The sequence below is a fragment of the Lineus longissimus genome, chromosome 16 (genome assembly GCF_910592395.1).
Source record: "Lineus longissimus chromosome 16, tnLinLong1.2, whole genome shotgun sequence".
In the NCBI taxonomy this organism is placed as follows: Eukaryota; Metazoa; Nemertea; class Pilidiophora; order Heteronemertea; family Lineidae; genus Lineus; species Lineus longissimus.
Window position 1 is genome coordinate 6,575,200 of NC_088323.1, and position 284,123 is coordinate 6,859,322.

Sequence of the window (284,123 nt, forward strand, 5' to 3'; positions counted from 1 at the left end):
TAAAGGGACAGTGTATCCGATGTCTGCTGTTGAAGGTATCAGGCCTATTTTGGTAGTTTGAACATTGTTGAAGGGCCATTGTATAAAACACATTTTGACAAGCAAACAAAATAAATTGAATGGTGGCGCCACCTATGCATATACAGCAGAACTAGTTACACGGTTGACAGATAAACATTCAACCTCGGCTATTTTGCCGAGCACAGTGCGCCTTTAACAGACAAGTCCAATAAATACAGTCCACTCGACAATGAAAATACATGTTAAGATACTGCAAATAAATATATTTTAACTAATAATATACTCCTCTAACCATTTGCTAACTTGTTCTTTCCAAGATTATCAGAACACGTGGCATTGTTGACATTATTGCGCCATGTGGAAAGATGATGTCAACAAAGACACGTGCTTGCCTTGAATTCTGATTGGCTGTCAGATGTACACTATGGCAGAAGTATCCTGCAGAAAAAAATTTCGCCGCCGGGCCAAATGTCCAATTAACATGCACCCGCTGAAATTGTCACATACAGGATTGGCAACGATGATCACCATTGACGATGTTGGAGAATGGATTGCCAACTGGCCAAAGGTCTCGTTAGGGAGTTTTTCCCGAATTTACGCGATGATGACGTACCCCATTTAAACAGGACGTAACATCTATTTTAAAATGCGTTTCCAAAGTGATTGCATGAGGACAACCCATTTGTGTCGTATATCACTGGAAACGCCCGATTCCCCTGATTCTGCAGGATGTTAAATCGGGCATTTTATTTGTTTAAATAAATCATAGGCGTCGCATTTGCTCCTAGCTCTGTTCACCATCCCAAATGGCAATATTGCCAATTGGACCGGACAATCACGGAAAACCCTATATATTATACATTTCTTCCTGAATAATTCTTACAGTGACCATTCTCCCGTGAAAGACAGTTGCTTACGCTACACAAAAATCAAAAAAAATCGAGGGTCAACCAAAGATGTGAAGATTAAAGCCCCCAGTCCATTCTAATAGAGAGCAGATCAAGACTTCAACACCTGTTGTTTGCAAGCCAAACATACAAAATCGGCCAGGAACCGTTGCAGAGTATTGCTGGCCACAATGGTAGTGGAAATAAATGCACTTTACCCTCTGATCACAACCACCAAGGACAAGAATATGTTTTTGCTCGCCACAAGCTGTTGTGGCCCCCAACCAATTACACTAGTGGAAATACTATGCCATATGTCTGGCAGTGGTGTGGGGGGGGGGGGGATATGATGCAAATATTGGTTCCACTTGTCGCGGACCAATCAAAACCATCAAGACAAGTTTTCCCTGATCCGCCCAGTCAAGATTTTGGGAAACACGAATGAAGAGGTCCACTAACAAATGTTCAACCAACCCAAATCCAGCACCATAGAGCCAGGCCAGGACATTCCTCCATTTGCTTCTGTGCTCCGAAGATGTGAAAAAGGAACGTACTTTTAAAGTAAAATTGATAGGCAACGATTCCACACAGAGGGGTTAATAATTTACATTGGCAATAAGCCTACGAGACATGCTCAAATTCATTGCGAATTGTCTTTGGCGACGCTGGCGTTGTCTTGCGGTAAAATGTGGAACTGAAATATTCGTCCAAAACTTTCAGTTTCAAGTTTTACCGCGAGACGGCGCCACTTGAATTTATATCCATCTTTTCATTCCTTTAGGATATAATTTGGCTATTCCTATTCCCCGAGGTTTGAGAAAGGAAGCCTTATCTCCATCTTCAGCTTTGGCATAATCTTTGCTTATCCTCCTATGCTAATGTTATGTATCGGACCATTTAGCACAGCACACCTTCAGTAGGCCCTTATTGAAGGCTCTGGAGTTATCTCAACTTTCGCTGAAACACGCTCAATTTCATCGCAAATTGGCTTTGGCGACGGTGGCGCTGTCTCGCGGTAAAGTGTGGAACGAATTTTTCAGTTCCAGGTTTTACCGCGAGACAGCAAGACAGCGCCACCGTCGCCTAGCTAATTTGAATTGATATATCCATCTTTTCATTCCTTTGGGATATAATTTGATTATTTCTAGTCCCCGAGGTTTGGGAAAGGAAGCCTTATATCCATCTTCAGCTTTGGCATAATCTTTGCTTATCCTCCTATGCCAATGTTATTTATCGATCCATTTAGCACAGCACACCTTCACTAGGCCCTTATTGAAGGCTCTGGAGTTATCTCAACTCTCAGCACCACGATATGAAAATGAACTATTCACTACTGCCCCCCCCCCCCCCCCCCCCCCCCCAACTGGCACTGGTATTGGTTATTTATGAGCCTAGTTCATGTAAGTATAGGTAAAGGGCCTTTCAAATACCCCCAACTTATATATAATTTACATTGGCAATAAGCCTCTGAAACATGCTCAATTTCATTGCAAATTGGCTTTGGCGACGGTGGCGCTGTCTCGCGGTAAAATGTGGAACTGAGTTTTTGACGATATTTCAGTTCCAGGGATTACCGCGAGACAGCGCCACCATCGCCTAAGCTAATTTGAATTTATATCCATCTTTCCATTCCTTTGGGATATAATTGGACTATTCAGTAGGCCCTTATTGAAGGCTCCGGAGTTATCTCAACTCCCAGCACCACGATATGAAAAAGAACTCTCACTACTGGCCCCCCAAAATGGCACTGAGATCAGCAAGAGGTCCGTCTATTCCTGCGTGTCTGATATTAACAACCGGGCAGTCGGAGTAAACATGTCCAACTGTTGGGAGAAACGTACAACTCCAGTGAGAGATGAACAGTAACGAACCACTTTTGAATAGAACCGAAAAGAAAATAACAAGACAACATGTGTAAAGAAAGTTATTTACTTATTATTTTGTTTGAAACCTCACTATGCAACACGTTGACATTGGATCATTTTAACCACGGTCGAACATTGATCAAGTATCCGTCATTTTTACACGAAATTATATAAATACAACCAAAAATAACGTAGCAATGCTGAGCTTGGTTGAACTTACAACAAAGCGAGCATTTGCCGAGTCATTCCCAGAACTAGGCCCAGGCTCTCAATCAGCATCAGTCACCAACACTGACACAACCTTCTCTGATGTAAGTCCAGTAAGAATGCACACGGCACTGAAGTTGGCATTGGTGTCGATGTTGATTGAGCAACCAGGCCTAGGACTAGACAACACCAAGCAGACTACCGCTTCGTCAACTAAAACTAAGCAGAGAATCGCTCAGTTATATTTGGAAATGCCAACTTGGAATCAAGTCCACACATCTATTCAGTGTTATCACTACGTACACTTCAGCGTTCATCAATTAACTGCAAACTAGTCGGAGACGACTCCCAAAAACTGTACAAGTTCACAAGGTCCTATGAATTGCCTAACTCATGTCACTTATCCTCTGCTCTTCGGCTAGACGCTCGGCCTTGGCGACGACCTCCTCGATTGGTCCCACCATGTAGAAGGCGACCTCAGGTAAGTGATCAAGTTCACCTGGAAGGAGAAAATAGAACATCAGAGAGGATTTACAGCACAGTTGAATAGCACCGGATTTGTGAACTGGCCTCTTCTTCTCAACATTTGATTTTCTGTTTTATGGCTATGCGACACAACCAGGCCTATGTCTCCATTAAACCTGTCATCTCTTGTTTCCCTTGATGCCCAGATTTCAGTCTCCATTGATGCACCATGTGACCATGTGGTGCATCATGTGGCCTGAACTGGCCAAGTGTGGCGCAGTATGTGCTCTCCTTGTTTTCTGTAGAAAGTTTTATGAATTAGACTGGGGACTGGGAAAGAATGTAAAGTGCTTTGAGAATGTTGTATATAGCCAGTAATCCGCTCTGCAACCTGGAAAAGCTGTCCTGAGAACTTCATGATCTTACAGGCTTTCAACACTGTCGGGCATTACCAAGACTGCTGAAAATCGACTTACCGTTAAGGATCATCTTGAAACCCTTGATGGTATCGGCGAGCGGGACAAGTTTACCAGCGGAGCCAGTGAACACCTCAGCAACCTGGAAAGGCTGCGATAAGAACTTCTGGATCTTACGAGCCCTCGACACGGTCAGCTTGTCTTCCTCAGACAACTCGTCCATACCCAAGATGGCAATGATATCTTGCAGCGAGCGGTAATCCTGAAGAATCAAACGAAAGATATGTGTCGAGCAGGTTAATAAGTAACATGTTCAAGCAAACCTCAGGGAAATACACTCTCACTCATTCAATAATAATCAAATGGGTCAAATTTTGCCCGCTATTTGAATAATCCGTCAGTTTTCAAATTACCTGGCCTATAAAAATGAAACTTTGTGAAAAGAATGTTTTTAAACTGTCTCTGTCACTTGACACAGACAGTTCTGAGAGAAGCAAACTGCCTGATCAAATGCAAGGAAGAGTTTATTCTAGCTGAGGGAATAAACACACAAGTTCATGGGTTGAATGGGGTGTTTGAGATAGCATACAGCATAGTTTCAAGTATAAACTTTCACACCTATGATATTCAAATTGTAATTGTCTCTATCACTCGACACAGATAGTTCTGAGGGAAGCAAACTGCCTGCTCTAATGTGAAGAGGTTGATTTAGCTGAGGGAATAAACACCAAGCTCACAGGTGTAACAGGGTGGGAATAACACAGCAAAGTTCAGATAATCACCCAAATTCCAGAATTAACATTTAAATTATCGATCAAACTGTCTCTATCACTGGACACAGACAGTTCTGAGGGAAGCAAACTGCCTGATCAAATGCCAGGAAGAGTTTACTCTAGCTGAGGGAATAAACACACAAGTTCATGGGTTAAATGGGATGTTTGAGATAGCATACAGCATATTATGGGGTATTAACTTTTACACTTATGATATTCAAATTGTAATTGTCTCTACACTCGACACAGACAGTTCTGAGGGAAGCAAACTTCCTGATCAAATGCCGGGAAGAGTTTACTCTAGCTGAGGGAATAAACACACAAGTTCATGGGTAGAACAGGGTGTTTGAGATAGCATACAGCATAGTTTCGAGTATTAACTTTCACACCTATGATATTCAAATTGTATTTGTCTCTATCACTCGACACAGATAGTTCTGAGGGAAGCAAACTGCCTGCTCTAATGTGAAGAGGTTGATCTAGCTGAGGGAATAAACACCAAGCTCACAGGTGGAACAGGGTGGGAATAACACAGCAAAGTTCAGATAATCGCCCAAATTCCAGAAATTACATTTAAATTATCGATCAAACTGTCTCTATCACTGGACACAGACAGTTCTGAGGGAAGCAAACTGCCTGATCAAATGCGGTTAAGAGTTTACTCTAGCTGAGGGAATAAACACACAAGTTCATGGGTAGAACAGGATGTTTGAGATAGCATACAGCATAGTTTGGAGTTTTAACTTCCACACCCTTATTTTCAAATTCTGTGATAAAATTATGATTGTCTCTACACTCGACACAGACAGTTCTGAGAGAAGCAAACTGCCTGATCAAATGACAGGAAGAGTTTATTCTAGCTGAGGGAATAAACGCACAAGTTCATGGGTTGAACGGGATGTTTGAGATAGCATACAGCATAGTTTAGAGTTGTAACTTTCACACTAACACCCATATTTTCAAATTCTGTTATAAAATTGTAATTGTCTCTACACTCGACACAGACAGTTCTGAGGGAAGCAAACTTCCTGATCAAATGCCGGGAAGAGTTTACTCTAGCTGAGGGAATAAACACACAAGTTCATGGGTAGAACAGGGTGTTTGAGATAGCATACAGCATAGTTTCGAGTATTAACTTTCACACCTATGATATTCAAATTGTATTTGTCTCTATCACTCGACACAGATAGTTCTGAGGGAAGCAAACTGCCTGCTCTAATGTGAAGAGGTTGATCTAGCTGAGGGAATAAACACCAAGCTCACAGGTGGAACAGGGTGGGAATAACACAGCATGGTCTATACCACAAATTGTAAAAGACTGCAAGTGAAATGTCTCTATCACTCGACACAGATAGTTCTGAGGGAAGCAAACTGCCTGCTCTAATGTGAAGAGGTTGATCTAGCTGTGTTATTATCACCAAGTTCACTGGACTGAACAAGATGGGAAAGGAACACAGCAGATTTCGTCACCCAATTTTCAGTACGGCGTAAGGAACATTTTCACCTTGTGACAGAAATAGGTCAGTAGAGAAACTGGATGCAACTTTTTGAAGCCAGAGGAGAAAGGCAACAACATAATGTTCACATGTTCAATCCCCGACAACGGATCCAAATCCAAACAACGCATTTGTTGATAATTACCTGAAGGATTTTCTGCACTCCTCGAGCAGTCATGTAATGTTCCTCGCCAACAACGTTGGGGTCCAAGATACGCGAGGTTGAATCGAGCGGATCCACAGCGGGGTAGATACCCAATTCGGCGATACCACGGGACAACACAGTGGTGGCGTCCAAATGGGCGAAGGTCGTGGCCGGGGCGGGATCAGTCAAATCATCAGCGGGCACATAGATGGCCTGAAGGAGAGAAAATGTTAAGTTGAGAGCATGAATGGCAGCAACAATGCAAGAAGGGAGAATACATCATAGAACATTTCGCAATATCCATTTCACTGTTTAGTTTCAAATCAGTTATGTCCCCTCACAGACGCAAACAAACCTAGAGAAGGCATGCTCGCTGGTTTTGAGAGATTTTATCTTGCTTTGTTTAATCGCCGTCCAAGATTATGATGAAAATACTGAAGGAGACAGACAGAGCTGCCCTTAAATTGTTCATCAGAAATGATATTGGTAGAAGGTATTGATGTCCTCTCACAGACGCAAACAAACCTAGAGAAGGCATGCTCGCTGGTTTTGAGAGATTTTATCTTGCTTTGTTTAATCGCCGTCCAAGATTATGGTGAAAATATTGGAGGAGACAGACAGAGCTGCGCTTATAATATTCATCAGAAATAATATTGGTATAAACTCTTGATGTTTTCTCACAGACGCAAACAAACCTAGAGAAGGAATGCTCGCTGGTTTTGAGAGATTTTATCTTGCTTTGTTTAATCGCCGTCCAAGATTACGGTGAAAATACTGGAGGAGACAGACAGAGCGGCGCTTATAATATTCATCAGAAATAATATTGGTAGATTGAAAGTATTGATGTTTTCTCACAGACGCAAACAAACCTAGAGAAGGAATGCTCGCTGGTTTTGAGAGATTTTATCTTGCTTTGTTTAATCGCCGTCCAAGATTACGGTGAAAATACTGGAGGAGACAGACAGAGCTGCGCTTATAATTTTCATCAGATATTATATTGGTAGATTGAAAGTATTGATGTTTTCTCACAGACGCAAACAAACCTAGACAAGGAATGCTCGCTGGTTTTGAGAGATTTTATCTTGCTTTGTTTAATCGCCGTCCAAGATTACGGTGAAAATACTGGAGGAGACAGACAGAGCTGCGCTTATAATTTTCATCAGATATTATATTGGTAGATTGAAAGTATTGATGTTTTCTCACAGACGCAAACAAACCTAGACAAGGAATGCTCGCTGGTTTTGAGAGATTTTATCTTGCTTTGTTTAATCGCCGTCCAAGATTACGGTGAAAATACTGGAGGAGACAGACAGAGCTGCGCTTATAATTTTCATCAGATATTATATTGGTATAAACTCTTGATGTTTTCTCACAGACGCAAACAAACCTAGACAAGGAACGTTCGCTGGTTTTGAGAGATTTTATCTCGCTTTGTTTAATCGCCGTCCAAGATTATGGTGAAAATACTGGAGGAGACAGACAGAGCACATACACAGTGACTTAGTCAACAGAACCAAAATTCAGGTCGATGGCTCTGCCTCGACTAGTTTTTTTGCTCGAGGAGGCAAACGCGTCCATACCTGCACAGAAGTGATGGATCCCTTCCTTGTGGTGGTGATTCTCTCCTGCATAGTTCCCATGTCGGTAGCCAGGGTTGGCTGATAACCCACAGCAGATGGGATACGTCCCAGCAAAGCAGATACCTGAAACAGCAGGAATTCTGGAGTGAGAATTTGTTTAGATTTTCCAGGCAGCAAGGATATTACCCTGTCAGTGTCATTTCCACTTCTACATTTCAGGCTTAGATTGTGTCTCCACGGATATTGGCAGAACAGGTCTGTGTTGTTCATCATCAATGTAGAAGATGGAAGTTCAAAGATACACTTTCAGTTGACTAAAAGTAGTTTATATTTATTTGCTCAACTTTTTATGGTAACTCACTTCAAATTGTCAGTGTTTCAAAACAAGTACTGGGCCATTTTCAATGGGCAACCATCCAGCACAACCAAAGTTTTCAAGCGTTTGAATCTTACCTCTGAGCCAGCCTGAGTAAATCTGAAAATGTTATCAATGAAAAGTAGCACATCTTGTCCTTCCTGATCACGGAAGTATTCGGCAACGGTCAAGCCAGTGAGAGCAACTCGGGCACGGGCACCTGGGGGTTCGTTCATCTGACCGTACACAAGCGACACCTGCAATGAAACAGACCAGACATGTTCAATAAAAGTCTCGAGACATTCCCCAGTCATTGGAGAATATGTTAATGACACAGGGCAACTTAGCTGGAGTCATTCCTTTACAATTCAGATGCATTCTTTGTCTCCACATATTTGGCAGAACAGGTCTGTGTTGATCATCACTAGAGTAGAAGAATGACTACATGCATTTCTCAACTTTTGGGATTCAGCTCAAAATGAAGTGACAGTAAGCTACTTCTGTGACAAGTGATCAAAACTGTACAACTCATTTTTTTTAAACTCAAGCATGAGAAAGTTCAGCTTCTTGAATTTACCCAGGAGTACACGTCACTTGTCACAAGAACACATCGCATGGCCCCAATCTTTAGAAATAACTTGCTCATATTTTAAGGTCACGTGTGAAAGGTACACATAAAATACTGACAAGTAACTTGGCTGAATGCTTACCTTTGAGGAGTCGTCCTTGAGGTTGATGACACCTCCCTCAATCATCTCGTGGTAGAGATCGTTCCCCTCACGGGTACGCTCACCAACACCAGCAAACACGGAGTAACCACCGTGGGCCTTGGCAACATTGTTAATCAGTTCCATAATCAACACGGTCTTGCCGACACCAGCCCCACCGAAGAGACCTGAAACGGATAACAAATGTGTCACTGTTGTCTTCCCAGTTCTAGCCAATTCTAGATTCTTTTGAATGTCTGTGTAGGGCACAGACATTCCATTGTAAATTGTCAGAGAATCCGAGGAACACCCATCATCTTCAATCACATCTTACCGATCTTGCCTCCCTTGGCGTATGGGGCCAACATGTCGACAACCTTGATACCAGTGGCCAGGATCTCCTGCTGCACGCTCATCTCAACAAACTCTGGAGCTTCAGCGTGGATGGACGCCCTCCTATCGGTTGGTACGGGACCCCTCTCGTCAATGGGTTCGCCAATTACGTTAATAATTCTACCAAGTGTTTCTGGTCCTACGGGAATTCTGATTGGATAGCCGGTGTCTTGGCACTTCTGGCCTCGCACGAGACCTTCCGTACCATCCATAGCAATTGTCCTAACTGTATTTTCACCTGTAGAGAGAAAGAGTCAAGACATAAGATCCCGCATTATTCAGAGGGGAACCCGAAGATCCAAATCTTTAACTTATCAAACTGAAAATTGAATAATGTCCTCTCATCAGACGCAAACGAATCTATAGAAGAAACACTCGCTGGTTTGGAGAGATTTTATCTAGCTTTGTTTAATCGCCATCCAAGATTATGGTGAAAATATTGGAGGAGACAGACAGAGCACATCCAGCTTAGAAGAATTTCAACTCAATGTTATTTTTCGATGGACAAAATTGGAGACGCAAAAAAATATCTTCAGAAACAATCCTAGCTCATTTATCTTGCTTCTTTTCTCAACAGAAAACGCGTGAATAGCATAGAGATTATTTCTATCAAGGAAATTATTGTCTGCTTTTTTCTTCTTCGCCTATTGGCATCATTTTTGCAAGTCTAACAAAATGTTAGCCCAACCCTCACCTAAATGTTGTGCGACTTCCAAGATAAGTCTAGGTGTTCTATTTTCTACTTCTAAGGCGGATAGAATGGGGGGCAGTTCATCCTCAAACTGGACGTCAACGACAGCACCGATGACCGCCACCACCTGTCCGGGTGTCACCTTCTTGACTGCAGCTTCTGCTGCTGCCGCGGCATAGTTGCGACCTGAAATAGAAATCAATGATAATAACTTTTACTGCATTGCCATCGGGCATTGGTTCTTGATGAAGTTCAAATGAACTTTTTGTCTTTGTAATTGTACTCAATTTTAGTTGAACCAAATCTCAGGAGTCAAACTCAAAATGCAAAAGAAAACAAAATCAAGGCAACAGGAGATCTATGGCGATAGTAAGCTAAATAACTTGCAGATGTATTACCCCTAACATAAACATTACAACTAGAATGATTGCCAGAAATACATGGCTTCAATTTACCATAATGCATGTAATGACCTTGACCTTCGGCTTCGCAATGCCTCGTCGCCGGAGACCGGGTGGAAACGGTCGAAAAACGCAAAGAAATGTGGGCTTTTTGCATCGTTTTTACAAGTGACACAGGGCCAAACAACACAAAAAACCCATTCTTAGTGCGTTTGTTTTTAGAATAGAGCAGTTGATGGGGTTAGGCATTGAGTATTTAGGGTGTTATTTGGAAGGGAAAAGGGTGGAATGTTTCACTTTTTCGCTTTTTGGCAAGGTCACCAAAACGGGTCGTGTCGGCACCGCCGAAATCGGTGAAATACGGACATAATTTAGTAGACAGTGGATACAAACGTGATGTATGATATGAAGCAACGGTCTTGAGCGCTGATTGTGAAGCTCGCTGGGCAAAAAGGGCTGATTTAGAAGCCCTAATCGCCCCTAAACAGCTGCGACCAACCGCATGCATCATGGCGGACTGTATGAGGAAGATTGGTCACGTGACTGAGAGCAAATACCCGTATGTGAAAATGTGATTAACCCTCTAGTCTGTGGCTGATAATTAGATCAAAATATGAGAATCAAATTATACAGGTACCCCGCAAGGCAGATTTGTTTTAGAAAACAATACATTATATCCTTGACCAAATGATAGAGGCTTGTGATATTTAGAGACACGGGGAAACAAAAAAGCTGGGTGTGGCTCAAGCATGACAACTATATCATGTCTGAGAAGGCACCCACTAAGATCATAATTGCATCTAGTCTTTGAATTTTAATCAGCTTATGTTATGCCCCCCCCCCCCCGATGTGGATTCATACTGGCGATAAACCATTGAATGTGAACTCAAGTTAATGTGGTCATCTGAGGGGTGTGGATTCATACTGGTGATAAACCATTGAATGGGTGATCATGTGAGGGATGTGTATTCATACTGGTGATAAACCATTCAATTTGAACTCAAGTTAATGTGGTTATCTGAGGGATGTGGATTCATACTGGTGATAAACCATTGAATGGGTGATCATGTGAGGGATGTGTATTCATACTGGTGATAAACCATTCAATGTGAACTCAAGTTAATGTGGTCATCTGAAGGATGTGGATTCATACTGGAGATAAACCATTCAATGTGATCGCAAATTCTTTCAGTCATCCGAGGAATGGTGGATTCATGCTAGAGTTCAACCAGTCAACTCTGGTTTATCTCCAAAATCAATTCATCCCTCAGATGATCACATTAACTTTTGTTCCAAATGAATAAATAAATCAGGTGTTCGACACAGTTTTGGTTTCGCTGATATGCTATTCTAAATTGTTCATGGTATTATTCATCCTTAGGAATCATGGGTTATAATGTTGGCTTCTCCGGCCCCGCACACAAACTGATCTCCTCAGGATGGGTATTATTAACAAAAGCTATATCTTGTTGAAAACAAACAAATCAAATGAACCACATCATGACTTACTACTGGCTGTCAATCGAGTACATTTGTATCAGTGCTAGTTTTAAAGTTGAATAAATCTTTTTTGACTGTTGATTCTTTCAAAAAGAAGTTTGGCAATGAAAATTGTGAAAGAATGGCTAGTATCATTGAAATTTTCACCATTTTTTGCTATTTGTTTTGATTGCAAGAAACTTTTTTAGGAAAAAACCCAATTATATAATAGAAAATATTTTACTATTACAACTACCAACACTATTGTTTATAAACACCCCATTCCCACCCAAATCAAACTGGTCACTTATTTATTCCTTATAGTCAATCACATTAACAACTTGGATTAACCCTTGGCCATCTGACACCTTTGTTTGATTATTTGGAGCAACAAAAGACTATGCCAACCTTGAAAGAATGTATGGGTCACGGTGTTACATAAAACCACTACCTGTCACATCTGTACCTTCCAATGCTTGCCTTGGTTTTGACTGTGCAGTGCAGGCTGAACATCCATTCCAGCAAGGAGCACATGGTTTTGCTCGAATTTTGACTTATTTCAACATCTGAAATAGCAAAATTACTTGTGTTTAGCACAAATCTTCTACAAGGTGGGTATATCACCTTCTGTCTAACTGAATCCTGATGTTATTCGTGTTTTATTTTTGTAGGCCCAATGGATTTTTGAAGAGGGCAACTTGTCTTTGTATTTTTCCCTTGTTATTTTTGGCGGGAAAAATTAATTCTGTTGATTGAGCTTGTATGATCCAATATGCAGGTATCATTCAACACAGAGAAAGAATCTACCTCCAAGAACCTTTTAACTTCGGACATCAGAATCCTATCAAACGCCACAAATCGTACAAGATTCTGTTTTTGGAGGTCATGCAGTCCAGAGGTGAGAATGTCCTCAGGGTAATATTTTTATTATAGAGGCCCTTACACCATCGGAGGGACTAACGGACTGACACCACTCGAATAGCTATTCTACTATAAGTCACCTAAGCTAAAAATGAAAGAAAATGCTCTCAACTTAAGGAATTTGTAACTACATATTTATGCCAATTTATCATTACAGATGACGCACACCTTGTCCGCAATTGCAACAAAAGATTCTCGCTGGTATGGTTTGCAAGGTGAAGGGTTACATGTAGGTATATAAGATTCTGACTTTCCGATTGGTTGAGAGGTGCCACTGTTGGATTGCGTGCTTTTGCGCAAAAGAACTGAAGAGTACAATCAAGTCAATAAATCAGGAGGCAATATTTGAAGCGGTGATGCCATCTCATTAGTTGCGAGTTTTGGGGTGATCACGAGTTTTGCTCATGTTGTTAACATAAGTACAACGCCGCAGCTGTTGTTCTGATGGTCCCATTTGATTTTACATACAAACCACTGGCTATTCTTACGACAGTCATATTCACTTTTGTGTCTTAATCCTAACCCTAACCCAGACCTTAACCCTTCCTCCTGGCACTAACCCAAACCGAAACCCTTCCCCAACACCAATCTCAACTTCCTAATTCCCAAAATTGCATAAATCCTCACGAGTCGTAAGAATGGCAACTTTGTATAAAATAAAAGGAATGAAGTCTATCAATTCCATGAAGAAAATGTAATTCATTACTAAAAATGATGTATTTCAACATCATATTTAGGCAGTAATTTCATGACTAGAAACACTAGAATTGCTGTAATATTGCATTATGCATTTGTTCCAATTTATCATTACAGATGCCACAAACCTTGTCCGCAATTGCAACCGAAGATTTTTGGATGAATCGCAAGATGATCGGATGAAGGGTATGCATCAAGTAACAACTTGCCCAAATTGTTGATTGAGTTGCCACTGTCAAATCTTTTTTACCGTTATTAGAATAAAATAGTAAAACAATGCTATTGAAGGCCACAAGTGAAAAGTCAGTCCCCAAATGTGCCACTCTTAGTTACAACAATCTGCCAGCAAGTTAAGGAATGAACTGACAATGCTAATGGCGGATTTGCCTGCATTCAGTGCTTCGGTTTCAAAGCAGTAGCATGTGGTGAAAACTGATAGAAGCCATGCACTGAAAATTGAATATTGTAAGTATGACTAGTGAAAGATATAACAAACCAATAAGCAAGACAGACCAAGCCTTATCAATGAGGTATATAAACTAATACTGAAATTTAAAAAATATCACAAATCACATCCAACTTTTATCCCAATTGCAAGGACCTTTTCATGTGCACATTCCTGAGATATGAAGGAATTAAAACTACCCTGTACCTTGTCTATATTTTGCCATTTTTTATCCACAGAATATCTTTTTATAAAATGCACAAATAAAGCCACTGCTACAATGTACACCAAGTTTTGAACATGTTATATAGATTGACAGTGACGCCTCCATCAGCAATTCATGCGAGAGGATGTTCAAAAGTCGTAACCACAGTATATGATGTGTGTGTGTGTGTGTTTGAGACGGGATAGGAAAAGGGTGTGGGAGGTCATGTGGGGGGGGGGGGGACTATGGTGAACATTGTGAGAGAGTTGGAAGTGTGTCTGATGACTGACTTGCTAAATTTTGTAGCTATTGTTGTTATTCTAGTTGTTAGAGTAGTTATCGTAGTTATCTAGCCATCGTAGTTATCTAGCTATTATAGTTGTTATTCTTTTGGTTCCTGCTTATCATCTATTTTAACCTCTTCAGCTTTCAGTTGTCCAGGCCAGGCCAGGTGACCAATGACGATGATAAATCGGGTTCGATTCAAGCTATACGCTTGGTGTATTTGGTTATCGTGACTGGCGACTTGAGTCTATCTCATCTCATGTCCAAAGCGCGGTGGCTGGGTCCCAGGCATGCTTGCCACTTTGTTCTGCGGTCCTCATCTAAGTTTCGACGGTGATGACATGGACTTAGGTTCAAAGTACGTGTTCCCCTTGAGTCATTGTGGTTGATTGATGGGGGCAATTAACGGTTGCGTGTCGCTAGTCATTCAATTGGTCCCCTTGTTTTAGAGTGTTGGCGGGATAAGTCTTACGACTGTTAACAATAGTAAGCAATAGCTGGCCAGCGATCCCCTACCTGATCTCGAGGGGGATGGAATGACTGGGGTTAGAGGCCTGTTGTTAACCTGCGGAATTTCGTCGGACGAAATGTCAGGCGTGTCCGTGTGGGACTTGTGCTAAATCAGTTTAGTACTAATGACGAAGACATTGGGTTCTTTGAATAACAACAGTGTTCTCAACCTCCTTGTGCCTCACAAAGCTAACATATATACCCGCTGAAATCGACAAGACGGCGATGAAGAAGGAGAGCCGACCTCCAGCTTGAGAGCCAAGAAGACACTGGATGGACCCCAGGAATATGTAGCTGCCAATGTTGGAGCCATACAGGGTAAGCATCACTTAGTCGTCAATTACATCTGGATTAAAAGAAACATTACAAAGATGTTAAAATAACTCAGAAGAAGGTATCAATCTGTCATACAATTTCAACTTTTATATGTATTGAGGTGCTATACTCAATTCTGTTCATACTGTTTTGAAAGTGCTTCAACCAGTTTGGTTCCAGAACAATTGAATGTGCTTTATTGAAAATGCATTGACTGATTCTCATTGAAACTTGTAGTGTGGGTGTTGATACGTATTAAAACGTCTATTGGCAGGGGGCATGCACACTAGCTTGTTCCTGTCTAGATTATCTTCTAATTACAACAAAGGGCAGGGACATTCATCCGCGAAACACACACTACTACAATACATGGCAAGAGTTGCACTTTTCAAATCGAATTGCATGCGCATTAGGCCAAGTGTGGTGCAGCCGTTTCAAAACTGGTGTAGCAAATTCGTATTCCGGAGAGTGCTCTCTGGAAAACTGTTTTAAATCCGTGTGAATGCAGCATGCAGTAGAAACACTCAGAAATTAGATAAACCCCTCAACAAAAAATATGATTCTTTTAGGCAGCCCGAGCCAACATTGTACAAGGGCCACAAGGACAAGGGACACAGGAACAAGGGACACACGAACAAGGGACACAAAAGACGATTTTGCAGTCTACAGGGTTAGCATGACACTTAGTCCTGGTTGATTATATTATATCTACTAATGAAACAAACTTCATGACTGTTATTATTCAAAATTCAGACACTGTCACTAGATGCTTGCAGTGACATCGTGGTTATTGTTACGTTATCAGTCAAAACCAAACAAACGTCGAGCATTCTAACTTTTATAGAGGTGGCCAACTTGAGAATTTGTTTGTAGAACAAAGTTGGTTTTAAAGCTGAAATTTCGATCTGAACATTGACGACCAAAGAATAAAGGAGTCGATCAGAGAAAAATAAAAAAAGGAGTAGAACTTGAAGGCTGTCATTGAAATTGATGTCAACTTGTACTTAGGAATCATCCCGAATTGACTGAAGCCAAAAGAAATTATTTCTTTTCTGTGAACCTACCCCCTTATTATGACTAAAAACTCAAGACTCTGTCTTCAGGCACCCTTATGACATGCATCCACAGTAAAAATTTCATGATTCTAGCTAGCAGCGCTCATAAGATATAGCCAAAAATAGCTTTTCAAAGAGCACCACCTATATGTCAGAAAAGCAGTCAAATTACGGTAATTTCATTTTTAAGGAAGGTCTTGCCTAGGGGTACCCACACACCAAGTATGAACCTTCTGGGTCAGCTGGTTTAAGAAACGTGCCACTCTTTTGTCAAAAGTTACCGACGGACAACGACGATGACGGACGACAGACGTCACCATATCGTATAAGCTCCCCTGAAAGGTGAGCTAAAAAGTGAAGCTACAAAGTTGATGAAAACGAAACCTGACACTTGAAGTGACAACCATCTCACCCAAATGAAAGAAGCAAATCTTTTGGTTTCTATCTTTTCATTTTGAGATAGGACCTTGAATGTATTTCTTTCTGTTCTCTAGCCCTCTGCAGATTGAGATGATGGCTGTCGAGACGACCCAACCACTCAACCAAGATCTACAATTCGTGCTATGTAGATGTGACTCTCAAAGATTTTGGATGACGCAGGAATCCAACATATATAGGGTAAGTATAAATAGGTGACAGGACAGTATATGGGTGAACACGCCATGGGCTGGGTTCATGTGGATTTTACCTTCAAACTGCACAAGCAACCTCCGTTTGGAATTGAATTGCAAATCAAGTGTCAAGTAGTATAGCGTTGTGGTCGTCTGTATTAAGGCCTTTAGAAAAATAAGACAAGTTTTTTTAAAAAACATCCAACTGGCCCTTAATCCAGAAACTAGCGATGATTTTTGAAAAACCCACTTCAGCCGTCTTGTTTGACCTGATTATTCAGGCAGAGATGCACTATGCTAACGATACCAACATATTACATGAAGACTTCAGTAACTTCAGGGAGATTTCGCACATCGATTGGGAAACCAGTTGGACCTGCATGCACCGTACTCGTGAAACCGAACGAACTCAGCCCTAAAGTGTCTTTACAGGGTGTGCCAATAAATATTCCATATGTTCTGTAGCTGGGCTAGGCAGGCTATCTGTAGACAGGCTATTAGATATTCCATCCATGGTTTTGTCACTGCATCGCTCCTTACTAAACACAAACTGTGTCAAAAATAGAAGTAAAAGAGCCGCAGTTGTGCAGTGGTTTGGGTCTCTGACAAGCGGTCATGAGCTCCCGGGCTCACTAGTTGAAAACACTCAGGTTGTAGTGCATATTGAGCAGCTTAAATCTAAGTTCCAGTTCCACTGAAAGCTCTCAGCATAGACTGGGGTAAGAGTTAAAAGTAGGGTGACAATCTCAACTGTTGTTGATATCAAGACTAGAATCCCGAAACTTGCAAATTATACTTTTGGGACAGACAAGATGTCGAGATGCGATGAGATAAGGGGCTGAGTGAGGGCTTCAACTTAAGGGCTGAAACTGAATGAAAGGCCCTATGGCACGGCACATGCATTAATTATGGTAGAACAATGGAGTAATCTTAAATTTTGTTTTCCAGACGCTCACAGATACGGGCAGATGACTGAGAGACGAGTGGATTCAGTGGATCGAATGGTTGCGCTAAGGGATATCCATGTACAGGAGTGACGAACCACAGTTCAGCAAACGATGCCTTGACACTGACCAATTCAAGGAGAACCTTCGCTAAGATCAGGAAGGGAACGTGTTTGCTATGTGGATGGATTGAACACTTAAATGTCCGTCATTCTATAAACTATAATGACAATCTTCCAATGGACTATGATGACAATCTAGCTCCAAAGGGTACTCTCTGGACTTAGGGAGAGCTAAGGACATAGAGCCCTGACATGATATCCTGCAGCCACCATGAGGACAGCCTATCTCATACCTTCGGAAGGATGCCATCACACGGTAATATAAACAAATCAATTTCAGTTTTTCAAATGTCCTTGATTAGGTGACGTGAGCTCTCTGTTGAGGAACAATTTTCCAACGTTGTTTTTAGGATACCAATTACGGTGTGATTTTCATCAAACTCACAGTGATGATAGTTTGGACCAATCTTAATTAGTAAAACAATACACTGTTGAAAAATGTGCAAAAAGAAGTAGACAATAAGGAATGTAAACACGTTCTAAACATCTTTAAAGCTTGCTCCTCCATATGATTGCATCATTCAGAAATATGGTTTTTACAAGGAAAAATGCTTTGAAAACATGAGAACAGTCGTGCTTTCAATGACTACACAAAGGGGAGGGCAAAGGAACAGCCTCATTGTGTTCACGGTACAATTTAAACAATACCAATTTTTTTCTCTAAGCGCATTGCCCCTTATGTATTACTGAGGACGAGGTTTGCCTTTTCTTAGTGTAACAACGCCATTGTGGCATGGGGGACAGAAATATGGAGTCGTGACTTCAGTTTTTCCTGAAGGCAACACTGGGCAAAGGGTCTCAATTCAATGAATACTTATCATGTACTATATAGTTATGGAATCTAAAGGCATAGTCCTATTGAGACCAAAGACATATGATAGAATAATTTGCCCCTGTGACACTCTATCCTGGGACAGATATTCCTGCTACACCAGAATCCTTAATTAAGCGTCCTATCTAATCTTCCACATTTTCTTAAGGGCATTACGGTATGGTGTGGTCTATTTCTGGTCAGCATCAGTCGACCGGGAGCTGCACCTGGGACAAATATCTAAATCGACAGAGTCTTCTGCTGACAAAATATCCAGTTAGACCAGCAGCTACGAATGATAACATTAATCACAACTTCATCACAAGTCTGCATCTCCCAATAATCGCAATCATCACTGAGTCCTTGCTTTGTCGACTAATGGAATCAGAATGGAGTGAAGCGCTATTATTCCATGAAATGAACCTTTAAAAATTGTAAATCTCGCATGAATGATACTGGTATACGCATTCAGCACGGTTTTGGTGAGACAACCTGAAACCACCAGCTCAATATCAATGACAAAATCCCAAAAATGACTTGGAAAATGTTCCTTAACAAAACTTCTCAAATTCTACAGTCCGTTTACCTCCCTCTTAAACTGAGAACTTAATCTGATGATTTTCTAAGGATTGAATTAGTCATTGTAATGACATCAGGCATGTCAAGGAGGGATACAGATTTGTGTCTCTTGCTAATCCAAAGCAGCACTGAGAGTGAGAATCCTGAACGAAGGCTTTAGAGAAGTTGTCCACTAGATATCTATACCAGAGCACCATGGCCCCTTGAGATTGAATTATCAACGTCGCATGTGCACCTACATTGCACATCCTTAAATTTTATGTTGTCTTTTTCTTTTCAGCATGATGAGCCATCCCACAGGAGGGAGAAGGATGTTGTTGACCCAGCACATCCGACACCGCCGTCAAGTAACAGTACGACGGTTAGATTGTATTTTGTCGCCTTAGGCCCTATTGTTTTATCAAAATATCTGATTGAAAGGTGATTTAATGAAAATACAAATTTTTCTGATGGTGAGAAGCGCAAATATTTATCTTGCTTATGACAAGCATAGATTCTTTTAATCTAATCTTGGGTTATGACCATGAATTATGCCATGGTTCAAAATCTTACACTTTAATATCAAGGAATTATAATTATCATTATTGGGTTGTTATTGGCTAACAAGGGAGCCAATAAGGCACAGAAGGGAGAACACTTTGGGGGGGGGGGGGGTTGTTTGTGGCTACCAGAGGATCCAACAGCTGCCTTGGGCATATCAGGACCCTGAAATTCTTTTCAGGCTAAAGTTATTTTTGCTTAAAAAATCACCGAATTCATCAGATATTCATTTGATTATATCCATCACTTTGGACATGGGGTCCATGTGTTCTTGTTTCGCTGACCCCACGAAACAAGAACACATGTGTCTGATGGAACCGTAGGCCTTTCATACTGTTTCTCGATCTCATCAGTACCACAGAATCAACTGACATGGCCCGGGCTCTGATGCCCTGGACCCTATATCACACTGGCTGGATCAGTTGCTCAGTACATGTACCTTCATGCTCGAGACAACTGACCAACAGTGATAAGTTGAATTTGAATTTCCTCCTTCTTGAAACACCAAACATCTTTCCAATTGAACTAAAACAGTTAACAAACTCTCACTGTTTTATTGAAAATTTAAAGACTGATCCTTCCCTCATGATCACACAGTGAGCAGTTGTCAAAGCGTGTCATTCGACAATGGTGGCATGCATGCATGTTTTGTTACGGCTTAGGGACCACAAATTGTTGATGATGATGTTCTCCATGAGTACATCTCCTTGGATAATAGGTGAAAACAATGGTACCTGCCGTCAGGACAATTTTGGACATAATACTGAATTGATCGAGAAAAGTGTAATTTAAAAACGTCAACTTTGAGACGTTCCTGTATGAATGTATTTGTAAATCCTGTATGTAAACTAAATATTTGGTAAAATGTCTAAATAAATGAGATCTATAGACTCCATGACTTGGCAAAAAGTATGGCAAACCCAACTTTTAATCTTTGCCATGTCAAGGTCACCTCTTTTGTCATGCAAATAACATGTCAGAACTGCTCCTTTTATCATGCTAATTGGCAGCCAGCTCTGTCCAGTGGCCATGAGAAATGTGGTTCTTTTGTTATTCAAATTGAGTCCTGCAAATCAACGGCAGTGACCAAACCTATTGTCAGCTAACATACAATAGCTTCATGTATAATAAACATGATGAATGCATGAAGAGGTTTAGTGCTAACTAAAACCATTGTGGAGTGGCGAGTCTATTGTGTTTGATCTCAATTTAGCATTGTGTTGCAAGGACACTTATCAGCGTTTCTTTGTGAAATCTTGTGAAGAAGTTGACCATGTCTTAAAGGGATAGTGCTACTGTCCTATCTCCTGGTCCTCTTCTTGTATTGGGCTTTCGGAGTGGTGCAGCAAAAAATAATGTACGATGTATGTACTCATTTTAAACATAAGCACCTGTCACCTGTGTGATGGAGATGGCGACTCCCTCCGATTGCGTAGGTTTTCTCCTGGTATGCGGGTTTCCTCCTACACGACTTTCCAATTCGTCATGTGTCTTCCTTGGAATGTACAACAATAAAGTTTTTTTGAAAGAGAAACAGTTTTTTTTCTTATTGACCGCCTCTAATAGCAACTTTTCACCGAAGCCGTCATGCTGACCAGATTTTGACCTTGACAAATACCTCAAATAAAAAACGCTTCCTATGTCTTGCATCCCAATGGAAGTTGGAAATGACACACTTTTAGTGTTGTCAGTTTCAGTCGCCCCTGAGGTCATCTTACCTAGTGGATTATGCATAAAGTTGCAATGACCATTCACAGGACTACATGCACCCCAAGGAGAAGAGTACATTGAAACAGAAGCCCAAGGCTCCCGAACCCCCCCCCCTTCACAAATCCTACAGGGGGCTGTGGGGTTGATGCTTGCTTCTCCGGCCCTGCACAGTGTACAGGGCAGATCATGCATGTAACAAGTTCTTCATTCTTACCTTATCTGACGGTCTTCCCTGAAGTTACCCTCACCACAGCGAATTCGAATTCGAATGGAGCTCAGTCAATTCTTCGAGAAATGGAGGAGAAACTGTCTTTGTATAGGCTTTAGGCAGGAACCATATATATTACATGTATATAGGACTGACAAGTACATGTACTTGGTGATTGCAGATTTAGACCACCACGTGACCCATATTGTATCAAGATACAATGCAGTCTGGCAAAGTAGCCAGTGAAAGGCACAGGGAACAGGATTGATTACTGAATACCACATGCCCACAGCTAACACCTTGACCACAAAGACTTAGAATACGCTTTAAACCGTCTTGCAGAAAGTATGATCTTCTGGAGCAGACAGATTCCACCATATCAAAATTGCCGCACCCAGAGGAATGGGCAACAACCTCTACGAGGGTTGCCCACCTCTCCGAGTCGAGGTAACAAGGAAGTTATGGCAAACATCGGCGCAGCCAACTGCATAACTGTCCTTGGATATACGGTTGGGGAGAGGGGGGTGGATTTAAACGAAACCAGTTTCAACCCTCAAGGTAGCCTCGATCCTTGATCTGCGGGTGGTTTGCCTCAACTGGGGGAGGTGGGCAATCTGGAGAAATTGTGGCCATTCCCCAGTGTGAGCCGAACACAATTCCATCTTAAAGTCTCCAGAGGCAGACAGATTAGTGCTAGCTCTGAGCGACTGTGAATTGGGGGAACAACCTATCTTGAAGACAAGCATCAGTGCTAGCTCCGGGCGACGGTGCATTGGGGGAACATACTATCTTGAAGACAAGCAACAGTGCCAGCACTGGGTGATGGTGTGTTGGAGGAACAACCCATTTTGGAGACTTATCAGTGCTAGCTCTGGTGTATTGGGGAACAACCCATATTGAAGACAGCTAGACCAGTGCTGCGCTGGGGGGCAGTATCTAAAACCACATACCACATACCCACATACCCACATACCCACATGCCAATTTTTTCCAGGTGAGGCAATCCAAGAGTACAAGTGCCAAGTGAAAGCCCACAAAATCTAGTCAATATGATGAGCACTTTGACCTGAAAGTCTATCGATAGGCCCAAATATTAAATCTTATCAAAGCTAACTGTTCAATTAATATCTCCACATTTTGATATTGACACAAATGTTGAGCACATATCAATTGATTAACAGAGATCTGGATGTAAATGTACTTACATTCCTTTGGGCACTCATTCAGGAACAACCCATGCAAATGAATCTTAAGACCCTTTACAGGACTATCTGAAAGTAAGTCTCTCTTTTTGAAGACATATCTCAATCTGGATTTTCTTTCACCTTGGGCCCTATCGTTAATATTATAGGATTTCACTCTTTGGGTCCATCTATGTGCCTCTTGAGTATAAAGTGTTTGGTCAATCTATCCCACATGAAGTGTCTCTGAATATGGTAGAAAGTGTTTGTGGTTCAGTCCGGGGTTTAGTCTGTAGCACAGAAAGTGTCTTTGGATATGTCTCCATGGTAGAAAATGGTTGAAATGGTGTCCTTATTGTAGAAGGTGTCTGTGGGTCCATATGCAAGGCAAAACATCTATCTGGATGTGCCTCTACGGTAGAAATTGTCTGTGGGTCAGACTGTACCCCCCTGGATGTGGCTTGCTGGTCCTGTAGGACCATGACATCCCAGGATGTCCTGAGCAGGGGTCCCTTGAGGTCTTTACCTTCTGCCGTAGCAAGCACACAGGACCACTCCTGTCATCAGAATGTCAGGGTTTGTCTTTGACCTTTCTGATTAAAAAGTGTTTTATATCCCAGATCAAGATGAGCCACGCCCATGAATTCCGTCAACTGGAAGGCGCCCTCGCCAACTTGGACGATCTGATCGGGAGCATGACAAAGGATGCGCCCACTGCTGCGCCCGCCCCAACGGACGAGGTAGACCTCGATGCCCTCATAGCTGACCTGAACCGGTCCTTCCCCATGGCAGGTCAAACAGCTGAACAACCCACTGCTGCCTCAAACAATAGCCCGACTGATGATGGGAACGATTATGAGCATCTGGGGAAGATTGAACCATACCCTGATTACGACCAACTCGAGGGTGATGCCGAGGCTTTCAAGGAGGAACTTGGGGATGACATAGGAGTATTGAAGCCAAACAAAGGTTGGTATCTGTCTTTTTTTAACATATGCATGTATGTATACTTGTCATTTTGGGTGTGTCTCATGACAGATTTCGGAAGCAAAAGCTGATGTACTGGACAACTGTTCCGCAGCACCATCTGTATTGGTTGGTTTCACCAACAGTGTCACAACCAATATTGTGTCATCAGAATGTTTACAGCGAAATTACTTGGGAACTGTTTGGACTTGCTTGTGCCAAGATTATAACTTATAAACTGGACAACCTGTTTTTGTTGGTCTGACCACCAAATGTCACAACCAATATTGTCTCAACAGAAGGTTTTCAGCGAAATCACTCAGGAGCTGTTGGACAAGTAAATACTTATATAGATTTTTCCAACTTTTTCTCAGCACCACTGGGCCGAGGGCCACCACCAATGCCATTCAAGAGAAGCGCCTCACTCCCTACACCGCATCTATTCAAAGACGGGCGATCATTTGAAGAGACCAGGGAACGTACACTGACACCACCCCCACCACCAAACATCCCAGTGCCTCTACCGCCAAGAGAACCACCGCCACCGTTTCAAGACCTGGCACAACCGCCAGGGCATCTAGGTCAAGAGCCACTGACACCACCTCCGATGCCTCCAGAGTTGATACGGTCAAGGACAACATCACATGAGCGAAAGATGTCCTTACCAGAGGTAGGCCTATGTCATCGAAGACGTCGTCAACGTCAAGTCACCATATAGTCTACAAGGATGATTCCATTGGGGCAGTTTTGTTAAAAACTACAGTGGTTTGCTGCTCCAGTTTGCCATTTTTGCATTTAAACTTTGGCAGGACGGTTTGCAGCTTAAGTGGGACCAGCCCTTGCAGCCTCTTTTCCAGAAGACAGTAAATCAAGTAACACTCAAACTGGTCAGGTGTAGTTTGCTATAAAATACATTACCTCTGCTTGGAGAGCGTTCTTCACATTCATTATGCTTATGAGTGATAGACTCTGAGGCAGTCCATTGCGAGGACGAGGTCTGTCCTCTGCGTTCGGAGTGTAATGTGTCAAAGACTCCCAAGGCAGTGCATTTTGTCTCCATAATCTTGAGGCCAGCCATTGCGTCCGGAGCGTAATGCGTCACAGAACCTAAAAATCTTTTTATCCGACTTTTGTTCGACAGGATGAAAGAGAATGGCGGAAACAACTACTAAAACAGACGTCAGAGAACATCAGCAGCGAAAGCAAGAGAAAGGTAAGGTTGAGAGAGACATCGTCAAAGAGCATGGTCAAAGACAGAGCGACAAGGCAAATACATCCAATTGGTGTGTGGCCAACCGTTAACTGAAAACAAAAAGGACAGCATTCTGAACAACAATTGATTTCTATTTCTCTGCTTTTTTCCTCTAGGTTCTCGTGAATTTCCACAATATCGACCAAAGCTACAAGACGCTGGCCTTAGAGGAGACGTACAAAGCTAGAGACATCTGCAACCGGCTCGTTATAAAGAACATGGGACTTGATGACAAGAACTGGATGCTGATCGAGTTCTTATCACAATTTAAGATACGTATGTAGAGTTTGAGTTCAATCTATTTTTAAAATCCTTGAACGGCACTTTTAAGAAGGGTTCTCCGATACTCTAAAGTTCCTTTGTGTCTCCTTCTAATAGTTTTTTTACAGACAGTTATGTACATTTTGTACATGTATATGTTCTTGGGACTATGTATCGTTTCGATGCTTGACAACTTACAGCGTAGACTGTCCGAAACGTCCTGAACGACAACTATTAGAATAAGAACTTTTGTAAGAAATGAAACTGATTTTCAGCTAATATTTTCAGAACGAGTTATTGAGGACCATGAATTAGTACTGAGCATCTACGATTCCTGGGGAGGCAACATGGACAACATCATCTACTTCAAAAACGATTTCAAGAAATATGAGATCTTTCAAAACCCTGCAGTGAGTAGAAAAAAACCCTACAGTGGTACCTTTATACTTATTCCTTTATGATATATGGATATCTCCCCTGTTTTCTGCAATTCTTCCCAACCCACATGATCCAGCAGTCAGACGAGAAAAAGGCCCTGTCAGATAAAGCAGAGAAAACCTACAGTGATACCTTTATGTTTGTTCCTTTATGATATTAGTATCTCTTCCTTTTTTTTTAAGCAATTCTTCCCAACCCACATGATCGAGCAATCAGAAGAGGATGGAGCATTGTCAGAAAAGGCAGAGAAAGCGAAGAAAATACTCTTGCAGGTATTGAAACATAACAACGTCCCATGAAAGTTGATATTTTCTCATCATGAAGCTTTGTTTTGTAGGGGCCCAAGGTGGCTCTGCACTCTTGGAGCAAGGAGTCAATCACAATAAGCATTGGACTGATGTTTCTCACCATGAATGGGTCTTGGCATCGGCCAAAGGAATGAGAAACCACGGTGTGAGTCTATTTCAAAGAGAGGCATCAGTATAAGTGACTTTGCCGTGGCCACAAGGATTGTGTCAAAGTCATACCCAAGCCAGATGCTCGGAATCTGACAGAGTCAAGGGTTGACCCATACACCAATATTTTGGCTAGAACTTGAAATACTAAAGCAATTGGAACTTTCCGAAACAAGGTGAATGTCAATTTCAAGGGTAGGAGTCTGTTCTTTGTTTTCCAGAGAATAGCCTCTCATGTCTTAAATAAGCATTCCCTCCAGTTAAATTGGAGGACTTCTAATTGCTTTAGGATTTCAAGTCATAGCCGAAATGGTGGTCAACCATTAACTGAACACATCAGTTTTACCGACTGCACTGCTTGTCCTCCTGAACTGAGCTACTCCATTCTGGACTCGACTAAAAAAGACATTCAGAAATCTATAAGTGACCTAAGACGATTTCAACTTGTTTTTTTTCCAGAACTTGTTCAGTACAACGGACAGGGTACCGGATATTGAAAGCTACCTCCACTTAAAGGAGCAGGGGAGAAGGTCATGGAAAAGAGCGTTCTGTATGCTGAGAGGGACCAGGATTGTTTACTCATCCAAAGGGACATCAAAGGTGAAGGTCACACATATGAAGTAGGTCGGGAGGCTAAGAAATGTCCATTGTTTTAAGGGAATAAGATTGACCATGAAATGGCCTAGAACATTGTTCTCAAGAACACTACCGGATTCCTGACACCAACTTGCAAAACCCAAAAGTACTTTGAGAATCTCTGGGGGCTCTGTAGCAGACCTCTTAAGGACAGCCCAATTTGTTAATGAAAATAGACTGAATTCAAAAGAAGAAGTAGACAGAAGAACCCCCCCCCCCCCCTCCTTGAAAACCCCTGAAAACAGACAACAGACATACCGAATGGTAGAGTACTGACTTGTAAGCACATTTAACACTACCTTTCTACTTTTACATGTCACAAGGAAAATTTATTTTTCAGGACCCAAAGCATTTGGTCACATTCACAATCTTTGACGACCTTGATCTCTATTTAGCAAGAACACCTAAAGAAACGTTTGGTGCTCCGACAGACTTCTGTTTCTGTTTCAAGGTAAGAGAACAGTATTTTTGGAACCAAGGAGTGTCTTTCAAACTGCCTTACAACAATATTGTCACTGTAAATTATCCATTAGACTACACAGGCAAAAGGCTCCACCCATGGGTCATTGATGGGGCCATGGGTGGATCTATGATTATCACAAACCACATTTTAAACACAGATCCCATCGTAGAATCTATGATGGCGATGGTGGACCCACGTATGGTCCATAGATGACCTTTTGGTGGCAATTCCATCCCATTTTGGAATCAAATCTCAATAACTGCACATTCCGAGTTTGTACCATTGTTATTTCGCAGCCAAGAAAACCAGTGAGGGATGCGCGAGAGCTGATATGCCTGTGTACGGACGACCCTAGGAGCCTGAAATGCTGGATGGCAGGAGTGCGATTGGGAAAGGTAAGAGTCTGTTAATGACACGGCGCAAGTCCCAATCAAATTTTTGTCATTATCAACAATTTATTCCTTTAAGCAAAGGTACGCTTCATTTTCAAAGAAATTACAAGAAAATGCTGCTAAACATATTGATCATTTTCGGATTCCAGTATAGCGGCACTTTGAGGGAGAATTATCGGATTGCTGTCCGACGAATGGAGAAGCTGAAGAAGCTAAAGCAAGATAATGATAAGGTGAGTCATTGACCTCGAGCCAGTCGCTTAATTTGCCATGACCTTCGTCATTCCCGAGCTTTCCAGTGGATGTTAACCTATAACCTTCCAACTCTAATGGGAAAGACCTTGATTCGCAACCCACCACCTCTCAATCAGGAGTCAAGCACTCCAACCATCTAGATTAGCTGGAAATGAACACTGTTACCAAGAATATCATTTCACTTTTCTTTCCGCAGGATTCGGACAGTCTTATATCAGGGCCGTACTCAGATCAACTGTGGTACCACGGGCTGATCACACGTGAAGAAACCAGTCGACGCATGGCTAAACACGGCTTCAATGACGGGTAAGAGGGGCAGTGATCAGTGATTGTTACATGAGAAGTCGGGCATAAATACAAGTTGAAGTTTGAGTTGTCTGATTTGTTAACTCAAAACAGATAAAAAAACTTCCCAAAAATCCTTGTTATTGTACTGTAAAATGCCAAATCTTCGAAACTTTTCATTTTTTGTGATAAGCAAAATTTCTGAAAAAAAATACTTTCCACAAATTTTGATTTGGTTGACCACAATCTTTCTTTCATGATTTTAAGACAAAGTAATGTTTTTGCAACTTTTTTTCACGAATCAAGATTATTTGCTTGGCAACAAATGGACTCATTCTGTATCAGCTAAGATTGGAATAACTATGATACACAAACTGACTTTCTCAAAACAGTTTTTCAAGATCCCACGTTTTGATTTCAGGGCATTCATGGTACGCGACAGCCAATCGAGTCCCGGCTCATTTGTGATCTCGTTCATCCTCGACCGCAAGATCAAACATTTCCAAGTATTACCGGTAAGTCTCACACAGCTTTGTATATATCATTGATGGTTCAAGGAAAGGGGAAGGTTTACAGAGAGTCTATGTTGTTTACATAGAATTTGTGTTGTTTACATAGAATTTGTGTTGTTTACATAGAGATTTGGTTGTTTATATCAAGAGCAAACAACTCACTTCCATAGAGCAGGCTACATATGATTCACAATGTCACTTTTAACCATAAAGTCATGCCATGTCACGTTTTCAAGCCTCAGTCAACTAACAAAAACATCTGTGACAAGTGACTCGTTTCAGGTGAATCGTGACAAGTGACAGCTTGTATTCTATGTAAACCCAACTTTGAAGTTGTTTTTATACATGAATTTAATGTTTCATCTGATTGTCATGAAAAGGCATCCCTAACTTTATGATTATTCGCTTCCAGATGAAAGTTGAAGGAGAGACATTCTACTCGGTGGACGAGGGAAGAACTAAATTCTACGACGTAACAGATCTCGTGAATTACTACACGAAGGAGAGAGGCATCATGCCAGTCTTGCTCAAGGAAATCGTGCGGAGAGATTAAATCGATACACAAAACACTCAAGGAAACTCAAGCAAAATGGGAGACGCCTTTCCACAATCAGGAGACTGGACCGGACAAGAACGTACACAATTTTGTCTGATCCAGATATTTTTAACGCATGGGCGGATTTTCCTCCTAGAACAAGCGATTTTTTTCTTCCGGCATCTTCGCACCCTGGAATGTTAAGGAGGGTGTGAAGGCCATTTTTCAATGTTTACATGTTTCAAATTTGCCGCCTTCAACTTTTAAGTTATGCTAGGTATGCGAGGTCTTCCCTACTTCTAAAAAGGGTGGTTATTTCCAAGATGGTGGATAGGGCCAAAGTGGTTTTCTCTATCTCTTTGTAATCTACTGATATCTCAAACATCTTTGGCCAAAGTGGCCCAGTTCGTTAGTTTTGTGTTCTGTGGAGTCATGGTCAGTCACTAGGTCGTTAAAAATTCTTAAACCGTACCAATAGAACCTGGACTTGTTGTTCATTCTTTGGTGCGCGTTTGAGGCAGACCCCATGGCTCCCACAGAGGGTATCGAGGACTTACTTAAGACGGCTCCTGGTATAAACATGTACATGATTCAAACTCACATTAAACGAGTGAAGAGAAAAACATGTCTCAGTAATACGATATTTATATATCTCTAAATAAATACAATTTAATAAACAATTTGTGATGACCAACAATAATGTGTTGGAGTTACTGAATGAGTATTTTTCAACTTGACTTACATTCACCAACCCGTTCAAACTTGTGATGCCAGTAGGTACATGATGAAATTTTGATCTTTATCATTTGCAGCTTCTGGTCCTACAGGATATACATTGAACCTCTCAATTAAGTACACCCTTGGGACTGACATACGCTGTCCTTAAAAGAGGGGTGACCTGATTACAGAGGTCAAACTCTACGGTGACCAGAAATAGGATGGACCACATCTATCACAACGGCATACCCTAAGAAAATCACAATGGCGGAGTCCCTGTTTTAAGGGGTACACTGTTTGTATTTAATCGTAGGTCAGGAAAATAGAAATGCAGTTATACACAATGCCTGATGGAGATACCATGCATACAACTTTACTGAAACGTATATCTGTCTACAAAATGAAAATGTTGAAATTCATATTCAGTATGTATTGACACAATTGGAAATTTTCAAATTCAATTTTAGATTTCATATTTTTAACTAACGGCTTAGGCCTTCAAAAATGAATAGCATTCCGCGAAGTTACTATTTATAGCTCACTAGGTCATTTGCATAAGATATTGATGACGTTTTAGTCATGTGACAGTCGGACATCGACACTTATTTCTACGCATTTGAGCTTATTTCAAAGTCAATTATCTTTGACCCTGCATTGTTTTTAGCATGAATGATACCATAGAGTCAGAGAGAGAAATATTCAGAACAATTATGTAGTATTTCCAACACTCGGACATGTGCCAGATTGAATCTAACTGCCCTAGTTAGAAAGCCTGAATCCATTACAAAACCGCATGTTTGTCCGACATTGCCTGTAATTCAGCGATGGGGAAATAGAAGGCAGCAGCTGCAGTGACCTCATCATCGCGGAATGCTATTGAAAACCACAGCCTTCTGCAGATCATCTTTAATAAATACTTCAATAATAAACAGAATATAAAGAGTACAAGGTATAGAGTAATCTTTAAGCCATACTTGATAGTACAGACGGACAGAATTGTATATAGCATTACACGAGAGTAGGTTCTCTATCACAACGCAATAATAAGAAAAAATATTTGAGATTGGGTTGACTAATAAAAAAACCCAACTTCAAAGAAATCTGACCAGAAGTTCGCCCTACAGAGCCCAAAATAATGCAGACATAATATTTACAAAGGTGCTAAAGAAGGGTAGACGAGCTGTTACCCTTGTGTTTCCAAGTCTAATTAGCCACCACATGAACCTAACATCAATTTAACAATATCACATGAGAAATACAGATAATTTATTTATATTTTAAATAGATCAAATGCAATATCAACATATACATATATGTGTATGTTTATATACTTCTGGTATTGGTCAATAGGGCCATTTAAATTCCCGACAAAACCAGACTAGACCAGACTAGACCAGGTCACTCACAATATTGCCTCATATGTTCCTTCAAACTATCGCCAAAATATTTTTGGTACGATTTTTAGACAGGACACAAAAGTTGACAATAAGTAGATTATTTGTTCCTCGTACAAAAATGGAGGGAGCAGGCTGAAAATGACGTTAACAGATGTCATAACGATGTGTGTTAGAATTTCTAAAACATCAATGTACTAAAACTCCCACAGACAATTGAAGCAGAACATCAATGTACTAAAACTGCCACAGTTGTAGTTCAAAATCAGTACGCTAAAAACTGCCACAGTTGTAGTTCAAAATCAGTACACTAAAAACTACCACAGTTGTAGTAGACATCAATGTACTAAAACTACCACAGTTGTAGTTCAAAATCAGTACACTAAAAACTACCACAGTTGGAGTAGACATCAGTGTACTAAAACTACCACAGTTGTAGCAGGTTGATGTAACCAACGAATCCTGTCTATAACTGATCTAATTTAGAAGAAAACCCAAAATGACTATTGTTACAGACAAATTAAATTACTGAGCATTAAAGTAATAAGCGTAAGATGGCCAGCAAATCTTTTGATTGTGTGTAAGCGAGGAGACCGCCAGTATTACACCACGGTTGCCCAGTGCCCGCGGCCGACGCATCCGGTCGATCATACCTAATCTGCAATTTCGATAATTCTTCTGTGAGATCGTCGTCCGATATATTTGCCGATTCCTTGACTAGTTTAAGACCATCTTGATAGTTAACGATGCCGCCGCCGAGAGCGCTTAAGATTGCCTGCGGGGCGCATGTGTCCCATTTGAAGGTCGTCGGAGGTGATAGGATATAAGCGCAGCCCTGATGCTTCACCACACACAAACTCTTGAAACCTGCACCTGCAATGGAATTGAAAATATTAAGTTGAGGGCTGGGCGACAACAAGGACATCAATAGCTCTACGATATTGGGCGATTGTAATGTAATGGAAGTAGGAGGAAACCAGACACACCGTGGAAACCTAAGCTGCCGGGAATCAAACCCGGGACCACAGAGGTGACAGTCACTGATGTTACCACTAGGCCACTCTGACAACCCCAATGGAATCATATCGTCGAATCAGATACAGAGATGTGGAACATCTCAATAGTAGCCGTGCGATCACTAAACACCCATTTCGAAAGCAAACTAACCCAATAATGGAGCCTTCCGATAGGCTCATTTCTAATGAGCATGCCGGGAATGCAGATTTCGACTCTTTTGATTGGACAATCCAATAAAATTTAAAAGCGGGGACAATTTGACTGTCACCAGCACAGTGACATTTTGGCATGAGGATGATTAGACCAGACACACCCATCTGCCGCCTAGAGCACTACTAACCTGCTGAGTATGATATCTGATATTCCTTGGCAAGAGTGTCCCTTATCCGACTCTTTTCACTCGTGCTGGTTATTATCACATTTGGTATGTCAGGCTCGGGTTCGGATGAGATGAGGTTGCAACCATCGTAACTGACGCCCCAGATATGTTCACCAGTCCAGCTGAAACCAAACTATTGCCAATCAACCGAGAGAAAAAAAATCTGTCCCAATCAATTACATTCGTTACAGCCCCTTGAAAATAAACCATTCGTACATCTCTGGTGCTCCCAATGAACACACACAGAGGAAGAGGGTCCAAGGTCACAGGGTCAAGGTCACAGGGTCAAGGTCAAAAATCTCAATACGAAGAATGTGTCACCTGCTGTTTACTTCATCCAGAGTCACGAATGGCTGATTGATGACGCCAACGATTGGTTTACCCGTTTGTCGATCGAACGCTCCGATGAGTACTGTCACGCATGGAAGGCCCTTGTTGATTATGTTGTGAGTATCTGTCGTCCCCTCTTTGCCGCTTATGTACTGATAGGTGGAATCTGGAAAGAAAATCAATAAACAGATTTGGTAAGATGTTCGAGTTTCTCAGTTCAAGAACAAGGTCGATAGGCTTTCCAGCGTGAAGTGTGCTCGTGACTTCCTAGTCCATTTTTGAAAAGTGAATCTTGACACGTCAAAACTGAATCCTTACACGTGACATGTGATGAGTTAAATGTGACCAGTGAAAAGTGAATTCATACAGAAAGCCACGAGTCACAGATTTTTCTGACCTGGCTTCACAGACGTGAAACCACTTATTTACGAAATGGATTCCTCATGAAGTTGTGCTGGCAGCAAAAGCATTGACTACAACACTACTTCATTGACATTACATGTACACACCGATTGGATCTATCCATACTCCGACCTTTTCAGTTGGAATCTCGGCCTCCAGGGTCGCAAGTTTGACATGTGGCGCCACCTTGACATTTTCATGGACAACCTTGGCCAGCAAGGAAGCTGCATCGCCTTGGCCATCCAAAACTTTTGCTGGAAAGGAAAATAAGAAAGAGAAGATGAAAATAATTTGACACTGCTATTCCTCTTGTTCAGGAAGCCCCTTCAAATACACAATATTGGGCATAAGTCGAACATGGCCAGGATCATGCAAAAAAAGACGAGGTTGCGATAGTGAGCAGGCTGCTGCAGGGTTTTCAAAACGCTCAATAAAAAGTACAAAATCGTGAAATAAAAAGGCAGCAAATACATCCTGGTTTACAGTTTCACAAAATTTCTAATTAACTTCGATAGACACTTAAACACACCACCTACTGGTGACCCTTCGACTTACCCAAGAGGGCAGACGTCTGTTCTTGCGATGGTTGAACAGCGACCTCTATAGTATCTCCGAGGACATTCGTGAAATGGTTGCTCTCCTCGCCCAAGATGTGGTGCGCAAGACCCGAAAACTGCAAAAGTACACATCAATTTAATTTTTTTCATTGGCGCGGGATGTTGGTGTGGGGGAGTAAATAGGTGCACCATCAGTGCTCCCACTCCCAGCCGAGTCACTGCTGGGGCCCCCTACTGGTCAAGTTCAAGTGAGCACCTTCAGGTTACTCCTTTAAACCCCCGACTGATTTCTGTAAAGACCAAGGTAAATTGCTTGAATAAGCTTGTCTATTGTTACTTTTATGCCATGGCAAACATACGTTGCCTCTGAAAAGGGCTTTTCAAAATGGCCGAAATTTATTTTTGCGCAGGGCATCTTTTATTTTCCACTCACCTGATTGCCAACGTCATGTCGCACTACCTCCTGAATTAAGACATCCCCCAGCGTTTTAAAATCCTTAAAAAACCGTTTGTTTTTCTGGTCACCTTCTTTCTCTTCGACTAACAGTTGGAACAGTGCATGCTCAGATCGCACAGTTCTTGCAATCGTTGCAGCTTTTTCGGATGCATTAACCAAAGAGCTGACCAGATCAGATATTTTCATAGCAATAGCCTGAAAAAGAAGAAACGATATTGGTCAGCGAGGAGATCATATTCGAGTTGGTGAGTAACACTGTTTACATTGTCTGCCTGCCTTTACGCCATGTCAATAGTTCATCGCTTGCAAGTTGCATTGCATCGCCTCCTGCCCCAAAGTAGGTCTGACATAAGGTTTTCATCAAAACGCCACGGTCTATGATGGCAAAACGCCAAGCTTCCACCTTTTTTCCTAAATATAATCTCAGCTACAAATCAAGTTAGGGAAATTCATGACTTGATGTTCCTAAAGATCATGACTTGACGTTTTTAATCCTAGTCTTGACCAACCCAGACATTCCATCATGTCATCCATACCCAATTGACACAACTTTTTGGACTAGTTGTTTTGGATTAATAGTTTTGCAGAGGTTCATATGTGCCTGAATTCCCAACTGATAGAAAAACACAATAAAATTAAAAACAACAAGAATGACAGGCTTGGTTCTTGGAGGATGTGCACTGTAGTGACTGTCGCTGACTGACTGTCACTGACACTCACTGTGTCCGTGTACTGTCTGTGACTGAACTTCTAAACTTCATTCGACATTTCTCAGAAATTACAATGAAATATCATCATAAGACACCATATTCTTATAATCTGAATATAAGGCTTTCTAACTATCTAAAAATTGAGAGGGTTTGCATCAGCATTTACCAGAAATTTGATATTTATTTGAAGAAAATTACTCAACACGGGTGAAATTTTGACAGGCCTTGTGAACTACGTCATCACTTTCTGCAATGTCCGAAGTGCGCCCAGAATGCACTACGGTGAATAGTTGGCTGGAAAATATCGCAAGAGAACTTGCTAAATAGGTTCCTAAATCCCTCCCAATCTCATCCATAAGTGACGGGAGTAAATAGATTGATGGAAATATTTGTAGAATGTGACTTTATGAGCACTCTTGGCAGCAGATGATGATGAAAACACAGAAAAGAACGAACCAACAGTGAAGACCGTGAAGACAATCGAAGAGATCGGAAATCATACGAAGAAGACCGTCGCTCGTTTGTGTCGAATATGATCGCGGATTTCGTCTCTGTCAACGACTGAAAGAGCGATCTACTTCTAAAGACAGTACTCAAGATCGTAGGGAACTAAAATTCATTCGATTTACTGTGATATTCGCTCGTATTTTGCCAATTTTATTCGTTTATTTTCTGCAGAAAATTTCATATTGTCTACGATTGTGAGAGCCACCTTACGGTGAATGACTGAACTGAGTGCTTTGTGGCATGATTTATTTTACCAGTCCATAGAAAAGTGCTGAGTTGGCCTTTTCATTTGGAATATGCCTCATAATAGAGAATACTACCAGAGTAAACGAGAGTCCAGGGAATTCGCTGATTACCATGAAGAAGAACCACGTGAAAGAGTTGGGCGTAGCCGTGGTGGTCATGGTGGTGGACCACCTGGTTCGTCCTCGAAACGTTCGAAGCAACACCTGGAACGAGAACTTGGCCCAGCAGAACCGCATGGCTTGGAACGCGATCACGATCGGGAACGACTGAAAAAAAAGAAGAAAAGCAAGAAGAAAAGAACGAAGGAGGAACGTGTAGGCCGGAAGAAAGGGAAATCATTGGTGAACGAAGGTTACGATGAGATCAGTTCCGATGACGAAGTTTATTCGCCTGCCCATGGCCATGCTGCAGCTGCTCCGATGCCTCATTCACCATCCCCGCCTGCCAGAAGCGTGAAAAGTCGTGTGGACCCAGAACATAAAAAATCTAAGAGTCACAGTCGTGAGGGGAGGATTTCGCCAAGCACTGCCATCCAGCAATATAAACACGATTTGATTGTTCGAGATCATAGCCAGTCGCCTGCCCAACCTCGTGAACGAGGCCAGCATCCACAGAAAGTCAAAGGGAAGCGTGGACGCCCTCCCTCACCAGATGGTCCACCTCCTGCAGGACCACTTCCGAAAGCATATAGACCAAAGAACGAGCAACCGCCGGTCCCAGGACTCTCGCCAACAAGGCAGTCCCCTCCCAAGGGATACAGCGTTTCCAAGGGGTACAGTTCAAAACAAAAATATGCAGACTCTAATCGTTCCTTTGGCTCTGTTGGTCGAGGGCACGCAGCAACTGGCAGTGACTATCAGATCTATGGAAGTCCAAAGCGACAAAAATATAATCGATCTCCAAGTCCTGGTGCGTACAGACGTCGCTCAAGAAGCAGAAGTCCAATTTTTAGGTGGGTATAGTGATGGTCTACAGACCACATTTGAAAGTCTGTAAAAGTGGGTAATAAAAATGTGCAATACACGTTCATGCACAGCAAAATTGTATGTAAAAACATTTTTTTTCGCCTGCTGGCCGACCTTCGATGTGGTGTATTGTTAAGAAATTCATTGCGTAGAGATTTATGGCAGGTCATCGTCGTCGGAAAGAAATTGATCGTTCTCCATTGTACATTCCTACATGGTATTTTGTATTTTGACTCTCGCATAATTTCGTATTTATTTTTAGGCCCAAGAAGCGTCGAAAAGAGCGAGGTGGTCGAGAGGAATTCGAATCTAATCGTGATCCATATCAACGTGTTCGTCGAAGATCACGGAGTCCCTCAAGTTCAAGGTCCTACAATCGTCACAAATCAAGAAGTCTTTCACCACCCCCTGGTGGCAGGGGTAAAAAAATGAACGCCACGAACACTAGCCAGACAACTCTGAAATATGCCTCCAGTTTGGCAGCTGAGCTTAGTAAACATAAAAAGGCACGGGAGAAAGCTGCGAAGCTTGGCGGACCGCGACCACACCGGACAAGTCCCGGACCATATACTAAGGACAGAACGTTGAACTTGTTACGAGAAGACATAAAATCTTTAGGAAATTCTCCAATTGGTGCTCCCCCTATGGTAAAGAAAGAAGTTAAACCTGAACGAACAGTAGAAATAAGTCGACCTGCACCGGTCAAACCGGACAATTCTAGTGTTCGTGTTAAGAAAGAAGAACCGGTCATAGAGCAAAGGGATGCACGTGATCGGGAACGCGAAATGCGGGAGCGGGAAATCCGTGAACGCAACGAACGTGAGGAAATAGAGCGTCAAAAGCGTGAACGGTATGAACGAGAAAAGAGAGAACACGAGATGAGGATTCGAGAAGAGAAGAAGCGTTCCCAGCCTCCACCTCCACAGCAGCAGCCGTCGACGTTACTGGGGTTGCCGATGCCACCGGAGGTCGGCTCGGATGATGATAGTAGTAGTAGTGCTTCCTCCGATAGGTAAGGATTGTGTGCTGTGCCAACAAACAACAACTGGTTGAATGTAATGATGATTTCAGGGTACTCTCCGAGTATGTTTTCTATTGATACATTTTGCAATATATTTTCATCCTCTCTGAGCCATTGCACTCTGTAACTTCAATATTCCATTCCAGAGACAGTCCTCAGCGCTCTCCTCCACGCAAAGGCATCCGTGATCTGCCAATGCCGCCGCAGTATGATGATGAAGAAGAAGGAAGTCTGTCCAGTTACCCCGCACACATGCAAGCGACCATACAGCAGAGAAGGATGTTAGCCATGCACTCACAGATGCAGCCTATGGCCGCCCCAGAACCAGAGGCACCCATTCCAAAGTGGAAGTTAAAACGACCAAGGTTAGTGTTACTACTTGTTGGACGTGTGTGTTCCCAGTTACCCACAGACATTTGGACTGATACAGAAATACTGGATTGGCAGGCATCCAACTCCCCTGTCCAGAGGAACCAGATTAGATAGGAGACCTGGAACTGACAGCCAAACTCGAGAAGAGTGTACAGTCTGGCTGAACTGAGGTCAACTTCATAACCAGACTTATCTGAGCTGCTGTCGAATGCAAAGAAAAAAAGAAGATTTGTTGCAAACTCATCTTTTTTGCACACTGGATAGACAATTTGATAAGGTCTTGGCCAAGGCAATCTTGAACAAAAATGGCCACGTGTGCTCCTGAACACCTTGGGGTGACCAGACAAGGATTTGAATGCTGCGCCCTTGTAATTCGAGACAGGCACTTTCACCATTCTCCACTGCGCTGATTGTGTGCCAGGTGACTGGCCAACAGTGACGCCTCGTGAATAGTTCATGTAACCTTTCCTCGATCTTCTTTATCTCCTTCAGAGTTAATACCGCTGTTCAGCAGCCAAAGACCGAGGAGGGCGAGTGGGGTGAACGCTGTGTAGAAGTGTTTGAAATCATCACCCAGATTGGTGAAGGCACCTATGGCCAGGTCTACAAGGCTAAAGACAAAAATAGCACGGGGACCATGGACAAGTTTTCTAGTAAGTATAGACGCGATAATTATTGGTAACGTCAAAAAATCCTGCCACTTGCACTGACAGTGGGTCCACCTATTGCCAGATATGGTTTGACAGAGGAGCCAGTGTCAAAGAATAAGCTCTTGTTGTATTCTCAAGCAAATCTGCACTTTGCCAATTCGTTGACTGCAAGCCCATGCATGCGGATGCCGCCACTAAAAACTGATTATATGGTTATTGGGCGCTTTGTCTGCTTGAGGCTAGTCCTGAGCTGAGAACAAGGATGCCCTTCTCATTGAAGTGGATGTCAGGTACACTCAGCTATATGAAAAGTCATGCTATTCAAAGGGTGCGGTGAGCGTCCATTTCGTTCCCACCTTGAATGGTTTGAGACAGTCACCGTTTGATCTGAGGAATTGAAATGCTTGGTTCGCATGAGGACACCCAAATGCATTACTTGAGTTAGTGCCCCAAATGAATCATCAAGAGACGAAATATTTGGAGACGAGTCTCCCGTTGGCAGCTCTAACTAAACTGAACTGATGTGTTCCTTTCCCACCCTGTTCAACTCAGTGAACTTTGTGATAATAACACAGCTAGATTAATCTCTGCACTTTGTGGCGGGCAGTTTTCTTGCCTAAGGACTGTCAGTGTCAAGGGATAGAGACAATTTTATGACAATTCTAAATATCTTGTACTATGCTGTATGCTATCTCAAACATCCCGTTCAACCCATGGACTTGTGTGTTTATTCCCTCAGCTAGAGTAAACTCTTCCTGGTATTTGATCAGGCAGTTTGCTTCCCTCAGAACTGCCTCAGTACCTCTGTAGAGTGAGAGAGACAAAGAAGATTTTGAGTGATAAAACAGTTATAGCAACCTACTTTAGTTTGTTTTGTTTAGATGTGAGCCTGCTTCTCCCTTCCCTGAACCCCCATACAAATGTCATTTACACTTTTCTAGATAAGCCAGACGACATTCTTGGAGATGAGGGTAGGCAATGTGAACTGATCTGTGCATGTAAAAAGAGTTGTTACGCTGCCGGGCCATTGATATTCAAGCTATCTATGCTGCTTATCTGGCCACAGACAGCTAGAGCATTTCATTTGGAACAAAAACAGAGCGTTTCGATATCATTACTGTGTCGGACTGGCTCAGCAATGTTAACACCCAACCTCCTCCTTACCCTTAACCTCTCTCTGCACATAACCATTATATGTAAATTCAATTCTCAGGTTGACTGTTCCGTTGAGATGCAGCAGCTACCAGCCTTAAGTGTTTCTTCGGGGAATTTGGAAAGGCTGGGATATTAGATATTAGCAAAGAAAAGGGTAACATGAACTTAAAAATGGGCGGAGTCAGTACCCTTCTTCAAAAGAAATACTGAAGAAAGGAAACACCAGCAAATTGCACAATCTCTTGACCTTTCCAAAAACCTGATTACCTACCTTTCAATGAGAGATTCCCAGCCGATTCCTCCACCCCCTTCAATGCCATTCCTCCTTACACTGTTCCTCCTGCTTCAAAGCTGTTGTACGAATTGTAAAATACGGGGCGTGTCCCGAGATTTGGATGTTCACTGTGCATATGTATGTCAACTTCAGGTATATGAACACAAACTTTGTCAGAAAATTATTTCGTCGGGTTAAAACAAAACAAAAGTCTCCCTTACCAGCAGGTTCGCTCCCGATTCGTGTCAATTCCAAATGTGATTTCTTTTCTGCGTGTAGTTAGCTGATGTGTTAGCGTGCTCTCGTATCTTTTTACACCTTACCAAGGCGTTAGCCAATGCTGCACTGCTCTGTCTGTCTCCTCCAATACTGTCACCATAATCTTGGACGGCGATTAAACAAAGCAAGATAAAATCTCTCAAAACCAGCGAGCGTTCCTTCTCTGGGATTGTTTGCGTCTGTGAGAAAACATCAAGAGTTTATACCAATATAATTTCTGATGAACATTTCAAGGGCAGCTCTGTCTGTCTCCTCCAATATTTTCACCATAATCTTGGACGGCGATTAAACAAAGCAAGATAAAATCTCTCAAAACCAGCGAGCATTCCTTCTCTAGGTTTGTTTGCGTCTGTGGGAGGACAATTTAGCTACACTAGTTTGTCATTGCAGCAAATTTTAGAAAGAGCTACACGCTAATTGTCTGGGCTTCAGAATGTAGGTCCTATATGGGATTTTAGATCAAACAGATTTCGACCACCCCTGAAACAACCTGACAGAGAAAATTGTGTTGACCTCTGAATCTGAGACAATTCATCAGTTCCATCAAGATTAAATATCAACTACTAAATATGAATTAAAATTGAGTTATTTACGATTCGTTCACTCTTTGCAGGTGATATGGTCGCCTTGAAGAAAGTCCGTCTCGAAAATGAAAAGGATGGTTTCCCGATCACCGCAGTGCGTGAGATTAAAATCCTGCGTCAGTTGAACCATCCAAATATCGTCAATCTGCGCGAAATTGTGACGGATAAAAAACAAGCGTTGGATTTCAGGAAGGACAAAGGTGAGTGGTCCAGTGTTAACGATAGACTTTCAGTCCAGGATTTCCAGAGCTCAGCAGGGCAGTCTTGTTTGTTCTCATTCTGATTTCAGATGTAATTGTCGCTCTGTCTGTCTCCTCCAATATTTTCACCATAATCTTGGACGGCGATTAAACAAAGCAAGATAAAATCTCTCAAAACCAGCGGGCGTTCCTTCTCTAGGTTTGTTTGCGTCTGTGAGAGGACATCAATACCCTCAACCAATATTATTTCTGATGAAAATTATAAGCGCAGCTCTGTCTGTCTCCTCCAGTATTTTGACCGTAATCTTGGATGGCGATTAAACAAAGCAAGATAAAATCTCTCAAAACCAGCGAGCGTTTCTTCTCTAGGTTTGTTTGCGTCTGTGAGAGGACATCAATACCTTCTATCAATATTATTTCTGATGAATATTATAAGCGCAGCTCTGTCTGTCTCCTCCAGTATTTTCACCGTAATCTTGGATGGCGATTAAACAAAGCAAGATAAAATCTCTCAAAACCAGCGAGCGTTCCTTCTCTAGGTTTGTTTGCGTCTGTGAGAGGACATCAATACCTTCTATCAATATTATTTCTGATGAATATTATAAGCGCAGCTCTGTCTGTCTCCTCCAGTATTTTCACCATAATCTTGGACGGCGATTAAACAAAGCAAGATAAAATCTCTCAAAACCAGCGAGCGTTCCTTCTCTAGGTTTGTTTGCGTCTGTGAGAAAATATCAATACTTTTAATCTACCATTTGTGATAAAAAATTTAAGCGCAGCTCTGTAAAATGGCAGCAAATATTTCTGAGTTTATAGTATATTGTCTGTGTTCTTTTCTCGTAGGTCAAGTCTGCTATTTGTCACCTGATACCCTTAGACCTTGTCCATACTCTATACTAAAATATCCTCCCGTTGCAGGTGCATTTTATCTGGTCTTTGAATACATGGATCACGACTTAATGGGATTACTGGAGTCTGGATTGGTTCACTTCAACGAGGACCACATCGCATCGTTCATGAAGCAGCTTCTCGACGGCCTCAACTATTGCCATGGAAAGAACTTCCTGCATCGCGACATCAAGTGTTCAAATATCTTACTCAACAACAAGTAGGTGGTGATTTTCTTTAGATACAAACTGTACTGAAGTCTGCCATCTGTATGTAAAGTCTAATCCGGTTTTAGGTATTGCCAGCAGGTACTCAGGGGTGCAGAATTAGATGTGTCTCTGACCAACCCACAGAAATTGCTTTCAATCTTCTTCTTCTAATAAAAACACACTTTATGTGTAGGAAAATACCTCGAAGTCCATGTTACAGCTGGTGAATGACAGGCCCAGATGCCCACAATGTGTATAAATCTTTTAAACTTAAGATGTATGTTCATGTTTATAAAAGGGTGGCCTGTAGTGTAACGCAATATTTCTCTGCCTTCTCTTTTGTATGCAGTATGGCTTATGTAGTACACCTCCAGCAGGCTGACAACACTAACTAGGAGATCATCGGGCATTTTCATCAAGAGCCAACAGAGAAGATCTTAAGCTATGGATGCCTCAAAAGTTGATTGTGTAGCTAATAGTTTGTAGTGTTAGTCATGTCAGCAAGTGAATTGACCGGAATTTGATGAATTAGAAAAGACACTTAGGACTTCATTGTTTCAGCTCAATGATGTGCCAGGCTGGATTTGAGCCCTTTAATTTGCACCAGTGTTGGGAAGTACTGTTCAGTTCCAAGGCTTGGCAGATGGAGCATTTTAAATTGGGATGCACTTGTAGGCTAGTTTTATTTCAGGTCTTGATTGGAGAATTCGGCCTACTGTGATTACCTGGATTAGCTCTGCATTCTTGGACAACATGCTTGATTTTCAGATTTCGATGTCAAACATGTTACGGTATGAGTTGGTACCATGAAGTCAGAAGATGATTTAGATAGGTTTTGCTTGGAATCCACCATCAAATGTGCTATTTAGGATATGTCCCCCCCCCCCCCCCCTTCGGTTGGCGTCTTCAGTACAGTTTAAAAAACCTCGCAATACTCTTGTGCCTTCAATTCAGATGTCAAAATATTTTGCAATTGACCTTCATTTTTGCCTACAGATATTTTCTGACATTAAAATGAGATGTTGGAATAAAAACAAAAAACAATTTGTCAAATTTTTAAAATTCAAGGGCGCAAGACTGTTGTTATAAACTCTTTGCATGCTTTAGCTATTGTCCGTTTACACTTTCAAAATGACACTGTTTGAATGATATTTCATAACCTCATCAATACCAATTGATAACTTTCTTTTTATCGTTTATTGAAAGATTCCATTGTTGACCAAATAACTGTTTTTTTCAGGTTCGGAATGTTCATAATTAATGATCATTACTAACAACAATTTCATAAACCTGAGTTTTTTCTTATAATCCCAATAATCTACCCAAAATGTAAAAATATGAAAAAATGCAAAACGTTAACTTTTTCTGAAAAATCTTTTTTCTTCAGGGTTTATTGTGACAATGTTTATATAATCATCGACGTATCAAGAATTGCGTCTTATTTTTAGCCTCCTTTCAGGAAATAATTTTGGCGAAGGTTTGTATCTGGTACTGGGCTCGCTGGGTAAACAACTTGTGCGACGGCAACCTGATAGAAATTGATTGCTATCTCAACTGTCTGGTTGGAGGAATGTTCAGAGTTCAAATCTTGCTTTTTCTCTTACAAGGTTTTCGATCACTGAAACATCCACAGCCAATGGCAGGGCTCACAAGATCCAACTAGCTGCAAGGCACTTCGATGAAACTTAGAAAATAAAAAATCCATTCTCTCGGACCATTTCAGGCTACTCTGAACTTGGCGTGATGGTCGCTGGAGTTGAAGAATGATCTTTTATGCTTACTTTGAAGTTATAGCTTCCTGATTGCCTCCCCGAGTAGGCCTCAAGGAAAGCTATTTTCATTCCTCTCTAAAGCGAAAGCATTTCCTCTGCAGCAGTGGCCTTTCGAGCCCTGTTCACCAATTGTTTACCCAGGGGAGCTTGATTGTGCCAATCACGGGGTTCTCATCGACGCCCCCTATGTTCTTGAATGTAACTCTTGCTTCTCTTTAAGGGGTCAGATCAAGTTAGCTGACTTTGGTTTAGCGCGGCTCTACCAGGCAGACGACAAGGAGAGGCCGTACACGAATAAGGTGATCACACTGTGGTACCGGCCCCCTGAGCTCCTGCTTGGCGAGGAGAGATACGGATGTGCCATCGATGTCTGGAGCTGCGGGTAGGTAGCATGTCGAGCATGAATCTGGGGTCTGCAGGTTTGAAGAAATTTTCATTTGACATTGGAAGTTCGGACCGGCGTGAAGGGTCTGATGGATGTAAAATCTAGACTTATTGATAAAGATTGTCAGTCCCTGACCTTTTCAAATTCAGCCATTGATCTCTGGTCCCGATAGCGGAAAACCCTTAGGGTCAGTTGGACACAGCCGCTTATCTCTCCCCATCTTTTCCAGCTGCATCTTGGGCGAGTTGTTCACCAAAAAGCCCATCTTTCAAGCGCAGCAGGAATTGATCCAACTCGAGTTGATCAGTCGTACGTGCGGCACCCCGAGTCCCGCTGTCTGGCCCGACGTCATCCGTCTGCCTCTCTTCCACACGTTCAAACCGAAAAAGCAGTACAGGAGACGACTGAGAGAAGAATTTTCATTGTGAGTATCAGGGTGGTGCAGACCAGTACGGATGATTGTCTTTTTTCGTACACTTTTACAAAATGTTGTCGCTGGAGGTTTTGTTGGGACTTCATAGATCTTAGACAATTGATAAGATCAAGTTGTGTCGTGAAAGTGCTCTGGAATAAGAACAGAGGTTTCCATTCCTTAATCTTGACCCTTCTTTAACCTTGACCTTCTTCAGCTTGCCTAAACCCGCTCTTGATCTGATGGACAGTATGCTCGAATTGGATCCAAACAAACGGTGTACTGCGTCTGCCGCTCTCAACTGTCCCTGGTTGGTTGATGTCGACCCAAGTAAAATACCACCGCCTGAGTAAGTACTCTACCTCTCATGCAGTGTTAGGCCTTGTCGATGTTTTTTCAGTGGCCTCCTCTCCGCGGGCTCTGGAGGAAGGCTCAGGTACTTCCCTGAAATCACTGATTCACAATCCACCAGGTGTCCACAATCTTTTCCAAATCATCTTTGGAGAGAAAATGAATTGTGTCAGAAGTTTAGTTGAAGACTTTCATACTTGCGTTTTGTTAAAATGAAGAAATGTTGTCAGTGTTGTCAACTTGCTTCAAATGATTTCCAATCCATGTCTTAACTTTGGAGAATATTTGGATTGCCAATGTCGTCTGCTCTTGTCTCGGATTGAACAAATCAAGTTACACTCTGTCTTGTTTCAGTTTCCCTCGAGATCAGGATTGTCACGAACTGTGGTGTAAGAAGAGGAAAAAGAGTATGCGCGAGGCAGCAAAACAGGCTGAGCAACAGAGCATGGGCTTGAGTGGTAAACAGGGCTCGATGCCGCCATCTTTACTCAAGCCTGCCGTCAAGGAGGATATGCGGCGGCCACGGTCCAAGGAGCGTGACATTTCACGATCGAAATCGGAACCACGTGACGATTACAAGCCTATGCCTACAAAGGCTAGTCTTGGCATCGGTACTTTTTCAAAGGATCAGGAGTCTATCCCTGGGTTAGGTACGCCACCTATGTTCCAAGATTCTAGCAATCATGAAACGCCAGGTTTAGATGCTGTGTCGAGTGCGGGAAGTTTCAAAACGGATTCTCGTCATGCGACTCCGACCACTCTTCGGGAGGAGGGTAAGGGGCTGCGTGGCGGCCCCAAGCATGGACAGGAGCAGAAACGAACGTCGACTCCAGACCCAAAACAGCCGGGACACATGTCACAGAGTCAGCAGAAGGGGAGGACTGATAGTCCGCACAAGAGAGGTCAAGGACATAGTGAAAGTCAGCAGAAGAAAGGTCAAGGTCAGCCGAGTACGAGTGTAAAGGATGTCGTGACAGATTCTCCTACAGTGCAGAATCAGCTGGAGTCGCTTGGTCAGTTAATGCAGGCTGATTCCAAGGGGCCGAGCGTTTCTAAACTGGCACAGGTTTTAAAGGTGCCAGTCGATACCACTACTGCTCAGTTGTTAGAAAACCTAAACCAGCAGTTGTTACTCGCTGCTGCAGTGAAGAACGCACAGAGTCAGGAAAAGCAGATGACTTCTGCGGCCTCTTCAAAACCTGTTGAACAGAAATTCGATGCGTATTCTTCACAGCAGATAAAGAATACGGCATCCGAGGCTCTGAGCGCTTTGAGTGGCAATGCTGAAGGTGGAAATGCTGGTGTTAAGGCTGCTTTGGCGCAGTTGTTGTCTCAGCAAGGTATTCACGTTAGTCTGGGTGAGAATCGCAACGAAAGTCGTGATTCTACTGACATGGGAGAAGAACCTATGGACATTGATCCGAGTGTGTCGTACACTCAGGGGGATGACTCTATGTCGCAAGATGCTGCTCAAGGGTTTAGCCGAGCTGATAGTGCTGGTTACAGTCATGTCGGGGGTATTGATATCCATCATAGCGTCTCGGTCAGCATGCCACCAAACATGGCCAGTATTGTTACAAGTCTTACTAAATCTGGTTCAATGAATGCTCCTATAATGGCCACAGGGGCACCTCCACCCCCTCCTCCTGATAATATGTACAGCCAAGTTGGCGCTTTTAGCCAAATGGTTCAAGGTTTGCCTGGTCCTGGTGGTGTCAGAGCATCACATGGTCCGCAATCATTGTCTGGGGAGTCGGGTAGTGATCTGTCTGCAAGTCGTGGAAGCGCCGAAGGAATAGACACACCAGATCTTCCCAAGATGCCGCTAAATCAGAAAGTGGAGAAGTACTTTGATGGCGGTAAATTCCGTGGTGATGATATGAAGCACACGCCCCCTCCACCTCCAAGAGGCACAGACCTGGGGCCGAGGTTACCTGGACCGCCATTTGCTTTGCCTCCATTCGATCCAACGCGACCGCCTCCACCACTAGGCACTCCACCATCCGCAGCGCAATCCGGGTACCACAGTAGCAGTGATGAGCAGCCGAGACACTTCCCTCCCCCACCTGATGACAAGGGTAACTTTGACAGTGGACCTGGCATGGACAGGGGTGGGCCTGGAAGGGGTCGTGGGATGTCGCACTCGGGTTCTGACAGAGGTGGTAATGAGCGACAGGGACCTGGTGACTTTGGTCAGGGTGGGTCAGATCGTTATGGGAATTTTGGTCGTGACAGGAGAAGAAGTATAGACTCTGGGGATGGTGGGATGGATAAAGGACCCAAGTTTGGAGGTAACAGTCAAGAAAGAGGAGGACATCGTTTTGGAGGTGGATTTGATGGTGATCGAGCGGGTCCTGGTGCTGGGCGGGGAAATTCCGACATTCCCAGTTTGTTTGATGACATCAGACCAAGCCTCCGGAAGGGAATGAGTGGTGGACCTGGTGCATTTAACCGTGGAGGGAACAATGCTGAGAGGAGCAGCAGCAATTTTGAAGAGCGGTCAAGTTCTGGGGGTTTAGAACGAGACAACTCAAAGTCATTTAGTTCTGAAAGTGGCCAACGCCCGAACCGTTTCATCGCAGCTATGGAGCAGAATTCACCTGGCCTTTTCAGCAGAAGTCCGGAGCGGAGCAGTTTCAATCAAGGTGCAGACAGAAGCACTTCTGGTAACTTCGGCAGCGGTGGTCCTGAGAGGGGTGGTGCTATGAATCGTGGCGATGGTGGTAGCTTCACTGGGTCTGGCAGGGGTGGTTTTGGTGGCAGGGGTCGTGGTCGGGGGGAGCCAGGACCACCTGGAGTTGCTGAAGGAAACGAGGGGGAAAAACTTGGGAACTCTGGCAACTTTGGTCGTAGCAGTGAAAGAGGGAATCACAGTGGAAGCTTTGGAAAAGGCGACAGGTTCGGCGGATCTGGTTTCAAGAAAGGTGGTAATTTTGGCAGCGGGAATCAGGATCGAGGGGGCCAAGGACATTTTGGTGGCCGTGGTGGGCGAATGTCACCAAGGGGTGGAGGTATGATGGGGCGTGGTGGAAAGTGGTGAAAGTCCACTAACTTGAAAATGTTCTGTATTCTAGTAAGCATGAACTCGACGTAACAGTAAGATGCTGTCAAAAAATCTTTTCTGTGTTTTATCATATCGTGTTTACGCATTGAGCCTCATGAGGCAGGGGGCTTAAAATATACCCAAGGACAAGTTTTGAAATACCTCCATGGAAAATAGTGGTGTATGATATCGACACTTGTTTCATTCAGACTCCCAACCAGATGCGACATGTTTGGGACGTCCTGTTAATATTGGTAACCACAGTTGACAAGCGTACAAGCTTTAAAGCGAAACATTTTTTATCTGTTTGTGTGTTGAACAACATAACCTGTTGTGTCCAGCAAGCGCTTTTAGTTCACAAATTTAAATCTGGTCACTTTCGGCAATATAGCTTCGTTCACTTGACAATTGTCTGTCGTGGTTACCAAGCTGGTAACTTATTGTAGTGATCATTTAAACAAAAGATGTTTGAGAAAACTTGTACATATTGGTAATTTTTGTGCACATATTTTTATATAGCTATAATCAAATGTTGATGAATCATACAAGCAGTGACGAATTTGTGTTTCTGACTGCAACTAAACTTGTTAATTCTGCTTGGATTATAAGATGTGTTTGATGCATTTAGGTTGACTTGTTTGAGCCAATTGATGCGCGTCTGTAACACACAGGCCTATTACAGGTGAAATAGGCCTTTTGTTCTGGTGTTTCCCAATGGGCTTAAACTCGTCAACACAGTATACCAGAAAAAGTACTTGCTTTTAAAAAGGTATTAAACAAGAAAAAGATTACGCTCAATGAATTGTGATGAGAGAGTTTGGATGGGAATTTTGTTCAGTGGCTTTTTTAATGACCATTCCTTGGAGTATAATTTGGGGACCTTTCTTGAGGACAGCATTTGAGTATAATTCTAACTATAAACATTTCTTATCATTAGTTTATTTTCAAAGCCAAAAATAATGTGCTATATTCTTTAGTCAAATTATATAATAATTACCAGATGATTTAAAAAAGATAAGTGACATTACATTTAGTGTTTATTCATGAATATCTTTATAAACGTTGGTTTGGGTTGGTTTCTTTAATTGGATTTTAGCATTTTAGGAATTCCAAAACGTTTTAATGCTCTCGGTCAGAGCAGCGTAATTTCACTGGGCTGTCTTGTGAAATAAAGTAGAGTTGCGCGAGTGAATAAAATCTCTGACTAGTTATAGAAATCCTCTGTATAGAACAGTACTGTGCAACGTCAGACATATGTTGCAATTTATACAAAGACATCAGTTGATTTGCCAAGACAGCTCCTAAGAAAATTCTTATTTTAAACAGGGAAAGAGCCAGTGTTATTTGGCGTCTTGCCCAGATAGATATTCAGTTTGTTCTGTTCACATGTATATAAATGTTATTTTCATGCATCTTGTCTGCACATTCACTGTAAATGAATAAATCTGTTATCATATATGTTGTACCATCATGCGGTTCTGGGCATCTCATGTTGCTGAGTCCTGAGTCCCCCGAAACTGTGTCTGGTCGAAAGCCTGCTCCATTGTTTTGAAAACCCAATTCAGTTAATATATCACCTGGGCATTCAGATCTGGGGGCTCTGAAGACCTTGTGAGTTGCCTGTAGTCAATGACAAGGACGTACTTACCAGGCTGGCACGTCTCCACGAAACTTCTCTTGTACCAGCTTGGTATGAAAAAGGTTGGTTTGGAGGTGTTCAGAGTCTAATCAACTGCAACAGATTCCGAATTTTCCCTCAAGTTGATGGTTTGGGAATCTTGACCTATGAGCAGGTGACTCGGCCAACCCCACATGCAGGTACGAAAACCATTCAAAATGCTTTTGGACGAGGGGCCATCAAAACCCTACTATGTTACAAGTTTGATATAACATTTTGAGTTGTGTTTTTGCTGACGTTACCATGGTTACAAACAGTCGACTGTTTGTTATTGTACATATTTGAATGTATTGTATTCATATCCGGAAACCGCTTGTAGTTGGCCCACGTTACTTTGTGTGTCCCCGGTAAGAAATCAGTGTGAATCACTTGTATGCTCTTAGTGTAGTAAAAAATGCAATAATGCAACAATTTGTTCTTGATTTATTTCTTGTACCTGTGATTGAATGCTACCCGATCGCTCTGCGTACATCCATACACTTCATTTGGTACATTTCTAAATTCTACTCTTTCTAATTCTTGCTTGGATTCGCCAGACTTTTGATTTTGAGCGGAGTTTTACAATTGGGTAGAATTTGGAACTTGTATCGAACATCATGGTTATACAAAGTGCATGCCATGCCATTTATTGTAAGAACTCTGAAATTAACCCTGTCCTGTACACTTTTATATTGCTCTCAAGGCTTTGAACCTTGTGTTGTGAGCATATTATGGGCTTGGATAAAAGACCTTGCCCTGTTTTATAAATTCCTTTGAGAGTTGTCAGTCTTGACACATTGGTGTCCATACATGTTCCTTGCTCTTCCAAGGGACTAGGCACCCCATTCGCAAGATTGAATGACCACTATGCCCTGATGATGCCTTGTCCCAATCAAAAAAACCCTTGATTTATATGATAACTATCATATATGGAGATTCATTTTGCTCTCATAGGCTTTGAACCTTGTTTATTATGAGCAAAGCTTAGAGAAAACAAAAGCCAAAATTTGAGAAAATTCTCATTGTCCGTGTGGAATTCACTGAAATGTATTATTAAACATGGCCCTTGCCCTTTCTTTCAAATGTAATTGCCCTCCTTGAAATTTCTGATGTGTTTTCGATTACATGCTGATATTAACCCCCTCCCACTCTCCCCTTACAATTGGCATTCACCAATGTATGAACACTGTTAAATAGCTCCTTGTTTTCGATGCTGAGATCTGCGGTATCTGATACTGTAGATTCTCTATTGTAATCCCCTGTTCTTGATGCCCTATTCCCATCTTTTGGAAGGACTTCATGAGTTGGTACTTGCAGACTAAACTGTTTGCGAATTAAAAATCTATTGGTACTTGTTTGTATTAAAATCCTCCCTTTTGAGTAAATGTATCTTGGTGAAATCCCCCCCCCCCCCATATTGACATGCCCTGAAAGTTTCCATTGCCTCCCTTTTTCATATCAAATCGTGTACGGTACCATGTTCATTCGGTTTGGCCCCAAATTTTGTTCTTGTTGTTTCATTACGACTGATATTCGCCCATCCAACAAAAGCCCCACCCCTCCTGCTCGTATAGCAGACTTCACCTGACATTGACTACTTGTCCATTGATACTCTGATGACACATTGCCCCCCCCTCATCTCCTGACTATGCTGACACTGGATGAAGTGTGTCCTGGCCCATCCAATAAAAAAGGTCCCCAACAAGCAGAGTCTTCACCTGTCCGTGTGTACCCCCCTCCCCCCACTTCCAAAGCGCCTGACCATGACTTCTTTTCAATACTGTGATGATGACACACGTGTGTAACCCCCGCCCCATGCTCCCCTCACCATGCTGACAAAGGATGAAGAGTTGCTTGCGGTGATCCTGGCCCCTCCTATAGAAAAGTCCCCCCGTTCATAAAGCAAACTTTGCCTATTTGAGCATACCTGTCCATACTCTGATAACACCGTGGGTGTACTACCCCCCTCCCCCCCCATCCCCCTCTGACCATGCCGACACTGGATGAAGTGCAAACAGTGATCCTGGTCCATCCCACCAAAAAGTCCCTCCAACTCCGAAAGCAGACTTCACTTCTCAGTGACTGCTTGTCAACAGCCTGTTGAAGCATTGTGCCCTCCCCCCCCCTCCTTCCCTCACCATGCTGGATAAAGTGTTGCTTCTTTATTTGATTGGATAAAATTTGAATATGGTCTGTGTGTTGACATGGTTCAGGATAAAACTTTGATCACAAAATCACTGCAGTTTCAAATTGTCGGGATCTAAATCAATTTCTACTGTTGATAGCGTTTCCCTTGTCTCTTGCCCACCTCCACCATGCTCACACTAGATATAGTAAAGTAAAACCTCTCTATTACTGACACCCTTGGGACTGACAAGTGCTGTCCTTAATAGAGAGGTGTCCTGATTAGAGAGTTCAAATTGAATGTAAACAACCAATTTTGGACCAAACAGTGTCCTTGATAGAGAGGGGGAAGGGAGGTTTATCTATTAACTAATTTATGTACATATATTTTACCCCTTCTCGGAGGGTGGCTTTGATTGCTTGTGGAAAGTTTGAATTCCTGTATTCATTCTGTATAACCGCACTGTTTTACCTCCGATACAAATTTTGTAAAAGGATGGTGCGGGGGGGGGGGGTTGTGGCGGGTCTCTTGGGGAATGTCGTATTCTGATATAAAACCATACTGAACTTCCAGCCACACATTGTCTGGAAGCTGAGCAATGTCAATACATCGAGATCCAAGATGAAATGAAACCAGCGGAGGAAGCTACGTTGTTCAGACATGCTGGACTGAACAATTCATTCAAGTGGACGAACTTCAAGGATCGGTCTGAAGCATCAATAGACATTCAAGAGCGAAATACTCCGCTACATGGACTACCTTTAATCTATTCGGGATTGTGATGTGACGGGGAGGCTCGGAACGTGGGGTCAACAAGGTTTCTGACCCAAAGTTGTGGATCAAGATGTCGTTCCCCAGTCGTTTTCTTGATGAATTCTCTGCCCTGTGCTACCTTGTCACCTGTTTGGTAAGTCTGGTCATTACATTCTGAACTTTCTGTTGCCAGCAAGATTCTCAGATGTTGGGTCTCTTGCTCGTGGTCAAGAACTGCATTGTTTTGATACCAAAAGTCTGTATGAAACACCCTTTTGACTTCTTTGCCTTACACTCCGGACGCAGTGGACATATGAAGATATTGGTGGATTCATCTTCACTTGCCTGTGAAGATACTGATAGATTGTAATGATTCTGGTATTTTCACATGCCTATGAGGATACTGTACCTTCACAGGAATGTGAAGATACTGGTGGATTTATCTTCACTTGCCTGTGAAGATACTGATAGATTGTGTGTTTGTATCTTCACATGCCTGTGAGGATACTGTACCTTCACAGGAATGTGAAGATACTGGTGGATTTATCTTCACTTGCCTGTGAAGATACTGATAGATTATATGTTTGTATCTTCACATGCCTGTGAGGATCTGGTGGACGAGTCGATTTCCTTGCATCTCAGGGTCAGCTCCCTTCTCCCTTCACCAGTGTAACATGGAAGGTATTTCCAAGTGAAAGGCCCCGACTCTCCTGATTGGGCATGTTGGATCATGATACTACAGTACCGGTCATTACTGCAGGCTGTGTTTAAAGACACAGAATAACTGTGGAGGGAGAATACTTTCAGGTGTGTTTTAATGTGATGCATTGGGATCAAGGTAAGTGCCATTTCAATTAGGTTTATTATGTAAGCGTTGAAGTATGGATTTCAAGCCCAAGCCCATCAAAAAGGCACGTTTCATCATCACGATCAACGTTGTCGATAAGAATTGTCTCAAGATGACTGATCAGCACTCGTGACAATTTCAGAGTGACTGCACCAAGAGTGCTGCCGATATTCATCCGAATATGGGCACATTCATTTAGTATGCAATCGTTGGAAGGATGGATTTCAAGGCTGGCCACTGTAAGCGAGCACCTGTATGTAACAACCTAAAGTACTTGTCTCTTCAGGGCAGTGTATATTCCCCGATATGTTGCATTGTTATACACTTTAAATTGGAGGGGGGGAGTAGCGATTTTGGGCGGAAACTTGCTCTTGTCCGTTTCTTTGAACATTATAAAGTTCCTCTTGGCGACACAGAGGCTAGCCTCCTGTGGGTGGTTCGATTCCACTGAGTGCACGTGTTCTCAGAGCAGACAGGGCAGAACAGGGGTACTGAATCTTGTCCTCCAATGAACTGGGCCTTGGAAATCTTCGGTATACACTTAGGGGCGTAAATATGAGGTGTGTGGCAGTTCTAGTTGTCTCATCTCGGGAATGAGATAGAATATTTTGAGGTCAGATATTTCAACCACGAGGCCGAGCATACAGGAGGGAGTGATCAACGGCTCAAGCCAGACATGTACATTGACTGTACATTGTTTTATTGTCACTCCCCTTTGCTGCTTTGGATCAAACTAGAAGAGTTATCAATAGCTCCCGAGCACATATGGCCCAGACACTCAACATTTCTTGTTTCCATACCAACTAAAAACACATTTTCAATTGCAGCAGGGACTCCGTTGCCTCAGTTTTCAAAAAATTTAAGATTGTACTTTGTGCTCAGTTGATGTGTTCTCGGAAAGAGATTCTGCTCCACGCCATGAATTTTCCTAGCCAAGAGCATGTAATGCACATTCATTAACGGCAACATCAGCCCAAGTAGTTCAATATTTGTCGGAGCATATTGAGCCACATTTCTAACAACAGCACAAACTAATAAAACAACAAAATAAAAATGACTATTCATGTGTTCCAAGTCGTATTTAATTTTCTTTAAAATTCTTATCAATTGATTAGTTTACATGTATGCATACATATCATAAAATAGTAACTTTCTATTTGTACAGCTTAAAACTTAGTCAAATAATCTATCACCCGACTAACAAAATACATTATTCAAGATTCACTCAATCTTGATAGGACCAAATTCTTCATGCAAGTGCTACATTTGTATACTGTCTCTTGTGACAGTCTCACAGTTTTGGACATAGGGAGTCATCATCCCGTTGAATAATGACCCTATTTTTGAGAGATTTCCTCCAAGTAAAGATTGATACAAAAATCTTTTTAGGAGCCCCAATCTCAAGACAGCTACCCCAGGCCATGACATGCAAACGTTTGGCTTAAACTTCTTCAAATACAACTACATGTATGTCTGCTTTAAGATTATCTAATATGTCTTTGGAGCGTTTTTGTTCTTTATAGCCGTCCATCTAAACAGATTCATCACTTTTTCAGAGCTCTGATGTTAATTCATTATGTTAAAATGTGTGCAATAATGAAGCCAAGATACACTATGCAGCTTACACAAATGTATGTAAACTTTGTCATTCAAAATCTCTAACAAACATATTTCCAAGTCAAGAAAACTAACAGGATGCTCAATAATCTCATGAATACGACTAAATAAATTCATCTTCATTCATAAAGTCTCAAAGATAATACCGTGGATATTCTTTAAACTGAAGCTGCCAGTTAGATATTTAAGCTGCCACGACCTAGTAGTGGTCTCAAAGAAGATGACTATAACATCCAGGCCCATTTCAGACAGTTAAATCACCTGGAGAAATTCAAAGATCTCTTACATGTCTGAGCAAAAAGGCCTTAGCTTTTTGTGCAACAAATCCATACAACAAAAGGGCAGTCTTGCTACGGTACAAAGCAGCCTTATTGTTTTCGTTTTGTTGGGTGTGAACTTTATAATCCTTGGTGAATAACATGCACCCTGTATTCAGAATAACTAGATGCCAGAAAGTGTATCCTGAGTAGATTTTGTACCACATGCACATGTACCTGTAACCATAGTAACTACACAACTGCAACCATGGTAACTAGACATCTGTCTTGCAAACAACAAACCTGACCATATCTTAAGAAATCCATTTTAAGTTTTAGATATGTTTGTTTGCAGTGTATTGTTATAAGACAAGATAGTGTAAAATCCTAGGTTATTTTTGTAACTCTCCGACTGTGATGTATTTGAATTTTATGTGCTTCTTTGGAATGGGATTCAATTTTTCGTATTCCTGAGTTACTTTTGAATTGAATTTTAGCTGCATCTAGTTTAATAAGGATAGGGCGGTATGTGTCGTGTTCCTGATATCGAATTACTTTGTAAATCCTATTGAAATTTAGTTGTGTCTTTAACTGGAACTGGTGTGAGATTTCTCCATGGATCTTCAACCATGCTATGCTTGTAGTATTTGTTAATATCATTACTGCCCCCTGGATTGCAATCCCCACTTCGGTCCTGCAAAGATAAATACAAAAAGCACACTAAAAACCTTGGAATCGAATCGAGGATGAAAAACGAATAGGATAAGGAATAGCAAAAGAAGATGTTATCAGCATTATCGCAAATAGAAATAGAATGTGATATCTAAAAAAAGACTTGGCGAAAGAAGTGTCAGGATTCCATTTTTGAGTGTGCAGCTGCATAGTAAGAAGCCTAATCAAAGAGCTTGAAGTTGAATGGTTGCAAAATGAATACAGACAATGAGACAATGGAGAGCACTGCCACTGAAGTCCCGGTGATACAATCCAAAGAGTAGACTCAAGATCCCCTAGATTATGAAAGAACTATGATTCGTACTGAGTCACAAGTTTACGAGAACACTGAAAGAAATACAATGCACAGATGATGAGATGTTCCTGGACGTGGCCTGGCCAAGCAATCACCGAATCAAAAGAGACACAAACGTCAATGATCCGACTCCAGACTTGTTGACAGACGATTCTTACCATAAAATTCCCACTGTTATGCCGCCCCCCTCTACCCCAACCTGTCTTCGGACTACCACCATTAAAATTGCCACTTTGCCGCCTGTTATTATTTTGCATAAATGATCGATTATTCGGTGGTCCACCAAATCTCGGTGACGAGCCATTGTTAAATGAAGAGTTTCTGTTGTTGTTGTAGCCTGGAGAGCGTCCTTGGTTGTGCTGTGGGGTATGACCCATATTTGGCCAAGCAGGAGGCGACTTGAATGGGGTGCTGTGTCTTGGTGGTCCCCTGCCACAGCCATGTTGATTTTGGTTGTATGGGCTTTGTGGTGGCGACTGCATATTTGGACCTGGATTTCCCGGTCCCTGTGACCCTGGCGGTCGGAAGGGCTGTTCAAACGGGGGCCTTCCAGCGTAGGGATTCTGATGAAAACTTCGATTCATGTTTTAGTGATATAACTTCGGAGATATTTGAGAAAAATCGAGACCAAGATCCTTGCAAATTGGTTTGAAAAACACTTCCTGTGTAAGTACGCAAAAACTGATGACGTCACCCTGAAAGTACACAAATGGTGTCAAGGTTTTCATCAAAATTTCGAAAAAGTTTTCATAAAAACTAGCATTATTAACAACTGCAAGTGATATCTGTCGTCCAGATCATGCATAATGTAGCTAAAGGTCTTCAGGACCGAGGTAGGTTTGAATTATTTGGTGTAATGCTTTTATTTGTATTGTTGAATGCATGTTTTGACCAAGCTGTGAAACCATTCAATCATTCATCATGCAATGCAATGCATTCATCATGTACTATCATGTACTATGTAGGCCTATATATGCATTTACACACACATGCAGAGGCAGTGCTGGCACAATCTTGCCTGCCATACATCCATTGAGTGAGTGCATGTCATTATCTATTAACTGATTGATTGAGCCATTTGTTATTGTTTTGACCTGTGGTATTGTTATTGCTGTGACTGTCATTAGTGTCAATAGATAACCTTACATCACACCACTGTCACCAGGCAGATCGCGGAGGAAGCCACTGGCACTGCTGGCCACAACAAACAAGCAGCAAACAAAAGACCACGTGGTCACATACCACATCTTCTTTTGTTTGTTGTGGCTACGTTTGTTTTGGCTGGCAGTGACCTCCTCCGACTGGTGTGTAAGTGACTATCCTCATGTTGGGATTCCTGAAGGAAGTGCATTGTGGAGCGCCATGATGATGTTAAATGACAAGTGCTGTCCTGAGAGAGGTTTCCTGATTAGAGAGGTCTAATTGAATGAAAACCACCAATTTGGGACCCAAACTATTGTCCTTAACAGAGAGGTGTCCGCTAAGGGAGGTTCCACTGTATGTCTTTAATGTCTGCCAACCAAGTGACAATCAGATTGACATGATGACAACAATCAGAGAAAAAAATCACCTTGTTCTTAATCTTGATTAAAATCTGAACCTCTCTAATATGTATGGACAGGTCAAAACGTGATGAAAGTTGCTCATGTCACAGATTTGTATCTTCAAAAGTGACCTTGACCTACTTATTCACAAACCAAGGTCATTTATAATTTGGAAACAACACACACTAAATTCTTATAATTTTTGTTAATGAAAGTTTTACTGATTTGCATTTTTACCGGTTATGTTGTATCTGCTGTTGATAACTAGGTCACCCATGGAAATAACGAAGTCAGTTCTTTGTCAATATTTAAGGGAAGTGTGCTGTTATATGTTGTAAGTGTCGGTCTGGTCGCGTTGGGTGACTCAAACTCAATACCTAATCTCTAAATTCAAATCAACCAGTTTGCGCCCACCAGTCCTATGCTTTTGTATAATTTTTGTGAAGAAAATACAAGTTGCTTGACGATGTTAGATCCCAGTTCGCATTTTCTAGGGAACTGGGGAACTTTGGTGAAAGAAGGGAGTATTTTTCTACGTTATCGCAAAAAATCAACAGAAAGGGGTCTTTTGGGCTAAAATTCTTGAAACTAGCTTACATTATAGGAAAGGGGTTTGAAAATCCAAGTAATCTTCCTGAAATAGATTGGGTAGGGGGTTAGTTTGAACTTGGAGAACAAGTGTATCGCCCACACCCCGACCTTTTATAGTCTTGAAGAAAAGACCTATGCCGTTTGTTTAAAAATTAAAATTTGTGACTGATTTTGAATTTGAACATTGTCGTTGTATAGACAGAATATACACATATGAATACCAACTTTCGGCAAAGTTGTATGCATGGTAATTGCACTACGACATTGTGTATAACTGCATTTCTATTTCCTCGCCCATGATTTGATTCAAACAATTAAACACAAACGGCATACCCCTTTAAAGCCAAACAGGTTTTAGAAAAAACTTTGTGTAAATTGTTTTCTAAGCATCATTCTATTGGGGTTACGAATATTTGCAGTTCATAAAAATGTGGAAAATTTATCTGGAAGGGGGCACTTTTGTGCACCTGAACTTTGGTATAGATGTTTACACAGCGATAATTGTTTGAGTGAGATGAGGGAATTGGTAATTAGGGATGCGTTTCTCGGCAATCTTTCCATTTGTATGAATATATTCCTGTTAGTGCTAAATAACGTGCATCGCAGAGGAGCAATTTTTATCCCAGTGACATGCTATATTATCATGATTATGAGGGATGATTGCTTAATTGCAGATCTATAATAATAAAAATTGCTTTGTGACATTGATCTGCGATAAATCAAAAAGGTTAGATAATTATTGCAAGCGCACACAACTTAAAGGTACATTGATACATCACAGCACCAGACGCCGTCCTGGGTGTAACTTTAAACTCTTCAGGCTAAATATCATTATTGGCGGCCTGTAAAACTAAAAGTCAGCGCGACATTCTAGAATCACCCTATCTAAACCCATTCCTCCTTTAATGTCTGGTACCCCTGGCCTTTGCAGCTTGTACTTTATGCCAGTGGGTTTCATATCTCTATGGTGTGTGGACGTCTGCTGCTCCTTTAACGTCTGGTACCCATGGCCTGTGCTGCATGTACTTTGTGCCGGCAGGTTCTATGTCTGGTGTGTGAGATGCCCAATGCATTCATGTTGATTTTATGCAAAACTCCAGACGTGTACATCGCAGAATTGATTTTCTTGGCCTGTGTTGTCTGTGACAGTTATAGAATAACCAAACAGATGCTTGTACCTCTGTCTGTGCATCCCGCTGAAATTTATGAGGCCTCTACTGGGCTAGCTCCTGAAGGCATTGAGAGGGCCTGGGCTAAGTAGCCAGATGCTGTATTTGAGGCCTGTTTAATGGAGACTGGTTCGCCGGAAGAGCTTTCGGACTTGGAAGATGTGGATTTTGGTGAGTCGGCATAATTTGCAGGGAATGTCTGGATGAGAGCAGGTGTAGACTATGCTTCTACTGTTTATTGGGGGTGGGGTGGGGTGGGTTGGCCTGCTGCATTGGTGAGCGCCCCGGTGATGGCATGGTTATGGTTCATACGTATCGTCTGTGGGCACTGGCGGAGTAGCAGCAAAAATATTGAAGCTCGCCTTATACTTTTGGTAGCAGATATAATCCTATAAGTAGGTCATGACCCATAATTTTGCATGTCTCGCTGGGAGGGGGGACCTGGGAAAAAAGTACTGTCACCTGGTTTTGATACTAACTCTGCAGAACAGTTTATCTATTGCGAATTTTAGTGGAACTAAGAGAGCATTGATATATTTTGCAGAAAGGTCTGCGGGTAGGGGAAAAACCTGCAGTTTGCTGGGGATGCTGACTGCATGTAGATGGGACCTACCGCGGTGACTTTGCAGAGAATTGGGTGTCCCTGAAATAGCAACTTTTGAGTAATTTAAATTAAGCTTTTGACAACTCCATTACAGTAATTGCAATTAGTCATTCTTTTTCATACCATGATTTCACCTTTTGTTCCAGATTGAGAGATCTGACCAACACTGTCACTCATCAGTAAGCAGATGTAGCTTGTTTACATTCGGCCAGACTTTTCATCGCCTTCTGCTCCGAAATAAATTTGTGTCAGAATCGTCGAGAAAATGATCCGCCGGAGTAAATGATTCCTCAAGTATTTCGATAATATCGGTGGATGTTGATTGGTTCTTTGTCTTCTCACTAGGGGGCCTAATTAGGATTGATAAATCGTCCATTGGATGAGGCATGAATTTTGTGTTTCCTTCTGACGGAAAAAGTTGATTCACGGCAAAAAAATCAACTTGTATTGAGACTATCAGTCACAGGTGGTGATTTTCAGCTAGTCTCGTTACTTCCGTTACCTTTCGACCAGCCCTCTTGTGAGATGTCAAAGAACTAATCTACGGTGGATGGCAACCAAAAATAACAAATGAAAAAAAGTTCCACTGGGCTGAGGACTGTGTGTTTAAATCAGCTTCTTTGACACATCTTACAATACATTGAGCGTAGGGCCTCAAATGAACCTTTCAATCAGTGTTTTACTCTTGGTATTGTCATACATCCCTGGCTTTTGGGTGGAAGTCATTTCAAAATCTTATTTTTCGGTTGCTGGCTGTGTAGAAGGGCATCCTGGGATAGCATGCGGTTCATTAAAAAAATCTTTTTGGCGAATCGTCATAACTAAAAAGTGATCAACTTGTTGCAATGTATCGATGCCAGTTCAACGTGAAACTTTCCCCTTTCAAAAGAACAAAGTTGGAAAGTCTGGCCAAGGTCACTTTTAGATGCTTACCTCAGTTATCACCTTTTATATTAGATTGGTAACCCCTAGTAGTGTGTTATACACGGTTAACTGCGGTTAATAAATCGAGGTGTTCTAGAGTAGACAACCTAGGGCCACCAACTCGGTATCAATTCCTTTATAAACCATGGACTGAGTAGAACTTTGTCTTGTCCTTCACAGGGGCGGATCCAAGGGTCCGAGAAAGGTGTGCGTGTACACCATGCCTCCCTCTGCAGCTTCCCTCTGGAGCTTCCCTCTGCATCTTCCCTCTACTGCACATTCATTATCTTCATTTACAGGACATCACCATTTCGACCATCGTCAGCGACGGCCCAGTAAGTCTCGGGTTCAGTCGGGCACATTCTTCACAATATCTTCAGTGCACTTTTCCAAGTTCCTGAACCGGGGCAAATTGATTCCTCCAAGCTATGTGGTGGTTATTGGTTTGCTGGCGGTGTTGGACCTTTTGGGATGCAGGATTTACCACGTTTGTTCTTCTGAAGCATGTCGCAGAAGCCAAAAAAAAGCTAACCACACCTTTGCTGAGGACCCAGCTAACACATTTGCCTTGAAAAATTCTGTTCAACATTAAATCTTGGTCCAATCTTATCTGTTCAGCTCCCTAATAAGTTTTCCCCAAAATATCCCACCATTTAATAACAAACTTGTGTGACCACAGTGACAAATTTGATCATAGGAATCTTTTGATATCATTGTGAGCCCTTCGGTCAATTTATAACATACAGTCACTTCACCCTTTCATGCACGCCTCTTGTTGTCTTAGTAACAATATTGTCGGTGCATTTTTATCATCATACAATCCTTTTCCTGGGAGTTGAATTGAGATCGAGTGTGAAAGAAGAATTTGCTAACTAATGTCAGAGGTGATGACTTCGTAATGTAGAATTTTCGCCTAGAGTTTGGCCCATTTCAGTATAAGATTTGTCAAACTAAAAATCATCATTATTTCAACTAAAAAATTTGAAAATCGGGCTTCATAAGGACACTCCCAGGGTACGTCAAGAGGGTGTGTCTTTATCATATAACTTGTACTTTTCACTGTTTCAGTTATCTGGGATATTTTCAAATTATAAATACCGTTTAGGTTTTTGATTGACGATTCTCCGATCTTGTGTGTTTCAGCCACGAGCCACATGGGGCGCACCATGCACCACAGCGTTGACGGGCCGATTAATACAATCAGTATCAACAAGGACGCCACAAATGTTGTCGTTGCTGGCCGGAACGGTAGGTCAAGTTGTTGCCTTGTTATTTGGCATTTACTCAGCCAGTTTATATACTGTACGCGGAAATATGTAATCTTCCTGATTATCCCTTGATTGAAGTTCTTCTGTTTGTCATAACTTATATCAGATTGCCGCGAAAGTTTTGTCATTTTCTTTAAAACTCTTCATCTTTTCAGTTTTCAAGGTATTCAGTATTGACGACGATGAGTTCGTTGAGAGACATAATTTCCGGGTCGGCAAGAATTTGAATTTATCCTATAGTGCGTTGGACGTGGCATGGAATCCGGTCGAAGGTTAGTAGTTGGATTCACGGGGTGATGGGTACAATTGGGGACGCGACGATGCAGTCTTTAGAATGCTGCACTCCAATTGGAGAGTTTATGTAACTTGCTGCTTTCTTCAAGGGCCGACAGCAACGCTTGCAGTGCAGAACAATCACATTTTCGTGACCAATACCCAATTCCCACCTTTGAGGAGGAATACTCCGTGGAAAATAACACCCCAAAGTGCTGAGATAAAGAAGAAGCTTCGATTGCTTCGTCCTTTGAATGAGATGTGAAACCAAGATTCCTTGTACCTGGTGACTGTGCTAGAGCTAGCAAGTGAACCCGCTAAGCCAACAGTAGCTTGTCATAGACTCTGCACAATGGTCAACTTGTATACAAGTAGGTATGGGGTCACCGTTTTGTTACAAGCTCACTGCCATGTCTGCTGTATAATGATTCTGTTGTTATTCCCTTCAGAACACACCATCGCATCAGCGGCCACCAACGGAGCCGTTGTAGTCTGGAATCTCAACAGGGCGTCCAGGTCAAAACAAGGTACGTCTCGGCCACAGGGGGACCGTCATCTGACGAGGTCAGCGTTTCAAATTGCCATCAAGTCCTGAGACAAACATCACTGTGTGTAGACTGGTTCCCCCTGACATCTTGACTGCACTTTGGCATGCACCATTCTTTGGTAGAGTTAGTCCTCTTCTCGTCGAAAACCCAGGGGGGGGCAGCACTTTCAATGACATGTGGAAAGCATCCTTTACCCTGGATCCAAATTCGCCATTGAATGTTTGAATGTCTACATTGTCAACACATCATGGTAGGAGGCAGTTTGCCGCTTCACACGAAACACGCCAGTCTTCTCTTCGTTACAGAAATAGTATTCGCCGAACACAAACGCACCGTCAACAAGGTCGTATTTCATGCTACTGAGTTACAATGGCTTTTGAGTGGTTCGCAAGATGGATATATGAAGTTGTTTGTAAGTAGCGCGCCCTATATTTCGGTCAGGGTTTCTCCCGGTATCTTTGAACAAGGTGGAAAGTGAAATGTAAAAGATACTGTTAACCCGGAAAGAGTCGTGTGCTTTTTATTTTCGCGTTTACGGATGATTTGTGAAAATATGTGGCCGCAAAGAAGAAGTTCTAATTGAAATCACTGTCAAATCAAAAGTATGCAAAGTTGCAATTTTCACAAAACCGCAAAATAAATAGGCCAAGTATATTTAGTATATAAGAGTAAGCACTTTTCTGAATTGGCTGTTGCCTGAGTTTCAGGAATTGATGATGAACTGAAGGCATTGGTTGTCTCTCCAAACACCCCGAGGGTGGAACTAAAATGTATGCCTAAACTGAGGGAGTAGCTGTGCGGTGTTTGACGAGACAATTACTACCAACAGGGCGGTATCAATTTCTATTCTAGACCACCTCAAACTACTGCTGGTCATCTACAAATGTGAAAATTGTGCTTGTTCATGGGAGAAGATTTTCATCCACCTTGCCCACCGGGAGAACCCTGCTTTCTTTGGTCTCCCTACTCATGTCGACCTTTCTCTTTAGATTGCGTTTTCGTCGAGCACAAACGGACGGTAAATAAGGTAGCGTTCCATCAGGAGGACGCTAACTTGTTACTCAGCGGCTCCCAAGATGGCCTCATGAAACTGTTTGTGAGTAAACGCGGTTTTATTCGATCGCCGCATAATATGTTCTTCTGCTGTTCGCATAACACGTCTTGACCAATCAAGAGCTACGCGCACTACTATGCCTTTCTGGTCTGCGTTTCCTTTTTCGTTAAGAGGGAGCGAGACTAATCGGCGATTGCAACGGAAATCTTGATGATTCAAGATGGCGTAGCATGGCTTTTAAGCTTGTTACTCTTCACGTTCATTTGCTGTTTACGTTCAAACATAATGTTGTGAATTTGCAATTATGATATTTTTATCAAGTCTGTGAATTGAATTGTCCTTCAGAATGACTATGTTTTGCAGTGTTAATTTTCAGCTTGCAGTTTTCCATGCGTTAATTACCAACAATGGATCTACTGATGCCTGGATGAGAATCACTCCCGATCCCATAACAGTCCCATAGGGAACCCTTTATCCCTGCTGTCCCATGATAACTGTCTCTCCCTCCTTCTCTCATGGCCAGCTTTCACATTTATCATGTCATACCACAGCACTAGTTCGACTACTGATGGTCTTTTTAGAGAAAAGAACTTTCAATGTAATGTAAGGTAATAATGTCTGATTAAGAATTGCATCCAATCCTGCAACCACCTCCAGTCTCTTAATGCTACCCCCCCCCTCCCCAGAAAATAACAACTTCGATTAGGAAATTTCTGTCCTTCTTGTAAACTATCTCTGACAAACCAAAGTGTTGTATTGCCTTTATTCTCTCACTCAGTATCTGCTTCTAGATGCTTCATCACTGTTTAGTATTGTTTTTCTTATAGATTGCCAAAATGGTGTTCAAAATTGATGCTTGACGAGGAGACTCATGAAAATAGACGTTGTAGTCATTTTGTAGTGTATTTCTCTTGGATTTGTCTTTTTTGACAGCCGCAGACGTTCGTTTACTTAAACTCTACTGTCCTTCAGGTCAATGGAGAAGTGAAGATGTCCATTGGTCATGGTCCGAGGTGGGCCACGATTCATGTGTAGTATATGTGATCTGTATCATATGAGATCTGTAGTTGGGATGATTGTGGTTCTATGACATCATAAGAGCTCTGAAACTTATCAGTACTATTTAGTCTATACATGTTCATACCATCTGTACTGTACATACAATCAGTAATACCATCAGTATTGTATACACTCCTGTATGTACCATCAATGCTGTTTCCACTGTGCTGTATGTACCATCAGTGCTGTATACACTGTGCTGTATGTACCATCAGTACTTCATACACTGCTGTATGTACCATCAGTACTGTATACACTGTGCTGTATGTACCATCAGTACTGTATACACTGTGCTGTATGTACCATTAGTACTGTATACGCTGTGCTGTATGTACCATCAGTACTGTATACACTGCTGTATATACCATCACTACTGTATACACTGTTGTATGTACCACCAGTACTGTAAACACTGTGCTGTATGTACCATCAGTGCTGTATACACTGCTGTATGTACCATCAGTACTGTATACACTGTGCTGTATGTACCATCAGTGCTGCATTTATCACGTCTGCGACCGAATCCATACTTCACTTTCTATTAGCTTTAGATAACCGATGCCATGTCTTGAAGAAACATCCGATAAGGAATGCTATGGTACGCATACACATCAAGACAGGTCAAGCTAGGCCTCCATTACCATCGAAATCTTACACCGCTGCTGACTGAGTCCAACCGCTGCTGTCTTCTATCATCCGTTGTTTAAAACTTCCATATTTCTGTTTTAATTTTCTTCAGGATATTCGAAAGAAGGAATCTGCGACGACGTTTTCCGGGCCGCAGCCTGAGAGCGTGCGCGACGTCCAGTTTAGTCCGCATCACTACTTCAAGTTTGCAGCTGCTTACGAGAATGGCAACGTACAGGTGAGATCATGGTTTTTTTCGTTTAGCCTCAAAAATTCCACATGCCAATTTGAGTCATCATCCAGAGTATTAAAGGGAACTTCGTTCAAGCAATACAATGTCCTTACACCGCTTCTGTCGGTATCAAAACAACTGATGCACCGTCAAGTTGTACGCAAGTTTCTGAAGGGAGTCCTATTGCAGGCCCTATTGCAGGCCCTATTGTCCACATGTTCATCAGCCCGAGTCTAGCTTACTGACCTGCGCCGGAGAAGGTGCATTTTCAACGCCCGAGAAAATGTAAAAAGTAGGCCAAAATGTTGGTAGTGCGAAATCCCCTTTAACCTGAATGAAGAAGAAAATTGTTTTGAGTCTGTCTTTTATGATAATCGTTCTATTCAAAGATTTGGGATATTCGCCGTCCCGACAGATGGGAGCGCCAGTTTCCAGCCCACAGTGGTCCGGTCTTCACCATCGATTGGCATCCGGAGGATAACTACTGGATCGCATCAGCAGGCAGAGATAAGACAATCAAGGTATTTAGACACTCTCCATGAAATATTTTCTTTGGATACTTCTATTGAGACTACATAACATAATACCTAGATTTTTAACCACTAGTTCATTCCAAGGTGACCACAATGTCCCCAGGACAATAAAATTTTTCCCCAGAATGGCGTTTAGCAGCTTTTACATCTAAACTTTTCATATGTTGCATTCTATTTTCCCCCAGGTCTGGGATCTCTCCCAGCCCCAGCGCCCACGTTGTACGCACACCGTACAAACCATAGCCTCGGTGGCAAGAATAAAATGGCGTCCACAGCGTCGGTACCACATCGCCAGCTGTGCGCTTCTCGTAGACTTCAACATCAACATCTGGGACATCCGGCGACCGTTCATACCCTTTGCAGCTTTCAACGAACACAAGGACGTCACAACAGGTAGGAGAACTCTGATGTAGGAGCCGGTCACTGTGGACTAGTTTCTTGGACTCCTTGCTTGCAAGCAGGAGGTCCTTGGTTCGAACTCCACAGTGTGCGTGAGACTTAAGGCAGATCCTTACGCCACTCAGATGTATAAATGGGCAGCGGTCATAAATGCTCTGGTTGTAGTCCTGATAAGCAGCTCATCTGAGTTCTACTGAAAGATAGAATGGGGTTAAAGGGTGAAGTGGGACACAGTTGATAGCAGACTATTAACGCCAAATTTTATTTGTGATACGTTCAAAGTAAATCTGTGTTTGGTAGTGATAGTTTACTCTTAGTTTGTGAAGCCAGGGGTGGTCGTTTTAGCGTAATGTTACATCCTGCGTCTTCTTTCAGGCATCGTATGGCGACACGACCCCCACATATTCCTGTCAGGCAGCAAAGATAACACGCTGTATCAACACATGTTCCGCGATGCTACCCGACCTGCGGATCAGGCAAACCCAGTGGGCATTGCGATGAATAATTATGGATTTATTGGCCATGCATGTAGTGATAAACTCATCGGACATGGAGGTAAGAACACATCTTATGAAGAATGATATCAACCGCGTCAACAAGTTTGTTGTGATACATGTAAAACTCATAAATGCAAATGTTTTGGGACTATTTACTGGGTCTTTTTATTTACGACACCCTGTATAAACCACATCATTCGACAATTTTCAGGTGCCAAAGGCAGCTCCAGTAATTATTCCTCGACCAAACTTCCATCCTTCTTCCGAAAAGTTCCCGACCGGAGCGAACAGTTCACCGTCGTCAGTAGCACGTTATTCATGTTCGAACATCGCCATGATGAAGACTTCTCGATGAATTGGTTGATCGAGTCGGCCAAACGGTATCAGCTGACGGGGAAGTCGCTGGAGGGTCTCTGTGACCATAATGCAGCGGTGGCAGAAAGTCTGGGCCGACACCAGGTAATTTTTTACCCCTGAGCTTATCATCATTACATTCATTTGACCTTTACTGGCGGTGGCCCAACCAACCCCCATGGAACACATTTCATTTGGGTCATCTTTATCAAGCTTTGCACTGATGACCCTCTGATAAGCTGTTCAGTTTGTGTATCTTCCTGCCTGCCAAAGGGAAAGGTTCAAAAAATTCTCTTCATCTTCAGATTGCTCAAACCTGGCGGATGCTGAAACTACTCTACTGTACGAAACTCTCATCTCCAGCAACAAACAGGACAATGTCGGTCCTCACCACAGCGGGGGATAAGGGTAACGATAATGACAGGGGTAAGTTGATTGAGTAAAGATAATGACAGGGTAAGTTGATTGACATCCGAATTCCTGTCTCATCAGCATTAAGAGAGAAACCCATGAAAGTTAGCTTAACTGTTTTTTGTCACATTGGCAGGGGGTACAGTCTTGTGTAGTGGTAGAGTGGCGGCCTCATGATGGAGAGGTCATGGGTTTGACTCCCTGCCAAGTCAAAATATCTGACGTTTCATTTTCAGAGAAGAGAAACTTGGATGTTTCCCGCCAAGATTCCAAGACGACAGAATTAGACAGCAAAGACAAACATGGTGTGGACACCTCTGGCGTCAGCGATAGCTCTGATGACGATGAGACTGACCTAACCAATATCGCTAGCGGCCTGGCCCACCAGCAGGGCGATTTCTTCTTCGGCGACGGTGAAGGAGCGGACAATCCTTTCGGATACGATAACCTGACAGGAATGGAGTTGTCAGAAGGGCCCGGATTGGTCATGGTAGGTCCAAAGGAACTTTTATGGTTATAGTACTCCCTGGCCAGCACTCTCTCCAGGGAAGCACTCTTCCCAGGCCAGCACTCTCTCCAGGCAGGCCTCTCCCCTGGCCAGCACTCTTCCCAGGCCAGCACTCTCCCCTGGCAGACACTCTCTCCAGGGAAGCACTCTCCCCTAGCCAGCACTCTCTCCAGGGAAGCACACTCCCCTGGCCAGCACTCTCTCCAGGCAGGCCTCTCCCCTGGCCAGCACTCTCTCCAGGGAAGCACTTTCCCCTGGCAGACACTCTCTCCAGGGAAGCACTCTCCCCTGGCAGACACTCTCTCCAGGGAAGCACACTCCCCTGACCAGCACTTTCTCCAGGCAGGCCTCTCCCCTGGCCAGTACTCTTCCCAGGCCAGCACTCTCCCCTGGCCAGCACTCTCTCCAGGGAAGCACACTCCCCTGACCAGCACTCTCTCCAGGCAGGCCTCTCCCCTGGCCAGCACTCTCTCCAGGGAAGCACTTTCCCCTGGCAGACACTCTCTCCAGGGAAGCACTCTCCCCTGGCAGACACTCTCTCCAGGGAAGCACACTCCCCTGACCAGCACTTTCTCCAGGCAGGCCTCTCCCCTGGCCAGTACTCTTCCCAGGCCAGCACTCTCCCCTGGCCAGCACTCTCTCCAGGGAAGCACACTCCCCTGACCAGCACTCTCTCCAGGCAGGCCTCTCCCCTGGCCAGCACTCTCTCCAGGGAAGCACTTTCCCCTGGCAGACACTCTCTCCAGGGAAGCACTCTCCCCTGGCAGACACTCTCTCCAGGGAAGCACACTCCCCTGACCAGCACTTTCTCCAGGCAGGCCTCTCCCCTGGCCAGTACTCTTCCCAGGCCAGCACTCTCCCCTGGCCAGCACTCTCTCCAGGGAAGCACACTCCCCTGACCAGCACTCTCTCCAGGCAGGCCTCTCCCCTGGCCAGTACTCTTCCCAGGCCAGCACTCTCCCCTGACCAGCACTCTCTCCAGGCAGGCCTCTCCCCTGGCCAGTACTCTTCCCAGGCGAGCACTCTCCCCTGGCAGACACTCTCCTGGGAAGCACTCTCCCCTGGCCAGCTCTCTCTTCAGGGAAGCACGCTCCCCTGGCAGACACTCTCTCCAGGCAGGCCTCTCCCCTGGCCAGTACTCTTCCCAGGCCAGCACCCTCCCCTGGCAAGCACATTATATTTGACAGTGTCGATGCATTCATGAAATTGCAAAAAAAAACATCTCCCAAAACTTCCATGGTTTATGATGATGTCATATATTCCTCACAGGACTGGAATCTCCCAACTGAAGCTTTTCAACCTCGTCACGAGATCGTGGCTCAGTCAGTCTCACCACAACACACAGCAGACCGCCTCGGCGATCGAGACTCGCCGTCTTCAGCCAACGAGAGCGACTTTAGTTCCCATGTCAACATGGAGGAGAATGCATTCCCGCGGTCCGAGTTGATCAACGCTCGGCCGTTTGTGACTCAGATGCCGGTGTGGCAGTGTACGGACATTGTCGTGGAGATGCTGTATCATTATGCAAAACAGGTAAATAACTGCAAATGATTGATGTGGATGTGGCGATGTCAGATAGAAACAAAAAAATTCAATTCGTAGCCCGACAGTTTCAAGAACTCGTCATCTGAGAACAGTTTTCTGGCAATTGTATTCTCAGCTGAGAGCAAACCACGATGAGAAAACTGACATGTGGAGAGATGCCCTCATATCTAAGAACACCTCAAGCAGTGTGTTGACAATATCTGCTCCTTGTGTATGTGTAGAGGTACTTGCCTTTCCAAATAAGCGTTGAACTCCGATTTGCAGTATGAGTCATCTTGTATCTGGTCTCTTTCAGGGGGATGTGCAAATGGCTGTGTCTGTGATAATCATCCTCGGTGATAAGATACGACCTCATATTGAGGAGCAGGCGTTAGAACAGTGGTTCATGTCATATATAGGTAAGTTATATTGCTGAATTAGCGAATTTCTCATTTTCACTTGGCGAAAGACTAAGCATCATGTTTACTGACAAAATTTAATGGTTAATGCATTAGCATTATTGGCAAATTAGGGACAGATGGATCTGATTCTTTGCAAAACCTAGAGAAAGATCTGGGTCCTCTAGGTGATGTTGTGCAGGTTTATTAGAGACATAGGCCTGGTTCTGTAGTAAATCATGATATAGCCATAAAAAGAAAATCAAACGCTAAGAACAAGAAGAAGTTGATGTTGTGAATTTCTGAGGATATCTAAAGTGTTTTGTCTTTTCTCCAGATTTACTCTCGAGATTCGAGCTTTATTGCGTCGCAGCAGAAGTGATCAAGTCGAGCGACCATCCGTCAGTGAGCTCGCTCAATCAGCAATCGACATCATTCCACACGAACTGTGATAAATGCGGAAAACCGTTAATAAAAGCCGGATGGACGTGTGACCGGTGCAAGAAAATGACAAATCTTTGTAGCATTTGGTGAGTGCCTCAGTTATTTTTCTACGTCGCTTTTGTAAATCACATCACGTCTTAGATCACTTGACAAAATTATTGTACCCTAGCGACAGCTGATGCCACCTAGGGTGATGTTGGTGATTGCCCACTTTGCACAAGCAAACTGGTCGATAACCCAATGTAAGACAAGTTAGAAGAGTAAATAGTGAAGTAACTACCTATCCTTGAATAGATAAAACGTAACCACTCTGTTGTAGTGGCTCAGACTCTCTAGAGGTCAAGAGGTCCTGGGTTCGATCGCCATTGTCGGCGTGAGACTGTAGGCAGGTCTCTCTGTCTACTTAACTCTCTGCACCCAGGTGTATAATGGGTACCGGTCAGAAATGCTCAGATTATAGCGCTGGTTGAGCAGCTCATCGGAGGTCAACTGAAAAGTTCCTGGACAGACAGTGGTTGAAGTGTCAAGCCGATTGAAAACCTATAAACCCAACATTTTCTTACTTCGTTAACTTCTACTTATGATTATGTTGTTCTAATGGTCTCTTGCCTCTTTCCAGCCATCATCCGGTGAAGGGTCTGTATGTCTGGTGCCAGGGCTGCTCACACGGAGGACACTTGAACCACATACAGGACTGGCTGAGTAAGAGTCCCTACTGCCCGACGGGCTGTGGCCATATGTGTGAATACACGTGAGGGCAGAGACCGAAATTCTGCGGACAATTCAAAGGTGCTATAAACTAGAATGGAATATTCTTCTGCTGTTTCAAAAATAATGAGCTGTGTGATGAATTCAGGCTAACAATGGACGAAGTAACACTGTTGTTGAACATCAGTGTTGCAAGTTGAACATCAGTGTTGCTTTTCGCAAGGATTGGACAGTCCTTTTGATATTTTACTGTTAACAGTTTCAAAGCTGTTACTGTGTTCACTTTCACACCATACTTAGAGAACACTGGTGATCTCTTGAGAAACACTGGTGTTGTACTGTTGATACCATTAACTAGAACATGAGATCATTGTAATATTGGATCACTGATGGTTCTCACATTACATTGGTGTTTCACCAATCAGTATATATTCAAGTCACTCTGGTGTTCTACCATACAATGAGAACACTGGTGGTCATATGAACATTGGTGATGCCATCTATGCCATGCTCTGCGATGATGTGTACTTAAAGTTATCTACAGGTGAACACTGGAACCAGGAGAACACTGTTGGATATATGATTGACACTGATGGTGTTTTTAACGAGGACAGTTATCGATTGTGATGCTCTTTTGGGGCCGAACTAAATACAGACTAAGTTCCCTTCTCTTGTTCCCTTGAGTGATATTTTGATCACTGTGGTTGGAAATGATTGCGATTGTGGTAACTTCCAAGTTTCCTTGGCGATTTATAACAAGTTAATTCTCCATAAAAACACTGGTGTTTCCTTGACCAGGAGATAGCTGTGTCTTGCTAGATGGTATCAAGAAGAGATACTTGTTAGTCTTTTATAATAAATCTGATAAAAACCTTATGCATTTCTTTTTGTCATTTGTTAAAGGGAGTTCAAGTTTAACAGTCTATCTCAGGTAATGGAAAGATGAAGGGAGTGATTGTCGCTCCCCAGAATTCACCTTGCTTGGAGAGCCACAGCACATCGCAATGCTGATCAGAAACAACACATCCTATGGGAAACACTTGTTTTCACTGTCAATTCAGAGCACATCCCAACACTGATTAGACACAACACATCCTATGGGAAACACTTGTTTTCACTGTCAATTCAGAGCACATCCCAACACTGATTAGACACAACACATCCTATGGGAAACACTTGTTTTCACTGTCGATTCAGATCACATCCCAACACTGATTAGACACAACACATCCTATGGGAAACACTTGTTTTCACTGTCGATTCAGATCACATCCCAACACTGATTAGACACAACACATCCTATGGGAAACACTTGTTTTCACTGTCGATTCAGATCACATCCTAACACTGATTAGACACAACACATCCTATGGGCAACACTTGTTTTCACAGCCTATTCAAATCATATCCCCTATGCTGACGAGGCATGACATATTACCTTATGTTAATACAGGACTTGAGATTATGTACAATGTACAGTCAATGAAACAAAGGAGCAAGTCGAGTGTATTTCCTTAACAAATTTATTTCATGGACGGAATATACACTAGTACAGTTTAAAATACTTTCAACGTGTGCAGACGACAGGGGCAAGTTTCTACAAACGTCTTACATATCATAGTCTTGGCTCTAATCTCTCTGAATGCAATGTTACAACTAGACAGAGGACCGCTTTGGTTGTGAACGTACTCTTTGGGACAGACCGCCTACCCGTACCCAGTTAATACACTTAGGCACTTAACCCCCTCGGTGCATATAAACTTCATGGACGGCCCCTTCTCATTTCCATAGCACCAATCATCTATCAATCAAACTAGTGTTTCTGTCAATCTTATTCTTTATACAAAGCACAACAAATAAATGTACGAAACAAACACATCATGGAATGTCTGAAGCCAAATATGGCATTGGAAGAATTTCAAAAGTAGTTGAAAAGAGTTAATGTCTTTATGATTGGTGGTTTTATGAGAAGACCTATGTCATTGTTCCCAAATAATACTAAAAAATATATCATACTCTAATACAGTAGAACCTCTCTATTAAGGACACCCTCGGGACTGACAAATGTTGTCCTTAATAGAGAGGTGTCCTGATTAGAGAGGTCAAATTGAATGGAAACAGCCAATTTGGGACCAAAACTATTGTCCTTAATAGAGAGGTTGTCCTTGATAGAGAGGTGTCTGCTAAGGGAGGTTCCACTGTATTACTTTTGACCTGTTGGACGGTTCTCAATGGACGTGAAGTCACATCAATGAAGCAAGGCAATTGGGCAATACTACTCTGTGAGAGTCCAGAGTGGTTTGGCAAATCTTGAATTCGTAGCATCGTGGGCCACCTCATCCGACCAAGTGCCGCAGCTTCGCATTCAGATCTTTCTCTTTCTGTAGCAGGGAATTGGAATGCTTCTTGAACGCGCTAAACTCCTGGAATAAAAACATACACGGATATCAGCAAAGAACAAGGGCGGAGCGTGTGTGAAGTTGCTTGACCCTGTCAAGTGCGGGGTAGGGAGCTGGACTCTTCTGGAGGAATGTGGGTTGTTACGTCCGAGGCGCAGAAAGACCCCCACACAAAATGAACACTATCTTATTCAAATGATTTCTTACCCGCACGATCTCACTGTACTTTTTGTCTGCTTCTTCAACGTCTGTCTTCAATCTCCGCACCGTGAGGTTTGTGTTAACAGCCTCGGCTTCTTTCCTGGAACGAAATGATAGTTCTAGAATGGTAGAGACGCATGGACAACCAGCAGTTGGTGGAAGTATGTTCAGAGAAGTATGGACAGTCAACTGCAGTTTGTAGAGAAATGAGGACAGTCAACAGTTTTGTAGAGAAATATGGACAGCCTTCAGTTTGTAGGTTCAGTCGATCGAATACTCACTCAAACTTTTCCTCCATTCTCCGTACCATTCTCTCCATTTCTTCAATCTTCATCTCAAGCTTCTTGTTCTCCGTCTGCTTATCCTGGATCAGTTTCCCACGATGCATTGCAAGCGTCAGCAGCTCGTCTTTCTCCTTCATCAGCTGTCGATACTTTGCTGCAGATTCGAAATCCGAGTTTTGTTTCTTGTCCATTTCTGCGTTCAATTTGGCCGTCGTACCTTTCAGTCTCTCCTCCGTATCTTTTAGTTTGCTCTGTAACGACTTCAGCTCTGTTCTGTATCTTTCGTCTTTAACCCTCATATCCTCCTCAAGCACCCTAAATATCATAAACAGTTACCATGGTTACTAAACAAAATCATCAAACAAATGAATAAAGACACAAAAAGAAGCAAGCGACATGTACAGTGGACCCTCCTTTAGCGGACATATCTGTTGGCAGGACACCCTCTCTAATAGGGACACTGGTTTTGGTATAAAGTGGGTCATTTCTATACAATTTCCTATTAAGGAGAGTAATTGTCACTCTCAAGAATGTCCTAAGTAGAAGACAAAGCACCCCCTAGATCTGCCCCAAATGAAGGAATTATGTCTCTCTTCTCACAGGCACGAATCTTACCTATATTTTGTATCCACCCCGTTGTACTGATCCCGTAATCTCATGATCCTCTTGTCCATCTCGGATATTTTGGCATCTTTTTCCTCAATCGCTTTGGAAAACAGTCTTTTATTCTCATCCAAAATCCGTTCATTTTCCCGCCGAAGAAACTCATTCTGTCGTTTGTACTCATCTTTATACTTGATCATTTCTTCGTGATTTCCTGCCAAGTCGTCGAATCGTTTACTCAGCATGTTAAACTGCATCATTTCACGTTTTAATTTCTCCGTCGCACTTTCACGGAATTTCTCCAACTCGTTGTTGCATTTCTCCAGCGTCTGCACGCGCACTAAATTTTCATCTGCTCGGTTTTTCAGGATCATAATCAGCTGCGATTGTTCGTCAATGCGGGATCTTAACATCGCATTCTCTGTTTTGTCATCGTGGGAGAGGTTCCGCAGCTTCTCTAGATTCGTCTGCATCTGATTCAGATCCTGCAACAAAAAGATGAGTGAAACCTCATGTGTACCTCATTACTGCTTGCTCAGCTATGATGTGTGTGTGTGGGGGGGGGGGGATCTATGTCAATGTAGGGGGTTAGGACAATGTTACCTCCTTGGAAGAAGTGTGTCCATGAATCGCAAATGTGGAGCAGAAATAAGAAGTGAGTGTATCACACTTGAAAGATCAGTCACATCATGCACGATCTCATGCGATCGTGACATTATATCTATTCATATCCATTACGTTATACGGCAAGATCGCATGTCAAACAAGAATCTCATCAAATATTAATGACACGTTCAGGAGAAGACATCGACTCCGCCACTTTTTGCATAATAAATTGATTCATGTCACAAACTTTGAGCAGAACCTGATTGATCTTTAGCACAGACACCTGTAGCCATGTTGGATTGAGGGTCATGGGGAAGGCCCCTATATTATGATGGTTGATCACTGTGATACTGATGGGTGGTGATGTGAATTGTGATAGCAAGATGATGGCTCTGGAATTTTTTTTTCTTGCAATCAGAACTTTTGGGCTCAAATCTCTGTGTAAAGTGGAGAAACATATGTAAATACTGTCCACAATATCATTATAAAACTTCTGAAACACACTTTTTGACTGCTGTCCACCATCTGTTGGAGATCTTGGGGCTTTTTTGATGACATTCTTGAAGCCCTGTCAAAAATTCAGATTTAAAAACAACAATACCAGTTTTGGCATTCCTTAAATATTCATCTCTCGCGCACATCAAAAGTCACGTAGTATACATTTTTGTGTAAAATCTTGCGCAAGACTATACTTTGAGGCGATTTCGGAATTTCTGTAGCAGGACGCGCCGAATGACCTTGACCTGAAACTAAAAGTGTCCCAGAAAAGTTGATTATTTCCTCGATTTTAATCTAATTTTTCCCGAGTTTCGAAATAACATATGATGTAATCACCGTCTTCCTCGAATAGCCCTCGTTTTCAAGATTTATAACATGTCATGCAATTCGCTATTTAGTACTCCATGTTGATGTGTGCAGTGTTTTGGATGAAGATGCAGTCTGATGTTGTTTATATCCGACTGTACATCCATGTACAGTAGTCAGTACACTACATCATACATGCATGCATGCAGTAGTGTATGTAATATAACCTACACAGTGACTGTTGTTGCACTGTCGGATATACTCTAAAAGTACTGACTATCTGGGCCTGTGGCATGGAGGAGGAAGGTTTTCCCAGTACTCAATTGGCAATAGGATAGCTGCATACTATTAGTATTACCCTCCATTCATAAATGGCATCGCTGTACTGAGTGTACACACATTACAACGTCAACAGTAACAAGTTAGCATGATGCCACTGACCATTGCTGTCGCTCTGTTATATCGGCAAGTCATGAGTTTCACTTGGAACAAAGGGTCATCGTGGCTGATGGCATTGTCCGAAGTAAATTTATCTTGGATTAGGCCTTCCGTCGTTCTGAGTGTGTGCATTTTTGGTTTGATTGTGATTTTCCTTCCTTCAGATGACCTAGTGTGATAAGAATATCCATACGGCCTGACAGACAAACTGAAAATGAGTAGTATCAAAACGGACGTGCTGTGGTCCCCAAACCATGTAGACAAGTACATGACGTTTGGCACGGACTTGAGCTTATTCCAAGTTGAGAAGATTAGTTACGGACAAGGAAAGGTTGACAGTAAGTATCATCCTGAGGAAGTCAGAGGTTCATGTTTGCTTCACCGGCCCTGCACACAAACCCTAGAGAGATTTCTCCTAGTTGGCTGAAGTACAGGCGTACATCACCTAAGTTAGCATCCGAGACTTAACTGAAAACCTGGTTTCAAGTGTATGAATATCTTGTTGTTGAATCTTAAATACTGATACCCATTCGTTCAAATGTCTCTCTTTCCAGATCGACTTTCAGATGACACATATGGCACCCTCCTCTCAAGTAACACGAGCCATCAGTACATGAAAGTAAGTTGATACTGTAAACTTGGTAATGTTTGTGACCTGTTTTGTTCTCCCAATTTTCGTGATTTGGGAGGCAAAGTTGCTCAATTTCCGACTCTTATGCATAAACAAATAAGAGCCAGTGCTTCCGTCTGCAAAGGAGTTTCATCTCAACTTGAGTGTTGTTTGATGTATTTCAGTGTGTGGCCTGGTGTCCAAGGGCAGTACCAGATCATCTCGTAGCTGTTGGACAGGCAAATGGACGTGTCGTTCTCACAAGGTACAGTAGAACCTCCCTTAGAGGACACCTCTCTATTAGGGACATCCTCTCTATCAGGGACACTAGTTTTGGACCCAAATTGGTTGTTCCAATCAATTTGACTCCTCTATTAAGGACACCTCTCTATTAAGGATAGCAGTTGTCAGTCCAAAGGCTGTCATCAATAGAGAGGTTCTACTCCAATCAAGAGATAAGGTCTAAAAGGTAGTAACTGAGTGATTTTCATTGGTTTGAAGAGAAAAAGTTGTGGCCAACAATCAAAGTTATATCAGGTCTTTCTTTACCACACCATTATGTTTCCTTTCAGCTTTGGGAAAGGTGGAACTGGTGACCCGGAGGGGTTGACCGGCAAACAGTTTGGTGAGTATTTGTAAAGCTGTAAAGCTTCTGTATCAAGGACAGCAAACTAAGTGACAGTCTGTCTAACACAGTGAAAGGGACTGGGACTGTCTAAAAAGAATAAAGATAGGGGGTTCCTATATTGGGCCGTTCAAAGGGGCTTCACAATAATTATAATGTTCGTAGTGTTCATGGAAGAATTGGGCCTTGAGGAGTTTCTTAAATGCTGTGGTTGAGTTCGCATTTTGAATGTTACTAGGGAGGTCATTCCAGAGGGCTGCTGCGGCACTCTGGAATGTACGCTCACCAAATCTGGTCTTTTGCGCGGGATCTCGAGCACAGGCAGGATGGTATCTGCTGATCGGAGTGCTCTAAAGAGTCAGACAGGTACTTGGGAGCTTGTCCTCGCATGGCTTTGAAAGCTAGCAGTAGTGTCTTGAAATTTTCCCGACTGACAGGATGTTGTTTCTTTCAGTCCCAAAGCATCCTCGTCAGTGTAATGCCCTCTGCTGGAATCCACTGGAACCAACACTGGTAAGTCAAGTTTATCACCAGCCTGAATTTGGCTTCTTATTCTTATATCTTTCCCGATTCTCATGTAGATAACTTATACCCGATTCTCATTGTAGGCTCTTGTCAGTAATCAGTTAATAAGGGCTAAGGTCGGCCCCAAATGTGAATAAAATTACAATGCAGACCTCAACCATAACTGTCCGAGGAGCAGGAATGAGGAATTTAGAATTGTAGATAACCCAAAGAGCAAGAAGGTGGTACATGGTGGTGCCTGTAAGCTAGTTGCTCACCCTGAGTGACTTAGCATAAATGTGTCTACGTCGTCGTAACCGTAGCATAATTCGCGTGGTTGACTGTGAAATGTGCTGAAACTGAATGCATGTGGACGATGATTTGAATTTCAGTTGGCCGAGAGTCTAGAGAAGCATCGTGTCGACTACTCGATTCTTATCTGGGATGTGAACTCGCGACCGATGGTGAGCGGGCCTGTCACACCAGAAAGGGGACATGTCGACTCGACAGAGAGAAACATCATCACGAAACCAGTCGTTGAATTAGGTAAGCGTTTTCGTTGTGTTGAGTTCGTGTTCAGTGCCAGTACCTGTGTTGGTGATACCGATCTAGCATTATAAAACATTGAGTTGTGAGCTGAGCGTCAACTAGGACATCATTCATTAGTCCTATAACAAACATTAAGGAATTTGAAATGTAAGGTAGGAGGAAACCGGAGACCCTGGAGGAAACCTACACTATCGAAGAACCAACCTGGAATTGAACCTGGGACCTCAGAGGTGACATGATTTATGTGATTTATGATTTCAGGCCCTGGCGAGACAACGTTGTCCTTCAACTGGTCGCCACACGAACCCAAAACTCTTGTGGCCGGAATGAACAACAAATTTCTTAGGATCTATGATCTGCGAGGTAAGTGTGTCTATTTTGACTTTTTCTGCTCTATAGTTCTAACCTGTAATTTGTGTGCGAAAGCCCTAAATAAGGAATGGACTAAAATTCATGCTAAGTTCAGTTCAAAACCAAATTTATCCTTAAATATTGAATTTTTCTCCATGTTATATTCCAAGAACTTTCAACTTATGTTTATTTCAGATACGACGCATCCAAGGAACGTAGCACTCAACAAGGCAGTCCATGGTATCACGGTGGATCCACACTGCGAATATCGGCTAGCGTCATTTGTGGATGTAAGTTAATTGACAATAAAATTTTTAACCGAAGGGTGTAGGTCTGAGATTTCAAAAGTTTCATTCATCAAAGCTTCATTCATCAAAGCTTTTTACCCAGAATGCCCTCATTTCCATGATTACAATGCCTCCCTGACTAGGGGTGTGCCCTCCCTTTTTCCAGATTCCTGGGTCCACCACTGAATTTGAGTGTATAATGCTATGAAGATTGAATGAAAATATAGAGGAGAACTTAATTTTACCAAATAACAAATATTACACTGATTGTGACCATGTCTTTATTTTCAGAATCAAGTGCTCATCTGGGATGTGCGAAGTTTTGACAAACCAATATCCTTTTAGGAAATTAAAAGATCAAGGGATATCCACACGCATCTATAGGCCTATTCATGGGTCAGATTTCCTCTGGTGGAGCTGTAATGTTGCCAAAGACCTTTGCAAGACACCTCTTGTTTTGGTGTACATTTCAGCTCCACCCTCGCAGAGTTTGGTGAGATAACCGATATCTCCAGTTTGGTTTGTATTGTAACGATAGCCTTGACAAAGTCATTGTGTCGTGATTACTTGGTGTATCAAAATTGAAAACCTTTGTGTGGAAATTGTTGAATAGTTCCTTAACTCTGCCTAAGTATTAACATTCCAAGAGACACGAGGTGTCCTCAAGATAGCCTGGTGTCCAACAAGGTTAGTCCGACACTCGGTCCCTCGTCCTCCCTCCTGCATGGAGACACTATTCAACGGGTTTTAGAGATACATTGTACCTACAATGAGAAGTATGTCAGTAGTGCAAGTACAGTGAAACCTCCCTTAGCGGACACCTCTCTAATCAGGACACCTCTCTATTAAGGACAGCACTTGTCAGTCCCTAGGGTGTCCTTAATAGAGAGGTTCTGCTGTACATGCCATCATCTGTCTTGACCAGTTGGTATCAGCTGGGTCTTCCAAATTCCAACTGAAGGGATCGCGTTCGAGTCTATTCTGCAGGCCCGGCTGTGTCCTTGGCATTCCTTCCCCCCATTCCTCCATTCAAGCAATTTGTATGGGAGTTCGACACATTCACGCGCCAGTCTACCACATGCAGACTCCTTGTGAGTCTTGCCTCGTTATTGGCCAATAGTTGCTATTACACATCTGAAAAATGAGTAGCATGCGTCTTTTACTTTTTGAATCGAAATGAAATGTTTCAGAGAAATTTTATTTGCTTGTTTGATTTCTATTTCAGATTTGGTTTATTAGCGAGTTTAGCGAAGGAAAGTTCTGTGGTGAAGCTGTATGATGTGCAACACTCAGGTCTCGGATCGGATGAGCTGGAACCAGCCATCATCGAGAGATTGGTCCACCGTAAGTCGGAATAATTCTTGCCTAAACGATCACTTCAGTGCTGTATGTGGCAAAGGACCGTTGACACACAAAGGTTTGATCCCACAGGGAAATGAAGTGGTCTGAGCCAGCATTATTGGCTGTTGCTGCGTGCGCATTCACTGGAATGATGATGAATACTGTAAATGTATTAGTTCTTTGGGAACCCAACCACCTGGAAATATCCCGTGCCTTTTATTTTTGCGCTTATGGATCATCTCTGGCAGCATACCTGAGGACAGAGAAAAGCAGAGAAACATGATGTAGCGGACCATCACCCCTTGGGCTGACTTCATTACTAGACCGCCGTGTCTGCTTGGATATGTGCATAATCTCACTTTTGTTTTGCAGCTTACGGCCACAATGCTGTCTCATCATTTGCTTGGCATCCCACCGACGAGAACAGGATGCTGACCGTGTCACCAACTGGCTTCCTAAGAGACGTACGCATCTTTGAGAGAATTGCCTTGGTGAGTGTATTTCCCTTTTTGGGGGGAGGGTGCAAAAGTCTGCTCATTCGTTTTAGTTCCAAGTCCCATTCTACAAAATGCATTAATCTAATCTCTGATTTGATTATAAACTTCAAACATATGTTCACCACCGCACTCTGTGATACAGGAGCCTCATAGCCTGGTGCTTAATGCTCGTTATTTTGCAGACGTGGTCTCCAAGCATGTACCTGTTGTGGTCGTGTGGTAAGAAGATCGTGGAGTGTGTCCCTGATGAGAGGGTTGAGGAAGCAGACGATATCTCCATGGTGATGAAGATGAGAGCCAAGATGGGTTACGGACTCAAGGTAGGTGGTCTCCGTGCATGTATCTGTGTGGTGGTATGGTAAGTAGAGCGTGGAGTGTGTACTTATTGAACCTTTCCCTCCTTTGAGAGCATAGGCCTGGTGAGGTGCTTATACATGTACTTATACCTCTCATAAAAGCAAATGCGTCAACCTTACTTTTTTTTTCAGGAGAGCGTTTGGAAAAATGCGAAATTTGCTGATGAAACTCTGAAGAATGTCTGGTATTGGCTAGATCGTATCCTTGGTGTTAAAAAAAATAATTTTTCAGATTTACCAATTAGTCTCTGCTTTGCCCAAAATGGTGGTAGTTAAAGGGTTAAAGAGTTAAAGTCATTGTATGCCAGTAGTGCTTTCTTTACCTCTGATTGCAAATATTATTGTACATTTCCTTAACTGTCTGATCAGTAATGAAAAATTTACAAGTCGAAGGCAGAATAAAAGGTTTGTACAACTTATCATTTTCTCATAAGAAAACTGCTGCATCCTTTTCATTAGGTTGAAAGACCTTCAGAAATGGTCAGATCAGTCACAACCACAATCTAATATCACAGAATTTTGTACAACTTATAGTTTTCTCATAAGAAAACTGCTCCATCATTTTCACAAGTTGAAAGGCCTTCAGGAATGGTTAGATCAGTCACAACCACAATCTAATATCACAGAATTTTGTACAACTTATCATTTTCTCATAAGGAAACTGCTGCATCATTTTCGTTAGGTTGAAAGACCTTCAGAAATGGTCAGATCAGTCACAACCACAATCTAATATCATAGAATTATCCCTCTGATAACATCATATTTAAAATGATATGACTTTGATATGAGTCGTTTGATGCCACGTGGAATATTTCATGCAAAGAGTGAATAGTGAGAAGCAAGTGAGAAGAGGAGAGGAGACTATGACCTTAGATCTGACTCTGAGCCCCAGACAATGGGTGATATGAATAAAGACTAGCAAATGCTTTTACTTCAATTTTGTACAGAAAGGCCTAGTGTAAATGTACATGGAGTTTTAGATAAAAGCATTTGCTAGTCTTTATTCATATCACCCATTGTCTCTGGGAGTCTTTGCCTTGTCCGAAATGGTGGTTGCTCAGTGTGTCATGTCTTTCACGTCTGGCATTCAATGCCATCATTTCAGGTTCAGCCAAAAGTATTCAAAAAGTCTATGGTGCTAAAGCGGTGTTGAGAGGCGAGTTGAACCCAACTGGTTCTTGTAATAAGAGTGAGATGATACCAAATGTACCATGGGTCGGCATAGAAACCAATAAATACAGCAATCACTTAAAGATGTACAGGAGTGAAGAGAGGTGAGTTATTCTAAACACCTGGATTTAAAATGAAATGCACTTTATAGTGTAAATGCACTACTGGTATGTGTCAGGGAAGCCTTGTTTTGAATTCAGCGGTTATGGTGAGGCAAAAATGTGGAAGCTGTCAAAAAGCATTTAAAACCACATTTTTCGTTGTCTAATTTGAGATGTTTTAGAGTAGAAATTGATACCTCACTGTCGGTATTGATTGTCTCATCAATACAACTCGGTTGGTGCTGAAATTTTAGCTCCACTCTCACGTTTTTGGTGAGACAACCAATGCCTCCAGCTCAGTTTAAATTTCTCAAACCCAACTTGTTCTTGGAGATTGGATTGGATTGAGAAAAAGTAGTTTTAAAAATTGATCAGTTATTTGTTGTCATATTTTCTGCAGAACGAAGGCAATGGAGCTGTGTGGCTGGGATTTCGACCGAGGGGATTCTAGTCTGAGGATATTTTTAGAAAAGTGAGTAATTAATTTACATTTCAATCGTCTTGGTTAAGATTATCTTTCACGTCAAGCAGTATCATTCTATTTCCTGCCCCGAATTGCAAGGTGGGTCCAAAATCTGCAAACATTCCTCGTTTTTCACTAACATGCGTCTAGTTTTGTGCTTTTGGTCATCAATATGTGAATACATTTTTCTCTTCCCAGCCTTGAATCCCGAGATGAATATGAGAGAGCGGCGACCATATCTCTCTTCTCATTAAAGATGAGACTTGCCATTGATGTATTAAAGAAAGGCGGAGTAGCTACTGGGAGCGCCAACGGTATGTTGTTTTCTTCTGGAGCGGATAAACTTACTCACTTACCTACTTACTACTTACTGTAGGGTAAGTGTCTCGGAGGAGACGGGGATCCTACAGCGGTGTTCCTTCTGTGGGTCGATCCCATGACCTCTTGATTATTACCCGTCACTTCGACCGCTTAATGTTACTGATCACCATGTTCATTGGATTACATTATGATGTTTTTCCCAGCAGGCAAGTCCAACCTAAACATGGTCGCCATGGCGATATCCGGATACGCAGACGACCGCAACCCGCTATGGAAAGAGATGTGTGGCGCCCTCCGAAGTGAACTTCATAACCCGTATCTACGTGGCATGTTCGCTTTCCTCACGAGTGAGTCGGACAACTTCGAAGACGTTGTTGTAAGTCAATTGCATTTTAATACGAGGAAATATTGAGTGACTTTGTCAGAACTTGTGAGTGTTTTGCATGCCACTACGAGTGGGCACCATTTGTCTTTTTGGTCGATGACCTAGACAGGCATCCATCACAAGCTACTCTCCGCTTGGATGGGGTCTTTGGAATTGTAATGGCAGCACAAGTCACTGGATCGGCAGACTACAGAAAGATCAGAAGCTGAGACCTTGACCATGGACCCCCTCCCCCTCTCCGTCTGCTTTCATAGTGTTATGTTCTGTTTCAGAATGAGAGTGGTATGGCGTTACAAGACAGAGTCGCGTTTGCATGCATGTATCTTAATGACAGCAGGGTAAGTAAGTTACGCTTATCAGGTTAAAGTCTGCTGGGCTGTTTGGAAATTGCCTACATGAGTTCTACTGTATAAAGTGCGATATATATGATCTTATTTCTTTTCGATGCTGTTAAACTTCTCCGTTTCTTTCAGTTGAATGACTTCATCGAGAAGATCACCGCTAGGATGATAGAGAGTGGCAACCTGGATGGAATATTGTTAACAGGTGAGGCCAGTTATGGAGAGTCAAACGTTGATTATCAAAACTACCAACCTGCAGCAGCATGATTCCCGTCATCGTGATTATCATCACACCTGAGCCATCCCCGTTTCTAAAGCGCTGTGCGTCTAGATAACTTTTAACTTCTGTTTCAGGTTTGTCGACGGAAGGTCTCGATCTCCTGCAGAGATACGTTGATAAGACAGGTGACGTGCAGACGGCATCACTGGTTGTGATTCAAGGCTTCCCAGCCGATATATCAAAGGATACGCGGGTAGTCTCATGGATTGATAGGCAAGTATTGAAAGTGTCCCCAGTAGTTAAGGTGTCCGCCTCACATACGGGAGGTCAAAGGTTCGAGGCCTGCTGGTAACCTCTTTCCGATGCGGCCGGTTGGTTAGCCACCAGCTAGTAAAATATAGGATACAAATTGCCTTCTCGCCAGGCGCCTGGCATGAGGGATAGAACTTTTGAAGTAAAGCGTGTCCCAGAAGCTAAAGCTGGCTGGCCCTATCATTAGAGTTGACATGACACTGTAATAAACAAACTTTACTTTGATTGGTGCCAGGCCCATAATGTTAAGGTTGTGGGTTCGACCCTGGGTAGGATAAGTGTTTTCTTATGTCCTTGAGCTAGAGATGCTGAACCCTACATGTTCCACCTGAGCTGGGGAATCCTGAGGAAATGGGGGGGTTAATGTTTCCTTCTCTGGCCTTGCCCACGAACTTCTGAGACCTTCGCCCTCTTTTGGTAAAGTGCCGGCACATTTGATGAATAATGTTTCGTTGATTTTTAACTGTCATGTTCATTTTGCAGTTACCGAGACCTCCTGGACCGGTGGCGTCTCTGGCATGAAAGGTATTACTATTTTTGGCTTACTTAGTTGACAAATTGTAGAAATAGACTAGTCCTTTTTGAAGAAGGAGATGTGTTATTTTTGGCATCTGGGATGCCAAAAATAACACAAATGCCAGATTGTGGGATGATCCCACAATCTGGCATTTGTTTGTAATGTCAAGTGGCGGATCATGGTGACAAGCTGTTGTAATATCCTCATGGCCAGGTAAACCCCTCTCCCAAGTAGTCCCCTTTAATTTTCATTTGAAGGCTGCTGTTAGATTTACCAGGACCATAATGATACATAGGCAAATTTCAAGCAACTCAATCTGTAAACGGTGCAATATGGCAATAACAAGTCATCCCCAATGACAAACTAACTCTGTATCTTCCTTTCAGGGCGGAGTTTGACGTCCATCGTTTCCGCTGTGATACGAGTAGTCGTCCACCGCAGCAAGTGTTTGTCAGTTGTAACTTCTGCGGCAAGTCAATATCGTACAGTATGCTGACCATGGGCCGGACAAGACATTACACGTCCTTTGGGGGCTCGCCGAACAAATCAAAGGTAAGAATAGTCTAGTAGTGTTTGCAAAATATCTGGTGAAGTGTTTGGCAATTGGTGAATGTAGCGCTGGACCATAAGGTGTATTGGCCAGTTTAGCAGATTCAGAAGTCCAATCCATCACGTTACGATTTCCCAGGTAGCATGTTTGCAGATTGCACTGCCCTCTCTGCCTATCCATTGCTGCTGTGAAAATATGCACAACTTATAGAATGTTTAAATCCCCAGGTTTCAGCAAGGTTATCGAATTCCTCTCCCACTACACGCTCTGTCTCAGTCATCGACATGGGCACAGCATCGAGTGCGGTGCAACAGAAATCTCGACAGTTTCTCATCCAATTCATCCTTCTTCAGGTGACGAGTTGCCCCGGCTGTAGGAAACCTCTCCCTCGCTGCTCGCTCTGTCTCATCAACATGGGCACAGCATCCGGCGTTGCGCGACAGAAACAAAAATCTTCCGACTGTGATGGTGACAGAATGACTGCATTTCCTAAGTGGTTTACTTGGTGTCAGACTTGCCGACATGGAGGTCATGCCATTCATATATCAAAGTGGTTCAGGTAAGGTCATCCTTTTGAGTGACCCATTGTGAAATCAAAAGAAACATTCTCGAAAAACTATACGAGGTATCAAAAAGAAAGTACAGTAATAAAGTACTTAAGCGGCTTTAGTTTGTGTTAGCATCCAGTAAAATCATCAAATTCACCGTGATAAGAGCTCTTTTACTTTGCACTTGAAACTTCGTCACAAATGTGACTCGTCACACCAAAACCAGGCGCATCATATCGCACAGAAGATGAGCCTAAATGACACCAGAAGATAATGGGAGAAATTGATGTGCTCATATTTCACAAAAGGCAGACAGTAGAGAAATGAACAAACAGTCCGTCTCAACCTGCCAAGCTCAGAGCGACATGCACCTGGTTTTGCTGTGACGGATCACAAATGACAAAATATTTGGATTTTGTCAATGGCTTAATGGTCATAACTCCATCTTTCAGTGAACACAAAGAATGTCCAGTGACTGGCTGTACCTGTAAGTGTATGACGTTGGACACGGCCAGCAGACTCAACACGGAGGCAGACACAACAGCCATTGTGAAAGCGTCATGAAGTTGAAACTGGGGAGTTAACAAGGACTGAAAGCCCTTCAAATTCTTGTGATCTTGGCTACATTTATTTGTCTTGGACATATCTCCGGAAACCTAGTCAAGAGTTGTGTCATATAATGTTCCCCGATAATCACAAGTTCCTGCAAAGTTGCAGGGATTCTGGAAATATTTGTGTCTTATAAAATTGGGGACTGTGTTCTTGTCTATAGTTCACCTTTAAAGGGGGAATATAGGCAAGAACTTGGGTGTACAAATGATGGTCTCCTGCCTAGCTAACTTATACAGATTGTGACTTCGTCTCACTAAGCAAACAAGTGATTTCTGTTGCTGCGACCTGTGATCACGATCGTGTGCAATAAAAGTCTCTTGTGTGCTGTACTATCGATTTTGTACATATCCTTAAGAAAAATTTGACTGTAACTTGTTTGTTGCTTGAACTGCTCTATGAATGTGCTTAACCGAGTGTTACTTCAAAAACTGAAATGACCATTATTTCAAAAAGTAGTTCTGGTTGGGGACAATTGTACTACAATTATATTTTACTCAAGTTGTCGTCAAGATAATTCAACATCCTCGAAAAATAAAAACATTGATGAAATTTGATATGTCTGTTGTGGTTGTTGATTTTCTTCATCTAATCCTTATTGTGGATTTCTTATTCATTTATCTCACATTTTCTGTGTGATGTGTCTCCTCTGTGTTCCCTGATCCACCGCTACATTTATGAGGAACTGTGGTCTTTGGGAGGCTTATATCTTGTGACCCAAGACAATTGGCGATATGAATAAAGACTAGCAAGTGCTTTTACTTCAATTCTGTACAGAAAGGCCTAGTGTAAATGTACATAAAGTTTTAGATAAAAGCATTTGCTAGTCTTTATTCATATCACCCATTGTCCCCATCTCTTTCACACCCTGGTTGTGACAAGAAGTTTTTGTGATTGCGCCGTAAATATTGATGGTTTACAACTGTCTTCATCTGAAACCTTGGTTGTGACATTTGAGGCAATGCCTCCGTCTAGTGTCACTTGTTGTAACTACACGGCGCCCCATTCATAAACCTCTGAAATATTTCCCTGAATGGCGCTCCATATTTTCGCCGATGGCCTTCACTGCGCATGCGCCGCTTTGTCCGGTTGTTACTTCCGGTAAAGCAGAAGGGCAAATTTTCTCTTCAAAAAACTCATTTTTCTCGATAAAGAAGCATCAAAATCAAAATATAATTAGTGCAGCCAATAAAACTAGTACCATGGCGCTCTTTGCAGCAAGAGGCAATGTCGGCAGGTTCTGTCTTTTGGCCTCCAGGAGCGGAAAACTGGTGACCCCAGTTGAAATTTCTCAAAAAATGGCTGGTGCCTGTTTTTTGCAGGTTGCTCACATTACAGCACCTGCGAATCAGCTTACAAAAGTTGAGAGGGCAAAGCCGTGGCCATACAAGACACTTAGTTACAATATATTCTGGCAGCTCTTTGACAAAACATACAAACGTATCGATGAAAACAGCAAAGTTATTTGCGTTGAAGGGAACATGGGCGTTGGAAAAACCGCCTTCGCCCAAAAACTTGCAGAGGAACTTGACTTTCATTACGTTCCGATGACGGAACATGATGCAGCTTACTGGGATGAGCACAAGCGCTTCCATCTTAGTGAGCTCAATCCAGCGTTGCCAGAGCAGTATCAGATCTTTGACTTGGAGCAGTTCTATCGTCAGAAGAATCCCGAGAGCGGACGTGCTGGTTTACTTCAGCTGTATTGGTTCCAGAAAAGAGTGTTTGATTATTCAGCAGGCCTGCAGCATTTGTTCAATACTGGTGAGTGTAGTTCTCAGCAGATAATGCACCGTAGCTGCAACCTTTCATGCTTTGTCCACATTGCTGTACTCTCACAAGAAACAGCACTAAACTCTGGAAGAGCAAGAATGGTCGGGAATGATGGTAGTGAAAAAATACAACCAGCTTAGAAAGCCAAGTATCATGGCATCTTAATGACTAAAACCACTGTCTTCAAAGAACTCTTGGCATAGGATGTCAAAGTTGTTCAAAGAAAGTTAGTTGTATGCAGCAGTGCCAAGTCGACAGCTTCTTCGAACCATGATATTTCTCAACCATATGACTGGGGTTGACCCTTGAAGAAATTTTGGAGAAAGGAAGCATTCTGTGTTCATAGCCTACCTGGTATGATTTGGCTGAGGGTTTGTACCAAAAAATTGTTGTTAAAAATTGCCGGCCGCTAGTTTGAGTCCAATCAACCGTAAATTATTTTCTTGTATTTCAGGTCAAGGTGTGGTTTTTGACCGATCTCCCTGGAGTGATCATGTGTGGATTGAAGCTCTCAGGAAATGTGGATTCTTGAAACCTGGAGGTGAGATTTTACTTAAAGATCAAATTTTTTTGTTTTTGATCCTTCTGAAGCATTTCCTGGGCGTTCAAATGGCTAAATATGCCCCCGAACACTTTAAAACGACATCAGATGTCAAGTAAGTCTTGTAGTTATGCCGAAAAAAGACAGCTTTTTGGCATGTAAGACCGATGTTTGGTGCTGAAATCCTGGTTAAATAAGCCCAAATTCAGGAAAACAGGATGTAATTGTGAGGCCTGCCTTGGCTTTGTAATGTGCGGAACGTTCGAACGTCATGTGACTATTTACGTGTTTTCTTTACAGGTTATCGGTACTGCATGGAGAACCGTCGTATTGTAATGTGCGAGATGTTCAAACCTCACGTGACCGTCTACCTGGACTCGCCCGTCTCCAAGGTCATGGACAATGTCAAGAAGAGGAATATTGTAAGTGATTTTGGAACACTCTCGTGGCATAGTTGTTAAACCATGGGGCTCGTAGTTAGAAAGACAAGGGTTCAACTCTAAAGGCCGACTGCTGTTTCGTCTGTGTGTGAACAAAACACTTGACCCTAAATCACTTTGTCTTTCAAATGAAACGTAAAACCAGGGTCCTCGTACCTGGTCACTGCTATCAATGAAAATTGTGTGCCATGGAATCAAATGAAAAATGAAGTTCTCGTTTCCTTTCTTCAGGATTATGAAGTGAACAGTAAGATCATGTCTGAGAAGTACGTGCAAGAGATTGACAACGCTTTCAAGAACGACTTTCTCCCACTCATGAAGTAAGTGATTCCAATAAAAGTGATCTGATCCCAGTCTTAACAGAGCCTTCTAGCCGAGTGGTTAACGCTGAGGTGACTACTACACAGAAGTGCCTGGGGAGAACATGTGGTTGTATTTCTTGATGAACCAGCATGGCCTTCAAGGAACTAAAATTCCTGGCTCTTTACAGTCCTTCAATATGAGATGTAAAACTGAGGTTTCTTGTATTTGGCGTCTATTCCAAGGCAAGCAAAAGGCAAGCAAAAGGCCACCAAATGACTCTAAAATGGGTGCCCTAACAACTTTTGAATTCAAAGCCTGATGGTGGTACTGCGACGTCTGCCTTGTCTAAATAGTGGAATTGTTTTTCAGGAAACATGGCGAAGTTCTCGTCTACGATGCCAATGAACTGGAAGACTGGGAAATTGTAAGTTGTTCAAGTCGCACATTGCTAATAGAACCGTGTAGTATTCATATTGTTTAAGGAATTGATGTTGAACTGGGGGTACTGGTTGTCCCACCAAACACAGTGTGGGTGGAGCTAAAATGCAGGCCAAACCGGAGGCAGCAGCCACACTTATTGGCAAGAGGACAGCTCTGCGGAGTGTGAAGAGACAACCAACAGTATCAATTTCTATTCTAAAACACATTGAAGTTTGAACTAAACAGTGAAATCTGATTTGAGTTCAGTTTGACATCCATTTTGAACTAAACAGTGAAATCTGATTTGAGTTCAGTTTGCCATCCATTTTGAAGTAATTTTGAAATCGGTCAAGGACAGATCGGCTCCGTGGTAAGCGACGTCCGTTTTTTGTCCTCTGTAACATCTCGTGATCGCATCCATTTCAGATCGTGGAAGACATCGAACGTCTCAACCTGGAACCTGATGAACAGGAAAATGAACACAAGTTCATCGACTGGAATCTGACGCGTGAAGACGATCTAGCGTACTATCGTAAATTGTTTGGATGGAAGTTTTACATCCACCGTTTGTTCCGTTTGCCGGAGCCGTGGCAGAGCCCAGAATGTATGATTGGCCCGGACGAGGCCCAGGCTCTACGCGATGCGAAAACTAGGGTAAGCGTACTGTCATCGTACTTGTGTCAGAATTTGAACATATAAATATCACATGGAGAATGAACTGAAATCCAGTCTAAAGTGTCTGATGCCTGCATCCCTGTTGCACTGATCAGAAACGATCCAGTCAGAAAGTACCACTTGGTGCATACTTCTGATCAGTTTTCTTTTGGAAAGTGGGTAAATTATGGGTAATTTTGCTCGAGTAAAAGCAAGGCCCTGATATATCCAAAGGTCACTGTTTTTCCTTTCAATATCCTAATTACGTAAATTTCTCTTTCAGTATTCGCGACAGGAGTACCCCGCAGGTTACAACGCCGAGGACAGCTTGTTCGATAAACTGTTTGAACGGAATCGTAGTTATTAAAACGTATCATACATAGGTAATAAAACAATCTGTAAATAGATATGAAAACTTGGACGCTGTGGTATGAATTGGTCGGTAATATCGATGTGGAGCTCTGAAGTTTGTGTAACGAGGGAATAATACGTTTACCGATCTCTTTTTGGACAGATCAAATTCGGACTGACTTTACTGAAACTGGCAAATAAGGACTTGCACAATGTAGTATACTGTAAGCTACGAAATTTCCGTGACAATTTTATTTTCACGATTTGTTTCTACAGTTTTGAATTTGGAATAGTGATCTTACACCTACTGACTGAGTTCTAGTTTTGTTCATCTCTGTCTTTGGAAAATTCCCTGTCATTCAGGATTGAGTGGGTTGGCAGTTCAAGTGCTGATGGAGAGCAATTGTACTTGTGCACTCTCGAGGGAGTTTTGTTGAATAAATATGTTTAAAATCATACCATGGTTTTCCTTTTAATCTAGGCTATCCCAGAATAATTGTACGGTCAGAAGGTAGGAATATTCAACTATTCGTGCACAATTTTATTTGGAACACACAGCAAATTCCTTCTGAGGAGTTGTGCTCCAGGTGTACCGATGCACAATACGCCGTGCAAATGAGCAATTTTTGTTGCGGTGACCTGCGATAATAACCGTTGCAATGTGCAAAAAAATAATCTGATCCGTGGGTTAAACTGGGTTTGATTGGCCCAAGACGGAGGACATCAGCCTCACTTTGAGGCACCCAATCGGAAGTCCATGCAATCTTACGATTTGCATGGCATGTATGGCAATACAACTAACTTTAGACTGATTTGGCATAACCCCTATGGAAAGCCAGGCAGGGCGCATGCCGGGCCCTGTGCCTCTACAGGGTCTATCTCATACAACTGGCTACTCGGAAGTGACTGGAGATCCCAGGGTCACCAGGAGTAAAGCAACTCGATCACAGACAGCCAGGTTTATAAGAGACATAGGCCATGTTGTGCAGTAAAGCCATAGGAAATTGAACGCTAAGAAGAAGACTGGGTTGGAAACTGATCACGGTTCTGCGATCGCTATGACCACTGCCCACATGCAATTTTCATTACTTGCAGTCATGATTGCAGGTCTTGGCAATAAAAATTGCGCGTTTGCAGGGCACTTAAGGAAACATCATGCCCATCATTCCTTTGGGGCTTGACTATGCTGCCCCCTCCCTCCGACACTTGTATCCTTCAATTTTTTGGTAGTGACTGCAATGGTGAAGAGTGGGAGCTGAACTCTGCACCATGGGTTGTAACACAAATGCTGAGGTTTCCACTGCACAACTCAGACATTTCAACATCAAAGCACCAATGTTGATATATATCGAAGGAACCTCATAATAATAACAATGATAATAATAATGTCACGGATTTATAAAGCGCTCCCCAGCATTGAAACTGTTAAAGTGCTGTGGGATATCAAATTATTACCCCGGTCTCCACAGAAATCAATCGGGGTGGTTTCAAGGAGCAACCAGAAGGCGCTCACTTGAACTCGACCAGTAGGGGAACTAAGCAGCGACTCGGCCGGGGAGTCGAACCCACGACCTCCTGATCATGAGGTGGACTCTCTTCCACTGCGCCATAACCTAGTGGTTAATACTGCTGGCTACCAGGCAATGGGGCCTTGGGAGAACCCAGGATTTCCGGATGAACTGGCGTGGCTTTCAAGGAACTAAAGTTCCTGGCTCTTCACAACACATACAACGTGTGAAATACTCGAGGGTCTGTCGGATGAGACTAAAACCCATGGTCCCTTGGACCTGATGTCTATGTCAGGGCAAGTAAAAGATCCCACAAAATGATAATGAGGTGTTTCAAGGAGCAACCAGAAGGGGCTCACTTGAACTCTGCAATATAGTCAACAGAACACAATGATTTTATTCTAAAAAGGCTTTATTTGAGAGTGCAAAATGCATCACACATCTGTCATGTTTTAGTACCCTGTTTGAGCTATGCTACAATGGACGGATAATGATATTTTACAAAGATATAAAGAAAGCTAACTGGAAGAATTAACAAACAGCTTTAAAAAGACCGATTGAAGTTTTCCCTTGAGTAAAGAATGTGCTGATATTAACGGATTATTAAACTAAAGAAGTGGCCGGGACTATCAACTAGTGATTATGGACACTGGCCAAAGTCAGAGTCACTAGGCCAATAGATCTTATTGGGTCAACAATGACTCCAGTTCTGTCATGCATCCACATATTGATTGTGAAAATTACTCAAAGCAAACTTATTCTCGAATTTACCGAGTCAGTTTGCCGATCAACAAAAATGATCACAGCCGTGCCTATTCAAATCATTCTTGTGACATCTACTTTTTCTGGTCGGCCCTGGACTTGACAGGTGGCCGATACACATTGGATTTCTTTTGCTGAAAAACAGAAAGAGAGGAATGAAATTTCATGATGGTTAAGATTGCATTCTGACACCTGAAAATAAGAACATATTCATTCGACTGAAGAAGCTGTATGAAGCTTGCAGGGAAACGTTTCATACGAGAAACTTTCACAGATTTCATAACTTCAAAGACACCTCCACTCCTTATAAACCCAGACTCTTACAAGTTGACCAACAATAGATTGAAAACTTCTGAGGCACAAGTTGGTCAACTGACCCTTTCCTGGTAGCGCCTCTCATAGAAATCCATCTCTGACTCCCCGGGTTGACGCATCTTGGACTTGAGCTCCTGCTGCTCTCGGTCAGAGATCCTCAAGCCCTGGGTCCGCTTGACCATGTCGACCTCCTCGAGGTTAGCACGGAGGAACGGGTGGTCCTCACTTGTGATTGGCTGATTCAAGAAGGCCTTTGATGGCAGGGCTGAAAGAGCGATTCGGTCGGTAACTTATTGCATTGAAGTTGCCACGTAAATACTGAGTTGAGAGATGAGCGTCTGTCACTCAATGAGAACAAAAGTGCTATTGGCAATGTTTGTTTCTAATGCATCTCATGAAGAACTGGTCTAGATCCCAGACAAGCACCGATGTTAATTCTGAACAGTGGTATTGTCCATCGCACCACTTTGACAGACCTTTGCAATTGGCCAATCTAAAATGTCACTGTTTCTAACTGAAATGTGACAAAACATGACGCCCTCCTGCCCGACTGGGCGTCCTCCCTCCTGTCCGAGTAAGCATCCTCTCATCACCAGATGACAAGTCATTAAATCCAAATATTAATTGAATTATGAGCGTACCTTTACCACTCGGGTCCATCCTCATGTAGCCCTCAGCCAGAGATGAGAAGCCCGACAGACCGCCCATGGCCTGGTATGGGACGCCCTCCTGCCCGACCGGACGGCCTCGTTTCTCCCGCTCCTGTCGTGTCTCCACCACCATCTCATGTCTGTAAGCCGGCTCACCGCAGCCACAGGTGTAGGAACTCTTGAACCCAGCGCACTTGCATCCAGCTGAAACACCAGACAATACATTAGTTTGATGTTTGTAAGTCTCAGGATGGAAGGCAATAGCTGTTGTGAAGGACATGGGATGCAGACACCGGCCCAGCAGATGACCTTGTATGTTGAACAGTTGGGTGCCAACTGACTCGGCCTTTAGCCAGGAAAGAGAAGTCCATCGTGAATCCATGTGTAGGGTTATCGGGACATGTACATGAAATTATGAAATTGAAGACTTGTTCAACTTACACTTCTTGCACTTCATGAGGTTCGTCTCCGAATGTTCGTCCGAGTAATGTTTACATCCGCACCTGATTGGTTGAGAGCCATTCAGCGGGACGTAGCTGTACGAGTTACAGCGGCAGCCACGGACTTTGCACGGCTGAAGGATGGGGCGGGCTTCCGGGATTGCCTCAAAGTCTGTTTTGTGCTGCTTATATCTGGAAGAGAAGGTTTCGCTTTTGTCATTTTGTTAAAATTGGCATCCTGGACTTTTCGGGCTATCTGGGAGTGGCGCAGTAGATAAGACTGTTACGTCTGAGGTCACCAGTTTGATTCTAAGTCAGACTACAAACCTATGAGTACAGAAGCATGGCGTCTCTGGGCCAACCAGCTTGCAGTCGATACCAGTCGGTGGAGAATACCAGCTGACATACAGGCGGTTCTTTTGACGCTGAAATTATAACACCCAAATAAAAATATGTTGTGATATAGAATTTGACTTCGAGCTGATAAATTTTGCTTCCTTAAGGCCAGTGCTGAACTGGAACGAAAGGTTGGCAGTCCGACAGATTGGCTGCTGTAAACTGAGAATCTGAGATACTGTTAACTAGGTAATGTTCAAAACATTAAACTTGCTAATACATGTTTTTCTTTTTATTGTTTACATAGAGTTCTTAGATGATATAGATGAAAACCAGCAGAGTTCTATGCCTACCATTGGCAGAACTCTTCTCTGGTAGTCTTCAAAGTCCTCAGGTGACATCATGACACCCCCATCATCATCGCCAACAATTCTGAAAAGATTCAAAACGTATGTGATTGGGATGGTACGGAAGTTAAAGAAAACATCCAGCAAACAAGTGATTTTTAATCGCTGTGACCTGTGATTTTAGTAAATCGTCACAATCTTGGATGAGGGTTTGAGTGTCACACTTCGAGACAATCACAATCTGGACCAGTGTCTGTGTGTTTCACTTGGAGACAGTCACAATCTGGACGAGGGTTTGCTGGTGTCTCTCTTGGACTGGAGACAGTCACAATCTTGGATAAGTGTTTTGTTTGTTTCACTTGGAGACAGTCACAGTATTGAACTCGCTCCATTGAACATAAGTTAGTGGCATTTTTGATGACACACCATGTAGGCCTAGGCCTATTATCCACTCGGATCCGGATGATTTTTTTGGGCACACACTGTGACTGTAGAAAAAACAGACATCATTTTGACAGCAGATTTCAAGTCAATCAAAACCTACCTTCTGTATTCCAGATAAGCATCAACGTGTGCCCCCGCATCGGGGCCAAACTTAAGATGATAACTATCTCCTTGTGACATCTTGGACGGATTGAATTACGCAGAAAAACGAAATTATTTGAGGAAAATATCACTTTGTTTTCACAGCACCAAAGACCACCGGTGTCTCAGGTCACCAATGGGTGGCGCTGTTTATTTGTAAATAAAAGCACGTGACACAAATTTTAATTTACCACGTGCTAGCCTAGCAACGTGACCAGCTGGTCCGTCCCGTCAATACAGCGTCGTCTGACGGTGGCCAGTGGTACCAGGCTATCATTTAATGGGAACAAAAAAGCTTAGTTTACCAATATTCGTTTGGGAGATATAAATTGCATTTGGTGATCTTTAAATGAGCTTCTTATTATAGGCATATTATGAGAATTATTTTAGATGGCATTGAAAAATCTAATGGTTAACCCTTTCACTGCTAACGTTTATAGAGCCAGAGGTAATCCTGTTCTCCTGTGGCTGTGATGTGACGTCATCCTGGTCCTAGCACACCGTTGCCTGAAGGGGGACTATAGGCAGGAGCTTGGGGGTCCAATGGGGGTTATTATTATGATTATTATATTTCTTATATATTCCTGGTAGTACAAGCCTGAATAATTTTGATGTATTTTGAGATAAGAGAGACCCCTTGGCCCTATTGGCGACATGTGTAAAACTGAGTACCAATTTGAGCCCTACCTTAATGTTCTAAAAAACAGGGGGTTATTTTCAATAATGGCTAAGACTATACAATAATTATTATCATCAAGCATCAATATTATAGGCATGAAAGTTGTGGGTAAAAAGAACCTAAATCATCTTCGTAGCTTCACCAGATTTATTCATAAATTCTATGTCCGTGGGGCTCTGGAGGGCGGACTACAGGTCGAATTTCTTTATAGTTTTGGTTTTATCGATACCTGCTCCAAAACCAAACAGGATTTTAGGGGTACAGCATTCTCCATGAAGATTCTTCAGCAAAGTCCAATGGTCATTTTGAGGGTTCAACCTGGATAGGCCATATTTTGTTTCTGGATAGTTCTCATTCATACTTGGTAATGGTAATGCATTATTCCACGTGTCATAAGACGGCTGTCTTGATGAATCTTCATATGGTGGGATCTAATTTGGGCCCAGGTTTAAAAACTGACGTCCTGCCCGGTGAGAACCCTTTGGATTCTCTTCTGGATAATCACGGAGGATTTCAATCTATCGACATCAAGGGATAGTATATCCATGTATTTACCCAAGACAAAAATGGCCAGAACACAAGAGAGTGGGCAGGGTTACCTCGAAGGGGGTTAAGGGGCAACAGCTTTCATGAATCAAGGGGAGCTTGCCCCCCTTGAGTAACATCATGAAATGCTCAGAAAATACATCTCCAGACATGCAGCAAATTTATTCAGGGAAGGGCCATCAGACCACATACTCAATAGCTCATCTTCAACTTTCTTATGTTTTTTTCCCCACCCTTCTTCTGGCAGAAACTCTAATGAGGAAGCGGTTTCCTTTTGGACCCACACTTTCACTGAAAGATTTGACACAAACTAGGACTTCATGTATCAAAACTCAATTTATTAAAGTATCCAATATGGTGAAAATATGCGACAACTGCCTTTTAGAAATTCCTGAATCCTAGGTTTCATACAATGTTTCTATCAGTTGATGGTGATTTTTGCTCCCAAAGTTATCAATCAAAAGATTTCTCAAATTCCCTTTTCACGGAAGCTTGACTGTTTATCATAAACATTGTAATCACAGTGTACAAACGAGCATGCTATATTTTCAAAAGCATAGAGAATATTGTGCCTAGTGTGATAATGTTGCAAATTAAAATGTGCGGATAAGTTCATGGAATTGTACATTGTAATTAGAACACAAGTAAATCTACCACAGAAAATCTCGGGTAAATTTACTCAATAATTTGCAAGATACCATTGTGTAAACAAATTTTTGCCGAACAAAAATCACCATCGACTTAATACTTTGCAGCACTGAATATTGTACAGCACTGGAGCATACACCAAGAGCTTTTGCCTCTGAGAATACATCACAGTCCAAATAAGAAACCAACAAATTTGCTCCCAGTAAAAAAATTACAAAAGTATCTAGATGGGCATCCCATCCTCATTTTCAGTTTTATATAAATAAATTCTTCCAACGATACTGAATGAGACCTTCTTTGTAAATATCAATACTCCCAAAATTTCACATTTGTTGCGTTTAATTATCAATACCATAAGTAGGTGATGATTATCGAATCACCTTGTGCAGGGAGGCAGATGTAATCTGTCTTGGTTTTCCATAACACTTTGTGCATTCCATTTCAACCAATTTCTTAAAAGACCCTTGCCTGCATTCTACCTAAAGGTCTATATTCTAGTAATTCTCTAAATGTAGGAGTCACATTATTAAGAGGTAAAACACATCGCCATCGAAACAACCAAAAATAATCATTGGCACTTGAATATCATAAAGATGCATCTTCATTTTCTCAATTAAAGAGCGAACAGTCGGCTCAACCTAAGTACAAGCTCTGCAGGCAGGACACACTCTCTATCAAGGACACTGATTCAAGAACAAAATGGATAATTTTCATATGATTTGACCTCTGCTATCAGGACACCTCGGTATTACGGAGAGCATTTCACAGTCCCAAGGGTATCCCTAATAGAGAGATCATACTGTACAGTAGAAACTCTCTATAAGGGACACCCATTGGAACTGATTTATGATTTCCTTAATGGAGAGGTGTCCGGATAAAGGGTGTCCTGCTAACAGAGGTGTCCAATAAGGGAGGGTCCATTGCGACGTCTTTCAACTACATATTGTAGTTTAGTCACAATTTACTGTAATTTATTTTGACCAGTTTGTGTTACAGTAACGCACACACAAACTGGGTTCGTCACGAATTTGTTGTTTCCCAGATGAGCACCTCCTCAGGTGCAGTGGCTGAGTGAACTTTACCAAGTAACAGAGACGGACTCTGTCAATTTTGACAACACAGCTGAAATCACTACCATGAGTCGGCCAATATTTTTCTCCTACAGCAGCGATTCATCACATCAGCGGCAGAGACTGCCCTCGGAACCGAAATATGTCAAGTGGCACCAATTTCTATCAACAGAATAACAAAATTTACCATTTTAACCAAGAAATTGCAAAATTGTATAAATATACAAATAGTTAGTTGGCATGCAGTCGCAATGATTTCATTGCACCTAAATGAAATCATGTTAAATAGAAAAATTTCACATTTCATAATCTTGGGCCGTAAATACATTTAAGCATAGAATCCATGCAAATTCTACAAACGATAATACTAAATTCTAAATTCATATTCAAATGATTTTACATTTCATTTCACATTTGAATTCATATGTTAAGATGCTAAGGTAAGTTGGTACAATAATAGCCCCAGTACAATTATAGCTTCTGTGCGCATTAAAGGCGATATCGCCTGCTCCATATGCCCAATTATTTCCAGCGCCGCAGTTGGTATCAAAGCCAGAATGAATGAAACAGCCACAAGTTTTGGCACGACTCGACCGACCACGAGTTTCTGATTAAAACACTACTTAATCACGAGTTAACGCTTTAATTGTAAAAGGACTGTAAGTGTACCATTTTACCTTACTAATTTTTAAAGGGGAGTCAGTGCAACTTTTTTTGATTGAATGCTTTTGGTGGAGAGCCTGGTGCCCTCTGCCACCGGAATGATACCCCTGTCAAGAGTGTACAACTCCATATTGCAATGGTGCCTTCCACTTCCATGTGTTCAGGAAATGTAAACTTGAACATTTGAAATCAAAAAAATAAGCAGTGTACTTCCCCTTTAAATAAGAACACCAAAACAAGTTCAGCTCTAGTCTATCATGTCTATAATATGTACAGGTCAAAAATCTTAGTAAATATCTGCGTTAGAAACTACTTTCTTGTGTACAAAAGTCAAGCCAGGTTAAAAACAATAACAGCCAGTACAATACAACAACCAGTTATTTCTCTGTAATGTTAATCCATTCACCAGATACTGTGGCTTTCCTGTTAAGAACTCAACCGGCATTGCAAGGAATGTGACAGGGTATGCCGGCAAGTCAGGTCGGGGCACCTAGACACAATCACCAAGAACAGCACCTCTCAATGAAATTCGACATGACCAACATCCATGTAAGCCATTTGGTATCGACCCACAAATTTTTTTGGAACTAGTTTAGAATCCCCGATCACACCCAAAAAAAGGTCATCGGTTGACTAACCAAGCACCACTATTGAATGGATTTATAGTTGAATGCGATCAAACTACGTCATTTCCGATCGGGGATTCTAAAGTTTAGCCATTTTTTGTCAGCTCAGCTCACTGCAGCATGTCAGACCACAATTTATACAAGTCATTCCCCTAATGTTATTTAGAATGCATCACAGACAGAAACTGCTTCCTAGGTTTCTGGTAAAGTGTTATCTATTGTCGTACTTTCCCCGTCTCAAAGCACAATCTAGTGAATGAACTAAGCATACAGAATATCTTTTACCTGAGAATTCCTACACATAAGTTTTATACAAGTCTTAACCAAACTAGAGCAATTCTAAAACATGCTTCCCCAAGCTGCCAAAAAGGATGAAAGGCGAAAAGAATTTGCTCCAGCTTGGCTTCGGACCGAGTCAAACATGACTCAACTATACTCTCAGTTCTTCAAACCCTGCAGTCGACAAACGTACGCCGAGATAAATTTATAACCAAGTTCAATAGACAGGTAATACAAAACATGACTCCTTGTCAAATAACCATTATTCTCTTCAAAAGCAGCCAATTGCAGATATACATTTTATTTGGGCAAAGTCTAGTTTCTAGGTCAGTTGCTCCTTGAATCACATCAGTCTTGTGTTGAGAACAACCAGAAACCTCAGCAATTGAGTCTTGCGTATGTGTGCCAACTACTAGCTCGAAGCTGTAAATTCAATGACCAACACGGGTTGCTTCCTGACCAAGCCATTCAGGTCTAGGATGAGTCGATTCCTGGGCCAGCCATGGAGGAACAAGACAGGTTGGTTCCTGACCCAGCCACTGAGGACCAAGACAGGTCGCTTCCTGACCCAGCCACTGAGGACCAAGACAGGTCACTTCCTGACCCAGCCACTGAGGACCAAGATGGGTTGCTTCCTGACCCAGCCACTGAGGACCAAGATGGGTTGCTTCCTGAGTGACCCAGCCATAAAGGACCAAGACAGGTTGCTTCCTGACCCAGCCACGGAGGACCAAGATGGGTTGCTTCCTGAGTGACCCTGCCATAGAGGACCAAGACCGGTGGCTAGGACCAAGATGGGTTGCTTCCTGACCAAGCCTTTCAGGTCTAGGACGGGTCGCTTCCTGGGCCAGCCATGGATGACCAAGACAGGTTGCTTCCTGACCCAACCACTGAGGACCAAGACAGGTCGCTTCCTGACCCAGCCACTGAGGACCAAGATGGGTTGCTTCCTGACTAAGCTACTGAGAACCAAAACGGGTTGCCTTCTATCTTGACAGGCTCAATCACCGCTGCCAGTTGTCCCGATGTCATGTTTGGTCCATCTTATCATGCGGACCTTTGGAAGAGTTTGGCGCGTTCCCCGGCTGTCGATTCGGATGAGGTTGAGGTTGAGTATAACTATGCATCATCTGCATCACCAACTGCTGCTGGTGTTCCTGTGACGTCGGCGTCATCATCATGTGACCTGATGATGGGTGCCGGGAGCGTTGGTGAGCTGCGCCCGGGCTCGTGGATGTCATCGGACCATTTTCTGGCGGGTGGCGAGGTGGGTTGGCACCGGCACCTATAAAAGTCGAAATTGTACTTTTTTAGGGAGGGAAGGGGTTACGGCCAGAACCCACAAGGTGTGTGAAGGGGGAGGGGGCCTGAAAAATTGGTTGTTAGGTGCATACGTATTTATAGACGGCCCCTCACACTGATCAGCCCCTCTATTTGGCTGACAATGATTGGTACTAAGGATTATTCTCTCAAAACTCCAATGCATATTTTTCTAAGGGAGCAAATATCATACTTGGTGAAGGAAGGAAGATGGCAATGGTTGGGCCATGTGCTCCGAATGCCTGCAAACGCATTGCCAAGGAGAGCACTCACATGGAGACCACAGGGGAGACCGAATAGAGGCAGACCAAGAGAGACCTGGCGGCGTTCCATGGCAAAGGAACTTCAAGAGAAGGGCCTAACGTGGGAGGCAGCCAGACAGCGAGCAGCCAACAGACTTGAGTGGAGGACCCTGGGGAACGCCCCATGTGCCACCTAGGGCACGAAGGGTCCTAAGGAAGGAAGGAAGGAAATATCATACTTACTACTTGGGCTATGGTTGACATGGTTCTGTATGGGGGTGTGAGTTGCTGATGCTGGACTTCGACTGTGAGAATGACTGGTATGGCCGCTACCGCTAGTCATGTCCTGAAAATAATCATAGAAATTTTAATCTTTTTTTTCTTCTGCATTTGCAATAGGGTCAAGTTCTATCCTTGTGAGAGAACTCAGGACTGTATTTCTGGATGGACCTACCTTTGATGCTGCACCATCTATTGGTAGCACGTTATTAACCCTCGGACTACGCGTAATACTGCCGGCCTCGGGCGAGGCATGATGCGACCCAGGATTGCTCGAGTGGGAGTTTGCCGAATTGAGCGGCAAGGAGAGTCTGGCATTGATGGCTAGGAGGTGATCGCGTCGCTGAACCAGACTACTGATGTGCTCCTCAAGGCGTTGGTTCTCGGCGCGGAGCTGGTTCAGGCAGTTCAGTAGAGACGCAACTGGAAAGGGGAATATTAGATCAATAAACTCATTCAAAGCCATCACTGTGAGAATCCCACCTTTTAGATATTCCCGTTTGCACAACGTTTGAAATCATGAAAAAACAATTTTCTCAATTTGCAAAACTGAAGGAGTGAGATAGAAGTTTTTGACGGCGTACGTTAGTTGACTTACTATCAAAGTGCTGCGCCTGCTCCATGAGAAACTGTGAGCCTTGCTCCCACTGGCGCTCCAAGAGCTGCTCTAAAGTGGCAGGGAAAGAATTTCTGCAAATATAAATAGAACTAGAGCAATGTCGATTGCAAGGCCATCGCAAATCTCCCCGCTTTTGATAAGCAGGAACGTTGAGAACGAAATTTTAAGGGAGTTGTGCACTTCAGTGGAGGAGTACCAAACATGTACCAAAGTTTGATATGGTATGTTGAACGGTCTAGGAGGAGATATCAGTTTCGGACAGAGATAATTAATTTGGTTTCGTAATGGCAAACTTCAGGCAAACCACATGACGCCATTGAACGCCCTTTGTTTGACGGGCAGATATGACGCACATCTGCCCCATTCATGTCAATAAATTATTTGTCTTTAAAACTTACGATGCGTGATCACCCGAGCCCCCCATCCGCGGCGATAGGATGTTCCTTGTCGGCCGCAGAGGACCAGAATAGAAGCCGTTCTGTAACGTCGAGTCCGAATGTAGCGAAGACAATCCTGCAGAATAAAGCACCACTTTTAATTCTACTAAATCGCCCTGCAGAGTAGCAATTCAAATCGCTGCGATGTGCAATTTCAGTCACATGCGGCAATAGTTGGGGTCATCGCAGACTGCAGTGACCTGCTTGCGGAATGTGTATAAATGATTGACAATGTTTGGGGAAGAACGAAGGCAGCACCATCTCTCTGGAAACAGCCCCAGAGTTCCCCTAATTACTATAGGATACTTGGTGAAACTAGCAAAGCACAACTGGAGCTTGCTGGCAAATATACAAGTTCCATTGCGGGGTAATGAATATTAGGCCCGATAAATGATATGGATGGAAATAAGTAATAATTATATGGATATGAATTAATGACCGACAATGTTTGGGGAAGAACGAAGGCCACACCATAACTCTGACCACAGCCCCAGAGTTCCCCTTAGTACTATAGGATACTTGGAGAAAACACCAAAGCACAACTGGAGCTTGCTGGCAAATATACAAGTTCCATTCCGGGGTAATGAATATAAGGACTGATAAGTGCTATAAAAAGTAAATAAATGATTGACAATGTTCGGGGAAGAACGAAGGCAGCACCAAAACTTGGGCGACAGCCCCAGAGTTCCCCTAATTACTGTAGGATACTTGGTGAAACTAGCAAAGCACGACTGCAGCTTGCCAGCTTAAAATACAAGCTCCATCTGATGAAGGGATGAAATGTCACAGAAAGTATGAGTACTGATGATGACTTGATACCATGTGATCAATGTTGTGCTTTGGAAACGAGAGTAGGGGGTTAAATTAGGCGATGTTTCAGGTAGAAAGGGTCAGGTGATGTAGAAAATGGCGGTGATTTTATATACCTGATATATTCTGTTCTTGACTGAAGATTAGGCCAGTGCCGGGGACACTTGTAGATTCTGGACAAGATGGTGAGGAAAAAATATGTAAATGATGATGGGGAAAAGGAGGATGTGGGTTATGGGATGTGTAACTTGACAATCGAGAATTGGCCACTGGGGCAACTCCTGTCACAAGTCACAGCAGCTCTAAAGAATGAAATGAATGAGCGGGAAATGACAGGGAGATTTGTCACTGAAAACTTGCACATTATTTGAAATTCATAACAAACTCAAAGCATTGGGAAAGGTCCAGCAGCATTCTGAAAGTGTGAAGACTGGTCGTGTAGTGAAACTTCATGATGAGGATGACATGACAAGGATTTTACAGATGACAGTTTCACAACTCCAAAAGTGGAGACCACTTCTGGCTGACGATGGGAAGGATGCTGGACCCACCTGATCTTTGTCCAGGAAGTGAAGACGCCGGCGTGGCGGTTGCCGACAAGCTCATCATCGAGGGCGGACTACCATACTCTCGGCTTTTGCTACAAGACAATAAATAAGGTTAGTGTCCTCACATCAAACAAATCACTGACAAGGGACAGCAGAGTCTTATATACTGTAAACCCTAACATTTTCGCTGTTGCCTTTTTGCAAATGCACTCAGTCGACTCTGGTTCTCACCACCTCAATTTCGTACCGCTTTAACCACCTCACCTTGACTTCCGCCTCCGTGCCTTCTTGTTCGGACTCGGCGGTCCATTACCGCCCTCCTCAGCAGCCTTGGCGGCCAACATGTCCTTGACCTGCTTACTCAGATTGAACTGACTGGTTGCTGCTGCTGCTGCTGCCTTCAGCGCGGCCTTCTCTGCTTTCTTTGCCTTCTTTTTCTCAGCCTTTTCCGACGATCTGAAAAGCAATTTCTGGATTGTTAAATGTAATTTTCGAAATGAAATGGCCAGGGCCATTGTGCTCACCTCATGTGGAGGAAAGATGGATAAAGAGCATGGTATTGTGTCATGTAGTGTTAGGTTTGATGTAGGTCCAAGCAATTACAATTTCCCCAAAATGGCCAATTTACATAACATTCGACCTCTGTGACCTTGAAAAGTAGGTCAAATCAAAGAAGACCCGGGTGACACATTGAATGGTTGTTAGAAGTAGATGTACCTATGATATAAAATTGGTGCCAATCGGGCAAGTCATTACTAGGAATAATGGCATTTTGAAGAATTTATGATTTGGCCCCCTCCCTGGATGCCAAACGGCAAATCAGATCGCACCAAACTTCGGTACCTGAGATCATCTGACCAAGGGGTACATGTTTACTTAATTTGTGATCAATAGTCATTGCAGTTAAGAAACGTGCCATAGTTACGGCCTGACGGCGAATTTACGCCATTTGACCTCTGTGACCTTGACAAGAAGGTCAAATTAAAAACCTGGGTGACATATACTGTATGGTGGTTAGATGTACCCATGATATCAAATTGGTGGCAATCGGGCAAGAAGTTAAGGAATAATCACATTTATAAGGTTTTTGGATTTTGCCCCCTGGTGGTCAAGTGGTGAATCATATTGGACCAAACTTCGGTCCCTGAGATCAACTGACTAAGGGGTAAATGTGTACCAAATTTGGTATCAATAGTCATTGCAGTTTAGAAACGTGCCATCGTTACATCCTAACGGCCAATTTACACCATTTGACCTCTGTGACCTTGAAAAGGAGGTCAAATCAAAAACCCGGAGGATATATGATGCACCTTTGCTAGAAGTACCTACCATATTTTTTTCAAAATTTCCCAACTACTATTAAGGGAGATATTGCATATTTTCACTTTTAACGTTTGGCCCCCTGGTGGCCAAACCATGAAACGAATCGGACCGAAACTTGGTCTCCAAGGTGTCATTACATAAGGGTACATGTGTACCAAGTTTCAACTCAATAGCTCTAACAGTTACGAAACGTGCCCTGCTAACGGACGACGGCGACGGCGACGACGGCGACGCCGCCGACGACGACGACGACGACGACGGACGACGGACGCCACGGTATGGGATAAGCTCACCTCTGCTAAGAGGTGAGCTAAAAATGAAAAAACTATCAATTACAATTACAATTACATTCCATTACAGTGCATATCAACAATTCAAATTCAAATACAAAATATCCAGCTCACCTCGACCTTGACCTTTTTGCTGGCCTTTCTCCACTCAATGGCGTCGTAACCGGTTTCATGGATTCAGATGAGCCGGATTTGGACAAGTCCGTATTCGGGTAGTTCCCCTTCAGGAACGATTCAAACGTATTTGAAAAAGACGTCTGAGGAAGCACCGTGGATGATGATGTCGTCGCCAAGTCAAATGTTGTCGCTGTAGTTGCCATGACAGCATTGGTAACCATAGGAACAACAGCATCAATGGCTATGGACTCCGTCGTCGTACTCGGTGTCAATACTTTCGGCACTGTGTCCGGAAGTCCGGGGTTTATTTCCGTTTCATCACTTTTCATTTCCGATGACGAACTGAAAACACTATTTTTTCCTTCAAGTTCCGCTGTGTCTGTCGACATAGAACTAATACTGTCCGACCGGTTTAAACTGGAGCGTGTTTTAACTTTCTCTCTCTTTCCCTCCAACTTTACATCATTATCTAAACAGTTTGTCAGGACTGGGGAATTGGTCAAAGTCGTCTCAACAAAGTTGGCAGTTGTGAATTTCGCCGTGAACGATTTTGGCTTTTTTTCTGAATCGCTGGCAGAGTTGCTCGGCGATGGTGCGACTGGTGTAGGTGGTGTAGCAGGTGTAGCAAGCGCAGTCAGTGGTGCGGTTGTTGTTGCTGGCGGTTCAGCTGGAGACGACGCTACCGTGGTGACCGTCGATGTTGTCGGGGTCGTCATACGTGTCATCACGACCTTGGGATCTCGCGGCTGAAATGAAAACGGTAACAGCAAGAATTAGTAGGTTTTTTAAGTTTTGCTTCATAGCATTGCGTGAACAATAGCAAACAGGACATTCCCATTGTTTTATGTAGGAGTATAACGATGCTTACCCTTGCTATGCCAAGCTGTGGTTTCTCCTTCTGTTTCTCAGGGGTACTCTCTGGTGTGCTGGCAGCTGACGAGACGGGTTTGAATGCCGGGATCGTCTTGATGTGGCTATCCTTCTTCTGCAAATATGAAACCGATTTTCCAACAAAGAATTTCTGTAGGGAGGGATGCATTTTCATTCTGTGGTCACTGTGGTACCAACTGATATTAGATATTGTATTGCCTTGTGATGTACAAGTAACTTTTTCCACAACTGTAACCAAGCCCATGCAGTGTCTTGTCAGTTAAGTGCAAGACCCATATAGAGCTAATCTAAATCCCTTTGAATAGACTAGCGGTCAGTCCCTATGGACATCACATGTATCAACAACATAGACGTCTGCTCCAACATACCAGTTTTTTGTAGTGGTAAGCACAATAACCGCAATACTTGACGTTATCCGTGTAGTTGCCCTGTTCCTCACAGAGTAGACCCTGAGCTTGTGCACTGAAAAAAAAACAACACCAATGCAGATACCAAAACAGAGGAGGAAGTCATGAGATCGGAATGACTGATAGGTTTGGTCAGCGATAATTGTCCTTGGAAATGCCCGGACTTGCAAAACATGCCTCTTAAACAGTTTTTTGTTGTCCGATTTCGAAAATTTAAAGTTCTACAGAGAGCTTAAGCATAGTTCTGGCCACTTCTGCTGTGAAATTGAACCTTTTTTAGGAGGGGAATCAGATATCCTCCAAATTCGGAAATGTCTCCTCCGCGTACTTACCACGTGACATGAAAGTGTTGTTTACAGCCGTTTTTATTGCACTGCATGCAGGCACCACTCGCTGCTCGGCTCTCACGCCCCTGCTCCTCACAGATGTAACAAACCTGAAAGAAAAAGTTTACTTCTGTCAAATTGTTACAAATCTTACAATAATGATTTACGATTTCATAATTGATAGGATAGGATTCTATTCGAACTCAATGTCACAACCTACCTTGTTGAATCGGTCGTGTGGAACGGAAGCAATGATAATCGGCTCCATGGTCGAGACGTTACCAAACCGCACCTCTGGAATATAGAGGGCGCATACCACATGGGCCCAACCTAAAATTGAAAAAGTACAAATTGCAAACCTGCAGAAGAAAGTGGACGAGATATTTTGTCATAAACGATATTGCCAACTCAAAATTAAGAAACTTGTACACCGCTGAAGAAAGCAACGCTGGTTTGTTTTTTTTACAGATGAAGATTTTCCGTATAGGCTAACAATTCATCACGAATCTTGGCTAATAAATTCCTTGATTTTCAATCAATGCACTATTCATTAATGTAGCATCTTTCAATTCCTGGATGCCAGAGGCGTTATTTGAGTACAAAGTTGACATGTCTTGTCATCAAGGCAAACAGAGCTACATGACTTACCTTCCAAGCACAGGAAAGTAATCTTAAATTTTTCTAAAGGAAGAACAAAATACGTCCCAGTTCTCTGGCTCAATAGACGTCACAGTCAAGTAAGACACAATTGATTAAGTATGTTTGGCCTTTCGCACGATCTGACTCCGATCTGAGGGGAGTTCAGACAGACTGGGATGAACATTCAACCCACACTCCGTGCAGCAATAACAATAACATGCGTTCAATTATAGTATACAATTTGAGTATGTTTTAACCTGTGACGACTCTCCAGCAAGAACCCTGTACTTGTATTTATTGGTAAGAGACATGTACAGACCGTTAGCTCCTTTGGAGTTTTTGAGTTCACGAAACTCACCACCATTATCCGTCCTCTTCAACGCGCCGTCCTTTGAAGGACACAGCTCACATTTCTGAAGAAAAGAAAAAAGGGGATCAGATATTCACTTTCGAATGTACAAAAACAAATCTTGTTTGCTCTGCCATCACCAATGACCATCATCATCAGCAGCCAGGTTGTTAGGTGGGTGCATTGTATCTTTCACTAACTCACATCGTTGGTCAGATGTCAGGGACATAGATGTAATGTCAATACCACCTTTTCCCACCAGGTTCAATCTCCTCGGATATCTCATAGGCCTACGTTGGACGGGGGCTGCACAGTAGTTTGCAGCAGGAGGAAGTGGTATCATTCTATCACATCCTTATCACCAATGAAATTTCGCCTCGGCAATGCTGGCGAGAACAATCTATCCAATTGCCGACTGATGGATGTCCGATGGCTGTGCAGCCATTCACATTGGCCATTATAATGAATTTACGCGGTGACTGTGCAGGTGCATGTAGGCCTATGATGAACCGGCTACGATGTACCGGTATGGCGGGAAGTGCTGTCGCCACCAAGGGACCGTGAATTGTACAATTAACCATACGTTTCAATGCCAGCTAAACAAGGTGTGACAAGTTCAACACGCCACCAGGACTTAGTTGCCCATCAAGCCAGGCCAGGGATTATTAATTTGAAAAAAGACCCTGGGAGGACGGGGACGAGGTTGAACCAACATACCACTCTTGCAACTCTCTCTTGGGACTCGCATTTCCGACAAAACCACGGTCCAGTGGGCACTTGGACAATACCATAGCAAGCTGCAAATAATAAGGAAACTATTCAACATATTCGCCGAAGCATCGAAACTATCTTAGCATGCCTAAAACGGGCAAAAATCTAGCATTTTGAAGAGTGGTCGCGGGACTTTCCGACTTGCCTTGATGCACGGCCACACAACAACCGTGCCCATCACAGTAAACAAGAGGGTTCTCCGCCCAGCCTCGCTCATCTGAACAAACGCAGCAACCTCCAACCATCTCCCTCATTTTTCCATCAGATTGAATTATTTGTCTGCCCGAAAACGATGAATAAATCCATCATTTTCTCGACAAATTTCGAAAATGTACAAAGAATCGCACTCAACATGCGAGGTTACTGCGCATGCGTAGAGTCAGAACCGGAATTCTGGGAAGCCAAACAAAAGTCACAAGGACAATCTGGATAAATCCACATTGTCACAAGGACAATCTGGGTAAACCCACATTTTGGATGGATAGGTGGCACTACACAGTGCGGAGGACGGCGTCAAGGGCAGTGTCAAATAGGCCCGCGCCCCGGGCAACGGACACGAGGTAGTCTTTCAGTTCCTGCTGAGGCCTAATCATACATCATAGGCACCATTGGCCTATTCTCTGCAGGAGATATCAATATGGATACCACAAGTGGATTCAATATCGACTGTTGCGAGATATGAGTTGTGATATGATATTGTGGCGGAGGTTGTGACAGACTCCTTGGTTGTGACATTGTCTTCATATAGTGGGCCCATCGCTGGGACTGCAAAATTTCCAGGACCTGCGTTTTCAAATGACCATCAGCCCAGGAATTAGAAGTCGTCACACAGAACACAAAATAGTGCAGATAATAACAAAAATACTACAATTTGTTCTTGAGCTGAATGTGATCTTTTATTCAATAAACACAACAGGTTCTCCGAGTGTGGGTTGAAATATTGGTCTACCGTAACAAAACGTTTTTTTGTTTCATATGTAACTTCATCATAACTTCTCAACCTCCCACTTTCAGGAAAAAACAAGCATCCATCTGCTGACTTTCTGAAGTTTTCGCAAATTATAACAAAAGGCAATAAAACTAAAATTTTGCAATTTACAGCAAATCAGTTCCCCGATATACTTTCATGGCACACAACATCAAATTTAAGATGGATCAGTAATGCACATCTACCAACAACGTCTTTTTCAACAAATTTACAAGGATTCATACATGTATATCACCAAGTATGGATTAAAGATCAACATTCAGTTGTATGAGAGGTAAATGAGCTTCCACTAAGAATCGCAAATTAAAACATCTAGTAAAATGTGTTTATAATTACAACAGTAAGTAGAAATCTATATCACTCAGCTAAGCATACCTCTCAAGCGTTCTCAAACAAAACTCAAAATGATTTAAAATGTTTGTATCCATAAATAGTTCTTAATTTCTGCACTAGATGTCCTCTTTTCGTCAAGAATTGTACACCAATATCTTGGGTTGTGAACTTCGTATATGTGGTGCTCCGTACAACTCCCCTGCTCGTTTTAAGAAAGCATTGACCATCGTTTTAACAACCTCATCGAAAAAGATGTGCGCAAGATTCGAGTGTAAGAGGCTGCGAAATTCAAAGGTAACCTGAAATAAGGAAACAAAATGGAATATTAGAATATCTGAATATGGGAAAATTTTACAGCACATCAAGTTCAAGACACAATTCCAAGGGTCAAACAAGAGGATTCACAATACAGGCTTTCACTCAATGAACAATTGTACTTAGAGAGAAATCTAATCAACAAGTTTTAGGTGTGTTGGGCTGTTATATCAGATATACAATTCCAAGAATCAAACAGGAGGATTCACGATACAATAAGTGATTCCACTAAAAGACCAACTGTACTTACAGAGAAGTCTAATTTACAAGTCTCGGGTGTGTTGGGCAAGCCGGGACTGAATCTCCATGTGGTGTCAAGAAGGTTGAATATCCGACCATCAGTACAGACCGACTGGAAGAAAACATGCATCATGAGTAGTATTCAGTTGAATATGAATCATTTTGAACTTCCAGCTCTTAGGGTCAACGCACCAACCATTAGACCAGAAAGGAAATCCTCCGTGGCTGGCGGGTTAAGTCGTACCATATAACTGGGGGTGCAGTACAAGAGATTACAATGAACATACTTACAGCAACAATACCCAGTCTTACCTTTACTAAGTGAGGCTTAACCATTGTCACTGTCGATACATATTTTTCTAGTAGTGGAGGGAACCCGACCGTTATCTGAGCCTTGCATTGTCCCTGTCTTATTTCACTAATCGTCGATTCCTTGCACCATGGGACGAAATGTTTATAGTTCTCGACATCCTTCACAACATTGTACATCTGTTCCATGGAATACCTGCAATAACAGAGTACAAGTATGAAAGTCTAAGTGAAGGAAACAAAGGGAAGGATGTACTTGTCCCAAAAAGGCAACAGGCAAGTTTGGCAAATCCCAATGCCATTTTCTGTGCATCTTGAATTTGTCCGAATCTTGCTAATATATGGGCATTTAACCCCAAAATCCCTATCGTTTTTTGGGCTTTCCCGATGTTCTGAAAAAGACCAATTCCCCTTCCATCTACCAGTCATGTGTAGTTTACAACATTTTGTCATAGTTTACCTTTAGACCTTTCCTGGCTTTAGACGCTTTGTCTAAGTCTGATGACAGACGTGGCTGCACACTAAAGATCACTGGCAAACCCAAAGAACTGCTCTAGTGTCGTGAAAGTGACTTCTAGTTTAAATTCTAAAATTATAATTCAGTCTGACACTGATGCATGGCATGCTTACCCTAATAACCTTCTCTCAGAGTACTCCTTTCTCCTCGAAGCTTTAAAGGGGTTCAACGAGGGAAGCTTGAAGTCTCTCTCCTGCGAGATTTGAACCCGGTCCTTGACCTCCAGGAGTGAAGACCCTTGCGGACTTGGTAGCTCATTAGTGAGGTGTGACAGACATCTGTGGAAATAAGAAAACAGTCTGTTTAGTTCTAATAGATCTATATCTTATGACAGCTTTGGAATGCACTGCTATAGATCCATGGACTTGATTGGGAACAACGTTTACAACATTAGTGTTGGCCGTCGTCATGTCACCTTGCATTTTTACATTACTGTAATGTGACGAGACACGACGTCTTCGTAAACGTTGTTCCCAATCAAGTGCATGGATCTATATTCTAAAATACCTTGGTACCGTAAAGTCAACTTTTAAATGGAAAATGCATAAGCCTCGTTCTGAGAGCGGAGTGTTTTGGACACGCAACCAAGATGCTCTACCAAAGTTCCCTCGGGTTGCACTAAAATGTGGAAACCATGCACACGTCACGTCAAAGGAATTTCACCTCACTTCAGAAGTTTGAGGCTCTCAAAACACTGCTTCAAACACAAATCAGTCAAGGAAGCATCAACCACCCTAAGTTTTTTAATGAGCACTACACATATTTGCCGAGAAAAACGCTCCAAATAGCCCATTTGCGCGGATTTTAGCATCACTTGAGCGAGCCGATGCGGAATTCCTATGCGCGCTAACATAATGTAAACAACGGCGCTACCGGCGCTCCGACCGGGCCGGCGATGGATGGAATTTGCCAAATTCGCACATATTCAAGTTATTTTCGTGGCCTATCTTTTTAAGTTTGAGGTATTTTAGAATAGAAATTGAACCCTCGGCTTCGGACCTTGGTTGAGTTACCAAGACACTCTCGGGTGGAGCTAAAATTTCGTCCAAACCCTCGCCTGTCGGCTCGGGTTTGGACTGTATTTTAGCTCCACCCTCGAGTGTCTTGGTAACTCAACCAAGGTCCTCCGCCTCGGGTTCAATTCCTTAAGTCTTAAGTTTAGTATTATACCAAATCCTTGCTGCACTTCAAACCCTTAAACTATCATCTTGACCTCAAGATGAGGTCACACTACATTTACACAGTACTTTAGTGTGTGTACTGTGTACAGTGTAAAATGCACAGGGCAAAAATTTACACAACTCATCTCCACATATAACAGCCAAAATTACATCAAGGCGGTGTTTTACCTTGCCTGATCTCTCGCTCCTACATTTAATCGTAAAGAATAAACCAGATTACGGGTGAATTTCGAAAGATTTCGAGGACTAGCCATTCATTATATCGTTTTATTTCTCCCTTATCTAATTTTCTGACAATCAATTTCAGTTCGTTACGTAACCATTGGTGGCAGCACTGTATTCGACTACCACAACCATCGAGAAATCCCCAAAAATGACGTCATTAAAGAGAGGATTCCCAAAATTCTACAAGGGCTTGTGAGAAAAACTATAATTATTTCAAGAAAATTTTCAAACTCGAACGCTTCTAAATCACAATGATTGAACTTAATGAAATATTTCAGAAGCAATTTCTCATAAATTCTAATGAGTTATAATAGTGTTAGTATGGTAACAGGCTACAATTGAATATTTTTGTGAGCGTTCGTGTCTTTATACCTTATTATTTTTTATAGCTATTTTATACTGCGACACCGTAGACAATTTGGGAATCCCGGTAATTACGTCATATTAAGGGTTTCCCTGCAAATGTGCCCACTATTCTCAAAATTCTTGATTTATTTCACTTTTCTGTGTAATCCAATCCAAATATTCGATGTCAACCAACATAGATGATGAGTTAGTTGTAGAACCTTCTGCAGAAAGTAGAAAAGAAAGTGTAAATGAAGGTACAAGATTGCTCAGTCTTGCCCAATACTGAATAGCCTACTGCAATAGTGAATACCTGCAAATCTATTCTATGATAATCTGTCTTCGACTTCAGTGTCTGGTGTTTCAATCGCAGAAAGTACAATGAAGTAGGAATAACTGCTGTACAGGTCGTCTTATCTTGTCGTTCAGCATGACAAGAGGCCACAGATCCACATTAAAAATACAGCATTTATGAGTCCTGGTTGGTTACAGCACAGGCAACTGAATCAAATGTCAGTAGGCCAACGATATTGTGAAAGTGCTCAGGCAACAGAGCGAGCAAGAAATCCAAAGAGGTCTCGAAGAGACCGAAACTGGCGACTCCTGATCCTTCTTCAACCTAAACCCTTCATGTACGTTTACAGTCTTCTGACCCCTTACTCTGACCCTTGATTCAGTGGCCTGTGGTTTCAGAAACAAACATCTATAGACCTCTACAGCTCTATCACTCAATGGTGTTATAGATGTAGGTATTGAAATTACTACTCTTTGAAACTTATGTTGGATCGTGGAGTATAAAAATTGCAATCTGCAATGAGGTCTCTCCAAACATGTTTTTGATCAAAATCATTCATTTCAGGGAAACCGATGGAAACTCCCATGGAAGCTACTGCATCTGATGCAGCAACCTCATCAGCTCCTCCCGTGGAGGAGACTGATGAAATGCGACTGGAAAAGATGATTAAATTCATGGAAGGTGATGCCCACATGGCAAAGATAAAACATGAGTATGTTTATGTAGAATTTGCGTGTTTCAGATATTTGCTATTTGTGGAGTATTGCTGTATACTACGCATTACCAACGCTGTCGCTTGCCCAGAGGTATGAGGGGAAACTACAGACAAAGTACCTCAAATAGTTCCCATGAAAAGCCGTCTTGTTTTGTCGAATGTCGTAGTCTCTTCTTCAACTTTGTCTTCAACTTCATCTTCAACTTCATCTTTGACTTCAACTTCATCTTTGTCTTCAACTTCATCTTTGTCTTCAACTTCATCTTCAACTTCATCTTCATCTTCAACTTCATCTTCAACTTCTTCTTCAACTTCATCTTCAACTTCATCTTTATCTTCAACTTCAACTTCATCTTTATCTTCAACTTCATCTTTGACTTCATCTTTGTCTTCAACTTCATCTTCATCTTCAACTTCATCTTTGTCTTCAACTTCATCTTTGACTTCAACGTCATCTTTGACTTCAACGTCATCTTTTGTCTTCAACTTGTTTTTTAACAACTTCAGATACATAAACATCCACTACAAGGCAAGACTTGATACTAAATACCTCCCCGAGTCCGTCAAAAAAGAGCTGCAGCAACAAGAGGCTGGAGCAGATGGTCAGCCTCCGAAAAAGAAAGCCAAATTTACTGGGCGGAACAAGAAGCGTCCGCATAATAAGTTCAATGACCGCAAGATCTGTTCTTTTGTTGCTGCCGGGAGGGAGTGCCCATTTGGAGACAAGTAAGTCCATACATCAGATGGAGTCTAGATTTTAAACGAAGATTGTAGAACTTCTCAAGTCTATAAGGAACACCTTTGGGACTGAGAATTGCTGTCCTTTATATAGAGGTGTCCTGATTACAGAGAACAAAGTGTATGGAATCAAGCCAATTTCATTTCCAGTCCACGTACCAATTAAGAAATGTCCGAATTTAGATTATCTGTAATTTGATTTCAGGTGTCGATTTCCTCACGATGTTGAAAAGTACATGGCGGACAAGCCTCCTGACATACGCCCAACATGCTACGTGTTCGAAAAATTAGGAAAATGTCCACAAGGATTACAGTGCAGATTTGCGGGGCAACATTTGACGGAAGATTTCAAGAATATTGTCGATGACGAAAAAGTTAAGGAAAGTAAATCACAGACTGTAAACATTCTACCGAAAGATCTCCAGTATCACTTGCGGCGACGAGAAATTTTCTTCCCGAACGCCGACAAGTATCTCGAAAGCATCGGGATCAAACCTAATCGAGCGTACAGGTCGAAGGAGGGGAAACCTAATCAAAAGACAAGTGCTGCCACGGATGGTGAAACTTTGAAACAAAATCCTACTGTGTCAAATAACGACACTGATGAGAACGGTATGAATCCTTCCAGTGGTGTTGTCGATCCAAAATTGACGTCTGCTGAAAGTTTGGAAAAACAGGATGTCGTGCCACCTGGTGGTGACTTGGAAAAACAAGTCGAAGCTTCGTCAGTTGGTGACGACGTTGAGAAAGCTACAGGTGTGGTAGTCCGAGCGAATTCTGTTGCTGTTGACAACATTGACTCTCATTTGAATGACGGGAAATCAGCAGGATGTTTGACGGATGAAGATGTCATCAAGATCAAACCTGGCGAGAAAAAGACGATTGATTTCAGGGATAAACTTTACCTTGCTCCTTTAACCACAGTGAGTATTATCTGAGTCTCCCTTTTACAACTCCATCCCCCAGCATGAACTGGGGCAGGAGCATTCAGACTTGAACATTTTTCCATACCCAAGGCCAAAATGGCTCTAATAATTCTTCAATTCGAGACCTGGTACTCTTTTAATTGAGAATAAGTAGGCTAAGGCCTGAACAACTATGAGTACATGTAAAGCAAGAAGTCTTTTCTCCATCACTCCGAACAGTCACATGAAAAAAGTTCATTGTGCCTAACCAGAACCAGAACCATATCCGTGTCTGAGATACATCTTTCATATCTTTTTAGGTTGGTAACCTGCCTTTCCGACGCATCTGTAAGAACTATGGAGTTGACATTACTTGTGGAGAGATGGCGCTATCAACCAATATCCTTCAGGGTCAGCAGTCGGAGTGGGCACTTCTCAAGCGGCATTCATCTGAAGATTTATTTGGCGTTCAGGTGAGAGGACTACTGGCACTTTTTCTTCTTCTTCTTCTCAGCATTCAGCTTCCTGCATGGCTGTACTACCTGACCAGGCCAGTATCCCTAATATAAATGGCAGTCATCTCTCGATCCTCATAGCTTTGTTTCCAATGCTGCACTGGTCCCAAAATAAGATTCAAGGAAAAGTATGAAGAAGTTTGACTGAGAGCTTTTGCACTGTGGCCCAAAACATTCACACCTCTCGGGGTCAGAAGCATGGACTGTGCTATTCTCCCTTCTTCCCGTTTTGGAGCATGGGTCAGTTTTGCCTGATCGCTGTAAAATGACCTTGACACCGGTATCGATGTTTCATCTGTTGCAGCTCTGCGGTGGCCACGCCGACACCATGACGCGGTGCGCCGAGCTCTTGAACCGAACCCTCGATTTAGACTTCATCGACGTCAACGTCGGATGCCCAATCGATTTAATCTTCAAGAAAGGCGAGGGTAGCGCGCTGATGGGCCGGATGACCAAGTTTGAGCAGATCGTACGAGGGATGACATCGGTGCTAGACATTCCCCTCACAGTCAAGATCAGGACTGGCATTTATGACAACAAATCTATCGCTCACACTGTTGTTCCGAAGTTACGCGATTGGGGAGCCTCACTTGTGACAGTGAGTTTTTTTAAGAAATATTGAACAAAGCTGATGGCACACAGGGGATGATGTATGCAAGGGACGAATGACGCGCCCGGTAAACATGAAAGAAAACATGCTTTTTCAAATATAATCTAAGTTATTCTAAAATATGAGGCAAAGTTGCAAAAAAGGCCTCCTTGATGTGTTATTGGAAAGTTATCGGGCAACTGTTGCATTCCAGCTACATGGTCGAAGTCGAGAGCAGCGATACACCAAGCCAGCCGATTGGGATTATATCGCCGAATGCGCGGAGTTGGCCAGGCCTATGCCATTCTTTGGTAAGTTTTATCCGGATTCTGCCCATCATTAGGCATCTTAACCACCGGTTTGCTTGTGGCCGGCCTGTGGGTATAGAAGTGCGAGTGTGTACATCCTGTAACCTTCCATTTTTCCAGGAAACGGTGATATCCTCTCGTATGAGGAATACCACGCCAAAAAACAATCAACTGGAGTCGCCGGAATCATGATAGCAAGGTAGGATGATTCTTATCACATCCTAATGAAAAGCAGACGGAAAAGCTTTCCCTTCTTCAGCAACAGTGGCGTTATATTGGTGGTTTCTTTGTTATCAAGGCCAGACATTGAAGTGGATGAACACTTGCGCTGGATCAACAAAGGACTTCATTTCTTTGCACGTTCGACCCAATAAGATATGCTGGTGTCAAATCATTTCTCTTTGTTTCAGTCATTGTCAGAAGGAGCATCACTTTACTAGTCCTGGCATGCGCACTTGACTTATTTGCTTGCCACAAACTCGAATCCAATCGTGTTCCAAGTACTGACACTATCAACGCCGAGTTACCACATGCAGATGTACGTACATGTTATATGTGGGCAGCGCTGTAGCAGACCTGGCTGTGTAAGGCTTGTAGCATTTCTGCTTTCAATGACCAATAACTGGAGTTGTGTGTTTTTCAGAGGTGCTCTGATCAAACCGTGGATATTCACCGAAATCAAGGAGAAGAGAATCTGGGATATTTCCTCCTCTGAACGATTCGACATGTTGAAAGATTTCTCAAACTATGGTCTTGAGCACTGGGGCTCTGATACACAGGGTGTCGAGACTGTTAGGCGGTTTCTACTGGAGTGGCTGTCATTCCTTCACAGGTAAGTCTGGCAGCCGGTCAACCCATTCTAAATTCAGAGATCATGTGATCTTTCTCAAAACAGAATCAGCTGTGGCGAAAATGTATCCATCTGTTGGAGTGGGGTAGTGGAAACATCAGCACTTGTAAAGAGTTTTTTTTGTTATAGTGTCACCCCCAATGAAAGGGCCAGCCAGATTTGGCTTATGAGACACTCTTTCCTTCCAAACTCCTATCTCTAATGCCAGGCACCTGGCGAGAAGGCAGTTTGTACCCTATATTTAACTAGCCGGCAGCTAACCAACCACCTGCATCGGAAAGAGCTACCAACGTGGCTTGAACTTATAACCTTCTGTTTATGAGGCAGATGCCTTAACCACTAAGCCATTGGGAGGATCTACCTGGAGGGTGAGGTTAAGTCTCATCTTAATCTTCTGATTTGTTAGGTACATCCCTGTTGGCGTGTTGGAGCAAGTTCCGCAGAAGATCAACCACCGTCCGCCGCGCTACCTCGGCAGGAATGACCTTGAGACGCTCATGGCCAGCGAGAACTGTGGCGATTGGGTCAAAATCAGGTGGGTTCTTATGTATACAACATGTCAACATGATGCTGGGAACTAACATGCTTTATAACAATCGAGCCCTGGGATTGACATGTCAACATGTTGACATGAAATGCTAGGAACTAACATGCTTTATAACAATCGAGCCCTGGGATTTAAAATGAAAGGACTGAGAAGCAGCTCTCAGAGAGGATAAAAACTAATTACCAAATGATTAATCAACTCTCTATGAAATAAAAACTAGCTTGATGCATTACCATCTGCTTTTCAGTGAGATGTTGCTGGGACCGGTGCATGACGATTTCACCTTCCTGCCGAAGCACAAGGCAAACTCATATAGATAGTAATACTTACTAACGAGATGGTATTTCTAGTAGGACTATCTGGTGCAATTATTACCAGTGGAAAGTGACTGTCTTCATCGTAGAGAACTCTAAATGGAAGACACACGAATAACTGGTACAAGTTGCTCCAAAATGACATTCAGAACTTACATGGAACAATTTCACCTAATTGTATTTTTGTACATCCAAGATGGAGGGATCTATTCATTTAAGATATATCTTTTTACTTGTGAATGCTACTTGAGGCTCTGTCCCGGGTTTTTCAATACAAGTTTTGTCACTAACACTGGTGTTAACTTGACTTGGTGTTAAGTCTTAGGGCTTAACTGAAGAAGATAACACCACGTTAAGTTAACATTGGCATCAGTGACAACATTTGTATCGAATGACCTTGGCCAGAAGCGAACTGATGCACAGACTTTATGGTGAAATATATTTGTGATGTATTCAGGACTAATGCATTTCAAATAAATTTGAGATATTGGTAATTTGTGTTTCTGTGTTACTGTTCTATGCAATGACTTTTGTTGTCTTCAATGGTTCAATAGACGTGTGCTGTACGAATGCGCGCATTGTCGAGGTGGCACTACACAGTGCGGAGGACGGTGTCAAGGGCAGCGTCAAATAGGCCCCCAGCAACAGACACAAGGCAATGTTTCATTACCTACCAAGACCAAATCATACATCACAGGCACCATAATCTATACATCTCTGGGTTCGTATGAATCCAGAGAAGTGGCAGCTACACATCTTTTTCCCTTTGTAAGGTCTTCTGACGCATTCGGGCAAAATAACCACAACCATAATTTTGTCACAATTGAATTTTATTAAGAGGTTTATATACACAATAAATAATACAGTACGTAAAAATAACATGCAAACAGAAGAGCTGTTCAAAGACACTTTTCAATTTTAATCATACTACTGATAAGATTATACGGGCATGGTCGTTCAAAGCTCGCACCAACTCGACACGTGCTATCTTGTTGTCGTATATTCCCAAGGAAGTTGGCCAAGATGTCTCTAGTCTACGAGACACTTCACAAACAAACTTCTCTCCCCCGGGAGTAAAGTCAAAATACGCAACAGAGTAAATAACAAGAGGATCCCGATGTTTTAAATCAAGACGATTTAATCCAAGATGATAACACGAATTCTGTTGCAATGACACTTTTCCTGTGATTACCAAGATATTGAGAAATGGTCGACAATGCAGATAACCGTACCATCCAAAGGAGAAACTTGCAAATTTCAATTTAGGCATTCCATGTGTGGAACACTGAGGACAAACATAACAGCTCTCCGTCATTGATACACAAGATACAACTGTATATAACATTACAGAACCAACCTCTGCTTATAGTCTACATTTTTGTTATTCTGCGGTCGAGCGAATTTCACCAAGATAATATTCTGCACGCCAACAACCACAGACTCAATGCTCCAGTCTATCACTGCCTTAGGTCGAGATGATAGGGCCGTTTAGACGACAGGCGAAAAGACCGCATTCGGATCGAATCTGGATGAATCCGGATTAAAACCACCCAAGGCGATGGTACCTTTTTAGTCCGGATGCAACCACATTGATCCGGATCTTTTTGCGTTTACACGACGAAAAATTAATCCGGATTCGGGACGCATCCGGATTTTTTCGCGTCGTCTAAACGGCCCTAATATGTCAATGATGGTCACTGGGCACACAGTGGGACACATCTGTAATCATACCTATGTATCTACTTATAAGACTAGAGAATAACTTTGTATTATTGTAACTGTGAAGATTCAACAAAACAGTATGATGAATAAATAGCTGAACAGTGCTTTTTGGTCCAACTTCTTTGCACGAATATTCATGCTTTTCAGGTTCCCAAATATTCATAGCTCCTGGGCCATGTGCTAAGGATAATGCTATTCTGGTTCCAAAGAGTTGTTCCCCTATAATCCTTGTCGGAAAAAACAAAAGGGAAAGTCAAAGTGACGCAGTTCCAACCTCAAGTATCATGGATTCGATTCCCTCTTCAGCGGTATTGAAAGGTAGCTGCTCAGATGTTTCACATTTAGAGAGGTTGTTGCACATTTAGAGTCAAAGCTCGATAAGCATTGCTCTTCCACCTGAGGCTCCTTAAACATCACTCTCCAGGCAGATATTGCTCAAGCGTCGCTCTCCCCCGCCGACTCCAGCTGCTGCTCCTCCAAGATGGGCACGATGAGATTATCTTTCGACATTAGATTGTACTTCATGACGAACGTCGTGAACCTCTTACACAGGGCAGTCTCGTTCTGCAAAGAAACAAATTCTGGTTAGAAGGGAAATCGGTTTGAGAGCAAGAAAACGACTACGCACAACCTTGTTGTTCCTCCTTCGACTAGAACACACAAGAAGCCGTTGCGGTGTTGTGGCTCGGATCTCAACTAGCAGTCAAGATGACCCTGGTTTGATCCTCTCTGTCAGCGTGAGACTGTAGGCAGGTCTCTTCGTCAAAAATAACTCGCCTCTCTCCACCCAGGTGTATAGATGGGCACAGAATTTTTCATATCCTTCTTGCAAAAGATACTTAGTTGACTCTAGAATGTGACCAGATCACATTGACCAAAAGACAGTGGTGTTGCACAACGCTGGATTATCTTATATTAATTAGGGTAGGCCTAACTAATGCTGAAGAAACAGGGTATAACTCTTTAACGCTGTCAACTAAAGCCTGCTGCCCAGGGCTGTGATACATTATTATTATTTGTGATCACACTATTACAGTTTCATGAAAAGAGGTCAGCCAAGTACCCTTGGCCAGATCTATCTCAAAAACACTTCACCTGAAAATGTTTTCAAAATAGCCCCACTACAGCATCAGTTGCATACTTACCTCGTATTCATCAAATATCTGTTTATGATGGAAGTAAGCGTGAGAGAAGATGCGATAGACTCGACGACAAACTGATCCTAGTTTTGCTACGGATGACTCCTTTATACTCACTCTGGAATAGAAAACATGAGAAAGGGTTAACATAACAAGGATTTCAAGATATTTCCTCTTTGAAATTTCAAGCTACAGATTGAAATAAAATTAGACAATCCATCTTGCAAACAGAATCGTCTTGTGTTTCTGTGAGATCATAGTCAAAATTCTGGCAACAATCAGGTTACCGTCTTACCATACTTTGAAAATCAGAAGAGTTCTTCTGGCTCTTCAGGTTGCATTCACATGTGCATCAATTCTAACATTGAATCAGTGAAGTACTAAACTTTACCTGCTTGGGAAATATTTGTTACTGTTGAGTAAGCAGGCAGCACCATCTAGAGTATGACGCGTGTAGTCAATTGCCGGACACTGAAATAGAAATTTGTGATCAGTGAAACATTAGAGTCTGCCCCTGTAAACTTGAAAACTATATGGCCTGCTCAGTTAAAGTTGGTGCCTGTCACATTTGGATCAACGTGAGTTTGGTAGGTTGCCCAACTGGCCCCTTGACTTGAAGTCTTAACATTGACCACTTGAATGAAAACTGTATGATTCTTGCCGTTAAAGAATGCCACTTGCACTTTTTTGGACAAATTTCTACCCTTATCTCTCAGTTTTCAGAGAAATTATGAGCACGAGTACAAATAGAGTAAATTTCTAAATTCATTTTTTCCAACTGAACTCTGACAATCTGTCAATGAATAAGTGGGTCTCATCAATAAGGATGAGGATAAGATCACCTCATCAGAGCAAAGGACTGGTCTCTCACCTCTTTAGGAGTTTTATGCGCTGCACATAGAAATATCCATTGTTCTGTGGCGGTCATCTGGGTACAGGTCTCAGGGTTACAGTCCTGTTGTAACCTCACGGCCAGTCCATTCAATTCCATACAAAATTGCCTGGAAAGAGGTTCGAACGGTTAAATGATAAAGAAGTAAACCAGTGTGATTCTTTTTAACTGGAAGGGGAATAAGTGCAATGGGAAGGGCAGGGGAAGCCCTGGTTCCTATGCAGATTGTTAGAAACCACAAGACAATTTTCTGAAATCTTTTTAAAGGGGTACGCCAATGGCAGTGGGTCAGGAAAGTAGGTTGAATGTAGGTTTGAATTTGGATCTGAAAGGCAATAAATTCTCCTCAAAATTCTATAACGCTCCGGATTTTCAACAGCACTAAACAATATGTACCTGAGGTGCCAAAACCAGAGAGTGACTGTACTGCCATCCAGCATAACAGGATCCTCTTCACATGCCATCACCCACAACTCATTAATCCACAACAGCGTCAAAATCAACACACTTCACACAACACACTTCATACTAAGGTCCTATGAATCTTTACTCGGGGCAATCATGAGCCTTCTTCTAAGCACCATTCATCTTGTTACATGTACTAGAAGACTGGAGATGTTTTATTCAAAGCTACTCTGATCCGAATGAGATGAGCCATAACTTTCAAATAAGCCCACTAGTAATAGACCCCCACAATGTAAGCAATGCTTTAGTATAGCACGTTCAGTAAACTGGTTCCCCATGAACACTCACTTGTACATATCAGATATTTGACCATTGAATCGCGCAACACTGCACACGAGCCTTTCAAAACTACTTGATCACAACACGGTCACGACTGAATGGTCTCTTATTGAGGTCATGGTCTCGGATTATTTGCATTCACCTAGCTGACAATATGCATGGGCCACCGACGGACAAAGAATGACTCCAATCAGGGGGAACCTGACCTCTTAAAGAATATCATTTCATAATTTAAATATGTTCTCAATTCACATTTTTTCCCTTAATCGTAATGGGTGAACCCCAAGAATAGGCCTATGACATGTATGATAATAAATAACTCAACTCAACTTGATATATTCTTTTAGCACAAAATTATTCAAGTGCTTTAAAACAATAAATGCAGCATTTTATGAAAATCTTCTCTTTACCTGAGATGTTCATACTTCCATACCCCTTCATCCTGACCTTCTGGTGGATTAAGGATCTCATCGATGTTGGAGAAATCTCTTCGTATCGCTTGTTGGATGAACTGCTGGACGGCGAGGGTGCTGTCCATTTCATCAAACGACTCATCGGGCCATTTGCACCAGTTCTGAGAAAGTAAACAAGGATCAAAGATTTTTACAGAAGTTATGGTCACAAATATCACAAGTACAGTCATCTCTTTCAGCCTGTGGTGTCCCTGGCGGTTGTGACATTAGTCTTCACTCACAATACTACAATCAAGATGTACAGACCGGGGGAGCTGGCGGTACGTACCCATAAGTCTTTGCGGTAGTCTCGCGCGTACCGGATATAACCTATCAAGCTTTTCTCCTTCAGAGAAATACTGCGTTGCGCTCAACTGCCAATTATGCATTAGTCTGGTGGACACGAGGTTGGCCTTAAACTTGCTTGAAATCGAAAATTTGGACAACACACGTGAACTACAGCGCAAACGGCAGCATTCTGACATATAGAAACATGTGGTCTGATTCTATTTTTACTTGTCACTAAGTGATCACGCATCCAACCTCGTATGCAGGGTAATGTGGCTTTCTCATTGGTCGAACGTTAATTTTGTTCACAGCCTTTTATAAGGCACTTGAGCGCAACGCAGTATTTCTCTGAAGGAGAAAAGCTTGATGGGTTATATCCAGTACGCGCGAGACTACCGCAAAGACTTATGGGTACGTACCGCCAGCTCCCCCGGTCGGTACATCTTGATTGTAGTATACACTTGTCATGGATTGCCAGCCGGTCATCTTCTCATTGGATTATTAAGAAATTTATACCAAACCTGAGGTCCCTGTGGACCTTTTCGAAAAAGACAAACAAGGCCCAAATGTTGGGTGTCTTGGACATACAGTGAAGGGCCACACTCTGACACTGCTCATCGTCTTTTTGTGGCAAGGCACGCATTCTTATGTCTGTCGCTGGCTCTGATAGTGATAGGAAACTAAGGAAGTCATTATTTGGAACCACGCCTGCGACGATCATGATGCGACAGTCGTAATGCGCGCCTTGCCATGCACCACAGGCTACTTGAGCTTTCTAAATAAAGATCACGTGTGGGGAAATACAATAGGGTGGGATAGTGTTGAACGTTATGACTGATCATGATCCGGATACACAGTTAGGCACAGCTTCAGGCTTGGGGTCTTGTAGAAGTTTGAGTTTGACATTTTTGTAAAAATAGTTGGTCACTGAAATGATGCTAGCTCGAGAATGAATTCATTGATTACAATGAAAATTGGCACACATATACTTGAGACCATGCTCTTTGGCACTGTAGTGATAAGAAATCGTTAAAAAGGTCCGAACCGTAGTTTTATTGCCTGATCTGTTCCTCCTCAAAACTGCAGTAGCATCGGCCATCTTCATTTTTTCCTGAAGAAAGCGATATCTGTGATTGGTCAAAATTATTTTATTTAGTTTTTTCTTAAATAAATTGTCACCTACTAAAAATGAAATATGAAATAAACAAGCTTTCGATTACACATATGTCCTACTAAAGGACTTACATATTTGTAATTTGCTTTAAAGTGGATCTCACCGTGATGAAATTTGCCCTTGACCTCCAAAAATCAACATGGCGGCGAATGTCTCACGAGAAGGCGTTGTGCGTGATGAAAAAGGTAGAATTCTCAGCATTCCTACAATATTAATGCAAATAAACAACTCCATGATGTTGATCAGATCAATACCTTTCCAAAAATGTATACTTTTGTGGGGTTTAATCGATTATCCTTCGTGTAATTGGCGTTATTATCTCCAAATGTCCAGAAAAAGCTGCACCCGTAATTCGACAGGTCCCCAAATACCTCACTTTGTTATGTTGGATATAGGAAGAAAAATATCGTTCCGAGCGCATGAAATGTGTTAAATTGTTGCATATGCCATTATTCTGTAGGAAGACACAGGCCTTACTTGCCCTTAGCAGTCTTTTTGGGTAAAAGGGTATAGTGGCGCCCTCTACGCCCAGGGTACGATGGCACGGCGACTGCCGGGGGTACGGTGGCACGGCGATTCCCAGGGTACGGTGGCACGGCACAGCACCTTTCTAAATATGCTGAGACCAAGTACTGGTTAGGTCTTCGGCATTCTTAACATTGGGTGCAACAATACATTTATGAAAGATCTGTCTTCAGCTTCTTATCCCTGTCCAATTTCCCTTCCAGGCGACATGTATCTGCCTGCTACTCAACGACCAGACGGTACGTGGAGGAAGCCAATACGTGTCAAAGATGGCTACGTGCCTCAGGAGGAGATGCCTGTGTAAGTACATTGGAACCTCCCTTAATGGACACCTCTCTATTGAGGACACCCTCTTTATTACTTTCCCAAATTGTGTCCATTCAATTTGAAAGGTTTCAGGGCGGACCGGGGTTAAAGTGTAAAGTCAGCTGATAATCTATGTAGTACTCAGTAGTAGTAGTGTATGTGAAACTAAAAACCCCAAACTTTAACTTTTTAACAAAGGTAACTTACAAAACTTTCCTTGTTGCTTGCATTCTTTAATAAGTCACACTTATTTCTTCCTATTATTTCAGCTATGAGAATAAAGGTGTTCAGTGGTTGAAGAGTAAGCCGGCATGCCCTGGCTTACCCGTTGGATATACTCAATTGGATGTTGCTGGACAAAGCGGTACGGCCAGTAGCACGGCTAATATGTCGAAGTCGGCGAAAAAGAATGCGAAACGAAAAGAGAAAAAGAAACAACAAAAACCGGAGGAGGAGGATGATGTAACGGCTATAACGAGTGTGCTAGAAAAAGCCAAGATTGGCTACAAAGGACCAAAACCACCATCACAGGAACGGGACGACGGCCCGAAAGACCCCGAGAAAAAACTGAAAAGTCTCCGTAAGAAACTCAGACAAATTGAAGACTTGGAGGAAAAAATACAAAGTGGTGCGCTGCCAAATCCCGAAAAAGAACAATTGGCCAAGATATCGAAAAAACAGCAAATACTCGATGAAATTGAGGTCTTGATACGACTTGAATTGTTGGCGGAATAACATGATAACTTAAAGAATTTGCCGTTTTAATACTTGTCTGACTCTGATGCATGTTTTTGTGCAACGTTTACATGTGCTTAGAACAATGTCTGGATCCTTTTTTCTTAGAAACTACCGTATTACATGAAATGTTGCATGCTATTTGAAAAATTATTTGAAAAGTTTTTGGTTCTTTTTTCGATTATTGCATCAAGAATTGTTGTGCAAAGTTTCCTGTTTCAAATTCATGTAAGGTGAAATAAGGAAACGGGAACAAGAGCAACACCACAACAGTTAACCAGCTTAAAGTTGAGTCTGGGAGTGTCATCAGTTAAATGACATTTGTAAAGTTCGAACAGATAAATGTTGGGTTTTTTCTCATTCACTGTGAGTCTGTACTCATTACTGCCAAGATCTCGGAGGTTGAGGTGAAAGTGATCATGTTTTGATAGGTAAGTGTCTTGTCAGATTTGTTGCGAGGCTTAAAAAGATCGTCGTCATTGTCATTGTCATCATAATCATCATCATTGCGGTATCATTAATAAGCCACTACAGATTATATTTTTCCCTGAAAAGGTACGTGATTCGTTGGGTAGCAAATCCATGTTTCTGTCTCTAGACCTCATTATCAGAATGTGAAATCTTTTCATCATCGTCTTCATGGCATGTCTTAAATATACTAATAAGTTATTTTCAGTTTGAATAAAAAAATTAAATGTTTTACAAAAGTGTTGTGATTCTATCATGAATGTACGGGAAAGTCAAGTTGCCTTGACTGAGATACAAACCACATATCTTTGGATTGCTGGTCCACTGCTCTACCAGTCGAGCTACACGGAGGTTCATCAATTTTCTTCACAGTGTGACACCATTATTGGAGCCGGAGACTTCTACGTCCATCTAACTCAACATGATTGGTCACATACCATTTTATGTGTATCCATTCAAGTACAGTGGAGTCCTCCTGGGGAGGTCTAGAAGTCACTTGACCAATACCTGTATCCTTGCGGTGTCTTGAATGGGGTGCAAAAGGTGCTGAATCGGTCTTCATGAATCGCAGCGGCTCACTAGTGCCATCAAAAGGTGCCGAATCAGTCTTCATGAATCGTAGCGGCTCACTAGTGCCATCAAAAGGTGCTGAATCGGTCTTCATGAATTCGTTACGGCTCACTAGTGCCATCAAAAGGTGCCGAATCGGTCTTCATGAATCGTAGCGGCTCACTAGTGCCATCAAAAGGTGGCGAATCGGTCTTCATGAATCGTAGCGGCTCACTAGTGCCATCAAAAGGTGGCGAATCGGTCTTCATGAATCATAGCGGCTCACGTGTGCCATCAAAAGGTGGCGAATCGGTCTTCATGAATCGTAGGGCTCACTAGTGCCATCAAAAGGTGCCGAATCGGTCTTCATGAATCGTAGCGGCTCACTAGTGCCATCAAAAGGTGCCGGATCGGTCTTCATGAATCGTAGCGGCTCACTAGTGCCATCAAAAGGTGGCGAATCGGTCTTCATGAATCGTAGCGGCTCACTAGTGCCATCAAAAGGTGCCGAATCGGTCTTCATGAATCGTAGCGGCTCTCGTGTGCCATAAAAAAAAACCTCTGTGTCTGCGGTCGTGTTATACCCACACAAGGGATTCAGAGACGCGTCATGATCTTCAGACATATCCACTCGGCAGTGTAAGAGTGAAATAAATCTTCAGTAGATCTGTGTGACATCGTCTTGGATACCTAAAAGCTGGATGTGACACTCTCTGAAATGGGACTGTCTGGATGTGACATGGTATTCAGTACTAGGGTGTGACTTTGCCTCAATACTCAAGTACTGTGCTGGTTGTGACAGTGTCTTCAGTCCCTCAGAGCTGGATGTGACACTGTATGATTTCACTTGAGATTAAGGTATGTACTGGCAGGCGGCTAGCAGCCGGTTAGGGACATACAGACGAAAATCAGTTGCCGGATATTGGCCAGTTAGGATCTAAAGGGTTAATGAAGAAGACTCTTATGGGAGTTAACACATTCAAAGAAATAAGACAACAAGTTTTGCAAAAATCAAAAGAACACTAATATATTTGCCTATATTCTCTGTTCGAACTGACTTTAAAATTTTACTACAGCTTCAAAAACATACTGTATACAGACGACATTGCTATATATAATATACAGTGACATCCAATTTGAATAAAAATGTTAAGTGTAACCTTGGACTTTGAATATTACAGCGGTTTTTTTGTGTGGCACAAAGAATTACAAAATTCCTGCTTGAGAAAATAATTTGGCGGACCAATAGGGAAACAGAGTTTTCTGCAGAACTTTTGATCAATTCGGTTAATTACAACTAAGTATTTTAAGTACAGATACAGGCCTAAGACAAGTTTGAAATTGGCTGACAAAAAGTCTGAGACAGACAATTCAGGAAATGTCTACTGGTAAGGTAAGTTGGTACAATTATGGCCTCAGTGTGCATTGATGTGTACTGCCAGCTGTTTTCTGCACTACGTTGGCTATAATTGTATAACCTTACCTCACAATAGGTGAACATAAAACTCTAAAAGTCCAAGTCACACTCAGCAAAAAGTCACCTCTGCTTCAAAATAGATTCTAAAAGTATACTACAATAACGAGACTGGATAGACATGCCTATACATTGTACATGAACATTACTTTGAAATGACTACAGATATTCACGGCCATTTATATCTTATTGTTTGTCTGAAGCGTCAGATTGCCCAGCCCAGAAAATGTTGGATTGCCAAGAAAATGTTGGAGCGCCCAGAAAATAATGGATTGCCCAGAAAATGTGGGGGCGCTCAAAAAATGCTGAGGAAAAATTAGCACCGATTGGTCTAAGCCTAGTAATAGCTGATAATTAAAGCCAAAATATAGGAGTCATCATATTGACATATATGTCAACACCTTTAAACACATTTTTCAATATAAAAATTTATGCGACAGAAGTATTGTTGAAAGTACCCATGATATTGCTAAATATTACCCCAAGCCATTTTCCTCACAACTCCCCCTCCAAAAAAATTTCTGCACCAATTCATGACTTTCTGCACCACACCAATTCAAGATTTAGTGCACCAATTCATGACTTTCTGCACCAATGGAAGATTTATTCCACAGAGAAAATACGGCACCTCTCAGAAAAATCACCATTTATCATTTCAGTGGTGCATTATGTCACTGCACTGCCAATGAAAACTGATACATTTGATCCCAGCTTCATTATAAAATCAATTGACTAAATGCAAAATATCGTAAGCCTTTCCAAAACAATTCGCTACAATATTCACTCCCATGTTTTTTCTGAAACACCCTGTATTCAGGTTCACACCATCTTAAGTACTCATCAAACTGATCCAATGCAAAAATAATAAAAGACAAATGGCCCTGTTATTGGTGAACATGAAAAATAACTTAATGATACACGTTTAAATGCAAAATTGGCAGATTTGTCACTCATTTTGAAAATGTCACATTACCAATTCTCGACAAGACGTCAGAATTCAATTAACTCTTCAATGCATTCACTATGCAGGCAAAATTCAAATAGCAGAACTAAAAGGACATTAAGGCCGCCAGGGCGTATGCCAATAAACAATTTCTAAGTCAAGTCAACATTTTTCGTTTGAATATTAACTGCCAAACACGCTGAGACAAGTCAAAATCAAAACAACCTTTCCCCAGAGTTATCGAAGTGCCCAAATCAAGGGTCGAATAAGATTTATATCACTTCATGCCACCTGCAAGTCAAACTTACAAAGTGTGCCAAGCGGCTGCTTAAAATGAGACTAAATCTCCTCAACCTACCTTCCAACCCATCAAGGATTATCTGGAAATCTTGAAATTTTCAGTGCACTCGGGGGTTACACCTTGAAAGTTGAGTTATAACCTACCTTTGACGTCTGCTACCCCATTGTACATTCAGGACCGTCCCCTACTATGAGGTAAATAGGCGCTTTTTGGTCAAGGGCTCAGAAACAGAAATATATATCATAAGATGGTACTATGATGAACATCATTTTACACTTTTTGAACAACTCAAGTTTCCACTATAGAAAATGCTGCCTAAATCATCGAAAAGAAAAGGTTACATGCATTCGAAACACAGCTACTCGTTAATAGAAATAAAATGTAAAAAATATTCTTTCAGAATCTCTTCCAAGTAAAGTGACTCTGCTTCATTTAGAGTTTTCACAAGCATAAAGAGAGTGCCCATACCATCCCAATGCTATTGGGCAATATGAAATACACATACTCCACAACATCTTGTCTTGTCGCCAGCCATCTTGTCTTATCCGCCATGTGAGTGTCCATCCATCCGTAGCACGGGGCATGATATTACCCAAGTCATAAAACTTACGCAATTCTGTCTCTTTGCTGACAATTGACCTTTCTTGTACTGATGGCTTGCCATCATAAATTCTACCCGATTGAGTCGCGCCTTTCCTTGTCACAAGACGTACAGTGCAGGCCTCTCAATTACATGAACATTAATATACCCTGCTTCCCTCAATGTGGGACTATTTTAGCGTGAATTCAAAGCATCTTTCACACCCAAAGTACGTCTTTTTGCACAATCATGAGACTCAGTCGAGGTCTAATGTGATCTAAAGGTGTTTAGGAACATATTTGACCATTTAACCTCCAGAAAATCCTCCAGCAGGGTCAAAAACGATATTTTTGGGGGGTAATTTAAATCCCCCCTAATTTTGGCACACATAATATAATCATGAGGCCTGCGGTACAAGCTTTACACAGTCATTCGGACCCTGCACCCCTCAGACTCAGAGTAACAGCGCTGTGTAAGAATTTCTAGGAAATATTGGAAATCAGTCTAAAAAACAACATTTCCTGCAATGAACTTAAAGGATTTTACAGTAAAGGTCAGGGCCAGGTTGTCCAAAAGAAATTCAGTCACTAACGCTGGCGTTAACTTCACCTGGTGTTATCTCCTTCAGTAAAGCCCTTCGCCCTTCACTGTTACAGCTCCAAGTTAAGTTAATGCCAGCGTTCAAGACAAAACTAGCTCTGAACAACAAGGCCCTGCTTGAAAATTCGCCCAATCACCTGTCCCAGGAAATTACATTTCCCCATCGGGGACGTGCGACTCTAAAATACTATCGTCCACTTTGATGACCGCGTATGGCTGCTCCGGAGCTTTGAACTTTTTAATCGTGTTTTTGAGACCTTGACGTTTGTTACAGAACCAGACGCGAATCACCTCGCGATCGTAGCGCAGCTTACCGGAGAGGTCCGTCATTTCAGCACCTGGAAGTAGTAGAACAAACAGACATATTGTACACACGGGAGCAAACCACTTAGAAACGAGTATAACAATATTTTTGGCCTAATAAAAAGATTAGGAAACTGTCTGTCACTTCAATTGCCATCACATTGGGTGACTTGGAACACTGGGGTAACTTTGACCCCCCCCCCAAGAAAGACTTGTTGTGATGAGAAACATCTGTAGCCCAGTTTTCAAACTAACCCCACAAAGTTCAAAGTTGCCCCATGTGACCATATTGTAAACCGCGAAATTCTTTCGAACGCTTTATTTTCGCGATTTTTTTGTGCATGCACCATCAAATCCAAACTTAAGAAGTGCGAGACTTTCAACTCTTAATGCATTAACTTTTAAATTTCAGCAGGACGCCAACAAAAATTGGGCGATTTTACATTTGTACAAAGTGACTTCTGGATAACAGCAGAAGAATTAAAACATGACTGAGAGCAGATATAATAGTACAATGTAGAGAATCTATTCTATATTTGTCGGTACTACTGTCAAATAACTTCTCTCGTAAATGTCGCGACTCAAGAACTTTACACCGTCAAGAAATGTGCAAACGGAAGATAAGAATACATGCAGAGGTTGACTATAAAGCAGTACACATTGAGAAAAGAATGAACCGTCCTGTTCCAGACAGTATAAACACAAAAAAAGCACTCGGGGAACAGCCCCAGGTGGTGGTTATCGGCTATGTCACTTACCTGGGATTTTTACCGTCCCCAGGTATGCTACCAGGGAGCAACAGTGCTTGTAATGTACGCAATGTATTACAAGACCACTCATTTATTAAAGACATTACTCATTAGTCGTACTTCCACCTATCAAATCCCCGTGTCTTTTGCGCATACACCTATGAATTGCCGTGTCTAAATAGATCCGTGTGTCAAATCCCCGTGTCTATTAGCCCCATCGAGCCCGATGGGGCTAATCGGGGGCTAATTTAGACCCGTGTTCAACACAGGTTTTTTGATAGGTGGAATAGATGGCGCGGTGTAGTTGCCTCGGTATTGCGCATGCGAAATTCCCCTCCAACTGGAAAGAAACACAGGAGAGCACCCTACCTACAGCGCACCTGTCGCCGGGGCTATTAACCATTATCTAACACCACTGATAGGTGTAACTGCGCCCCGGGTTTTTTGACACACGGCAAAGACACGGGTCTTGAAAAAACACGGGGTTTTATGATAGGTGGAACTACGACTGTAGTGATTTCTTTGCCCAAACATATAGTTTATGTATCATTTGTTCATCAGTGAAAACTTCATGCCTATGTCTCCAGAGGAAATGGTTTTAATCCACCGTGAAAGAAATTCCATATGGTACGTAAAAATGTATAGAGGAATTTACCACCATGATGGAATCTCGTAACGTTAAAAGTTAATATGACATAGCTGACAGACACCACCTGGGTCGAAAGCAAAGTTCAAGATTCAACTCTAAATGCACTAGCTAACATTGCAATGTCGTCCAAACTGTTCAAGAGATCGACAGCTTGGGTAGAATTTCCAGAGACAATCGAATCCAATTCTAAAACACCCCGGTTACTATGTACAACCGTTTACAGTGTATAATGTACTGTACCTCGTTTTGGTGGCAGCAGTTATGGTAAGGCATCATAACCGCTTGCGTTGGTGCAAAATCACATTTCGTCAAAAATCACATTTCGTTGTTCAGTTAGAGGTGTTTTAGAATAGAAATTGACACCTCACGCGTCGGTATTGCTTGTCTCACCAAACATGGCTGTGGGGAGCCATCATTTCCCCACAACCTTTGCAGAGCGCCTTAGTTTTCGACATTTTAGTTCCACCCATGCTAAGACAACCAATACCTCCAGTTTGTTATCAATTCCTTAAACGTTACACTGTCCGTAGTGCGAACTAATAAAGTTCTCGGCAGTTAATCAGATCGAAATGGGAAAATTTCAGCTCCAAGTTCCAGAATTTCAATCCATGTTCTTACAAAAAGTCTGAAGAATAAGGAACCACAGTTGTGTCCATTACTCTGTGGCACTAGCACAAGGTAGCACAAGAAACTTCCACTTTTTTATATATACTCCTCCAAGTTACTCCTCCGAGGATTCCTCCAAGGATTCCTCCAAGGATTCCTCAAAGTTACTCCTCTGAGGATTCCTCCAAGGACTCCTCCGAGGATTACTCCAAGTTTCTCCTCTGAGGATTCCTACAAGGACTCCTCCGAGGTACTCTTCAACGTCACTCCTCAGAGCCACTTGTGTTCTTAGAGAAGGAAATTAGTCTGAGAGGTTTTGAAAGTGAATGACGATCGAAATATGACTCTCAATTCCATCTTTTCATAAGTGGGCCCTACTAATCCTTTCCTACAGATTCTACACTGAACCCTTCAACTTTTATTTTTTTAATCGTATTCTTGAGCGCCTGGCGTCTATTACAGAACCAGACGCGTATGACTTCCCGGGCGAGGCCAATCTTATCGGAGAGATCGGTCATCTCGGTACCTGTCAAGAGAACAAATAAGCACATTTACCGAAAGAAAACCATTGAACAAAGCATGCAAATTAAACCTCGGGGACTGAGCATTCAATCCAATTACAGAGGAACTGCCCTTCTAAGGTCACTAGTTTTGGTCCTGCTATCTATTGGGTCAGGTTTTTTTCCTGTGGGTTTTTTGGAACAGAATCATGCTCAGGCCTTGAGGGTTAACGTGAGGATACAAAAGGGACAGACAACTCAAAATCTACAAGACGCAAATGAAAATGAAAGAAACATGCTCGTTTTAAAGGTTCAGGTGTATCCATCTACAAGGCGTGAAATTTTAGATACATTCAAAACACAAGAAAGTAGAAAGAAGTCATCAGTGGCCTCTCTGAGGAGTAAACAGCTAGGTTGAAGACAGACACAACACTGAACTGAGTGAGCACAGATGTCAAGACGAAACACAGCACAGGTGGTGCAACCTGAATAGGGGGTGAAAAGTCTGAGAGTATTCTTTTACGAGAGAGCAGACGCCTGAGGGTTGAAATCAAACATTTCAACAGCATCAAGGCCCACATATACCAACCATTCCAACACTGTCCCTACCCCCAACTTAGGAGCTACCCGAGACCTCCTCTCTCTGGATTTTGCTTCTGGCAAAATCTCCAGGTGGGGTATCATGCCAGCAGAATAGCCACCACGAGGAGGGTCATCCTAAACAGTGTCAGAGTGACACCCTTCCCTGGCCCCTTTTCCCACGGGTCACCCTTTCTGTGCCCCAACTACTCACCAGAGGGATGTGTATTCCTCTCAAAATGTTCATTCAACACTTCCAACGCTTGCGGCGTAAACGACGTCCGTCGTTTTCGTTTCTTCGATGGCTCGCTACCGATAAATTCTGTAAGATTTTGTACGCCATTTTTATACCGTTCCTCGGCTTCCCGCATCCACTTTTCAAGAACTGGTTTGATTTTTTGTGCACTTTTTGGTGTAATGTCTAATTTTTCAAATCTAAAAGACAGGAAGAAAATTATGTATAAAATTAATCAAGGGAGGAACAAGAGACAACAGGTGACAAATGGCCTAGTGGATAAGGACTCGTGAACAGAAGGTCGAAGGTTCAATCCTCATTGGTACCTCTTTTCCGATGTAGCTGGTTGGTTAGCCACTAGCTAGTAAATATAGGGTAGAAACAGCCTTCTTGCCAGGCGCCTGGCATTAGAGTTAGGAGCTTGGAAGTAAAGAGTGTCTCACAAGCCAAAAATCCAGGCCCTTTCAGTAGGGGTGACACTAATAAACAAAGATTATAGCTGAGATTGCCCTGCAAGGATAGGAGTTTGGAAGTAAAGAGAGTGTCTCTTGAGCCAAAATCTTGCTGGCCCTTTCATTAGGGGTGACACTATGATTCCCTGCAACGATGTAAGGAAGTTTGAGAAAAGCCCTTTATCAGTGTTAACGTACCTGCAAATGGCTGATTGACTGTATGCTGGCCCTTCCGTCGCGCTCAGCGCCTGTCCGACTTGTGTTTGTGTGAGTCCCAGTGATAACCGCCGGATTTTGAACTGTTTAGCAAACTCTTTTATCTCGTCTAAATTGATCCCGTCGACTGTGGTGCTTTCACTAGACTGACTGACTGTATCTGTGTAAAGTAAGCAAACCAAATCAAAACCAAAACACCCAAAGGGGGAGCAGGCCAAGGGGGACCTGTCCAGTCATCCCATGTGACCACCTCACTCCAATAATCAGGCAACTCCAGTTGCTTCCAGTCAAGGACCGAGTAGAGTTCAAATACTCCTACTAACATATAAGGCACTTAGCAGACTTGTGCCCGCTTACCGGAGTGACACCGTCGAGCTACAGAGAGGTCTAGATACATTCTGCATTCTGTAGGAGTCATGCACCAAGACATTTGGTGACAGAGCATTCTATAAGGTTTTCTCCATTCTACAAGGTTTTCTTCACACTTGTGGAATGAGGACTTTCATGAAACTATATCATAGTTATATTGACCGGCGGTTTTGGTCAATATTGACTTACATTACTCAGTTGTGAAAGATTGAAGAGGCGATACAATCGAGGTAAAACAGAGAAATATGACTTACTTGGTAATAACTGACTAACATTGGGTGGGAGATGATTGGTGACCGGCGTTGAGACTGGCGTCGTCAACTGCGGCGTTGTGACTTGTATCGTGGTTGGCTGCGACGGCATTGAATGAACGGCCGGGGTGACGGCAGCTTGGCTGATGAGAGTTTGAGGTAATGACGCCACCTGTGACTGGGAAAACAAAGACGTGAGAAGTTACCCCCTGTCGGAATTATGCAGAATTGAGAAAATGGTCGTCCATGTATCATTGATGTTGATGTGAAAGAAATTGTTGATCCCAAACGTAATTTTTTATCAGTTATGGGGAAGGGGGTTTAGAAAGAGAGAGTTGACCAAATGTCATCTCTCAAGGAATCAAGCTTTGAGATGGTCCCTTACCTGTGCAGTGAGTGTCTGTGGGGCCATCTGCGCCGTGTTCATAGCTGCAGAGTGCAGTATCGTACCGGAGGACTGGCTGACGGCGACTTGCTGAGGAAGAACCTGGGGGGTGCCGAGGGCGATGATCTGACCTTGAGCGTTCGTGAGGATTTGAGGTATGGAGGCCATCTGTGTCGTCGCTGGGGCTGGGGCCGGGGTTGGTGGGGCCGTGGCGACAACTTGGAGAGGAAAAAGAAGAAAACGTTCTTACACATGTTATATAGCACTTTAGTAATACAGTAGAACCTCTCTATTAAGGACACCCTCGGGACTGACAAGTGCTGTCCTTAATAGAGAGGTGCCCTGATTAGAGAGGTCAAATTGAATGGAAACAACCAGTTTGGGACCAAAACTAGTGTCCTTAATAGAGAGGTTGTTCTTAATAGAGAGGTGTCCGCTAAGGGAAACTCACCATTGTTAGAAATGCCACCCCCTAACGTCTGTATCCCTGGCATATTGCCAAGATTCGTTGCTATGATCTGTCCATTTGCCGTCGTCAGGAGATGGATCTGCTGTCCGCTTCCCGCTGCCAATGAAACTGGAATACTGATGAGCTGTTGCGTACCATTACCTGCAATTCAAAGAAGGTCAAGGTCAATGTGGACAAAGGTCAAGGGTATTGTGTAACAAGGTCAAGGTCACTGTGCAACAAGGTCCAGGTCAATCTGAACTAAAGTATCTGGAAACAAGGCCAAGCCCAACCAAAAAAGACAAAGGATCAGGGACAAAGCCAAATAAACCATGTTTATTTAAATATCATAAGGCCTTCAGACAGCCTCACATAAATTTTGTGAATACACCAGGTCTTTTTCTATACATCCTAGCATCTTGGATGGGGTCTTTTGCTTGCCCTCGCATAGGAATCTCAGTTTACGTCTCATCCAAATGATGAAGCAATCCAAGTAAAGCGACTTGCTCAAGGTCGCAAACAAGTGTAGCAATGCCAGGCTTAAAACCATGATTGGATTAGGAGGCCAAGAATATAACAACTACACCAGGCCACTACTCATTTGTACAGGTAAAGAGGTATTTGGTTTTCAACGAAGACCATCATGGCAATTTCAGCAATGATTTTCAGTTCCAACAATTGCCACCAGATGGCTCTGCTGTGTATCTTTTATGACAAACCTTCAGGTGAATTATCGTTACCTCCATATTATCGATCCAGTCGCGACAGCTCACGGGATGTTGACACATCTTGATTTATCTGCATTTCTGATTTATCTCATTGGTTGAACAATTATGTCAATAGTCCTCTATTCATTTCTTACATCAATCAATCATATTCACCTGGCGAGGACAGCGTCGTCTGTGTTCATTTCAGACTCGCAATTCAAATCTCTTCGGTTCAATACCCATTGCAGACATATTGCTTGCAACTTTGGGCAAGACAATTTACTTTGACATTGCTACATCCTTTGAATGACAAGTAAAACTGAGATTCCTTGTACCTGGTGACAAGCAAAAGACCCCAGCCGAGAGAGAAACGTGATGGACTCCTTGTACCTGGCTGAAGACTGAGTCACTTTGCCAATAATCTCAACTGAAGCCCAACAATAGTGACACCAAAAAATAGAAATGCTCACTAAGAAGAGGCTAAGCACCCCCAAAAGAGTGATTTTCGTTGCTGCAACATGTGACAATTATCGCTGCAATAAGCGATAAAAACAAACTTGTAACCGCTGGGTTTGATCTACATTGCAGGTCCAAGTGATCAAAATCACTCGTGTGCGGGTCACTTTATCAGAACACGAAGAGAGACGTACCCGTCGAGACAGGAATAAGAAACGATTGCTGCATCTGTCCGCCCTGTCCAGCGACGATGAACTGTGGCGCCACCTGTGGCTGACCGAGGAGTTGAGTTTGCGAGGAGGAGATTGCTAAAAAGTAAAGAAGCCATGATAAGTCCGGAAATGATGGAAAACACACTTCAAAAGATTGACATTTTAACTACTGTAAAACCTCTCTATTAAGGACACCCTAGGCCAAGGGACCGACAAATGCTGTCCTTAATTGGGAGGTGTCCTGATTACAGAGGCAAAGTTGAATAGAAATTACCCATTTTGGACTTTAAACCACTGTCCCTAATAAGCAGGGTGTCCTGCTAAGAGAGGTGTCCACTATGGGAGGTTACACAGTAGTATCTTACCATGTTGCCCTAGCTGATTTGATATTAATTTTGTATTCAAAACATTCAGATCTGGTTTCTGTTCGGTCATGGTCTGTGTCATCATACTATCGCCGGCTGATGCCACCGACATGAACAGCTGGTCGGCGAGTCCTGGCGTGAGGGCGGCGCCGATCGTCGACGGCATGGCGACAGTCGGTAACGGCATTGACATGGCTGGTAGCGAAAAGGAAGAGGTGGCTGGTGATTGGTGGCTCGAACCAGATAACATGACATCCTGAAAAGAGACAATCAGCACGACATAAGGAACAAGATATGACAAAGTTATTGACCAATTCTTTATTCTGAAAAAGAAAGGGAGATAAATGATAGACAGGGATCTGAAATTGCTCTATCCTCTTGTTAAGACATAAAATGGCAAATCCAAAACCACGTATTTTCCAAATAGCTTACCACTGACTTCACCCCTCCTTGGCCGAAATGGACTTCTGTCCTGTTTTTCATGTACGAACACAGTTACTTCAGTTTACTTCATCTCCACTTGTCGAGCTAGTTTATTGCTGTGGCACTTAAGAGAGTAGTTTACTTGGCAGACACAATTCATGCCAGCAAGTAGTCCATTTACATAAAAGAGCCATCGGAATCTGACTATTTTCATCTTGAGTGAGTTCTGTCGAGTAACAAGTGTTAATGCATGGTGTTATATCGATGGCCATTAGACTGGCCAGATTGCATGACACCTCACTGAATTAGTGTTACTGACAGAGTGATGTCGGGATCTTTAGGGATAGCGCATTCATCGAGATACCCAGCTGAGTTCAAATCAACTCGAGTTCCATACTGGTTCAAAAACAAGTACAGTCTTATGATAACAGCACTTCCAGCTTCTTTTTTCCAAAGTTTTGAAAATACATGAGTTGGTAGGCAACATGTAGGCGTTTCTGGACCTGGCAGTGAAAGATATAATCGCACATCCAAATTCTTCTTCTGTGACATATGGATTAGATGACACAGCTCTGAAATCTGATCGATGTGCAATACTATACATTTTGACCTTTTGTCTCAACATATCATATTTGACATTTTAGCGATAGTGCTCTAGCTTCACCGAACTAAGACCACTTCTGTATATTCAAGAAATAGGAGATATTAAGCACATGGTTAGTCAATGCCATTCAAATAATAACGATCGTTTGAAAACATTGGATAATACCACCAACGATATTGTGCAGATGCACCAGAAGTGCATCACCACGGCAACCGGTACCAGTGGCCTGTCAGATGATGGAAATGTAATTTGGCTTGAGTCAACAAAGACCAATCGTCATGGTAACGAGTGTCAGGGTCTTCAGGGGTGACATTAAAAACAGTTGCTTGGCTGCAGACTTCGTTAACTAAACCCTGCCATTTCTGCTTTCATTTCTCTGTACCATCAGGAAATTCGACTCGATTCAAAAAGAATCGACTCAAAGACGTCATTGGCACCCAAAAAAATGTTTTTTTCACTTTGATTCAAGAAACTTCGTAAAAAGGTCATTTAAATGTGCGCACCAAACCTCACTTTACACGAAAACGATGGGTGAAGGAGGTGAAAGGCCAAAAATTTCCACAAAGCATATATTCAGAAAGATTATGACCAACATCATCATTATCTCTTCAACAGCGAATTCTATGATCTGAAAAAAGTCAGAAATGTTGTTGACGTTTTTCTAAATTTATGGCCCCAATGAAATTATTCTCATTTTTTGGACCATACTCCACGCATATTCTTGAAGTTTAACGATTTCAAATCCCTGTTGGCGACTATCTCGGATAGTTCACTTAAATTTAGTTTTCATGTCTAATTGATACGAACAGATAATTCCACGATGACAGATTCTCCGAGTATCGTTAGCAACCGTTGCTATGGAAGCAAAAGAAGTAGCGATTAAATTCTTGTGAAATATCGAATGAAAAAACAGCTGTAGATCCTTACCGAATTATGAACATGGAAAAGAAATTTGTAGGGATGGAAATTCGTCAAGGGATTCTTGTCAATTATAATCAATTGCATCATTATTGGACTTTTTCTCTCCAAAAGCGACATTTTCTAGCCAAACCATTAGAGTGGGGATATGTATACAATTTTTCTAAAAAAACCCCAAAACTTTAAGAGGTTATAATGTATTTTGTTTAGACGCCCTTCCGATTTTCAGTTCCTTGGGTATAATGAGTGCATAATTGAGGCAATCTTAACGTTAGAGGGCCTACTTGGGTACAAGAATGAAGGACGTGATCCCCTGAACCCACACACACACACACCAACCCCGGCACTCGGTAGGATGCTTCAAATTGACGCTAAGAGATCAAGGCTAGCATCACGGTCAATACAATCAGAATTGGCACTGGCGGACTAGCGTTCATGATCTCGGAGACCAATTGCTGTTTATTGAACACCGATATCGGCGATAAGAGATGTCGTGTGTGTAGTCAGAGCTACTGGTCAGAATGGAAGTTGTCTGTGGTCGATTCATTTTTTCTTCATTGGGCAGTATAACAAGCCAAACACCAGGGGAACATTCATCAAAACAGTGATGCCATGGTCACCGCCACTGGTCATGAGAGCCAAACATAATGTAGGAGGAAACCGGAGACCCCGGGTGAAGCCTACTCAGTCAGAGAGTCACCCTCTTCTGTAGATAACAATGCCATGATCCGCTTGATAAGCCTGACACCCTTCAAAGCTCAATAAGGATATCAGTTTTAGGATGACGTTGCCTGTCATACCATGGTCAGATAAAAAGCAAGCTGGAACAGAATAACATACCGTTAGTACACGACCTTCTCATCTTGACGCCGCACTTCTTTAACATTGCAAGAAATCCAGTATGCCCCTGACAGATCATTAGAGATACCAAACAAAGGGAGCCTGGATGGTACGTTCTCTGAGCTGCTGAGACACTTAGTCGATAAACCACGACTGAATGGACATTATTCCACATGGTGACCACCACTTTAATATCACAAAGGAATGAGAAGCACGTGGCCATTGGCGCTCTTAGAAAACTAATTGCATCAGTAACTCATGGAATCAGTGGGTTGGCGGGTTAGGGCAACATCTGCAGCAGATATGTTTCCTTCGAATGGTGGCACAGGGCCCGGGTGTTCAAGACAAGTTTGTCACTAACTTGGTGTTAGTTTGGCCTTTAGTCAATTTGGCTTCGACTGAAGGAGATAGCACCAGAGCCTGATGGTTGTCCACAACAAGTTTTGTCACTAACACCGACGTTAACTAACTTTACTTATGCCCCAGTTAAGTTAATGCCAGCGTTAATGACAAAACTTGCTTTTTTTACAATTAACCAGGCCCTGTTCAAAAAGCAATGTCAAATTATGAGTAAACTTATTTTGAAACCGTTGAACAACTGGCCACGGGTCTCTATTGTTATACGGTGCCAAAACAGCTTCCTTCTCAGTTTGTAATGTTTTTAAAGATGATATTTGAAATTGAAATTTCACCATTTCCTTTGCACCATCCCAGATAAAATTTTCGTCAAACGTTAGGAGAGAAATTGCCTGACGGTCAGAACAATCAGCCATAACATTCTGCGATTAAACAGGAACGGGCAAACCACTAAGATATCCTTCACGACCAGACCATGATCTGAATACTAAGCACACAGAAAAGCTTTCACGGGCCTCTCCATTTCCAGCCATCAAGAGGGTGACATGCGTTCCAGTAATTGCTTGCTCAAGGATGTGATGTCAGACTGGACCTGTCTATAATGGTGTACCGATAACTGAACTGTAAGGCTCAGGGACGGTGTCAACCAGCTCTCTCTCACTGGGGGAGGATCCGATGTCAAACTGGACCTGTCTATAATGGTGTACCGATGACTGAACTGTAAGGCTCGGGGACGGAGTCACCCAGCTCTCTCTCAGTGGGGGAGGATCAGATGGGGGAGGATCAGATGTCAAACTGGACCTGTCTATAATGGTGTACCGATAACTGAACTGTAAGGTTCGGGGACGGAGTCACCCAGCTCTCTCTCAGTGGGGGATGATTTAAAGATAGACTGATGACCAATCCTGGCAAAGACACCAAGTGAAATACGCCCGAGTTTCACATCTCAATTGAAGGATGAAGCATTCATTGAGTGTTTTGCTCAAGGACACGAAGACGAAACAGCAGTGATCCTTCCGACAGTGGAACCCATGACCTCCTGATTATGAGCTAACCACTATCCCATTCGTCTCCCAACAAAAAAAGCATTCATTTTCTCTAATTAGATATTTATTTCCCAGGAGATGGAAACAAATCGATGTTTACCAGAACTGTACCGACACTTGTCATTATAGGAAGGAAATGATTATAGATTTTTTCCCGTAAAAGATTACATCAGGTGCATCAGGTGACAAATGGCCACACCTCCGCCAGAGTATAAAAACGACGGATGTAGCACAGATGCTGACATTATGGATTCGTTAGCGTAGCTCTGTCCGTAATGACTGGTGGTCCAGGAAAATAGAAATGCAGTTATACACAATGTCGTAGTGCAGTTGTTATGCATACGAACTTGCAATGCTGGAGTTTATATTAAGAACATATTTACGCAACAGGACATTTTCAAATTCAATTTCAAATTTGTAACAGTGCCAAAATGTGCACAGTGTTAACAGATGGAGGGACAGACACCATTCTGAATAGTTATTTTACGAGCTCTGCTGACTTTCGTCAGCTAATAATATAAACCATTTATATCAGGTTAGATCTCATCTATCAAAAGAGAAATTAACTTTACCTTCAGATCATCACAGTCGATATCGTGAGTGATATGCCGTAAAGATCACATGATATCTATAGTACTACATCACGCTGAGACAATACTATGTATCTTATCATAGACCTGCGATGCGTTGCCATGGTGATGATTGACAGGGTTAGTGGGTGTGGGGGAGGAACCAGTTCCATACATTGAACATCGATATTGAAATGTCACGCCAGTAGCATGATCGTCTTTAGAGGCGACTCTTTTTTTCCTTCAATTGTTATGTCTTTGACGCTTCAGGGGTATGCTGTTTGAAATTACTGGTGATCTAGGAAAATAGAAATGCATTTATACACAATGCCGTAGTACATGAAGTTATTATGCATACAGATTTGCCGAAACTTAGTGTTGATACAATTTGTATATCTGTTTACAATACAACAATGCGGAAATTCATATATAAGTACGTATTCATGCAAATGGAAATGTTCAAATTCAATTACAAATTTACAAATCTTTAACAAATGGCGAAGGCCTTTAATACACATATACCTAATGAGCACGACCTAGGCCTACGACCTTTGAAAAATAAGATTGTCTACTTGCAATGGCCTTGACCTTTACTGAATCTAACCTCCAGACACAAAACTACTTTGACGGCTTTGAATCAGCACTGCAGTTGGCAGAAGTAAGAAAAGAATTTCACATTTTGTCATCCGAAATACAGATGCTTCTGACTGTGCATGTGAAGCATATGAAAATGCCATTTGAGTACATTTTTACCAACAAGAATGTCCACATTTTGTATCAGGTTAAGCACATACATGAATGAGTGTCGCAGCAGTGTCTGGTACGTGCATAGCCTCATTTAGATAAACTGAAAGAAATCCATCATGTATTTTGGCCAGCAAATGTTCTTGCACACTGCAAGAAGAAGCCCACGGTATTGATCAGGGTCATAAGCACAAGAATCTACCGGGTCGTTTTCCAGAACTGCGCATAAAATTCTGCCGTCTTTCCAACAGGGCATGTTGGAATGAAGAGAGACATCTGGTTGTGAAGTATTCAAGCGTCTGTTTGTCTAAATTATGTTCAATGATATTGTCATCCGTGGAATGATATGTTAATTATAGATGTCTCCGAGGAGTCTCTAGAAAGCACATGTTTCAACCACCATCAATTGTGCCAGGAACGTCAGTCATGTCATGTCGAGACTCTCGGCCGAAATTCACGTCAGAAGTCAACTTCTGCAACGTGGCTACACATATTTGTACAAATCACAAAAAGGCTCAAAGTTTTCTGTTCTTTTTGATATTAGGGAGAAAATATCAATTTCTTCTCGAGTGTTTTAGTTAGAGAAAGCAACATGTCAAAATATTTGTCTAAGAATAATATGGAATACTGTGCTTTAGGATGAAACAACTTTTTGCTGATTTTTCACAGAAGGGGAGAAATTACAAATTCTTTTAGGATGTTTTTTGTTTAAACCTGCAGAGAGTCACGTCTTTGAAACAACATTGAGGTATCAAATTTCATCGCTGATAAAAAGGGGACAGCACTAATCATAGACAAAATGCGACCAATCTATCGGAGTGTAAAACTATCTAACAAAGCTTTTCAAATATTTCATCAATCCTTCCCTACCTGTTTAATAATCGCTGTTTGCGCTAACTTTGCCGCATCCGGTTTCGTCTCGCCATTTATCTCCGCGACTGAGTTTGTATCACCATTCTCTGAATCCATCATTTGGAGGATTTTCCACGGTTTCTCCGTATCCGGCCAAACGAAAGCCTTTGCAGGAACTTTCACACTATTATCTCTGAAAAACATAGAAGAGGAACCCGCTCTGGTTAAATCCTTAAACCGTCAAATACGTATATCCTAAACTTTCCAAAATCCTAAAATCCTATGCGGAATCCTATGCCGAATTGGATTCCCGATCTAAACCACATCCACGGAAACAGAACACAAACGCAGATCGCTGGCGGAATATTCCAAATTTCGGACAGAAAAACACCACGTGTGTTTATAGAAGTATCCATGGATTGACACATGCACAGAATGTACTGCAGTTACTTCAATGTATGCTATATTATTCAATCCCGTTCATCAATGAGCTCCCATAATTAATACAAGCGCGCTGACTCACATTTAATATTAATTCACCAAGCTTTAAGAAGATGCACGATGTCTCCGCTGCCGACAACATAAGCAAACGTGCCTACGCGAAATAATTATGTTGAGCGCAGAATGCTGCGGCCCCCTGACTCAGGCGGATAATCAATGACGTTGTTGCCATGGTATTTGCATTAGGAGCTGTTACCATGGCGACGGGCCATGAGGGGAATAAGTTATTGAAGCAATACATGCGGCGACTGTGAATATTTGCGCCAATGATTTATTTTATGAGCGTGTAATCTTTGGCGCCGTTTAAGGTGCCGAGCAGGGCGTGTCGGGATCTATTCTAGAAAATGCACATGGCTCATTGAATCCTGCCAGACCACATGTTCTATGAAATATGAAACATTTCGAATCAATGCAGGAATAACCAGCTTGTTTGGCATAAGAAATGTGAAGATCCTTCATTTTTTTATCATACTCATCAACTGGGTCCTGATTGAACGAATGATCATACTTTTAGAACGCTGCACATGGCTCATTGAATCCTACGAGTCCACATGTTCTAAAAGTTATGAAAAATGTCCAACTTTCTGAAGCTAATGCATGGATTACCAACTTATTTGGCATAAAAAATTAAAAGATCCATCAATATTGATCATACTCATCAACAGGCCCGGAATGAACGCATTATCATACTTATGTTATCCAGCAACTGTTCACTAGTTAACCTCCTGAACCTCATGGTCTCAAGATGCAAAAACCTTGGTGGTCAAGATGACTAATTAACAAATCTACTAGATTGAATGAAAGATCAGACTTATGATATGCGGCAACTGTCTGTCCTCTTACTTTTCAATCACAACCTAAAAGACAGAGTTTCATAAGAGGTTTTGGAATAAAATGTGTAAAATGCCCCTCTTGCCTTCAGCCATGAAGTGATTTTGAAGTGACTTCCACAGATTCTCTCCCATTTTGCACAAGGTGGCTAACACTAGCAAAACAACTGCCCTACAAAAGACATATTCACATAACAACAACCAGCTATACTGCATCCGTCTCATGTACAACATAAACGAGAATATATCCATCTATAATGGCTTCAGAAACCCATGGCTGATTAAACTACGAATAAATCACAGGACGTGACGAGAAAATACTCATTAAAAATTCATTGAGTGATCAGGGGTGGATCGGGGAAAACAAAGACACAAGATGCCAGGATGAGGAATAAATGGACTTCTATTGATTTTACAACGTTGGGGATTTGGCGTGCAACTTTTTGTGGGATGGACAGGTCGAATCACTCGTAGGTGACTTTGCTGTCAAATGGACTCTATTTTGGAAGGCAAAGACAGCAGAGGTTTTGTCCTGGAATTGGGTTTGCAGGCAGAAATACACGCAACCTAACTCTGTAGACTTGTACGGTGGCTGGGAAAGGACATGGTGATTTTTTGTTCAATGACAACGTTTATTTTTTATCTCAGGCGCCTGACTTATCAACCACCCGTTTAGAACTTTCAGATTTGTTGTTTAGAACTCTGTTAAGTGCCGACATAGCCGTCTCTCCTCCTTTAAGTTGGATTTAATCGATAATTGTATTTTATCCTCTTTCCATGATTCGACAATGTTTGTTCTTTCTCTAGTTTTTTTGACAAGAAACCTTAAATCAATTTCTCTTGGCCTTATATCGAACATCATATAAAATATACATAATGCACTAATGGAATATTGGAATTAATTATCGCCAGGCAGACGACAGATGCGGCACGCATTTCTAATTAGTCCATTTCATTAACTTAATAATGAGTCTACATCATCATATTGCCAGATAATCTATAAGCCTCATTAGGACAATTTTCATAATTCAAGGCTGGGACTGCTTTCAGGTTTATGCAAATCTCATTACAGCAGGACCTCCCTATTAGAGACATCTTAGGGACTAACAAATGATGTCCTTAACTGAGAGGTGTCCTGATTATAGGGGTAAAATTCAATGGTAATGACCAATTTGGGAATAAAGGCGGTGTCCTTACAGCATCAATACAATACAAAGTTGCAATTTTCACAGGCATCGGCAATAAGAACATTTCTTATGGACAGAACTGTAATGAGGAGATATGCATCACAATTGGCTGTAATCAACTTGCTTTTGAATATGAATAAGGTGAGGTGGAATGTTTGAAGACATAAAAGTGGTGTCTTTCCGCAAAAAGTTTCCAAAGATGAAAGAAACCTTCTTGCTAGAGACGACCAGGGAATGAAATACTAATTAACCAGAAAAAACACATCAAAGACATTGAAAATAAACACGAACGGATTGGCAAAGAAAACGATGCGATGTGTTTTATAAAGGGTCAGCCACTCGAGCAAATTGAGTGAAATTGGGCGGTTTTAAGCACGGGCTCGTCCCTCGAGAATCGCAGGAGAAATTCCTCATTGATTGAGATCAGAATGAGATAAATATACAGTTTCCTCGACAGCTGAGTGAAATACTCCCAGTATCCCGGCAACATAAAATATTCATTCCAGCAATCAGTGCATAAAAGGTTGGGACAGCAGACAAATTAACCCATTTCTACCAGTGTTTGGAGGTAGTTCTAGATTTTTGTCACCTTCCCAAACTCGGTGCTTCTTTGTTGTTTTTTTACATTCAAGGACAAGTAGTTTGGCAATTTACCGCAGCTAAGTGGATCACCCTGTACACACCAGCTAAAGGGACCACCATTCTGCGGAATGCCACCTGACACCAGAAGGAACTACTATCCATTGAGAGTCCACCACGACACTCTATGATGTCCTTGGCAGACCACCGACACCCGCTAAAGGGACCACCATCCAAGTAAATGCCACAGTGCAATAACCTCACATCCGTGCCACGCCACCTCATACCATTAAGAACTTGGTTAAAATAAAGCAACATAAATATTTCAGCTCGTTGCCCGCTGCCAAGCAATTCCCTTCATTATTCAGTGGCAGCGTCCTCCACAAAAGCCACTTACGGAAACGATAAAAAAAATCTCAACACGAATGCAACGTGGTTGAGCAAGACTAATCTGGATTAATGCGGTGGGGAAAAATTGACACAGATGCCAATAATATGAAAGATATGATAGACGAAGTAAGATGAAATTGTCTGACCCCTTGGTGAACAAGCTACATTAGAACCTCTCTATACGAACGCCCACAGGACTGACAAGTTATGTCCTTGAGAGAGAGGTGCCCCGATTAAAGAGGTCAAATTGAAGATAGCCGTTGAACATCCAAAGATCAGGAGTGGCTTCTGCCAAGGATGTTTATTGTTCCTTCTGGCCAAGGATGTTTATTGTTCTTTCTGGCCAAGGATGTTTATTGTTCCTTCTGGCCAAGGATGTTTATTGTTCCTTCTGGTCATTTCCGTCCTCTCTCAAGGAGACGTACACCATATCTCCTACAGATGCTCCCAGGTGCTAATGACATTAATTGTTTGCTAAACGCAACACCATGCCTTCATATCAGGGGATGGCCACTGAACAGTCTGAGATCAGAGGTGACTTCCTCCAACATACATTTATCGATCCGTCAGGTGCCTTCCGTCCCCTATGTCTAATCAGGAGTTGAGTGAGTGAGTTCAGCAGCTGCTGATTGCCCACTTCAAATTGTATATTATTTCCAAATGTTCCATTGGTTTTTCTGGTGGTGTGACCCCCTCACAACGTTTTCTCATCAACGGTTAAGATTTGATCAACACTTAGTACTCCCCACTTCCGACTGCGTCTTAGGACTGCATCTTGGTCTCATTGAAGAGGGGCGCAATTCTCCAGGCAAGAACTGCCGTCTCAGGTCCGACGTACAGACACCATTTCTGAAAAGAACATCTTTACAAGACATCCTGTATCTGTCTCATAAACATTTACCGAAAGTACGACCTCCTAAACAACATGACTAAGCGCCCGACATGTTTAATTCATGAGCGAATCGGAATGGCAAGTGACACACAGACATTCAGGTAACCACGGTTACGAGGCCCCTAAGAAAACCAGCAACTGTAATAAAACACCATTGAAGAGATTCAGATATATCGGCTGAAAGAAATGATTAGTGATACAAAAAAATGACAATTTCACGGATTAGAGGACACTTTTAAAAATACAGTGGAACCTCCACAAGCGGATACTTCTCTATAAAGGACACCCTCTCTATTAAGGACACTAGTTTTGTTCCCAAATTGGTTGTTTCCAATTTATTTTACCTCTTTAATCAGGACAACTCTCTATTAAGGACAGCACTTGTCAGTCCCAGGAGGTTCTACTGTACACTTGTGACTGAAAAAAGTTCCCAATTCACCTTTATCAGTCGGGAGAATAGATGCACTTTAAGTCACTTTCATGTTTGCGATCCTATCGCAGGTTGCAGCAACAAAAATCCCTTGTTTGCTGGGCCCCTAACCTCCTCAAAGCAACCCAGGAGATAAAATCTGAAATCTTCTCAACAAGACGCCAATTTCAATCAGGTAACTTCACAATGTTGCTAATGAACATGGAAAGATGAAATCGATAGAACATCACTGGAGACGACGAAATTATGGACTTGAATTATAAATCATTAGTTCTGGTGGAAAGGAATCGACAACCAGATGACATTCGAGCTATTCCAAAAGAAGCAGAAGATATTTGATAATTTGCATCAACTTTAAGTCTTTGGATTGAGATTTGTTGCACTCGCTGGTTAAAAAGCTAGGCTCATAATCAAGAGGTCGTGGGTTCAATTAGAAACAGATCGCTAAGGAAGGATTACTACTGTTTTGTCTTAGAGTCCTTGTGGACCTTGAGCGAGACACTTAATCCTAAATTGCTTTGTCTATTAAATGAAGCATAACACCGAGGTCATCAAAGTGGACAGTAGCTTGCTATGAACTCCTCCTTTGGTCAAAGACAAAGTCACCAGACCAATAAACCCAATTGGTGCCTAACTGTAGTGGCACACAGAAATGCTCATCCCAACTTGAGGAGGAATACTCTCTGGAGGATAACACCTCCAATTGCAGAGCGAAGGCTGTCGAAAATTGCATTCACACCACTAAGTAGCATGTTTACACATTCGGCAAAGAAAAGATCAGACTATGCTAATCTGAAAAGCGTAGCTTGTGAGATAATCCCTGTCTATGAATTAGACTCAGCTATCAATGAAATGCTATCATAGCTACACATAGCTTCTTCATTATGGACACCATTCATAACATACCCGTCATTTATATTAGTACTACTGACATCGACAGTTTTAATTATTCCCAGATTAGCATAAGCATATAGGGAATGAGATACAAACATATAAATCGGCCCGAACTTGGAATACTGTTCGGAAGATCTCGAACCATAGGCTAACAAAAACACATGACGGTCACAACACACAATGATACATGTAGCATTACATAAGTGTTTGCCTAATGGTTGTCACGACGACCGGTCATTGTCATAATCCGAGCATCGTAAACTCCACTGATTACATATTAAAGTGAGTCGATAATAGACAGACAGATAAATTAATTTATTAATATTTTCTTTATGTTATGCCTCACGAAGCAGAAGACACAGTTCCACAAACCTGTGAGCAGATTTTGCCGAGATTTCACCGAGAAACGCGCCACCCGTCCAAATTCTCCATTTTCTTTCTGGTGCTATGGATTAGATTCGCTAACGGTGGTTCCCAGCGCTAGCTGACGGATATCAAATGCAGCTAGCGCGTTCCATCTCTCAGCTTGTGAGTATTGACTAGACCATTAGCGATTCTTCTCGCATATGTTTACATCAAGAAAGATGGACATCTTTCGCTTGGGTTCCTTCAATCAAAACATACCATTCCATTCATCATTTAACTAAATCTGATATTGAACCTGAAAGTGAACTTATCCTTGCATTCTGGCTGTTAATTTGTCATAAAAATACTAATTAAAGACAAATGGAAATCATAAATAAACACTATCAAATCCTTCACTGAACGCAAAAGTGAACTTATCCTTGCATTCTGGTGGATAATTTTATCTTAAAAAGGCCAATTTGGGACAAATGGAAATCATAATTAAATGCTATCAGCTTAAGATGATTTGTTATATCTTCCTATTATCACCTTGGTCAATTTGCTCAGCTAGGCCTATTGGAAATAGGAGGTGCAGTAGAAATGACCCACTTGGGACCAAAACCACTGTCCTTAAGATAAGGTGTCCTACAAACAATGCATTTATAAAGATGAATTATTTTCCCAAAAAATTTCTCCAAACCATTCGGATTAATTTCCTTAAGTCATCATGTTTCAATACATAGGCATAGAAAAGTCGAGCCCTATCTCAATTCTACCGAGATTATCCCGAAATCATAAAAATGCTATTTCCCTCCATACCAGAAATTCCAACTCTACGTTTCATCACCTGCGTGCTTTCCTAGGCCACCGACAATTAGTCATACCATATTTGACAGACGACCAGTAGATGCTTAATCCTCCAGTTGCCCGTTTCCATGGTTACCGCCAAATTGGGTGATATTTCAAAGTAGAGATGATGCGTTGGTGGGGGATGATGGGGACTGTATACAAGCAACATGGGAATCTTGGTATGGATAGCGCAGTTGGGAACCATGCATGATGGTGTCGACTCTGGTAGCCGGCAAACTTGGTTGCCAATTCATTCTATCGAGGAGACCACAGTAACTGGGAATGGTATAACATAATCATTGTCTCCCCAGGTTTCGGAGTTCGGGCAATCTTGGAACAGGACAAAAACATGAAAAGCTCTAGATACAGACACCCGACCATTTGATGCTCCCTAATACTTGGGGCCATTATCACACTTGATTTGATTTGATTGCTCGCTATCTGTTTCTGGTTTCATTCTTGATAGTTACATACACTTCCATTGAAATACCATCTTGAACCCTTCGCCTTTCAAAGATGTCGTTTGGTGCTTTTCGAGCCGAGCAAGGTCGTCTGACACTAAAATTGACTCGTAAGCCTTGGGACATTTATCACACTTGATTTTCTTTTATTACACGCTATCTGTTCTGGTTTCATACTTGAAATTTTCATGTACAAGGAAGGAACTCTCATGTGTAGTTGCCATGGAAACGAGCAACTGCTATTGAAACAGTTGTCATCCATTCATATTGAACGCTTATCCCTGGAGACGAATGCAGCATATAGATGTTGCTAGCAAAAACTTACTGCGCCAAAAGCGATTGCTTGGTAATGATGGCTTGTTTTAACCATCTTTGAAAGAGCAGTCAAGAGAGCTCGCCAGGAAGACTAGTGCGAGGGTCACAGGGTCCAATTGTGTTCAAAGAAGTCTACCAATGGTACTTCATTCATCTTGATCAACACAGAAACTTCCTAATCCCCCACATCCTGAGGAAATCAGGGGTTAATATTTGCTTCTCCGGCCTTACAGGCAAACCCCGAGACATTAGCCCTCATTTTTTGAAGTACAGCAGACACGTGACCATTAAGTCAGCATCTGAGATTTAACTGTTAACCTCAGTTCATGAAGTACCGCACAATGTACTTCTAGAGTAGCCAATAACAGAGGCCCTTGTGATCTCAAATCATCGTATCAGATGGGGTGGCCAACAGGGACTGACTTAAATTGAGATGCTGACGTGACCAAGAAACTGGTGAAGACATCTATTTGACAACTTCGCCTTACTTGTCACGGCATCCCCCTTTCTTTCCAGTCATCGACTAAACCAGTGAGTCTTTTCACGGTACTGAATCCCGTCAATAAGAAGCTGTGACGATCATCAGATATCATCAATCTATCCATGGTCGATATGAACCAAGGTAGTTTGCATTGTTTGTGGTCTGATGATCGCCTGGTTGTCGATACGATGTCATGACAGGCAGAACTGAAGATCTCACCACTGTCACAGTGTGTACCTCATGATGCAACCCACTGATCAAAGCTTTGCACAAAACACTGGCACTGAATCGTGCTAAACTAAATTCAAATGGCTTGCTTGTTTGTGCAGCACTTTATCTGATCAAACACTATCGATAACTGCATCTGAATTCCCACAGAGCCACATAGTAACACATCAAGGAACTGACCAGGAATGCCAAACCGACAAACTTGACTATCTTGACAGTTGAACGCAAAACTCCTAATTTTCTGGTTGTCCTTATTAATAAGAGGACAGTTGCCCTGCGGTAGATTTTATATCAAAACTCAAGAATTGTCCGCAAGGCTACTACTTTAGCAAAGAAACTTGTCCGTCTGATAATTTGGTTGGCCAGAGTCAGTGGACATTCGTGGAGGAAATCGAGCCCTGAAGCAGAAGATGATGAGATAGTCATCAAGGAATCTGAGTGTATTTTCTTAAACGTTTCATCAACTGATTAATCAATTTTCAACCTTACCATATACTAGAAACACATCTTTTTGAAACAAGTTTTGGATCCACTCCACTGACTGATCGGACTACGTTACACCAAGAGGGGAGGAACTGGTTACGGACGGCATACCTCTGATGGTTCAGAATGATAGAAAGTGCTTCTTGGCAGCAGTTTTTAGTGACCAATATTTAGGATAATCTTTAGTTTGTATATTATCAAACCAGATATCAAATACAGTTGTATGCCTGTCTCCCTCTATACACATGGGGTTGAACTAGATACTTCAAAGCTGCTAGCCTTCGGCAAGTCAGTCATTTCAACCATTCGATAATGTATCTCAAGAAAACAATTTCAAAAAAACGTTCTTGTTTATTTGTTACACATACACTGCGTTTATTTTAACAATTTCCAATTAAAATCAGCCAATACCAAAAGAGCTGGAAGAATCCTGAAGGCGTAGAGCATTCTGTGCCACGACATAGACATTGCTGAATAATCAATAAGCTAGCGAGGCAAAAATACATCCTTGCCAAGATTATCACGCAAGCCCCAACTCGTTAATGTTCAGAGCATACCAAATCAAGCATTAGTGATTCACATTCATTTTCATGTATTATGTAGAGCAAACTTTGGTTGCCATGGCGATAAACGCAGTGACGGGAGCGATATTCCCTAATGTACATTACAGGTCGATCTGAAATTCACGGCTCTGACACTGACAGATAACGATATCACATGGGTAGACTGGGTGGTGGGTCATAATTCATAGTAAGGAAATACAGTAGAATGGAAATAACCACTTCGGGATCAAAGGCAGTGTCCTTGATAGAGAGGGCTGTCCTCACTAGATAGGTGTCCGCTAAGGAAGGTAAATCCACTCTCACAAGCCAACAGTGTGAAGTGCAAAGCCGTGGACCAGGTTTAAACTTAAAAGTGCCTTATCTTTTAGATGAAAACCATTGTCCACAACTTTTAATAAAACAGGCCTCATTCAAAATGGGACGTTGGGACAGGGACCCCTTTTTCCCCTGAAACATATATTTTTATCACAATATCAGACCCGTCAAGATGGAGACTAATGACAAAAACTTTGATAATCAAAAATAGCAAGAGACATTTATTACACCTAAGAGCAGCCGTAATTTAATTAAACTCGTAACTTCCCTCATGAAAAAATCTCCCGCCATTATTTTCTGTCCAGACAATAGCCGCTAGTGATGGATAAGGCGTAATCATGGGTTAGCAATGTAACGACATGACTAGCATATTAATGCAGCTGTATTTTCGCAGCACGGTCAATAAAAATTACCAGCTCCGGAGGCTGGATAATGTTGGATAAAAATATGCATTTATTCGCATAATGAAATTTCAACACAATGTGAAAAGTTCCGGGGTATAGAATGTAGAAAATCAATAAAATAAACTTTTTAGCTAGGAAAGATATATTAGAAACATGGGTGTGGTCTATATATTACAATGTATTATGTCGATTCTATCAAATGTATTATTGGAGAATTCCGAACTAAAAATACACAGATTCGATCCAGAACATTTCCAAATCTATGAAAAAAAAATTGTGCAAAGTACGAAATTGTATACCGGGTAGTCTTCTGTTGTTTGTAGAGCTCTTTTAAAGGGGAAGCTGTTAGACTCGTGGAACTTTTTCTACTTGGAACTAATGGATGCATCATGGTAATTAGCAAGTTCACAGGGATATATCATGTCATTGAATAATGCAAACAGATACATAATGAATTAGAGCGCTAATGTATGTCACTTGTCAGCATATTTTGATAGATGTTTACTTTGTACTGTATTTCTCGTTCAAACATCTTATTGTAAGGTACCCCCTCCACCCACCCCACAACCTTCTGAATAATATAACTGAGCCCAGCGCTCTTACCGTTATACAGTGGAACCTCCCTTAGCGGACACCACTCTATTAAGGACACTTCTTTTGGTCCCAAATTGGTTGTTTCCATTCAATTTGACCTCTCTAATCAGGACACCTCTCTAGGACAGCAATTGTCAGTCCCATGGGTGTCCTTAATAGAGAGGTTCTACTGTACCCGGGAACTAATCTTCATAAATTTGGGAAAAATGGGCATTTACCAATTAAGTCATCTTGAACACACAGAGAGCAAGAAACCTGAAAAAATACAGTGACCTCAATCAATGACACAAAATCCTTTACTATCCACTAATTCCTATAAATCACGAATCTGTTTCCATGACAACGGCCAAGGAAACGACACACTCACTGCCGCCAACATCTTTTGATTGGATCCTACACCATAATCTTAGGCCAAGATTCATCCTTCTTTAATAATTAGCATTCAGTCGGGGAAGACAATGTCTGCACCTTTTATGTCTGAATCATCGGGTTTCACCAAAGGTGACCTCTATTTGTCTTTCTATTAAAACCCTTCCTGTATCCTGAATTAGAATGGGCCAAGCTCAGGGGAAGGCTAAAATGCCATGGTTTCTAAAGACAGCCTTGAAACCCGACAGAAGTACATTTCATTCCCAGCATCAATTAAGGGTTCAAGGACATTTTACTTTGGAGGATCATTTTACATTTCCCATGGTTCGAATTTAACTAAGACCATGCACTTCTGCCATGGCAGTCAGTGCCCTCAAATATGGCCTTTGTGCCCCATTTAAAAATATTCTTTTTCATTTTCCAATACCCAACTGCTGTAAAATGTTTGACTTGATATTTTTTTAATTCGAGGCCACCATTTCTCACCTTTGATGAGAAATGCAGTTCACAACCCCTCTTTTTTCAGCTCCTGGATTCAACCCTGACCACTTGTCAATTGCACCAGCCTGAAGTTGGCTTCTTATTCCTTATTCCTTATTAGATTTCCCGATTCTCAACTAAATTACTTATTTCTTGTTCTCAATGTGAGCACTAAGTCAGTAATTCGATAGTGAGGGCTAAATACAGTTATTATTGGGCAATAAAGGGCTATGCTAACCCCAACCATAACCGTCCAAGGATTGGGAATAAGGAATAAGGAATAAGTAACCAACTAGGTGCCAATTGCACCCAAATCATTTTACAAATTTTTAGCGAACACCTTCATTGAAAAACATTGACCATTGGTAGCCTCAGAATTCTTCAGATTCCATTACCTGGATGCCCCATCAGGAGCCCTAAATAATAAACCCCCATTCAATGATTATGATTACTCATAATTATAATTTCAATGGGTTTATACTTGTGAGCCTCTAATTACTTAATAAATTATGCTAAATAAATAAACAACCTGGTTGTCACAACTGGTGACATGCATTTTTGGTGTAAAATACGAAAGTATGCTTATGTAAGGGATGTTTTTTCTGACAGCGACTGTGGGGCCGCCACCCTTTGTGACCCTCAAACAATAGCCCAGCCCTTTGTTTTCAAAAGAGGCCAGACCCCCAAATAAAACCTATTTCAACCACGTTGTTTATAAATTATGCTAAGCACTTTTTATACCGGTGGAAACGTCAAAATTAAGGCAAAATGAACCTTACCTTCAATAGATTGGAAAGGTCCCGAAGTTCGCTTAGATGCTTTGGCAGCTTCGATATTTGACCACAAACCAATCTGAAAACTGTGGAGAAATATTTCTTGATAAAACGAGAAAAGCACATGGATTGTCTAATAAATTATGATAATAATCAATTCGTCTGATTAGATATTTAATGAACGCAGGACGGCATAATGACGTGAGGAATCTACTTACTATTGCTTTTGAGAAAACAACGCCACGATTGAAGCAAAATGGTGGATTTGTGATGGGAATTACCTCCATCTGTGGATGAAATTACAGAATATGGAGCACCCTGGCCTCAATATATGTTAATTGAACGGGGGCAGTCATTAGTTGTATTTACTTCCCCACTAAAACAAAATCAAAGAGAAAATAAAGAAAACCGCAACAAATATTAATAAAATACACTTTAACTGTGGTTTAGATTGATAATTACCATTTTTGAAGATAAGTACTTTGATTACGGCTAATCCGTTGATTTAAATAATGCGTAATTGGTAGAGTGCCAATTAGTGTAATGAATGCTCCCTAAACCAGCACCTGCGATGAAATCACTGCGCAAATTGTGCGAATATAGTTCTTTTAGCTTTTGTTGTATAAAATAATGGGGACATGCTGTTTATCGCCGTTTTCTTTGTATTCAATATAAGTTATATGTATTGTAACAATATGAAATTTGGAATCAAATCTATGTTTTCATCTTTTAGGTGAATGGATATTATTGCACTTGTGCGCGACACGGCTCAACTACGTCACAAAACAACATGGCTGATCAGGAAGCAGACAGCTCAAATGCAAAAGCAGAAAACACGAGCGAGGTGGGGTTCAAAAGCTGTTTTAGACTCAAAAAGAAAGGTTTCAGCTTCACCATGACTTACCATAGCAATTGCAGGGTCATTAAATGTGACACCAATTGTTGTTATATCAGTGATTGAGTGATTTCTTTCTTGAAACATTCGGTCAGAAATGAAGCATGTGACTGTGCCGTTCATCACGTACATACAATACACGCCAATGCGTACTCGTGTACTACAGGGTGGCCCAGAAAGGTTTTCCCTTGCACAATAGAATTCTGTTGTGTATCCATTGTGTAAGGGAAAATAATTATGGGCCACCCTGTAGTACTATATGCTGTAATGATAAGTTGGCAGTAGCCAATATCACATCCATACTCCATCATGCATGTCCATAGATCCCTCGGCCCTAATGCTTCGCACTTACTCATACTGACTTAGTTTGTTTGGCTTTCTACGTCACCAGGTCTTTTGTCCGGCCCATTGTTCGGGCCTATTTTTAGACCAACTAGTGCTCATTACTCATATAACGCTTTATTTTGGCTAGCAAATGCACATGTGAAGTTGTCGATTGCAGTAAGGAGAGCCCAGCTGGGGCGCCAGGCTGGTGCCTGCTAAGTACAACTGCCCTATTTTTGCTGACTTCAGTCTTGGGATGAAAAGTGATGTCCCCCAGTTAAAAAATCGAAGAAACTGGGGATAGTTCTCGTAATTCAGTGCCTAATTTGGTGATTGCTTTGTATCATGAAGAAGAAACTGGAGATAAGGCTCCTTCTGTAGTACAACACTTCGGAACTTCAGTCCCGGACGACGATGGTACGGTTTGAGAAGTCTCCCACTCTAAGGAGTAATCAGCCTTGAGTTCAAAGAGTAAGCCTGTTCATGGTGTTCTCCAAATGTGAGATAAGTCAAGAAATGTTTTTTTTATTTAAGGAGGAGTCTGACTCTGAGGAAGAAGAGAAAGATGACGAGGGCTCCGCAGAAACATCAGAGGAGGACGATTCTGAAGAGGTACAGTAGAAGTGATGTCCTTAATAGAGAGGTGTCCTGATTAGAGAGGTCAAATTGAATTGAAAGAACCAATTTGGGACCAAAACTACTGTCCTTAATAGAAAGGTGATCACTAAGGGAGGTTCCACTGTAATTTGAAAGGACAAATATATAGGCTGACTGGCTGAATAAAGGTGCCCAATTTTTAAGTTTGGTCATTTAGTCATTGGTGCAAATAGGAGAATAGCATTCCGCGGCGTTACTATTTATAGCTCACTAGGTCATTTGAATAAGATATTGATGACGTTTTAGTCACGTGACAGTCGGACATCGACACTCATTTCTACGCATTTGAGCTTATTTCAAAGTCAATTATCTTTGACCCTGCATTGTTTTTAGCATGAATGATACCAAAGAGTCAGAGAGAGAAATATTCAGAACAATTATGTAGTATTTCCAACACTCGGACATGTGCCAGATTGAATCTAGCTGCCCTAGTTAGAAAGCCTGAGTCCATTACGAAACCGCATGTTTGTCCGACATTGCCTGTAATTCAGCGCTGGGGAAATAGAGGGCAGCAGCTGCAGTGACGTCATTATCGCGGAATGCTATTGGTCAGCTCAGCCAGCACTGATTCATTAGTCTTAAACACAGGCTGCCACTTCGAATAGTATTGGAAATCATCCAACGTTGTCTTAAGTTCGCTAAGCAGATCCACTTAGTGTAAAGGGGACTGCTGCAGCGGCCAGTGCCTCTCATCACTTAGCTACTAGGAAGGTGAAACTCGCAGATATCAAAGGATTTGAAATAGGAAACTGAATATCATTTTCGACCGGAAATCTTTCTCTGATTCAAAGTATCAATATTCTTTTCAGGAGGGTGAACCCAAGTTGAAATATGAGAGAATTGGCAATGACCTCATGAACATTATGACCAAGGACTGTGCCAGCTGCATGGCAGTCCATCCAAAGGTATTACACTCATTTGTGCTGTCTTCATGGGTTTTGTGATCGGCAGCCGTCTTTTTTGCAGAGTCATCTGAGAAATATTGCTAATGATTTCTCTCTCTTGCATTGCTCTTGCACGTTAGTGCCCCAGTGCTCTCTAGTCTCTAGCTGTCCGCATAAGATTTAAAAACGTACACATTTCGGGGACAAATGTTGCCTTTGGAATGGAGCGCATAGTCCCAATTCTTCACAGCACCATCAATAAACATTGTCCAAGATCTTTTGGAAGAATCCATTAACACCTTCAGCGCCGAACCACGTAGATCTACGTAGATCTACGTGGCCCAAATCCCCCCTCTTTGAGCTGGTTATCGGAGTCTCATGGACTTCATGAAAGAACTACGCCATCGCCATCTTCAGGGTAAGGTAGGAACTGAAAATACCGTGAAGGACCGTTTGGTCTTTTCAGTTCCTACCGTGCCCTGAAGATGGCGATAGCGTAGTTCATGACAGTTCTGAACTACGCCATCGCCATCTTCAGGGCAAGGGTGGAACTGAAAAGAAACCACTGAATGACAAAATAAAGCTGTTCTGACACCAGGAACTTTTAGGGGGGGTCGGGGGGTGTTGGAAAAGGGGGTCATTTTGGTCATTTTTCAAAAATAGAATAAAATATAGTTAAGGAGTGCTAACATAACTCTATTGATTCAAGAAGACCTTGTCTTGGAGAAGTTACTGCAAAAGACCTCATGCAGCCATCTCTTATACTTTTTTTTCTGGGGGCCTGAAAAGGGGGTGTTCGGGAGTGAAACACCGGCGCTGAAGGTTTTAAACACGTCAACGTTTGTTTGCAACATATTTGTTGACAATAGAAAATTCTTCTCACTTGCCTGACATGTTATTTCAGTTCCTTGCTCTTGGTACACACTGGGGACACATCCATATCATGGACCACATGGGATACAACATCAGAGACAAAGAACTCGCTGTGGTAAGCTCTTCATGATAGCAACCTATAAAAAGATGGTCGCAAACCCCCCTCCCTCGATGCGTACATACAGTAGAACCTCTCTTAGTGGACACCTCTCTATTATTAAGGACACTAGTTTTGGTCCCAAATTGGTCGTTTCCATTCAATTTGGCCTCTCTAATCAGGACTCCTCTATTATGGACAGCACTTGTCAGTCCCAAGGGTGTCCTTAATAGAGAGGTTCTACTGTACTTTATGGATGCTCCCTTACTGAATTTGTAGCAATCATAATGCAAGTGATATTGTCATGAACATACTGTTCATCGAGAACTTTTCAAAGATTGTCATGGAGGTATGTTTATAGAACTCTTTGCATGTAAATGTCACTGTCCTTTTAGGCTGTTGTGCGGAAACTACTGGGCCAATTTCTTTAAAGTTGAGCTTTTCTTAAATCCACTTTTCGATGATAAGATCTTTTACCAGTCTCCCTCAATTTCAGCATACGACTACGGTGAACCAGATAGCTATCGATGATAATGGTGACAACATGGCTACCTGCTCAGACGACGGCCGTGTGGTGATAACCGGGTTATACAGCTCGGAAAATAACCAAACAACCAATTTTGACCGTCCTGTGAAGGCCGTGGCAATAGATCCTCAGTTTCACAGGTCCGGGACTGGGAGGCAATTCGCTACCGGGGACGACAGGGTAGGTCCACCTTATACACGTGGTGCTATTTTAAAATTATTTTCTATCCTCAGCTCAGTGCATAGCCCACAATATGCAGGGATGGCTTGCAAGGAAGTAAATTTCCTCTTCACTGTCCTTTGAATGAGACGTAAAACCGAGGTTCCTTGTATCTGGTGTCTATGCCAGGCCAAGCAAACGACCCCACCAAGTGAGAAACACGAATAGCTTGTGTGGGCTCCTCCTCTGGCCAAAGACAGAGTCACAAGGCCAATAAGCCCAATTTGTGCCTAACGGTAGTGGCACATAAAGCTTATCCTACCTTGGGGGAGGAATACACCCTCACGAATGCCGAAAAGCATGTCAAGCAGTTTGTTTCCAGCTGTAATCGCTTTCTTCTTTTTTAAAACTTTCAGTTGTTGATGTATGAGAAGGGCTTCTTGAGTCGTAAATCCACCGTAATCCATAGCGGGGAGGGACCCATACGTAACATCAAATGGAAAGGAGCATTCGTAGCCTGGTGTAATGATTTGGTGAGTCCATAGATATTCTTCTTCTTGGGTTCGGTCCAGTCTTCCTTTTTCACGACGCTTGACTGTTGGTTCCGTTACACTGATTTTGGCGTTGGCGTAAATAAACCATACCTCTTCATTAATGACTGGTGATTTTTGGCGTACGTCCGAGCATTGTAGTTTTCTGGTAAGGTACACGGGGATAGAAAAAAACTGCTCCTTTTGTAGGTTTTGAGTGTATGTGTAAGGAAAGATGACCTTTTTTGTTTCAGGGCGTGAAAATATATGACACCAGCACAAAGAAAAGGATCACCAACATTCCAAGGGACCACAATAAGAAGTAAGAATTATTCCTGTCAAACAGAATGGACGGACTAACACAGGCAGCGACTCAACACTTTTCTCAAGCAGGGATTTGGGGCTTGCAATCAGTATACAAGATACATTAGAACCTCCCTTAGTGGACACCTCTCTATAAAGGACATCCTGTCTTTTAAAGACACTAGTTTTGCTCCCCAATTGGTTGTTTCCATTCATTTTGACCTCTCTACTCAGGACATCTCTCTATTAAGGACAGCAGTAGTCGTTCCGAGGGTGTCCTTGATAGAGGGGTTCTACTGTATGTATGAAATAACATCACATACAAAGTGTCTGGACGCTAATGAGGCCTGTCTGTTACGCACGTTAGATAGACCTTTTGTGCTGGAGCCTTCAACCGGCACAGAATTTTTGTCAAGATAATAATATTGTTGTCCTTCTCAGATTGCGTCCCGAGCTGTACCGCTGCAGCCTGTGCTGGAAGGATGATACGACGCTGCTGATTGGCTGGGGTGACACCATCAAGATGTGTTCAATCAAGAATCGCGTCTCCCAGGATGCCAGAGATTTACCGAGCCGTTATGTCGAAATAAGTAAGTACGGATGTTGTGGTGGAAATTTGTTGACAGGAAACAATGAAATCTAGGGCAACTCGAGGAGAGTTCCAAGAAACACAATCAATTATCTGCTTTTGCCATTACGTTTGGCTTGATATTATGAAATTTCCCAATACGCTTGGCTTGAGATAATGAAATTACCCATTACCCTTGCCTTGAGATGATGAAATTTTCCATTACGCCTGGTTTGAGATTATGAAATCACTCGTCACGCTTGGCTTGAAATTATGAAATTTCCAATGGAGTTGGGCGATTTTCAAATGTAGCATCACTATTGGTCATTGTCTGACAGTCCCTTCTTGTATACATGGTGTGATATGTTACGACCTGTGTACACTTAGTTTCACGTTGAAGGGGAGAGATCACCATTTGCCCCAATACTCCCCTTAGCTGTTGCCAATTCCTATGAGAAAACACCATCCTTTATATTTGTGATGGATAGAAATTCCACACAAAGCCAAATGAGTAGAGTGAAAAACAGCTCGCCTGCAACTTTCAAATGTGGAAGCCTGTTAGCCTTAGTTTGACGGTGTGTTTCCTGAAATTGATCTAAAGGAAACTAAAGTACAGTGGAACCTCCCTTAGCGGACACCACTCTATTAAGGACAACCTCTCTATTAAGGACACTTCTTTTGGTCCCAAATTGGTTGTTTCCATTCAATTTGACCTCTCTAATCAGGACATCTCTCTATTAAGGACAGCAATTGTCAGTCCCATGGGTGTCCTTAATAGAGAGGTTCTACTGTAAATGGTGTTGCTCTGTTGATGGCCTATGTGCAGCGAGGCATTGAATAATCACCCCGTAAGTAAACTAAAGTCTCTCATTCATTTTCAGCGTCCATGCTGCAGATGGATTTCTACGTTTGTGGGTTGGCTCCGTTTGGTGAAAACATCATCATCCTTTCCTACAGTGAGGACGGGGCCGTGTCGGAGGTGAGAACTAGTCCTCAACTATCGTATATATAGGGTAGAACCTCTCTATTAAGGACACCCTCGGGACTGACAAGCGCTTAATAGAGAGGTGTCCTGATTACAGATGTCAATTTGAATGGAAACAACCAATTAGGGACCAAAACTAATGTCCTCAATAGAGAGGTTGTCCTTAATAGAGAGGTTGTCCTTAATAGAGAGGTGTCCGCTAAGGAAGGTTCCACTCTACTGTAAACTGTGAAATTTCTGCGAGAGTTTCATTTTCACAAATGCACAGTCGAACGCGAACTTAAAAAGCAAAAAGTTTCAACTCTAATATGATAACAATCATTTAGATTTGACGACAAACAGGATATTTTAAATCTAATGCCAAGAGAAGAAGTGCAAATTGGTCAAATTTTAGCGTCGCCAAAATTTAAGGTCTACAGTAAGTAAGATATTTCTCAATAAAATAAAATGGGTACAGATCTGGCCGATGTCTCTGATAAACCTAGCCATCGTCTCATGTTCCTTTTTCCCTTTCTCGGCCCCGACGCAGTGCGACATCGGGTTGTTCATTTCATTTCATTTTACCATTCCTTACCTTTCTACTTTTCAGAGTGGTGAGTTCCGTGCCAACCGGCCGCATCTGACAATCATAGAGCCACACTTCAACGACTACACGGACGTCTCCAATGACGCGTTGTCCATCCGTGGATTTGAACTCTATAAATGTAACGACTATCACCTGGAGTCGCTGATCGAGGAGAATTTGTACTATATTGTCAGCCCCAAAGATGTGGTGGTGGCCAAGCTCAGGGACATCGATGATCATATTCAATATCTATTGGAACACTTTCTATTTGAGGTGCGTGGACATTAATTGCATGAAGTCCATGAGACTGATATCTGGCTCGAAGAGGGGGGATTTGGGCCACGTAGATCAGGGGTTTGGTCTTTTCAGTTCCTACCTTGCCCTGAAGATGGCGATGGCGTAGTTGTTTCATGAATCCGTCAGACTCCGATAACCAGCTCAGAGAGGGGGATTTGGGCCGTAGATGAGTGGTTTGGTCTTTTCAGTTCCTTCCTTGCCCTGAAGATGGCGATGGCGTAATTCTTTCATGAAGTCCATGAGACTCCGATAACCAGCTCAAAGAGGGGGGATTTGGGCCACGTAGATCTACATTGGTCGGCGCTGAAGGTGTTAATGACCACACGGATGTCTCCAATGATGCGTTGTCCATTTGCGGATTTGAACTCTATTAACGTAACCATTTTACGTAGGCTTATCTTCTTTCACTCTTTGCAGGAGGCCATGCTGGCAGCCAATGAACACAGCAAGGAACTCAAGCGGCACGACCCCCAGGAGATCGGACGACAATACCTCAATCACCTAATCGAAAACGTCAAATTCGACGATGCAGCGCGACTCTGCATCAAAGTTTTGGGGAAGAACAAACAGTTTTGGGAGGAGGAGGTGTACAAGTTTGCCAGGATTCAGCAGTTGAAGGCCATCGCTCCCTATCTACCCAAGGGAGACCCGAAGCTGGAGCCTGCGGTCTACGAGATGGTGCTTAACGAGTTCTTGCAGATAAATGAAGAAGTAGGTGACAATGACCGGTACTGTTATTTTCGCGGCTTTAACGAATAACCTCAATTCACAAAAAATAAAAATTGTTGAGAAAAAAAATTTCAGAAAAAAAAATTGTTGAGAAAAACTCAAAGAAATTTCATAACCTACAAAAATAGAAGAAGGCAGTGAAACTCTTGCTGGATGACTTGGACAAAGTGCCGATGAGTATAGTTCTCTGCGGTTTCACTCATATACTGTAAACATGTAAAGCGCTTTGAGATGTTGTACAATTTTAAAGCGCTATTACAAGCACTTACTTCTCTTTTATGCAGTGAAACTTCCCTATTGGCCATGAACGACACCCGTGTGACTGACAGAAATTTGGTCAGTTATGATTTTACTTGATGGTATCTCACCAGTAAACTGTTCTTAATTAAAAAAATATGAAATGCGATCTTCTGACTCAAGTTATTGTTACTGTTCTATTTATATATATATATGTTTATTTATGTCTATTTTCAGGGCTTTAAGAAGTATATTCACGAGTGGCCTTGTGATTTATACAACATCCAGACCTTGGTGCGTGCCGTCAAAGATAAACTTAGCAGGAGTCTAAACCAAAACACGTTACTAGTTTGTCTCGCTCAGCTGTAAGTCTGACACCAATATTTGTGTTTTAAAACGTTTTTATTTGCCGAACGAAATTTACATAGCAGAGAGTTTCAATTCAACTTCTCTTCACCTCAACGTATTAATCCGAGTCTATTCTCTCATGAAATAGATCATAAACAAAGCTAAACAAATTTGAACTTTTCTTCAGCTATGCAAACGGCACGAGATTTTGACCAAGCAATCACCATTTACCTCAAACTCAAGCATGACATCATAATTGACAAAGATAAGAAGTTCTGCGCAAACAGGCAATTATCTGCGATAAAAGTCGCCACTATGCGCTGCTAAAGGAGGCAAAACCTGTTATTACTAGATTTGATATTGACTCGCAGACTGCTGCATCTTGCGACAACCATAAAAACCAGTGATTATTGTCGCAAGCGATTTAAATCGCAGATTCCAGCGATCTAAATTGCATCTGTTGGGCACTTTAGCTGCTGGGCCTGGTTGTTCAACACAAATCTTGTCATTAGCGGAAGCGTTAGCTCAGCATAGCGTTAGCTTAGCATAGCGTTATCTCCTGCAGTTAACCAATTAGACGTAACATCAGCGTTCGTTGCAGAACTTGTTTTGAATAACTTGGCTCTGGTGCTTGAAGTCGAATACTGAAATCTTGATTTTCTCTTCTGCAGATACACGTACGACACCAGGTTCGACCAAGCCCTCGCTATTTACCTCCAGCTCAAGCACGATAACGTGTTCGACCTGATCCACCGCCATAACCTGTTCTATTCGATCAGCGATAAGATCGTCATGTTGATGGGTCACGATGAGAAGAAAGCGGTCAAACTCTTGCTCGATAATATGGATAAAGTGCCGGTGAGTGTAGCTCTCAGCAGCTTCATTCGTCCAGTGGACCCTCTCTCGGATCGGTTGATAACCTATATGGGACCCATCACAGCAAAACCTACCCTAAGTTGTATTCAACAGAGGCCCATAAGTCAGAAATTTTTTTGCTGAGAATAGACCATTACTACAGATAAGGTAGACTGATGTCAGGAAAGATGTAAAATTCTACTGAAATTGTAAATTTTGAATGTTTTTTTCCAGATGGAGAAGGTCGTGAAACAGTTGGAAAATCATAAGAGACTTCTACACGTGGTAAGTAATAGCATGCAATACAATGTAACCAGTCCAAAGCAGAATACAATACAATGTTATGTGTAATGATAGAATACAGTACAACACAACAATACACAATGCAACGCAGCACAACAATACACAATGCAACACAACACAACAATACATAATGCAACACAACACAACAATACATAATGCAACACAACACAACAATACATAATGCAACACAACACAATACAACGTGATCTTGTTTCTGCCCTGTGCATCAGATAATTCAGTTTTCAGCAGATGTTCGGGACACATTGATTCCTAAAAAAGTGGAAGCACCAAGCAAGTTTCTTATGGTACCCACATAACTTGTTAGACTGTCATCACCTAGTCTTCACTAAATGTCACCGACTCTGTACGTGGAACTTGGGTACTACTGATAGACTGTCAGTGTTCTCCAAAACAATTTTTTGGGTCGGGTGCCGCAGCCATATTTTAACACAATTGAGAATTCACTTCAGTTCTGCCTGGGTTGGCAGCAAAATCTGTCCGGGTGCTCTAAAAGTAAAACCATTACCAACTCTACAAATATGTCGGGGTGCTAACATTTTTTTCTGGGTGCTAGGGTGGGAAAAATTCATCTGTCTGGGTGCTGCGCTTGGACAAAAAGCATAGTGGAGAAACCTGACTGTCATCGCCCGGTGGTGTTGCGCAAAAACTTGTGACATGGGGATAAAATGCCCAGTTTCATTTTAAACATCGTAATCAGGTTACCTAATGACCAGCTGAGAACTATTCTGGTACCTCAAAGAAAACACCTACTAAAAGCCAAGGAGTTATTGAAGTTTCCCAGTTTGAATAATCAGACATCTTCCGTGCTGATGTCGTATATACTGTACACCGAACTTGGGTCCCGCTGGTCATCACCACCACCCGCGATATCCCCTTGAGAATCTCGCTGGTACAGAGCTCGCACAAATCTCGCCATGATCTTTGCTACCTTGGCACACTTTGGAACGTCAATCTTTATTCCACTGAGAGCGCTCACGTTCGGTAGGAAGAAGAGAGGAATGAAGTTCTTGGACAAACCCAGCACAAGGTCATCGTAAACTTTGCAAACCATTTCTTCCAGAGACAGGTCATCATGTTGGCGGAAATACGCCACGTTTTTGAAGAAGCACATTTTCAGCTGGTAGCTTGTGACGTATTTGCCAACGGTTCTGGGCAATGAGTCCTCGTCTGTGATCATGATGCGACACACGTCTGGATTTCTCAGACACTTTGCGGTGATATACACATCCTTGACTCTCTGTTCTAGTCTCTGCATGTGTTCGGTCTCCAGATGTGGGAAGGAGATTTTCCACAGAGTATGCAGCTCCTCATCTGTGCACTTTTTGGCCAATTCACTTTTGGCGTGTGGAGGCTTTGGCACCAATACGTACCCACGGCTTCGTAGTTCTTGTTCATCCATCAGCCATGTCCTGGTGGTGGCACCCTCTGGCCAGTTGTCGATGAGTAGGCCCGGCACAATATCGACTGGTATAGTAAATACGGACTCGCCATCATTCCATATTAATGTGAATAATGAGCATGCTTTCCTATCAGTATCTTTGATCCCCGGCGCACCTTGCGTTGCGACTGATACTTTTTCACCAGACGCGGCGTTTTGCGAGTGAAGGAAAACACCCATCATTATTTCTTCAATGAACTGAGTGTGAAAACCAGCACTTCCACGTGCCACCTTGGGAAGCATATACTGTTCAGCTTCACCTCTGTTTTTGTGGACCTGATGCAACCTCATGAAGCCGTCCATTACGTAATCATACTTGACATAGCCATTTCCCAAGTCTATGATTTTCCTCTCTTCGTTATTGGCCAGCGGCACTCCAAAAAGGAAATCCATTTCGTTAGGTAATCCAACTCTAGTGCCTTCAGCACTGCTGCCAATATTTCTCAAATTTCTCCCAGGAATTGTCTGACACTGCTGTGTGATGGATTCTAGAAGTCTCTTGACCCTCGCTGATACTTCTGCTGCACTTGGGCTGGGTATGAAGCGGACAGCACCTATGCCTGGCGTTTGAAGTGAAGTGGTCATGTCTTGACACCCCAATGTTGATACAAAGCCAGCCGCAACCTGTTTTGTAATACTTGCCGCCTTTGCAGTCTCCTGGAGAACGTGGTAGTCTGCTGTTTTGACCAGTGGAAGGTATTCCAAGGGCGTGTTTCCATGACAATCTTCTTTGCTGACATCACTGCCTTTAATGATCAGGAGCCGCGCCTGGTCAATGTGGCCATGTCTACATGCCTCGTGAAGAGGAGATGACCCAATCGTGTCATTGTAAGCGCCCATGTTCTGACTCCTCAACAGTAAAGCGCAGACCGCTTTGCCTTGCTTCAAGGCGACATCAAGGGGAGTCGCGCATACATTCTGTAGACAGTTCAGATCAGCCCCATATTTCAGCAGAGTCTCAGTTATATCTGCATTATCGCGAAATATGCTCATATGAATTGGCGTGAATAACTGATGTTCGGTCTGGTCAGGTGGGAATTTTTCATGTTCAATCTCGTCGGGATGTCTACTGCTACTATCTCCGAGCGTGCATATCATAGCTAGTTGTGAACTCCCAACGGCATCGTGCAGTGCACTAGTGTTAGAATTTACTTTGGCATTGATGTCTGCACCACATTTGAGAAGACACTTTACGGCTTCCTTGTGGCCTGTGGTTATTGCAAAGTGCAGGATTGTAACTGTATGTTTCACAGATTCTCTACGCGCACCAGAGTTGATGAGGACATTTACCACATCAGCATATCCAAGTCCAACTGCATCATGGAGTGGGCTCACTTTCATTGTCATCCTGCTGTTAACATCCAGACCATTTTCTGCAAAGTATCTGATCATATCTGTTATGGGCCTATCTTTCCTAAGAATCTCTAAGACTTGGAAAACTGGACTCTCTCCTTTGTTCTTTGTTGCATTCATGTCAGCTTTGAGTTCTCCCAGAATTCGAACCATGTCAGATTTTCTATGTCTCACCGCATCATGCAGAGGTCTAACACCACTAATGTAGCATTGATTGAGGTCAAGTCCTGCCTCAACCAGCAGTTTTATCATAGCGACATAGTCTGTTGCCTTCTCAGAGTCCACGTGTTCTATTATAGAATGAATTACAGTTACCCCCTCGGCTCTTTTAGAATTCAGGTCTCCTCCGACATCAGCTAAAACTCGCAGCATCTCTCCATTGCCCAGTTTTATTGCCTCGTGAACTGCATAATGCGCATCGTCATATTTGCCATTGACGTCTGCTCCATATCTTAGAAGCAATTTCATGACATTGGGGTCTTTGTCATGCGCGCAGTAGAGCGCAGTGATATTTTCAATTTGCGGTATGAGATGGACGAGCCTGGGTTCCAGTTTGGCTAGTGCCTTCACCATGTCAGTGTCTCCCAGCCTCATTGCGGTGACAAGCGTTGATATCCCTAGATCGTACCTGGCATTCACATCTGCGCCATGTTGCAATAAGCAATCCATCATTCCATGAACATTACTCATTACTGCTATACCCAGGGGTGTGAGTCTTCTAAACCCTGGAGAAAGTGCCTCTGCGCACGCGCTATGCCTGAACAAGAGTTTGAGAACATCTACACTCCGAAGTTTGACTATTTCATTTACAAGGGAGCTGTAACAAATGTTTGCATTAACGTCTGCTCCAAGTTGTGCCAAGGTTTTCACTAATTCAGAGTTTCTGTGGGTAACTGCATATATAACTGGTGTTTTGTTGTCTAATCTCAGGATGGTGACATCTGCATCATGTTTAAGAAGCTTCTCGACGATATCCATCCTGCCTAACTCCACAGCTTGAAGCAATGGTCCTTGTTCGGTGAATCCTGAATTGACATCGGCCCCTAATTCAACCAAACGTTTCATCAGTGCAGTCTGTGTCCTATCAAGAGCAAAGTTCAGCGCTGTACAGTTTATCCTTCTGATGGCATTCACGTCAACTCCTAAACTGAGCAATGTTTTTATCCCACGAATGTTATTCAGCTGAATAGCTCTATGTATTGAAGTGACATTCTGGTCAAAACGTGCATTTATATCAGCACCAAGTCCAACCAAAAACTCCACTGCCTGTGCTTTCCTTCTACTTATTCCCGTTTCTATAACCATTAGAAGTTGTTCGTCAGTTTGTATCACCGTACTAGGTCCAAAAGTTTCCGACATCCGATGCCTTAGCTCATTCCTCTTTGAAAACACCTCGTCAGCTGTGCTCCGACCTGCATCCCCTAACAGAGGATAGTGCAATGGTGTCTTCCTCTCCATGTCCCGGGCATTTATATCCGCCCCTAAATCAACCAGAGTCCAAATAACGCCCTTGATTACGTGAGTGTTGTGAGCCCCCACAAACTGTTCAGCTGCATGGTGAAGTACAGTCCTCTTCTTACTGTCTCTACAATTAATGTCTATACCTTCATGTACCAGTTGTCGCAGTCTAGCACAATCACGCGCCTCCACTGCCCGATACAAGTCACTAAACTTTGCCATTGTCCTGAATTGACAAATGGATACTCACCGCAGATCAAGTCTATTATCCTTGAAAACACACAAATGTTTGTCACCCAACATATGTCCAAGTCCTCACTATTCAAAAAATGTTTCGATTGATTCCTACGAGTTTATTCAGCAACTAAATCCGTGGATGAAATCGTGACATTATAACCGTCATGGGATGTGCTCTCTTACCGAGAAATGATTATGTTCTGTTGGCAAATTATAGTTGTGAATAGGAAGTGGCCCATCCCTGATGACCTGACCTTATTTCCTGACCCCGGCCTACACTAGCAAACACGACGAATCGATTGCTCGCAAACATGAGCAAACTTCGTGTTTGGCCTAGTTTGCCGAAGCATGTTTGCTCTTGTTTGCCAGTGGACTTTTTGGGTCCGAGGTTCTCAACTTTTGAAGGAGACAGTGATACGCCCCGTGCCTTTCCCTTAGGAGGATCCATGCCCTGGTCTTGATATCTTAATGCCCTATTCAAGAAGGACCCTGACATTGGCCAAGAGTACCACGGCCTCAAGTAGCTCTCTACGTTGATTATAACGCCATCTCTTGTCATGTTTCCAGTATCTTGATGCCCTTTTCAAGAAGAACCCTGACATCGGCCAAGAGTACCACGGCCTTCAAGTAGCTCTCTACGCTGATTATAACACCACCTCTTGTCATGTTTCCAGTATCTTGATGCCCTATTCAAGAAGGACCCTGACATCGGCCAGGAGTACCAAGGTCTTCAATTAGCTCTCTACGCTGATTATAACACCACCTCTTGTCATGTTTCCAGTATCTTGATGCCCTTTTCAAGAAGGACCCTGACATCGGCCAGGAGTACCACGGCCTTCAAGTCGCTCTCTACGCTGATCATGACCCTGCCAATCTGATCAAGTTCCTTCGGAGTAGCAACTACTACCCGCTCCAACATGCCATGGAGGAATGTCAGAAGAGGAGACTCACAAAGGAAATGGTCTATTTATTGGGTAAGAATCACCAACATTACTAACATCAAGAATGAATAAATAGCAATCTGTGTTTATTCTTGCTAATACTGGATCTGAAGAAGAAAATGTACTTCTGGATGTGTACTGTGCTAGATTTACGGAATTAACCCCCCCCCCCCCACTGGCAGGTTTCTGTCCTAAAATCGAGATCAGAAGGATGAAGCTGTTTTGTGTGGAATTTAAGCTCCTCTTGATGGTCTCAATTTTAGTACAGTGACCTAGCAGCGTGGTGTTGATTTCCATTCTTTCACACCTAAAATTCAGTGAATTGTCGAGACGACACCCAGGTTTATTAGGCCTAGAGACGTTGGCCTGGTTCTGCAGTACAGCCATAAAAAGAAAACGCAGGGCAATGAAATACTGGAATAGAATTGTCGAGATGACGACGCTGGCAAGACCTCATTGACTTCTCAATGGACGACGACGTTGATGATTTTGATGTTACCTTTTCAGAGAAGATGGGCAACCGTAAACAGGCGTTGCGGCTCATCAACCAGGACCTGCGCGACGTCAACCAAGCGATTGAGTTCTGTAAGACGCACGATGATCGAGAACTATGGCAAGACCTCATTGACTTCTCCATGGATAAGCCGAGTAAGTTGAGAATTGACCTCCCTCAGCGGCCACCTCTCTAATATGGACACAGCTTAAGCTGCAGCGGTACAAAACTTTCGTTAAAAATAGCAAATGTACTTGCTCAAAAGTGACTTTGATGTGAGAAGGATGTTTCAGACATCACTGTGGTTTATTTGCGAGTGATGTAGAAGGAAATGTTGAATAGGGGTTGAGGTAAAAATGAGTTTCCGACTTCATTTTAGTTAATTTCTTCTGAAAATGTTTTCTGATCATTGCCAGTTGACTTTAGAGTATGATTCCTTGAAAATACAGAAAAGTAAACAAATTTTGATAAAAACTTCAGTTATTGAACTTGTCTTAGGGTTTAAGCAGCAATGTGAGTTCCTCGGTGACTGTTGTTGTAAAGCGCCTCCAGACCAGCGTATGAGGACAAAAAGTGCTATTACAGACTATTACAAAACAGGATTATTCTCCAAAAGCTGTCCATAAAAACACAACTTTATCTTGGTTTCTGTCTCGTCAGGTTTCATTACAAGTCTCCTCCGAAACATCGGCACTCACGTCGACCCGATCATCCTCATCAAGAAAATCAACGAGGGATTAGAAATCCCCGGCCTACGCGACTCCCTCGTTAAGATACTCCAGGATTATAACCTCCAGATTGCGTTGAGGGAGGGATGTAAGAAGATACTAGTGTCCGATTGCTTCGGCCTTCTGACGCGACTCGTCAAGACGCAGAAGAAAGGCACTTGTATCGAGAGTATGCAGCTGTGTCACGAGTGCCACGGACGGATTATCGTTAACGGTACGATTCTATCTAATCTTACGAAAAGACTCAGTTTTAACTTTAAGAGAGTGCCATGCCCGTGAGCCTTTTTACATCCTAGTCACATTCCTGAGTTCAACTAATTACGTTTGGCCAGAACAAAATGAAAAACACAAGAAATCAAAGTCATGAATTTGTTTTTCATCTACATGTATTGTTGTTTTGTTTCAGATCTTCGACTTGCCAGCAATGTGTCGGTGTTTTATTGTAAACATGCATTCCATGAAGAATGCCTTCCTACTCATAGTACAGTAAGTACAGTTAGGACAATGTAAAAACTCCCAACCCGGCTGAATTGTGTTGGTTTTTCAGGCAAGAATGTCTTCCAAAAGTCATTAAACTCTAAGAAAAACGTCACTACAATGAAATGTATCTGTCGGCCGACACTGACATTTGCAAGCCGTGTCAAATAACCACCTTGGAACTCTAGCAAAAGACATGATAAGAAATCAGCGACAGTGTGATGCTAGTACATGTGGCGATGCATGGTAGAGTCACGTAAACTTCCTGGCCAACTAAATCCCACGCCCGAGTTTTCCCTTTTAAAGTCCAATTCAAGCAGTATTTGATGGCCTCTTCTTGCCGTTTTAGGAAGTCTGTCCAATTTGCAACTCTCAGAGGAGGGGCCCGGGTACGAGTCGGGCTGGGAGGACGTAAGGAATGGATACGAATGTCATTTTTGGAATCGATGCAGACACGGACACACAGACATTACTTGGTGTTTGTCCAAATGGAGATTGGTGATTGGACACTGTGAAAGGACTTCTAGTTTCGGACAGATTCACGGACTCCTAGTTTCGGACTGATCTATGGACTTCTAGTAATGAACCGATGAAGTTTTTGGAAACAAAGGGTGTCTAGGTGCCCTCCCCAAGAAAAACTTGTAAATTTTTTTGAAATTTTTAGTGCCAAGTATGCATTTTCTTGGCATCTGAGGCCTGAAATTGGGCAGTATTTTTTACCTTCCCCTATAAAAATTGTGGATCTCCGTCGAAAAGGGGGTAGGGAGCATTGTGGATAGGACAGATGTCGTCTGTCTGTGTCCCCCTTGCTCTAAATGAATGTGCTCATGACTACTGTAACTCTGGAACTTGGTGTGGGATTTTGCCGTTGTCGAAGTCTTTCCTCCCCTTCCTATCTCGTGCGTCTTTGAATGGAATCGATTTGGGGATCCTGAAAATACAAAAGTGTGGTTTTGTTTATAGGCAACGATGACTATAAAATGGTTTAGAAGACTTCACAAGAACTTTCTTGTTGGAATATATGAAGTGTTAAGCGGAAAGATTTGATACTGAACTGGTTGTATGAGTACAAATGGACTCACCAATCCTGCAAGACGGAGTTTGAGCTTGGGATTTGGCCCAAACCTCTCATGTCAGCTTGGCAGTTTGGTCTAAAACCTGTTCAGCTAAAGTCTTGCTGTTTTGGTGAGACAATTATACCTTGAAGTTCACTATCAATTCCTGAATTCAGTTTGAAGTTTTCAATGGCGGTTAGATATTTCAGGGGACTAGATTCTTTCGATAGATTTAGAGTTTATCATGAAGACTTATTATAACACGAGTTCCAGTTAAACAAGATATGCTACAAGCAGATTTTCGTTGAGCTGGAGTTTGACTGTAAAGGGTGAAGAGATTTTCCAGATTACAGTGGTCATTTGAGTTATAAAGCGGTGCTAGTAAGGTTGTCCAATGGACACAAACTCTGTATATAGACCTGTTAATCTAATCTTGAATGTGGTAAATTCACGGGACACCTCCTTAAAACTTATACAGCAGAACCTCTCTATTAAGGAGATCCTCGGGACTGACAAGTACTGTCCTTAAAAGAGGGGTGTTATTAGAGAGGTCAAGTTAAAGAGAAACAACCAACCTTGGGACCAAAACTAGTGTCCTTATTAGATAGGGTGTCCTTAATAGAGAGGTGTCCGCTAAGGGAGGTTCCACTGTATGTGATATTATACTTGTACATATGACAGAACATTGAGTAACACGTGTTCACCTATTCTGAAATCCTAAAACAAAATTGAACTTTTCCCAAAAGGCTGATTGGTTCATTTCCAATGAGCACGCGAAAAGCAGAATTCAACACTCTTGATTTTAAAGTTGGGATCCATAATTTATCATTTGTTTTAAAAAGCATAAACAATAACCTGCTCAGTGTCAGGACCATTTCGGCTAGCTGTATGTTGCTTTGATTTCAAGTGTCTATTTATCCTAATCACCCGTAATAACGTCGCCGTTTTTGTTGGTGCGTCGTTAAATAACACTTTCCGCTACCCTGGCGGGCATTTTGGTAGCTAAAGGTAGTACTGGATCGATTTCGGCGGCTACTGTATCTTTAGCTTCACAAGGTGATCCCTCATTATCTGGCTTGTTGGTGGCGGCTGTGATCGCTTTGGTACGAATTGGTGGAGGAGATATCGTGACTCCCCAATCTGCCCTGCGATCCTTTATGGCTAGGGTACGAACAAGGGAACGATCGGTTGATCCGATATCAAGGGGCATACGTCGACTCTTCCGTATCATACCTCAATGCGACTCAGCCTCACCTTGGGTCAGACGTTTAGGGAGAATCAATTTGGTGATCCGATTTCTGTTTGCGACCAACTGGGTCTACTCTGGCGTGTGATCCACAATTAGCGTACTCTTCCATATAAGGCTGCGGCTGGGAACGAACATCGCCGTACTGGATCCTCGTCTGATAAGTGGGCAGTGACACCGCATCCAGATTTTGATGATGAGTTCTGAAATAACTAATTGGTACACCTCCCGAGAATTGTCTGTCTAATAACATTTGGTGATCCGATTTCTGGTTGCGGCTAATTGGGTCTACTCTGGCGTCCGATCCACAATTGGCGTACTCTTCCATATAAGGCTGCGGCTGGGAACGAACATCGCCGTGAATCCTCGTTTGATAAGTGGGCCGTGACACTGCATCCAGATTTTGATGATGAATTCTGAAATAATAAATTGGTACACCCTGAGAATTGTCTGTGTAATAACAGACACATGCAATCGTTAGGATAAATTAATCTATGTCATTAAAGCAACACCGACATTCGAAATGTTTGAAAGGAATTATCAAGATGTCATTATCAATCGCCTTTTTTTATCAAACATACTACCAGTCCAGACCTTTGATCCACATCAAATGAAATGTATGGAAATCCATCCCCTTCCTGACTATTAAAGATATTCTAAAGAAAGTCAATTTACTGACAGCAATACTCTGTACAACAGATTTAGATTTAGGCCTTAATCAATTGATTCAGACTGTGTAAAAATACTTTAATCTGACTTCTATAAGACCATCTAATGAACTTTAACGAAGGAAAGATTCCCGCTGTGGGATATCCTTTGACTTTCCATTTACAACTTAGGTTGGGTTGTGTTGAAATTCACGAAAATGGTCTAATACTTGTGATTTCACAGTATTTCGCCTCCCTTGCATGTACTGTGATAGAGAAATTGTGCTTTGAATAAAAACAGTATAAACAATTACCATTGCTGTTGTTTACTATATGGTCAATGCTGTGAACTAGGTCAGGAGTCATGACTTTGGTGGTGGCATCACATGGCTTGTTATGGAATATCCATTGCAAGTCCTGACCAGTTTTACAGTAGGCTATAAGATGTCTCCTACTGCTTGACGCTGAACATTCAGGACCGTACTCAGACGATGCATCGAGAGTTGTGATGGCTGAGATGATGTCAGAGTCGAGAGTTAGCAACAGCAAAATCCTTTACCAGGAGATGCCAAGGCTGATAGCTGTTTGGAATGTGACCTGGAATTATCCCATTGTAAACAATGAAGTCACTTATCAATAATTATTGTCAACATAGTCCCTTTAATAACGAATAGCATCAAAGAGCACCTGGATGCTGCCATTGTTATTATTGGATAGAGTCAACAGTAACCAACCTACAGGATCGCCCAAAAAAATACCTCACAGGTTTGAAATAGACCAAAGCATGCTGAAAAATTCTTGTGCTGCCCTCTATTGATCATTCAAGGAACTAAATTTTAATTGCGTCGGATCGGAACGAAACCTCCGCCATTGGTAATTTTTTGCTCCAAAGAGCCTCCATAACGAATTTCAACCCGATAAACCCTTGGGAACATGGTTTTCTAGCACCCCTCCAAATTTCACCACTTTTTCCTCATCTGAATCCTAAACTACTGATTGTACCTTGGATCCAGGTCAAATATATTTTTAGATGTACACAAATGCATAGAGCTTAAAATGCCTAAGACCTAGGGTCCAGGCTGTTTTTGCAATTTTTGGCCATTTTTAGAGGGGGTCAGCATCCGCTAACGGTAGATGATATCGAGCTGAAAATTCATATCAGCCAAGATTGATACATAAACTGCTTCGTGTTAAAGTGAAATTTTGATATCATTGCTAGTTTTGTGATAATCTCAAAATATCACGAAACACTATTTTCACCCTACCATCAAAAGTATCAAAAATTTATCAAACTTTTTTTGGTTTATGAATTGGCACAGTTGGAAACAACCCAGAATCAAGATCAATGGGCTAAAATATCATTAACCCTCTGAGTACTGAGAAGTCAAAGTTTTGAGAACAACCCCAAATATCACAAATATCAAATGTCATTTGCTAACAAGTCTGAAATAATTTGAAAGGATATCACTGGAGTTGCCTAGAAAACAAAAAAAACCTCAGAATTGTCTGTCATTGGATGAATATCATTAGTTTCTCAATTAAAATCTGATTATGTAATAATTGATATCAAATTATCATTGAAATAAAACGAAAACACCATAGATGCATTTGTTGACGTGCAAACATTATGCAAACCAAAATTCAGCTCAAAATTCCTCTTCCTTCACCGTTTTCCAGATTTTGGCCAAAAAACATCAGAAATCTTGCTCTGGAGTGAAAAAGTGGCCTTGGATCCAGGTTTAGCAGGTTGTTAATGTACACACATGCATAAGGCTTAAGGTCACCTAAAGCCTGGGATCCAGGTATTTTTGAAGTGGTCAGCATCCGCTAACGGTAGATGATATCGAGCTGAAATTTTTTGTCAGCCAAGATTGATACATAAACTGATGAGTGTTCAAGTGAAATTTTGATATCGTCACTAATTTCATGATAATTCTCAAAATATCGCGAAATGCTATTTTCATACTATCATCAAATGTATCAAAAATTAACTCCTTTTTTCTGGTATAATTGATCAGCAAAGTATGACTGAACCCAGAATCAATAATTCTGGGCAAAAATATCATTAACCCTCTGATTACCGAGAAGTAAAAATGTTGAGAAATAACCCAAATATCACAAATATCAAATGTTATTTGCTTAAAAAGTCTTAGATAATTTGAATGAGAATGTCTACAGTCACCTAGAAAATCAAAAAATATAAAGAATTTTCTGTCATTGGAAGAATATCATTAGTTTTTCATTAAAATCTTATTATGTAATAACTGATATCAAATCATCATCAAAATTAAACAAAAACACCATAGTTGCATTTCTTCTGGTGCAAACATTATGCAAACCAAAATTCAGCTCAAAATTCCTATTCCTTCACTGTTTTCCAGATTTTGGCCAAAAAACATCAAAAATGTTGCTCTGAAGTGAAAAAGTGGCCTTGGATCCAGGTCTAGCAGGTTGTTAATGTACACACTTGCATAAGGCTTAAGGTCACCTAAAGCTTGGGATCCAGGTATTTTTGAAGTGGTCAGCATCCGCTAACGGTAGATGATATCGAGCTGAAAATTTTTGTCAGCCAAGATTGATACTTAAACTGATGAGTGTTCAAGTGAAATTTTGATATTGTCACTAGTTTCATGATAATTCTCAAAATATCGCGAAATGCTATTTTCATCCTATCATCAAATGTATCAGAAATAAACTCCTTTTTTCTGATATAATTGATCAGCAAAGTATGACCGAACCCAGAATCAATAATTCTGGGCAAAAATATCATTAACCCTCTGATTACCGAGAAGTAAAAATTTTGAGAAATAACCCAAATATCACAAATATCAAATGTTATTTGCTTAAAAAGTCTTAAATAATTTGAATGAGAATGTCTAGAGTCACCTAGAAAATCAAAAAATATAAAGAATTTTCTGACATTGGATGAATATCATTAGTTTTTCATTAAAATCTTATTATATAATAACTGATATCGAATCATCATCAAAATTAAACAAAAACACCATAGTTGCATTTCTTATGGTGCAAACATTATGCAAACCAAAATTCAGCTCAAAATTCCTATTCCTTCACTGTTTTCCAGACTTTGGCCAAAAAACATCAAAAATCTTGCTCTGAAGTGAAAAAGTGGCCTTGGATCCAGGTTTAGCAGATTGTTAATGTACACACATGCATAAGGCTTAAGGTCACCTAAAGCTTGGGATCCAGGTATTTTTGAAGTGGTCAGGATCCGCTGACGGTAGATGATATTGAGCTGAAATTTTTTGTCAGCCAAGATTGATACATAAACTGATGAGTGTTCAAGTGAAATTTTGATATCGTCACTAGTTTCATGATAATTCTCAAAATATCGTGAAATGCTATTTTCACCCTATCATCAAAAGTATCAAAAATTAACTATTTTTTTCTGGTGTAATGGATCAGCAAAGTAGGACCAAACCCAGAATCAAGATTTCTGGGCAAAAATATCATTAACCCTCTGATTACCGAGAAGTAAAAATGTTGAGAAATAACCCAAATATCACAAATATCAAATGTTATTTGCTTAAAAAGTCTTAGATAATTTGAATGAAAATGTCTAGAGTCACCTAGAAAATCAAAAAATATAAAGAATTTTCTGACATTGGATGAATATCATTAGTTTTTCATTAAAATCTTATTATGTAATAACTGATATCAAATCATCATCAAAATTAAACAAAAACACCATAGTTGCATTTCTTATGGTGCAAACATTATGCAAACCAAAATTCAGCTCAAAATTCCTATTCCTTCACTGTTTCCCAGACTTTGGCCAAAAAACATCAAAAATCTTGCTCTGAAGTGAAAAAGTGGCCTTGGATCCAGGTCTAGCAGGTTGTTAATGTACACACATGCATAAGGCTTAAGGTCACCTAAAGCTTGGGATCCAGGTATTTTTGAAGTGGTCAGCATCCGCTGACGGTAGATGATATTGAGCTGAAATTTTTTGTCAGCCAAGATTGATACATAAACTGATGAGTGTTCAAGTGAAATTTTGATATCGTCACTAGTTTCATGATAATTCTCAAAATATCGCAAAAATGCTATTTTTAACCTATCATCAAAAGTATCAAAAATTAACTATTTTTTTCTGGTATAATGGATCAGCAAAGTAAGACCAAACCCAGAATCAATATTTCTGGGCAAAAATATCGTTAACCCTCTGATTACCGAGAAGTAAAAATGTTGAGAAATAACCCAAATATCACAAATATCAAATGTTATTTGCTTAAAAAGTCTTAGATAATTTGAATGAGAATGTCTAGAGTCACTTAGAAAATCAAAAAATATAAAGAACTTTCTGATATTGGATGAATATCATTAGTTTTTCACTAAAAATGTTATTATGTAATAATTGATATCGAATTGCCTTCAAAATCTGATGAAAACACCATAGTTGCATTTCTTATGGTGCAAACATTATGCAAACCAAAATTCAGCTCCAAATTCCTATTCCTTCACTGTTTTCCCGACTTTGGCCAAAAAACATCAAAAATCTTGCTCTGAAGTGAAAAAGTGGCCTTGGATCCAGGTTTAGCAGATTGTTAATGTACACACATGCATAAGGCTTAAGGTCACCTAAAGCTTGGGATCCAGGTATTTTTGAAGTGGTCAGCATCCGCTAACGGTAGATGATATCGAGCTGAAAATTTATATCAGTCACGATTGATACATAAACTGATGAGTGTTCAAGTGAAATTTTGATATCGTCACTAATTTCATGATAATTCTCAAAATATTGCGAAACGCTATTTTCACCCTATCATCAAAAGTATCCAAAATTTTATGAATTTTTTTGGCTTTTTGGACTAGTACAGTTGAAACTGACCCGAAATCAAGATTTCTTGGCTGAGATATCATTAACCCTCTGAGAACTGAGTAGTTCAAGTGTCTAGAAATAACACAAATATCAAGTGTACATGGGATCCAGGTATTTTTAAAGTGGTCAGCATTCGCTAATGAAAGATGTTTTCGAGCCCAAAAATTAACTGGGCCTAGTTTGATACATAAAATGATGTTTGTTAAAGCGAAATTCTGATATCTTTACAAGTTTTGTAATAAATTCAAAATATCGCATAACACGATAATCTTACCCTTATAAGCATGAAAATTATCAAAATTTTATGCATTGCAGAAAATTTCATGGGTTTATATACATGTACCATACTACACATAACACAAGGTTAAGATAGAAATCTCCCCATTAACCCTCTTATTTCTGATGAGTTAGACATTGGGGGAGGAGGGGGGGGGGTTAAAAGGCTGGAGGGTCAAATTGGTCATCTCCAGGTAACTGATATGCACGATCAGGGAATCCGATCGAGCCCAGCAATATACTGTCAACTTTGAGATAGGAGAGACACCTATTGGCGACTTTAAGTAACTTAATCAGACCTACCTGGTTACTGTCGAAAGACTCTCTTTTCAATCCAAGCTGCGGCCTATTTATTGCTCGATATGGTTATCAATACACCACACAGCTCTGACGCAATGTTTTTTGACGTGTTTTATCCAGCTAATCGACTCCTACAGCAACCTGAAATTTCAACTTGTCCAGCTGGTTATTGATGCTGAGGATTTGCCTCGTCCAGCTGGTTATTTTTGCAATGCTATTGCACACATCCAGTTGGTTTTTGGCATCTTTGGAGTAGTTATCAATATCGAATGATAGTTTTCCTCCTCTTGCAATTTTCTAGTAGGTTGGTATATAGAGTTGTCATGTGACGTGGGCGAAGAAAGCAAGCACAAATAACCATGAGAGCATTTGATCCAGTTAAGTCAGGCAATCAGTTTCATCAAGTGTGACGACAAATCTGCTTGAAGTGAGTTAACCCATCGTCAATAACCCAAGCCATTCAATTCAATTAACCCTTTAACTGCTGACTATTCTAATTTTCATAACCTGTTTAACTCAAAAGACTGTAGCATTGGATCGTCGAAATCGCCATAGAAATGTTCTGCTACCTGTACGCCATCTATCAGTAGGTGGGAAAACTGCGTAGCAGACGATCTTTTCAATGAAATTCAGTGGTGAATAACGCATAGGCGCTCATCGCTGTTCGGCGCTGGTGGCAGCTAAAGGGGTAAGAGCAAAGCACAAAAGCTAATACTGTGGGGTAGAAGTACCAAAAGGGTTAGCGACTTGCTGGTTATCTCTAAAAGTGACAATAGTGGATCTGTCACTTCAACGAAACAAAGTCAAAAGTGACAAAAGTGGATCTGTCACTTCAACAGAGTCAAAAGTGACAATAGTGGATCTGTCACTTTGACAAAACAAAGTCAAAAGTGACAATAGTGGATCTGTCACTCCAACAGAGTCAAAAGTGACAATAGTGGATCTGTCACTCCAACATAACAAAGTAAAAAGTGACAATAGTGGATCTGTCACTCCAACAGAGTCAAAAGTGACAATAGTGGATCTGTCACTCCAACATAACAAAGTAAAAAGTGACAATAGTGGATCTGTCACTCCAACAGAGTCAAAAGTGACAATAGTGGATCTGTCACTCCAACATAACAAAGTAAAAAGTGACAATAGTGGATCTGTCACTCCAACAGAGTCAATAGTGACAATAGTGGATCTGTCACTCCAACAGAGTCAAAAGTGACAATAGTGGATCTGTCACTTCAACAGAGTCAAAAGTGACAATAGTGGATCTGTCACTTCAACAAAGTCAAAAGTGACAATAGTGGATCTGTCACTTTGACAAAACAAAGTCAAAAGTGACAATAGTGGATCTGTCACTTCAACGAAACAAAGTCAAAAGTGACAATAGTGGATCTGTCACTTTGACAAAACAAAGTCAAAAGTGACAATAGTGGATCTGTCACTTCAACAGAGTCAAAAGTGACAATAGTGGATCTGTCACTTTGACAAAACAAAGTCAAAAGTGACAATAGTGGATCTGTCACTCCAACAGAGTCAAAAGTGACAATAGTGGATCTGTCACTCCAACAAATCACTGATGAAATCAATAAAAGGCAACGGCAACGTTTGCAAGCTAAATGACATGAAATTTATTCGTATTCAGTATAGACTCATCTTACATGAACTACGACCAAGATATAAGTTTACATAGAGCTGGATAAAGTTTACATAGAGCTGGATTATTAAGTAGGAGGAAAGCTATGGACTAAGATTGCTGGTGAAACCGTTCACAGTATTTCGAACAAGACGACCTGAGGATTCACCCAAAACTCAATATAGAGGTCTTGTAATAGTTTGGTTTACCATTTTTAAAACTACCGACATACATTTTCTGCTCTGTCGTCATTACATTTGATGTTCGTTAAAGTGACCCGCATCTCAACTGGCAGGTTATGGCACTATATGATAAGTTTTGCTGGCAATTAAAATTCTAGTGAAGCCTTAGGAGCATCACTTCAAATAGATGACAAAACTTTGCTATGTGACATCATTTTGACCGATCAAGTGTCATTTCTTATTTTCAATATGTTTAGGAATGTTATTTTGAATAAAGCGTCATCAATTTCACTTCATCTTGAAACAAATTCTTAAAAATCGCTTTCTTGGTGCCTCAGAATCGACTGGACAAAATACTGTAAACAAATCGATGAAACATTGTGAAAATTGACACAAAAATTACATTCTCGCTAACAAAACTCAGAATCAGGGTTCAAGCTGGAGTCGACATTGAAGGGACAACTTGGGTATGAGATATGTTGGTTTTTCATTTAAAAAAGCTTCCAGCGGGACCGTGATTTCTCCTAACAGGAGAAAAAATCATTAAAATGCATTTAAAAGTTCACTAGAACGAGATAAAACCTTACGCCTGAATGAAATTCACAAAACCTATTCATTAGTATGATACCACAAGTGGCTGCACCTGGTGACCAGCTGGAGAACTATCCTCCTGGCAAGGTAAATCTCAGGCCAAAGATGTCCCTTTAATCCAGCTTTCCGAACCACAAAAAAAAGGTTGCATCCTAACACTGAACAATGAAAAAGGCTCTTAATCTAAAATCAGCCGATTCTACAGACTCAAGGATCCAAATTATTGGCCAACATATTTGATACATTTCAAAACAATACTTCTAACATTTTCCAAGAGGCCATTTAGACCAACATCCATTAACACACTTCTGTTCTCTGACATGTACGAGGTTAGTCGATGAATGACGGGTGTTTTGTTCTCGGAGCTCAAAAGTGGTTTTGCCTGCTACATGGTACAAAATCTACCGTTATTTCTATTTTTTTAATGTGACCTTGTTGAAGTAAAGTAGATGCACCGGTGACAGAATGAATGTGACATTTTGAATTTAAACATCTCGACCACCGAGGTTTCTGCATCGTATCAAGACAGATATACCCCAGCTACGTATAAATCTTCTTGAGGTGTCATTTCGAAAACGTGTTTGGCCCCTTGGCAGCATTTTGTCAATGAATGGCACTTTCACAATCTACATGGTACAAAATCTACCGTTTTTTCTATTTTTTTAATGTGACCTTGTTGAAGTAAAGTAGACGCACCGGTGACAGAATGAATGTGACATTTTGAATTTAAACATCTCGACCACTGAGGTTTCTGCATCGTATCAAGACAGATATACCCCAGCTACGTATAAATCTTCTTGAGGTGTCATTTCGAAAACGTGTTTGGCCCCTTGGCAGCATTTTGTCAATGAATGGCACTTTCACAATCTACATGGTACAAAATCTACCGTTTTTTCTATTTTTTTAATGTGACCTTGTTGAAGTAAAGTAGACGCACCGGTGACAGAATGAATGTGACATTTTGAATTTAAACATCTCGACCACTGAGGTTTCTGCATCGTATCAAGACAGATATACCCCAGTTACGTATAAATCTTCTTGAGGTGTCATTTCGAAAACGTGTTTGTCCCCTTGGCAGCATTTTGTCAATGAATGGCACTTTCACAATCTAACTTTCAACTAGTATCTTTTATAACGAACAGAAAGACCAAGAATGACAACAACACGTGTCACATCAACTGACACAGACGTAGGAAGAGATTACAGTGTCTTAACACCTTCACGGCCGAACCACGTGGATCCACGTGGCCCCAAACCCCTTCATTGAGCTGGTTATCAGAGTCTCATGGACTTTCGAAGGAACTACACCATAGCCATCTTCAGGGTGAGGCAGGAACAGAAAAGACAAACCGTTTTAATCACTAATGGAGTCGGAAAAGATTCATCATGATATTTAAAAATATCACGATAACGCTTTTCTGCCTTCGGGAATTTCTTCTGAGGGGACAGGGTGTTGAAAAGGGGGTCATTTTTCATTCAACCATAAAATAAAATATGGTAAAGGAGTGTAGCTAACATAGCTCTATTGATTGAAGAAGACCTTGTCTTGGAGAAGTTACTGCTAAAAGATCCTATGGCATGCAGCAATCTCTTATCCTTCTCTTTTCTAGGGGTCTGTTGGGGGGTGAAACACCGGCCGTGAAGGTGTCAACTATCCACTCATAAAGTAGACCAAGCTAAAGCGCCCTCTATACGATGAGTGCGAAATATGTCATGTGAATTACAAAACGCGCTGCTCTAATCAGCTTCACCACGATTAGCCAAATTACAAAGACGCTATGTCAGAATAAAAAAATCCATCTTGCATTAATTATAAACTTATGACATTCAGACAAGAAGGACTATATACCATTTACGTGATAGGCCACCAATTTTCATGAAAATTTCTCCAAGTTAAAGTCGTGCGTTTCTTTCGTAAGGAGTCATTCGAGATGAAAAATGTTGATTAAATGACCAGAAAGATGTACCTCACTGAATCATCCATCGGTGAAAAATAACTGAAATACTGCAACAGACGCAGAACCGGGAGAAAGATTTTGGTCAAAGCAGAAGACATTTTACAGAAAAGCGGTGGCCTATTATCAGTTACAATGCTATAATATACATGGAGATACATCATGTTTTTGATGATACAATACGCATAACGGTGATGATCAGGTGAATCTGCGATCGTGAAGACCTCTGTTCTAAAGATGTGATAACTGAATGGTAAAATCCAATTCTTGAAGAGAATACAGTGAATCTAGCCTAATACCAAACATATCGGAATAATAGATGATCAAGTGATTTTGATACAAACTCATTTGCACTTTAAGTCTGGGTTAACAGAGAGTTAATGTTACTCACTTGTGACGTGTCACTTTAAGACAGACAGGTCACTTCCGAAGAGCGGGCTACATATGATTCATGGCGTTTCATGTCACCTCCATGTCATATTATTTTTACATAAAAATGAAGCCAGTATTCTCAATTGAGGTATTTTCTTCGACTTGGAAATGGCATCCGAACATTCCAACAACGGTCGTGCCTAAAAGGCAAAATGACTCCAAATACTATCCATATTACTACATCTTTTTATAAGACATTTTGTGTGTGAGATTAAGTCAGAACGGGTTGTCATCAAATACACTACATCTGTACATGTAAACATGCATGGGTTCGAGGTTGTTACGTAGACAGGGTGAATCAAAAAAATCCAACTGGAATCCCTATTTAGATGCAGAGGCCTGGTAAAGCCTGCGAGTTTTTATGAAACACCCTGCATAGCCCAGAGTAGATACAATTCATTAATGAGTAACTGTCACAACTGTTACAATATAAAGCTTGGTTTTTAATTTAAGTTTTTTATGCATCATTTATTTTGAAGTTATGTAGTAAAAAAATCATATTGTAGATTTCAGAAAATTCCTCAACATTAATTTGTTGCTCAGGGTGCAACTGTCTGTGCACTGTGACCCTATCAAGCCAGACAATAAACATCTTGATGAGGTTCGAATAGAGTGGTTTAATTAGCCAGACATAATACCAATGTATTATCGATTTTGGATAATCGGAAAAAGTATCTTAAACATTGATCAGTTACGGTTATACTGACAATTTCGTTATCAAAATCTGTCAATTTTTAACGAAACATTAAAAATCAAAGCTTACATGTTTTTTTAAGATAGAAACAAGGTGACTCTGCTTGTTCTTTTTAAAATCAAAATGGGGACTGACGATCGAGGACAAAGAAAGCTGGAGGTGTTACGACGTCAATTGAATGGTGATTTTGTATCTTACGAGTCAACCTTTACCCCCCCCCCCCCCGACTTTCTAAAGTGGACTGTTCTAGCGCACTAACCGAAAGAACTCACACAGGGAAAGGGAGATATCTACGAGTCGACACAAGACCAGGGTCAAAGATGAGAGTTTAGTGAGAGGGAAATCAGGTTTGTGAAAAGCTTGTCCCGCATGGTGAAGCGGGTTTAAAATATCCTAGACCCTAGTTTTAAATCAATTGTTAAAGACACAACAAAGGTCTTGACGACACTTGGTTCTGCTAGATACACACTGCCGAATGTAGCGAAAGTAGCTTGACTATTGTGCTATGAATTTGCAAGCCATACACTCACTACTGTCAGTCCGATACCACCCACTTAAACCGGTCGAGGAGGGGTGGAGGAGGGGTGTTGCAAACTCAGAGCCTCGTGTGTCAAGATGCTCAACAGCTGTTAATTCGATACACAATCACCATTCAGTTGACTCGCAACATTCGATGACAATCCCAGAAATGATGTCGTGATTCAAGACATACAGCGCTACCTATTGACGACGATTTTAATTCTCTTCCTGCTGGTCTTCGTCTTGCGTCTCGGACGTCCACAGGGTCAGGTTGTCGCGCAATAACTGCATGATGAGCGTGCTATCTTTGTAAGAGTCCTCACTCAGGGTATCTAACTCAGCGATCGCGTCGTCAAACGCCTTCTTTGCCATCGCGCACGCTTTATCCGGCGCATTTTCAATTTCGTAATGGAAAACGGAAAAGTTCAACGCGAGACCTAACCGGATTGGATGGGTCGGAGCCATACCGCCACTATCAGAGGTGCTGGTGGCGGCTTTGAACGCCTCCTCGTAAGCGATCCGCGACTTCTCCACGACGCCCGCGCGACAATCGCCCGTCGCCACCTCGGCCAAGTATCGCTGGTAGTCGCCCTTCATTTTCAAATAAAACACCTTGCTCTCGGACTTCTTGGAGGCGGTCGCGTTGGGTATGAGGTGCTTGTCGAGAAGTGTGATCACCTCGTTGCACAACTCTTCCAACTCCTTCTCGATCACCGCCTTGTACTCTTTGACGCCCTCTGAGGACGCGTCACGACTCGACATCACCCTCCACGCCGATCGTCGTGCACCAACCACGTTCTTGTAAGCGACGGACAACAGGTTGCGCTCCTCTTGTGACAGTTCCTCGGTGCCCATCATGGTGACCTCCTTCATCGCCTCAACCATGTCGTCATAGCGTTCGGACTGCTCGGCCAACTTGGCACGATATACGAGGCAATCTTTGTCAGCCATCTTCTATCTGAAACGACAAATTCTGAGAAGTAAGAAACCGAGAAAAACTTGGCAGTTAAGATTCATATATCGTGAAGAGTTCAATAAATCCATTTCAGGTCTTTTCAAGTAACTGCACTTATCAGCCGTAACCTTAAGGGTTGACCATAGGTACCGCCATTTTGGCTAGACTTCCAAATCCTAAAGCAATTAGAACACTTTCCAACTGAATTGAATGCTCATTTCAAGTGTGGGAGGGTGTTCTCTGGAAAACAAAGAACAGACTCCAGCCCTTGAAATGAGCATTCACTACGTGTTGAAGGACTTGCTTTATGATTCCAAGTTCCAGCCAAAATGGCATTACCCATGGTCAACCCTCAATGGGTTTTTTTCATCATTTTCAATGGCACTGTGTCAGTGTTGCTTTGAAACGGTTGGTATTCACATCAGGGGTGCTGTGTCAACTTCACTTTATCAAAATTATCTGTGTTTTTCAAGTTGGCTTTTGCACCTGAACTCTTCATCTTCTCAACTTTTTCTTTGTTGCATAGGCTTTCAGACCCTGTCACAGTCTGTGTGGTTTCGAAATTAAATGATGACAGTTCAATACCAGTCTCATGTATCCTGGAGCGGTGGATGACCTGGTCAACTCAACACTATCATAGTGGTACATTACTTGTTACCTCAGGTAAGACGCTTTACTTCGATTGTCACACCGCTGTATGAGATGTGAAAGTAAGTCGATTCCTTGGGGCCGGGGGCTGTGTGACAGACAAGCAAAATACCCCATCCGGAAAAACAAGTAGCTCCAAGCTGGACAATGACTAAGCATTTGGCAAATACAGTACTAGCAACTCTATGGCCACCACTTAGCCAGTTTCAACTCAATGGTCTCAGTCTGGGAAAAGTAGGGCAATCTTTTGCCACCCCAGCTTGGGTAGCAAGGAGACTACCATACTCTCTTGTGTTGCGAGGAGAGCAGCCTGTTTTTATGGAGGTGCCGCTTGGAGACCGCTCGGCAGAAAAGCATTTGCTAGTCTTTATTCATATCACCCAATTGCATCAACAACTAAAATGGAAGACCCTGTGGTGTAGTGGCTGGGACTCTTAGACTTGCGGTCAAGAGATCCTGGGTTCGATCCCCACTGTCGGCACGAGACTGAATTGTCTTACTTGCCTCTCTGCACCCAGGTGTATAAATGGATACCAGTCAGAAATGCTCAGCTTGTAGGGCTGGTTGAGCAGCTCATCGGAGGTCTACTGAAAGGTTTTAGGACAGACCGGGGTTTGGGGCCATCCATTTAGTACGTACGCACTGAAGGGGGAGGGGGGGTCTAGGAATCTCGGGGGAAATGCGTACACCTGTACATTTTGTCCAAAATGGAACCTAAATGTAGTGGCACGTGAAAAATATCTCATCCCACCCTGGAGGAGAAACACTCCGTGAAGTATTATACCTCCAACTGCGGAGCGAATGATGAAACTGAAGAAGACAAACGGAACTTCTGACAAAGGAAAAGAAACTGTGCTTCAAGCTAAATGACATGAACTTTATTCTGAAGATTAATAATTATGACAATGCAGATATTTGCCAAATACACAGACTGAACTACAATAAGGTGGCGAATATAACGTTACATGGACACAAGTGTTGCGAGGGTGACACCCCCTAGACCAACCAGAAGCACTACAATACCAGAACTCGTTGCGCGGATAAGAAAGTCACGACCATTATCGATCATGTGTGGTACCAAAGATAATTATACGATTAGGAATCGGTTTCAGAGAATTGATTTCAATGGTGTCGATTTCTATTTACTTTCCGCATTTCATTCTTCATCATTTTGAACCTTTTTCCCTAGTTTGGGAAACTTAGCTATTTGTAGCATATTTTCGAAAATGCGGTAAAGAGTCGAAAAAGTGTTTTTAAAGTCGTCACAGATTAAATCCCTCATATAGCCAAAATTATCATCGTTAATATATCCAGTTATTTGCCTGTGCATGGCCTTTATTACCAGGTAGGTGTTTTATCGATAACATCATATCAAACTACAAATGCCTTTTAATCAAAGAATTACTACCAACATCTAAGTTTATAACTTTTCGGCAAAATTAAAACCCGTCAGCATCTAATAGCACTACACACTTGCAATGTCGATCTGGTCGAAATTTCAACGCGTTTATCTATGTTTTCTACATGAAAAGGAATCAAATACTCCTTAGGCCTTTTGTAGAGGAGCTCCTCATCCAGCGAAATAGTGTCTTAACAGTATTTGACCGAGTACATGTATAACAGAATTTCATAGTTAAGAATTTTCATTTGAGGATCGCTTCAGATCACAGCTCTTATGTAAATCGATGCAAACAGCACTTCATTACATCATTTACACCCAGAAAAGCAAATGTGCGACTTCAATAGATTAGGGGTTAGGGGTACGCCGTATTACTGGTGGGTCCGGAAAATAGAGATGCAGTTGTACACCGTGCCGTAGTGCAGTTATCATGCATGCCAATTTGCTGAAACTTGATATTCATATATTTGTATCTCAGTCTATACAACTGCAATGTTGACCTTTATATTAAGTACTTATCTTAATTGGAAATGTTCAAATTCAATAACGAAATTCAAACTCTTTCACGAATGGCAAGGGCCTTCAAAATGCCCAAATTGCTATGTCGATGCTACCACATGTGTGTGATCTCAGGATGACCGCCGAGGATGAGATATGGCACATAATTTAAACTAAAATCACCGTCAGGTGAGGTATTTATCAAAATCTACTGGCATTACGAAATTAAAACTCTCACTTACGACATGAACGTGACTATAAAACCACTCGTACAATGGCGAGCAATAACGTGAATGTGAAACTCGAAGTGAAACAAAACGCTATAAGTGGAACGAAACGCGGCAAAACTTTCTGGCTATCCTACGAGCCGACCCAGGTGACTTGGACCAGAACGGTCAACAACTCCTTCTCAATTACGACCGGAGCGCACAGGATACTGGCAAATGCCACCAGTTTTCTGATAAACTGACTTCTACACAGACAATACGATATCTTATAAATCAGAAGATTCTTTGGTGTCTCCAAAGCAGATTATAACATCATAATATAGTACCAAACATTAGATCTTCAAAAATCATAACTATTTCATCACATGACATTCTTAAATTGCATTTAAAAACACTACGATCACTAACGGCGTTGATGATTCAAATGAGAATATATTCAAAACAGAATATATATATATATATATATATATATACGCTGCAATGTGCAATCCATTTAACAGATACGAGCGTGAAGAAAGCGACAAACTCAGGCACCATCATTAACATTCTTATCCAATTCCCTCTGCCTGTCGCAACTTCTCGAGTGCCGTGGGGTACCGGTTCAAAAGGTGTTTGACTAGCAACCTAAGGGTCTTTGGTTTGAACACGTCTGATCGTCTCAAGGGAGCAGCTCTTTAAAGGGGTATGTCATTCCTCCTCATTGTACTTACTGGTAGCTCAGGAGAATAGAAATACATACTGCAGGTTATATCATCATCATCATCATTTCAGAATCGTGTTCCTTCAGAACTTTTCCACATAGTTAAGACCATTTGACTGGCACGCAGCGCGAAATTCACAGCATGCAAATTCGCTGGAACTGGCTCTGAACCAATACGGGAGGTGGACGCAAAACAGTAACTGTCATTCTTATGGCCTAATAACTCAGTCGGCTGGTATAAGTCGTGGGTTGAATGCGTTGAAAAGTCAGGCTGAATTGACGTGGCCGAGATATCAAATGGTCATGCCGATAGGTTTTTTGAAACTCGTACGAATATTTTTCTGTTCTAGCACCTGTCCTGCGCTCACCATCATTTTAAAAAGGGTGAAGAAAACTAACAGACAAAAAATAGCAGACGAAAGTAGCAATGTTATGATAAGACAGTCAAGCCTACAACATTTATCAATAGTAAACGTTACTGCTCATTATCAAACCAACATGACGATTTCTAAGAATTTTTGCCCGCAATTTTATCGTAAGGAGAGAGGCACAAAGGATTAGTCCTGCCAGAGTTTACAAAACAAAGGATCATCGTCAAAACATTGTTTTAAAATATCGTCGAAACCTGAGTAGCAAAAGTACTGTTAAACCTACTATACCAGACGTCTACAAAAGCACAAACCATAACACGGCACTATTTTCTACCAGATTCCAGAAAGAAAACCAAATTCTTGGGCATCATTTGACTCTTTAAATCAGACATAGCGATCAGATTTTTTTGAACTCATTCAACCCCAGCATCACCCCAACGCAAAAATGTGTGTCTGGCAAAAAAATGTTTTTGATGATTTGAAGAAACGTTTACGGACCAAGTTTCTTCGTATTTTGTCGCAACCGAGCCTTAAATTTTGAGAAAACTTTGGCAGCGGTTATGTCTGCTCAAGACGAGTTAAAGTTTTAAAGGTCTGCTGGCTCACTGCCCGAGCTAAACGGCACATCACTGATTAAGTCCGAGCTTAGGCCGTCATTACAGCATTAGGAGACTAGGAGGAGCATTCCTCTAGGTCAGGATGCTACATTAGTCCATCGCAGGTTAAGTTCCTGGGTAGGTACCAAATCTTACTCCTTGGTTGAGAGAAGCAATGTAGGGTAAAGTGTCTTGCTCAAGGACGACAGCGGTGGTCCTACCAAGAGTCAACCCACGACCTCATGATTAAGAGCCGGGGGCTATAACCACTCTGCCACTGACCGTCCTTGTCTGGGGTTGAAGGAGTTCAATGTTAATTTGTTCTAATCACCAGAGGAAACTGTGAATCTTAACAAAAGTGTGAAACAATGAGCATTTATGATTAAAGGGCTACGCCGTTCGTAATTACTGGTGGTCCAGGAAAATAGAAATGTCGTAGTGCAGTTGCATAAGAATTTGCCGACACTTGGTACTATAGTATTTGTATATGTTTCTACACAACAGCAATGCTGAAGTTTGTATTCAGGGCGTATTCATGCAATGTGTAATTGTCAATTCCATTGCAAATTTTGAATTTTTGCCGAACGACGTAGGCCTTTTAAGGCGAGAAGATGAATAACTCAGTAACCCTTCCCTGGTCAACATAAATGCCGTCTGCAAATTGAAAAATTTCCGACGCTCAACATTTGCGACAAAAAACACCCTTTGATTACGCCAATTCTAGTTACGCAAATTTGTGGATTTCTTTAAAGACAATGCCATTATTATAATGATTTTAGCACGTGTCTTATATTCGCGTTTCGCTCTTCAAGTTCAAAATTCGCAAATATTAACTCGGTGACGATTTTGTGGCTTACTATATATCGAGAACATTCATTTATCGCATTTCTAAATCTAGATCTACGGAACTGAATACAAAAGCTGACGACCATGGGTGCCAAAAATAAACCGGACATGCATGGTCAAGGGTCTCACTCAAAAATGTCCTGGGTTTAGCCCTGGCAGCTCGGCCAAATAATTCAAGGCTGATGTGTACCCAGATCACAACTGTACTGGATATTTCTAGATTTCCACTGCTCTACTTTCCAAAGTTCGTGAGATATGGCCGAGACGTCGTAAAAGTCGCATGGTGTGTCGTTCTTGGATTAGAATAAACGCACAAGATTAACCAATCAGATCGCACCAGCGAAGGGTTACCGTCCACGACCAATTCAAAAGTTTCATATGACTATTAAACACGGTGATCAAACCATGACTCGATATTTAAAATACTCTCAGACACATTTATAACATTAAATCTTATCTGAATGCAGTCTGGTATCTTGAATTGAACAAGCAAAATCACCCCACCGCCCGCCCTAATCAGCATAGAGTGCCGTCTAGTGGTTGTGATCTCAATTATCTTCCTGCTGGTCGTCGTCCTGATTCTCAGACGTCCACAGGGTCAGGTTGTCGCGCAACAACTGCATGATGAGCGTGCTATCCTTGTAAGAGTCCTCGCTGAGAGAGTCCAGTTCAGCGATCGCGTCGTCAAACGCCTTCTTCGCCATTTGACATGCCTTATCGGGGTTATTTACAATTTCATAATAGAATACGGAATAATTTAGAGCTAAGCCGAGCCGGATTGGATTCGTCGGTGAGATATTCGAGGCGATATCTTGTGCTTGTTCGTAGGCTTCTTTCGACTGCTCCACGACGTCCGCCTTCTTGTCACCAGTGGCGACCTCCGCCAGGTATCGTTTGTAATCGCCCTTCATCTTGAGGTAAAATACTTTACTGTCGTTATCCTTTGAGCTGGCAGCCTCGTCCGCTTTCTTGATGAGATGTTCGTCGAGAAGCTTGAGCACTTCCTGGCATAGATCTTCCAACTCGGTGGCGATTTTCTTCCGGTACTCGGCCGCGACGGCATGCTTCTTGTCGTCGCCTTCCGTCTTCTGTTCTATGCTCGACACCACTCGCCACGCGGAACGCCTCGCCCCGACCACATTCTTATAAGCGACCGACAATAGGTTGCGCTCCTCGCTACTGAGGGTCTGCTCCATGGTCGTCACCTGCCTCATAGCTTTAGCCATGTCGTCGTAGCGTTCAGACTGCTCGGCCAACTTGGCCTGAATAACTAACGAGTCGCGTGAACCCTCTGCCATCTTGAATCTGCAACAGAAGAAAAAGACATCACGTTATTAAAGATACAAACTAATCACACGAGATTGACGGCCGAGTTGATACCTGTGATAGATGACTCATGGTCAAGACAACATGATTGAAAGACGGACAAGTGACGCAGGGTTTTAATCAATTAATGCAGATGTCTGTTGTTTGGATGTGGGTTTGATCGAGACTTATCTGGGGTCTCCAGATGACGTCATTTGCACCAGTCAAGTACCACTATCTTTTGGCGTGACTGAAAAGTGGTTTAGTCCGGACCATTCATGACCAAAAGGTCACAATTTGATTTGAGGGGAGCGGGTTGCAAAAATCACAACCGTATTCACGCCCTGGGGCGAACGACATTCTGATCCTGGCTGGAGCATACACCAAAATGGGTGTAAGGAGCAATGACAAACTGCCAGGGTACCTCCGAATTTAGACAGCAGGGACTTAAGTTGCTTGGTTGTATCATGTAATGTGAGCAGCACCAGCAAGGCCGACAGGGAGTATGCAGACTACCATGATAGCCATCTGCCATTTGTCCTCAAGGTATTAAAGACTACAGCACAGTAAGGACTTTGTAAAGGATGATCAGTGCAAGGCAATGCCGGGGCAACTAGTGAGACTTTTTTTGTTTAGAGGGCGCTTCAAGTGTACACGGCATGTTGATACAATTTCTGAGGCATCACAGACGCCGTCACTGGACTGCTATTGTCCACCACTCCAAATTGCAACCATTTCAGGAACATCTCACTCGAGGCTTGGATACTCCAAGGACCTTTGCCACTGGTACCCATTTGCCCGCGATGTGCCAATTCCCCTACTACAAACTACCTAGTTGGTTGGTCTAGCCTATTCCTTTCTGCTGAAAGAGCTGTCATCTTGCATGTCAAATATGCTAGGAAGCCAAAGCCACTTTGTCAGAGAGATGCAGGGAGTGGGGGTAGAGCCCAACAGATATACTATTTGAATCCAAGAGCTTCCATAGACATGATAGATCCCGTCAAGTACCATTCTAGAGAAAGAACTTTTGGTATCGCCATGTTTAGAGAAATGCCCGTCAGCTTAAAGATTGTCCATAAACATGAACGTGTTTCACAATCCTAAACGTTTGGAAGGAGGGAGGGGGTGAAGGTCTTGTCGGAGTGGTTTTCCAGGAAACGCTCGACAACAAACATCAATTTGTCAGTGTCTTATGTTCGAACTAAGGGCGGGGTCAGACCCAATTCTAACAACGTTATGATTGTGATGTTTACGGACAATCCATCAGAGTTTCACTCGGTGGTAGAAGGGTGCACTAAAAATAAGTGAGAAGACAATTCATGCAAGCTTAATGACACAAACTTTATTCTCATCAAGTCACCCGAAACTGTTTGGGTCCATCCATTACATATCAATTAAACTGCGACCAAGCACACAGAAGTCACTAACACAATCCAACACTGTAGGGTTTGAAAGTGGAAAGCAGATGCCGGTAGGGAATAGTTAACACAGTGTTACAGTTTCAGTTACAGGGGCAGAGCAAAGGAACAATACAAGAGTACGAGCGCCGACCTATCTGTCGAGCATCAACTAAATACATTACGCCATAAATATAGGTGGCGCCACATTTTGACAAACCTCGATTGCATCGCTGCAAACATAAATACACAGGGCCTTGTTTTCGTGCCCGGGGTCTGGATTGTATGATAGTGTTATAGATGGCGCTATCGTCGATCGAGTTGCAGGTGCAGTGTTGAATTCGAAGGAAAAGCGAGATCGAAAGAAATTTAACTCGGGTTTTTACAGGAATTTCGAAATATATTTTTTCAAATAATGTACTCTGTCCATTTTATGCAGCAAAGCTTTAAATTAAAAGGTTGTGTACTCAAATATTGTGACAGCCACCACTAATTCACAGTGACATGCTCCCTAAAAAGAGGTTGTTGACTCCATCTACAAGTCAGCAAGTTCTCACAAATTTCAAGTACATGGTATTAAACTCTTGTCGGAAGTATAATGAAATGAATTGTACAACTATGTACGTCTGAGGCCAAAAGGGACTTCTTAGACGGCTTTTTCAATGACAAATGCTTACTAAAAGCTTGCAGCATGATGTAACTCTGCTCTGAGTCACCAGTTACAGTAGCCATGCAACTGTGCTGCCATCTATACTTAAAGTAGTGAATGATATTATTGCAGATTGCTTTGGCGTCGGACCAATTTGAGCCCACAACAAGTGGTTCAAGGCACAATAGAGAGGTACAGATTTTGATTCGAGAATGGCAACGAGAACAGATGATTTTTTCTTCTCTGAATATTAGTCATCAAGTTGATTGTTTTGAATTATTGCTTCTTGGCATGACAAAGACATACGCACAGTTGCATTGCATTTCTGACACAAGGCAATGCAATATCTGTCATCAAAATGCCACCTCATTCTTGTATCAAAAATCTGAACATCTTTAGTACAAGCTGTGCTACTGATGATTCAGGTTGGGAGCAACAGGGTCATAAATATCATTACTTGAGACACAAACCACAAAGATTACAAGCTTTAAGAGTGACATGAAGATATCAAGTTACAATAACCCCCCTGATTTTCGCAGTTCTTATAATGCTTGCAAATCATCCACTTCAGATTTTGCTTCTGTTCCCTTCTGCAAATGATTGCTTTTTCCAATGAAAAAATAGTCATTTTAAACATTATCACTCCCTTGATGTTTGCTATTATTTTGTCTCTGCTCTCTTGAAAATATTAGGCTCGCGAAAATAAAGGGGTTTAAAGTTAGAACAGTATCATCGTTGAACGCAGACCAACGGTTGAAAAAAGATGATTCGCGTTGCAGTTAGCTATCCACTTAACCCACAGAGCTAATCAAAACGGAAGGCTAAGTTTATAGCTTATCAATGCCAAAGTTCTTATTACACATGAAGTTGAACTACATCGGAACCTCCATACAATGAAGACTGACCATTGAAACAAGAATCCAAAATGCCCACTGAACTATACAGGCTAACTACAATTTCTAATCGACCACACCTAATTATTAGAATAAGAATAAATTCATATTTTATAATATAATAATTATCAATAATGTTATGACAGCATTTCATGAGAATGACGTATCACCCTGAATAGTCAGCACCTTATATTCACCAAGGGTATTCCTCGGTGAAAGGGATGTCATTCTGAACTCGAACCAAGGAACACCCTCGGAGAACGGGGTGCCATTTCTACAGGGTGTAAATGAAGGTTGTTGTTCTGAGCGAACAACCCAGGACATGCGATTATGATCATTCAGCGTAAATCAGCAATGAGATAGGTCAATTTTCATATTTGAAACTTTGGTTCAAACTATAGAAAAATTTGGGTGTATTACAGGTGACCCCACTCCAACACACCAACAAGGATATAATAATCAGAAGAACTTTCCAGATACATTATTAGTCCACCAAGGATGGCACAAACTCAAAAGTTTTATTTTACTTCAAAACAAGGATATGTCATGTATTGATTCCAAAAGAGTCAGGTATTTTGACCCATAAGGGTTAATGTTTACCCGACTCCTCTCCTCCTCATTATTATCATGGTTTTAATGAGCAACTTCAAAGTGTTCCAAGTATTGTGCGAATTTCAAACCTCTGAAGTCTTAATACATTTGCTATGACCTGGATGATGTGAAGCCCAAAGCCCAGCTTCATCTCCAAATGAATTACACAACATTAATGACAGACAATATAACATTTCTTCGTTTGGCAATTCCAACGAAGTGCCAGTAAAGGTTATTATAACTCTGACTCCAGTGCAAATTGATCAAACAGCATTCTCACAAGACATTTGCAGCCAAGTGATGGGCAACATAAATTGGTAAGAAAATAAAACTCTCGAGAAAAGTAACTTAATCAGGAAAATGACATTCTGAATATTTGTGGTGTTCTGATGAAAATAGAATGATCCTGGTTCAACTCAACAGAGAGAAGCGTGGTGAATGTTTTGAGTCCCCATGTCTCTTTTATGTAGTGTGACGTACAGCGCCACCATTTGGGGTTAATGGTATTACTATTAGTCATCGCCACCCTCGTCGTCTTGGTTGTCCGATGTCGACCAGAGTGTAAGGTTGTCGCGCAGTAACTGCATGATGAGGGTGCTATCCTTATACGACTCCTCGCTCAACGAATCCAACTCAGCGATGGCGTCATCGAACGCCTCCTTAGCCATTGAACAGGCCTGTGATGGATCGTCAGCAATTTCGTAATGGAATACGGAGAAATTGAGTGCAAGGCCCAGTCGGATTGGATGAGTTGGAGGCATGCTGGCATCATTTTTGGCGGTGTCGTACGCTTTTTGGTAAGCATCTTTGGAATTCTTAACAGCGGCCGCCCGGTCATCACCTGTCGCAACCTCGGCCAGGTATCGGTGATAATCGCCCTTCATCTTCAAGTAGAACACCAGACTCTCAAACTTATTACTGCCGTCCTTCCCAGCGTCGTCAGCCTTAGCACTGGGGATGAGCTTCGTATCCAAGAGGATGAGAACCTTTTGGCAAAGATCCTTCAACTCCTGTTCGATCTTCATTCGGTAATCTTTCGCCATGCCCTGCTTCTGCTCGTTCTGCTCATTTTTGCTCTCAATATTTGATATTACGCGCCATGCGGACCGCCGCGCACCGACCACATTCTTGTAGGCGACGGATAATAGATTTCGCTCATCCATATTCAAACCGCCGTCCATTTCCGTGACTTGTTTCATCGCCTCTGCCATGTCATCATACCGCTCAGCCTGTTCGGCAAGCTTCGCCTTTGATATAAGTTCCTTTCGCTTATCTGCCATTTTTTATCTGTAATGAGAAAAGGCGCACGATTGTTACTTCTCCGACACTTTAACATTTTCGAGGAATAATAGAAAAACAGTTTTTCAAAAGTTAAAGGATGTCCAGAAAACATGTAGGAGCTGTTACAACATTACAGGTGGCACCACCAGTCTTTTAATGGTTCTCATAACAGACTAAGTGCTGCCATCTGAAAAGCCGTTGCAGCTCCTAACTATTTTACAGTTAGAGCTTCAGACAAGGTGAAAGGGTTTTATGGTCCTAGCGATATACGCCAAGGAATTTGATTTGGAAGCATTTGGCCACAACAGACAAGGCAATAGGAAAATTGGAATCACTTCATTTGAGAATTTTGTCAGCAATAGGCTATAAGCCTCCTGGTTTCCATCACTTGTATTGTAAATTCAGTAACACACAAAAAGCTGAATTTCGGGTCAAGCAATGCCTCCTCACGAATTTCGAGAAAGCACTGAAATGGAAGCTGATTGGGTACACCCAAATTCTTGACGACTGCTCTCTTATCAGCCTTGACATGCAACGTTTTGGACAATATCTTCACCAGGATACCTCCATTGACCATGGCCAGTCACTTGTTCTTGCTAGCTCTCTACTCAAGACTGTCCTGTTGATAGGCAGACTCATGACTCCATACCATCACCAGGATACCCTCCAATGTCCATGGACACTGAAGTCACTGGTCCCTGGTAGGCCTACCCAGGACTCAGTACCATCACCAGGATACCTCTAATGACCATGGACACCAAGTCACTGTTCCCTGGTAGGCAGACTTGGGACTCCTTACCATCACCAGGATACCTCTAATGACCATGGACACTGAAGTCACTGGTCCCTGGTAGGCCTACCCAGGACTCAGTACCATGGACACTGAAGTCACTGGTCCTTGGTAGGCCTACTCATGACTCCGTACCATCACCAGGATACCTCTAATGACCATGGACACAGAAGTCACTGGTCCTTGGTAGGTCTACTCGTGACTCCATACCATCACCAGGACACCTCTTATGACCATGGACATTGGAGTCACTGGCCCTCAGTAGGCCTACCCAGGCTGCGTATCACCAAAGGATACTTCCAATGAGGGGTAATAGACTACCTGCCCTTCAAATCCCTATTCTCTCCTGGATACATATTTGCTTACTTCCAGTTGAAGGCTTTGCTGCCTCTTCATTTCAGTCAAGCCTGTAACCAGCAACAGCCTAGATGGCAGCACCTACAGGAGAAATCTTGTTTACGACAAATGCTTCGCTTAAAGTAACATGGCTCAACTGTAACCCCTCAAATCAGGCTGCACTTTGGTTTGAGAAGCGAACACCACCTCGGGGTCTTGTAGGTCAAGATGCCCTATTTGTCATTTCAAGGTGAGGTAATATAACCAAATCTACCCACCCATAAACACTAGCAAAATTTCGAAAACTATGAATCCAGGAGATCAAGGAACTGAATTAAACCCCAGGTCGATATTAAAGGGAAAACAAACACTTTTTACAGGTTACTATTTATTTCAATTGAGTTACAATACATTCATTGTTTAGGTTTTACCAAGAATAGATCAAGACCGGTCTTGTTCATGGTGTTATTTTAACTACAAGCTAGAATTGTTACATTACTGTATCACTGACATACACAACATACACAGTTTAATGTATCACGGAATGCATGGCGATGTATGTCACTCATCAAAATCAGTACATGTCTTCTCTATTCTTCACTTCGTTAGAATCGAGGTTGTGCACCATCACAACTCAAACACCGTAGTGATAATTTTCAGCGTATTACGTCATTAGTAATGTGGGGCTTCTCGTCATGGAAAGAAAGTCATAGGCTAAGACCCACTTGCCCGAAGTTTGCATTGTTTTAAAAGACTTGTGTCATTCATCAGTTGTTGAGACATGACTGTTTCGTCCCAAGTTGGCAACATCGCCAGAAGTGTCATTTCTCGTGAATCGAGTACAACCTGCTTTTCGACACTCACACTCTGATATCCAATTTGGAGTGGGACTGGGAGTCACAATGGTGTGCAACCTCTCTCGATCCATCAATATTATAATATTAAACCATTTTTAAACAAAGTTAGTGGAAAAAATATCCTGAGAATATGAGGTAATGGTATGGATATATATTCGTAAATATTGTTTACTCAGAGAACAATCATTGTTTCAGAACAAAGTCCAATTAAACATGACAATGATATAGAAATTTGAAGAGTTTGGAAGCCAAAACCACTAAATCCATTGAGGTCTTTTGACTTATAAATAGAACTTGAAATTTTTGTTTGTGCACTGAAAATGACAATCTTCTTAAAAACTTGTGGGGCTACCTGAGATGAGATTTGGGTAGGTAGTCCCACTAATACCTTTCATTGCCAGCACATTGAACTTGAAGAATCAGTCTACGTCGTCACTGCATGATGATTGTGTGAGGACGTCATGGTTTTCGATGTGATCCTGTGAATTTTGCATTGAAACGATTAGGTATTCAAATCCAGCGAACTGTTAGCCTCACATTACCATTATCATCTCAATTTTTCTGAATGGCTATTGCACCTAAACTCTTCATACAATGTATCTTCTCATCAATAATCTATCAGTACTCGAAAAGTGACTACTTTTTTGGTGCCAACGGTTACAGAAAATTCAAACAACTTGCCATTTTGATATTCAACGCAACCATTACCAAATATTCTTTAGAATAAGTACCAGAACGGTTCTTCGGCTCGTACAAGAATAAGACATGTTTTGTTTAAAGTTCAACTTCAATTTTGACAAACAGAAGCTGTGTAGCCACTTTTCGAGCACTGAATGTACAGTGGATGGAGGGTTTAGCTAGTAAAATCTACATGTATACCGGTAGTTAAAACCAACTACATATGTGATATTCTTGTCAGTGTGTCAATATATTTACTTTTCTGGCATGAGAGAGTTCCATTCTTACCCCCAGTTAAGGTGGCACAGAATCCTCCACAGGGGTGACTGGCATATATACCCCTTGGACGTAAGTTTTGAGCAAGGATGCAAACTTTCTTGCCTGATATTTCGTCAAAGTTATATTAATACAGTTCCATGGACTTCAATCTTACGCATTATAAAGGATTTTCGTGTCATCTGGGCGCTTTATATGATGGTTTGAATGACTTGAGGGAGGTCTTAAGAAACTTCTTGAGTAGAAATACATACTTTGCAACCGACCACTAACAAGAGAGTACCACACAGTTTGGACTGCTGGAGCGAACATGATTGATAGTCTACAAATACTGCAATGGGCGACAATTAGAGGTGGGCCAGGACTTTTCTAGTGACGTCACCTTTATTGATCATCTACATTGTCCTCCTCATCATCTTTTTCGCTCACCCACAGGGTGAGGTTATCACGCAGGAGCTGCATAATCAAGGTACTGTCCTTATAGGAGTCCTCCTTCAGGCTATCCAACTCCGAAATGGCGTCGTCGAAAGCCTTTTTCGCCAAATCGCACGCCTGCTTAGCATTATTTTCAATCTCGTAACAGAACACTGAATGATTGAGACAGAGTCCCAGTTTAATAGGATGAGTTGAAGGCAACTCTTTAGCAGCTTCGGCAGCCTCCTCATAGGCCAGTTTCGCTTTGAGGGCAACCTCCTTTCTCTCATCACCGAGCGCAACCTCGGTTATGTATCGCAAGTAATCGCCCTTCATCTTGGTGTAAAACACCTTGCCATCTGCATCCTCACCAGCGTCAACTGATAGTGATGGAAGTAATTTCTCCCCGATAAGCTGAATAACCTTGTCACATCGCTCACGCAACTCGGCTTCGATCTCCTCCCGGTATTTCGCGGCCAAACCCTGCTGTCCCTCATCGTTTTTCTCCAATGCTTTCTGTTCAATGGAGGAGATAATGCGCCACGCCGACCGCTTCGCGCCAACCACATTCTTGAAGGCCACGGATAACAGATTCCTCTGTTCACTAGAAAGTCGAGTCGTGCTCTCTGTCAGTTCAGTCATAGTCTTTGCCATGTCATCGTAGCGTTCCGCTTGCTCAGCCAGTTTCGCCATAACGAACAACACATTATCATCAGACATCTTGATACCTGAAGTGGTGAAAAAGCGACCATTAAGATTTCTAGAGACCAATAAGACAACCATAAAAAGATCCGACATCGACTTAAGATACGAAGAGTCCAAAGTTTTCAACCAAAGCTCATCCAGCACAAGAACTATTTCTGGGAAATTACCCCGTCCACTCCACAATCCTAGACCAATCGTCCTCCAGCTAATGTACCCAAAGCTCAACAAATGGGTGTGTTGGTTTTGACAACTTCACCGACACCCAGTATATGTCCTTGTGGCTAACGGACACACACACAACTGGATATTGTATTCTTTCCTCTAATAAGAGTTTGATTAACAAGTTGCTAAGCACAATAATTACTAGCATATAATCATCTTGATTAATTGCTGCATGTGGTGAGCCAGTCAGTGGTGGTATACAGTTTTGACAGACAATCAGAGTGCCATTCAGCCCTCAGTCACGCTTTTTCAAATGCTCAGCATTTCTTTTGACCCTCCCATGGACCTGATAAGTAAGAGAGCCACATTACTCTCATCAAGATTAGACCTGTTTGGCGTGGATGACACGCACAGTAAGTCGTGTCACATGTCCAAATCATGTGCGGGCAACGTGCCCTAGCATTGTTTTAAAATTCATCAGAACTTGGTTGCAGCCTCTCCTTACATGTCAACAGACAAAAAAAAACATTAGTTTGATTCAAATGATATAGATGGCAACACTTTTGACCACTATTCACTCATTTCTAATAAAAGAAAGCACTGTTTAGCAATGGTATCCACTGCAACACCAAGGATGGATCTGGCGGAAACAAGAGTTACCAACTTTATTTCCCATAACTTTTGTAAGGTCAACATACAATTTCAACGACTTAAAGAGCACAGCCAACTAATAGCATTTCCGTTGTAGTGCGAGTGATAGAAATCTCTCATTTGCAAGTGCTTTTTAATAGAAACAGTCCTGCTATGTATTGTAATACTCAAGAAAACTGGCCACAGGGCTAATGCCCCACCTCCTTTCGTTTCCATTTTGCATGTATCACTCTAGGCAAACCTATTGATTGCCCAGGATAAGAACCTCTTCCCAGACCCAAGTTTTTGGCCATTTTTTAATGGTAAACAGGTCAAGAATCAAAGGTAGCTCATCAAGCCGCCCTGATTCGACCAACTGTCAACGGTGCACAAACAAGGTCTGTACAACTACATCATGTATTGCATTCAAACGAAACCGTTCCAAATGTGTGCGTTTTTGATATTCAAAATATTAGAAGTGGTGAAGAGAGGGAAGAGAAGTGTGTTAGGTGAAGGCACCGCCACCAACGCAGGGATGTATTAAGTGATTATGTTAGATGTGGTTAGCAACTTTTACCTCCCAGGACCACACATGCCAAAAAGCGTAATGGTCACTCAATATTTCTAACCCTGGAATAACAAATTTTACCATCTCGCAGTTAAAACACAGGTAGAACAGGACATATAAAAATTGTGCTACAAAACTGCAGTACATCCAATTTTACCAGAACGTGTGGCCAACATTATTACTTTTCGGGGGGGACTGCACCGGGTAAAAGTATGTCGATAATTTTTGCAGCACACATGAGCAATTAATGAAATGGGTGCACCCCATCCACCAAGGAGCGGACATACTTTACACAGGCACTCCGTGAGATTTTTGGTTTTTTGAAAAATTTTCTAATTGGGAGCAGTGTGACAGAGCAAGTGAAAAATCTGGAGTTGTGAGGGTGCTGACCCCATTCAAAGATGGAGCCACAAGTCAGCCAAATCAAGAGTACTCTCGAAGCATCCCACAAACCCAGGGGGAACCCTATGAAATACACATTGGACTCTTCATACGGACAAAAAGGGGGACCTCCAATACTACAACAATGACATGAAATCAAGATAAATTCTTCATATACTTTATTTTTATTTCATTACAAGTTAAAATCAAATCCTAACTTTATATAATTCATCCAAATTGCTAGTCAAAATTTCAAAGCCTCCAAATGATACACATAAGCTACATTCACAACACACAACAGGGCTCTGCCAAAGTATCAGAATGATCAACGAATTTTATACATATTTAGAAATACGACACAACAAATTCATTCGATGTCCTCAAATTCTAATAGCTTTTACAGTACAGGGTGATCAGCTCCATGTTCAGAACAAGTTCCCAACTATATTCTATTTTCAGCTCGGTATAATTTTAGCAAGTTTGTGGCAGAGTCCCTGGTAAAGGCCCAAGATAGCACAAGGCCATCGGGAAATATTCTCGTCCATCATCATACTCCCTTGAAGCAACACCAGTGGTTTCAAAACCGCAAACAACCTGGACAATTTGACTCCAAACAGGGAGGAGACAGTGGTGAAGATACAGAATTTTCAAAAGTGCCACGAAAAGGCATATGATAAATGACTTGGTATATTTCTCGATGGCCTTTTCTACTATGTTTTCTTACCTCTTATTGTGAAGATTCAGCATACGCCAGGCGAAACTTATAAAAGAGCTGAAGCCTCCATAGGAACGCAATATTCTAATTGACGCCAAATCCTGCCGCCTCCCATTTTGGAGAAATACAAAAAATGTCGCGTCACACACGAGACACAGTTGCCAGGTCCTGAATAAAGACTTGAGAATGCCAGCGTGAGAGGTGAGATCATGAAGAAATTTCAAAACAATCTGGCAATTTTTAGACGCATGCTGTAGCATTGAAAAGAAACCGGTTAATTTGAAAACAGAGGCATTGCTTGAAGGGAGTCGATATATACCAATTTTCATTCATGTTGTGATGGTAACCAATGAAGCGATACAGAAGGATACGGAGGTAGGCCTACTACTGCAGAACTGCCCACAGCACATGCTCAGGATGTTTTTAAAGCGGAAAGAAAAAACAATAAGACTGGACTTCACAGAAATAACTGGGTGAATACCACTCACCATATCGTGCTGATCCATGCGTGAAAATCAGCGCCGTCTAGCCAGTGTCGATGGAAGAAATAACAACTCCGTGGGTCGAGAGAGACGTCGTCACCACCTTTGCTCTGATAACAGTAATGTCCACTTGCTGATCACCAGTTAGTCGAAATATTAATGACACAAGGTGTACCAGGGTTCCCCCTGGGCTATTTCTAATATCACAACCATCAACTCGCCAAAAAACTACGTTGACACCAGTAAACATGCACCCCAACGAGGTCAAGGAAAGTAAAATATGATCCAAAGAAATGTTCAAATGCACACATTTTTATTAGGCCCCATTTTTTCATTTTTAGTTTACAAATCTGCCCCCTACGACTTTTGCACAACCAGAATAAAAATAAAAGTAAATTTCGGGGGTGAAGAGGGAAACAAATTTACCATCAAATTGGTTGCAAATCTAGTTACCATGATAAATACTATCAATAAAATAACATTTTGTGGCTTTTCTTGTTATGTTTTAAAATGAAACTTCTAGCGTGCTCTAAGAATAGGAAATTCAAGGAATAAATAAAGAAGTTAGCATAAACTGAATGGTTTTGTTCCGTTGCCATATTGAAGTTTTCACCCATGCATTGCTATTCCAGGAACGTGTCCAGTTAAAAGATTTTAATTTTTTACCGACACCGCTTAAAAGCAATTGGATGACTGACAACCCGTAATAAAAATAGTTTTACAGCCAGTCGTCACAATCTGTGATGCAAGCATGAGCCCAGGAACCTAAATTCAGATAGGAAAGGCATGGTTATGATAGCATTTTAAGAGAAAACTAAATAGTCACAACAGGATTATTGGTGAAGAGGCAACCCAAGGCGGGGCAACTTGTTATAAGGTCAGCTTGGACTCAGAGCCAACGCTCAGGTAGAAAAGCACCACAGTGGGAACTCAAATTGCTAGTGTGTGCTGCAGCTTTTTCTACACAACAAAATGACATTTGTTACAGATCGAAATGTTTCAGCCAAGTTTACAGGCTCTCTGGTTAGGTCAGCAGATTATACTAAACTTCAAAGCAATATGTTACGACTAAGTTTCAAAACACAGCCTAAATCTAGAATTAGTTGTTTTACGGATGAATTGGAATAAGACCACCACCAAATGTCGGAAAAACTGGGATTTTATTCAAGCGAGCAAACAAGAAATTTCAAAATTTATGTCAATTATTGTGGCTTAGAAAATAGCCCAGGGGTCCTTGTGCCCGTCTTTTAGGCATTAGGATCTAACAAGTTTCATTTTTTATCAAGAACAAAATGTCATATCCCAAGATTTTAGACTATCTTCGCTCCAATCAGGCGCCACTGAAAAAATAAAATAAACTTGTTTTAATTTGCTTGTCATGGTCGACTTTTCTGGTGCTGCTCTTGCATACGCATCCGCAAAACAACTAATAATACATTTGAGCTGAATAACAATCGGGGATGCACACATTTCAAAACAGTCTTTTAAATGCAATTTTATTTTTTACCCTAATTTTAAATCGGTGCTTTGTTAAGAAAATAGTAAAGAAGTTATAATATGGGTTAGGAAATATTTTCTAACATTGGACAACAACTACCCATCCCCAATCCCCTGATAAAAAAACGTGTCATAAACGAACTGAATTTTGCATTTTTCATGTATTTACACTGGCTCAACTGGTGAACCTGGTGGTTCAAAATGCTGCATTGGCAGCTGCATAGTTGCACATATCACACTGGCATGCTGCACAACTTGGGCAGAAGAGATGATCATAGGAACCTTGCCATGCAACTAAGGTACCCCCCTCAAAAAGATATCACTATCAGAAGACAATATTTCTAACGAGGTCTTTTAAAATGATGATCAACCAACTGACAGAGACAGTAACTGGCTCTGCAGTCCGAACAGCATCAAATTCAGAATTGTAAACTAAGGCAAAACGGAAATTCCAAAACACACAAGATACCAAATACCAAGGTCAGCCAGTAAGCACTCAACTGCAACTTAGCAAGCAACACAATTGACATAATCCAGCATCTCCAACTGTGGAAATGGAAACCAGCAAAGGTTTTTAGATTGCATGGTTTTCATACCGTTTTCACAGCACATGTCCCTAAATTAACACAATATAAGTTTTTTGCTTTTAGGTCATTAGGCATATTAACTGACCCCCCGGAAACACATTTTCTGCACCTCACATTGCTAAAGTCTGCTCCTAAATCCCGTAAATTAATTCGTGAACCCACAAACTATGTCATTTTCGGATGGAGATAGCAACATCAGTATTTAATATTAAATCAGACCGTTTTTTTCTCGGTGATTCATGGTTTCAGGAAGTGGTACAGAAGGAACAACTGGGGCACTCGGCTAATACGGTAAACGGTAAATGGTTAATACGGTAAACGGTATCGTACATGTACACCATTACAAATATAGATAATCTGCACGAATAATAATCAATAGCATGTAATTGAGTGTACATGAACACAATAGACTCACAAATGGGAGGCCATTATTACTGAAGGCAGCCACCTATCCCTGAATGGCTCATTGAAACAGAAGCCCACACTTGGCGGAACAGAGCAAGTTTTGAGGCCACTAACTGTGAAGAGACAATACACCGAATGAAGGGGGGGTTAATTATTTTCAACGTGCACAGACATACTAAAATTACACCCGGGCAATACATAGCCAGTTGGAAATAAGGCTGTGCACTTACAAGGGCAAGGCCATAGCATTTTGCGAATTCGGCCTTACAGTGTCGGCTGAAGTTTGTCAATTCAGAGATTCAAGTTGAGTGCTTGCTGTCCAGACCAAGAAAAAAAACAAAATTCAAAGTAAATTCTCAAAGGATACTCACCAAAGGTAAAGCTCCTCCTTGTCCTTCCCTCACACTTGGACCAGGCTCATCGACAAATAGATTCACTCAACGTTTGGACGATGGGTCATGGAGAAAAACATCATCATCATCATCCGTCACAGCTTCCAATTTCATTCACAAAAATCTCAGTCTTAACAACATAATATGTAACAAAAGAACAATGATATTTATTTCCAGAAAAATTGCAGTCTACATTGATAATGCCACTGTATGGCACAAACAGACAGAAGTGGCAACTTTCACCCAATGTCCAGGACATTCCACCCCACATTGACCTGGGTGCAGGATACCTGTACTGCCATGTGAGACAACAAATATGAATCACTACAAACTAATCACAACTGGCTCAAAATTCAGGAGTGCCTCAGACACAGAATTAGCAGCTTATCCCTTCGACGTCAGTGTTCGATTAAAGGTTTTATTTCCAGTTGTCAACTGGCCAACCAAGTCCATGACCTGAAGTTATCCGTGTAAACGTTAACTCGCCCGCTTCCAAATGTGACATTTGGCACATTTCTTTTGATAAATTTGCACCACTTCTGCCATTCAGCTGTCATCAAGGACCAGGAAGTGAATTAACATGAGCTTTTGGAGAGTTGCCAACTGGGCAAGCTGGTAAGAAAAACAGAGCTACCCACCCTAAGGTTAGGGTTGCCAACGGCGAGTGGGGGACTGGGAAAATCGAACACTGGACGTTGCACGCTTTTGTCAGAAAAAAAATTATCTCAATTCTAAGTCCAGACAAGTCCAATCCATTAAGTATGCAATGATTAAAGTGACAAGTTAATGAATTAGCCCAAAAAACATGAACAAGGATTTCCCACTTTAAAATGAGAGATGGTTATCTGTCATGCAGGGTGTACAGTCAACAGAACAATCAAATGAATAGTTGACTTCGTACCAGTCCGGTGGGGGGCACTGAGAAGAGGCGTAACAAAAAAGCTGCAAATGAAAGCTACCACCAGGCACCACATGATATATTATTTGTTGCACACAATATTTAGGTTTGTTGCAGCTTTGAATTGGCCCCCACCAGCTGGTATCGAGTCAAATATTTGAGAACAAGCCTTGAAACACTCGGACACAAGCTAATACACTGACGCCAATTCCGAGCTGGTCATATTTTCTATATGGTCGAGCTATCAGTCAATGTATCAAGCCTGACCTGCTATAACCACAAAAGCTTTTGAGCTATTGGTTAGGAGGTAGTCCCAGTACTGGTATGGCAGCATATCAAGAACTTTCTTCACTGTTTCTTCTCACATCTTGATACTGTGTAGTGTACTGTATAGTGTCAAGGCTGGTTCAAGTGCAAATAGTTCTGTGGCCCCTGCATTTAATTATTCTGTTGATTGAACATGAAGGGTTAAATTAGAGTGGTTATGACAGAAAGAAGGGTGTGAATTTCCAAATCTGACATTGAAGATTTTTAGGTCTACTTGCACCCCCCCCCCCCGCATAATGTGGCTCAAATAATACTTGCCAACTGGTCTAAGATGTTATTGCCCCTTATATCAGGGGACTAATTACTGGGCTTGTTGGCCTGGGAATGCGAGAGATGATTTGAGAGGGCATGAAGACCACTTTGGAGGTCACCTGCCTCACCAGTGGCGGCCGTGGTGATTCAATTCGTCCACCACTGCTTGAACGCCGTTAATGTTTAGGATGACCGGTCGACATGGCTGAAACAAAGGTTCCCGGCTCGCCCTTTCTGAATATTTTTCTGACAACTGGCTTTAATTATGAACGACCGGCTGGGCATCGGATATATTTCATTGCTGGCACTAACAGACACCTACACACCAAGTATTTTTTGGCTTTCTACGTCACATTGACATAGTCTTTTGTACAGGCCTATTTTTAGACCAAAACGTGCGTTTGCTGGCTTGAAGTAAAGCCTTGTAAATGGAGGCCTATATCAAACGGGCGCGGGCATGTGACGTGTGAAGATCAAGTTGTACATTGTCATTAAGTTGAAGAATTAGTTCACAAATATCATAGACTAGCCACTCTGGAATCTGCCATTATTTGGGCCACACTATAGGTCAATGTACAAAGATGATGATGAGTCACCAGGATAGGTAGGGCAGCCAGCCGACTGGCAAGGCTATGCATCCCGGCCTGTGCATCGACGTGTGCATAACATAGCACTGTCTGCATGGTCTGCATCACACTCACAGACCGACTGTGCAAATCCCCATCGCCGGTTTCGGCAGTACCCAACACCCTATGCAACCCAAAACAACGCCACATTATGCACCAATCAATAATCTTTAAATTGTTTCATCGGTTACGGGTATTTTAAAGAAGGAGAGGAGTGATAACACGGAAGCAACAGCTTGTTTGTTTGCAAAAATACCAGTTTCCGACGATTTCCCGGCTATCGAAACGAGGAGGTGGGGCTTCATTTAGACCCTTACAGAAGCTAAATTATGGGTTGTGCAGATACTTTACAACGCTGAAAATGTTTGTCATGTTCTTATGTTTACGTTTTTTACCTTTCTTGTGTGTTTGAACGACCAGTTGATAAGTTCTGAAGCTCTTTTCGTGGACAATATCGCAGGTACGGGAAAGCCGAACAAAATGGTGGCAGGCTGTCGTGAAAACAGAAGTCACCTACTGCGCATGTCAGTCTCGCGGGTCACGCAGAGAGATTCTAAAGAATGGAATCTTCGACTACTTGCATGTTTCGAGAGAAAAATGGGCTTGGCAATCACATTTTTGACACATTTTGCAGGTTTTCGTCCGTGTCTGTCTCACTTTTCCTACCAGTTGGCCAGGAAATAAGTATTCTTACAAAGTTTTGAAGCAGTTAATATAATAGGATTAATTCTACAGGATTTTTCATCAAGTTTCTAGCCAGTTTTGTTTCGCAACTTTTTTACAAGCGGCGGCAGCGGTCAAGGAAGCACGTGTCGTCTGCAACTTTCACTTTACTTATTGGAGCGCATCAAGAACTCGAAATAAGCTACGGGGTTGAGAGTCTTTGAAAAAGGTTTCCAATATTGTTAGTCATCGGACTGACTATGTCAGACACATATATGCCCAATGATGGTACCCGCAATGATGAGCAAAATGAGTCCCCATGGTTACCGACCACAGGGCGGGAAATCGTGCGGTGGCGGCCTTCATTGCATTGGCGCGTTGATTGCCCGGGTTGTTCGTTACATCATTTAAAACCTCCCTGGTCAGCCATTCTTCAATAGTCACCTCACAGGCGGGGGGGGGCAAGTCCTTATAACTCCCATACTGCACTTCCCAAAAGTCTTGCCACCGCCCATCTTGACGCACGTTGTCTGCCCGGGATGTCTGGAAGCTCTTTGCTCCAAAAGATCAGGCCAAAAGTTTATAAAATCTGCACAGAGACAGAAGTTGCCTGTTGAAATGACCAACAACAGAATGACCCTGAAGTTGACCTGGTATTACCATTGTATCTTTCAGGATTGTGATGGCCTCAGCCCTTTGGCCCTGGTAACAGCATCCGGAGATTCAGGGGTTTCCTTATCCTCGGTTGTATGAAAATCCAGCCGACAATAAGATACGGAGAGCTCAAAAAAGCACTGGACAATAGGCATTGTGAGAATCTGGAAACCTTGGTATTGAATGGATGCCTTCAACAGCGCCAGACCTTCACATTTAATCCTTGGGATTGGGGGTAGACCAGGGGATTAGGGCAATACCAAGGAACAGTCACTGACTGACCCGGCTATAGATTGGCAACCACTCACCTTTTGGGGATGACCCAACGATAAATGGCAACAATGTCTCCAAACTGTAACAGAACATGTTGCATGATTGTCATGCAACCATTAGCTCTATTATCTTCTCTTCTTCTGCTGTGAATGGAATCTTTGAGATGTCAGTCTGTTTTTGGTAACAAAGTTGGCTGTCCTGAGTTCCACCACAGAGCCTCAGAGCTTCGTGGTCAGGGTGGTATCCTTTGCCCAGCATTCTTTCCTATTCTATTGCTCTATCAACAATATTGGACAATTTTTAATGTATTGTAGGAGGAAACCAGCGACCCAGGAGGAAACCTACACTCACAGAGAGTCGCCGACTCAAACAAAGATGTGCACAGACTGAAAGATCTTTCGAGTGGATAGGCACTGAGATTGATTTCAAATATCAGTTTTACAACTGGGCCATCAGACAGTCCCAAATGTTTTCATCAAAATAAACACATATAAACACATATTTAATGAAGCAGCATAACTTTATTTCATAATGACAATTACTGATGACAATTAGGACTCGAATTCAGTGCCCAATGTTATTAAAGTTATGATTTTTCTAGTGAATACAGTTGTACAAGTCAAGATACTACAATAATCCATGCATTGTATCCTACAATATCGCCTAAACCAGTCAGGAAGGGGACAATTTACCATCCATCAAATTGAAGTATGGAAAACGATCCCCTTCCGAACTGTTAACCTGTGACTAGAAGTCAGTAATTGAATCAAATGAGGAACTTGTCTTACATTCTTGAAATCAGCGTGAGAAACCAACCCAAATAAAGTGCTGCATACTACATACTACATACACTGGTATCAACTGATGATAGTGGTATTGGAGTACTAAAGAGTACCGGTACTGAAACTGAAATATTTTTGCAAAGTTACCAAATGATTGGACCTGATGCTACATATTTAGATAACAACATCCCGCTACAATTAGGCAAATAAATGTATCATCGACTGCATCCTTTCATGTGAATGACCAATCACAATTTCTTACCAAATAACAAACTCCCAAACAATTTTACCTCACTAGTTATACAATTCTGTGGTCATATTACTTTTTTACACATCCGCGGCATAAGCTAACAACAAGTAATCTTTTACTGTAAAGTAAGTCAGGAGCAGTCAAGAAATTTGTGAGTGTAACACTACTGTAAAACCAGTCAGGAGCAGTCATGACTTTATAGAGTGTAGCACTGCTTCTTCACAGGTGTACTGTAAACTCGCATTTGAGGCTTCCCTTGGGTGTAGACTGATGTAACCTTAGTCCTTGACAACTCAGTAATACCCCAACTAAAGTTATAATGAGGAAATGCCAATTACGCTGCAGTATAGAAAGTCAATGTCTACCTGCTACACATTGGGAGATGCCTTCAAGAAGAGCCGGCCGTATCCAGAGGGGAGGGGTGCACCAGATGCACGCCCCCTCCTTTGAATATCACCATTATATTTTGGAATTTTGGATCACATCAAAAAATTTAATGAGAAGTGCAGTGCACACCCCCTCTTTTTCTGGCTCCTGGATCTATCCCTGTCTGTGATTAGGAATTGCAATAAATACTCTATTCTATTCTATGTAACTGCGGCCTACACCCATGTTACGAGGATAGGAGCAGTCCTCCATGTGAACATATAAGACCCAAAACAAAAGACATTTAGTACTGATAAGGGACGAGCAAGCAATATTATGGATAGGCAAGCTTTTTAGCTGCTCACTTGTTCTATTTTTGATACCAGTAGTGCTTACAGACAATCAGTTTTCATCTCCTAACATGTATGTGAAATGTATGTGAATATAATAATATTGGGCACAAATAAAGTGGAATCGACATGAAATATCTATGTTATAGTTCCGTCTACGTTGTGTCCTACGAAACAAGGATGTACAATGTACACGTAAATGTACATGTCTGTCCAGTTATGATAAGGTGAAGCCAGGAAAGAATTTTCCCTAAAGACCGAAGTGACAAAAGTACAAAAGATTTCCTAGCTTAAATTTTTCTATTTTTTTTCCAACTTGAACATTCATATTTGTCAATGATCGTGATGATAAAAGCAAAAACATCTATACACACAATTTCAAGTCGTCCTCTCCAAGCCATATTAACACTTTCAGCTCTGATATTGACACTAATGGGAACGATGCAGAAAAGCTCATTTACCAAATGATTTTAGAGTCACCTTATCCAAGATGCGCTCCAACGAGAGCAGTCATGACAGTACACTTGCACCACAAGAGAGATTCAGTGAATTTACATGTCGAGGAAAATGCCACGACCTGGCCGAGCTTAAAGAATCCTGCGAACATCCCCTGATATGTTAACGGCCGGCCCAAGCCAACAGACAACAGGTCTGCTGGCACCACGGAGCCTTTCTCCTTCCAGATTTCATCCCTGAAGGCAACTTAATTGATACATTACAGTAGTTCCCCCAAAAATCTATTTTGTTCCCGCGTTCTGAAGTCGGTGCTAATTATCCAATTTGAAGATTTTTGGGGGCCCACCACTGTACTTGCACAACCTGCCCATGCAAAAAGTCAAGTTGAATCCGAGTTCCCAAGGTATAATACAAGCAGATATCCTCATGAATGGTAATTTACATCCAAAAATGTTACAAGCAATTCTTGTATTGTGAAGTGACTGTCACCAAGGCTTAATAGACGCTCGCTATGAAAGGTTCATCTACTATTCATAATCTGCACAGGTGCCAAAAAAATTTATCGATTCGTGCAAGGGGGGGGGGTGGGGGGGTATAACTTCATGGGTGACAATGTTGGGAATTAAGATAAGTATGCTGTTTTCCTTTTTGGGGAATGCAATAGGGCTAGATAAAAATTTTTGGCACTGCGCTGATTATGAATTATCGACATTGCGAAAGTGACAGTCAAGCTAACACACGAATGTATTGACACGACCACAAGCATCGACGAGGCCATTAATAGTTGGCACAAGTCGTCAACATCATTATAATTAGTATCATGTGACTATTTATACATATACCACATAATCCATTTCGGCGGCTAACTGCCTTACTACGCGACTATACACACTACACCGAGGCATTTGTAAATAAACCATCGCCAAAACAAGATTGGAGCGTTATCACCAGCGCCCCCAAACCACTCTATTCGCAACAGGCTGACTTATTCGCAAACGAAAAAATGCCAGACTAACATGTCCCGAAAATTCTAACTCTGTATGAAAAGTCTCCGTCCAGTTTGATGCGAATTGAGCGGGTTGGGAGTCTAGCCTAAAAATGCATCTCCGACTCCTGAGAGAAATAAATTAACGTTCGCCACAATAGGTTACATAACTACAAAGCGTCAAACCACTGCTGGTGCCACCTAGGTGTGAAACAATGCACTGATAATGTCCTGCTCTAAGAACCTATATACAACCACCAGAAGCGATTCAAATAATACATCGATGAATGAATCTATGAAATTGGAGCGTTGGTGGAGCAATGTACTCTTTCACAGCACCATCTATTGGAAAAGCTCTGTGGCGGGTTAATAGAATGGTTGAAACTGTTGGTCATGAACGTTTAACGTCCTGACAATGATCCCAGACGCCCGCAAATATTAACCAGATTACAGTGTGTGTTCGTTCATCGATCCAGCAGGCAAAGTCTGCAACAGCCACATAATCACGACATCCCGATAAACCATTTCTAGCACTGTGACCCTTCAAGGGTAAGGCTTGCAAGAGGGAGCTCTAATCGTCAATATACAAATTATGGAGTGACATCGTTTTTAAACTTGCAAATAATAAAACGTACAATAATCAAAATAAAGGATAAACGGTGAAGTCTGGCACAAAAAATGGCCCCAACTATGAGAAACATGAATTATAAACATTCAACTGGCGGGACCTGTTTGATCAAAGGCGGTCAAAGTATAGATCAACACACGACCCAGCATGACGGAGAGGAATTCTAGAGTATTCTCAAAATAACCCATTAACGTGGTACCAAACTCCCCCAGGGGGTCACTAGGAACACTGGAAACTCATTACACTTAGACCGATTTCCTGCGGGGCTCCTATTTTTCATCATTGACTCTCTAACATAGCCTGCCTTACCATTGGGAGGCAATTGTAATTGCCTTTATGTTGCCTTATCATTACCTATCACTGCCTCACATTGGTTCCTATACCATCAAAAGGCAATTGTGATTGCCTCATCATTACCTCACGTAGGTTCCTTAACAATTAAGCCTAGTTTCAAACTTTTCACATCAAGGGACCGAACGCACAAGCATTTAATCCAAAGGAACGAGCCAATTAGATCAGAGGGACAAGTACGCTGTCGAGATGACGAGAACTTCACAAGTTAATCATATCAAAGACAAAAGCAGACGTCATCAGCCAACAGTTGTCATGGTAACGTGTTCCTTTGTCACCTTTGACCCCCGAGGGATTTGGTAGCGATTTGTCCTATTTTGTCACTCAGGTTCGAAAGGCTGACCACATGTCTGTCTTAGATCAAGTCTTATATTACATCATGTACCTTTGATGACGTCTATTACTAAATGCAGCACACACGAATCCTAAACTTGAGAACTGGCAAAAGCTTCGGTCATGACCATTAATTGGAAAGGGCGGGGTGTCAATCAGCTCATTGTGATCATACCATTGGTGTCATCTGTCATCATCAAACTTTTTTTTGGTGTAAGTTTGACGTTATTGTAATTTCCTACAGAAACCCAAATGTCAGGCCTTCATCGTTTATTTTCATTTTATTTTCCTGTGGCTTTCCTCTGCCAAGGTAAACAGAAATGAACATTACCATATTTCAGTAATTATGCAGGCAAATTTGCTGAAATTTGGCATTCATAATATTTGTATATCCGTCTATAGAGGTTCTTCACTGACGTCACATGAGGACGTTGCCAATTGTTTTGCACTGCCATATTGGCCGTCACATGTGGTCACGACGTAAAGGAATTGCATTGGCAGATGGCCGTCAAAACGTCCTGTGAAGAACCTCTATACAATGGCACTGGAGAAGGTTACATCAGTATGGATTTACACAATTGGACGCTTTCAATTCAAGTTCAATTTCACAATTTTTGAAAAAAATGGAGTTGACCTTTAAGGGTGAAAAATGCACAGTCAACTTGAAGTAACACAGACACATTGGTGCAGCATCACCGACCTTACTCTCAGAGCAAGGTTTCTCGAAAGTTCAAACACCTACATCACTGCATAGGGGAAAACCTATCCATTGAAAACCTGAACACGCTTCATTATGCATTAACTGGCCGACGGCAACAGTTTCATCTATTTTAAAACATCATTCGAATAATTTAGCCGTTCGATAACCAGTGACATTCAACTCAATTTTAACCTGTTGACATTTGATCTTATTGTACATGCACAATCAATTTCATGAGATTGTATGTTTGGAGACTAAAATAGCTGAGAACGACACAGTTTCTGATATGCCAACCATCAACGCCCCCTATGCTTAATCTAACGCACCGTACTGAGTGACGTTTGTTGAGAAGGAAAAGATGGCTCCTTAGTCCTACTCTAAATGACATATTCCGGACTCTCAATAAAGCATTGTCTATAGGCTGCTGATGTTGGAATGATTGTGCTTGGGGGTTAGGCTAGCCCATCTTGACTCCTATGGTTTTACAGTCACTCAAGTTTTTCATCCAACTAGGCAGTTAAAGCAACACCAAACACCAAGCTACACAAGTTAAATAAAGCGCAGTGCAAACAAGAGGACTTTAATCACTGCGACACGCAATTATAATCACAACTATGTGCAACAAAAATATCTTTTGTCTGCTGGGAAAACCGTTAACCGCTGGGTTCGATACAGATTGCAAGTTGCTGCAAATGCCAGCACCTGCCGGCGAAGACCAACGTACACAAGCAATTTTAGTTGCACACGATCGTAATCGCAGGTTGCAGCGATTGAAATTGGACGTTTGCAACACGCTTTAATGGATACACCTTGGGGAAATTCAGCCGGAAATTCAATTCCAAGTTGTAATGACGAAGAAGACACACGCTTTGTCAGGCAATTAACTATACCGCTAATTTTTGCACAGAAATTTTAGATGAACTTTTGATGCTGACGTGCTGATTGGCAATTAGAATACGCTCCTCGGGCAAAATCTGCCGCCACTTTCGTGGAAATGATCTGAAGTATGTTGATGTTGCTCGAGACTTGGCGTTCGAGGAGACAAGCGTCATCAGCGTCGTCGTCACGGTTACGAGGAAGAAATTTCAAGAAAATATCAAGAAGAAAGCATCGACGCATGTTTGTTACAGGTCATGACATAACGCAACCAATGACATCAACGCGACCAGTCATTCCATGGAAGTAACACTATTTCATTGTATAAGACACCAAGCGTCATATTTGCAGCGTATTTTTAACACTTTAGAACATGTCATACGAAATTGAGACAACAGTTATATCGCTACCTTTGCATAATTAAGCATCATGAATATCAAGACAATGCTAATTTCGTCCCTAAAGTCACGCCCCCTGGTGAGAAAGACAACTCCTATTATGACAACAGAAGGCTGTGACTAGCTTCAAAGGACTTATGATACATTTGGATGCTTCCCCAGCTCTCTTTTCTGGAAACAGGACAAATTTATCGAGGGTTGAGAGTGTTGGTTGTGTCTCCCCATTCCTGACATGGACTCCAAGGACCCAAGAGGCATGACCACCTCACTAAAAACTTCCTAGCAGGCCTGGCACAAAGCCTATTCTAAACAACTAGGTTTAGCACTCTAACAATATATGCATGATACTGTGAACCCATTATTTTCGCGAGCCTGATATGTTCGCGAGAGGGGTTACAAAATGTTTAACTTGATGGTTTTATCATTGGAAAATGGACAAATTCACAGAAATGACTTGGTGCAAAATCCGAAAAGGATGCTTTCGCAAATATATGGGGCCGCGAAAATAAGCGGATTCACAGTACGGGGTATCTGAGACCTATTTTTAGTAACACAGTAGAACTGCTAGAAGCCACAATTTGAATATACACAGCTCTATACTGATTATACAATAAGCCAATTAGTCCTGTGATTCTAACCCTATAACGAATTTGTACAACACCTTTCTTTGCCAAATTTTGAAATGCACAAACTGAAAATGGTCAAACTTGCAACCCGCAATTTACAACTGAAAGCTACATATATCACGTTATCCTATTAAAAGATGAATATGGCCATGACGCGAAGTTCTTTTGACCTTAATCTGTGGACAAATCGGTTGAGGCCTGATTCCACAAGAGCGGTTTGCCACTGCAGTGGAATCAGTCTAAAGCGTTGGCTATGGGTAGCTCAGCCAATGTGGGTCGAACAACTTCCTGACCTCTCAAGATGAAAAATGCGACAACAAAATCAAGACTTTCCATAGATGAGCTACTTCTCATGGTCTCAATTGCCGAAAAATTCCTCCACGTGGGGCAGCTTTGGCCAATGGGACCAAAGGTGGACGTTTTCAACCGACCGATATTGAAAATGCGACGTTCTCCATGATGAACACTCCATAATTGATGACAAGATGATCGCGATATAATGTCATGATTTACCATCGACGTCTGTGAAAATCACGGTGGCGTCATCTATGATTTACCTGCAAAGATACAAGAAGATGGAAACATCAGAAAAGAGGAATAATGCTACGGTAACGGTAATAATGGTATTAACAGTAATAGCAAGTAGCGGTGTTTAAGCTAACAATGATAATGGTAATGGTAATAACAGTAATAGCAAGTAACGGTGTTTAAGCTAACAATGATAATGGTAATGGTAATAACAGTAACTACAGTAATGGTGATAATGATAATGGTAAAACAGTAACTGCAGTAATGGTGATATCGGTAACGGTAATAACAGTAATGATAACAGAAGTCTAGTGACGCAAAGCACTAAATCTAATACAATTTATGAGAAACATCGTTTCGTCTTGAATGGTTTTTTTTTATTGGTGAGGTGCTAATCTTTCCCATGGTCGATCGATCGATACTAATTTGCCAAAACTTGGCATTTAGTATTGTCGAAATTTATATCGAGTGCATCATTTCAAATTCGAGCTCAACTCTCATGGAATCTATGATGGGAGATTCGATGGAAAACCAAGTTTGTGATAATCATCATTAAATCTAACACATGGGCCCATGATTAAAACTATGGCCTGTTCATCCAGTAGAGTGGAAACACAGCTCATGTCAATCAAACCCAAGACCCTGTTAATAACGAATCAATCGCCAATCAAGCTATTACCACCGTACTTAGCAACTAATAAGATAATCCTGTAATACTATAGAGACTGTCCATATTATTACATACATCCAGATGGCTGTGATCAATACCGGCACGACTCTACCGCCCCTGGGACAACACGATACCACGTTACGTACATCAATTGACTTTGGCTAAAGATCAGTTCAAACATCAGCATCAACATCAATTGACTTTGGCTAAAGATCAGTTCAAATATCAGCATCAACATCAATTGACTTTGGCTAAAGATCAGTTCCAACATCAGCATCAACATCAATTGACTTTGGCTAAAGATCAGTTCAAACATCAGCATCAACATCAATTGACTTTGGCTAAAGATCAGTTCAAACATCAGCATCAACATCAATTGACTTTGGCTAAAGATCAGTTCAAACATCAGCATCAACATCAATTGACTTTGGCTAAAGATCAGTTCAAACATCAGCATCAACATCAATTGACTTTAGCTAAGGATCAGTTCAAACATCAGCATCAACATCAATTGACTTTGGCTAAAGATCAGTTCCAACATCAGCATCAACATCAATTGACTTTGGCTAAGGATCAGTTCAAACATCAGCATCAACATCAATTGACTTTGGCTAAGGATCAGTTCAAACATCAGCATCAACATCAATTGACTTTGGCTAAAGATCAGTTCAAACATCAGCATCGTGGTACATGTTTGTTTTCCTGGCTGTAACTAAACAAAGCTGCGTTGGGCGTTGTCAAGGTTAGAAACGCACACAGAGGAACCACGGCTAACCAGTCCAAGATCCAACACATCTAGATCGACTGAAGGCATTTGACAGATTTCTGTCAGAAACCATGAGACCTCATCCGCTTGAGTACTCAAGATCAGACAGAGATGATATGATCTGCCAATGGAAGCTGGCATCAGCTATAGATCATTGCTCATCAGCGCAAGGCTACCACTTTCCGCCTGTTTGGTTGTAACGAGACATATGACTTAGGAAAATGTGTCTGCTGGGAATTGGTCAACCAGACTCGGCAACAACATACTCTGACTCGACACGTATGATATCTCTGTCAGATGAACACTGGTAAGGCACGCCGATTCCACTCCATGTATTGGACATATTGCCGTAATCCAGGGTACTAAATCAGCTATACTAATGATATCATGTATGTTATGACCACTGGCCAGATGCCAGTATCAGGCATAAAAGATCAATTGTCATGAGGGGCGGTCCAAGAAGTATGTCACACCTAACAACTGATTGAATAAGGTGGATTCAAAAATAATTTTGGTGGATCTGATGTGCTATGCAAGTGTATTTAAAGTGATGGGTGTATTTTGCATCTTCATGGTGTATATCCATACCCGGAGCGAAATAGTTTTTAGTCTCAAGGGGCCGGGGAAAATCCACCCTTTCCTTCAACAGATCTGGTTGCGTGCAAATCTGGTGCGCTGTCTACCTTAGCATGTGTGCAATAGGTGCTTGGACTTAAAGTGTGATAGCCTCAAGTTCAGGCTTAAATCGGGACTTGTGTAAGCAGAGGATCGGACAGAGTCACAACTCTTCTCGATAAGATTGGACACGTGCAGCTGAGCACTGAAAAGCCTAATTTTAGCAAGCGCGGACTATAATAGCGCCATCTATATCTCAAGAACCAACCTACAACATCCACCCGATCGAGTCCATCGAGTCAGCAGATTCACATCCATCTGGAACAAATCAAAAATCGACTATCACAAAAAAAATTCATAACCCAAAATTTATACTTTTCTCACCAAGAATTGATCATGTATTGAATCATCCTTCCACCGGAACGGTATGACCGTCCAACAACAAGTGCGACACCATTACACGATCCTCATTTTAGATAAGCCCGCATCAGGTTTTATCTAACTCACTCAGAAATTGCTGACACTTTCGTTCCACGTCATGTTGACCCTTGCCAAGCATTGACACGTGAATGGAATGCGACGTGATGCACAGATGCTACACGTCAACGATCGCAGCAACAGTCCAAGAAGATTCTCCATCTCTCATAATCGTCAAGCCAAAGGAGCACGTTTGGGAATTTTTTAGCGCGAGTCAGCTGCAGTGATTCTTGAATTGAACCGTCTCATTTCCAGTTTAAAAGTCCGGGGCAGATAAGTTAGCTACATTCGGCCTGATGAACACGTGGCCAATATGACCCGCAACAGGGTTCAATTCAGAAACTGGCGTATCAGTTACTTTGAAACCGACTGTGACGCAGAAAGGGCATGTTATTGCACCTACGAAAATCCTTTAAGGAAACATGGGTAAGGAGGAATCATGTTGTGGACCCTGTTTGCAAGAAGATGCGGTTTCATCCCTGGCTACATTCATGAGAAACTGCCACCATATTTCGGCGATGTCACACGAATCAACGTTCTCACGTTGGAGGGGGATTTCCACTTCGTTATTGGACAATATAGACAGTTGCACTCCATGCACCCACTATCCAGGCATCTGTCATTTCAGGAAACAAAGGTTGACAAATACATCGAGTTACCAGGCAACCTTCCTCCATCATCCAGCGACACGCGAGATAATTGTTTTCTTCCTCGCTAAGGGCGACGCATATTCATACGTATCGAGTCTCAGATAAGGCAATTCAACAATGTTACATTGATATGTACTGTAGAACCTCTCTGTTAAGTACACCCTCGAAACTGACAAGTGATGTACTCAATAGAGAGGTGTCCTGATTACAGAGGTCAAATTGAATGGAAACAATCAATTAGGGACAAAAGGTAGTGTCATTAATAGAGAGGTTGTCCTTAATAGAGAGGTGTCGGCTAAGGGAGGTTCTACTGTACAGGTTTTCTCATAGCGACAGGGTTTTTATAGAGAAGATTCCTTCCATCTGACAAGCAACAATTTGTGGAGAGGGGGGAGGAAGAGCAGATGCATCACAGAGGGGGCCATGAGATGCTGCCTCTTTAGAACCTGCTGTCATAGTTCAATCAAGCCAAATCATTCACCGCAAAAGAAAACCATGCCGATTTTTAACTGATAAAGGTACATTTAGATTTAATTTTTAGGCCATGGTACAATTTCGATAGGTCGTGCGATAAATCTTCAATATATTTCTTTGTTCTTGATTAATCAATTGGGTTTGTGGGGCAACTGATTTTATGTCCTGCATGTGACTCGAGGTCATGGACGAGGTCAAGCATAAAGTGCAAAGGAAGGATTGATTGTATGCCAAGGAGTCTTTAGCCAACTTCTATTGGAACTGGAGTAGAATACGAGTCCCCCAAAGTCGGATAGAAGTCGTCCCTTCGGTCTCCATAGTCCATAAGCCTTTTTCCAGCGCATGGTTTAATGGCCAAGGCCCAAGTCAACAATTCGGTTGAAAGACCTTTTTTATTACCATCCATAACAGAAAATAGGGGTGCTCAGAATCCGTTCCCACTTCATAATTACCTGACCCAAGATATCAAATTAAGACTTTTCGACAAAATTGGTATTTAAAGGGTTAATAGCAAGTAAGGTCAACAAGAAGTAGCAATTAAACAGCCTCTCTTATATTCTTGCATCTTGTGATACACTAGTACTTGTATTCACACTCCAAGGTAGCAATCATAGAGTGGCAATTAAACAGCCTCCCATTTCTTGCGCATACCAATATCATGCCAGTAATCCTTAGGTGCAAATGGTAGCGAGTAGGCTTGGCTGATTGGAACGAGAGGCTGTCTGGTCTGAAGGCACACAAAAGTTGTACACTGAGCGAGAGATGTATCGACACATTATTTAAGAAATTGGAGACTTACAGCCAAGGCACCTGAGGGTTCTTAGTTTGTTTAATTGCAATTGAACTTAAACATCAGCCAAATTTTCACACACCGGCAAATGCATCCACCAATGCCAGCATTCCAAGGCCAACCAAAAGGGAATACGCACTGGCCCGGCCACCATTTGGTACCGAGTAATGATGATCACACAGCAGAATCTACCATAGCTAGAGCGGGGGGGGGGGGGGGGGGGGACCAATGCAGCCCCCACCCCCACAAAGAGTCACACAAAATATGCTTTTGACTATGATTTTGGTCGAAGTGTCATTTTGCCCCTTTCCTCAAACCAAAAAGGCAGCTAAATGCCCCTAAATGGCATGCACATACCTGTAGCATGTTTACACTTATGCTTTACACTCATTTGCCGCCTCTTCCACCCAGATCAATAATACATCAGTTACCGCGGCGATATTTCCGCACAAACTTGGTCTAGGATCGATAACCCATGCCGATTGCCTCCTTTTCTACTCACTCATTAGTATGCGTCCTTTTGTGAAACAACACAAGCATATTTATTTTTAGAGACAATCAATCGTTGAACGATCGACTTAAAAAATCTGAATAGTACACTAGATTCTCCTATATATCTGACAAAAGAGTTTATTTCGAGGATAATGGATCGTTGATACGTTCATGTTCCAGAAAAAAACTTGTGTTTGGAATGTGATGAGATGTATTTTAAGAGGGAATTAGAGAAGGTATACTTGGAGAGATGCCTCCACATATTGGCAGTTGATAAAACAGCAAAATTCAAATATCAAGCGATTCTGATTTGCCTTTCTGCAGAGACGAAATATCACACTTTTGGGATGATGATGCCTCCAGCCCTTTCCCGACAACAAGTAGATATCACGGAAGAAGAAGTTGGTGGGATTAATTCATTAAAGGGGGGGGGACATTCAAAACACTTCTGGCTAGCAGACACCTTGAGGAAAACCGAAAGACATAGAAAAGACAAGCTGCTTTACTCTGGGACTGAGGAACAGCTCGTGAATGGCTGAATGCAGGAGGAAAACGTGTGGAGGTCACTCTTATCAAAGAGGAGAAAAACCAACAGATGAAATACCCAAGTTGTCCCTTTAAAGGGGGAGAACGACCAACACTTCTGACTGGTAGACGACGATGTCAAGGAAAGCTGTGAGGAATACAGCAAGTTCTAGAAAAGACGCGCCGCTGTGCAACGGGACTTGAGATAAAGCACAGGGAAGGCTGCATAGTAGGACACAAAATATCTGGCCCTATCTTGAGGGTTTTTTGGGGGGAGGGGAAGTATTATCCACGTTTTCCATCATAGATACAAGATAGATGCTTCAATTTCCAATCCCGCAACCAACAACGTAAAAGCCTGGGTTGTTCTCAGCCTGTATATTTATTGATCAGTTTGCCGTCATTGATTAAACCACCACACAACACAATCTCTTCCTATCAAACCAGTCAATAATGACATTAAGCGGGAACGATGTATTTGCTTTTGCTGGTCAGATACCGTCTCCAAGGACAACAATGATTTAGTATGCGGCAGTATCACACATCTTGAAGAGCATTCACTGTAATTTCACAGTAGCGCTGACGGCGAATGTTGTCCTTGGTACACCAAGACTATACCCAAGATGAAGTTCATGTCACTATACCATGGCTACACTTCTGTTTATCAAACTCCACCCAGGTCCTGATAACATCCACGAGCCACCCCTACCTATGACAGCAGGAGCCAGGCCCAATGAGAAGAACCTAAACGAAATTCACTGTGAAAAGATTCTGAGGTAACCAGGACATCCTCATTTTCTCGACAGCGACAGCGAGCATCTCCAGCAGCCAGTTGAATGTAATAAGCCTCAAGCTACCATCGTCATGCACAAGGAATGATGTAACGCGACGCCGAGAAAAACATACTAAGTCAAGCCGCCCGGGAGGTGTACTGGGTTCAGAATGATAATATGATTTGTCAATAATACGACAAACTGTCAACGAGATGACAATAAGCTGAGTGCAATACAGTGGAACCTCTCTTAGGGGACACCTCTCTTATCAGGACACTTTTTATCAAGAACAGTACTTGTCATTACTGACAGCGTACTAAATATGGAGGTTAACTGTAGTTGGGTTCGGGTGACGTGGACCTGACCTTGCTTAGGTGCACCTGTTTGTATGTCCCTGTGGCCCTAAGGGCTAAACTGGTGGGACCCCTGGCTCTTGGAAGGTCCAACCATGCCAGACAGGTCTTAGGAACGGGTCCAGCTGAAAGTTTGATCCAAGCATTTGTGACGACGCCTCGAGGAGGCAGCCCCTCCACACCTGCTGGACAACTCATTTCGTCACTGTACAAAGTCACAGAAACGAAACAGATCTATTGGAAATTTCTCTTTCACTTTTAATTGCTTGATCATGTTGCAAGTATATAAGAAAGTATGGTAGTTGAGTACTGTGTTCAGCCTCTTTTACAAACATTAAACATGTTAAACGACTGAAATCGAGAAATCATGCACTCTAAGAAACATTGACACATAACCATCCAAACGTCTGCTAGGTACCGAGCAAACTGGGAAGGAGGTGTACAAGGGGGGGGGGGGGTGTCATATCATCATCATGTGATAGCATGTGTCAATAATGAATATGACCAACTGTCAACAAACACAAGAAAATAAGCAAAGTTGACCAGTTGTGAACCTTTTTTCTGCCTTTACCGATAAAACAACTGAATTTTTGAAATCATGTCACAAGAAACGTGTGTGGCATAGAACCATTATCCAAGTGACTGACAGGCACAGAGCAATATTGGAAAGGAGGTGTGCGGGGGGGGGGGGAGTGTAATGTAAATATCATGTATCAATAATATGTCAACAGACCCAACACATTGGGTCCTATTTTCAGCCATGTCAGCAACTGAATTCTTGAAATCATGCACCAAGAAACGTGAGTGACATAGAACCATTACCCAAGCATCTGATAGGCACAGGACTGAGAAAACTGGGGGAATGATGGTGTGGGTTGGGGAAGGGGATTCATATCAGCGGTGATTTGAGGCGGAGACAGACTGCATTCAGCTTCCCTTTCTCTTAGTTGACTGCTGACACATGTACAATGTATCAGCGGAATCAGAGTCAAACATAATTTGAAGAAATTGTGATTATATTCTTCAGATTTTTCCTCAAAGATTTTGTTTTTTAAAAGTTTTCTTATGTGAGAACTGGTTAGGGAGCTGATAACATGCACAGAATGGAGGTTCCAAGCATGGATATCAATGAACATGAATTTCTCCCAAACCCGGCCCGTAGTTTAGGTTTTACCTGGGCTCTGTGAGGGATACAGGGCTATCCTTCTTGGAGATTCTTGAAAAAAATTGATAAAAAGTTAGCAATTTCAAACAGGTGAATATCACGTATAAATGTCAGATACTAGAGAGCGTTAGACAACTAACAAACGTTTTGCAAGTTTTCTGTATTTTCGAGGAAAAAAATTCTCAGTATCATCACTGTTGTGCAATTTGACCAACTTTTTAATCTAAAACTGCAGAATTAAACAAATCAGAGGTTTTCAGCAGTTAGCTATTATTCCGTGGCCTGAAGCATGTCTGCAGGCGGCCAGACCGCAGATCTGTGCTAATAATCGCATAACTCATGGTAATTATTACAGATTCATGGTATAAGCAATCATGAATATGTATCCTGATGTATTTTCCCGGTAATGCCGATTAATCGACCAGGCAAATATTTACACATTGATATACATCAGATTAACTGATAAGGGGGGGAGAGGGGTACCTGTCATGAAGTCCCGTGGTAAGAATAGCCCCATCCCAAATCCCGATAGGCAGTTCCACAAATTCTGACGCAATTTTCTTGCCCCTCTTGAATTCCACAAATTCTGCTACAATATGGGTGTCTGTACCAAAATCGTCTTTTTTGGTTTATACTGGCATCAGGAAAAAACCATTGCCCTTCGGATACCACACCTCAAAGCATTCCTGCATTCCTGCATCCCCCCCCACACACACACACACACTAGGCCCCTAGTAAGCTTCTTGGTCTTGAACAGGGGGGCAAGAGGCTGCAAGGTGGGGGGCCAAATAACATTTTTTGAAATTTAAGGGCCTGATTACAGGTGACTTCTATGGGGTAATTTGGTTCCCCCCCCCCCCCCCCCCTTCAGCTATGTCCCAGCCCATCAAGCAAAATCCAACCGATCTGAATTCCCCAGCAGAGTTTAAACCCAGACACCCCCGCAGATGGCAGCACCAGCTGGCCGAGACAGTTGGCGCCGTGCCAAGGCCCATCCCTACAATCAATACCCGGTAGTCTAGCATGCTCTTCATTCATGGCAGTCTATTAGGCATCAGAGATCCACTTGGTGCGTGTACATGAATGTATAAGTAAGGAACCTCAGATCTGAGACACATTAAAGGGGTATGCTATTCATAACAATTACTGGTGACTTCTGAACGCAGTGCATAAGCTTGGCAGTTAACAGTACAGTAGAACCTCTCTTAGAGGACACCTCTCTATAAAGGACACCAGCCCTGTCAAGGACACTAGTTATGGTCCCAAATTTGTTGTTGCCATTCAATTTGACCTCTCTAAACAGGACACCCCTCTATTAAGGACAGCATTTGTCAAACCCGAGGGTGTCCTTAATAGAGAGGTTCTACTGTACATCCAGACAGGATTGCCAATCTTCCGGGATAGCCCAATGACAGGTCCAATCTGATTCGGTGACCTCAGTACGGAGGTTCCAATAACATTAGATTACAATCTTTATATTTATTACTCTGATTAATACATATTAAAGCTATGATTGGATGAATTGACGTGCATGACATGGAGCAATAAACCTATATACACACGCAGGTAAATAAATATAGCGATCAGAAGCTTGTCTGTAATATAGACGGAATTGGTCGGTGACAGAACAGTGATTTGTTAAAGGGACAACTTGGACATGGGATTGACTTGGCCAGGAGGATAATACACCTCCTTGCCACCATGCGCCGCCACTTGTAATATCACACTGATGCCGATCTCTGATGAGATTTTCGTCAGCGTTGCGAGACTGTTTTGGACACGGCATATAAAGCATATAAATATCAGACAGGCCTATGGTCACACACTGTTCTAGTGCACTGTCTGTTGCAGTTCAATAACTTTTGAATTATCCTACTTGGAGAAGTCGCGGCCCTGCTGGAAGCCATTTTTGTATGAAAAACCAACATATCTCATACCCATGTTGTCCCTTTAAGGCTCAAAATGATGTATATACAGTACGGAAACCAGCAAGATTCAGCCTCAAGAATATGTCTGAAGCCAGTGGCTGCATCAATATGGCTGAAGTCATGTTGTCATTTTACCAGTGTGCATCGGCAAGTGCACAAGTACACAAATTTAAACTAAGCATTTAAGTATTCTTACAGCATGTATCCACTGGTTATACTGCATCCAGGTTAACATGCATGTCATTGCATTAGGTATGGTGGCCCTGAACCAGTATATCTAGTGGATCATATCCACTGGTTATGCTGCATCCAGGGTAACATCCATGTCATTGCATTAGGTATGGTGGCCCTGAACCAGTATATCTAATGGATCAATGCTGTTTCAGCAGGGCCGTAACTGGGGTAGAGGCAAATGGCCCTCAAAGTTCACAAGAAACTTTTTGTAAACATTTTAAGAATGGCGGAGGACAAGAGGTGTTATAACCCCCCATGACCAAAATGCAAGTGACAGGCCTGTTTAGCAAAAAAATATTTGGTTCCACCAAAGAAACTGGTTGCATTTTGCTTCTGATCACGACGACGTGTCATTCACCTTAGAAAAACCAATCAAGAGGCTGAAATCACCCTTCATACGCAAACGCCCCCAAAAGATGATAACTCTAAAATAAAATATGCAATATTTGTTTACCTGTAGGGGTCGTGGGAAGTCTTCTGACTGGTGGGCCGTCAGAGCGCTGACTAAAGTTGTTTCTATGAAAATGAAACAAGGCAAGTGGAAAATAAGCAAAATAAAAACACGGCATGCAAATGGAAAGAAATACGAGGACGACTAAGATGTACGAATGGGGGAGTTTGTGGAGCCTCTTGGCCATGTGAGGGCACCACACAGCCTGAGCCTGAGCCGTGGTGCTGCAGCTCATCATGAGGGAAAAGCAAACAAACAATAAGGTAAAGTTGTACAATTACAGCCGCGTAGTGTTGAAAAGAACACACAGTACATATCAATGCACACAGAAGCTATAATTGTACCACCTTACCTTACTAGATAAATGATGTAGCATGCAGCAAATTTTCAAGCGATGCTGACATTTTTCACATATAAAGCTCCATGCAATAATTCAACCAACATTTTAGCCAAAATCACCAAACAACATCTAAAGCTTGACATCTTGAACAAGGAAATGACAAACAAATCCAGAAAGATGGTTAAAGAATCAAATTATGACGATTACGAAGGCTACCCAATAACTACATCAGCATTACTAAAGCAACAATCAAATACCCCCTGCTTGCAACGCAATGAGAGCACAACTATAAAATGCAAATGGTACTACGACTACACAGGCAAATATACCCGCAGTAAAGCTCTGCGCTCTGACGGCAATCCATTGAATAGTTCAAGTCAGAGTCGATATGTATCATGATGATATAGATATTAACTTACTGTGTCCCGTTCTGCGCGGTTCCACTGCCTCCCCGGATTGCCACCGGCGCAGTATGGGCTGCCGGATGGTGACCGGCGCGGATAGGCTTGGCTGTAAGAGAAACATCGTAAAGTGAACATTGGTTCGTTTTTCTTCTTCTTCGCTATGAGGCAGAATGAGCATTTTTACATGCCACTACAGTTACGTACCAATTGGGTTTATTGGCCCAGTGAATCTGTCTTCAGCCAGAGGTAGGGTCAACACAAGCTACTCATGCTTCTAACTTGGTGGTGTGTTTAGCTTCCTTTGGCATAGACACCAGAAACAAGGTATCTCGTTCTTAGGTCACATTAAAAAAACTATGCAGACCCAGGAATTTTATTTCCTCGAAAGCCACGCGAGTTCATCCAGATATACAATCCTTGGTTCCAGTTTCAATTGTGGCAGAAACTTGGCTTAAATCCTGGACTTCACTTTAACAATTCTGTTTAAAATGATTGATCTTCATGTTAAGGCAGGTTCGATTGGCTTCATACAGCACCCTAAAGATTTTTAAGGCCTTACCAATTTGTGCGGCATGGCCACGCCGGGCGAGATTCTTTTGGCGGACAGCCTCCTTGATTCGGTCAACCTCGTGTTGATATCTGCAAAGAGATGAGAACGATATTACACCAAAGGTGAATAAAACTTGGAGTGGTTGTTCTCACGGGGCAGCATCACAAAACTTCAGCATCGTGGTCCAAGGGATGACTGGAGTGACTGTCTAAGTACAACAGCAAGTCGAGGTAGCCCTCTCCGCAGCTACACACACGAGGGGAGAGACAACAACACACTGTCTCCCCGGGATCGAACCCGAGCCCTATTGCGTGGTAGCCAGCGGTGTTGACCACTAGGATATGAGACTCCTTCCACGTTACATCTGCAAGAGAAGATCACACCTCAAACTCTGGGAAGTAGATTTGGTGATGGAAACTTGACCAAGCATGTATAGCCATTTCTGGGGGGGCTGGGATAGGAATTCACATGTGTTACTGGCTACCTGAGCACTGTAATATGCACGGCCACACAAAGTCTTAGTTTAAGTAAAAGTGGAACAAAATGATATTGGAATTCTTCAAGGGTTTCTACCCTACAATTAAAGTTAGTATAAGACCATCATGTTCAGGATAAGAAGGACAGTGTGTCTAACTCTGATATTCTAGTCTGCCTAATAGTGAACGAGTGAGCTTTGTTGCTGCAACCTCTGACAGTTAATATTGCTGCGACAAAAATTGCTAGTTTGCGGGGCCCTTTGGCTTCAAATGGCTTTTATCTTTTTACAAGGGGTTTCCATCCACTTGCAGCCAATATAAGGAGGCACCAATCTTTCACCATAAGCGTCATTAACAAAGCAGAGTGACCAACCATCTCACACTAAAGCCCGACAGATAAGGTAAAATGGTACACTTATACACAAAAACTTGTCACACCAAGTAAATTTGAAGAAATAAGTTTCTGTTATCGTCCGAGTACAATTTCAATTCCTACAGTGTAGAAAACAGTACACATTAATGTACATAGAGGATATAATTGTACCAGAGCTACATAATTGTACCACCTGACCTTACTATTTACAACCACATTTTTTTAGCCACACTGCCTAAACCCAATGTACGTTTTGTTTTTTTTAAAATCTGAACTAGCTTACTGTTAAATTCTAGAAATACAAATGTACTATGTTAGGCCGTGCACCAGGGCAGGAAGTTCAAGTCAAGTGGCACGTCTCGAGCACACGGAAACCTGTCACTGCTTTCTCCGAGATGAACGGGATTGTTCTTCACCTAAATGTGAGATGGCTTGTCAATACAGTAGCACCTCTCTATCTATTAAAGACACCCTCGCGACAGACAAGTGCTGTCCGTAACTGCGAGGTGTCCTGATAAGAGAGGTCAAATTGAATGGAAATGGCCACTTTGGGACCTTAACTAGTGTCTTTTAGATAATAGAGAGGTTGGCCTTGATAGAGAAGGGAGGTTCCAAAGCAGAAATTTCGTAGTTGTCCGAAACAAAAGGCGCCAACATTTGAGAATTCAAGGCCACTTGAAAAGTCATAGGAAGGGCTGCTATTCATCAAAGTTCCCACCCTGTGCAGAAAAAGCATTTGAATCTTGCTAGAGATTAACTTACACCGAGTAGATTTGTAAATATCCATTTTTTGTACTATTGGCAGTTCCATTCATACTAAAGTAAACATGAAAACAAAAAACTGAAAAATTTGTAGAATTTCTCACGTCCAATTTGTTTACAATTGCAAGGATCTGAGGGTACATTTCATGAGAGGTATTGTATGGTGGAACTACTTTTAGGTTTGAACACTTTTGAAACAAATGTATCGACCGAAACCCTCAATTTTTCTCAAGAGTGCTCATTCGCCAACAAGTAGAAAGATATGTATGGGACAATACGTCCACACTGGTGATGACGTTAGAGCTATCTAGTTGAGAGTCCAACCTTGGGGTGCATATGGGTGGTGTGAAATGTTCCCCCCCGCCAGAAGAAATGCGAAATAATGATAAGAAATATCACGTTTACAACTATCTAACAGTTAAAACAAAACTGGAAAACATCAAATAGTTTCAGGAAGTAGTTTACTAACATTGCGCGATATTGTATCGCTACATTGTGAGAATATTGTGCGTAATATTGCCAGTTTTTAATAGGAATAGGAATAGAAATTATTCTCATGCCGTAAATTGCGATATAACCCACAAAGTGGCGATACAATATCGCGCAACAATAACGAAAGCTACATGTAAACAGAAGAACAATAAACTCATTGAAGCAAAATCTGCCCACTCCTTTAACCCCAATATTAAAGGATCACACCATCACGCGATAAAAGTTTTCCGACGCGACCCCTGGACCCGCACTGACCTTTTCCTATCCCTCATGGCTCCCTCCTTGGCTTCCTTCAGGGCAGTCTCCAGCGACTTGACACGCTCCATCGTGGCGCGGAGGCGTTTCTCAAGCTTGGGCAGCTCACAGCGCAGGTCGGCGTTGTCACGTACAAGCTACAAGAAACAGAAGTCGATACGAATAAGTTGACTTTCTTATCAGTCACTGCATCAATGAGGAACTGAAATATCAATGCGTATGACGCCAGCTCTACAACTAACCCACGCGTCAACAAATCCTGCTCTGACGACAACGTCAGTCCACGGTCATACCTGATACAGGGCAGACGTGCTCTTGTACAGCTCTCATTTATTTCACATTTTCTCATCAATGAGTATTAACCTTGGGAAGCACCGCGTCTCATCGGTAGAGCAAACTTATCAGCTTGGTATACAGTAGAACCTCTCTATTAAGGACACCCTAGGGACTGACAAGTGCTGTCCTTAATAGAGAGGCGTCCTGATAAGAGAGGTCAAATTGAATGGAAACAACCAATTTGGGACCAAAACTAGTGTCCTTAATAGAGAGGTTGTCCTTAATAGAGAGGGGTCCGCTAACAGAGGTTCCACTGTATATACATATCAGTCGTTGATATTTATATTCAGTAAGTATTTACGCAATTTTGAATTTCCAAATTTCAAATTTTCAATGAACGGCGTTGGCCTCCATTGATGGGGAGAAAGACGATTACCTGTTTGTGAACTTTGGTCAGTTGATCAAGGTTATTCTCCAGGAATGAGATCTTCTGCTTCTGAGCCGCGCTGCCACCAGTCTCGGTCTCCTCATCTTCATTCTTATTGGCCGACTGTAAGGGTCAAAGTGCAAAGGTCAATGGTATATTTGACACCGACAACGACTGTGAGGTAATTTCACACATCATCAAAGATCATACCATCAGTAAATGTTTTGTTTGCATCGACTGCATGTACTTGTGTACATTGAGGTAGTGCATTTGATTTTGACATTTTCTGCTCTGTACGGTTTATTACTCAGCCAATCAGACTGAAATCATCAGGTTTTCACTTTTTCGTGTCCATCTACTCATATCCTTAGTACAAACATGATGAATGAGAGATACCGGACTTGATGAATGAGCAATACTTGACATGATCAATGGGAATATCGGACATGACCAATGAGCAATACCTGACATGGTCAATGGGAATATCGGACATGATCAATGAGCAATACCTGGCATGATCAATGGGAATATCGGACATGATCAATGAGCAATACCTGACATGATCAATGGGAATATCGGACTGATCAATGAGAATATCGGACATGATCAATGAGCAATACCTGACATCATGAATAAGAAATACCAGATCTCTAACTGCAAGTGGACTCACCTTCTTGACTCGAGACTGTAAGTCCTGAACAAAGAGTTTCCTAAGGTTGTGGAGCGTCTGTAGTTCCTTGGCCTAGAAAATAGAATGCAGAGTGATTATGAACGACACGTCCATCAAATACGAAATGTGGATGTAAGATTGAACTGCTAAGATCCCTAGGTGCATTGGTCAAGGGATCAACTCTTCCTAGGAGTAACAAGGTTTTGACGGCTAGGATTCGGGCTTCAAATTGCTCTATCTTGTTCAAGAATGTTAACTCGATGCATGAAATCTACTAGGACGCTTTGTAACAAATGTTGATCTCTGTTCATTGATACTGTTGTGTCTGGAATCCTTTCACAGCGACCTTGTTACGTCTGATTACTGGCGTGTTGAAGGAATGAATTCATCTGACGAGAGAAGTGATGATGCGATTTGCAAAATATATAAGTCGATTAAAGCGAATTCCTGAAGGGGAATACAATGCCCTTACCACACCTTGGTCAGTATCAAAACATTTGATGCATCATCTGAATGGAACCCAACTGCGGGCCCTAATATCCACATGTTCATCAGGCCGAATCTAGCTAACCGACCTGCGCTGGGAGATGAGAAGGTTCATTTTCACCGCCCAAGAAAATGTAAAACTTAGACTAAATTGCTGGCCATGCGAAATTTCCTTAGAGAAAAACGCAATCAAAATTCGTACAAGTCTTCTCATCATGATCTTGAGTCAGCATAACGAGGTTGAAACCAGAACAATGTGCGTACCACAGTTTCCTCGAGACCCTTGAGGTCTTGCTTGGCCTGTTCACGTCTGTCGATCTGCAGCGAGAGTTCCTGGAGCCGCGCCGACTTCTGCTCCTCCTCTTGCTTGAGTTTGTCATACTCGGACTGGAGGTTCTCCTGCGCCAGGGCAACCTTCTGCGTCTGACTGGAATAGAGATGTTCAAATTCAAATACCAGGCGTCGCTCATGGCATACAAGATTTAAAACGGACCTGCACCAAAGTATTTTGATGGCATACTAGGACTAAAGGACAATCCACAGCACACGCGATCTTCAAACAATGTCCAACTTTCTGTGAAGAAAACTAGGACAGGTTTGGAGAGCGTGCTTTCTCATCCTGTGCCCCAGTGGTGTGGCACAGTCTCCCCAAGCGTGTGAGACTCTCTCCAAACATTGACACTTACAAAAGATAGCTAAAGACTTGGTTGTTTCAGGACCACTTGACCTTTCGGTGGTGGACGAATCTGCATTAGCCTGTCGGCCATTAGGTGAATAGAAGTACGAGTCTACTCCGGGCTGCAATCGACCCAAGCAGAGGCTTTCAATTGACAACGGACGACTCATGCTTCTGCGTCTGACTGACTGAATCATTCTGGATGACGGCTTTCAAACAGTGAAATACTTACTCCTTCAGTTCATCAATCTTGCTCTGCTTCTCGTTGATTTCGTCGCGGAGAGCGTTGACCTGCTTCTGGTGCTGATCCCTGTGGCCCGTCATCTCACCTTCGATGGCGTCCCGGAGCGCGTTGGCCGAATGGATCTTGTCCGACGTCTCCTTCTCTCGCTCGGAGAGCGTGGTCAGGTGCAGTTGCTCTGCAAGACGCGAAGAACAAGTGAGTTTTACACGGTGGTAATAACATACAGGCCAGGCCCCAGTTGTTCAAAGCTTGGTTAGTTTAGCGGAATCCTTGGAGGGCCGCTAAAACTTGGCGGAACTCCATGGCAGAGCCTTTGTGGATCCTCACAGCAGTGTCACAGCGGGAACTGTAAGGCCTAACACAGACTTGGCGGCACACTAAGATAACAGTGGTTTATTGGCTGCCCAAAACTACTTCTTCTAGATCATTCACTCTGTACTACTTGTGAGGAATTAATCTCCGAGAAGGACTTCTCCTCCAAGGTGGGATTGAGCATTTTTAAGAAGGATACGCCAAGAATTGCTTGCCATGGCAAAGACAATAGATACAAGGAATTACGGTTTTAAGTGACAAGTCTCATTCAAAGTGTTCTCCCACATGCCTGGGATCAAACTGGGCCCTTTTGCACGGTGGCGAGCAGGCTATGAAGCTCTGACCAGGAATCGGTGGACAAACGTACCTTGAGCCCTTAGCCGGGCACACTCCTCATTCAGGGTATCAATCGATTCCTCAAGGGTCCTCTTCTTGGTCTCCACGTCTCGCAGAGAATCATTCAGCGAGCGAATCTTAGCCTCATACTGGAAAACAAATAAACACGGCTGAAGTTTTGCGACTTTTACTCAGTGTTTGGAGACAAAGGTTTTCTGTATTGAAAGTTGTGGAAACTAGTTCATCAGTGGCTTTCCTTTCAGTTAAATGTGGTGCACTAATATCTTAAACTAAGTTGATATCAGGGTCGGAATGATGTCGATGTCGATAGATAGAGTTCCGGCCCTGCGCATGGAGGATGATATCAGGGTCGGAATGATGTGAATAGATAGAGTTCCGGCCCTGCACATGGAGGATGATATCAGGGTCGGAATGATGTTAATATCAATAGATAGAGTTCCGGCCCTGCACATGGAGGATGATATCAGGGTCGGAATGATGTCAATGTCGATAGAGTTCCGGCCCCGCACATGGAGGATAGGAGAAACGCCTGTTTGTAACACCAGCAGCACGAAAAGCAATACTAACCTGCTGAGAGAGAAGCCTCACTTCGGACAACTCCTTCTCTCTCTCGCCCAACTTCTTGTTATTCTCCGTCTGAAACGTCTCAAGCTGCTCGCATCGCTGCACGAGGGTCTTCACCTCCGACTTCATCTTACTGACGTACAGACGCGCCACGGTGAACTCCTCCTCGACCTTCTCCGTGGTGGAGCCGCCGAGGTGTTTGAGATCGGAGTTCTGGCCTGCGATGACCGTCCCGATGTCGCCGAGATCCTTCAGGAGAGTGACCATCATGTCGGCAAGACGCTTCTTCTGGTTGGAGCTGCTCTCTCTCAGAGACTGCAGCTCACTTTCAACTGAGTTCAGGAGACCCTGTAATGGAAGGGAGTGTTAAATCAATGTCTGGATCAGACGGCCTGAGAATTTCATAACTGCAGCCCACCAGCAACAACACTAGGGTTCCAAAAGTTTATCTTTGTTTGGTTCTCACAAAGGACAAACGAATCAGATCTCATTGTTCGCATAATCTCTTTTACGTGGATGAAATTAAATTCGGCCCAAGTATCTGACTGACGAAGAACTTACCAATTTGTGGCTAAGTTGATCAGAAAGTGTGTCATTCTCCTTATTCTTGGTGTCGACCTCCTGGGCCTTTTGGTCGTAGTTCATGGCGAGCTCCTCGAGTGCCTGCAGGACCTCCTTCACTTCATCCTTGGCGGAGTCGTTCTCGGCCTGCATACGCGCCATCTCCATCTGAACGTTCTCGAAGTCACGCCGTCTGGTGGACAGGAGATCTTCCTGCTCCAGCATCTGTTCCTTCAGACGTTCGATCAGTTGGCACTGGCTGTTGATCTCCTCATCCTAGGAAGGAAACAGGGAGACATTGTGAATGTCATATGGTAGCCGCGTGGCTAATCCGATAACACCAAGACCAGGTTAAGGCCCCAACCTTATAACCTTGAGAGACTGGGTAGTCAACTACTTGTCATCAAGTCGAAGGTACACAGCTTAGACCAGGTTTAGGCCCTAACCTTATAACCTTGAGAGACTGGGTAGTCAACTACTTGTCATCAAGTCGAAGACACACAGCTTAGACCAGGTTTATGCCCCAATCTTATAACCTTGAGAGACTGGGTAGTCAACTACTTGTCATCAAGTCGAAGGTACACAGCTTAGACCAGGTTTAGGCCCCAACCTTATAACCTTGAGAGACTGGGTAGTCAACTACTTGTCATCAAGTCGAAGGTACACAGCTCAGACCAGGTTTAGGCCCCAACCTTATAACCTAGAGAGACTGGGTAGTAAACTACTTGTCATCAAGTCGAAGGTACACAGCTTAGACCAGGTTTAGGCCCCAACCTTATAACCTTGAGAGACTGGGTAGTAAACTACTTGTCATCAAGTCGAAGGTACACAGCTCAGACCAGGTTTAGGCCCTAACCTTATAACCTAGAGAGACTGGGTAGTAAACTACTTGTCATCAAGTCGAAGGTACACAGCTCAGACCAGGTTTAGGCCCTAACCTTATAACCTTGAGAGACTGGGTAGTCAACTACTTGTCATCAAGTCGAAGGTACACAGCTTAGACCAGGTTTAGGCCCCAACCTTATAACCTTGAGAGACTGGGTAGTCAACTACTTGTCATCAAGTCGAAGGTACACAGATTGGTGACTGGCAACAAAGCCAACAAACACAGAGGAATCCAAACTGCTTTACCTTTTCATCGAGCTGCAGATACATCGCTTGGCGTTCCTTCTCAAACTCAGCCTTCTCTTCCTCCGAGATGGTCGTCGTGGAAGCGGTCAAACTAGGCGGCAGCTGTAGCGTGGGGGCAGGGGCATCGGCTGCAGCAGCCGAAGCGGCAGCAGCACTCGCCTGCTCGTCCGATGGCACGGCGTCGCCAGCACGCCACCTGTTCAACTCCGCCTCGTATTTCAGTAAGATGGCCTTTAATCGACCGTTCTTGTCCTTCTCCTTCTCGTATCGTTTCTTCCACTCTTCGGCCGTCAATTCCTCGTTCACCGACACGCTGTTCTTGATTGTCTTGGCCCTGGTTGAGAGAGCAAGTAGAATGTGAGATGCGAGGAGATGTGGCGGAGATATACCCACTTTCTCAAAATCGGTTCCGACAATTTTCATTTACCATCGTTTCCAATAAATCAACACCACAGCTTCTCCAGGACAAACATTCATTTGAGCAGACGCAATGAAAATTTCGCTGCAGTTGGTATTTTTTCGTTCTTACCTCTGTCCAAATATATATCAACATCACAGCTTCTCCAGGACACCCATTCATTTGGGCGAATGCAATGAAAATCTCGGTGAAGTTAGTATTTGGTATTTTTTCATTCTTACATCTCTCCAAACAAACAACAACATTCACTTTGTTTCAAGCCAACATTTTGAAGTCCCTAACTGTGTTTCGAGGTCGCAGTTTTGTTTGAGCGGACGCAACAAGAGTTTCGGTGTAGTTGGGATTTTCTTACCTCTGACCAAACAATAACGTTGACTTAGTTTCAGATTCGTTATAAGATGCCGGTGAGCAACAGATCACCATTGTCGTACGAGCGTTGCCTCCCAAACTCTCTTGTAAAATTCTCGTCAGTTTGCTGTCACGATACGGCACATGAGATTTCTGAAAGATAACATCATCATCATAATAATCATAATCAGGTGTCATACCCTATCGAATTTTTACCGGCTGTACGGAGTACACTCTTGGGTTAAAATTTACAATCACCGATCAGAAATGATTAAGTTTGATCGCGTTCAACGATAAAACCATTGAAGAGTGGCACTTATTTCGTGACTTGATGACCTTTTTGGGGGCGTGATTCGTTCCCACCCATGGCTACTGGTGGATCTTTTACTTGCCCTGGCATAGACACTCAGGCACAACTACAAGGACAACGGGTTTTAGTCCCAGCTGACAGACCCTCATGGTAGATACGACAATGTGATTCCATCCATCGATCGACGATGGGGATTATCCACCATAGATCCATGTATGGAACATTGATGATTCATCAACATTAGATCAACGCATGGACACTTTTGCCAAAGTCATAATGCTCAAAGACCACTTCATGCTTACAACTCCATCCGCAAGCGCTGCGATAACGTTTCCTAAAGCCGACAGGGACTTGTTGATGTTCTTGGCCTCGTCGAGTACGGCGCCCTCGGCACCTGTCTTGGACAACCTCTCGCTACCGGCTAAATCAACCAGGTACAACTTGCCGCTCAGCTTTTTTTGCGTTTCGATGTTCTCCTGCTTGACGTTGATCAGGAAGACGCTGTGACTACGCGAGCTGTGCTCATTCATATCTGGAATAAACAAGTCATAATTGTCAAAATATAGTGGAACCTCCCTCAGCGGATGCCTCTCTACTAAGGACAACCTCTCTACCAAGACAACCTCTCTATCAAGGACAACCTCTCTACCAAGGACAACCTCTTTACTAAGACAACCTCTATTTATGACAACCTCTCTACTAAGGACAATCTCTCTACCAAGGACGACCTCTCTACCAAGACAACCTCTCTACTAAGACAACCTCTCTATTAATGACAACCTCTCTATTAAGGACAACCTCTCTACTAAGGACTACCTCTCTACTAAGGACAACCTCTCTATTGCTATGACTGGCGATTATCATCACATGTCGTTTAAATCGCTCGTTTGCATAGGGATTTGACTAGAAAACTGGCACCAAGAACACCAACAACTTGGGCTGGTACTTTCTGACAGACACTTCGCAATCTAAGACCGCCATGTCTTCAAACTGGACACCTCAAGATAAAGTCCACCATCTGCTCAGTCCAAAACGCGTCCCGCTGAGACTACACCCAACTTACTTGTAACGGCTACATGGCGGTTTGACTTCCCCTCGTCGATGACTTCCATAACCTCCTCTGGACTAGATACAAAACGCTCGGTCGCACCCTTGACATACGGTACTCGGTTTTTATCTTCATGCACCGCCAAATTGGTCTTAGTTACTGGAAACGAAAAAACAAATTATGTTACGGAGGCAAAGATTTTTATGGTGTGGATTAACTTTAACTGGGATTTTACCTCCGTTTTGAAAATCACAAATGTTCCAGACTAATCCATATCCTAACGCACAACCAGTCCCCATCCAGATTTCAGACCCGTACCCATTTATACACCTGGGTGAAGAGAGGTGAATTAGATAGAGAGACCTGTCTACAGTCTCACGCTGACTGTGGGGATCGCACCAGGAACCTCTTGTCCACTAGTTAAGAGTCTGTGCCACTACACCACAGCATCTTCTTGGAGACACTGTCAATAAGTCAGCCTTCACCCAAAATGTTGCAAGTGTTGTCTGTGCATTCTGGTCGTCTGCTCAAATCTCACCCATGCGATATTTCACGAAGGAATCCCATCGATACTTACCATCCAAGAGATCTCTTATCTTGTCTAGATAAATTTCAAAATAGGACACCTGGAAAAGATGGCAAAAATTGGTTATTCAATATCATCTTCTGCATGGTCAGGAACTCTGCTAGACCCTCACAATATCTGCTTTTCCTCATGCAGTTTTGAAAGAAATTTCCAACAACCAAGGGTCCTTCTAGGGGTCAACGGAAATCCCGACAGTTCTTGCGAGCATCTGTCTCATGCCACATAGGTTGGGCACCGATTCTTGTCACTGACCTAAGAACTCATGTCTTCAGCTCAGAGCCCACCACAAGACGCTCATATTTCTCACTTTGTTTTTGATGTCATGAGAGGCCCTTCATGTGACGTCACACTTCTCGTCACGCCGTAGAATTTGACAACTCATTACGGATAACGGTATGTTAGAATAACATGGTTTCTAACAACTCAGCCCTTGCCGTCAAAGGTAAAGCAACGTCGCCGATCAAAACATCAACATTTAGAATGATGCCATCATACATCAACATACAAAATGAAGGCAGTTTGGACATCATTTTCAGCCCTTGACGTCAAAAATGGCAAATTCTTTGACGTCAGGACATCACTGAAGAACCATTCTCCTCACCTTTATATGGAACTCTAAGTTTTCGTCCATTTGATAGATATAGCCGAAGATATCGGCGACGATCCTGGGAATGATACCCTGCAGACCCGAATTACCGATAACTCCCTGAAAAGATATAAAACCAGAATGAATGCGCGAAACGAACCGTCTCGACCTCTGATGTCATGCGTCCTGTCCATACACGCAATGATGACAACGGTACTAGCAGATCTGCAGACCTGCCAACTCTTAAAATGTCCAAATAGTATTTCAACTGGATCCTGGAGTACGATCTGCCACCATTTTTAAATTTTGGAGTACTCTAGTCAAAAAGAGTATCAATACTCCAGAAGTGTACTCGTTGGTAGCCCTGTACTAGTATGGAAATGACACCCAGTGAAACCCCTCAAGTTTTAAATCCTCTTTTGATATACAGATTAAATTCTGCAACGCAGATGATCATGATGGGGGGAGGAACTTATATTGGTGATATCTCAAATTGTAGGGCTCAATTCTGGATTATCTGGCCGAATATTCGTGGCACAAGCCATGGCCGAAGTCTTGATTTTGCTCTGCTTTTGTCATGCCGGAACCCCAAACCCTCACATCTTCTTCCTGTTTGGCTCAACAGGTGAGTGCAGTAGACCTTATTAGCTCCCTTCTCTCTCCACGCTCCAGGGACAATCCCGATGACAGGTAAGATGGTTCATGCACCGGACTGTTCATTTTCATGCAACATGAGATTACCAAGTCATAGGTCAAGGTTAATATAAGTTAATCTAACCACTTCACAATACAGGGCGTTCCAATGCGTTATTACGTTCGCTGCAGATTTCTTAGCCATCTTTTATGGCATTGATGTTACGCCATGCATTCACCAACACGGCATCATGACGTCATGAGACAGATATTTCCAGAACGATAGCTAAAGCGGTAGGGGGGATTTGACCCTCAAGGGTCACGAAAAAATATGATTTTATACAAATTTTTTTCAGATTGAGAGAGGTTTTGACCCCCCATGAGTAAAAAAAGGCAGCTACGGGCCTGATTTTCAGTTATCATAGCAAAAGTTAAGACGCACTGGACTGAAATGTCTGCCCATCAAAGTGAAATGGTAGGGCTAATGCTAGTTGACGAATCATGCACTTTGCTAAGGAGAAGATATAAGAAGTTAAAAGGACTTTAGATTTGTACAACTTTGGATGAAATGTTATGTGCTACACATTGATGAGGAGACATGGCTTATATTGCATCCCGCAAACGAGGGGTTTATATCACTGCAACAGGCAACCACGATTGCATGCGACAAACCTCACTGGTTTGCAGTGGTTATCGCAGGTGTCTGCAACAATAATCTGAGAGATCTTTTTGTTGTACATCACAGTGATTATAATCGCGTGTTGCAGCAACAAAAATCACACGTTTGCCAAGTTCTTAAAACAAATTCCACATCTGAAGAAATCTTTTAAGTGATTAGTCGAGCAACCACCAAAAAAAAGACAAAAACCCAGTCACCAGGCAAACAAAAAAAATTACCTCTACCCTTGTACTCACACATCAACTATAGCATGGTATGGAGAGAATGCCCCCACCCCCCCCCCCCCCCACCAGTTATTAAAGTCAAAGGTCCATTTTTACTTTCCAATGGGGTAGCAAAGTCAGATAGCACAGCAACAACAACGCAAAATGCGAAATTGGTTGCGCCATGGTCGTTTTATCTCATTTGTTGTTTTTCTTGTGTAAAAACCAACCTCTTCATGAGCCCTGACAAGGTACACATGACTGCGCCCCCTAGCAGATTTGGTTTAGTCCCGATAGCACCACTGCTGTTGGTGAAACGAAAAGTATCTCATGCTCACCATTTTTACCAAGTAGCACGTGTTTTAAGGTCAGTAGGTCTGGTAACCCCCCCCCCCCCCACCATATTCGATCCAAAATGCACGCAATTGCGATTAAGAAAGGGTGCCATGCCTCTAGAATGAAGGGAAAATGGGAAAGGCAGGTGGCTTGTTCAAGCAGACATTTCAATTCGGGAGCAGTCTATACTGTGGACCGAAAAACTTCCCCGCACGTTTAACGGGAAATTTTGTGGTCTACAGTACAGGCTGTTCCCCCCAAGAAATCTTTTACCGGTTTTGCAAATGACCTAAAATTTGCACAAAACAACATCTCGAAAAAGTATATCTGTTTGAAAAACCGAAGGAAATTTCTTATTTCTTACAGAGACAACCCTGAAAAAGATGTCCAAAAATTATTTTCCCAAACAGTTCATTTCTGAAAAGAATGTTTATCAGTTTTGTCGATAATGTTCACAATCCCTGAAATGACGAAAGTCCCCCAAAATTTTGACAGCGATGACCTGTAAGAGAAATCATCACTTTTATTATTAATTTTTCGTCAAAATGATCACAAAACTCTCCAAAGAAAGCAACTGGCAAAACGAAAAACCCACAAAATAAGCTCAAACTGAATTTTCACGTAATTGAATAGATATCATTTTGTTTTGAAATAAACCTGCAACAGATTTTTTATCATTTCGTTTTGAAATGAACCTGTAAATTTTCAAAATGATTAACAGAATTTGTGCGTCCACCCCTCAACTAACACTTGGTATAACCCACCACATTGACGAGTGAGTGGTACACCCTGAATTGAGGGGGTCGAAGGTTGCGCTGGTTAGAGTGCATTCAGGTCAAATGTGCACATGCAGCACTACCGCAAGCTAGCTACCAATCAAATCATTTGATGCAAAAATTGCAGTAACGTGAATTAATCGTATCAGGACACCACTTTATTATCAAAGACAGCACTTGTCAGTCCCAAGGGTGTCCTTTATAGAGGGGTTCTACTATATTTCATATTTGAAGGCTTTATAACACAGACTCCCACCATCAACGCCAAACATAGATAATCTGAAACCGTAACTATGTCTCCTCTGCTGGAGCATTGTCTGGTAACCATGGCGACCAGCCATTTTCGATGAGTCTCTGTCTCCTACATTTTGATGAATCACCTTACGGGTGGGAACGTGTATTCATCATCTTCCCAACAAGACCTCCGACCAGCATCATCAGGCACAGTTTGGGCCACAGCAATAACTTTCCCAAACGGTTTTTTTGTTTCTAGATCTCCATTTTTTCAAACTCTATCTACACATTATTGCTATGAAATCTTCACCAATGATGTCACAGCATAAAAGCATAGAGATAATTTTGCTTAGTCAAGGCGCATTTAGAAGGACACTGTGCCACAGTGCCCCTTTTTTACTCCGAAAATGCCTCCTGTCCCCCTCTCCATTTTTTAAGGTTAGATTTACCGGTATATAGATACAGTGATTTTCACTCATCTAAGTCTGTGATTACCAACACCAGTTTTCAAAGCCGGCCGGTGAAGTAAGGAGCAGTTTCGACAGCACTTCACACGAATCTGGCTTGGCAGCGCAGCAATCAGACTCGACACAAACCACGGGCGAAAGGAGGGCTTTGCCTCCTCAGAAGCTAGCAACAACTCTCGGGTCTATTCATCTGAAACATTACAATTTTCACACGAAATGATTTGAATGGCTAACAAAGGTTATCAAACAAAGAAAGGAACTAAAGCTTTTGCCAACAGAAGCGAAGTTAGAGTGGATTCCAACCTAAGATGGCCGCATCTTCTGTACAATTGTATACACCAAATAAGGAAACACCATGCTTTGCACTCAAGGCCTCCTTTTCCGCCAGTGGTGTTTATCATTTGGGTCCCCAGCAGTGCTTGGTGGGACAACAAATCCCTCCAGTATGGTATCAATTGGGTTCCAGCAGTGTTTGGTGGGACAACCAATCCCTCCAGTTTGGTATCAATTGAGTTCCCAGCAGTGTTTGGTGGGACAACCAATACCTCCAGTTTGGTATCAATTGAGTTCCCAGCAGTGTTTGGTGGGACAACCAATACCTCCAGTTTGGTATCAATTGAGTTCCCAGCAGTGTTTGGTGGGACAACCAATACCTCCAGTTCGGTATCAATTGAGTTGCCGACATCTTTTAGTGAGTGATCGGACATTGTACAGAAGCAGGATATGGTACTTCTCGGTTAAAGTAATGGTATTTTCCTTAAGTTGGATTAACAGTTGTACAGAGTGGCGACCAGCCAGGCGAAACGAACTGATGAAATATGCGTAACTCTAGTAAGATTTTAAGGTGACCTTGGAGAACGGCAGCAGAAATCGCAGGATGGAACAAAAGGAAGTCGTCTTGGAATATTGAGGCCGAGGAAACCTAACAATTATCAGAGTTTCCCCTCACCGCCGTGGATGGAAAAATGCTCAACACGATAGACTTTTATGACTATTCAATGCATCATGACGCTCTGTACGAAAGCCTGGAATGCCGGTCTCCCCTCATGCCGTCATGAAGCAGGCAAACGGATGAGGCAATGAACTTCGTGACATCAGGACAGCACGTTATTCTATCACCAAATGCCACAGTGAGCATCATAATGCACCGGACCAAGGTATCAAGTCAGTCAATTTCTCGAGAACATCTTACCCAAGTAGGACTTTTCTCGAGAAAATGTCACCTAAGAAACTACCTACCTAAGTACGACTTTTCTCGAGAAAATGTCACCTTATTAAAGTACCTACATGTAAGTAGGACTATATTCTTTAGAAATTATTTTACCAAACTAGAACATTTCAATTTTTTAAGACAACTATAAATTAATTTGACATTTTCCTTTTGTTCCACGAGATATTTCTGCGGCCGTTCTCGCTGAGTCGATGATAGAGCTTTTCACCGTGATCTGTGTATATGATTGTACCTACATGCTCATTAGTAAAACTAGTAAGTGGTCCCTGGAAGTAAGCAAGGAAAGTCATTACATACAAATCGCAATGTTCTGGTATAGCAATGGAATGAGCCAGAGTATCCTTTAAGGGACCCGTAAAGGGTGAACAACCTAGTCAAATGTTGTTTCCACCCTTTTAAAGGCCTACGCCGTTTGTAAACATCTTTGAATTTGTAATTGAATTGAAAATGTCCAATTGCGGAAATACACACAAAATGTAAATTTCAACATTACCGTTGTGTAGACTGAGACCCAAGTTTAAACAAATTTGCATTTAAATAATAACTGCACTACTGCATTACGTATTAGTGGATTTCTATCTTACTGGACCACGAGTAATAATGAACGGCGTACCCCTTTAGGGACCCTGTTCCCCAACTAAGTCCAATGTTGTTTCCATCGTTTAAAGGTTTGATCAGAGGCACCACCATTTTGGCTAAAACTTGAAATCTTGAAGCAATTAGAATTCTTTCGATTTGACGGTAATGCCCACTTGATATAGAATTGTATTTTATACATTTTCAAAAATACCATTCTGTTATTTCGATAGAACAGTAATCATGTATTTTGAATAAATGCCAATACCAGAACATTCTGAACTTAAAACATCCAACATGCTTCACAAAAAGCATGAAATGTAAAAAATTTACGAAACGTGTGAAAAAATACACAAAATATGTGACACAAAAGCAAATGGCGGACAGCAAGAAAATAAAGGGAGACTATGTATTCATGTAGAACACTGCACTGTGGGACCAGAAACGAGTGAAACAAGAGTAGATGGGATGGAAATGCATCCTTAGGCCAATGAAAGTCAAGATCATGGTTCTCGTCACTTGATTATAAACTTGCACCATAAAAGTTCATCATGTCTAAGTAACTTAAAATCTTTTACGAAAGCGAATGATACTTTTCACTAATAATAATCAATTACCAGACATGTGGATAGGGCTGGAGCAACAGGAAACACACAATCAGGGGTTGAGGTTAGCTGCAGTTTTCGCAGATATTGAATTATATTCGATGTAAGTTTTTTGACTCGGCTATCGTAACTGAACACAACAGTGACGAAACCTGGGAAAACGATACGGTTTCCCGTCAGTCCTTTGGCGAACCAACAATGAAAGAGACATTCTCCAAATTTGATTTGTCCACGACTACATGAAGCTAATTTCATTGTCTCGTATCCGATTCAGAGGGAATGATTTTGTTTTCTCCGCGTTCTCTGCACAACACAGGATCTTTCAGCGCAAGCAACATTTCTGGTTGGCACAGTGCAGTGTTTTACAATACTCCTGATTGCACACGTGGTCGTTGAATTGATATAAGCAAAAGAACTGCGACTAAACAAGAATTAGCACTTTTTTATATTTTGTGGATAAGAAAAAGCATCACGTGATAGACATAACTCAACTCGAGGTAATTTACTGGGTGCAACTTTAAAAGCTTTCTGAGTCTTCAGCACATCTGTTACTAACTCCATCTCAAAGGCCTATAAGCTTGTGCACCCCTCCCATATTTTAACCCAAGTAACCATAGAAACCAGCATGCTGTCACTTAGTGTGACCATAGCGACCACACGTTACTAAGTTTTGCCTTGGTGACCAGTGGCAACATGCACAGCAACTAGGCCACTCATTTGAATAATCCCCTGTAATTGCAAAGCAGATAGATTTCCTGAATTTCGAGCAAGATTTCTTAGCCCTCTGCCCAGCACAAGTAATTGTCTTCACCTCAGTTTATTTCAGGGTTAGAATTTCTGCAGTAAAATGAAAAGCTAGTTGTGCTAAGAGACAGATTATGCTACTTGTTTAAGATAAGAACCAAATTTGGCAAATAATGTCTCCTTTTAAAATCAGTCTCACTATGATAGGCATCAGATATAGCCAGAACTCTGGTAAAAACTTCACTTAGTAAATTAAACTTATTACACTGATGACAAAAGCAAGATGAAAAAATTCACGTCATGCATCTGGTCAGAAGAGAAGTTTAAGCAATTCACTCCGAATGTTATTTTAACAATATAAACCAACAAAACCCTATCGTAGAAAAAATAACAAATAAAGTTTAAAACAAAATAAATAATCAAATTATTTTAGCATGAACCTTCCAATTAGTTTTTGGTAAGTAAAGCTTTAGTATACGACGATCACAAGTAAGGTCATACCAAAGGCACAAATCAGACGTCATCCTAAAGGACACCATGACGTCATGTGACACCATGACGTCATGTGACACCAGACTCACCTCCATGGTATGTGTTTTACCGCTGGACGTCTGACCATAGGCGAAGATGGTTCCATTGTAACCGCCGAGCACATCTGCAAAGATAAACATCAACAACACTTCAATTATGGTCAAACCTCTCTTAGCGGATACCTCTCTATCAGGGACACCCTCTCTAATAATGAAACTGGTTTTATTCGAAAACCGGTCGTTCCATTCAGGTTGATCTCGGTAATCAGGACACCCCTATTTTAGGGACAGCATTGGTCAGGCCCAAGGGTATCCTTGATAGAGAGGTTATACTTATAACCTTTTACAAATTGAAGAAGCTAAAATGCGCTGCACAAAAACAATTTCTGCAAAGTAGCCATGGCAATGTGACTTTTGTAAATTGAAAACAGCGACCACTTGGTTAAATCGCCAACAGTTGTCATGCTACGTTGTAGGTCACAGCGAAAAAAAATCATTCATTTCTAAAACAACTATTGGTGAATTTGATCAATTCGGCTTGAATTACCCTGGGAACTGAGGACGCAAATGTCAGGGACATTGGTTTTCAGAAAGATCAGAATAAAACTGGCATCGACATTGGTTACCATGGCATCTATTTTTGTCATAGTGTCAAGAATATGATGCCTCGAGTGTCCGACCCCTTGAAAAAACCATCTCGTGGCATTTGTTCCTATGTCACCCAGTCTATCTAGCCGACTAGCGCGGCCAACGTTGACTCGGAGCCTTTATTAACTTTCATGCTAGCGGTCGTCACAGTCAATAGTGTCCATCTCTACCATATACCATATATTTACTCCGGGCTACGCCTACCACGGCCGAGATCTAAGGCTAGGCTGGTCAATGGATGAAAGAGATTGATATTTGTTGAAAGTAACAGAAGCGTCGGGCAAAGAACTGGTCAGTATGATATAGCCCGTTATCTTCACAGATTAGTTGGTATTTCTCTATATTGGTTTTGTATTTAACAAAATTTAATTGAATGAAAAATTTAAAAATTTAAATTTTTAAAGACGAACAACCTTTCTAAGGCAATTATTTTAGAACTCTTCATATTTACCGACAGAAGGTGTCCTATACATTACATCTCATAGTCGGGTCCTGTTGCTTATGGGCTGCTACTGCTAGCACAATTTGAGGTGAAACAATGCCAGCTAAATGATGCACCAAATTACCTCGACGACAGTCCAGACATAACATGACAGTACATCGTGAATAATTTGAAATCAATAACCATTTATACCCATACATCTATGTCCTCTCTCAACTGATATCCTGAGGCAGGAGATCTATCATGTCAATACGAGAAGTGCTTCTATCAGCTCGAGATGTCTACTTCAGGGGAGGGTCTGTTGATATTGTCATTTGTAATGTTTGATGGCTTAAGAAAGGTAGCACAACCGAGACTTGATATGGATTGGTGAAACTCGTCCTAGGTGAGGTCCCAACTCTATTTTCAGCCAGACTTGGCAGAACTGCAACCATACCGACAGAATTTGGCCGGTCAAAAGGGACACGGCTGTGTACTTCACATTCTTCCTTTTGACAGTCACTTCTGTACTTCATGTATCATCGACTGTCTTCTGTCCCTGTACACTTCTTCCAGTACAATGTTCTCATCTGCCTTTTCATACCAGACCACCGATCATGCTCAGTAATTTCAGGTATTCAAATTCTTTTTCCTGACGAACAGACTCGATACATCGCTTTCTTTGCCAATGCAGACTGTTTTGTGTGCCATCATGTGTGGGCACCGATTAAGTTTCTCAACCAGTGACTCTGACTTCAGCCAGCAAGGACTCCGTAGCAAGCTATCCATTTAGTCGGGCCATTGCTTGTCCTTGCAAAGGCAACTGAAGTTATGATACAAGGAACCTTGGTTTCACAAGTAATTTGAAGAACGAAGCAATGTGGTGTCAGAGGCAAAACAGCGGTGACTCTTCTCAGAATCGAACCACAACCTCCTTATTATGAGCCAGGGACTCAACCACCATACTACTTTTACTTGCTATGCCATTGGTTACTAATGCCTGATGCCGGACAAAAGTGTAAGTCTCATTGACTAAATGAGACTACATTCATTCCATCATGTCAAGCTTCTCCCTAGTAATTTACCCCAAATGTTTTTAAACTGCAAAATCCCAAGCCGGCAAATAGAGAGCGATTTGACCTGACGCTTCTAGAACTTGTTATTTCTTGGAAGCCAGACAAGAGGCTTACTCCAGGGAACAGAAACACAACAGTCACCATGGCAACCGGCATATGTTACAGAGCTCAGCAGAGATGTGCCGGGATCAGTTAGAAATGGGATAAGCAACAGTCAAATACAATCATATCAAAATAGCCTAATTCGCCTCTGAAAACCAATTTTAACGAACGCATATCTTTTTGTGAAGCAATTAAAGGGTGGAGCTTGGTGTTGCCTGATTTTGGCACAAGAACCAGTGCACTTAGACTGGTACCCAATCATCTCACTAGGTGGCAACACGACAAAATGAGACGATAAGTCATGAGCAGCCGCCATTTTCTACGAGCAAACCTCAACCGGAAACACCAACACAACACTCGGCCACCGAGGATTGGCAAAGGTGCACATGTTGGGCGTAGTGTGCACTGACTTGATCATCCCTATCCATGGTTCTCAGCAAAGGAAGTAAAGCGTTTTGCTCAAGAGCACAGGTATGCTAGCAGAGCACCTGTGACCCACAGCTGAGCATGTTTTCCTCATCACCATACTCATTTGAAAGAACAGGAAAAAAACACATCATCCCCACTTTAGCTTCAATTAACAGCAATTAACGCACCATGACCATTCAACAGAATAACATCCTGGTTATCATATCCAAGAAGATGAAGTTGCCATGGCAATGAAAATAATTGCATCGTTTGGTACTTTATGGATTTGATGTAAGATGAATGTGTTTAGTCCTTCGGGACCAGTATGGATGATACCAAATGAATTTCTAGATTCATTTGAACAAGCCTTGTCCTTATTATAAAACACGTTCGACGAATTATTGAGATTAATGAGAACATGGATACTATAGGGATTTTGGATGGAGTGGATTTTAAAAAACAACCAACCTGAATGCTGATCAGGATCATCATTTCATTTACAGTCACTCTTGAAAATATTTCAATTTCAAATTGCGATAATTGTAGGTGGAGGCCATTAGTACAGACCAGTAGATCCCACCGACCTGCTGCTGGGAAGGACAGCAACACATGATTCATTTAGTGGAACATGATGTTGAAAGGTAACGATAGCAGGATTCTCTTTCAGAGGTGGAGAAGTCAACCATGACTCACACCAGTCACAGGCACAAGAGTCCATACGATACTGTATGGATAATAGCCATGTCCTATTGTAGCAATGATTGTAGATGTTAGAATGATACATCGGATCTTTTTCCCTCAATTCTTTTTTAATCAGACCTTCACAAGCTCACAACGGACCAATCCTTCTCTCACTGAATCACCTTTGATGATAAAATATATCATGCTACCGCGATTAGCATACCTCGTCAACAACCTGCTCTGATGCTGACCGGGACGTCTCGTGAAAATCATGGAATGAAGCCAACGGAGGAAGAATTGCCAGGCGGAAGTAGACCATGTTCCCACGATCATAACAAACCGTCTCGGAGCGTGTTATCTTGTTGTTTTACATCCAAAATATCTCTCAATTCCTCAATGTTTTCCTAAATAATCGCTTCAGGTAATGAAAGAGGGGAAAATGTCTCGGTGAAGAAAGTGAATGCACGAGGGCTAAAAAACCTTCAGACTTTTCAGATTTCTAACAGAAACACTAAGTTTGCCTGTCAGACCACCAACTTAATTCTTCAATCAAGATGAAGGTAGAATAGTGGAATTCCTCTACATCAGAATCGATTAGAATCTGCGTTACCTGATCGGAACCTAAATCACGTAAACTCTTCAGCTGATCATAAATGATCCAGGTCGGAGGTCTAGGTTATCAGGCAAATTAGCCTCATTTATCAACACCTCCTCTAATTTGCAATTAAAAACTTTGCTACCACTGAAAAATACGAACACCAGCGGAACAACTGGAAATGGCATCTCCCTTAGCAAACACCTCTCAAGTTAGGACACTAGTTTTGGAGGTTTGTTTCCCACAATTCAATTTGACCTCTCCAAGGGTGCAACAGTGCCACAAGAGGTTGGTGATAGAAATGCTAGAGGGAGTATGAGCGTGGTTACCAGGATGTATTATGCTTGATGTTGAGTCCTGGCAACATGGTGCGCGGACGATGGTGGCCTTGGCTTGGGCGCCATCTGGAGGGATGTGCATGAACTCATGGACGGAGATTGTGATGTCGTCCAGGCCTTGATGGTCCGGGAGGTTAAAGTGATGCCCTATGACATCCGTGGCAATGTTTTTCTTGACACTGTTACCATTTGGACAAGGCAGCAGCCAAACTTCGTTCCCACAGTGCCCGAAGAGGTTGGTTATGATGATACCAACTGAGATTTATGAATAAAGTATTGCCGTCGAGAGATACCTGAAGTGGTTGTCGTAGCGTGGACCGTCGGCTTGTCCTCGTCTGGTTCTTGTGCTAGCTGATGAAGTCCGATGCCTGTATCAACCCTCCCCATACCTTTTTATTGCACTTCTGCACAAATCTCAGGACACATTTTTTCGACCTCCCAAAAACCAGAAATCTGGCGAAATTTGGAAGATTCCCATGCCTGAGAAATGCTCAGACTGTAGCGCTTCTTGAGTAGCTGTAATATCCGAGTCCTGCTTAGAGGTTAGGGGAGAGACTTGGGTTAAAGTTTGAGGTCAGATGACACCTCTGTCGCAAATGATATTAAACTATAAACCAAACTTGAACTTTTTAGTATTTTTTGGGAGTGAATAGGTGTATGATCTTACCTGCCACAATTGGTTTCGCACACTGTTCGTATACATATTCCTGGGTGACTGTCGGCTTCAACACCCGGTCGAACAGGTACATTTTACCCTGAAAGCAAAGGAGAAAACATTTAGAATTGATACCCAAAACAAACAAACGAGTTGAACACAGAAACACGAAATGATCATCTCATCTTGACAAGAGACATCCCTGGAAAAAAAGACGAGAAATTCTGATTATTCAAAATAAACTTCTGTTGTTTAATAGGCCCCGATGATTTCCTCGGTGTTTGATTGTACCACGTCAGACCTATCAGTGTTTTATCAACTTCTTTTGCGCTTTTGATATCTGTAAATAATATTTTCACAATTTCATTGACTTTAAATGCAGTTTTAAATGGTTTTTGACTCATCTCGATGCATCTTTTTTCAAATTTTGGCTTTCTAAGTTGGCGGCATCCACATTGTAGGTGGCGCTGTTTTAGACGAGTCGGCCCAATGCGTTCAGAAGTCAGGGTAAACACGGGGTGCCCCACAAAGAAGCGAAAATTTTAATTGCAGCAACCCATTATCATGATCAAACCCAGCAAATTGAGTTTTACCTGCAGACAAGAGATCTTTTTGTTGCACACAGCATTATAACTGCCGATTTTAATCGCTTGTCTGCATATAGAGAGCAATAATTGTAAATGGGTTTTCTACGGAAAATGTTACCCGGTATTTGTCGAATCGCTGTCACTATGGGTTGACCTGGGGGTAAAAAGTTCAATTACGAAATCAGCGAAATTACTGCAAATTACGCACAACACTCCCTAATTAACGAAAATACAGTTTTCAATGCATGTTGAGGTTGCAGTGATATCTGGATCCTGCGCTGTGCATTGAAGGATACAGCAGCAGAAAATGAGGAGTCCAAAAATGCCCTACCCATCGCCGATTGTTCTGGATATTCTGATCAATCAGCGACTGACGAAAATGCTGTGCTGGCACTACTGATAATTACTGTGTTCCCTTGAAGAGAGCGCTACAGAGATAACCGTGATGGCCTAATGGTTATGACATTCGCAAAAACAAGCTGCAGGTACCGGGCTATCAGGGCTGAAAACCCAGGCTCTTTTTCCCCCTTTTATTCTTTCTTTTCTTTTCTAATCTTTTCTTTCTTTCGGCATCAGGTCATGGTCTTTACATCTGTCAGAGGGAACAGTAAGATGGGGTCTGTTGCATCTGGTGTCAATACCATTGCAACTACAACCAAAAGATCCCGCACAAGTTGGCAGTAGCCCGTAGTGGACTTGCACTTCTACGCATCAGCCAACAGGCTAATGCCTTCAGCCTCAACTGACAACCATCACCAGGCATATATTACATATATATTATAGACAGTTTAATACTGCATATTTGGATATGCATATCGTCTCAGCCCCTCTCTACAGACACTTTAAGTTGTGGCCAGCCATAATCATATAGACACTCCTGATCCTCAGTCTCCTCCTTTAAACTAACTTCAACCAATCACTTCAATGATTTTCACTACATTTCTTGCAGTCAATCCATGGTTTTATTTTCATCCCCCACTTGCATGTAACTCATGACTTGTAAAATCGTCTCAATATATTCGCTAGCCGGGTGGGTATAAATGCCGGCACAGCGATGCAACCGGTGTCTGGGGCGTCAACGATCAATACAGAACGAGTGATTCAGACGCATTAAGATTCATTAGTATTCCAATAAGGAGAACTTGAAGGTCTGTGGCATCTCGAGCAAGCTTTAACTAAGTAACATGAAAAGCAATTTTTATGTAGTTTGAAATCGCAAGGGTGGGAACATGCACTCGTGTCAATTCAATGAATTATATTTGGGTTTTAGTCGAAATGAAATCGGGCCCTAGTGGTCAGTCTTCGAGAAGCAGGCAGCAAGCATGTCTTGTGACCTGTTGCTTCCGTTGGGACGGAGCCCGTTGTTCCAGTGTTACAAAAGCCAATATCCACCGTGGACCCATTAGCATCTACGACCATTTGGTGAGAGGTATTCCAGATTTGTTTCCATGGTTTCGGGCATAAATTCTTCTTATATTGAGACATCTACCTCTATAGGAGATGAAGGTCTGATTTTAGTCTGTTGATACATGGAAGACAGCCTGATAGAGGCAGATCAACTTTGTTCTAATTGTCATACGAGAGTATTCAACGTCATCCGATCATTGTCAATTTCAGCATACACACTGCACAGTGTTTTAACATGCCACTACTTCTTCTTCTTCTTCTTCTTCAGTGTTCACTCTGCACTTGGATATGAAGGTGTTATTCTCTTGGAATCTTGGGAGTATTCCACTCCAAGGCAAAGGCGGGATGAGCGATTTTACAAGCCACTACAGTCTAGGCACCAATTGGCCTAATAACTCCGACTTCAGCCAGAGAAAAAGACCACCACAAGCCACTTGGTGGGGTCATCAGCTTGCCATGGCAAAGCTAGGTTATACGCCTCATTCGAAGGAGACGCAGCAATTTAGGTTTGGGCGTCTTGCTCAAGGACACAAAGACGAAACAGCAGTGATCCTTCTGAGAGTGGAACACACCCCTGAAGACTTAACTACTGTAGGAGAACTATGCCACCGGTCTCCCTGAACAGTACTCAACAAAGCAACCCATTGATTCCATCCCCAGGATGAAATCACAATGCCTACTTTGTTACATTGTGCTACAGACATATAGTTCACAGCAGGACAACCACATCACTATGCCATTAGGACAAGGCATCTAGAACAGATGCTGTTTTTCAGAGCGAACTTCCTACTATAGAAAGTGTTAGGACATGGCGTTCTGGATGTTTTAGGTTAGGTGCAGAAATCAAAGCATACATGTAAATAGAGCTAACAAATCAACCATTAAGTCAAACGATAATACCATATATCATGTCAAAGTTGTCTTCACAGTATACGGAGACCAGGCTGTATCCTGAGCTAATGATTGCTGGCTATTCAACAATGACATTTTTCCTTTACCAAGTTAGGATCCAGGCCACCCGGTCTAGACCGGGTATTGACCAGTGGTACTATACACTCCCAAAACCCTGCAGTATTCAAAGAGTTAAAGGACCAACCAACTCAACATGTGTTACAATGAACTCGATGCATGTAATTTCCTGGCCTGGCCTGATCATTGATTGCTGGCGATGTTGAGTTGATTCGAGTTGAAACCATACCAAACCAGATGGTGCCAGGTCCCAGGAGTTGCAATGAAATGCAGCCCATTGCCCAATGTCCCGCAAATTCGTGTGGAGAACACTGTCAGTTTGGCATCGGTTACTAGTAAAGAAGATTTGAGAGGGCACGAATGATGCAAATTTTTGCGTGAACTTTTTTTATATTGAATTCCTCTGCATGATTAGCACAACACAGTTTCATCATACAGTACACTGCTGTAAGTATGAGGAGCTAATATACTCAAGCTGGGTCAACCTGGAACACATCCAGACAACAACATTCCAATGCAAGTTCAGTAATTTCTACATGTGCACCTACTGCTGAGTGCATTCTCGTCTCAGTCCAGTACCGTTTTATCTCCATCTTTGAATGGAGTCAGAGAAGGACGTTTTCACTTACATTATACATTTGTATACTGTCAACGGGGAAATTTTAGCCTGCCTTTTAATTTCACGATCAGCAAAATCCGCAAAAAATAAAACACCACGAAAAACAAACAATAACTCAATTACAGTGTTCTCGATAACACTAAGCTAACATAACGCCAAAGATGTCATTTCACAAAACCCCAAACAATAATAATAATAGACATGAATATTGCCCAGTTTCACCCAGTTTACGGTACCCAATATCACCTGCAAGACACACAAGTGCAGCCCAATTAAAAATAATGAAGGGCAAAGTTTACCAGTACTTTTACAACTGAAAAACGGCATCAACAAAATGGGTCATTAAAGATTTAGAATTTGTAATTGAATTTGAAAATTTCCAAATTGCATTGATACATACTGAATACCGCGCCCCTTTACATAAAAGTCAACTTTTGAAAACCGCCAGTGGATATCAACAACACCATACAAATTTCAAGATGACAACACAAACAGGACCTTTTCAAATCAAAATCAGATATAAACGCTGATCAGATAAGAGGATATGAAATGCACCACATAGTCAAAGTAAATAACATTTTTTAACATTTGCCTTTTGAGAGTTCACACATGAAAGAGCAGGATTCGAGTGAACAGGACTGTTTATACACACCTACGTTCTTCAAATATCAACGTCTTTTGTTACAAATTTGAAATTTGAAACTGAATTTGAAAACTTCCAATTGTGTGTATACAAACTGAATATTAATTTCAACACTGCCATTGTGTAGACATACCAATACTACATACCAAGTTTCATCAAAGTTGCCTGCGTAACTGCACTAAGGCATTGTTTATAACTTCATTTCTATTTTCCTCACCCACGATTTTAAAATACGAACAGCGTACCCCTTTAAAGTTGTGTTTAATGGCCCATGGAATTTTCGCAAAGAATAGGAAATTCTCAAGTTCGTCCAATATGACTTATGACACCCATCAAAACGCTAATGTGGTCAATGGACATTTTCCAAATGGGTAACATTCCAAACCGTGAAAACATGTTTGTCGCAAATGCAAGTGGGATGATTGATAATATCATAACTGGTTCAAATAACATCAAAGTAGTGACTATCTTTCGCACCACGGTTATGGTTTTTTTTCAGTCTGTCACTGATGACCGAAAAATTATTTCAGCAATTTAAACTGGTTTGAATTTTGGAAATTCCACACGAAAAGGGTTAAAATTGCCTTGTAGCGCAAGGCCACATATGACATCGATGGAATAATACAAGGAGATTCTCACAAGGCCAATTAAAGTCAATATCGAGATTCACTATGTTCAGGTGTAGGATGCACGCAGGTCTAAACATACATCATTTCAATTCAATCTGTTGCATCAAAACGAAGGCCTAGAGAACCAATAAGACCTGGGTGATATTTTGCCGGGGACATCTGTTCAAGCAGTATGTTGTAGTCCCGAGTGGATATCCCTGGTTGAATATCAACATCGAAACACATGGTTCATGTACATGTACTGTATTGATCGCATGCAGAGAAACTGCAAGCCAAATGCTATGGATTGATTCACATTCAAATGGCCTGACCAGTATGTAGGCACTGGGACCCGAGTATGTTTGAAGCGTCACAAGTCCAATGCCTCCTCCCCCCATTAGCAGGATGAATTCCTCTCACCTGCACTATTGGCAAGGGCCAAAGTCTCTCTTCAATCAATCAATCAATGTTGGCATTTGTAAAGTGCTCCAATTACTCAGCGCGTGGGTATTCTGGAGTGCTTTTTTCCCCAAAGGCAACTGCAAAAAGGTGGGCCTTTCGGAGGGACTTGAAAGTCTGGAGGGAATCATGGAGCGCTTTTTTCCCCAAAGGCAAATGCAAAAAGGTGGGCCTTTAGGAGGGACTTGAAAGTCTGGAGGGAATCATGGAGCGCTTTTTTGCCCAAAGGCAAATGCAAAAAGGTGGGCCTTTAGGAGGGACTTGAAAGTCTGGAGGGAATCATGGAGCGCTTTTTTCCCCAAAGGCAAATGCAAAAAGGTGGGCCTTTCGGAGGGACTTGAAAGTCAGGAGGGAATCAATGTTACGGAGCTTTTGCGGCAGCTGGTTCCACAGTTTTGGTGCAGCTACGGCAAAGGGACGACCACCAAGAGTCTGGCACTTGAACCGAGTGTATGTATGCATGCATACAATCTTGGTCCAATTCAACAAATGATACAAAGTAGCATAGATCTGCAGCAGGCACAAAGACAGTCCCCCTCCAGGCTCTCTATCTATGACACACCAATAGTAGCATGAAATCTGAATCAGAAGACAGTGAGCTTTCTGCTGACCAAATAGATCAGCCACATTCTGATTACCAAGGGTGTACAGTCACAGAGTAAAGCCTTCTGCAGGCAAAATAGCACTCCCATGTCTTCTGGGCTGACAACACGTCCTCACAGAGATTTGGCCTAGGTGGCCAATTTTTTATGTGGGTCCTCGACTGTCTGTCTGTCAATTCTTTTATTATTGTGACGCGAAAAGTTCTAAAAACGATGAAATAGAAGAAAAATGGCTGACCCTTCAAATTTCGCCTCTGATCCTTAAGCATAGGCAATACCTCAGCCAAACTTCTCAATACACTTTCTAAAGCAGCATTGACTAAGAACAGCTGTCTGTCCATGTTCCAGCACCAATATCTTTAAATCACTCAGGTATTTGTCTTCACTCCATTCATATTCTTCCAGTTTTTTGTCATCCTGCGACAAAAGGCCTCAAAACATTTTCTGAAGCCTCATTTCTGCTAAGAAAAGCCGGTCAGATGATGGACCAGTAACATATGCAGGCCTGTGTATTCCGATCGATCCAGGAGACAATTAGTATGCACAGATATTGTGATGTGGTGTCTGGCCAACTATTGATTCGATACGGGAGATTGGCAGACACTCAATCCATGGAAAAAAGTTTGTGCCATTACTGTGATGCCATGGGGAATAAGACACATCGTGTAACATCATCACATCTGTGCGACAGATGAATCGATCAAGGCAGCCTGATTCAACTGGTGGCGTGAGCTCCATGACTCACACAATGTACTGAACTCGCTCAGTGCCAAAATTTGAAAATTTTAAACACTGGAATGGATCTTTATCATGTTTATGCTGAAGGACAATGTCTAAACATCATCTCATGATCATCAGCAGGAGTAGGAGTTGGATCCCTCTCGGGGTTTTGTCACTGAGCTATCAGTATCACTGCCAGCTTCTAAGATCTTCATCAACTTTCTGTAAGCCAAAATTCCTTTCCAATATGGCCTGCCACCCTTTGGTAGAGGAGAGAAGCAAGATACCAACATCAATACATCAATCAACATAAAATATTTCATCAAATTTCCTGGAATCTTCTTGTCACTGAGGAGCTGGGATAAGGTGAAGGAAAGGCTGTCAATGTCATCTGAAAATAGAATATAGAATTGACCAACGGTTTCTTTGTTTTAGTAACAAGATATATGATGCGAAATATTGCAAAGGCTAGAGCCAAGTTAATGTATTACTACAACTCAGGCAACGGAAATGTCAGCCGGCAATGATCATGTCATGATGTTCCCGTAGTTGTCGATGCAGATGATATAACTCGGGCGTTTGCAACGTCAGACAAAACAACATCCATCAAATTAAAATCAAACTTAGGTGAAGATGTCAGAGGTAAAAGATAAAAGAGATGACTGACTAATGGAAGCCACAGGACAGGGGATTGTCACAGGCTGAGCAGACGTCAAGACGAATGACGACTGATGAAGACAGTTCAAAATACTTACACCAATGTTTATCGAATCATCTGTGGGGAATTTTAAGACGAATTTACTGCCGGCCTTCTCTTCAGTCTCATTAAGTGGTCGCACACGACACACCACTTTAATATTGCACTCCGCGGCCGGTTCTTTTGGAAGTGGATCGGCCATGTCTGTTTTTATTTTAGGGCTGGACTTTTCACACACAAATCTGAATCAGTCGAATCATTGACGGAAATTCGCCGTCATCAAAGCGATTTTCTTTCCATTTCGATAAGTTTCAGTGGACTGATATTAATTAATTGGATTAAATAGATATTCCTCTATGCACTGAGCAGGGTAGATTAGGAATTATGACACAGATTGATGAAATAATGATGATAATTTGAAGAAACTCCGAACAACTCCATCAAAATTCACCCAGCGATTTGGACCATTCCGGAATGGTCTATTCACCCCTATTCATGACGTCACTTGCAGGCGTTTTTATTAAAATAGATTGATGACGTTGTGGAGCAATAAACACGTGTAAGTCAGGTGACTGTATTTTAAAACTTGGCGCGGCAAAAAACCGGATGCATATGCCCTACTGCAAGCGTAACAGGTCTACACCTTGGGTCCTACACGACTTCTCCTTACGGCCGCATGTTTCTGAGTAAGTATGTATCGAGTGAAATGGCCTGAGGATACAAGCGTTGCCTAATTTGCTCGCGTTTGGGTGCAATCTCCCGGTCGCCGGGCCAAATGTTCAATTTACATGCACCCGCTGAAATTGTCCCAAAGTCTGTAGGTCGAGTGAGGCTTGACGATAATGACCACCATTGACGACGCTTGGAGAATGGTTTGGGTGAGGACGAGGCCGGTCCACTGCGTCCGGAGTGTAATGAAGGTCACATGACAGACAAAAATAGGTTCATACGAGAAACTTGCATAAATTAACAAATTCAAATTCAAATTCAAATTCAAATTAGTTTATTAATCAAAAGGCCCGGAGGGCAAAGGTACACATGGTACAATAGAAATACAATGATTTTGATTGAAAGTACATAAGACATACAAATTTCAAATTTCAAATTCAAATTTCAAATTCAAATTTCAAATTTCAAATTTCAAATTAGTTTATTAATCAAAAGGCCCGGAGGGCAAAGGTACACATGGTACAATAGAAATACAATGATTTTGATTGAAAGTACATAAGACATACAAAGGATACATGACAAAAGTAACAATATAAAGTCTACTACCGGGGTCAAACCTGGAGTAGATACTAGTTGGTGGGAGGGAGGAGGTCCTTATTTTATGCGATCAGAAAAGCATTTCTGTAAAAATGATGATAGCTTCTGACAAATTCCAGGGTCCTCATTTGAAAGAAGCCAGATAAACTTATTTCCTGGTGAGAGACCTGAAAAGTTGATGTTGTTCTCATTGATAACTGAGAAAAAATCGTTCCTTGAAGCATCATATTTTGGGCAGGCAGTTAGAAAGTGAACCTCGTCTTCTATTGAAGTCCCATCACAAGAACACACCCTCTCTTCAACTTTAAGTTTTTTGTATCTACCTCTTTCAATGGCTAGATCGTGACAGCTAATGCGGAAACAACAAAGGGATCTTCTTAAAGAAAAACTTGAAATTGAAGTCAGATATTTCTCACAGCAGAGTTGCGTTTTGAAGGACCTATAAGTGCGTAATTTGTTTTTAGCATTTGGATTCCGAGAATCATCCCAAATTTCTAGCTTCCACTTTCTGTAAAATTCTTCACCTAATTTATGAACAAGACTGGAGGTTGAAACACTTTCAGCATTGTTTGCATCCAGATTCAGACAACCACAAATAAATTTTATACAAGAAAACCAAGACTGTTTTCCTTTGTTGTCTAGATCCTTACTAACTTGTAAGGCACTGGTTAAAATAGACTTCGAACTAATTTCCCCATCCACTGTGTTGAGAGACAAGGATTCAAGCCTTAGCCAGAAAGAGAACATAGATTTGGCTATCATTAAATACAGTGGATGTCTGCCCAACTCGCCATACACGGCCAGATTTGTGGCATTTGTGTTAACACCCAGTACATATTTACAGAACTTCATGTGAAGGTTCTCACAGGGGAGATTTTCGAATCCCTTATCAATCTTAAATTCTCTCTCTCTTTTAACTTTTGAGGACATAGGGTTAAAACATCCCCAAATATCACTGCCATATAAAAGTATTGGCTGTATAGTGTGGTCAAATATATGGAGTAAGGTTGAGACATTTGGAAGCTGAGAGCTAAAGATACGCCTTAATTTAAAAAAAGCTTTAAGGGCTTTGTTATGAAGATCACGCTTTGCCTCAGCAAAAACGCCGGAGGCTTGAAAAGTAATACCAAGATATTTGTATTTACCAACATTTTCCAGCTGGTGTTGACCAATCATGAAGACAGATTTATCAATTCTTCCTGCCTTATTAAATATGAGAACTTTTGTCTTCTTAACATTTATAGTCATACCCCAAGAGGAGCAGAAATTATTCAAGCCATTCAAAGCTTTTTGGAGACCGCTGGCAGTTTCTGAGAGTATAACAATATCGTCAGCATACATAAGGCAGTGCAGCTTGAGATCTTTTAAGGAGACAGGATCACTAGAGTCATCAAGTAGACTTTCTAGGTCATTTATGAAAATCTTAAAAAGATTTGGACTAAGGACATCTCCTTGGTGTACCCCTATAGCAGAAGGGAAAGAGTTAGATAACTTGTTTGAGGATTTGGCACACAGATTGACTTTTTTATACATTGATTTTATGCTATCATAAAATTTACCATTTACCCCACTTTGCTTTAGTTTTAAGAAAAGTGCCGGATGGAGAACAGAGTCAAAAGCTTGTTTAAAATCGACGAAACAGGTGTATAGTTTACCCTTGTTAGAATTAGTATACTTCTCAATCAGGGTTTTTAACACAAACATATGGTCAGAAGTACGCGACTTCTTGGAGAAGCCAATTTGAGCTGGGTTTATAATTCTATTTACAGACAAGAATTCTGTTAGCCTATTATTTAATATGGTGTTATACATTTTTCCTAAGGTATTCATAACAGTAATCCCTCTAAAATTAGAGGGGTCTACTACACTTCCACTCTTATGAATTGCAGTAATATATCCTTCACCCCATTGTTTTGGGTAGTGAGAGCTAGAGAAAACTAAGTTAAAGATTTTCTGATAGCAAGGTAACATGTTTGTCGCGCTATGCTTTAGCATTTCGTTGGAGATACAGTCCAGACCGTGAGCTTTATTGTTTTTGAGAGACTTTAGGCAGGACAGAATTTCATCAGTGCCGATTTCCTTGTCCAGAATATCACTTCCAGTATCAGGATTCGACTTGAGAAGTGATAGTTTGTCAGCTAAGGACTTATTTAGATTAATAAGGTCAGCTGGTACTTCATTCAATTTACGGAGATAATCTTCCCATTCATTTAGAGGAATTTTTGACATTTTATTTTTGCCTTCCCCGCCATTCTCACTTTCGCCCTTCAGTTTATTAAGAAGACCCCAATACTGAGAAGGGTTATTTTCAAATAGGTTATCAAGTTGCGACATAAGTTTATTGTAGTGAGACCGTTTTTGTTTTTTGATAGCTGTTTTGTAGTCTCTCATAGATTTAAACAATAAGCAGCGCAACCTATGGTTTTTTGGAGAGAGGGCAAACGCGGAGCTTAGCTCGTCAATACGTTCCCTCTGCACCATTAAAGAAGCATTGTACCAAGATACATGACAAAAGTAACAATATAAAGTCTACTACCGGGGTCAAACCTGGAGTAGATACTAGTAGGTGGGAGAGAGGAGGTCCTTATTTTATGCGATCAGAAAAGCATTTCTGTAAAAATGATGATAGCTTCTGACAAATTCCAGGGTCCTCATTTGAAAGAAGCCAGATAAACTTATTTCCTGGTGAGAGACCTGAAAAGTTGATGTTGTTCTCATTGATAACTGAGAAAAAATCGTTCCTTGAAGCATCATATTTTGGGCAGGCAGTTAGAAAGTGAACCTCGTCTTCTATTGAAGTCCCATCACAAGAACACACCCTCTCTTCAACTCTAAGTTTTTTGTATCTACCTCTTTCAATGGCTAGATCGTGACAGCTAATGCGGAAACAACAAAGGGATCTTCTTAAAGAAAAACTTGAAATTGAAGTCAGATATTTCTCACAGCAGAGTTGCGTTTTGAAGGACCTATAAGTGCGTAATTTGTTTTTAGCATTTGGATTCCGAGAATCATCCCAAATTTCTAGCTTCCACTTTCTGTAAAATTCTTCACCTAATTTATGAACAAGACTGGAGGTTGAAACACTTTCAGCATTGTTTGCATCCAGATTCAGACAACCACAAATAAATTTTATACAAGAAAACCAAGACTGTTTTCCTTTGTTGTCTAGATCCTTACTAACTTGTAAGGCACTGGTTAAAATAGACTTCGAACTAATTTCCCCATCCACTGTGTTGAGAGACAAGGATTCAAGCCTTAGCCAGAAAGAGAACATAGATTTGGCTATCATTAAATACAGTGGATGTCTGCCCAACTCGCCATACACGGCCAGATTTGTGGCATTTGTGTTAACACCCAGTACATATTTACAGAACTTCATGTGAAGGTTCTCACAGGGGAGATTTTCGAATCCCTTATCAATCTTAAATTCTCTCTCTCTTTTAACTTTTGAGGACATAGGGTTAAAACATCCCCAAATATCACTGCCATATAAAAGTATTGGCTGTATAGTGTGGTCAAATATATGGAGTAAGGTTGAGACATTTGGAAGCTGAGAGCTAAAGATACGCCTTAATTTAAAAAAAGCTTTAAGGGCTTTGTTATGAAGATCACGCTTTGCCTCAGCAAAAACGCCGGAGGCTTGAAAAGTAATACCAAGATATTTGTATTTACCAACATTTTCCAGCTGGTGTTGACCAATCATGAAGACAGATTTATCAATTCTTCCTGCCTTATTAAATATGAGAACTTTTGTCTTCTTAACATTTATAGTCATACCCCAAGAGGAGCAGAAATTATTCAAGCCATTCAAAGCTTTTTGGAGACCGCTGGCAGTTTCTGAGAGTATAACAATATCGTCAGCATACATAAGGCAGTGCAGCTTGAGATCTTTTAAGGAGACAGGATCACTAGAGTCATCAAGTAGACTTTCTAGGTCATTTATGAAAATCTTAAAAAGATTTGGACTAAGGACATCTCCTTGGTGTACCCCTATAGCAGAAGGGAAAGAGTTAGATAACTTGTTTGAGGATTTGGCACACAGATTGACTTTTTTATACATTGATTTTATGCTATCATAAAATTTACCATTTACCCCACTTTGCTTTAGTTTTAAGAAAAGTGCCGGATGGAGAACAGAGTCAAAAGCTTGTTTAAAATCGACGAAACAGGTGTATAGTTTACCCTTGTTAGAATTAGTATACTTCTCAATCAGGGTTTTTAACACAAACATATGGTCAGAAGTACGCGACTTCTTGGAGAAGCCAATTTGAGCTGGGTTTATAATTCTATTTACAGACAAGAATTCTGTTAGCCTATTATTTAATATGGTGTTATACATTTTTCCTAAGGTATTCATAACAGTAATCCCTCTAAAATTAGAGGGGTCTACTACACTTCCACTCTTATGAATTGCAGTAATATATCCTTCACCCCATTGTTTTGGGTAGTGAGAGCTAGAGAAAACTAAGTTAAAGATTTTCTGATAGCAAGGTAACATGTTTGTCGCGCTATGCTTTAGCATTTCGTTGGAGATACAGTCCAGACCGTGAGCTTTATTGTTTTTGAGAGACTTTAGGCAGGACAGAATTTCATCAGTGCCGATTTCCTTGTCCAGAATATCACTTCCAGTATCAGGATTCGACTTGAGAAGTGATAGTTTGTCAGCTAAGGACTTATTTAGATTAATAAGGTCAGCTGGTACTTCATTCAATTTACGGAGATAATCTTCCCATTCATTTAGAGGAATTTTTGACATTTTATTTTTGCCTTCCCCGCCATTCTCACTTTCGCCCTTCAGTTTATTAAGAAGACCCCAATACTGAGAAGGGTTATTTTCAAATAGGTTATCAAGTTGCGACATAAGTTTATTGTAGTGAGACCGTTTTTGTTTTTTGATAGCTGTTTTGTAGTCTCTCATAGATTTAAACAATAAGCAGCGCAACCTATGGTTTTTTGGAGAGAGGGCAAACGCGGGCAAGCCCCCTCGCTTGGTATTTCGAACTATGGTGAACTCGCCAATGAAATGGTTGCAATAATTTTCTCAATTTTCTGCCAATTATTGCTGGATCAAGCTACAGCTGAGAATGTAAAGGTATCTTTAGACCATCCTTAGTTTCGATTCACTGATTGGTTGTCGTGATTTGAGCTGAAATGATGAAATGCTGACATGTTTTCTCATTTCTCAGTCCAGTCTGGGTTTCTTGTCTGGGCTGCTGCTCTCTCTCCATCATCATGTCATCTCTCCATCATCGCAGGCATTGGAGATAAGAGCTAGCCTCGAAAATCCAGAGTCAGTCGTATCCTCCTCCCCTCACAGTGGTCGGACATGTTTCTGACCCTGAGTGAAATAAACCGATGATTTTTCGCAGGATGAGGCTGACAAATCTAGGCCTACTCCACTAATCAAATTGCTCTCACATCTTTACAACTTAGCAACTCGGTCACTATACAGCACTTGTCTTAAGAAGTTGGCCTGGAAGTGGCGGCGATACATTTCACACATGAAGTGCACAGTGTCGAAATTAAACGAATTCAGACGGTTTAGTTTAGACGATGGGAGACTGCTAAAATGTGGAATGTACCAACTGGCAAAGCGAAGCTCCAATCAGTTCCCCCCCCCCCATATTTCAATATTTTCCATGTCCATACTTTGTTTACATACATGCAGCTGATTTGATGACATGATCTTAAATAGTTCCGTTTTATGGCCCCATAGTAATTAATATATGTAAATGAGGCCTCGGAACAGATGTTTGAGTACATATCGTTGTCTTATCTTGTGACTGGTCATATGATCTCCTATTCACTGTGCTGACAAGATGGAGTCCTTCATATCACATCATTTCCATGCTAAAATTGTCTCGATTGTTTTGTTGGCGATATTGGCATTATGGTCTGAGAAGGTTTGTATTGTATTATTGCTTTGAAGAAGAAGTGGTTTTGCATGCATCAGTTCGTTTTTAGGATGAATTGTGATAGACGATGGCTTTCGTGATCAGAACAGGACTGTCCATCTGTGAATGAGTTTGCAGAAGAAGAAGATCCTCTATCTGTTGCCTTTATCACCATCTTTTGGTCTAACTCTAAGTCTCCCGAACCTCCTCGGCTGTGAAACAGGTTTAGTCTCCTTCTCCTTCTTCTTTAAAACAGCATTCATGACAGTATCAAATTCTTAGGTCTTAGGATGTGACGAATTATGCTGTAACCCTATCGTCAGTCGCCATACCCACGGTTGGTTTGGGGTTTTTGATTCACTCGTCGGCAAGGTCACATTTCTTGTCTAATTCTTCTTCATGGTTGGCATCAACTCTTACTCACAACATGTCTTTTACAGAAAGGTTTCGGGATTATGCTAAGAAGTAAATGTAAAGTGCTTTGAGAGAGTAGGCCTACTGTTATACAGTGTAGAAGGAAGAACTATACTGATATCGGACAGTTTGCTTTCTTTTTCAGACATCTGCAACACGCACCTTCACTATCGACACAGCCAGCCAGAAGTTCTACAAGGATGGGGAGCCGTTTACTTATGTCGCGGGGAGCATGCATTATGCTCGTGTCCCACCGTATTACTGGAAAGATCGTCTGTTGAAAATGAAAGCGGCGGGTTTAAATGCTGTTCAGTTGTACGTTTCTTTTATTTATTCATACCATGTAAACTGTTAAATCTACCTTACAATGCATTTGATACTTTTTTTCCACTTGTTCTATTGTTTACCACAGGCCCTATTATGTTTTGGTTGGTTATACCTGAAAAAACAAGATGGCAGCACTGCACTCTATTCAATAAAGACCTCGTCCCGTGTATTAGCATAGCTATTCTACAGGGTGGCCCAGAAAGGTTTCCTTTGCACAATAGAATTCTATTGTGTATCCATTGTGTGAGGGAAAATAATTCTGGGCCACCCTGTACAAGGAAACTTTTCTCAAGCCAATCGGGTGCGGCAAGGGGTACTACTACTAAACACTGGCAAAATCCTGTGATCGTGAAAGGGTTAAGGAGGAAGTTCTCCTGCCTCTTCTCTGTGGGGGACAGTACCCTAACAGCAAATGACATTTTTTGTCCGTTTCCATCGCGTTTTCCAGCATGTTTTTTTAAAAACTCTTTCTATGGCATCACACATAAACTACATCGTCAAATCTGGAACTTACCACTTGCGCAATATTGGTCGCGCTCGTAAGCTCCTTACAACTGCAGCAACGAAAGAGCTAGTGCACTCACTGGTGATGTCTCGTTTGGACTACGGAAATAGTCTGTTAGCTGGGGTTAATGAGCAACTCCTGCACAAATTACAACTAGTGCAGAGCCGTGCAGCAAGGATAATTACAAGGCCTCCACTACGTGAGCACATAACACCCGTTTTGAGAACTCTCCACTGGCTTCCGATACCATATCGTATCGATTTCAAGGTTTTACTCATGGTGTTCAAAGCCAAAAACAACATGGCTCCATCATATATCTCGGACATCCTGCCATCGTATGTCCCAGGGCGATCCCTGAGATCGGATAACCAAGAATTGTTGGTGACTCCCAGGTATCGCCTTGAGACTTTTGGTGGCAGAAGCTTTACAGTTTATGCCAGCAAATTATGGAACTCGCTGGACACTAACACCCGCAACAGCTCCACCGTCAGCGAGTTCAAAAGAAGATTAAAAACCAAACTATTTGAACAGTGTTTTTGTTAAGCGCAGCTGAGCAATTTTTCTAATTGGATTTTGCGCTATATAAATGCTATTTGTGTGTATGTATGTATGTTTGATAATTCTCGTGTTCCCATTTCAGTTACGTCCCGTGGAACTTCCACGAACCAACGCCAGGAATCTATGACTTTTCTTCCCCTGAGAAAAACCTCGTCGGATTCCTTGAGACCATTCGGGACGTGGGACTCTTGGCAATCGTCCGGGCGGGGCCGTACATGTGTGCTGAATGGGAATTTGTAAGTTACCAGAAATTCGTACGGAATTGTCTATGTGGCTTGTTGCAATTTGGATTCTTCTGCCATATGTTATCGCATTATCGGTAAATACAAAAAATGTGAAATTCAAATTCAAATTCACTTGAATATTTCTGGTTTTACTGTACTTATGGTAAGGATACACGATACTATTCCATGGTTTTTGATTGCACATGAAAATTCACCATTGGGGTATTGACTATCAGTCGCTCACTCCTGCAAGTTGACAATTAAATAATAATAATAATAATAATAATAATGAGTCTTTTATATAGCGCTATTCCGTGACACTATAGTTCTCGCTCAAAGTGCTTTGGGATATCATATTATTACCCCGGTCTCCACAGAAATCAATCAGGGGTTTCAAGGAGCAACCAGAAGGCGCTCACTTGAACTCGACCAGTAGGGGAACTAAGCAGTGACTCGGCTGGGAGTCGAACCCACGACCTCCTGATCATGAGGCCGACTCCCTTCCACTGCGCTACCGCTGCCACCTCATTTCTCTGTCAACTCTGCCCCCATATCCCTCCAGGCGTTACGGTCCTGAGCCGTCTGTGTCAATACCTCTCATGCAACTCCAGCGCTCTCTGCCTCTGCATCTCGGGCTACAGTATCCACCCGGCATGTCTGGCATCGTCCTCTTTGCCATTTGTCTCCAACATTATTTGTGTAACTGAGACAAATTGAACAGAACCAGAAGATAATGGTACCATTAACATTAGAACCTGGATGAAACCGGCCTCAGGACTCTAATGGTTTGTTTACTGGTAGTAATCCTTTTCTCGTAGGGAGGCATTCCGGCAAGCATCCACCCGGCATGTCTATCATCGTCCTCTTTGCCATTTGTCTCCAACATTATTTGTGTAACTGAGACAAATTGAACAGAACCAGAAGATAATGGTACCATTAACATTAGAACCTGGATGAAACCGGCCTCAGGACTCTAATGGTTTGTTTACTGGTAGTAATCCTTTTCTCGTAGGGAGGCATTCCGGCCAGCATCCACCCGGCATGTCTATCATCGTCCTCTTTGCCATTTGTCTCCAACATTATTTGTGTAACTGAGATGAATTGAACAGAACCAGAAGATAATGGTACCATTAACATTAGAACCTGGATGAAACCGGCCTCAGGACTCTAATGGTTTGTTTACTGGTAGTAATCCTTTTCTCGTAGGGTGGCATTCCGGCCTGGCTCTTGAAGGATGATGTGGACGTCAAACTCAGAACGGACGACCCAGGTAAGTAACTTACATGTGAAGTGGGGTGGGAGACCAGATGGCATCGGACTTGTGACCAGAAGGTTAAGAATAATCGTGATGGTTACCTGATTACAGGTATAACTGCTGCTGTCAAAATGCACAGCAGCTATTAATGACACACTACAGTGGAACCTCCCTTAGCGGACACCTCTCTATTAAGGACACTTGATTTGGTCCCAAATTGGTTCTTTCCATTCAATTTGACCTCTCTAATCAGGACACCTCTCTATTAAGGACAGCACTTTTCAGTCCAGAGGGTGTCCTTAATAGGAGTTTCTCCCTTCTGCTTCCTCATTCTAGCCTTCATGATGCACGTGTACAGATACACAGAGAAGCTGAGTCATTACATACAGCCCCACATTTACGCGAATGGTGGTCCCGTTATCATGATACAGGTATTCGTTGCATCTGAGTTCATTTTCATGTGTGTAACATTTCTAAAACATTCAGTTGCAATATAACTAGTTCTGAAACACTTTCAGAACGTTTTCCTGCAGAAATGTTTTAGAAAAGTTGCAGGTGTCTGAATGGCTTTAGTCCATCATAACATCTGGGTGTGCATAAAAACTATGTCTAGTTAACAGGGCTTGATTGACCTTTGTAACAGATAACTTGGGTCAAGAAAATCAACACCGGTGTAGACCAGTGAGTAAACTAGAAGCTGTAGAAGGGATACATCCCACAAAAGAACTACAGTAGAACCTCCCTTAGCGGACACCTCTCAAAGGACACTAGTTTTGGTCCCAAATTGGTTGTTTCCATTCAAATTTGACCTCTCTAATCAGGACACCTCTCTATTAAGGACAGCACTTGTCAGTCCCGAGGGTGTCCTTAGTGGAGAGGTTCCACTGTATTTGATTTCCATATTACCCAACCCATGCAACCTTTTTGTGTCAAACAGATCCAAACACAAAGTTTACTAGTGTTGTGCAGGCTTTAGACTCTCAGCTGGCGAGCCTAAACATTGTAGGCCTGTTCAAATCTCAGTTGTGACAAAAAATATGACGTGGAAGACATGTATGCATCTGTTCGTTGCAATTTGAACAAGTTATCAACCCTTTAAACTAGACCTAGTCTTGTTGCCCCCAGAGCTTGGTGTACGTGCCCATAATCTTTGGTCCCATCCCGATCAAAAACCCGGTCATTTGAACACCTCCATCTCTCGTGTCATTGTAGTATATATGAGGAACGCACTGCGTTGGATCATGACCCTCGGGCGCATCATCTACCCGTGGTTTTATCAGGGAAACGGACCAATTATCATGGTGCAGGTACGTCAGTTATTAGCTCAGCTGAGCACAAGGCTCTTGGGCCTCTTGTTTTTGTTGAAATTGCTGCCAAAGTAAACCAAATGGCGTCACCCTTTATCACAATCTTACCGGGTAATGTTTGGTTTTATTTCGCTATTTGGAAACATATGCAAACTTAGCATTGCTTCAGAATCACAACTTACCAACTAATTGCCAACTAATGTATCTTTACCAACTAATTGCCTGATTTCGTCCGCTGTATTGTGTCATTATATCCTTGAAGAAGTCCAAAAAAATGCAAAACCCGGCGTTTCATTTTTTGTTCTTTCTCGACAGGTTGAGAACGAGTATGGCTCCTGGTACGCCTGTGACCACGACTACATGAACAGAATGTACCTCCAGTTTAGAGAGTATATGGGGCACGATATCGTCCTGTTTACCACAGACGGAGACGGCCAGGGTTACCTCAAGTGTGGCTCCGTTAAGGATTTCATGTATGCGACAGTTGACTTTGGAATCAGTGAGTATTGCTTGTGTCCATTCTCCTTGCGAAATACCGGAACTCTATTATATCTACGGTTGTTCCGTCCCTGCTTGTGTTGGCCACCATTGCCTCTGAATAGGCCATTTCATTATCATGAGACATTTAGGACGTTCAGTCATAGGAAAGTTTGTGACATGGTTGAAATAACACATCAAAACGTTTTAGTTGCAAGGGTTATATTCTAAATGATATAAGTTTTCGTTATTTTTATTTCCCAAAGTGAGTCTGCCGCAAAACCCAACATAAAATATGGGGGGCCGGGCCACCTAACAGTTTATAACCCTCCGTGAAGTTTAGGCATAAGAAAGCAACGTTATTGCTACAAACCTGTTATTGACCTATAAACCAACATCCTAGCTATTTATTGACATGCAACATCATTTAGACATCATCCCAGCACCATGAACATTGAGACCTGGTCACAAAAGAGACCTAAATTGTGACCCACTCTGGCAAAATGAGGCTGTTGGCTAAAAATCTTGAAAATGAGTGATTGGTACCGAGTTATTTTGCACAACGCTATCTTTAAAATGGTGTGTGATACATGAGGATCTCTCTAGGATGGGCTGAGGAAAAGGACTTCAGAATATATCAGTCTCTAGAATGAAACGTTGAGAAATCCTTGTCCGAAAATAGGTTATTTATGGATAAGCATTTGAAAGTGCAACTTATAGACATAGTTGATTAAATGACTCAAGAAAGTCCAAAAATCATTTTTCAACTTTTCTCCCCTTTTCTCCCCTTTTCTCCCTTTTTCTCCCTTTTCCCTAAATGCGACTTCCGCCTCCTTTTGCCAGAGGGTCACAATTGGACCCCTGCAACTACCACCAAATGCTAACTGTGGACAATTGGTCACTCACGCCAATGCTAACTGTCACGGACATCCCCCTGGTGTGTTGTGACGATGAAATGATATGAAATGGGCCTTATCAGGCATAAAAGCTATACAATCATGAAAGTGTATTATTATTTACATAAAGGAGGGTTTGGACAACTGCAGTAATGGGTCAGTAGGCTAAAGACTATTAAGCTAACACATAAAGAGAGATAGGGCCTACTCTTGAATGCAATAAAGTGACAACTATTAGACGCACAATACATAAGGGAGCCTAAAGCACCTTGCAGAGAAGCAATTTTTGTCACTGTGACCTGCAATTATAATCAGTCACGGAAATATGCGATAAAAAGATCAATTAAAATGTTTGGATGTTCTTATGCAAGTAAAAGTGATTTGTCATTGTGAAATCTTCTTCAAGTCTTTCTGCAATTATAATCGCTGCGACGTGCGACAAACAGATCAACTATATTGTTGGGATGTTCTTATGCAAGTATTTTAAAGTGGTTTGTCACTGTGAAGCCATTCTTCAAATTTGTTTATAATTGAAGGTGTCTGGAGATGATTGTAATTCAGTCTCAAAGTCAGAGTCGGAAATCCATCTGTAATGACCTCACTAGTTAGAGCGGCCTTGGTATATTTTGCAGACCCTGATTGTTCGACCCTTGGACATGACAATGTGAGAATCTCTTATGGAAACTCTTGTCTCCTCCCTGTCAGCCACTGAAGCCATGTCCAGATTTAGGGTTTTATGTCTCCATGTCGGACTTAATTTCCCCTCATTCATTTCCAAGATTTGTAAGACAAACATTTTCTTATAATTGCCTGCTACAGATAAATCATCCCACATACTTGCCGAGATATCAAAACTCTTGATGTCATCAGGGTGAGCACAAGTAATAACCCATGAGAGGCCATGAATTCCTGTGTCACTAATCTCAAAAGCATGGGCACACAATTTCCCAATGACAAAGTTGCACTTTCCTCCACATGTTATCCTGCTGGGCTCGATTAATTTCTTATGAATTTCCTCGTCAATCACGTGTGTATGTTCCACACAGCCTTCCTTATCAACAACAGTGATCTGCCTCTCTCCATGCTCATTATCACCGAGGATGACGTACTGATGTTGCAGGGTAACTCCAAGTGATAATGGTTTGGCTATGTCAAAGTCACAAGTTGAGCTAATGTAGCCAGTCTGTGAATCAAACAGCTTGACGCAGCGGCTAGTGTCCCCTGTCCCATCTGAAAGCATGGCAAGTTTTCCGTCCGGAGTTGCAGATACGTCATACAAAGGAGGCACATGATCTTTGAAAGTGTGTTTCAGTTCGCCTGGGAATTGGTATATGTCCACTGCATTCGATGGTTCTCCCTCTGTCGTTGGATGAGCAACAGCAAACCTCTGGCCCAGGTTTGCTACGCAGGGAATGAACTTCTCTTTGTCATCTTCCACCATGGTATCCTTATAGATAATTTCCAGTTCATCCTCTTCCTGCCTGGCTTGGGTTTTGTCAATCTTTCCTAATGAGTCTATTGCCTCTGGCATGAAACGACAATCTTGATTGTGTAGCTCTCGGAGTTCGGCAGTGTATCCTTCGCCTTGAACATTGTTCCCTGTTTCGGCAAGAGCTTCCAGGTCCTGCTGCAGTGCAATCAGTCTGTCAAGGTACACTGGTTGATGTTCAGTCTCAGAAAGTAGCTGCCCTGCTCTCTGGATGGGCGCCTGCATCTTCTGAACCGTCTCTGACACCTTTTTCAGGCATACGGGAATGTCATGGATGATTAGGTAGTCCGCTTTGACTTTTTCTTTCAAGTCTTCTTTCCACTTAACAATCTTCTCGATACACTTCTGGGCATGATCCTCGATTTCTTTGATCAGGATATCCTGCTTGTCAACCACTGGAGCAATTCTTGTCAAGAAAACCAGCTCCTTTTCTACCATCTGCAGTTTCCCTAGCCTTTCCTCTCTCTCTTTCAGAACAACTTTCAATCCCTCGACCTTTGCGTCCACAATTTCCCCGATCTTTTCCAAGGTGTGATCCCCATGCTCGAGCATCACACACACCATACACACAGCTTGTTTGCATTCGGTGCAGTAGCTATCCAAAGGGGAGTTGTGCTTTACGCAGACAGCTTCTTGTTTTGGCCTCTCAAGCTGCAAAGGTATTACAGAATGTCCCTTTGTTGCCTTGTTCTTCCCATGAACTTCAGTGCAGTCTCCACAAATATAAAGGTTCT

The 284,123-nt window shown here is 42.0% G+C and overlaps 20 protein-coding genes across 50 annotated transcripts in view; 9 read left to right on the top strand and 11 right to left on the bottom strand.

Annotated features, from left to right (window-relative positions):
* Positions 1-2,821: 2,821 nt before the first annotated feature.
* Positions 2,822-10,936, bottom strand: LOC135500222 (ATP synthase subunit beta, mitochondrial). Its single transcript, XM_064791522.1, has 9 exons — positions 10,796-10,936; positions 10,005-10,187; positions 9,252-9,548; positions 8,921-9,105; positions 8,309-8,467; positions 7,856-7,978; positions 6,276-6,488; positions 3,922-4,123; positions 2,822-3,479 (listed from the first exon to the last, which is right to left on the bottom strand). Exons 1-9 carry the CDS (start codon positions 10,911-10,913, stop codon positions 3,367-3,369), a joined length of 1,593 nt encoding a protein of 530 aa, XP_064647592.1. The 5' UTR covers positions 10,914-10,936; the 3' UTR covers positions 2,822-3,366.
* A 12,066-nt stretch (positions 10,937-23,002) lies between these two features.
* LOC135500878 (growth factor receptor-bound protein 14-like) lies at positions 23,003-30,110 on the top strand. Its single transcript, XM_064792565.1, has 14 exons — positions 23,003-23,115; positions 23,640-23,988; positions 24,360-24,655; positions 25,127-25,198; positions 25,354-25,513; positions 25,787-25,908; positions 26,119-26,208; positions 26,851-26,991; positions 27,368-27,478; positions 27,787-27,885; positions 28,032-28,115; positions 28,334-28,443; positions 28,844-28,937; positions 29,347-30,110. Exons 2-14 carry the CDS (start codon positions 23,646-23,648, stop codon positions 29,485-29,487), a joined length of 1,863 nt encoding a protein of 620 aa, XP_064648635.1. The 5' UTR covers positions 23,003-23,115; positions 23,640-23,645; the 3' UTR covers positions 29,488-30,110.
* LOC135500879 (inositol polyphosphate 1-phosphatase-like) lies at positions 30,104-35,960 on the bottom strand. 2 transcript variants are annotated; one of them, XM_064792567.1, is made up of 7 exons: positions 35,889-35,960; positions 34,699-34,917; positions 34,264-34,381; positions 33,816-33,962; positions 33,298-33,472; positions 32,938-33,098; positions 30,104-32,453 (listed from the first exon to the last, which is right to left on the bottom strand). In XM_064792567.1, the coding sequence occupies exons 2-7, from the start codon at positions 34,906-34,908 to the stop codon at positions 32,116-32,118; spliced, it is 1,149 nt and encodes a 382-aa protein (XP_064648637.1). In that variant the 5' UTR covers positions 34,909-34,917; positions 35,889-35,960; the 3' UTR covers positions 30,104-32,115. The 2 variants fall into 2 exon arrangements, with proteins under 2 accessions (XP_064648637.1, XP_064648636.1); XM_064792566.1 differs by lacking the exon at positions 35,889-35,960 and adding an exon at positions 35,599-35,653 and having other exon boundaries at positions 30,105-32,453.
* On the top strand, positions 35,721-50,822 carry LOC135500877 (cyclin-dependent kinase 12-like). Of its 2 annotated transcripts, XM_064792563.1 has the most exons (11): positions 35,721-37,137; positions 37,413-38,162; positions 38,318-38,536; positions 39,036-39,196; positions 40,135-40,164; positions 41,515-41,685; positions 42,604-42,793; positions 44,775-44,936; positions 45,169-45,363; positions 45,569-45,700; positions 46,057-50,822. In XM_064792563.1, exons 1-11 carry the CDS (start codon positions 36,236-36,238, stop codon positions 48,740-48,742), a joined length of 5,598 nt encoding a protein of 1,865 aa, XP_064648633.1. In that variant the 5' UTR covers positions 35,721-36,235; the 3' UTR covers positions 48,743-50,822. The 2 variants fall into 2 exon arrangements, with proteins under 2 accessions (XP_064648633.1, XP_064648634.1); XM_064792564.1 differs by lacking the exon at positions 40,135-40,164.
* A 6,900-nt stretch (positions 50,823-57,722) lies between these two features.
* On the top strand, positions 57,723-73,573 carry LOC135500197 (GATOR2 complex protein WDR24-like). 7 transcript variants are annotated; one of them, XM_064791459.1, is made up of 18 exons: positions 57,723-57,861; positions 61,083-61,115; positions 62,160-62,195; positions 63,004-63,108; positions 63,284-63,400; positions 63,851-63,928; positions 64,939-65,045; positions 66,802-66,927; positions 67,311-67,442; positions 67,640-67,847; positions 68,229-68,408; positions 68,562-68,809; positions 69,010-69,130; positions 69,352-69,605; positions 70,893-71,156; positions 71,464-71,566; positions 71,883-72,075; positions 72,609-73,573. In XM_064791459.1, the coding sequence occupies exons 4-18, from the start codon at positions 63,015-63,017 to the stop codon at positions 72,742-72,744; spliced, it is 2,361 nt and encodes a 786-aa protein (XP_064647529.1). In that variant the 5' UTR covers positions 57,723-57,861; positions 61,083-61,115; positions 62,160-62,195; positions 63,004-63,014; the 3' UTR covers positions 72,745-73,573. The 7 variants fall into 7 exon arrangements, with proteins under 7 accessions (XP_064647529.1, XP_064647527.1, XP_064647526.1 ...); XM_064791457.1 differs by lacking the exon at positions 62,160-62,195; XM_064791458.1 differs by lacking the exons at positions 57,723-57,861; positions 62,160-62,195 and adding an exon at positions 59,494-60,503.
* Positions 73,574-74,204: 631 nt separating this feature from the next.
* Positions 74,205-77,386, bottom strand: LOC135500369 (coiled-coil domain-containing protein 89-like). Its single transcript, XM_064791803.1, has 5 exons — positions 77,295-77,386; positions 76,197-76,669; positions 75,579-75,896; positions 75,304-75,397; positions 74,205-75,120 (listed from the first exon to the last, which is right to left on the bottom strand). Exons 1-5 carry the CDS (start codon positions 77,346-77,348, stop codon positions 75,034-75,036), a joined length of 1,026 nt encoding a protein of 341 aa, XP_064647873.1. The 5' UTR covers positions 77,349-77,386; the 3' UTR covers positions 74,205-75,033.
* A 140-nt stretch (positions 77,387-77,526) lies between these two features.
* Positions 77,527-89,206, top strand: LOC135500633 (GATOR2 complex protein MIOS-B-like). Of its 2 annotated transcripts, none has more exons than XM_064792190.1 (27): positions 77,527-77,616; positions 78,197-78,370; positions 78,587-78,651; positions 78,828-78,907; positions 79,215-79,267; positions 79,722-79,780; positions 80,164-80,317; positions 80,582-80,683; positions 80,867-80,961; positions 81,250-81,290; positions 81,589-81,645; positions 82,184-82,302; positions 82,672-82,790; positions 82,979-83,116; positions 83,285-83,351; positions 83,522-83,557; positions 84,258-84,426; positions 84,824-84,895; positions 85,085-85,200; positions 85,411-85,583; positions 85,865-85,930; positions 86,066-86,138; positions 86,288-86,426; positions 86,949-86,990; positions 87,369-87,534; positions 87,886-88,091; positions 88,533-89,206. In XM_064792190.1, exons 2-27 carry the CDS (start codon positions 78,247-78,249, stop codon positions 88,642-88,644), a joined length of 2,643 nt encoding a protein of 880 aa, XP_064648260.1. In that variant the 5' UTR covers positions 77,527-77,616; positions 78,197-78,246; the 3' UTR covers positions 88,645-89,206. The 2 variants fall into 2 exon arrangements, with proteins under 2 accessions (XP_064648260.1, XP_064648261.1); XM_064792191.1 differs by having other exon boundaries at positions 85,414-85,583.
* Positions 89,207-89,780: 574 nt separating this feature from the next.
* LOC135500318 (NADH dehydrogenase [ubiquinone] 1 alpha subcomplex subunit 10, mitochondrial-like) lies at positions 89,781-93,627 on the top strand. Its single transcript, XM_064791707.1, has 7 exons — positions 89,781-90,453; positions 90,917-91,003; positions 91,304-91,425; positions 91,675-91,763; positions 92,116-92,170; positions 92,593-92,820; positions 93,104-93,627. The coding sequence occupies exons 1-7, from the start codon at positions 89,892-89,894 to the stop codon at positions 93,185-93,187; spliced, it is 1,227 nt and encodes a 408-aa protein (XP_064647777.1). The 5' UTR covers positions 89,781-89,891; the 3' UTR covers positions 93,188-93,627.
* A 1,446-nt stretch (positions 93,628-95,073) lies between these two features.
* On the bottom strand, positions 95,074-98,236 carry LOC135500388 (protein FAM221A-like). The gene is made up of 7 exons (XM_064791831.1): positions 98,074-98,236; positions 97,536-97,614; positions 97,174-97,271; positions 96,848-97,038; positions 96,398-96,610; positions 95,819-96,021; positions 95,074-95,575 (listed from the first exon to the last, which is right to left on the bottom strand). Exons 1-7 carry the CDS (start codon positions 98,151-98,153, stop codon positions 95,516-95,518), a joined length of 924 nt encoding a protein of 307 aa, XP_064647901.1. The 5' UTR covers positions 98,154-98,236; the 3' UTR covers positions 95,074-95,515.
* A 1,420-nt stretch (positions 98,237-99,656) lies between these two features.
* LOC135500293 (protein AF-10-like) lies at positions 99,657-112,351 on the bottom strand. 4 transcript variants are annotated; one of them, XM_064791658.1, is made up of 16 exons: positions 112,139-112,351; positions 111,940-112,019; positions 111,235-111,286; positions 110,455-110,564; positions 110,241-110,344; positions 109,870-109,963; positions 109,479-109,595; positions 108,608-109,356; positions 107,145-107,336; positions 106,884-106,972; positions 106,449-106,505; positions 105,484-105,598; positions 105,065-105,156; positions 104,642-104,889; positions 104,431-104,533; positions 99,657-103,910 (listed from the first exon to the last, which is right to left on the bottom strand). In XM_064791658.1, exons 1-16 carry the CDS (start codon positions 112,245-112,247, stop codon positions 103,654-103,656), a joined length of 2,568 nt encoding a protein of 855 aa, XP_064647728.1. In that variant the 5' UTR covers positions 112,248-112,351; the 3' UTR covers positions 99,657-103,653. The 4 variants fall into 4 exon arrangements, with proteins under 4 accessions (XP_064647728.1, XP_064647726.1, XP_064647725.1 ...); XM_064791656.1 differs by having other exon boundaries at positions 111,232-111,286; XM_064791655.1 differs by having other exon boundaries at positions 111,193-111,286.
* Positions 112,352-112,875: 524 nt separating this feature from the next.
* LOC135500429 (coenzyme Q-binding protein COQ10 homolog B, mitochondrial-like) lies at positions 112,876-116,183 on the bottom strand. The gene is made up of 5 exons (XM_064791892.1): positions 116,045-116,183; positions 114,809-114,973; positions 114,182-114,374; positions 113,880-113,981; positions 112,876-113,613 (listed from the first exon to the last, which is right to left on the bottom strand). Exons 1-5 carry the CDS (start codon positions 116,128-116,130, stop codon positions 113,449-113,451), a joined length of 711 nt encoding a protein of 236 aa, XP_064647962.1. The 5' UTR covers positions 116,131-116,183; the 3' UTR covers positions 112,876-113,448.
* Positions 116,184-116,564: 381 nt separating this feature from the next.
* Positions 116,565-122,700, top strand: LOC135500331 (tRNA-dihydrouridine(47) synthase [NAD(P)(+)]-like). Of its 2 annotated transcripts, none has more exons than XM_064791733.1 (11): positions 116,565-116,703; positions 117,306-117,453; positions 117,964-118,182; positions 118,400-119,117; positions 119,420-119,572; positions 119,919-120,212; positions 120,418-120,514; positions 120,632-120,710; positions 121,155-121,343; positions 121,768-121,896; positions 122,156-122,700. In XM_064791733.1, the coding sequence occupies exons 1-11, from the start codon at positions 116,631-116,633 to the stop codon at positions 122,226-122,228; spliced, it is 2,172 nt and encodes a 723-aa protein (XP_064647803.1). In that variant the 5' UTR covers positions 116,565-116,630; the 3' UTR covers positions 122,229-122,700. The 2 variants fall into 2 exon arrangements, with proteins under 2 accessions (XP_064647803.1, XP_064647804.1); XM_064791734.1 differs by lacking the exon at positions 116,565-116,703 and adding an exon at positions 116,958-117,078.
* Positions 122,701-123,034: 334 nt separating this feature from the next.
* Positions 123,035-128,564, bottom strand: LOC135500639 (MOB-like protein phocein). The gene is made up of 6 exons (XM_064792205.1): positions 128,505-128,564; positions 127,130-127,293; positions 125,955-126,084; positions 125,475-125,554; positions 125,090-125,201; positions 123,035-124,508 (listed from the first exon to the last, which is right to left on the bottom strand). Exons 1-6 carry the CDS (start codon positions 128,562-128,564, stop codon positions 124,380-124,382), a joined length of 675 nt encoding a protein of 224 aa, XP_064648275.1. The 3' UTR covers positions 123,035-124,379.
* Positions 128,565-128,764: 200 nt separating this feature from the next.
* Positions 128,765-130,898, top strand: LOC135500427 (partner of Y14 and mago-like). The gene is made up of 3 exons (XM_064791890.1): positions 128,765-128,818; positions 129,362-129,458; positions 129,734-130,898. Exons 1-3 carry the CDS (start codon positions 128,773-128,775, stop codon positions 130,197-130,199), a joined length of 609 nt encoding a protein of 202 aa, XP_064647960.1. The 5' UTR covers positions 128,765-128,772; the 3' UTR covers positions 130,200-130,898.
* A 1,318-nt stretch (positions 130,899-132,216) lies between these two features.
* LOC135500719 (POU domain, class 6, transcription factor 1-like) lies at positions 132,217-161,606 on the bottom strand. Of its 5 annotated transcripts, XM_064792349.1 has the most exons (11): positions 161,531-161,606; positions 161,319-161,398; positions 148,968-149,142; positions 142,597-142,852; positions 142,214-142,327; positions 140,860-141,018; positions 140,409-140,626; positions 140,027-140,201; positions 139,386-139,563; positions 138,715-138,935; positions 132,217-135,452 (listed from the first exon to the last, which is right to left on the bottom strand). In XM_064792349.1, the coding sequence occupies exons 3-11, from the start codon at positions 149,067-149,069 to the stop codon at positions 135,265-135,267; spliced, it is 1,611 nt and encodes a 536-aa protein (XP_064648419.1). In that variant the 5' UTR covers positions 149,070-149,142; positions 161,319-161,398; positions 161,531-161,606; the 3' UTR covers positions 132,217-135,264. The 5 variants fall into 5 exon arrangements, 4 of the variants coding, with proteins under 4 accessions (XP_064648419.1, XP_064648420.1, XP_064648421.1 ...); XM_064792350.1 differs by lacking the exons at positions 161,319-161,398; positions 161,531-161,606 and adding an exon at positions 155,025-155,079; XM_064792351.1 differs by lacking the exons at positions 161,319-161,398; positions 161,531-161,606 and adding an exon at positions 149,473-149,494.
* LOC135500718 (vacuolar protein sorting-associated protein 41 homolog) lies at positions 155,079-181,852 on the top strand. The gene is made up of 20 exons (XM_064792347.1): positions 155,079-155,180; positions 162,046-162,156; positions 163,066-163,143; positions 163,998-164,093; positions 164,977-165,060; positions 165,539-165,748; positions 166,144-166,260; positions 166,512-166,579; positions 167,002-167,150; positions 168,010-168,107; positions 168,703-168,951; positions 169,393-169,686; positions 170,179-170,306; positions 170,961-171,147; positions 171,379-171,429; positions 176,736-176,928; positions 177,403-177,543; positions 178,049-178,330; positions 178,523-178,602; positions 178,943-181,852. Exons 1-20 carry the CDS (start codon positions 155,151-155,153, stop codon positions 179,006-179,008), a joined length of 2,712 nt encoding a protein of 903 aa, XP_064648417.1. The 5' UTR covers positions 155,079-155,150; the 3' UTR covers positions 179,009-181,852.
* Positions 181,853-188,558: 6,706 nt separating this feature from the next.
* On the bottom strand, positions 188,559-217,797 carry LOC135500881 (14-3-3 protein beta/alpha-B-like). Of its 4 annotated transcripts, none has more exons than XM_064792571.1 (2): positions 217,690-217,797; positions 188,559-193,918 (listed from the first exon to the last, which is right to left on the bottom strand). In XM_064792571.1, the coding sequence occupies exon 2, from the start codon at positions 193,909-193,911 to the stop codon at positions 193,177-193,179; it is 735 nt and encodes a 244-aa protein (XP_064648641.1). In that variant the 5' UTR covers positions 193,912-193,918; positions 217,690-217,797; the 3' UTR covers positions 188,559-193,176. The 4 variants fall into 4 exon arrangements, with proteins under 4 accessions (XP_064648641.1, XP_064648640.1, XP_064648638.1 ...); XM_064792570.1 differs by lacking the exon at positions 188,559-193,918 and adding an exon at positions 195,420-200,505; XM_064792568.1 differs by lacking the exon at positions 188,559-193,918 and adding an exon at positions 201,828-205,322.
* A 1,588-nt stretch (positions 217,798-219,385) lies between these two features.
* LOC135500876 (kinesin heavy chain-like) lies at positions 219,386-269,236 on the bottom strand. Of its 8 annotated transcripts, none has more exons than XM_064792556.1 (24): positions 268,836-269,236; positions 261,479-261,566; positions 256,594-256,667; positions 254,324-254,353; positions 249,544-249,648; positions 248,934-248,982; positions 248,372-248,515; positions 247,611-247,840; positions 247,003-247,151; positions 246,233-246,566; positions 245,102-245,377; positions 244,544-244,888; positions 243,987-244,104; positions 243,296-243,482; positions 242,652-242,814; positions 241,902-241,973; positions 241,241-241,354; positions 240,529-240,665; positions 239,782-239,835; positions 238,180-238,259; positions 237,636-237,726; positions 236,880-236,941; positions 228,837-228,882; positions 219,386-226,542 (listed from the first exon to the last, which is right to left on the bottom strand). In XM_064792556.1, exons 1-24 carry the CDS (start codon positions 268,977-268,979, stop codon positions 226,539-226,541), a joined length of 3,096 nt encoding a protein of 1,031 aa, XP_064648626.1. In that variant the 5' UTR covers positions 268,980-269,236; the 3' UTR covers positions 219,386-226,538. The 8 variants fall into 8 exon arrangements, with proteins under 8 accessions (XP_064648626.1, XP_064648625.1, XP_064648624.1 ...); XM_064792555.1 differs by having other exon boundaries at positions 228,833-228,882; XM_064792554.1 differs by lacking the exon at positions 228,837-228,882 and adding an exon at positions 234,273-234,314.
* A 5,788-nt stretch (positions 269,237-275,024) lies between these two features.
* LOC135500818 (beta-galactosidase-like) overlaps positions 275,025-284,123 on the top strand; it is an 18,883-nt gene continuing 9,784 nt past the window's right edge. Inside the window, exons 1-6 of one of the 4 annotated variants that reach the window (XM_064792472.1) lie at positions 275,025-275,135; positions 276,497-276,666; positions 277,824-277,977; positions 279,172-279,235; positions 280,433-280,527; positions 280,843-281,026. In XM_064792472.1, coding sequence (XP_064648542.1) covers positions 275,067-275,135; positions 276,497-276,666; positions 277,824-277,977; positions 279,172-279,235; positions 280,433-280,527; positions 280,843-281,026 — 736 coding nt within the window. In that variant the 5' untranslated portion in view covers positions 275,025-275,066. Of the gene's footprint in view, positions 275,136-275,841; positions 275,947-276,496; positions 276,667-277,823; positions 277,978-279,171; positions 279,236-279,556; positions 279,652-280,432; positions 280,528-280,842; positions 281,027-284,123 lie in introns of those variants that run through there. The other 3 variants (XM_064792473.1, XM_064792471.1, XM_064792470.1) reach the window with 3 other exon arrangements.
* The window catches only part of LOC135500819 (uncharacterized), a 5,213-nt gene continuing 2,338 nt past the window's right edge, over positions 281,249-284,123 (bottom strand). Inside the window, exon 2 of the mRNA XM_064792474.1 lies at positions 281,249-284,123. This exon is cut by the window's right edge and continues 421 nt beyond it. Within this exon, the coding sequence (XP_064648544.1) occupies positions 282,502-284,123 (1,622 nt within the window). The 3' untranslated portion in view covers positions 281,249-282,501.

What these genes read in the sequence shown, in the direction of transcription:
- LOC135500222 (XM_064791522.1), bottom strand. Translation starts at nt 10,913, where the DNA reads ATGATGCATGCGGTTGGTCGCAGCTGTTTAGGGGCGATTAGGGCTTCT. An exon ending in TCAAGGACGACTCCTCAAAG is followed by an intron (nt 8,468 to 8,920) that starts GTAAGCATTCAG and finishes GTTTCATTGCAG; the next exon opens with GTGTCGCTTGTGTACGGTCA. An exon ending in TTTCAAGATGATCCTTAACG is followed by an intron (nt 3,480 to 3,921) that starts GTAAGTCGATTT and finishes TTCTCCTTCCAG; the next exon opens with GTGAACTTGATCACTTACCT.
- LOC135500878 (XM_064792565.1), top strand. Translation starts at nt 23,646, where the DNA reads ATGAGCCACGCCCATGAATTCCGTCAACTGGAAGGCGCCCTCGCCAAC. An exon ending in AGTATTGAAGCCAAACAAAG is followed by an intron (nt 23,989 to 24,359) that starts GTTGGTATCTGT and finishes ACTTTTTCTCAG; the next exon opens with CACCACTGGGCCGAGGGCCA. An exon ending in CTTATCACAATTTAAGATAC is followed by an intron (nt 25,514 to 25,786) that starts GTATGTAGAGTT and finishes TAATATTTTCAG; the next exon opens with AACGAGTTATTGAGGACCAT.
- LOC135500879 (XM_064792567.1), bottom strand. Translation starts at nt 34,908, where the DNA reads ATGAAAATATCTGATCTGGTCAGCTCTTTGGTTAATGCATCCGAAAAA. An exon ending in GACATGACGTTGGCAATCAG is followed by an intron (nt 34,382 to 34,698) that starts GTGAGTGGAAAA and finishes GTACTTTTGCAG; the next exon opens with TTTTCGGGTCTTGCGCACCA. An exon ending in AGTATGGATAGATCCAATCG is followed by an intron (nt 33,473 to 33,815) that starts GTGTGTACATGT and finishes TTTTCTTTCCAG; the next exon opens with ATTCCACCTATCAGTACATA.
- LOC135500877 (XM_064792563.1), top strand. Translation starts at nt 36,236, where the DNA reads ATGCCTCATAATAGAGAATACTACCAGAGTAAACGAGAGTCCAGGGAA. An exon ending in GGATTTCAGGAAGGACAAAG is followed by an intron (nt 41,686 to 42,603) that starts GTGAGTGGTCCA and finishes CTCCCGTTGCAG; the next exon opens with GTGCATTTTATCTGGTCTTT. An exon ending in AATATCTTACTCAACAACAA is followed by an intron (nt 42,794 to 44,774) that starts GTAGGTGGTGAT and finishes CTTCTCTTTAAG; the next exon opens with GGGTCAGATCAAGTTAGCTG.
- LOC135500197 (XM_064791455.1), top strand. Translation starts at nt 60,452, where the DNA reads ATGGAGACTGGTTCGCCGGAAGAGCTTTCGGACTTGGAAGATGTGGAT. An exon ending in TAAACTCATCGGACATGGAG is followed by an intron (nt 68,409 to 68,561) that starts GTAAGAACACAT and finishes GACAATTTTCAG; the next exon opens with GTGCCAAAGGCAGCTCCAGT. An exon ending in ACAAATCTTTGTAGCATTTG is followed by an intron (nt 72,076 to 72,608) that starts GTGAGTGCCTCA and finishes GCCTCTTTCCAG; the next exon opens with CCATCATCCGGTGAAGGGTC.
- LOC135500369 (XM_064791803.1), bottom strand. Translation starts at nt 77,348, where the DNA reads ATGTCATCAAAAAAGCCCCAAGATCTCCAACAGATGGTGGACAGCAGT. An exon ending in GGGGTGGATACAAAATATAG is followed by an intron (nt 75,897 to 76,196) that starts GTAAGATTCGTG and finishes TATGATATTTAG; the next exon opens with GGTGCTTGAGGAGGATATGA. An exon ending in AGAATGGAGGAAAAGTTTGA is followed by an intron (nt 75,398 to 75,578) that starts GTGAGTATTCGA and finishes ATTTCGTTCCAG; the next exon opens with GAAAGAAGCCGAGGCTGTTA.
- LOC135500633 (XM_064792190.1), top strand. Translation starts at nt 78,247, where the DNA reads ATGAGTAGTATCAAAACGGACGTGCTGTGGTCCCCAAACCATGTAGAC. An exon ending in ATCCACTGGAACCAACACTG is followed by an intron (nt 79,781 to 80,163) that starts GTAAGTCAAGTT and finishes TTTGAATTTCAG; the next exon opens with TTGGCCGAGAGTCTAGAGAA. An exon ending in CATATATCAAAGTGGTTCAG is followed by an intron (nt 88,092 to 88,532) that starts GTAAGGTCATCC and finishes TCCATCTTTCAG; the next exon opens with TGAACACAAAGAATGTCCAG.
- LOC135500318 (XM_064791707.1), top strand. Translation starts at nt 89,892, where the DNA reads ATGGCGCTCTTTGCAGCAAGAGGCAATGTCGGCAGGTTCTGTCTTTTG. An exon ending in GCAGCATTTGTTCAATACTG is followed by an intron (nt 90,454 to 90,916) that starts GTGAGTGTAGTT and finishes CTTGTATTTCAG; the next exon opens with GTCAAGGTGTGGTTTTTGAC. An exon ending in ATGTCAAGAAGAGGAATATT is followed by an intron (nt 91,426 to 91,674) that starts GTAAGTGATTTT and finishes TCCTTTCTTCAG; the next exon opens with GATTATGAAGTGAACAGTAA.
- LOC135500388 (XM_064791831.1), bottom strand. Translation starts at nt 98,153, where the DNA reads ATGTCACAAGGAGATAGTTATCATCTTAAGTTTGGCCCCGATGCGGGG. An exon ending in CCATGCTTCTGTACTCATAG is followed by an intron (nt 97,039 to 97,173) that starts GTTTGTAGTCTG and finishes CTTCTCTTCCAG; the next exon opens with ATATAAGCAGCACAAAACAG. An exon ending in CCTCATGAAGTGCAAGAAGT is followed by an intron (nt 96,611 to 96,847) that starts GTAAGTTGAACA and finishes CTGGTGTTTCAG; the next exon opens with CTGGATGCAAGTGCGCTGGG.
- LOC135500293 (XM_064791655.1), bottom strand. Translation starts at nt 112,247, where the DNA reads ATGAGGGAGATGGTTGGAGGTTGCTGCGTTTGTTCAGATGAGCGAGGC. An exon ending in CTTACCACTACAAAAAACTG is followed by an intron (nt 109,596 to 109,869) that starts GTATGTTGGAGC and finishes TCATATTTGCAG; the next exon opens with AAGAAGGATAGCCACATCAA. An exon ending in TGTCAACCATAGCCCAAGTA is followed by an intron (nt 103,911 to 104,430) that starts GTAAGTATGATA and finishes CGACTTTTATAG; the next exon opens with GTGCCGGTGCCAACCCACCT.
- LOC135500429 (XM_064791892.1), bottom strand. Translation starts at nt 116,130, where the DNA reads ATGGCTAGTCCTCGAAATCTTTCGAAATTCACCCGTAATCTGGTTTAT. An exon ending in GGAGCGAGAGATCAGGCAAG is followed by an intron (nt 114,974 to 116,044) that starts GTAAAACACCGC and finishes TTATTTCCACAG; the next exon opens with ATGTCTGTCACACCTCACTA. An exon ending in TTAAGCCTCACTTAGTAAAG is followed by an intron (nt 113,982 to 114,181) that starts GTAAGACTGGGT and finishes GTTTTCTTCCAG; the next exon opens with TCGGTCTGTACTGATGGTCG.
- LOC135500331 (XM_064791733.1), top strand. Translation starts at nt 116,631, where the DNA reads ATGTCAACCAACATAGATGATGAGTTAGTTGTAGAACCTTCTGCAGAA. An exon ending in AAAAGAAAGTGTAAATGAAG is followed by an intron (nt 116,704 to 117,305) that starts GTACAAGATTGC and finishes CATTCATTTCAG; the next exon opens with GGAAACCGATGGAAACTCCC. An exon ending in AAGATTTATTTGGCGTTCAG is followed by an intron (nt 119,573 to 119,918) that starts GTGAGAGGACTA and finishes CATCTGTTGCAG; the next exon opens with CTCTGCGGTGGCCACGCCGA.
- LOC135500639 (XM_064792205.1), bottom strand. Translation starts at nt 128,564, where the DNA reads ATGAAGATGGCCGATGCTACTGCAGTTTTGAGGAGGAACAGATCAGGC. An exon ending in GATCAGGCAATAAAACTACG is followed by an intron (nt 127,294 to 128,504) that starts GTTCGGACCTTT and finishes TTACTTTCTCAG; the next exon opens with AACTGGTGCAAATGGCCCGA. An exon ending in CGCATAAAACTCCTAAAGAG is followed by an intron (nt 125,555 to 125,954) that starts GTGAGAGACCAG and finishes TTTCTATTTCAG; the next exon opens with TGTCCGGCAATTGACTACAC.
- LOC135500427 (XM_064791890.1), top strand. Translation starts at nt 128,773, where the DNA reads ATGGCGGCGAATGTCTCACGAGAAGGCGTTGTGCGTGATGAAAAAG. An exon ending in CGTTGTGCGTGATGAAAAAG is followed by an intron (nt 128,819 to 129,361) that starts GTAGAATTCTCA and finishes TTTCCCTTCCAG; the next exon opens with GCGACATGTATCTGCCTGCT. An exon ending in CCTCAGGAGGAGATGCCTGT is followed by an intron (nt 129,459 to 129,733) that starts GTAAGTACATTG and finishes CTATTATTTCAG; the next exon opens with CTATGAGAATAAAGGTGTTC.
- LOC135500719 (XM_064792348.1), bottom strand. Translation starts at nt 149,153, where the DNA reads ATGTTTTTCAGAGATAATAGTGTGAAAGTTCCTGCAAAGGCTTTCGTT. An exon ending in TCTTATTCCTGTCTCGACGG is followed by an intron (nt 141,019 to 142,213) that starts GTACGTCTCTCT and finishes TTTGAATTGCAG; the next exon opens with GTAATGGTACGCAACAGCTC. An exon ending in TGTTAGTCAGTTATTACCAA is followed by an intron (nt 139,564 to 140,026) that starts GTAAGTCATATT and finishes TACTTTACACAG; the next exon opens with ATACAGTCAGTCAGTCTAGT.
- LOC135500718 (XM_064792347.1), top strand. Translation starts at nt 155,151, where the DNA reads ATGCAGCTAGCGCGTTCCATCTCTCAGCTT. An exon ending in TCTTGCAGATAAATGAAGAA is followed by an intron (nt 169,687 to 170,178) that starts GTAGGTGACAAT and finishes GTCTATTTTCAG; the next exon opens with GGCTTTAAGAAGTATATTCA. An exon ending in GCCTTCCTACTCATAGTACA is followed by an intron (nt 178,603 to 178,942) that starts GTAAGTACAGTT and finishes TTGCCGTTTTAG; the next exon opens with GAAGTCTGTCCAATTTGCAA.
- LOC135500881 (XM_064792568.1), bottom strand. Translation starts at nt 205,315, where the DNA reads ATGGCAGATAAGCGAAAGGAACTTATATCAAAGGCGAAGCTTGCCGAA.
- LOC135500876 (XM_064792554.1), bottom strand. Translation starts at nt 268,979, where the DNA reads ATGGCCGATCCACTTCCAAAAGAACCGGCCGCGGAGTGCAATATTAAA. An exon ending in TGAGGCTTCTCTCTCAGCAG is followed by an intron (nt 244,105 to 244,543) that starts GTTAGTATTGCT and finishes TTTGTTTTCCAG; the next exon opens with TATGAGGCTAAGATTCGCTC. An exon ending in ACCGCGCAGAACGGGACACA is followed by an intron (nt 236,942 to 237,635) that starts GTAAGTTAATAT and finishes TCATTTTCATAG; the next exon opens with AAACAACTTTAGTCAGCGCT.